The 288,358-nt window shown below is 40.6% G+C and overlaps 11 protein-coding genes across 33 annotated transcripts in view; 6 read left to right on the top strand and 5 right to left on the bottom strand.

Annotated features, from left to right (window-relative positions):
• thbs2a (thrombospondin 2a) overlaps positions 1 to 2,256 on the top strand; it is a 17,294-nt gene extending 15,038 nt beyond the window's left edge. The window contains exons 22-23 of one of the 2 annotated variants that reach the window (XM_061790170.1): positions 717 to 747; positions 1,120 to 2,256. In XM_061790170.1, coding sequence (XP_061646154.1) covers positions 717 to 747; positions 1,120 to 1,123 — 35 coding nt within the window. In that variant the 3' untranslated portion in view covers positions 1,124 to 2,256. The remainder of the gene's footprint in view (positions 1 to 716; positions 748 to 1,119) is intronic. The other variant, XM_061790171.1, reaches the window with a different exon arrangement.
• A 14,863-nt stretch (positions 2,257 to 17,119) lies between these two features.
• agpat4 (1-acylglycerol-3-phosphate O-acyltransferase 4 (lysophosphatidic acid acyltransferase, delta)) lies at positions 17,120 to 28,216 on the top strand. 4 transcript variants are annotated; one of them, XM_061790121.1, is made up of 10 exons: positions 17,120 to 17,485; positions 17,605 to 17,675; positions 21,409 to 21,590; positions 21,687 to 21,856; positions 23,390 to 23,551; positions 23,635 to 23,788; positions 23,886 to 23,988; positions 24,075 to 24,150; positions 25,733 to 25,931; positions 27,762 to 28,216. In XM_061790121.1, the coding sequence occupies exons 3-10, from the start codon at positions 21,413 to 21,415 to the stop codon at positions 27,851 to 27,853; spliced, it is 1,134 nt and encodes a 377-aa protein (XP_061646105.1). In that variant the 5' UTR covers positions 17,120 to 17,485; positions 17,605 to 17,675; positions 21,409 to 21,412; the 3' UTR covers positions 27,854 to 28,216. The 4 variants fall into 4 exon arrangements, with proteins under 4 accessions (XP_061646105.1, XP_061646106.1, XP_061646108.1 ...); XM_061790122.1 differs by lacking the exon at positions 17,120 to 17,485 and adding an exon at positions 26,030 to 26,052 and having other exon boundaries at positions 17,492 to 17,675; XM_061790124.1 differs by lacking the exon at positions 17,120 to 17,485 and adding an exon at positions 26,033 to 26,052 and having other exon boundaries at positions 17,492 to 17,675.
• A 380-nt stretch (positions 28,217 to 28,596) lies between these two features.
• LOC133485825 (transcription factor 7-like 2) lies at positions 28,597 to 44,608 on the top strand. Of its 5 annotated transcripts, none has more exons than XM_061790129.1 (9): positions 28,597 to 31,140; positions 35,206 to 35,271; positions 35,403 to 35,542; positions 36,766 to 36,834; positions 37,153 to 37,217; positions 40,430 to 40,477; positions 40,599 to 40,755; positions 43,774 to 43,881; positions 43,962 to 44,608. In XM_061790129.1, the coding sequence occupies exons 3-9, from the start codon at positions 35,453 to 35,455 to the stop codon at positions 44,025 to 44,027; spliced, it is 603 nt and encodes a 200-aa protein (XP_061646113.1). In that variant the 5' UTR covers positions 28,597 to 31,140; positions 35,206 to 35,271; positions 35,403 to 35,452; the 3' UTR covers positions 44,028 to 44,608. The 5 variants fall into 5 exon arrangements, with proteins under 5 accessions (XP_061646113.1, XP_061646110.1, XP_061646111.1 ...); XM_061790128.1 differs by lacking the exon at positions 28,597 to 31,140 and adding an exon at positions 31,210 to 31,573; XM_061790126.1 differs by having other exon boundaries at positions 35,206 to 35,542.
• A 370-nt stretch (positions 44,609 to 44,978) lies between these two features.
• Positions 44,979 to 75,018, bottom strand: map3k4 (mitogen-activated protein kinase kinase kinase 4). 3 transcript variants are annotated; one of them, XM_061790277.1, is made up of 27 exons: positions 74,697 to 75,018; positions 66,277 to 66,467; positions 64,738 to 66,185; positions 63,637 to 63,897; positions 62,830 to 62,982; positions 62,555 to 62,712; positions 61,795 to 61,911; positions 56,986 to 57,085; positions 56,783 to 56,866; positions 56,433 to 56,699; positions 56,210 to 56,359; positions 55,245 to 55,406; positions 54,907 to 55,040; positions 54,536 to 54,614; positions 54,353 to 54,431; positions 53,219 to 53,312; positions 52,844 to 52,969; positions 50,756 to 50,856; positions 50,597 to 50,677; positions 49,935 to 50,126; positions 49,025 to 49,095; positions 48,455 to 48,571; positions 48,209 to 48,368; positions 48,015 to 48,137; positions 46,668 to 46,774; positions 46,282 to 46,461; positions 44,979 to 45,666 (listed from the first exon to the last, which is right to left on the bottom strand). In XM_061790277.1, exons 1-27 carry the CDS (start codon positions 74,855 to 74,857, stop codon positions 45,646 to 45,648), a joined length of 4,917 nt encoding a protein of 1,638 aa, XP_061646261.1. In that variant the 5' UTR covers positions 74,858 to 75,018; the 3' UTR covers positions 44,979 to 45,645. The 3 variants fall into 3 exon arrangements, with proteins under 3 accessions (XP_061646261.1, XP_061646263.1, XP_061646262.1); XM_061790279.1 differs by lacking the exon at positions 74,697 to 75,018 and adding an exon at positions 74,411 to 74,566; XM_061790278.1 differs by lacking the exon at positions 52,844 to 52,969.
• Positions 75,019 to 77,874: 2,856 nt separating this feature from the next.
• Positions 77,875 to 91,140, top strand: kcnk1b (potassium channel, subfamily K, member 1b). Its single transcript, XM_061790457.1, has 3 exons — positions 77,875 to 79,867; positions 85,520 to 85,915; positions 88,618 to 91,140. Exons 1-3 carry the CDS (start codon positions 79,513 to 79,515, stop codon positions 88,866 to 88,868), a joined length of 1,002 nt encoding a protein of 333 aa, XP_061646441.1. The 5' UTR covers positions 77,875 to 79,512; the 3' UTR covers positions 88,869 to 91,140.
• An 8,891-nt stretch (positions 91,141 to 100,031) lies between these two features.
• slc35f3b (solute carrier family 35 member F3b) lies at positions 100,032 to 152,051 on the top strand. Of its 4 annotated transcripts, XM_061789504.1 has the most exons (8): positions 100,032 to 100,203; positions 101,218 to 101,432; positions 141,692 to 142,037; positions 145,181 to 145,400; positions 147,507 to 147,632; positions 148,882 to 149,074; positions 149,156 to 149,245; positions 149,670 to 152,051. In XM_061789504.1, exons 1-8 carry the CDS (start codon positions 100,106 to 100,108, stop codon positions 149,909 to 149,911), a joined length of 1,530 nt encoding a protein of 509 aa, XP_061645488.1. In that variant the 5' UTR covers positions 100,032 to 100,105; the 3' UTR covers positions 149,912 to 152,051. The 4 variants fall into 4 exon arrangements, with proteins under 4 accessions (XP_061645488.1, XP_061645489.1, XP_061645490.1 ...); XM_061789505.1 differs by lacking the exon at positions 149,156 to 149,245; XM_061789506.1 differs by lacking the exon at positions 147,507 to 147,632.
• A 1,292-nt stretch (positions 152,052 to 153,343) lies between these two features.
• Positions 153,344 to 171,100, bottom strand: tarbp1 (TAR (HIV-1) RNA binding protein 1). Its single transcript, XM_061789501.1, has 29 exons — positions 170,099 to 171,100; positions 168,764 to 168,870; positions 168,599 to 168,662; positions 168,330 to 168,478; positions 168,190 to 168,242; positions 168,003 to 168,100; positions 167,798 to 167,933; positions 167,618 to 167,714; positions 165,859 to 165,948; positions 165,628 to 165,763; positions 165,308 to 165,556; positions 164,705 to 164,802; positions 164,491 to 164,628; positions 164,201 to 164,424; positions 163,891 to 164,128; positions 163,632 to 163,820; positions 163,358 to 163,557; positions 163,210 to 163,281; positions 162,271 to 162,391; positions 161,924 to 162,031; positions 161,696 to 161,845; positions 161,136 to 161,222; positions 160,852 to 161,057; positions 160,696 to 160,777; positions 160,442 to 160,607; positions 160,174 to 160,359; positions 159,187 to 159,311; positions 158,058 to 158,194; positions 153,344 to 155,421 (listed from the first exon to the last, which is right to left on the bottom strand). The coding sequence occupies exons 1-29, from the start codon at positions 170,985 to 170,987 to the stop codon at positions 155,241 to 155,243; spliced, it is 4,776 nt and encodes a 1,591-aa protein (XP_061645485.1). The 5' UTR covers positions 170,988 to 171,100; the 3' UTR covers positions 153,344 to 155,240.
• Positions 171,101 to 171,887: 787 nt separating this feature from the next.
• Positions 171,888 to 184,666, bottom strand: zgc:172136 (uncharacterized protein LOC566376 homolog). Of its 2 annotated transcripts, none has more exons than XM_061789503.1 (14): positions 184,502 to 184,666; positions 181,221 to 181,376; positions 181,024 to 181,114; positions 177,855 to 177,934; positions 177,254 to 177,330; positions 176,924 to 177,119; positions 175,851 to 176,006; positions 175,639 to 175,704; positions 174,771 to 174,839; positions 174,518 to 174,692; positions 174,153 to 174,437; positions 173,695 to 173,817; positions 173,533 to 173,597; positions 171,888 to 173,350 (listed from the first exon to the last, which is right to left on the bottom strand). In XM_061789503.1, exons 2-14 carry the CDS (start codon positions 181,296 to 181,298, stop codon positions 173,138 to 173,140), a joined length of 1,674 nt encoding a protein of 557 aa, XP_061645487.1. In that variant the 5' UTR covers positions 181,299 to 181,376; positions 184,502 to 184,666; the 3' UTR covers positions 171,888 to 173,137. The 2 variants fall into 2 exon arrangements, with proteins under 2 accessions (XP_061645487.1, XP_061645486.1); XM_061789502.1 differs by having other exon boundaries at positions 171,888 to 173,428.
• A 2,200-nt stretch (positions 184,667 to 186,866) lies between these two features.
• On the bottom strand, positions 186,867 to 204,052 carry fam135a (family with sequence similarity 135 member A). 3 transcript variants are annotated; one of them, XM_061790041.1, is made up of 21 exons: positions 203,777 to 204,052; positions 201,300 to 201,429; positions 198,225 to 198,304; positions 197,925 to 198,064; positions 197,459 to 197,529; positions 197,172 to 197,345; positions 196,883 to 197,009; positions 196,423 to 196,576; positions 195,879 to 195,956; positions 195,485 to 195,534; positions 194,852 to 195,010; positions 194,643 to 194,716; positions 194,394 to 194,548; positions 192,410 to 194,285; positions 192,167 to 192,327; positions 191,976 to 192,067; positions 191,706 to 191,803; positions 188,694 to 188,845; positions 188,505 to 188,615; positions 188,293 to 188,406; positions 186,867 to 187,932 (listed from the first exon to the last, which is right to left on the bottom strand). In XM_061790041.1, exons 2-21 carry the CDS (start codon positions 201,374 to 201,376, stop codon positions 187,727 to 187,729), a joined length of 4,149 nt encoding a protein of 1,382 aa, XP_061646025.1. In that variant the 5' UTR covers positions 201,377 to 201,429; positions 203,777 to 204,052; the 3' UTR covers positions 186,867 to 187,726. The 3 variants fall into 3 exon arrangements, with proteins under 3 accessions (XP_061646025.1, XP_061646024.1, XP_061646026.1); XM_061790040.1 differs by having other exon boundaries at positions 201,300 to 201,432; XM_061790042.1 differs by lacking the exon at positions 195,879 to 195,956 and having other exon boundaries at positions 201,300 to 201,432.
• A 7,498-nt stretch (positions 204,053 to 211,550) lies between these two features.
• col9a1b (collagen, type IX, alpha 1b) lies at positions 211,551 to 227,116 on the top strand. The gene is made up of 32 exons (XM_061790702.1): positions 211,551 to 211,768; positions 212,441 to 212,494; positions 212,577 to 212,612; positions 212,717 to 212,779; positions 214,027 to 214,080; positions 214,390 to 214,425; positions 214,491 to 214,514; positions 214,591 to 214,644; positions 215,436 to 215,489; positions 215,588 to 215,620; positions 215,700 to 215,756; positions 215,933 to 215,986; positions 217,132 to 217,185; positions 217,279 to 217,332; positions 217,418 to 217,471; positions 218,077 to 218,130; positions 218,202 to 218,255; positions 218,331 to 218,384; positions 218,465 to 218,518; positions 219,219 to 219,263; positions 219,336 to 219,389; positions 219,483 to 219,536; positions 219,614 to 219,667; positions 221,074 to 221,145; positions 221,326 to 221,361; positions 221,437 to 221,481; positions 221,585 to 221,617; positions 221,714 to 221,860; positions 223,402 to 223,456; positions 224,247 to 224,435; positions 226,415 to 226,492; positions 226,571 to 227,116. Exons 1-32 carry the CDS (start codon positions 211,694 to 211,696, stop codon positions 226,765 to 226,767), a joined length of 2,031 nt encoding a protein of 676 aa, XP_061646686.1. The 5' UTR covers positions 211,551 to 211,693; the 3' UTR covers positions 226,768 to 227,116.
• A 1,002-nt stretch (positions 227,117 to 228,118) lies between these two features.
• Positions 228,119 to 288,358, bottom strand: part of LOC133485892 (collagen alpha-1(XIX) chain-like) — a 150,872-nt gene continuing 90,632 nt past the window's right edge. For 4 of the 7 annotated variants that reach the window (XM_061790269.1, XM_061790272.1, XM_061790273.1 and 1 more), the window contains 33 exons: positions 286,985 to 287,017; positions 282,848 to 282,883; positions 282,696 to 282,737; positions 281,919 to 281,963; positions 281,123 to 281,176; positions 280,623 to 280,667; positions 278,302 to 278,376; positions 277,263 to 277,304; positions 276,069 to 276,146; positions 275,674 to 275,709; positions 275,018 to 275,071; positions 274,769 to 274,822; positions 274,054 to 274,095; positions 268,921 to 269,025; positions 265,948 to 266,001; positions 265,586 to 265,639; positions 260,034 to 260,087; positions 259,872 to 259,925; positions 259,634 to 259,678; positions 257,395 to 257,445; positions 257,197 to 257,241; positions 255,172 to 255,198; positions 253,954 to 254,007; positions 252,857 to 252,901; positions 251,212 to 251,256; positions 251,051 to 251,113; positions 250,601 to 250,636; positions 247,698 to 247,742; positions 244,601 to 244,726; positions 243,818 to 243,884; positions 243,599 to 243,736; positions 236,780 to 236,857; positions 228,119 to 231,866 (listed from right to left, as the gene is read on the bottom strand). In XM_061790269.1, the coding sequence (XP_061646253.1) occupies positions 231,688 to 231,866; positions 236,780 to 236,857; positions 243,599 to 243,736; positions 243,818 to 243,884; positions 244,601 to 244,726; positions 247,698 to 247,742; positions 250,601 to 250,636; positions 251,051 to 251,113; positions 251,212 to 251,256; positions 252,857 to 252,901; positions 253,954 to 254,007; positions 255,172 to 255,198; positions 257,197 to 257,241; positions 257,395 to 257,445; positions 259,634 to 259,678; positions 259,872 to 259,925; positions 260,034 to 260,087; positions 265,586 to 265,639; positions 265,948 to 266,001; positions 268,921 to 269,025; positions 274,054 to 274,095; positions 274,769 to 274,822; positions 275,018 to 275,071; positions 275,674 to 275,709; positions 276,069 to 276,146; positions 277,263 to 277,304; positions 278,302 to 278,376; positions 280,623 to 280,667; positions 281,123 to 281,176; positions 281,919 to 281,963; positions 282,696 to 282,737; positions 282,848 to 282,883; positions 286,985 to 287,017 (2,001 nt within the window). In that variant the 3' untranslated portion in view covers positions 228,119 to 231,687. Of the gene's footprint in view, positions 231,867 to 236,779; positions 236,858 to 238,829; positions 240,218 to 243,598; positions 243,737 to 243,817; positions 243,885 to 244,600; positions 244,727 to 247,697; positions 247,743 to 250,600; positions 250,637 to 251,050; positions 251,114 to 251,211; positions 251,257 to 252,856; positions 252,902 to 253,953; positions 254,008 to 255,171; positions 255,199 to 257,196; positions 257,242 to 257,394; positions 257,446 to 259,633; positions 259,679 to 259,871; positions 259,926 to 260,033; positions 260,088 to 265,585; positions 265,640 to 265,947; positions 266,002 to 268,920; positions 269,026 to 274,053; positions 274,096 to 274,768; positions 274,823 to 275,017; positions 275,072 to 275,673; positions 275,710 to 276,068; positions 276,147 to 277,262; positions 277,305 to 278,301; positions 278,377 to 280,622; positions 280,668 to 281,122; positions 281,177 to 281,918; positions 281,964 to 282,695; positions 282,738 to 282,847; positions 282,884 to 286,984; positions 287,018 to 288,358 lie in introns of those variants that run through there. The other 3 variants (XM_061790271.1, XM_061790270.1, XM_061790274.1) reach the window with 3 other exon arrangements.

Below are 288,358 nucleotides of genomic sequence, written 5' to 3' on the forward strand. Positions count from 1 at the left end.
GTACAAAAATATAGTCATTTGTATGTAGTCTATCTGTATTTAAATGCACTGTAGTATTGAGCAATAGTCCAGCCAGACATGAAGTTAAAATAATTTTTCATGCCCAGTTCTACTCTACAGTCATTAGCACATTCCTAACCTTATTCATTTGTTTATAATCTGTTATTTTACACCCATGTTTAACATATGTATTAGTATTTCTATATTTTAATGCATTAGTTTAACCAAAACATGTTGTTGTGTACAGCTAAAGCTTGTATCTTGAAATGGATCTCCTCCCAAGTGTAATTTGTTGCGACACGCATTTGTTTGTCACATTCTGAAGAGAGATACAATAAATACAGGCATGGAATTGTTTCCCGTGTCCTCGTTAATAGTTGTCATACAAGAAAAATAACTATATAACGCTCTGGGCTGCTCCGTGTGTGTTGTTTGGTGGGTTATACTTTACCGTAACATCGGTGCTAATCTTATTTTCCCTCTACTGGTTTGATTCACTGAACGTCAATACACCACCATTGCGCAGGACCCTGCGATGGGACTATTGCGCACACGTACATTGCGATTACTATGTTCAAACGATATATTGTGCAGCCCTAATCGGAGCACACACGTGGTAACCAATCAGGGAACCAGAGGTACAGAATACCTCTTGCTTTTTTTTTTTATGTCATATGCGAAAAGTCTGAAAACCCTTCGTGTCTTTTGATATTCAGATGAGCTGGACTTGCCGACAAGGGTGAAAAGGTAACATCGTGTGTGTTACGTGTTGTTTTGTTGGCCCAAGCAAATTTATAAAAGATCTCATGCTATGTTTTGTGCGTGTTAGCTTTTTTTTGTGTACAATGCACTAGATGCATTGTGGAAGACCTTGTGAATGTGCGTGCGCGCCTGTGTTTGTACAGTGTGTGTGATTCAAGGACTTCCAACTTTCTGTCCAGCATTGAAGTGTGGAAAAGCCTACAGCCTTCTAGCAATCACTCATGATGCCCGTACGCCACGTGCACACGTTTTTTTCAGCGCTTTTGACTGCAACGCTCTCACCCGGCGGTGTTGTTGTTGTGCATTTTGATTACAAACACGCAAGTAATAGCCACTATTTACTCTGTGTTTCCGCAGATAACTGAATCAAGATGGCGAACGGGGATCTCAAAGTAAACATCACATCGTCACAGAATGCATTTCAACGCAAATGAGACTTTCCATGCTCTTCCATGTCTCCACGCTGCAGAGGAAACCATGACTCTGATTTCCTCTTTTCCGGGTGACTTGTATGTATACGTTCCCCTCAATGGAGGGTGCGCGGGAGGACGGACATGAGTGGATGGGTGGCAGAAACTATGCAGAATATTTCGTTTTAACTAATGTACTTATGACTACATTTTTAAACAATTCATTGTACAACCACTTAGATTCTGTATGTGCTTTCTTACACTATGTGAACCAAAATGTGGTTTGTTTGAGATTCTTTTTCTTGGCTCCTGTACAGTATGTCACAATAATCGTATCAGTAACCAAAACATCATTTTACTGTCATTTCTTTTAACCCTGAATGTTTTTAATTGAGGACTTGAGTGAACAACTATTTTTTAAAAGCCATTTTAGTAAATGCCAAAGATGTTTATACTAAGTCTGTATTATAATTCCTTTTGTAAGTTATTTATGCTTGTTGCTTGATTTGTTTTGGGTATTTTTGCATTTTTTTCTAGAGTTTGTAAATATTATTTATTTGTTCACACTGACAAAGCGCATAATCGAGAACCATAACTATCCAGAAGAAATTATCACGTGTTTACATATGCCCTCATTATTGTCAAAGTTCAGTCGAGGAATTTTGAAAGTTTCCTTCACTAAAGCAATTTGCAACTTTTCTTGAATGCAACTGAAAATACTTTGAGGCAGTTTACTTTGGCAGTAACATTTGTTTAAAAGGAAGTGTAATACACTAAATGTGTGTTTTCGAGGCTTGTTTTCACCTTAATTCTTTGGCTCGTAATTATGGTTTGTGCTACACAGTGAGACATTATCGCATGAACGGCAAAAAGTCAGAGCTTTAACAAGCAGCCATTATGTGCAATGGCTTCATTAACAGTGTGAATATTCATATGGTAACCATTTCTTAAAAAGGTTTATTTGTCTAGGTACAATTTATTGTTCTTCCAGGAAACATTTGCGACGTGGTCATTCCCTTGCACAAAATAATGTTTTGTTGTGTAAGATTGTTCTTTTTCATAAATAAATCACTTGTACACATTTTGTTAGGACTGTTATTTAAATAGTACCCTTGTAACAGATGTGCAAAACATCAACTCAAATGCATTTTAAGGAGATGAGGATTTAAGGATGGAATTTTAGTTAATTAAACCTGGCACGGTGCACGACTGGTTTAAAGCGTCTGCCTCACAGTTCTGAGGACCAGGGTTCAATCCCCGGCCCCGCCTGTGTGGAGTTTGCATGTTCTCCCCGTGCCTGCATGGGTTTTCTCCGGGCACTCCGGTTTCCTCCCACATCCCAAAAACATGCATGCTAGGTTAATTGACAACTCTAAATTGCCCGTAGGTGTGAATGTGAGTGCGAATGGTTGTTTGTTTGTATGTGCCCTGCGATTGGCCGGCAACCAGTTCAGGGTGTACCCTGCCTCCTGCACGATGATAGCTGGGATAGGCTCCAGCATGCCCGCGACCCTAGTGAGGAGAAGCGGCTCAGAAAATGGATGGATGGGTGGATGGATAAACCTGACACAAAAAAATCATAAACCAGTCAATATTACATGTTGTTTGGTATTAGAGTTACATGGATGTTTATGTAATGATATGGGATTAATAATTTCATGCGTCACGGTCTACCATCTTGGTGAAAATATTCAACAAAGAATATATTTTCAAATCATCTAAGAAGCTTTTGTCACTATAAAAGCATTTATGGATTTATTTTCTGCAGCTTTGTGCAATTCCATCAGTCCCATAGCACAGCGGAGGGATAAGTGGGGGAGATCAAGCCAGGAAAATAGCATGCGTCTGGGGAAAATGGGGAAGTCAACACTCAAAGCAGTGTGGCATGCAGATAATATTTGGATTGAGGCTTTTGGAAAGGTCCACGTGGCCCATATACACTAAACACTGGCTTCTATGGCTTCTGGCACAGCACTGGTGCTTTACCGCTTTGACTGAGTTCCAGCCATGTTGGTTTAGTGAGCTCAGCCAGAGGATGTCAATGTGTTACCCAGTAAACCGACAGTTTCTGTTGAGACACCAACCACTACCTCAAAAAGATGAACATCCTCGATTAATTTGTCTTGCACAACCTGAAAACAGATGATAGATAAATATGTAGATAGTTTTAGTTATCTCGGAGATCCAGAAATGGCGCTCGGCACCATCTTGTCACTTCTAACAGCATCGAGACAAATACATGAAACTTGGGACGACCATATGCAACACTCTCATTTAAAGTTTGATGTTTGATGTTAAGTTTGATGTTTCTCTCTCAATTCATAGAGGTGTGAAATACCAACCGGCGGTTCGAGGTAGCGTCACATATTATTCCGCTGACAGTCTTTCTCAACTTAACGTCAATTTTCCCTTTTCCATCATTTCTTTTTTTTTTTTTTCACCATTGGAGTGTCTGTTGAGGAATCAGACGGAGCTATCATGAACTAACAAACAAAAAAAATGGCTTTCAGGCAGCAAGGTCATATCAAGTATATCTACTATAGTATTAATATTTATGGTTTTGCTTAATTAATTATTTAAATTGAAAGCTATAACAAGCATCGTTAGCTTATAGCTCTCCCTTACGCTCTGTCATTGTATTTAAATTATTGCTGCTAGCTACTTCCATTTCCAGCAATTTCCCAGGCTTTTCCAAAACAAAGACTGGAAAAGCTTTGATTTAAAATCTCAAATTATAACTTTTCAAAACTACAACAGCACCCAGTAAAGCACAAATCTCTGAAAAGTGTGATTCTTTATTTGGGTTAGCAGAAAATGTCACAATGCTAACAAAGTGTTTCTTTGCACAGTTTCATGGAAGTGGGTTCAGTACAGTTTGTGTAATCCCGCTAACTGTCAAACTAACCATCAAAAGGTGATGAAAGTGTCTTGGCGATGGTAAAACATTCTTTAAAAAATAAAAGCTTGATAAATGAATAGCTAGCTTTTCTTAACAGTCATCCATCTTCTCCTGTGCAAGAACATTATTGGGATGAAACAGGCAGCACTCACTAACAGGAAACGCTGCGTTTTCCTGTTTCACAGAATCCGAGTGAAATCAGAATTTACTGTTCCCACCAGCCGCTTTAACGAGTTGACCATTGGTGCCGCTGAACAAAGTGACTTCTGCGCCTGCCAAAAAAAGGAAGTGAATCTGTCACTTGGAATCAAATAAGTCATTTATTTCAGGGCATGAGTCCCTGTAGTCACTGGGAAAATATCCACTCCTTATGCCAGTCTTCGGGCGCCTGACAAACCAGAGTTGTCAAAATGGTAAGACCGCAAGCTGAGCTCCCGCAACACACAAGTCCAATGAAGAGAAAATCAACCTTTAAGACATGACAAAAAAAGTGGTTTGCTGTTCAGTTGGAGTAGAAGCAAATGAGGGAAGAGTTTCCCAACATGTAGCAGTAATCACATTTTTGAACCTTTGCTCATATTCGCAATGCAAAAAAGAACAAATGTAATATACTGCTCAATAGTCTCGGGCCACCATACAATGTGTTCTTTTAGCAGTACGATAATGACCCCTGAGGTTGAACGCACTGCTTGACCTCCAATTTGCTCATATAGTTTTTCAAAAGACTTTTGAAATAGAATTCATCTGTAACCAGGGTCAAACTGTCACCATCATAAAATCTTTGTTAACTTTAAAGACCATGTTTATCAATGTTTGTTAAAAGATAAAAACTTCACATCAAATAATGACACCTTCCTGTTCAAGCAGTTTATCATTATCATACATGTGTAAAAATGATTAATATTGAAACAAAGGAAACCGAGGGAGCACGGTGGACTATTCATACCATGGTTAGGATGCCTGCCTTGTAGGTCTGAGGTTCATTCGGTGTTAAAATCTTGGCTCTGGCCTTCGTGTGTGGGGTTTACATGTTCTCCCTGTGTTTGCATGGGTTTCTCTGGGAACTCCGGCTTCCTCCCGCATTACAAAAACATGCATGTTAAGATTTATTGAAGACTAAATTGTCCATACATGCAAAGGTAAGTTTGAATAGTTGTTTGTGTATGTGCCCTGCGATTGACCGGAGACACACCACCCCGAAGTCTCTGTGCCATAAGAATAAATCATCACATGGCAAAAAGAGGCACGCGCAGTTACCAGCGAGCTTACCATACTGTTTTTCATTTGATTGAAGCCTGGAGTTTGAAATGTTCTTAAAGTATTTTGAGATCATAGTTTGGAGTATGTTTAGGGTTGAAACTTAAATATAGGCATCCATTAACATTTTTAGAGAGGGGCATCTGTTATTTGCAGCTTTTTGCTATTCAGTGCAATAGCGAGGGTTGAAGGTACTGTGAAAAAGAATACAAAAAAGACAGTAGTAGCTTAAGCATTGTACTGTTTATTAAAAGCAAATGGAAATAAGCGTTAGATAATATGCTTGAGACATTGTCAAGGTGATGTCAAATGGAGGCTTGTTTCCACAAAGGTTTGTGTGAAACTGAGAGCAGACACATTTGGTCTCATTAAATCAGGTTGTGAAGTCTTGTCCTTGCAGTAACCTCGCACAAAACAAAGCCAGGCAGTACACGTTGCTGCAAGCCCCCTTAATATTAGATTTCTCTGACTTCGCTCTTTAAAACAGGATCAGATCAAATGCAGCACACTTTTCTTTAAAGATTGTTCACATTTCTCCATTTTCCCCCACTTTCGTTATGATACAGTAAGTGGTTTTTGACAAGATTCCAAATGAAATAATGAAATGTGTAAGATATGGATGCACAATGCAAGTATTGAACTTGAGTAGCGAACACTGAATGCTCTATATGACTATAGAGGAACTTTATAAGTTAAAAATAAAACCTGAATGACTCAGTCAAAAATCAACGCTGGTGTTCATAAGAATAAGAGTCCAGTCAACTGTCCACTTCCAATTAAGGTCCAAATGGACTGAAGGCTGGCTGCAAATGAAAAATTAGGCTGACATTTACATTTACATGCACAACTTTTAACTTTCTTCACTACACAGTAGTATGCATGTATGCATGTATGTGTGTATCTGTGTGTGCGTGTGTGCGCTGACCACTGGAGTGACCAAGATTTTGGCTCACGCTAACACTTTAACACATTCCATGTAATGTAATGCACAAGGACAGGAGAGGAAGCATGCAGGACAAGGGTCGTGAACCCGGCTGTACAACTGAAGTGTGGTCGGAGAGGCTATGTAAATTCTAAACGTCTATAGGACCAGAATGTGAGTGAGGGGATACCCAAGCAATTTGCATATTCATGAGTTATTTGTCGCAATAAGTGAGTGGCCCCACACCCAGTGAAAAGGTCCCAGGGGTGTGTGCCTGCGGACACATGCAAGTGAATTGACACCGTTTCGCATGCACAATGACTGACAGAAGTGTCCTGTATTTGCTGTGCTTGCACCGCAGAGGCTGAGGACCCCACCCAAACAGCACTGACGTACTGAAACCCGGTCCGACACCCACACTCTCCTGACCCCACACCAGTCCCCCAGGAACTGTGTGGTGTGGTGTGGGAGGTGGGCACCCCCTAAATCAGGCAGGGACGAAGACCCCACAGCCCGCAGGGGACCACCCGGCTCCCCCACAAGAAGAGGAGGAGGTGACCGCAGCGGGACGCAAGGAATGGAGAGAAGAGGAGGAAGCAGGCCCGAGGAGCGACAGTAGCCAGAGTAGGGGGACCAAGGCGGGCACCAGCACCCAGGGAACATGGGCAAGTCCACCGTCACACCATCGATGCTCTTCGGGAGGTCAATCCAGTGGTCCAACCCCACAGCCCCCGAGATCGCCGTTGATTTTTTCGTTCCACGTTCCACTGATATTTTTTCTAAGGCAATATATTCTATGATGAGATTTAACCAGTGATTAATGTTAATAGCTTGTTTGTTTTTCCAGCTTAATAGAATTGTTTTCTTGGCGGTAGCTAACGCGATGAGTACTGATTGTGAATATTTATTAGGGAGGTTGATCGTGCTTAAATCACCAAGTATGCATAATCTTGAGGGAAGTGGAATGCTGCAGTTCAAAATATAAGAGTTTCTGCTTAAACGAACTCCAAAAGCAATTGAATTGGTGTGGATTCCCATATAGCATGAAAATAGGTGTCTGGGGTATTTTTGGTGCATTGCGCGCATATATTAGAAAACATCCTATTTGAAGCCTTGCAATAGCAAGGTATACTGTTGATTAATTGTTGAGTGTCATTTTGGTCTCATGATGTCAAAATGTGAGCAGCAAGATGAGGAGGACTGATTAAAAAAACAATTCTCATTGAACCAGGAATCAAACACCTGTTGTGAATTTTGCCATTCATCTCCTTGTTAGAGAACAAGTCGTGCAAAAAGCACAAACACCGAACAGGTGGAAATGTGCATTAAAATGATTATAGCAGGTCATATTAAGTTCAACTCTAAAGGTTATAGGGCATTTTAGGTACATCCTGAAATTTTTCCCAAAAGCCAGATATCTCCAACTTTTCATGAGTAGTGTATCAATCTGTTTTGACGTCAGGTTGTTCTTCAGAAATTGGTTGAGACTGAATCAACAGTGCCTCTGCTGTCGCCAAGCAGTGCACTCGATTTTGATTCAATTGCTTCTAGACAGAATTAATCAAAAATCAATTCCACACAATCAACAGTTTGCTTCTTGATCAATTATAGAATTAATAGATTACTATAATCAACCCCAATTAAAACCTCAGACTTTAACCATATTTTTTTTATTTTTTATTTTTGCATGGGACAGAATGACAAGAAAATGAGAATTAATGTCACCATTTTGGATTGAACTGTTTATTTTCGTGGTTAATCTGGAGGGATTAGACCAGTGTTTGATACAAGTAGATAAAGTCTATTAACGCATACTTGTGAAGTGATGTCACTTAAATCCTCACAGTGTTCTTTATACATCACGCTCATCCAACTCCCTCCTGTGATCCGCAGCCAAAATGATACATCTTCCTGGCTCTAAAATGTTGGCTGTGGGCAATTCCATCAGGATTATTGGAAAAAATGTCTTCTGCGGTCATTTTTAGAAAGGTTATACATTCCTTTCAGCGAATGAATAAAAGAGGTTTTCTAAGTAGAAAAGTTTTTTTTCTGGACACTGAATAGGGTGGTAAACGAGAGGCTTAACAATAACTCTTTCTCCATCTTCTCACCAGATGTTTCACGAGATCACCAATGACCCAAACTACAAAAAAAAATGTTGATTTCAGCACATGGTACAGGTTACCTAAATGTTAGGCAAACAAACTTAATCAAACCTTTGCTTAGTTCCGCGATCAATCAAACTAGTGAACGGCTCGAAAGCGTGTGTCTCTGTGTATTTATGTGGGTAATATTGTCATAGATTTACTGAACATTAGAGGAAGGTGATTTTATTTATTTATTTTAATTTTTTTTTTACAGTGCGTACAATTATACAGTACAAATGAAGATCTGTTTGCTTGTGTGTGTGTGTGTGTGTGTTTATACTGTAGTACTGTTTGCACTGTAGTTGCATCAACATCTCCAAAGCGACACAATAAAGGCTCATCTTGTCTGCGATGCAATGAAAAAGAAACTATGTTTTCTTGTCCACACATCAAAGAAGTACAATATGTACTGTGTTGTTCATCCCCATATTTTCAACATGTGGTCTTTAGTTGCCGACAAGGAGGCTTTTTCACATCACTTTTTATAGCCTTTCTACTTGATTTAAGTGTTTAATAGATAACAGCGCTGGAATGTAATGTATAATAAAAGTCAACCGTGGCACTCAGACTTGTACCAATTTCTCTCAATGCGCTGCAGCACCACAGAAGGGCAAGAGTGCATTATCATAGAGCATATCATGTAATGAAACTGACTTCATTAGAGAGCGGTGACTACTTATCATTGTGCCACACTACACGGCTTTAAAATATACACAACATCCAGCAATCATCCATTGACTGCAACTGATCCTGTTCAGGGTCACAGGGAAGCTGAAGCCCATACCAGCTGACTCTGAGCAAAAGATGGCTTGGTTGCTAGTCAACCACAGGGCATATAGACAAGTTTTCACTCTCACATTTGCACTGACATTCAGGAATTAATCATGTTATGTTGGTTGCATTAAAGTTAAACGTGTGTAAAAGTGCACTAGCCATGACCTTCCACCAGCACTCTTCCATATGATTGAAATGAATTTCCATTCATCTATTTCCTATACCATTCATTCTCAAAATGTGGTACGAGTACCACTTGTGGGACCTAGACTCCCTCTGAATTAAATGTTCTAACTGTGCATAATGTTACAGTTGCTTAAACATTTTTTTTTAATTCAGTACAGTACATATTGAAAATATAGTTCAGTTGCATTTATTTTGAATATTTTAGAACTGTTTGTTTTCAAAAACTGATTTTGGTGCAATTTTTCTTTTTCTTTTTTTGAGCAATAGTTTTTAATTTAATCTTCATTTCAGTGCAGATTTTTCATTTCCTATATTAAAGCACAGTGTTGACGTACCAACCGTGCATAATGTCACTTTGGCTAACAAAGAAATTACATATAATTTTTAGGAATAAAACCCCTGCCTCATTTTTGATTTGACATTTAGGCCTACTACCTACTGGATTTAAATTTTAGTCATTATGATCTTACTTGGAGAGTCAGGTATTTTTGAGGTGGTACTTGGTGTAAAATGTTTGAGGACCAAGGGTCTATACAAGCAAGAGGCAGGGTAAACCCTGGACTGGTCACCAGTCAATCGCAATGCTGAAGTGAGCTGGGATAGGCTTCAGTTACCCCTTCAGTGCTATAAAATTGATGGCTGGATGAATTAATTTGCTTTTAATATCATTTGATTTTATTTTTGTAACACTACAGGTTCTAGTTTAGAATCTATGCTCTAGCCTCTTTTGTGGAGTTTTGCATGTTCGCTCCATGTTTGCGTGGGTTTTTTCCAGGTAGTCCGGCTTCCTTCAACGTTACAAAATTGTGCAGGTTAGAAATCAGAAATTAGAATTGTTTATTTTATATGGAAATCACAAAAACACTGGACAAACCAGCTGCATTGCTTTAAGTGTTTTAGCATGAGGTTTATTAAAATACAAAATAAAACAACATAAAATAAAATACATATATAAAATACAAAAAGGTAGATAATATACAAGAAGGTAAATAAAATACAAGGAATTAGACAGAATATAGACTAGTGGACTAGTCCTTTTTTAAAATCAGCGTCATGGCAGGTAGTTTCAGTATTAGGCATCTAAATCATCATGCAAGCAGCTCTGTCCAGACTTGAGCCGTTTTTTTAGGTCCCTGCCAAATATGTTAGGATCAATTTCTAGCCTCAACTCGCTGGGAAGCAAATTCCAGAGTCTGGCTCCTTCCTAAGAGAAACTGAACAATTCAAAAGAAGTCTTAGGATTTGGAATACAGTACAGAGTGGCCGGTCTGTCAGAATTTTGAGGTTTGGTGATCAGGGCTGAGAAAAATTATGACACAGAATTATTCAGACATTTAAAAAACTGTTTCAGTGTAGAAAAAATTACAAGGTTTTCTTTCAAAGGTAAAAAATTGATGGTTCTTTTGTGATTTCACAGTGATGCCATCACATTGCTCTCTTGTACATTACCTTGATTGTCTGTTTATAATGTGAGATGGCATTGACATGAAGTATTTTGGTAGATGATGTTTGTGACCATAATGTGATGCACAAGACAAATGTGAAAATATCATTGCATGCTTGTAAAGTATATGAATGTGGCATTAACAGACAAGTCTCTTCTGATGACGTAGAACACTTCAGGTTTGTTTTGACCTTTTTACATACATTTTTAACTTGACTTTGGAATTTTTAATTATTGTCACAAATGATACCAAAGTACCCCATACTCCCGAAGCACTCTCCACGGGGAGTCCTGTGGAGAGTGCTTCGCGAGTATGGGGTACCGAACCCCCTGATACGGGCTGTTCGGTCCCTGTACGACCGGAGTCAGAGTTTGGTCCGCATATCCGGCAGTAAGTCGGACTCGTTCCCGGTGAGGGTTGGACTCCGCCAAGGCTGCCCTTTGTCGCCGATTCTGTTCATAACTTTTACGGACAGAATTTCTAGGCGCAGCCGAGGCGTAGAGGGGGTCCGGTTTGGTGGCCTCAGTATTGCATCTCTGCTTTTTGCAGATGATGTGGTTCTGTTGGCTTCATCAAGCCGTGACCTCCAACTCTCATTGGAGCAGTTCGCAGCCGTGTGTGAAGCGGCTGGGATGAGAATCAGCACCTCCAAATCTGAGACCATGGTCCTCAGTCGGAAAAGGGTGGCATGCCTTCTCCAGGTCGGGGATGAGATCCTGCCCCAAGTGGAGGAATTCAAGTATCTTGGGGTCTTGTTCACGAGTGAGGGAAGAATGGAACGGGAGATCGACAGGCGGATCAGTGCAGCGTCTGCAGTGATGCGGACTTTGTATCGGTCCGTTGTGGTAAAGAAAGAGCTAAGCCGAAAGGCGAAACTCTCAATTTACCGGTCGATCTTCGTTCCTACCCTCACCTATGGTCATGAGCTGTGGGTCGTGACCGAAAGAACAAGATCCCGGATACAAGCGGCCGAAATGAGTTTCCTCCGCAGGGTGTCCGGGCTCTCCCTTAGAGATAGGGTGAGAAGCTCGGTCATCCGGGAGGATCTCAGAATAGAGCCGCTGCTCCTCCGCATTGAGAGGAGCCAGATGAGGTGGCTGGGGCATCTGATTCGGATGCCTCCCGGACGCCTCCCTAGTGAGGTGTTCCGGGCATGTCCCACCGGGAGGAGACCCCGGGGACGACCCAGGACACGCTGGAGAGACTACATCCTTCGGCTGGCCTGGGAACGCCTCGGGATCCCCCCGGAAGAGCTGGATGAAGTGGCTGGGGAGAGGGAAGTCTGGGCGTCCCTGCTAAAGCTACTGCCCCTGCGACCTGACCCGGATAAGCGGTAGAAAATGGATGGATGGATACCAAAGTACTTTGTTTCATTGTTTTGCTCTATTACTTGGTTGTTAATATGTACCTTAAATGTGGCAGTCGATATAGCCTGCAATGTTCTTAATTGTGAAGCACATGGAGATGGTTTTCTATATATTTAATGTAAAGTGAGACTCCTCTAGCCAGTTGTTGATGTTGAATAAGCCTTGTGTTAGTTGCTGTTGAGCCACACTAGGGGCTCTTTTCTGAGACAGCGCATCTGCGGCAAACGGCAAATGCCGGTGTATCAGAATCAGAATCAGAATCAGAATCATCTTTATTTGCCAAGTATGTCCAAAACACACAAGGAATTTGTCTCCGGTAGTTGGAGCCGCTCTAGTACAACAGACAGTCAATTTACAGAACACTTTGGAGACATAAAGACATTAACAAAAAACAACAACAAACAACAATTGTGCAGAAAGATGCAGAGTCCTCAGTTCGAATGGCTAATATCGCAATAGTCCGGTGCAATGACCATTGTGCAAAGGGCACTGAGACTTCAAGGAGTGTATGCGGTTTAAAGTGACGAGTAGTGCGATAATCTGGGACAATGGTTGTGCAAATGTTACAGATACTCCTGATTTTCGTGTCAGTGCAAAGCTTTCTGTGCATTTTGGTAGACCAGTCTGCGACAAGCTGGGTGTCCCAGCGCAGCAGAGGGAGTGTCCTTGGACAGGCAACCAGCAAAGTGACAATTTGGTGGAAAAAAAGTCGATCTAAATTTACACCTGCTCAGACCACTTCTAAATAATGGCATCAAGATAGACCGGGTGGTGAATTTGATCAGGGCAATTTAGAGTCTTCAATTAACCTACCGTGCATGTTTTTGGGATGTGGGAGGAAACCGGAGTGCCCGGAGAAAACCCACACAGGCACGGGCAGAACATGCAAACTCCACACAGGTGGGGCCGGGATTTGAACCCTGGTCACAGTCGCCCACCGTGCCCTCAAGTCACCAATTGGCTGTAATATTTCAAGGCATCAGGTTAAGGCTGACCAGTTTTAAAGCCACAATTAAAAAATTGCAGGTGGCTGACTGAATAGGTAGTGCTTGCAGTACAATGGTTGTGTTGACATGGCTACTGGGTTTTATTGGTTTGAGGGTTCAAACACAACCATATTAACGGACTTGCTGTCACGACCTCTGACTGCTGAGGCCTGGGAGTATTGTATTGTGCCAGCCACAGGAGGCCATTTACAGTTTGCTGACAACCATTAAACAAGGGTGCTTGATGGCTCACTTTTATAAGACATCAAAGCACAAGCACAAGCACCAAGAAGGAGTACAGTACTTGTCACATTACACCAAGTGAAGACTAATCTATAGCGAGGCTTTGAAGTGCTTCTTGAATACCCAAGCTCTTGTGAAGATAACAGAAATGTTGCACTTATCTGAAGAAAGTCTGCAGTTCTACTTAAAATGCTACTAAAAACACACTTGATCTTAATTTCATGTTCTGTGGGAGCTGACAAAAGAGGTTTATTCGAGGCATTTAGATCTGCCCAGGTGTCCATAACCATTTACTGTATATCTCCATATCATAGCAAGAGGAACCCTGTTGTCTTAGATTTGTGCATCCTGTTCTAATGCCTTCCTCGTGTGGCCCGCAACAGTATGTCTACTAGTGGGACAGCGTATTTATTGTAAACAAAAAATAATAATATTTAAAAAGGAGGATTATTGTATTGTTTGATAGCGCTTCCCTAAGGTGACTCTCCCCTGAACAGATGGAGAACAGCTCATGGTCCAACCTTAACTCGCACACTGGACATTCCTACATTGGATGCAGACCCAACAGCATCAACGACTCCTCAAGTTGAACTCATTTTGCTCTCTTTGCTCACTGACTTCCAATTTCTACTTCAGAAACATTTTCCCCATGCATAAATAATTCAAAGTAAATTAATTTGTTCCAGGGTCTTCCTATTGCCACGAGAAAGCCTTTTATCAAGTGTACAGGCAATGTCCTAATAAGTGACATTTGAATGTTGTGCAAAGCGAGAAATCGCAGAAAACTACTCACCCTTTGAAAGCAAGTTTTTCAGAGCAGAACCGTCACCTAGTGGCGTGTTGAAGGTAATATGGGAACTGTTTCTGTACTTTGCTTTAGATTGATGAAACCAATGTTAATATAGTACCATGGTTATCATCACGTTATTCCTCTTTGCCAACACTTGTATCCTTCTGTGGCGACGTAGCTTTGTGTTATCATTGTAAATAAAACTTTTTTATTTTTTTATTTTATTTTATTACCAGGCTATTTTATACAGACTGTCTCGACCTTTTCACACAAGCCGGCACCCTCTCGTAAGAGTTATTGGGTGATAAAGAACAGGAACAGTGAAGCAGCATGGTACCTTGCAAACTAAACGGATGCGCATTATTAGGCTCCTTTTAGGTGTCTGCTAGCCTAAACCTTGTGCTTTGTTTGAAACAGCCAAATTAAAAAAAAAAAACCTTCCAAATGTGCAATCAAATTCATGGCTTTGCAAAATACAAGAAGTGAGTTTATCTATCCATTTATTTTAGTTTTCCATTGCATCATTATTATTATTTATTTCCCCCTGGTGTTGGAAAGAAGCAAATGTGATTTTTTTTTCCCTTACACTGTATGTATTATGTACTATGAGTAGGCAATGACATGTCTTACTTACTTGGACTCTGACAATTTTCTTCAACTGGCATATGTAAGCCATACTGTTTTTAAGTCTATTACAAATACAATATATATCTTGCCATATTTCATTTACATACAGCAAATGCAATAGTATTTCCTATTTATACATATTAAATGATACATTTTAAAATGTTTACTTATATGTTTCCTTTATTACTTCAGTCACGGCGGCACGGTGGACGACGTTTTTAATCATTTTTTAGTTTGCTTATTCCAGATTCATTGAAGTTTTCTTTTTATATGATAAGGTTTAGTAATATATTTATTATTAATAATAACAAAAGAGGCGGCACGGTGTACAACTGGTTAGCACATCTGCCTCACAGTTCTGAGAAGCGGGGTTCAAATCCGGCCTCGCCTGTGGGGAGTTTGCATGAGAAGCAGTGTCTACAGCAACCTGTCTACGTGTGCGTTGTGGAGTACGTCCCTTAAGTTGTCTTTTAGGGAGTGTTCCAGAGACCTCCTGATACAGGTTGTTCGGTCCGTGTACAACAAGTGTCACAGTTTGGTCCACTTCGCCGGCATTAATTCAGATTTGTTTCTAGTGAGGGTTGGACTCTGCCAAGGCTGCCCTATGTCACTGATTCTGTTCATAACCTTTAAGGACAGGTATTCTGAGCACAGCCGAGGTGTCGCGTTTAGTGGTCTCTGCTTTTTTGCAGATGATGTGGTTCTGTTGGCTTCATCAAGCTGAGATAATCAACCCTCACAAACCCTGTGAAGCAGAATCCATCCATTCTCAATATCCTCTTCAGCATTGCGGGGCGCTGGAGCCTGTCCCAGCAGACTTCGGGCGGAAGGCGGACTACACCCTGAACTGGTCAGCAGTCACCACTCTGCTTGCACCCGAGTCAGGTGAATGCACCACCACACCATTAGTGTCTGGGATGAGAATCAGCACCTCCAAATCTGAGGCCATGGTCCTCAGTCTGAAAAGGGTAGAGTGCCCTCTCCAGGTCAGAGAGAGGATCCTGAAAGATTGGGGCAAGAATTTGGTGCAGCCTCTGCAGTGATGCAGCGTATGTATCAGCTTTTTGTGGAGAAGAAAGGAGCTGGACCATAAGGTGAAGGACTCTGTTTAGCGGTTGATTACCTTTTCGCCATCACTAATGATCACAAGCCGTGGGTCGTTACTAAAAGAACAAGATCATGGATGCGAGCGGTCGAAATGAGTTTCTTCCGCAGAAGATAGAGATTGGGTGAGAAGCTCGGTCATCTGTAGCTCAGGCGGATGTTTCCATGACTCCTGGACGCCTCCAGTCCCTCATGTGGTGTTCCGGGCACAACTAACTGGGAGGAGGCCCTGGGGAAGACCCAGGACAGGCTGGAGAGACTATGTCTCCTGGTTGCCCTGGGAATGCCTCGGGATCCCCCCAGCAGGTCTGGACAAAGTAGCTGGGGAGTGGGAAGTCCAGCTAAGGCTACTGTCCCTGCGACTTGACCCTGGATAAGCGGATGGATGGATATATAAATCACACTATACTATAATATGATGAACTGTAATATGATGAATGAAGTTTTTGCAACAATAGTGGGCTGTACACCTTTGAACTTAAAAAAATAAACAATAGAGTGCATTTTTTTTTTTACTTATGTGCAGTGCATTTTCTACTTTTAACATACAGCATCAAGTATATTTCAGTTGTATTTAACATTTCAGTACAGTACAATACATTTGCATTTAATCTTTAAGAGCCGTGTTTTTAAACATTTAAGTACAATTTTTCACTTATGTACAATACATTTTAACTGAATTATTATTCATGTACACTTTTTTATTTTTTTATGTTCAAGCTGTGCATCATGTTACAGTGGCTCACAATAATAATAATAATAATAATAATAATAATAATAAAGAATAAATCCTTTGCCTCGTTTTTTATTAACACTTAGGCCAACGACATGACGGTATTTGTCTTTTTTTTCATTATGTTTTTACTTGCAGCGCTAAGTATTTTTTTTAGGTGCTACTTGAAAACCACTGGTGTTCAATTTAATTTTCTTATACAGCTCTGGTAAGTCTGCAATTTGAGTCTTGATGTACGTTTACCACCCACCACTAGAGGTCACTGTCCGCCAACAAATTCAAAGTTTGCCATAGCAGTGATTTTATAAACGTTCAGTTAATGTAGAAAAACGAATCTAGTTTAATAAAATTCCATAATACACTTAAGTTTTTATGTTTCAAACCACGGTAATTTATTTCACTAAAGACCCGCAGTGCGCATGCGCGTTACTACGTTGGACAAAGTCCCTTTCCTATTATGTGCTTCTGGCTAGCTGCGACTGAAAGAGGAACAGAGATGAAAGAAATCTCCCTTTTCACACACTACTAGATTTTTGATACTGGGTTTGCTATCAAGTTTTCGATAGAAAACTATCCTTCACAAACCCAAAACTGTGTGAATGAAAGCATATCTTCAATATGTTATATCAAAGTGGGCATTGGATCCACAGCGGTCGTGATTATGAGCGTGGCCGTGAACTTTGAGCTGCATAGACGATCTTCGGAGGCGGCAATTTCTACGAGCGAGGGAGGACACGCCAATTCCAGTCGTTTCTGTGCATTTTGGTGCTTCAGGCGTGGCTGTCAAATGGGAGTGGTAGGAAGAACGACTTTGCGGCTGGCAGAGACGAACTGTTAAGTCGCACCTACACGCCCACGTTAACCGGATTTGAATAAGGAGCAGCAGAACAAGATTTTCAAGCGCAATGCACCTCTAATACACACTGTGTTGTTTTTTTCTCCCTCACTTCAGTTTGGAGAGGTTGGAGGCAGGCTTCTGGTGCACGTACGGAGCAAGGAAGTTTGCTCTCTTGGCTGACGTGGGTGAGTAAGAACTTTTTTTCTTTTTTTAAACGAAATACCACTGTTGTATGTTATTCCCTCCTTGAATGCATGGTGGTATGTTGCTACAGTTCCTATAGTGGTTACCAAAAGTGGGGTTGACCTGACCTCTCACAGCATTTTAGGCCTGCATATGAAGTTATCACACTCAGACTTTTATGCAGTCCAACATGAGGCTCTTGACTGCTGTCAGGCACAAACTGTCTCCAAATGAAAGAACCCATTGAGCAAGTGAACTGACATACTGCGTTCAAAGGAAAGTGTTCTGCTGGATTTGGATGGCCATACTTCAGAATCAGAATCATCTTTATTTGCCAAGTATGTCCAAAAGACACAAGGAATTTGTCTCCGGTAGTTGGAGCCGCTCTAGTACAACAGACAGTCAATTTACAGAACACTTTGGAGATATAAGGACATTGATAAAAAACAATTGTGCAAAAAGATGTAGAGTCCTCTAGCACTTAGAGCAGTTCGAATGACTAATATCGCAATAGTCCGGTGCAATGACCATTGTGCAAAGGGCGCTGAGACTTCAAGGAGTGTATGCGGTATAAAGTGACGAGTAGTGCGATAATCTGGGACAATGGTTGTGCAAATGTTACGGATACTCCTCAATCAGTGTGCAAATGGAGCAGATGCTACTCTGGCATGAGTGGCCAGTATATGCAAATAGTGCAGCATGGCGAGACAACTACAGCGAGTGCACGAGTAATACATAATTGGCCCCACAGAAATGTGACAACGAACTCAAGTCAAAAAATTGCCAGCTTGTTGTAATGGAATTATAGGTTAGCTGTTTAAGAAGTTGATTGCAAGAGGGAAGAAGCTGTTGGAATGTCTACTAGTTCTAGTTTGCATTGATCGGTAGCGCCTACCTGAGGGAAGGAGCTGGAAGAGCTGGTGACCGGTCACTGGGGAGGGTCCGAGAGGATTTTGCACGCCCTTGTCTTAGTTCTGGCAGCGTGCAAGTCCTCAAGGGTGGGTAGGGGGGGTACCGACAATCCTTTCAGCAGTTTTGATTGTCTGTTGCAGTCGGAGTTTGTCCTTTTTTGTAGCAGCACCAAACCAGACTGTGATGGAAGAACACAGGACTGATTCGATGACCGCTGTGTAGAACTGTCTCAGCAGCTCCGGTGGCAGGCCGTGCTTTCTCAGAAGCCGCAGGAAGGACATCCTCTGCTGGGCCTTTTTGAGGACGGAGTTGATGTTGGTCACCCACTTCAGGTCCTGGGAGATTGTAATTCCCAGGAACTTGAAGGTCTCGACGGTTGACACAAGGCAGCTGGACAACGTGAGGGGCAGCTGTGGCGAAGGATGCCTCCTGAAGTCCACGATCATCTCTACAGTCTTGAGCGTGTTCAGCTCCAGGTTGTGTCGGCCGCACCACAGCTCCAGCCGCTCTGCTTCCTGTCGATATGCAGACTCGTCACCGTCCTTGATGAGGCCGATGACAGTGGTGTCATCTGCAAACTTCAGGAGTTTGACAGTCGGGTTCGCTGAGGTGCAGTCGTTCGTGTAGAGAGAGAAGAGCAGTGGAGAGAGGACACAACCTTGGGGCGCCCCAGTGCTGATGCTGCGTGTGGATGAGGTGGCCTCCCCCAGCCTGACCTGCTGTGCCCTGCCCGTCAGAAAGCTGTAAATCCACTGGCAGATGGCAGGTGAGACGCTGAGCTGGAGAAGCTTGGATGAAAGGAGTTCAGGGATGATGGTGTTGAACGCTGAGCTGAAGTCCACGAACAGGATCCTCGCGTAGGTCCCTGCACTGTCGAGGTGTTCTAGGATGAAGTGCAGTCCCATGTTGACTGCATCATCCGCAGATCTGTTCGCTTGGTAGGCAAACTGCAGGGGGTCCAGCAGGGGACCTGTGACACTCTTGAGGTGGTCCAGCACGAGACGTTCAAAGGACTTCATGACCACAGATGTCAAAGCGACAGGCCTGTAGTCATTCAGACCCGAGATTGCAGGTTTCTTGGGGACTGGAATGATGGTGGAGCGTTTGAAACAGGATGGAACTTCGCACATTTCCAGAGATCTGTTGAAGATCTGAGTGAAGACTGGAGCGAGCTGGTCCACGCAGACTTTGAGGCAGGATGGGGACACGTGGTCCGGGCCTGCCGCTTTGTTAATCTTTTGTTGTTTGAAGATGCGTCTCACATCCTGTTCATGGATGGTTAACGCACAGGTCAGAGGTGTGATTGTGGTCGCGGGTGCGGCCGGGTGGGTGTGTGGTGTGAAACTGTCCTTTTCAAATCTGCAGTAGAAGGTATTCAAGTCGTTGGCTAGTGTCCTATTGTTCTCAGCTTGGGGGGATCGTCGCTTGTAATTAGTCAGCGATTGGAATGCATGCCAGACTGATTTAGAGTCGTTTGCGCGAAACTTATTTTCCAACTTTGCTGTATAGATCCTCTTTGCAATGTTAATTTCTTTAGTCAGCTGGTTTCTAGCTCGATTATACAGGGCCCTGTCCCCGCTCTGATATGCGTCCTCCTTAGCTTGGCGAAGCTGCTTAAGTTTAGCAGTGAACCACGGCTTATTGTTGTTGAATGTGCGAAATGATTTTGTTGGTACACAGACCTCTTCACAGAAACTGATATAGGATGTGACAGTGTCCGTATATTCATCCAGGCTGCCAGCTGAATTTTCAAAGACACTCCAGTCTGTGCAGTCTAAACAGCTTTGAAGTTCCATCTTGGCTTCATTTGTCCACTTTTTGACTGTTTTCACTGTAGGCTTCGCACATTTAAGTTCTTGCCTGTACGTCGGTATTAAGTGAATTAAGGAGTGATCAGACGAGCCCAGGGCTGCACGAGGTATAGCACGGTATGCGTTTTTTACCGTAGTGTAGCAGTGGTCTAAATTATTATTTTCCCTGGTAGGACAGTCGATGTGCTGCTTGTATTTAGGGAGTTCGTGGTTGAGTTTAGCTTTGTTAAAGTCCCCAAGAATAATGAGGGGTGAGTCGGGGTGGTTTTTTTCAATTTCGTTGACTTGATCGGCGAGCGTTAGCAATGCGGCGTTCGTGTTAGCTTGAGGCGTTATATAGACTCCAGCCAGTATGAATGATGCGAACTCACGTGGCGAGTAGAATGGTTTACAGTTTAAGAATAGCGACTCCAAATGCGGGCTGCAGTGTGTGCTGAGCACCGTGACGTCCGTACACCATTTTTCGTTGATATAGAGGCATATCCCGCCGTCCTTTGTTTTCCCCGATGATTCCATGTCGCGGTCCGCTCGATGAATGAGGAAGCCGGGGAGCATGACGCCGCCATCGGGTACAGCGTCGCAAAGTCAGGTCTCCGTGAAGCACATGGCCGTCCATTTTGTTGGGTAGGGAGCGTACATTCGCGAGGTGGATCGACGGGAAGGCCAAACTGTGTCCTCTCTTGCGGAGTTTCACCTGAATGCCGCCTCGCTTCCCTCTGTGGCGCCGCTTCCGTCTCCATGCGCCGAAAACCGCGGACGCCGCTCCGGTGAGTAACTCGGGGAAAAAAGTGAGCGGATATTCGAAAGTTGGTGACAGAAAGTCCGGAGTAGACTCCTTGATGGTTAGCAGGTCTCCCCTTGTGTGAGTGAGTCGTGTAAGGTCTCCAAAGACGGATGAAAAACACAAAGACAATACTAGAGAGCGCGTTACCGAGGCGACCACACTGGTAGGCGCCATCTTACAGAAATCACATCACTTGACACAACTACAGAGGGTGTTCAAATGTTCCAGAATAATGCGCCTGGTGCAGCTGCTGAAAAGCCACTTCTTGAGCCACCTGATCATCTGCTACGTGTTCCTGGTCAGCGGCCTCATCATCAACCTGCTGCAGCTATGCACTCTACCCCTGTGGCTGCTCAACAAGCAACTGGCCCGAAAGGTTAACTGCAGATTGTCCTATTCCATCTCCAGCCGTAAGTACTGACGTCAATCACCCTGGCGAAAAGTTAAAAATCATCTTGGTCTCATCACGTAGCCTCACAAATGTACTGTTCAATATCCTCTCATAGAGCTGGTAGCAGCATTGGAGTGGTGGTCTGGAACGGAATGCAGCCTCTATACAGACCCAAAGTCTTGCCCTTTGTACGGAAAGGAAAATGCAATCGTGGTTCTCAACCACAGTTTTGAGATAGACTTCCTGTGTGGTTGGACCTTCTGTGAGAGATTCGGAGTTCTTGGGGTAAGACAGTCTACCGAAAAAGCCTCACACTATATTTTGTATTTTATAATATATGGGCCTTCCCTCATATACAACTCTCTAAAGCAGAAAGTCCCAAACTTAAGGTTGGGACACAAAATGGGTCAAATATTTATTTTTATTTGGTTAGCGCAAGGGTCACCAACCTTTTTGAAACTGAGAGCTACTTTTTGATACTCGACTGGGAGTTAATATTTTAAGAACTGTACATGAACGCCACTAGTGACTGTATTGCTGCAAGCTTGAATGTCTAACGTCGAATATGTTGTTAACTGAACCAGATGTAATGGTCTCCACACCACACAACATTTGAAATATTCATTACAGGTATGAAAGAGGATGAGCGTGGAACAATGCAGGGTGAGGAGATGGTCTCGTTATCTTAAATCCAATAATTAATATTTTATTCCACTCTACTATGCAAAGCGAAAGCCATTTATCAACAACACCCAGAAACGCCGCCAGCTTCTCTGGGCCCGAGCTCATCTAAGATGGACTGATACAAAGTGGAAAAGTGTTTTGTGGTCCGACGAGTCCACATTTCAAATTGTTTTTGGAAATTGTGGACGTCGTTTCCTCCGGGCCAAAGAGGAAAAGAACCATCCGGACTGTTATGGACGCAAAGTTCAAAAGCCAGCATCTGTGATGGTATGGGGCTGTGTTTGTGCCAATGGCGTGGGTAACTTACACATCTGTAAAGGGACCATTAATGCTGAAAGGTACATACAGGTTTTGGAGAAACATATGCTGCCATCCAAGCAACATCTTTTTCATGTACGCCCCTGCTTATTTCAGCAAGACAATGCCAAACCACATTCTGCACGTGTTACAACAGCGTGGCTTCGTAGTAAAAGAGTGCGGGTACTAGACTGGCCTGCCTGCAGTCCAGACCTGTCTCGCATTGAAAATGTGTGGCGCATTATGAAGCGTAAAATACGACAACACAGACCCCAGACTGTTGAACAGTTGAAGCTGCACATCAAGCAAGAATGGGAAAGAATTCCACATTCAAAGATTCAACAATTAGTGTCCTCAGTTCCCAAACGTTTATTGAATGTTGTTAAAAGAAAAGGTGATTTAAAAAGGTGGTAAACATTACCCTGTTCCAGCTTTTTTGTAACGTGTTGCAGCCATAAAATTCTAAGTTAATAATTATTTGCTAAAAACAAAGTTTATCAGTTTCAACATTAAATATCTTGTCTTTGTAGTGTATTAAATTAAAAACAGGTCGAACATGATTTGCAAATCATTCTATTCTGTTTTTATTTGTTTAACGCAACGCCCCAACTTCATTGGGGTTGTATATGTATGTGTGTGTGTGTATATGTATGTATATGTATATATATATATATATATATATATATATATATATATGTGTGTGTCTGTGTGTGTGTGTGTGTGTTTATTTTGTATACTTTTATTATATATTTTTCTCAAGCTGACACACCTTCCCTTGAATTCCTCTGGTACACCTAAGGGAAGGTGCTTCTTTCATGTGATTTGGATGTTTTTCAGAGTTCCAAAGTCCTTGCCAAAAAAGAGTTGGCTTACGTTCCTGTGATTGGTTGGATGTGGTACTTCCTGGAGATTGTTTTCTGCAAGAGGAAGTGGGAAGAGGACAGAAAGACAGTTGCTCAAAGTCTTCAGAACCTGAGGGACTACCCTGAAAACTATTGGGTATGTGTGAGAGATACTGTAGCTTTAACAGTGATATTAACACCTTGGAAAAAAATATTGATAAAAATGTTTTCCTGTGCTAGTTTTTGCTTTACTGTGAAGGAACTCGCTTCACACCAAAGAAGCACCAGATCAGCATGCAGGTGGCCGAGACCAAAGGTTTGCCCAAACTGAAGTATCATCTTCTACCAAGAACCAAAGGCTTCTGGGTCACTGTTCAAAACCTTAGAGGAACTGGTGAGTATCTTTTCACCATTGGTTACTGTTATTTCTGGTCACAGTCATTTGCAAATGAGTGCACAGTCAAAACCATTGTGTGTCTTTTTCTGCATAGTCGCAGCTGTGTACGACTCCACGCTCAACTTCAGAAACAACGAAACGCCAACTCTGCTGGGTGTCCTGAACGGAAAGAAATACCATGCAGATTTATATGTGAGGTACTGCTTTTTGCCGCTACAGTGTCCCTTCTCGTGAACATAATCATCCTGTAACTGAGAGCTTCCTTCGGCCTGCTTACTTGCAGGAGAATCCCACTGGAGCTGATCCCAGAAGATGAATCAGAGTGTGCTGATTGGCTCCACAAACTCTATCAGGAAAAGGTGACAAGAGAAGTGCTTTGAAAACAAGGTTCTTGTCTTTAGGTTTGGAGTAACGGTTTATTTACCCCTCTTTGTATTTTTAATTGATGTGAACATATCTGACAGCCAAGAATTTCCTCCCACAGTGTGCCAAAACACTGCAAAGATTAACTAATTAAAAAGAGAAATAAATTCATTAATTCGTCTTCCGTTCCGCTTATCCTCACTAGGGTTGCGGGCGTGGAGCCTATCCCAGCTCTCTTCGGGCAAAAGGTGGGGTACACCCTGAACTGGTCGCCAGCCAATCGCAGGGCACATAGAAACAAAAAAACATTCGCACTCACATTCACACCTACGAGCAATTTAGAGTCTTCAATTAATGCATGTTTTTGGGATGTGGGAGGAAACCGGAGTGCCCGGAGAAAACCCACGCAGGCAGGGGGAGAACATGCAAACGCCACACGGGATTTGAACCCCGCTTCTCAGAACTGTGAGGCAGATGTGCTAGGCAGATGTGCTAACCAGTCGTCCACTGTGCTGCCAGAGAAATACATAAAAATAAAAAAATTTGACAAAACTGAATTAACTGTAATTAAAGCACATACCTCTGCCAAGGTTGAATAGTTCTCTTTATAGAGGATAATATAAGATGAAGGAGCTGTGACGTTTTAATTATGGGGCAGAAGGAAGGGAAAAGAGAAAAGAAAATCATATTTTTATCAGCATTTGCATCCAATTTGAATGGACTTTTGCTCGGGGCAAGTAACTGTAGTTATTTGTGTAATCCTGCTAACAAAACAAGAAACCCACCCCTTTTGTGAAGACTGAAGCTAAAAATCGCTATGAACTTTCAGGAACAAAACAGAATGACCACAAATTACCATTTGGGGTGGGGGGGGGGGATAAGTTCCTGTTTCTACAAAAAGAAAGTTGTAATCAGGTTCATGACCGCTTTCAAAAAATATTTAAATGACCATGGATTGTAAATGCCATTTTACAATTTATATCATGCCAGTTTCTGTAGCGGTAGGGAGATGTAGGTTGTATTAACAATGGGGTTGTGAATTAACATAAGAACAATCAGTAGACAAAAGTTAAGGACATTACAGTTTGCCAAATTCTTGCTTGCATAAAAAATACCCTGCAAAGCTTCCAAATACCACACAAAGTAACATTGTTCAAAAGTTGCAATTTGAAGGCGCATAGTTCTTTCAGACAAAAACACACTCACATTAAACTATTCATATTGATGACGGTACACTGTGCCATAAGAATGACTGTTTTATTGTTTGTGAAAAGTTTAACTGGACTACATCCTCAACAGTCCTCATGATGACACATGTACTCTTGTAGTACAATTTTATTCTCTTAATATTACACTTTTGTTTTTCTGTGATATTATTCTGGTAAGTTTATAAATTCCTTCATAAGAGAACTTTTATTTTTTATTTCCTTATAGTTTTCTAAATATTTTGTACTACTACAAAAGTAGCTGTTGTTTGTTCAGATCTTAAAGAATCTTGGTTGAGTTGAAAATATCACTAATTGTGACAAATCAATAGTCCTTCTACTTACTGACCTTTATTTGTATGTATGAATGCAGGATAGTTTTCAAGAGGGCTACATGCAGACGGGACGGTACCCCGGCCTCATAGTGACCCCTCCACGCCGCCCCTGGTCATTGATCAACTGGTTGTTCTGGTCCTGCCTGCTCCTGTGCCCACTGGGCCTGCTCTTTGCACAGCTCATCATATCGGGATCAGTGGTGACAATATTGGCTTCAGTGGTGCTCTGCACTGCAGGTTGGTTTCACTCAAAGTAAGCCACAGGGACATCACCCTGTTTTAAGGGTTTAATGGACCCTCCCTGCATTTAACCCGCTCCTCTTTGTTTCACAAAGCAGCAGATTTGACACCTTGTAATGTAAGTTCCATTTCTTTTTATAGTCACTTGTAGTGGTGACGCCGTTAAGGCATGAACATGTTTTTAATACAGTGGGACCTCTCAAGTCATACAATGGTCGAACACCATCATTTTCAGGAAATATTTCAAATGTAAATAAACTATGAAAAAAAAGGTCTGCAAGAGTATGTTGTATGTGTCCCCACTAGTCTAAATGCACTACTTTATTCTAATTAATATTGCATTTGTGGAATAAGAATTAAATAGATTAATTCATCAGTTTTCATACATCTCAGGGGGCCGCCATGTTTGGCAATATCGCCCTCTGCTGTCGACCGAAGTTAACGTCACAACTGCTCACGCTTTCGTTGCGAACGTCACGTGACCCAACCTGGCAAACAGGTACCGGACTCAATGTCTTTGCTGCAATTACTAGCATAACTACGGGTTGATGACATGATGATTTGAACAGAATTTTAGCAAGTTTGTGTTCAAACCATCATGTCATCAACCCATAGTTATGCTAGTTATCGCAGCATACACGGAGAGTCCGCTACCTGGTTTCCGGGTTTGGTCACGTAACCTTTGTAACAGTTGTCACATTAACTTCGGTCAACAGCTGAGGGTGATATTGTGAAAGATGGCGGCCCCCTGAGATGGATACAAATTTATGAATTTTATCTGTTTAATTCTTATTCCACAAACGCAATATCATTCAAAATACCATGTTTAGACTAGTAGTGGAACATACAACGTATTCTTGCAAAAAGGATTTAGTTCCCCTTCAATAGTAAATATTACATAACATGAGATGTCAGCATATTGCACACGACCTCAGTGGTTGAACAATGGGTGTATGTTTGTTTTTTTCTTTGGCTTTTTGTGGCTTTTTTGTGCCATTTGAACTTCACCGACCTTGACCATCCTCATCACAAGGGTTTAAAAAAAAAAAAGAAAAGAAAATGAGAACAGAACAGAACAGAGAGAAAACGTTGAAAGTGAAGTGAGAACTAAGCATACTCACAGAGAAACAATATAAACACTCCAGAGATGTCTTAATACTTGAGTCCTACATCATTGTCACTGTCAAGTGTCGTTATCAAAGTTGAGATTTTTTTTGTGTTCAACATTAACAGTGGTTAACTTATTTTTACAGTAAATTTTTTCACACGTGTTACAGTTTAAATAATGTTAAGAATGAGGCATGTGGTGATTACCTTAACTTCGCATGCCATCATTAATTTTTTTTTTTTTTTTTATTGTTAACAATGACTGACATATTTTAACCATTTCATGACTCTTCAATTGTTGATTAAAACATATACAGTTACCAAGGTTTTGACCTTGAAACTGATTTGTCTGATTTCCGTTGGGATAATTTGTTTTCAGTGGAAAAGCGTTTGACGACCTTAGAGGTTCCACTGTAGTTTTCCCTGAGAAAAGGGGCGTTCTAACAGCTGTGTTATGTGTGTTCATGAAGAGCATGTGATAGTCAGCACAGTAAATACTGTAAGTGCCGTTAGTGTTAAACTGTGACTTCAATTATGACAATATTTGTACTTGGATTCCTCAAACGCTTGAGTAAATATAGGTTATTAAAGTCTTTGTTGCAGGGAATGTTCTAGATAGAAATGAAAAGGGAGATTTTCTGTGGCAACACTCTCAAGTATCTCTTTGTCATACACTCCAGTAGTAAAAGTTTGAATGTACAATGAATGTTTTCCTCACAGCTTCAGTGGGAGTTCGTTGGATGATTGGCCAAACTGAGATTAACAGATCTTCAAACTATGGGAGCAAGACGACTCGTCAAAACAACAATTGAGGAAGCCAAAAAGCGCTCGGAGATGAGTCATGGCACTGCTGCTGCAAAATGAAGATTAAGGTTCCTGGCTTTATAACTGCACTGCTGCTTGCTGCTGCACCAAGTGGCGATCTGCCCTGAAGCACAATGCAGGCAGTGTGCACCCAAGAATGACGTGGACAGTGCTTGGAAGAATGGCATTTAACTTGCTTGGGAAAATGTAGTCATTTTTGGGCAAGAATACATAATGTCACTGTCAAATTAAAGTTACAGCAAGCTCAGCAACTACTTCATCAAATGTAAGAATAATACAGTGAGAACATTATGATGAAAATCATCATAGTTCTGTTCAAATAGTCACATAAAAGAATTGCAAAAAATTTATTTACTACTACTGTGGACTTCTACTAGTGTATATGTTACCCTAATTGTATTGTAAAGATGCAGTGTATGTGTGACAGTCATCCAGCACAAGCACACTTTGTCTCTGGAACATCATTTAAACACACAAGGTTTTATTGAATTACTGCCATTTCCTGTAGTGTAGCCAATGAGTTCTCATTGTGTCTTACAGCAAGCATTCTTTCAGATGCACAACTCAAATGAACAAAGGTTAATCAATTAGGGATGTTAGTGTATTGTTTTTTATTTTGCTCTTATTGAAACTTTGTATCTCAATGGTATAAGCCTCGGGAAACCTAACAAGAAATAACTACATTTGTTGAGAAAATGACACAGTAAACTTTAACTTTAGAGATTTAACTGGTTAATACACTACAGTGTGTCATTGTGCAATTCACAGATGCAGTAGGCCTACATGTATAGTAGCTGTGAGTAGTATAAGAGGGCCTCAGAGGAACAACTAACCAGGTGGTTCTCAAACATTTTACACCAAGTACCACCAAAAAATACACGTCCCTCCTATTCCCACCATAATGACCAACATTAAAATATGGTGGCGTGATAGGCCCAAGTGTTTAGCAAAAATGCTACTGTAACATTATGCGCCGTTTGAACAGTACTCTGTTTAACTAGAAGAAAATGTTTTAAAAACATTAAAATGACCGGTACACACAAAAGGTATACAAATTGCAATTTAAAGTTTGAAAACAAACATTTCCAAAATTTTAAATAAAAATGTATTGAATTTACCTGTACTCAACAAATCTACTGTACTGGGTTAGAAAAAAGGTTGAAGCCACTATATTATGCACAGGTCAAGCATTTAATTCTGTTATTCTTTTATGTATCACTAGTGGCACTTGGACCACACTTGGAGAACCTCTGCTCTACTCTGTACCGCTTGTCCTCATTTAGGTTGGGGTTAGGGTTGACTAGTCAACCATTCACACTGATGGCCAATTTAGAGTCTTTGATCAACTATCCATCCATTTTCTGTACCGCTTAACCTCACTAGGGTCACGGGCGTGCTGGAGCATATCCCAGCTATCTTCGGGCGAGAGGCGAGGCACACCCTGAACTGGTCGCCAGCCAATCGCAGAGAACATATAAACAAACAACCATTCACACCTACGGGCAATTTAGAGTCTTCAATCAACCTACCACACCTGCTTTGGGATGTGGGAGAAAACCCACGGAGAACATGCAAACTCCCCACAGGCGCGGGGCTGGGATTTGAACCCCGGTCCTCAGAACTGTGAGGCAGCTGTGCCAACCAGTCGTTCACCGTGCCGCCTTCGATCAACCTAATGTTTGTTTTGGGAATGTGTGAGGAGGCCAAGGCATCCAGAGAAAACCCACGCAAGCACAGGAAGAAGATGCAAACCCTACACAAGAAGGCTGAAATTCGAACATCAGAACTATAAGGCCTTTATTTGAACAAATATATTTAACGATAATTTATGATACTGGTACATCGTCACATAGTGTTCAGTATCATTATAATCATAATACTGCACCTTATTGCAGTGGTTCTCAAACATTTTACACAAAGTACCACCAGAAAAATACTTAGCGCTCCAAGTACTACTATAACAACCAACATTAAAAGTAGTCGTGTACTTGGGCCAAGTGTTCATCAGAAACCAGGGAGAGGTTTTATTCCTCAGAGGTAAATTTAATATTATTGTAAGTCACTGTGACATTATACACAGTTTGAACATTCACACTGTCCTTGACTATAGGAAACTAAAAACTGTACTTAAGTACATTCAATTAAAACGTATTACACATACAAGTTAACTGAAAATTATACATGAATGTTTGAAAGTTAAATACAATTGAACTGTAACTAACAAATGTACTGTACTGTATTTTTTTAAAAGGGTTAATCCACTGTAACATGCAGTTTGAACACTTAATTCAGTGATTCTTTTGCAGACCACTAGAGAGAGCCCGCACAACACTAGTGCCTCGTTGACTCGTACCAGCTTTGAGAACCACTGCCTTATAGAATGTTTGAAAATATTCTATGCAAGTAATAAAATAAATTTCACAATTAAATATAATTAAATATCAATACAGTGTATGCATTCTGTAAAGCCCCCTTTGCCCCCCACACACCATACAAATGCATTTATACAAATAAAGACCCCCTCTAATGAAAAATATTTAATAAATGCCTGCAACTCACTGCAAAATTAATACCCCGGACAGTATTTGAGGGAATAGAGTAAAAACAAACGAAAATATTTTATCTGCTAAACACATGGTTCATCCTGATAGTGGTCGAAATGGTGCTTTAGTGAAACCATTCCACTGTTATTTTAACTGAGAAAATGCTGCAGCTGCTACTTAGTCTAAGGTCCTAAAAAAAAAATGCATCCTCTTTGAAATCTCTGTTGTGTCTGTACTTTTTAAAAGACCATTACTGTCATATCCAAAATGAATATCTTAGCATATTATCAATGTAATATGCATTTTTATTATTTTAGTTTTTAATAGTTGTGCAATAAAATACTGCAGTCATATTCTGGTAGGTAGCCTATGTATGTTATTTATTTTTTCTGGTTGCATTTTTCAACCAGTTTCCCAATCTTATAAATTGTCCCTGGTGTTCGGAATACATTTTCATTTGAACTGTTATGTGTTTGGTCATAGCTCGTCTGTACAATAGCGGCTTTGAAGCCATTTGTCGTTGTGTATATAGTTTTATAGGGCCGTGGGTTTAAAGTGATCTAACGTTTTGTTATTTGTACGCCTTGAACTTGTCCTCTGTTGTAATATTCACAAATGACATGGTAATTCGTGATCATACACTCGAAGAACGACTGCTCCGTATTGAGGATATTACTGCTTTTCCAATCTAGTTGCTCTTAAGTCCATGGATGAGCATCAAAGATTCAACGGTAAGCGTTTTTTGTTTTGTTTTTTTCAACTAAAATATCATTTTATTTCAAATTTCCGCATTCGCTAACTTTAGCAGCTAATGTTAACGCGATTGCTAGCCGGAGCGAAATGGCGCCGTAACGTGAGCTCGCCTGCTATCCAGTTTGTTCGAAAAAGTTGACTTTGTTACTTTGGGACGGTGCACTACTATGAACTCAAAGAACTGATCAAAGACAGTGTGGACGTGATCGACGCAGATATACACTGAAAAGTAGCATTAACGTAACCATGGCAACACGAAACGTTACAAAGACGTCTTTGTCAACACGTGACATAAGCAGCATTCACCATCAAGTTGCTCCTTGCCAGCAGTTACTACTTTATTAGTGTGCCGCATGTGTACAGGCTGGTCTGCTGCTAGCTGAATACCACTGTATTTATTAGTCACCCTTGGTGAGTATTTACATGATTTTGGCTCTTTGATCCAGTCATTTTTGCAAAAATATACATTATAAAGTAATACAGTTCGTGCTAATGCATCTCCCATCAGCATTTGAATGTTGGAGCGAAGAGTTCATAAGTTCACATTCTTATATAGCATATCTGGAATTATAAAGTCCATTCAGTATTGTTGAGAAGAATAAATGGTACTCACTATGAAGTCTGGCCTTCTTTTGGAAGAACTATGAATGAATGATATATTGAATATTAGTACGTAAAAGTATTGTTGAGAAGAATAAATGGTACTCACTATGAAGTCTGGCCTTCTTTTGGAAGAACTATGAATGAATGATATATTGAATATTAGTACGTAAAGAGACCGAACGTATATTCACTTGATATTGTTGAAAACTACCAGGTTCTTAAAAAAATGGTTGAATTTTATTACGTTTACGAAACAGTGTTATTAGCAAAGCAAAGCAAATGTATTTATATAGCACATTTCATACACAAGGTAACTCAATGTGCTTTACATGATTAAAAGCATTTAAAAACAAAGAAAAAAAAGTACAATTAAAACAGCGTACAATGCAACGAATATCATTTAAAAGTGGAAATGCTCTAAAAAGCATGGGGAAAAAAGTTTTTAAACTGGACTTAAAAACATGCACACTTGGGGATGACGTCACTTCTGTTGGCAACTTATTCCATTTGTGTGCAGCATAATAGTGAAATGCTGCTTCACCATGTTTGCTTTGGACTCTGTGCTCCAATATTTGACCCAAGTCTGTCGATCTCAGATCCCTACTGGGTTTATATCCCATTAGCATTTAATTCATGTATTCAGGACCTAAACCATTTAGTGATCTATAGACCAGTAGCAAAACTTTAAAATCTATTCTAAAGCTGACTGGAAGCCAGTGTAAAGACTTTAGAATTGGAGTAATATGCTCTGACCTCTTTGTTCTGGTCAGAACCCGAGCTGCAGCATTCTGAATGACCTGCAGCTGTTTAATGCTCTTTTTAGGGAGTCCGGTCAGAAGACCAGATGGTAGAAGGCAGTTTTAGTAATTGATTTGATATGACTGTTGAAAGTCAGGTCGGAATCTATCAAAACACCAAGGTTTCGGACTTGGTCTTCGGTTTTTAAAGAGAGTGACTCCAGGTATTACTTGGTCTTTGGTTTTTAAAGAGAGTGACTCCAGGTATTAGTATAACAGCAATCCACTTTTCTTTATTGCCAAAAACAATTATCTCAGTTTTATTGTGATTTAATTGAAGAAAATGTTGGCTCATCCAGTTATTTATCTGTTTTAGACAATGACACAACACCTCAATTGAACTGTAGTCATCCGGAGACACTGCTAGATATAACTGTGTGTCATCTGCATAGCTATGATAGTCAAAATTAAAAGTTCTGAAGAATTTGACCCAAGGGTAGCATATAAGGATGAACAGGAGGGGTCTAAGAACTGACAATTGAGGGACCCCATACTTTCAAAGGTTACAGAATAACTCCTTTCCTCCAGGTAGGACCTGAACCATTTAAGGACTGTTCCATTTAGTCCTAACCACGTTTCCAACCTGTTCAGCAGCATAATATGATGTACCGTATCAAAAGCCGCACTGAGGTCCAACAACACCAGAATTGACACCTTTCCCGAGTCAGTATTCAACCTTATATCATTTAGCACTTTGATAAGAGCAGATTCTATACTGTGATGAGTTCGGAAACCTGATTGAAATTTGTCAAAAAGTCAATTTAAATTCAAGAAATTGGTGAGTTGGTTAAAAATAACTTTCTCAACAATCTTGGCCATGAAAGGGAGATTTGAGATGGTCTATAGCTTGCTAACATGGAAGCGTCCATCCTTCTATTTTTTAGCAGAGGCTTAATGGCAGCTATTTTTAAGAGCTTTAGGAAACTCGCCTGACTGAAGTGAGCAATGATTATTTGTCACAAATCAGCTAGCACAGACTTCGCAATAGCTTTGAAAACGTCAGATGGTATTGAGTCAAGACAGCTCGTTGATGGTTTCAGCTGCTGAACTGTTTTCTCTACAGTTTTTGGGTCAACTATCAAATTCTGACATGGTAACAGAGTTTTTCCAGGGTGGCTTCAGATGTATCATTTTGTCATTTTGCTAGATATTCAAAAGAGCTAAAATCACCCAGTATAATTTCTTTACACTGAAATAATGACTTAAAAATAACAGCAACACCACCGCCTTTTTTCCCTATTCGAAACTTGTTCATAAAATTACAATTTGCTGGTGTTGCCTCATTTAAAATGGAATTACAGCTACTTTGTTAACAACGTTTCACAAAAAGTCCAGATCATAGGTTGTAATGATGTCATTACTCAACATTGATTTATTACCCAGTGACCTGATATTGAAAAGAGCTAGTCTTGCAGAGATAACTGGAGACAATGGTTTGATAGATTCACATTCTACTTTTTTTGTGCCATATTTCTTTGATCAACTTTCTGTCCCTTGTAATTACAGGGATAAAAAATGACTGATCTCCATAGGGGTCTGACTTATTGATAGATTCACATTCTACTTTTTTTGTGCCATATTTCTTCGATCAACTTTCTGTCCCTTGTAATTACAGGGATCAAAAATGACTGATCTCCATAGGGGTCTGACTTATTCTGGAAGAGACCCCGCAGATATTAGTCAGATTCGCAGATAAGATTCTTCATGGGTGGAGGAGGGGCCCTTCGCATCTTAGTGGACGCTGGTTTGAGGCAAGGGGGAATGGGAGAAAGATCTTGGCGTGGTGTGCGTTGGATTCCAATACTGACAATAGTCTTCATCCTGTCTGTCACACCTAGCAGAGAATTTAGGCTAGTAGAGAGTGAGTTTTGCGTTGTTGTTCTATCCAGACTTGCATATTTTACAAACATTAACCCTTCTTAAATTCATTGGCTCAGTCTGAAAATGTTGCAAAAAAGTAATAGAGGCAGTCCACAATGAATGGCATGAAGAAGATGGATCTTAAAATTAGTCTTTTGGCTCGTATTGGAAAAGAGGTCGTCCAGTATTCCTGGCATAGGAGTATAAAGGACTCAAGTAATTGTTTTATACACCGGCACCTCTTAAGATTGAACCCAATTCTTTCAGTGACACTGCACTCATTTGTTCATATATTATGATTTTTATTATTATTATTTTAATCTGGTGTGCCGGTACATCTGCCTCACAGTTCTGGGGACCGGGGTTCAAATCCCGGCCCCGCCTGTGTGGAGTTTGCATGTTCTCCCCATGCCTGGGTGGGTTTTTTCCAGGCACTACGGTTTCCTCTCACATCCCAAAAACATGCGTGGTAGGTTGATTGAAGACTCTAAATTGTCCTTAGGTGTGAATGTGTGCGCGAATGGTAGTTTGTTTTTATGTGTCCTGCGATTGGCTGGCAACTGGTTCAAGGTGTACCCCGCCTCCCTCCCGGAGATAGCTGGGATAAACTCCAGCAGCCCGCGACCCTAGTGAGGATAAGCGGTAAAGTAAATGGATGGATGGATAATCATAAAATCTTAATAAACTGTACAATGTTTTGAGTATGGTTGCATTTTAACATGCGCTGTTTTGTGTAAAAAGAAGCTATACTAAAAAGGTCAAAACAAAATGTGTGTGTTTCAGGAATCTCTATTTTTGCACTAAAATGGAACCGATGCCAAGAGGGGCTTGTGTGAAGGATATGAAGTGGTATGAGATGCTCACTCCGCTCTACGAGCCGCTGGAGGAGATAGACTACCAGTGCAACCCTCGCCCCCCACCTCTTCCCACACCAATTGACCCCGCCGACACGCCGCTCAACACCCTGCCTGTGTTCACAGGAAGTCAGTATGCTGGCTCGGGTGACTGCTTCGTCCGGGGAGACAATCTGATGACTATGAACTACAGAGCTCCACTGCATCTAGGTTACATGCAGCCGGCTCACCTGAACATTGGGCCAGGTGGTGATGTCACCAAGCAGGTGAGCATTCTCTAGGAAATCACCCTGAAATAAGTCCCTCATTGCACTTAACAGTGGAGCAAATAGTTATTTGATCTCCTACTGAAATTGTAAGTTTGCTGACTTCCAAAGAATTGAAAATTCTCCAATTGCTATAGTTATTTATTGTTGTATTATACATCCATCCATCCATTTTCATTATCTTCACGAGAGTCAAAATATCCAAAATACATTAAAAAACTAAACAAAGATGATTTTATTAAATTTGCATTTCATGGAGTGAAATCAATATTTGATCTCCTACAACTTGGCCAGAGTTCTGGCTCCCACAGATTCAACAAATTACCAAAACACCCGATTCAACTGGTCATGGCTCACTCATGTTTATAAAACACCCATGTTCTTGGACTCAATTTCTTACCTTCCAATCTCTATACTGCCAGAGGCGAGGCAAAACAGCTGTTAAAAGATGTCAGGGGGAAAAAAAAATCACAGACCTGCACAAGGCTGGATTGCATTACAAAATTAGGCTTGGTGAGTTGGCACCGTTTTTCCAAATTGGAAGACAATTAAAAATGACCATTAAATGCTCTCAGTCTGGCGCTCCATGCAAGTCTTGTCGAGTGAAGCACATGTACAAACCTGCCATGTTTGGAGAAGGAAATCATCTGGGTAAGACCCTAAGAACACCTTCCTAATCAAGCATGAAGGTGGAAGTCATAATAGTAATCAGTTATTTTAAGTAAAAAATCCATCCATCCATTTTCTGAGCCGCTTCTCCTCACTAGGGTCGCGGGCGTGCTGGAGCCTATCCCAGCTGTCATCCGGCAGGAGGCGGGGTACACCCTGAACTGGTTGCCAGCCAATCGCAGGGCACACAGAAACAAACAACCATTCGCACTCACAGTCATGCCTACGGGCAATTTGGAGTCTGCAATTAATGCATGTTTTTGGGATGTGGGAGGAAACCGGAGTGCCCGGAGAAAACCCAAGCAGGCACGGGGAGAACATGCAAACTCCACACAGGCGGGGCCGGGGATTGAACCCGGGTCCTCAGAACTGTGAGGCTGACGCTCTAACCAGTCGTCCACCGTGCCGCCTAAGTAAAAAATCTGTTAAAATGTGAAACTTTAAAAAAAAATCTGAATTATAACCCATGCAATTGAACTGAAAGTGTGTGTTAAGGTGAAAAAATATGTTTTGTTTTTTTAAATGCAAGGCTAACCCCTCTAGTTTGTCTGCAGTATCTGGAGAACTATCACCAGTCAACCTATGAGTGGGCTCTCAATCACCCACATGCTCCCACTCCTCCAGTAAGAAACCTGCCACACACACACACACACACACGCACGCTAAACCATAACAGGGTTTAGACATGCTGCAGCAGGTTCAACTGTGGGAAAAGTCAGCGCTAGAACAGCAACAGAGGGGCAGATTATTATAGATTTGTTCTCAAGTGAGATAACAGCACTTATTTCAGCTCTTTATGCATCAATGAACACCAACTGAACTAATGCAGAAATGTTTCAGATGTGTCACAGATACCGAAATGTTGGTGTCATTTGTGTACTGCCGTCTGATGCACATAGAACATCATTGCAGCTTACTAGTGTGTGGGTTTTTGTCTCCAGCAGTTCTATGAAAAAGCCATGTTGATACTGCCCGAGGGAGCAAGGTTTCCTCCTGCCGAAATGCCGTAAGAAACACCACTCACAAAAAGGCTCATCTCAATAAATGGGAATGTTGTGCGGAAAAATTTATCGGCGATTGACTGGCGGCCAGTCCAGGATGCACCCCACCTCTCGCACAGTCAGTTGGGATAGGCTCCATAAACATAAACACAAACATAAATAAAAACAGAATACAATGATTTGCAAATCATGTTCAACCTATATTTAATTGAATACACTACAAAGACAAGATATTTAATGTTCAAAGTGCGAATAAACTTTATTGTTTTTAGCAAATAATCATTAACTTAGAATTTTATGGTTGCAACACGTTCCAAAAAAGCTGGGACAGGGTCATGTTTACCACTGTGTTATATCAACCTTTCTTTTAACAACATTCAATAAACGTTTGGGAACTGAGGACACTAATTGTTGAAGCTTTGTATGTTGAATTCTTTCCCATTCTTGCTTGATGTACACCTTCAGCTGTTCAACAGTCCGCGGTCTCCGTTGTCGTATTTTACGCTTCATAATGCGCCACACATTTTCAATGGGGGACAGGTCTGGACTGCAGGCAGGCCAGTCTAGTACCCGCACTCTTTTACTACGAAGCCACGCTGTTGTAACACGTGCAGAATGTGGTTTGGCATTGTCTTGCTGAAATAAGCAGGGGCGTCCATGAAAAAGACGTTGCTTGGATGGCAGCATATGTTTCTCCAAAACCTGTATGTACCTTTAAGCATTAATGGTGCCTTCACAAAAGTGTAAGTTACCCATGCCACTGCCACTAACACAGCCCCATACCATCACAGATGCTGGCTTTTGAACTTTGCATCCGTAACAGTCCGGATGGTTCTTTTCCTCTTTGGCCTAGAGAGACACAACCGCCACAATTTCCAAAAACTATTTGAAATGTGGACTCGTAGGACCACAGAACACTTTTCCACTTTGTATCAGTTCATCTTAGATGAGCTCGGGAGTGTTTCTGGGTGTTGTTGATAAGTGGCTTTCGCTTTGCATAGTAGTGTTTCCAGTTGCACTAATGGATGTAGTGCTGAATTGTATTTACTGACATTGGTTTTCTGAAGTGTTCCTGAGCCCATGTGGTGATATCCTTTACACATTGATGTCGGTTTTTGATGCATTGCCGCCTGAGGGATCGAAGGTCACGGGCATTCAATGTTGGTTTTCGGCATTGCCGCTTACATGCAATGATTTCTCCAGATTCTCTAAACCTTTTTGATGATTATGTTGACCGTAGATGATGAAATCCCTAAATTCTTTGCAATTGTACGTTGAGGAACATTGTCCTTAAACTGTTCGACTATTTTCTCACGCACTTGTTCACAAAGAGGTGAACCTCGCCCCATCTTTGCTTGTGAATGACTGAGCAATTCAGGGAAGCTCCTTTTATACCCAGTCATGGCACCCACCTGTTCCCAATTAGCCTGTTCACCTGTGGGATGTTCCAAACAGGTGTTTGATGAGGATTCCTCAACTTTGTCTTTTTTGCCACCGGTCCCTGCTTTTTGGGAACGTGTTGCAGCTATAAAATTATAATTTAATGATTATTTTCTAAAAACAATACAGTTTATCAGTTTGAACATTAAATGTCTTTGTAGTGTATTCAATTAAATATAGGTTGAACGAGATTTGCAAATCATTGTATTGTTTTTATTTGTTTAACACAACGTCCCAATTTCATTGGAATTGAGCTAATACAGCCATGAGTCTGTTTTGTAATGATGCAACAAGTTTTTCACACCTGGATTTGAGGATCCTCTCCAGCTGGATGGTGAACGTTGGCGGACAGCCATTTTCAGGTCTCTCCAGAGATGCTTAATTGGGTTTAAGTCCGGGCTCTGGCTGGCCCATTCAAGAACAGTCATGGAGTTGTTCTGAAGCCACTCCTTCGTTATTTTAGCTGTGTGCTTAGGGTCATTGTCTTGTTGGAAGGTGAACCTTCGGCCCAGTCTGAGGTCCTGAGCACTCTGGAGAAGGTTTTCGTCCAGGATATCCCTGTACTTGGCCGCATTCATCTTTCCTTCAATTGCAACCAGTCGTCCTGTCACTGCAGTTGAAAAACACCTCCACAGCATGATGCTGCCACCACCATGCTTCACTGTTGGGACTGTATTGGACAGGTGATGAGCAGTGCCTGGTTTATCTCCACACATAGCGCTTAGAATGAAGGCCAAAAAGTTCTATCTTGGTCTCATCAGACCAGATAATCTTATTTCTCACCATCTTGGAGTCCTTCAGGTATTTTTTTTCAGCAAACTCTATGCGGGCTTTCATGTGTCTTGCACTGAGGAGAGGCTTCCGTCGGGCCACTGCCATAAAGCACCAACTCGTGGAGAGCTGCAGTGATGGTTGACTTTCGAGAACCTTTGCCCATCCCCCGACTGCATCTCTGGAGCTCAGCCACAGCCTCTTTGGGTTCTTCTTTACCTCTCTCACCAAGGCTCTTCTCCCCCAATTGCTCAGTTTGCCCGGTCGGCCAGCTCTAGGAAGGGTTCCAGTCCCTAACGTCTTCCATTTAAGGATTATTATTATTATTAATCAGTTTATTTGATTATGGAGGCCACTGTGCTCTTAGGAACCTTAAGTGGAGCAGAATCTTTTTTGTAACCTTGGCCAGATCTGTGCCTTGCCACAATTCTGTCTCTGAGCTCTTCAGGCAGTTCCTTGGACCTCATGATTCTCATTTGCTCTGCAATGCACTGTGAGCTGTAAGGTCTTACATAGACAGGTGTGTGGCTTTCCTAATCAAGTCCAATCAGTATAATCAAACACAACTGGACTCCAATTAAGGTGGAGAACCATCTCAAGGATAATCAGAAGTAATGGACAGCACCCGAGATAAATATGAGTGTCACAGCAAAGGGTCTGAATACGTATGGCTGTGTGATATTTCAGTTTTTCTTTAATAAATCTGCAAAAAAATCAACAATTCCTTTTTTTCTGCCAATATGAGGGAAAAAAAGAACTTAAATAATTTTAGCAAATGGCTGCAACATAAAGAGTGAAAGATTTAAGGGGGTCTGAATACTTTCTGTATCCACTTTATAGAAATTAGGTAGGTAATTGCTTTCTGTCAAGTATTTTCACAGTCTCAGTTTGACCTTTTTAGATTAACTGCAGTACTGCAATGAATAAAAAATTTTTGCACTACTACAAATTATTGAGATACACCTACTTCATCAACACACTTTGCTTTGTGTCTGTTTTGATATAGGAGCTTTACAGATTCCATCTCCCCCTCAAGAAAGGTCCCGACATCCAAGTATGTTTAAAGAAAAAAAGTCCACGACTCCCTAATCATCTTAAATGTCACTTTGTTTAGATTCAGATTAGAAGTGTAAATTTGATTTGATAAATAATCCATTTATGTTTTGTTTGAATAGTAAAAGGAAAAGTGAAAGCCAGGAGGACGAAGAGAAGGTTTACATTAAAAAGCCACCGAACGCGTTTATGATATTCCGGAAGGAGCAGAGGGAGAATGTCATGGCACAGTTGAACATCCGTGACAGTGCTGTGGCCAATAAAGTCCTGGGTCACATGGTAAGTGTGTGTAGTACCCTTCACTTTGGACGCCTTGTATGCAGCAATGTCATGTTTTACAGAACCTACCTTACCGTACTGCATTTTCTTTGTTGAGAATATACAGTGGTGTGAAAAGGTATTTCACTTCCTTCTCTTTTCTTCGATTTATTTTTTTGCATGTTTGTTACTTTCATTTTCCCATCATCAAACTAATTCAAAGGTTAGTCAAAGACAACACAAGTGAACACAAAATGCAGTTTTTAAATGGTTTTAATTAAGAGAGAGAAAAAAATCCAAACCTACGTGACAATATGTGAAAAAGTGATTGCCCCCTAAACATAACAACTGGTTGGGCCACCTTTAACAGCAACAACTGCAATCAAGCATATGTGATAACTTGCAATGAGTCTCTTAACAGCGCTGTGGAGGAATTTTGGCCCACTCATATTTGCAGAATTGTTGTAATTCAACCACATTTTTTGGTTGACACCAGAATTCATGGTTCCATTTATAACAGCTAGTCTTCCAGGTCCTGAAGAAGAAAAACAGCCCCAGAACAACTTGTCAGACTGATGAGCATTTTCCCCAAAAGCCTTGGGGATCATCAAGGTGGCCTCTGGCAAAATTTGAGATGAGCCTTAATGTTCTTTTTGCTCAGAAATGGTTTTTGTCTTGGAACTCTGCCATGCAGGCCATGTTTGACCTGTCTGTCTTGTGGTGGAGTCATGAACACTAACCTTAACTGAGGCAAGTGAGGCCGGCAGGGCTTTAGATGTTGTTCTGGGGTCTTTTGTGACCTCTTGGATGAGTCATTGCTTTGCTCTTGGGGTAATTTTCATAGGTCGGCCACTCCTGGGAAGGTTCACCACTATTCTGTGTTTTCACCATTTGTGGAGCTCTCACTGTGGTTCGCTGGAGTCCCAAAGCTTTAGAAATGGCTTTATAACCTTTTTCCACACTGGCAGATCTCAAATTTGTCAGGCAGGTCCTATTTAAGTGATTTCTTGATTGAGAACAGGTGTGGCTAGATACATTTTAACTCTGGTATGATAAACCACAGTTATGTTTTAACGGGGTGCAATCACTTTTTCCACACAGGGCCATGTAGGTTTGGATTTTGTTTCCCCCATTATTAAAAAAAATAATAAATTTTAAAACTGCATTCTGTGTTTACTTGTGTTGTCTTTGACTAATATTTGATTTATTTTGATGATGGGAAACATTTAAGTATGACAAACATGCAAAAAAAACATAAAATAAGGAATGGAGCAAACACTTTTTCCATACCACTGCACAGTACATTTCCCTTCAGAGAATACTATTTTACCAAACAAATCGGTGAGGTAAGAAGAGAAAAGTTGCATTTTTTCTTTTGTGAGCAAACAGGCATAAAAGTTGATTGTCAATACTGGATTTGCTATTGTTTGAGCCCTTTCACTGCCTTACGATCAAAGTCAGTAAAGACCATTGTGAGCTGTTATTGTGTGGGCTGTTTCAAGAGGGATTTTTCATAGCCGATCAGCTCAGTAATAGGTCTGGGCTGACAATTGATATAATTACTATTGCAAATCCTTAGGAGTGTGGTCAACACGGAGTTTGGCAAAGATAGGTAGGCAGACAAGACACTTTAGCCCCATGGGTCATCCTTCCAATAGCTCACATTTCCATAAAACAAAAAACAAAAAAACATTGTACATGGACACCTTATAAACATCCATCCATCCATTTTCTGAGCCGCTTCTCCTCACTTGGGTCGCAGGCGTGCTGGAGCCTATCCCAGCTATCATCGGGCAGGAGGCGGAGAACACACTGAACTGGTTGCCAGCCAATCGCAGGGCACATAAACAACCATTCGCACTCACACCTATGGGCAATTTAGAGTTGTCAATTAACCTACCATGCGTGTTTTTGGGATGTGGGAGGAAACCGGAGTGCCCGGAGAAAACCCACTCAAGACACGGGGAGAACATGCAAACTCGCAGGCCGGGGATTGAACCCCAGACCTCAGAACTGCGAGGCAGACGCTCTAACCAGTCGCCCACCCTGCCGCCCTTTAAACAACAGTTTAAAACTAAAAAGTTAGAAACATACACAAAAACAGTTTAAAACACAAAGTATTAGACATCCATCCATCCATCTTCTGAGCCGCTTCTCCACACTAGGGTTGCGGGCGTGCTGGAGCCTATCCCAGCTGTCATCGGGCAGGAGGCGGGGTACACCCTGAACTGGTTGCCAGCCAATCGCAGGGCACATACAAACAAACAAGTATTCGCACTCAGTCACACCTACGTGGAATTTTAGTCTCCAATTAGTGCATGTTTTTGGGATGTGGGAATAAACCGGAGTGCCCAGAGAAAACCCACACAGGCACGGGGAGAACATGCAAACGCCACACAGGCGGGGCCGGGGATTGAACCCGGGTCCTCAGAACTGTGAGGCTGACGCGCTAACCAGTCGCCCACCGTGCCGCCCGTATTAGACATTTATAATTTAATAATGATTTTGTAATTAATAATTATAAATTAGGACAACCTAAAGCTTGCGCTGTTCGTGGAGAGAGAAAATACTGGTGGTGGTGAGTGTTTGTATTACTGTAATTAGTCTCCTAATTCATTCAGCATAATACAAAAGAGTTTACCGCCGCTATACACATCACTTATGAGACATAACCATACACCGACATTTAGCCTACGTTTGTGCACTCATTCTTCTTCGTCGTGGTTTCCTGCAGTCTAGATGCCCTGTGGTACCATGCTGCCTCTCACACATCCATTTATTATTATTTCTTTACCACAAGTGTTGTGTTGCGTTGGTCATCTTGAGGACACCTCACACTCCAAAGTAGTTAGCACACATGATTTTTTTTCCTGTTGTGTGGGCTCATCACATTTTAAAAGTCGCTTAATATTTTTGGTAAGCTAGGAAGGAGTTTGAAACTTAGTCCTAAATGTTAAACTCGACTCTTCATGTCTAGACATCGACCTGGAAAAGTGCGAGTGTTTTGAGTGACACAAATTGTGTATTATGTGTTCACAGTGGAAATCGCTGTCGGAGAAGGAGCAAGAGAAATATTACCAGCTCGCCGATGCTGAAAAACGCCTTCACACCCAGCTGCACCCCAATTGGTCGTGCACAGATAATTATGTGAGTCCCGCCACCATGGTCATGTCCAACTGCTGGCATAAAGGTGGAGTGTGACTTCTACGTCTGTGTGTTGTTTTCAGGGGCGAAAGAGGAGGAAGCAGAGGAGCAGAGTGGCTACTAAGGAAATCCTCCAACCAAACTGCTGAGGCTCCTACTGTCACTTGACAAACTGTTCTAGTGTTTGACTTAATCACAAGTCATTAAGTTCTATTGACTGAGCTGGAAAGTGCTCAGCAAGTTCATTAATTTTAAACAGGGTCTTATTAAACCTCGTTGTTATGAGAGGACAAAAGGGGCATTTCTAGTCTATCGTTATGACTTCACCTCACACACGTCAGAGCAGCGATAATGTGGCTTGACTCCCATGTTGACAGAATATTTAAAATGATAAATGGTCATAACATCGCCAGAATGAGTTAGTGTTCACAAGTAATTTGATTATACATACTGTATGTTTGTGCAATGATAAGATTTTACAAAATGCTTCATTATCATTGGTTGATTATACATACTGTATGTTTGTGCAATGATAAGATTTTACAAAATGCTTCATTATCATTGGTTTCTTGTACTGTTGCGCAATGATAAGATTTTACAAAATGCTTCATTATCATTGGTTTCTTGTACTGTTGCCACCATTGTGTGAGCGAATGATTTCCAAAGAGAAGTGAACAAGCTTAACCAGGCATGTCCACTTTACACGAATAAATGTATACATCTATGAAAACTAGACTCAAATTCTTGTAGACTGCATCTCCCTGATTTTGGAGGGGGGAGAGGATTTTTCTTTCACCCCCATGTGCTGGACTTCATTTTCAGCTCCACACCAGCTTGTTCCCTCTTATGTCACCCCTTCTGGACTTGTTCCCTCTTATGTCACCCCTTCTGGACATTGACACTAAAATGTTGTGCATTTAAGATGCAGTAGTTTAAGATCAAATATTATTAACAGCTGAGGTGGTACTTCAAAACCGTCAAAAACTCGTTTATATAATGTGGTCAAAAAGAGTAGGCATACATATTTTGTTAAGAAACCACAGCACATAGAATTAACCAATGGTATTAGGTGCCCTTGTACTGAAAATGACACAAGCCTCTTTAAAAAATGATTGTTTATTAATATTGTTTGTACAAAGCACTAAGAGCAGCAGAGAGCCGGGGGCAGGCCACATTCTCTTCATCTGGGCTGTAATGGGGTCATACGACCAGCTTTTCGCCAACGACGACATTTACTCCTCAGCAAGATCAAAGAATAAAAACAATCCTTCCCGTTGCTCAGACTTGGCAAGTGATAAATTAATATGAATATTTGGATGGTGTTCATGTCATAAAAACTGCGGTTCGTTCCATTCAAGGTTTTTTTCTCCAGCCCCTCAAAGGTCAAATGAAATGAGATTCCCTCCTCAACTAGCTGCCCCCTTGGGTAAACAGTTTAAAAGTGCCATTAGGTTTTGTACCCCCCCACCCCATCCAGACCCTACCCATTTTGCTAAAAAAAAAAAAGTGTTCTCAATGCCTTTTGTGAGGTCTCTTCAATGAGAACAATAATTTTAACTTTACAATATTGTTTATACAAGAAAGAATGCAGATGCAATTCATACATTATATACACTCAAAAGGTCCACTTGTCCTCTACGTAGATTTACTGTACGTTCCTCAGTTTAAATGCATGTGCCTTCAGCCAAATCAACCCGTCCACATTTGTGTGGTCAACAGTGCGTGTGCGTGCGTGCATGCTTGGAAAGTCCAAAGTTACTCTTGTGTTCACTCTTCATCCGTACACACCTGAAGCAGACAGAGGGAATAAGTTAGTGTAAAACACTGCATTAGTCCGTGATAGCTTAAAGATGCCTTCTTTTTTAGATGCAAGTGCATGTACATTGGAAAAGTTCACTGTTTATTACGTCCCCTAACCCGCAGGCTAACCAGCGAGCTAAGGAGCTCGCTCGACGTGCCAGGTCTTACCACAACAATGCAAATTTCTCGAGTCTGGGAAAAAAAGTCTTGTGTCCATTGTATTCATGAAACCATAACCCGCCCTCGTGTTCTTCTGATTGGCTAGCACCAAGACAGGACTCATACTTTTAATGGATGATTCACTGAAGCACTCAAAAAAAATGTTTCTTTGAGAAACAGTTTTGCTCATCATTTCTTCATCTGAGGAGCAATTTTTGGTAGCTTAATCGCGCAGGGACCCGAAGCAAGGATTTTATGAAACAAAAAATATGACAATATAATAGAGTTGAATATAGGGCTGCAACTAACAAATATTTTAATACTTGAGTATCCTACTGAGAATTCGATCAATCGATTATTTGGATAAACTATATGGATTATTTTGGCAACTAATTCTTTCTGCTATTTGAGGAAATACTTTATGTGACACAGAGGCTCACTGACCTTGACAAAGGGGTGGTCGAGCAGCATGCTTGCCGTCAAACGTCGTTTGGGTTCGCTCTCCAGACAGTGGCCCAGGAAGTCCTTGCCCTCTGTGCTCAGCTTCTCGGGGATGGGGGGCTTGTGGCCCATGCCCACTTTGTACATGATCTGAAAATTGTGCTCATACTCATGCCACGGTCTCTGCATGAAGAAAAAAAGAAAAAGGAATTAGAAATTGCAATTCGCAACTTATGCATTAATGGAAAGATGATTTCGCCTGCCAATGAAAGGAATTTAATGAGGGGCTACACTGTGATATGCTTTATCAAAGAGATACAACTATGCCCTCTAGTGGCTATGATTACATGGATTATATACATGTATATTTTTGGGTGATTTGTCCTCACCTTTCCTGTGACCATCTCAATGAGGACACAGCCTAAACTCCAGATGTCTGCCGCTCTCCCGTGACCTTCCCCTTTTGCTCTGGTGATGACTTCAGGTGCCATGTATGCTGGTTAGGGTGAGGGGGAAAAAAAGAAACGGGTTTGACTGCAGAGTACAGCATTCAACAGAAATACACTCGTCGACCACAACATTAAGTATACCGAATTGTATCCAAAAATCTGCATTTACAAATGTTCACTTTTGATTGACAGTCAGGGAGGCATTAATTTAAAAATATGTTGATCATGTCTTGCAGTGGTGCAAGACTGCACTGGATCACACTATTGTTCGGTGTTTCCTAATAATTACCTTTCATGTAGCCAAGGAAAAAAAGTTTAGAAACACTTCCAAGCATGAGGCAGTGCAATTTTCTCACACTCACAATATATTTGGAGAAAAAAAAATAATCAATATTGGCAAATTTATGATTACAATACGCTTGTTTTCCAACTCATAGAATTGAACAGTGAACAGTGATGTTCTACTTCTTAGGTAGAACAACTAAACTGGAAAGCTTTCATCCACTTGTGTATCTATCTCCATTTTTTGTGCTATGGTTTTATCCAAAACAAAATCAACAAAATAACACATTACTAACATAGAAAAATTGGAGATAGATGTTTTTCAATGACAATTTAGGGAATGTATAAAAAAAAAAAAAAAAAAAAGATTTCCACTTCATTTTGTGAAAGTAGTATTTTGTACTGTAGTTGTATGTCCACTGTGATTGTGCATGTGTACATAATGTTGTGGATGTAAAATTATAACATGAAATTAAACACGCTTATTCATCCAACTATCCATCCATCCATCCATTTACTGAGCCGCTTGTCCTCACGCAGGTCGCGGGAGTGCTGGAGCCCATCCCAGCTATCATCGGGCAGGAGGCGGGGTACACCCTGAACTGGTTGCCAGCCAATCACAGGGCACACATAAACAAACAACCATTCGCACTCACATTCACACCTAGGTGCAATTTAGATACTTCAATTAACCTACCATGCAGGTGTTTGGGATGTGGGAGGAAACCGGAGTGCCCGGAGAAAACCCACGCAGGCACGGGGAGAACATGCAAACTCTGCACAGGCGGGGCCAGGGATTGAACCCACGCTTATTTAATACTGTATAATTGTTTTGTTATAATTTTTTGTGTTGTTCATTTATTTGCATCCTGGTTTTATGCTTTTATTCTTCATTTTGGCATTTCTTAATTTTATCTTGAGTGACATGAAAGGCACCCAAAAAAACTGTTATTATTAGTAGTAGCAGTAGTAGTAGTTAGTATATGAGTCAAGAAGTGGTCTTACCGGCTGTCCCAAGGGTGCTGTTGACCTCGCCCGGCATAGTGTGAGTGTTGTTTCTTAACTTGACGGAACAGCCAAAGTCTCCCAGTTTGATGAGGCCAGAAGATGTTAGAAAAATATTGGCTCCTGATGAGAGTGCGCTTGTTAGAAGAAGGGCAAGAAAAATTGGTGCACCAAAAACTTTTTGGGACCCTGACCCTTGATGTCTCTGTGGACAATGCCATGTTCATGGAGGACGTTGATTGCAGTGGTGATCTGTTTACTGTACAGCCTGATGACGTGTTCCTGCAGGCCCAGTCTGGACACTTCCTCCAGCGTTCCCTCGTCACAGTACTCCATGAAGATGTACATCTCCTCCTGAAGGGCGATACCGCAGTAGGATTTAGCAAACAGTGACTGACAGAAGAAGGAGTGGTGTGGAATGACCGAAACTAATGTCTTACCCTGTGGAGCTCCACTCCAAAGTAACGCACCAGGTTTGGGTGCTTGATGCCTTCAAAGATTTTTAGTTCGTCTGCCGTTTCTTTGATCGTTTTGTGATCGTTTGGCTGGAATCTGATCTGAGGAGACAGAAAAAAGAGCGAATGTGTCTTAACCTGCAATGTCTGGGATTGGTTTTCAAAGCCATGAAAACCACATTTCCAAAACATTAAGCTCGCATGGCAGAACACTGACTTTATCCAAATTCCACGCACCCAACTAGTTCTATTATCTTTATTACCTTGTTCTTCTTTTAGGTTTATCTTCACTATAGCCTTGTAAAAGAATATACATACACTCAAAAAGCCCCCCAAACACACACACAAAAATCTCTTAAGGGAGCTTTGTCTTTTTTTTTTTTTTTTTTTTTTTTTAATAAATACTTTTGGACCTTTAGGTCCTTGAAACTTCAGGTCAAATTCTTAGTTGTTTAACTGCCAACCCATTCTAAGGGTCCACTGTAAAAATGAGCTGAACCACGCTTTGGTGTTGCATGTCAATGGGGTTCAGGCGGCACTTGCTGGACTGCAAACCTCTTTCATGGCCATGAGTTCTCCAGTGTCCACGTTGATGCAGGTGTACACTTTTCCATACTGGCCCTCACCTGTTCACACAAACATATCAGACATGTATCAGCATCACATGGCCAGGAGTTAGTGTCATTCAAGTACTATGGGGAAAAAATATATACATTCATGGAATATGCACAAGAAACTCCAGAAATATAAAGTGTGGAATGTGCAACTTATGCAGACTGACACAGTCACAATGATTAATATAGCACTGTATTTCTGATTGCTTTTATTCGATTTCTTTTCTTTTTTTTTTTATTCCTCCACAATGCTGCACTTAGCGTTTGTTTTTAATTTGGTTCTTGCTACATCCCTAACAAGTTTATGTGTGTGAATATTTCTGCTGTTGCACTTTAATTTCCCTCACGGGATGAATAAAGGCAGTACAGAGGTGTGCAAAATAAAAATTTGGCACATTGTCACTGCAAACTTACGAGTCGCCTGTTTAAAAAGTTTGTTTACATACAGTATCCACAAAGTAATTGCCGCGCTTCACTTTTTACTCATTTTTTTATTTTATGCCTCATTCCAAAATCGATTAAATGATTTTTTTTTCCCCCTTGAGAGGTGCTGCAAAGAGGAATAAGTTAAACTGCCCAGAGATAGGTGTGCCTAGCTTGTGGCATCATATTTAAAAAGACTTGAGGCTGTAATTGTTGCCAAAGGTGCTGTGAACACTTATGTAAAAGTTTTTTTCATAAATTTCCACAAGGGAGAAAAAAGAAAGAAAGAAAATCATGTTATTATGGTGTGTCATGTATGAATTTTGGAATACTGTAACGTAACAAAATGTGGAACAGGCAAAGCTCTGTACATCATAGCCTTGCTGCTCATTATCACATTGACAAGGTAGTAAAAGAGCCATCTTTACCAATCTTGTTTCCCCTCTGCCACTTGAAGGTGACTTTCCTGAGGCCGACGTGCATCACGTTGTCGTAAGACTTGGGCGTGTGACACACTTGGCCGATGATGTTGCGCTGCCTCATCACGGCATAACGCTTGTCCTCAAACCTACGGATGGAGCGTCGGACGGCTTCCAATGGGCTCTGGCGGGCCGCAGAGTCTGATGCGGAGAAGAAAAAAAAGTGAGATTGCCAAGTTTTATACCGGTGTTTCTCAAAGGGGCTACCTCTACTGCTATGTGAAAGAATCGCTGCATAAGTACGGTTCAGTTGTATTTCACTTTTTTACTAATATACATTTTCATTAAATCTTTAACAACTCATCGTTTTTAAACTTAAATGAGCAAAAATCTTTAATTGAATCAATATTTATTTATTTATTTTAATTCTCCTATATTGAAGCGCAGTGTTAATTTTGAAAGTGCTCATAATGTCACAGTGGCTTATGACACTGTAATATAAAACTTTGTAAGACTAAAACTGGTCCCATTTTTTGATGAACACTGAGGGCTACTACGCAACTGTATTTAAATATTGGTCACAATGGTGTTACATGGAGAGCTCAGTATTATTTTCGGTTTAAGTTTGAGAATCACTAGTCTATACAAATGTGTCTTCTTATTCAACTCACCTTTCGATTGGCTGATGAAGGTACGGAGCTCCCAGCTCCTGCGTGTTGCGTTATTAGAATCGCCCTTTGGATAAGAAGGTTCTGTCAGAAAACAGCGAGAAATAAGATTTAGGGAATGAAACAGCATGACGTGACGTGTCAAAGTACGAATACGCTTACCTTCTCTGTCCTCCGTTGGGCTTGAATGGCGGCTAAGCGACTTGAAATGCAACTCTGCTGCGACGGACGACAGGCGGTCGTTCTCATGGAAACTGGATCCCCTTCAAAGACATAGTAGACAATGAACAAAAATGGATAGGTGACAACATTTGGGATACAGTGAACCCCAGCTATATCGCGGTTCATCATTTGTAGCCTCGCTATATCGCAGATTGTGGAGCAAGTTTTCAGGGGTTTGTATAGAAAAGAGGACAGTGCAAATTTAAAGTTATGAGCTTTCAGGTAGTATCACATTGTGCCACAACATTCCAGGGAGGGCAGCACTGAGGTGTGCTGAAATACATGCAATGTAATTGACAACAAGAAGAAGAGGATGCTCCTTCAATGTAAAACAGTACCTCATTTTGCTGTTGTAATATTTGTTATTCCCAGCGAGCAGAAGGAATATATGCCTGTGAGTGTTGTTGTATGCACTGCTTGTGTTGCTGTTGTGTGTGTGTGTGTTAAAGTAGCAGTTGTCTGTAACCGTAAGTCCCGTAACATCTACGCTACTTTCCATCAGCCTGTTTGGGGTGTTTCACATTATATGGTTTGGTTGAACATTTTGGGTTTGAAATATACAATGTTTTGTATATGTAGTTGCATAGTAAACATCAAAATATTGTATGGTAAACTGTAAACTATACTGTATGTACTTCAAGCTGTCAAGTCTTTTTTTGACATTGAGAGAGAACAGGCATAAGAAACCATTAAAAAGGTGTTTTAATGTGTTTAAATCACGTGGAAAGGTAGAACCTTTTTTATGGTCCCTCTATATCGTGGCTTTTTACCTGGGGTCTGGAAAGTATCATCCGCGCTAAACAGGAGTTCACTGTACTGATTAATGATCCAATCAAACAATTAATACAGCTTTACAGTATGCAGTAAATGACTACTGATTCAAGCATACAAGCTACAACCGTGTGACGCATGAAAGCAGCTGCGCCCATGTTGTCCCTCCAAGGAGCCCAGTAAGCGTTCAGCATGCAATCAGAAGATTAACAGCAGAGGCAAACGTCTAATGGCAGCGCGTCACCAGCAAGAGATTCGTATTGAAGCACTAAAGAGCAGGATCTCAGAGCCCATTCTTTCCATTTCCACACAAAATGCAGCAGACAGTCGCTTCCATTGACACAAGTGACTTGATTTGGACACATTTTGTGGCATTAGCATGTACAAACACTAACCGCAGAGATAAAATGTGCTTAGAAAAGATCCATTTCCGTACTGGATGAGATTTCCATATGATTTTGTGCTTTGTGCATACACATAACCCCAAATCATTTAATAAATGATATAATTTTAATTAATTTATATATTTATTTTTCTATTTTTCAAGACTATTGAAAAAAAGTGCATTTCAAAGTTTCTGGTAGTATATGTAGAAGAAACTGTGGCACTTGTATTCAATTGTATAGTTTATGTACAGAAATACGTAGAAGCTCTACACTTACAATATGACTTCATCTGAGCATTGAACATAAACAGAATTCAGTTTCCACGAATGGAAAATGAGAGATGCCAGCCTTCCGATATGCTACCAAAGGTGTGAACGTGGTTCACAAACTGGTAAAGTCTTTATCAGTGAGAATATATTTATACAATAGTAGTAATCTGTCCAGAACTCTAATTATTAAGCATGATTACTAGAATTTGGAAATATGTAGTTTACTCTCAAGAAACACCTTATCAGCACTGAAGTTTACTAACATTGTTTAAGAAAAGCAGTAAAATAATCAGATCAATTTCGTGTGAAGGTAATGTGTGTTTGCTTGCATAACAAAACATACAGTCTACTGTATTGTCTATTATATATATTTGTCAAAATCAATCCCCTTACTATTCTGGCATGTAGCAAATAGAAATAATTATGGTAATCATAATTGACATAAAAAATACTGGCACCCCAGCGCTGCCAATATTTTTTAGCATGTTTGTCTATTTTTCATTGCAATCTATGGAAAAGCAAAGTGCTGAGAGTGGATTTTGGTTGAGGAAATCTCGGCCTTTTGTTTTCTTTCTCGCGGGTGACCAGGGGAAAGGGGCTACCTGACGTCATTGGGGGTGCTGCTGGGCGCTTTGGTGTGTCCATGTTCCCCCCCCGGGCCCTGTGGTATGGGCCGAGGGCCGTTGGGGAAAAGCTGATTCCGGAGGTCACAGGGGAGACTTCGAGAGCTGCGTGGTAAAAACAGACACACTGAGGAGCTCAGACTCAGAGGAGCCCGTTGTCTTGGGTCGGATGTGCACGAACTTGAGTGTGAAAATGTGGCTGGATGGTTCACTCAAACACACTCTCACACGCTTACATGAACACACACACTTTATCCATTAGTAGTCATTAGAAGCAAAGGGAGCCAGAAGCAGCAAAGCAATGAAGGAAAAGACTAACACAATATTTTCCTAAATAACTGACAAATCACCAACCTGAACCCTTCAGTATTAGGGATGAAAAGATTTGGATTTGGTGGGTCACTGTGACACCGAGGGACTTTAACAGGCCGAGGGCTATTTCTGGGTGCTGGAAATACAAACAAATGCAGAGTTTAACTGGGAATGTTGGAGAGGGACCTGTATTTGGAAATGAATGAGAGCAGCTCATGTGTTACGGGGCCTCAACATTTAGAGAAGCGCTTTCTTGCACTGAAAAGAAAGTTCCATTCATGACCAACTGCAGCTTCCAAAACCAAGTTAAACACAAAAGCTGCAATTACATTTCAGCTGACTAAAATGTAACGAAACTTATGGAAAAAATCAAATTACAGTGTCATTTTAGTTTCCCTAATGGATTTTATGTCACCATGTATCGTCTTCACAGATTACTAATGAGTATTGATGTGTACTGGAATAAAAGCAACCGAATATACTGAAGAAAAGTATATCATTTCATTTTGCATAGAAGACATTTATTCAAATGAAAGCCTCAAAGAATGTTCTATGCTTTTGTTTTACACCATAAGCAAATTGATTTCAGTTTTGCTGATGAGGGCATGTTTTCATTTAACATGTGCGTTTTTTTTGTTTTTTTGCATTTGTGAAAATAAAAGCCTATTAAAGAATAATATCTGTTGTTTACATATGAAAATAGCTGTACTTTTGTAAACGATTAGTAATAAATTAGATAACAACAACAGATTATGCTTTGAGATTCTCTCTCTCTCTCTCTCTCTCTCTCTCTCTCTCTCTCTCTCTCTCTCTCTCTCTCTCTCTCTCTCTCTCTCTCTCTCTCTCTCTCTCTCTCTCTCTCTCTCTCTCTCTCTCTCTCTCTCTCTCTCTCTCTCTCTCTCTCTCTCTCTCTCTCTCTCTCTCTCTCTCTCTATATATATATATATATAGAATAGAATATTTTATATCATTATTAGACATTAAATAAATGACAATTGCATGCATTTGTGTTCTGTGAGTGGAAGCTGTGCTCCAAGTGTCCGTGCACATCATCTCGCAGTGCTTTGTTATTTAACGGCCATGGTGGTCTTCTGCTTTGTGTCACAGCAGACTAAAGAATATAAAAGCACACCCAAAAATGGAAATAGCGGTAGTGGATTAATTTTATTATCTCACCGATGTACAGGCCAGTGACAGGGCTATGAGGTTTGCCGATCACGTGTCCGATGCATTCGTTCATCAGCGCTTGTAAATTCTGCAGAGAGAAAACCAACAGTCAGTCCAGCAACAGATTTTAAGCGTGCCAAGATGATTCGTTGTAATGATTTGAGTTATTTTATTTTATTTATTTATTTTTACCAGGAAGTCATCCTCTGGTAATGCTGATATGAAGGCAGGTTCAATAGCTTGAAGAAAGTCAAAGCCTTGAGTTGCCCATCTGTGGAACGAAGTACCACAATTCAAACATGCAAATCTGATTCGATAAAAAAATCTGGAATTGCTTTGCTTTTGTGCTGAGAAAAAATTCAAATGCTGGAATTATCATCTCAATCCTTCAAGACAATCCTAAAGCAGTTCTTGTTTAAATGGTGCCTCACCAACTGTTAAGGTTAAGGAGAACACCTTCTCATGTGCACACGTTTAGTTTACCAATTTTGGTTTGAACATTAAACAAACTTTTAAAAAACGAAAACACAATGACTTACTATTGTTGCTACACCGTTACTTACCTGGGCTTGGTGCCTCGGCCACTCTCGCACTTAGTCAGGACATAGGTCATCCACTTGCGAGCAAAGGCTATGTAGCGCTCGCCAATCCTCTGCCTGTACTCCCCTGACATGAGGCGCACCACTTCCTTGTGGTACTGTGGAAAACAACACATTATATCTAATGTAAAATAAAATACAAACTAATTAGCACACACATTTCTAATAAAATGCATCAATTAGTTTATAATGACCTCATTATTAATTTGCCCTACTGTAATGTTCCTATCACCAGTGCAGTCACATTTATTATTATGGCCGTTATTACAGGGATGAGCCCTTTGAGCCTGTTTGCTTTTTACCTCAAAGGCAAAGTTGTAGCCCTGGATCATTGCCTCTCTGTAGTACTGCTGTAGAGTGGACGACTCGGACTCCTCCACCTCAGCCTCAAACTCTGACGTGAACATGTACTCCACTCGGTCGATGGCCGAGCTGATCCTAATGCAGAGCTGTAGGGCTTCATCCTGAGTGAGCATGCAAAAAACACACATAGGGGAGAAATCTATTGCTAGGTTTAATAATTACCCCCCAAAAAAGTACAGGTGCATCTCAATCTAAAATATGGTACAAAACTTCATTTATTTCAGTAGCTTAATTAACCAGGTAAAACTTCTATTATATTAATTCATCAAACACAGCAGAAAATACTTTTTTTTAGACAGCCAATTCCTATTCCTATTACATTACTAAAAATCATTTGGATTTTTTGGAGTTTTTAACTTTTTCTTTTTCATGTGCTCTTGGTACCAAGGGAGGTTCTGTAGGCAGGGTTACAGAAAGGTATATGGGACGATGTTAATTGATGTTCCATGTGTCTGTAATTGTTTGTTCATAATTGAAAAACCGTCAAATAAAGCCAAAAAATAAAATACATAAATAATTCGGATTGCTATATTTAAAAAATGTGATGGTTAATTTTGAGTTTTTGTTTGCTGTAAAGTATATTCATTAAAATTATATAAAAATAAATTGTGAACATATTTCACTGTTTGTAGTGAATCGTTATGAGTTTTACTTTTTCAACTAAAATCCTGAAATTAGGTTTTCCACAATATTCTAATTTACTGAGACTTACCTGTAAGTATAATCTATGAATGACACAGCTGCCCGTTGTAAAATCTAACAATAGTTTGCCATCCCCTATTCTAGATAGTGCTCAACATTAGAGGTTTCACTTTATGAGAGCATATATTGTGAGCTTGAACTAGTGCCTCTGTGCCAAACGGCAGATCCGTGTGTGTTTCAAAGATTGTGGTTATGTAAGCACCTTGAGCTCCTCCAGAGCACTGGCGATAAGAGGCTGACTGGATGTTTGCTCGCGGCTAAGAGTGAGCACATCCTCCATGGACTGCTGGACGGCCTTCCGCTGAGCCACCAGGTGAGCCGACTGCATCACGATCATGAGCATGTTCTCCACCTGAGGTCACAGTCGGGGTTGATGTTTACGCTCGTTTATGCTGGCAGGAGAAGTTCATTTACGCCTCACATACCTTCATGGCCCTCAGAGTATCGACTATCTCCATTGTGGGAACCAGTTTGAGCAGCTCTCCGTCCCACTGTGCCCATTCCGAATCAGTCAAGTCTGCGGTACGGTGTTTGCTCATGAGCAGGAAGGCCTCATCCTCCGCCATTTCATCGGGCTCTTTGGAGCAGTCTTTTCCCGCAGCAGCACTGAGCAGCTGCATGATGAGCGGCCGCTGAGCCAACAAGCCACAGGGAACGAACACCTGCAGCTCTTCCAGGCCAGGAATCTGGACCTGAGGCCCAGAAGACAGAGAGGAACGTGCTTTGATTTTCATGACAGAAAGATTATAAGTGACTAAAGTAAACAGAAACACACCTTTACATAGTTTCTCTTCTTCAGAGCTTCTAGAAGAGACGCCATTCCATTAGTGATGGTGAAATCTGCGGCAACCTCCAAGTCCTGCGGCAAAAACAGGGAGTCAGAACACACACCCTCAGCTCTTGAGTGAGAGTACATCACACGCTCACAAATTCTGCACAGTCACTGTTCAGTTTAAAGGTGACACTACTGCTTCTTACCTTGCGAAGCATTTTGGCAAAGCCCAAAGCCTTGGACGCTCGTTCTCTGGCCTCATGAAACAGCTCTTTTAGTGACCGACTGGTCTCGATCACTGACCGCCTAGGAGGATTAAAAAAGCTGAATATATGAGGAGTCATGATTGCTTAATAAAGACACTAACCAGCAACATTATGGCAGCCTGCACACGCTAATAAGTTCCACTATAAGAGCAGCCTTTACAAAAGTAACAGTGCTCATTTGTATTGACCTAGAGCAGTATTAGCAGTTGGCAGTGGTGTAAATCTGCACGGCATCATACTGAGAGCAGTGTCGAGTACTTTGTTTCATGCGCCACAAAATTTGTTACAGTCTATTGAGCGCACCAGTGTACAGTGGACCCCCGCATTAACAGGGACAACGACCGGGCCCGATGGGGAATAGCGAAAATTGAATAATTGACGCTCTTTAGAACTGCCATGAAATTTTTTTTTTTTACTCCACCCCCCTCCCCCGCCTTAAAAAAAAACACATACTATCTAAGCAGAGGGACGCACAAATTACACGAGATTCATTCATTCCGTGACCAAGCTCAAAAACCTCAAACTCAATTTATTCGTACGTCAAATACATTTTCCCCATTGAGATGAACTGATATGCCATTAATCCATTCCAGCCAAACAAAAAAAAAAAAACACAAAATTTTGGGGGTTGTATGTTTTTAATAAAGAAAAATAGCACTGTGTCGTTTAATACAGACAAAAACATTACATAATAGGAGTCACTTCCTGGCACTGAGTCAGCAGCCTGTTATAGCAGCTCCAAACTCATCACTCGTTTATTTATTTTACTTTTATTGTATTCCCACTATTTTTTTAGTCTAAGATGTATTGTCGGAGAATATCAACACTATCAGACCTTTTCCTTCTTGTTTATGATGTTTCACCTACATCCACGGGAAGCTAGTACTAATAAATTGGAACCATTTCCTTCGATTGCTCATTATAGAGAAGGTGAGCTGACTCATCAATGTAAAAACTAACTGCTCTTAGAAAACTGGAGTTGTTTAAGGTTCAAACATAAGCTGCAACCAAAACACGTGACGTCATGCATGCTGTGATTGCCAAATTACAAGTTTAGCATCTTCCCGATGCCCTCATACTGTCAGCGCAGACTTCTGCCATGTCTAATCTACGAACTTAACGCAACATGTAGACTATGCAATGAGAAAAACATTCAAATCCCCACTTTGCCTCACTGAGCTGCTCCATCCCTACACTACTTCCCGGTGCCTCAGGCCAGCTGAGCAGCTGCTCCTGGAGGTACCGAAGACTAAATGGAAGCTCAGCGGGGATAGATTTTTTTCTGTTGCCGGTCCCAAACTATAAAATCCCCTCCCGGTGCACATTAGGCAAGCACCCTCACTTTTTAAAACCCACTATAAACCCCATTTTAATTTCTTGGCTGTTAACACAGCAAGAGACTCCTAAGACTGCCCTTGTTTTAGTGTCTTGTTTTTGTTTTTATTGGTGTTACCGTTTTATTGTTCTTAAACTTGTGTCTAATTGTCTTTTGTTTGATTTTACAGCACTTCCTTTCAACTGCAGCTGTTTTTAAAGCGCTTTAAAATAAAATTTAGTTGAGTTGAAATGGAATAAATCTCTGAACCTCGTGTGTCAATGTGAAGGAAGCAAATGGCTCATGTTCTCTTCATCCGAGAGGGGTCTGTCTGCAGCGTGCAAGAGTTGTGGGCTTTCTCCTGACCACAACTTGATACACAATCACACCATCAACAGGCCACGAGTGAAACAGCAGGCGGCCAATCTGTTCTATTTTTGTAAATTGCGCTTCGGCAGTGGGGCGCAAATGCCAGCAGATCCTGATTTTCATGCAAACCTCGCTGTGTGTGTTTGCCAATTTTACAGACCGATCTGCGCCAAGCTGGGAATTCCGGTGCAGCAGAGGGGTTGTCCTTGGAGAGGGACCTGGTGGAGTCTCAATTTGGTTGCAGAAAGTCAATCTACACGTCAATTTACTCAGACCACATTTCAGACCAAGTCCTGGCGCAACGCAGACTGCCGGCCTGACGCCAATTTGGTGAATTTCATCGGGGTGCAGGCAGACAGATAAAATGAGCTCCACAGACAGTATTTACAAACCCCAATTCCAATGAAGTTGGGACATTGTGTAAAACTTAAAAACAGAATGCAATTTACAAATCATTTTCAACCTATATTCAACTAAATACACTACAAAGAGAAGATATTTAATGTTCAAACTGATGGTTATTGTTGTGTTGTTTTTTTTTTGGGGGGGGGGGGGGGGGGGGGGGGGTTGCAAATATTTTCTCATTTTGAATTTGATGCCTGCAACACCTTCCCAAAAGGTTGGGACAGGGGCAACAAAAGACTGGGAAAGTTGAGGAATGCTCAAAAAACACTGGTTTGGAACAGTTTAATTGGAAACAGGTGAGTTTCATGATTCAGTATAAAAGGAGCTTAGATCATTTTACAATTGAGACTATGTGAGTCCCAGGATTGCGCATGTCTGGAAACAATGAGTCCCAGCCCTGGAACAATGAGTCCCTGCAACTTATCATCACGGCGTAGGGATGCAGTAATCCTCCGCTATATGACGGTTGTTGCGTCATAGTTCCGCTATATTGCAGATTTTTATTTGTGCCATATTTTTGTGTTATGCACTGCGCATGCTCTCTCTCAATATATTGTTTCAGCCTGCCAAGATTACAATTTTTTTAGGAAGATATATTTTCCCCAAAAAACTATCACGATAAATGATAGTATCGATGTTTTTATTTTATCCCACTGATATAATAGAGCATAATAATTCAAATGCATCCTTTTTAAGAATTCACTTTCAATTCTAAACAACATTGAACATTGACATTGTAATGTAGAATAAATACCTTAGATAAATAAAAATATATAAATAAATCAGAATTAGGCTGTCTGTAAAAACTGCCCTTAAATATCAAACATTTGGCACCTAGCTATAGTCATTAACCTGCTAAAGAGGCCCAAAAAAATTGTTAATGCCTACCAAATTTGAATTAAAACACACATTTTACTATTACTGTTTTTTAGTCTTTATTTTTTTTTTATTGTATGAATGTTGTGTAGTGCATAATTTCTGCTTCCTCTTGGCTTTTGAAAATGAGATTTTATCTCTCAATAAGCTTTTACCTGGTTAAATAAAGGATAAATAAAACCTAAAATAAGGCCTGCCCTCAAGCTGCTGGACTGTGATGTGAGGCCTTTACCTGTCGCTGAAAATGAGTTTGCTAAAGTCAACTACTGCCTGAATATTGACGTGTGCCGGTGTGTTTATGGTTTATAAACAGTTAACTTTCCCATTTGTGTGCGAGTGTGTTATGTGGGGAACACGCACAGAACTCCGAGTGCTGACGTTTTAACGATGTCGCTGCGGTCGAATGAGCTTTTTAGCTCAAGCGCTTAGCTCGCTAGCTCGTTAGCTCGGAGGCTAGAGAATATCATTAAACAGTTAACTTTCCCTTTGTCCCAGTATTGTGCATCTGAGGAGCAAACGCCGTTATTCCAGCGGCTTGCTGCGCGTGTTACCACAATTAAAATGCATCAAGTCCAGAAAAAACTCCCGTGTCCGATGTATGAAACGACAACCCGCCCTACTCTGCCTGCCGGCTAGCACCACGACGGGATTCTTACTTTTGATTCGCTGTGTGTGGAAGCTCTTCACCAACACACATACATATACGTAGAGCGGGTCTGAAACCACAAGTCTATAGACCCAGATGAATTTGCTTCATGCGTCCCTGCTTTAATTTCTGTGCATCTCAGACGCGGACACACATCAAACGAGATCCCTGAAGAAGCATTTGCAAAAGGGTCTGTTCTTCAAAAACAAGAGTGGGGTGAGGTTGAACACTTTGTGAACAACTGCATAACCAAATAGTCCAAGAGTTTAACATTTCTCAATGTACAATTGCAAGGAATTTAGGGACGTTATCATCTACAGACCATATCATCATCAAAAGATTCAGAGAATCTGGAGAAATCTCTGCACGTAAGCAACAAGGCTGAAAACCAACCTTGAATGCTCGTGACCGTCGATGCCTCTGGTGGCACTGGATTAAAAATCGGCATCATTGTGTTAAGGATATTGCCACATGGGCTCAGGAACACTTCAGAAAACCTTTGTCAGTTTACACAGTTGGTCGCTACATCTACGAATGCAAGTAAAAAGTCTACCATGTAAATGAAAATCATATCAAACACACCCAGAAACGCCGCTGGCTTCTCTGGGCCGAGCTCATCTGAGAAGGACTGACGCAAAGTCAAAAAGTCTGCTGCGGACAAGTCCCGATTTCAAATTGTTTTTGGAAATTGTGTCCTCCGGGCCAAAGAGGAGAAGAACTGTTATCAGCGCAAAGTTCAGCATCTGTGATGGAATGGTTCTGTGAAGTACAGATTATACTTTTATATTTTCGTTAGAAAGAAATATTGTATTCATCGTTTGCTATTATTATTATTATTAGTAGTAGTAGTAGAATTTTGTTTTATTAGCAATTTTATTTATGTACAGATCAGTTGTACAGTTTTTAAAGTGCTCTATAAATAATGTTGGCATCATGAAAGAGAACGTAAAGAAATAAATTGGATTTATAAGATGGAAAAAGTTCTGGCTTAGTCTGGTACTTTATCTAAATGAGACCAAAATATTATGAAACAGCATTTTTTGCATATTTTTGAAACATCTCTTGTCTTGGATCCCGTTTTGATTGTGCAGATGCACCTAATATTGTGACCAGTGACTGTAAGGTTACAAGCTCTTACCTGATCTCATCTGAGGCTGTGCTGTCATCAGCACTTTCCCAGAACTCATTGCCACTCTTTCGCAGACCAGCGTCAAGGAACTCTCCAGTCGATTTGAGCAGCATCCCAGCGATGTCACTTCAAAGGAAAAATAATGTCAATGCCTTGTGTATGACAAAGGCCTGATACACACACAGATTTTTCCACTCTTAAAAGATTTTTTTTATCTGCTACAGATTCCACACAAATATAAAAGATTCCCGTAGGTTGCCGGAGCCGAGAGCCTTGTAAAATGGCGATGTTCTCAAAAAAGACTTGCTTCGGAAAATACTTATTGCTGTCTAAGGAACCCACTTTTCTACATAAAACGACATTGGTTAAGTAATTTTTGCTTTCATTTACGGTCGCTTCCGTGTTTGTCATTCTTGGGTGCTTCTTTTTTGGCTACATTATATTCCACGTCACCATTTTCGGCGTAATGACTCAAGAGAAGTCTGCGTTCTCCACACACACGAAGAGTTTTGGTCAGAAATCTTTAACACGTTCATTATTTAAGATTGTCGGCCCCGACCTGTTTTGGACCCTAAAATCGGGACAAATACACTCGTATCACACATGAGACCTTAGGACAATCTTATAAGACATGAGATTGTCTGGCGTTTGATGTGTTTGGTCAGGAAGGGGCAGAACGGTTACAAAAACAGGCCGATTGTCTTTATGCGTGTAGCAGGCCAAAGAGACTTTGAATCGGTACATGGAAGAGCGACGCAAAGACGCTAACCAGAAAAGCTTCCCAGACTGGGCCTCTCCTCCGCGGATGTAGGGGGTGATATCTTTGGTGAAGTGCCACTCCTTCTCTAGTAGGTTCTTTAAGCTGTGAGAGGCCTGAGGCAGCTGCTGCAACATCTGGATCCAACTGTGCATGTAGTCAAAGTAAACCTGAAATACATGCACGAGAGTGGCCAGAAGAGAACACTGACGATCATGTATACATTCTCAAACCTCTCTCTTTCAGTGATGGCAAAAAGCCAATAGAGAGGAAGTGACGCCTCTTACCACAAGCATCTTGTGCAGGTCCTCCTCAAACTCATCAATATTGGTGTTGGTCTGCAGGCCCTGAGCATCAGTGACCACACCTTGCAGCATGAACTGATAATACTGCTTCATGAGGAGACCCCCTTTGAGAACTTCCTTACACTCGCGCACCAACTGCAAGGGGTAAACACAAAGATGTTAGCACCATATTTTTTATTCATAGAGGCCAGGAATTTCTTTTTACTATGACTGATCACAATGGGGTTTGTCTGTGATGAGGGTGACAAACTATAAACTACATGATGGAAAAATATTGAGACACCTGACCCTCACATCCATCCCCTCATCCAATGGAGCTTGAGAGGCGCTGCTAAGGAGAATGGGCAAAACTGCCCAACAACAGGTGTGCCAAACCTGTGGCATCCTATTAAAAAAGACTTAAGGCTGTAATTGTTGCTCAAGGTGCATTTACAAAGTATTAAGCAACAGCTGTGAACGTTTGTGTTTTCTTTATTTTTATTCAATTCACAAAAATGTTGAAAAAAAACATTTAAATGGAAAAAAAAAGGAGGAAAAAAGCTTTTTAATGTTGTCATGGATTGGTGCGTGTAGAATTTTAAGGGGAAAAAAATAATTCCACTTTGCAATAAAGCTCTAAAATAACAAAATATGGGGAAAGTTAAGTGCTGTGAATTCTTTCCAGATGTACTATAGAGTTTGTGCCCTGTGACTGAGTGACTAGCGATAAGAACATTAGATGGATGATAGATGGATGGATGGATGGATGGACGGATGGACAGACACACATGAGTTTCAGTATCTGCTTGCCTGATGGATACTGAGTAGAGAAGGTTCTCCAGCAGGTCTCTGCTCCAGTCGCAACTTTAGGCACTCATGGATGACGTTGAGGAGGACTCTGCAGAGCACAAGGAACGCTGGTCGGAAGGATGGGAGGTCCATGTCCAGCAGATCCTCCCAGGACACCTGGTCCGCTCCGAGTTCTGGGTCAGCCGAACCACTGCAGGATCCGTTGCGGGACAGCTCCGGCAGGTAGTCGTTGTACAGCATGGGGTCTGGAAAGTCTGCAAACTGCAAAGGGGAAGATGGGCTAATATCTCCCACCAAGAAAATGATGATTACCTCCGACAAGCACACGGGAGCGAGGTAATGTTTTAATCTCCATTTGTAGCAGAATAATGAGGACAACCAGGATACGGCCTTACGTGGAATGTCACCTGACCAAACCGGAAAATAGGTTGCCGGACTTTCTGTGTGCACAGCGCTAACTACAATAACTTAAGGGCTGAGGACATAGCGGTTTGAACCCGAACATGCTAGAATATTTTTTTCTTGATCGCTAGCGTCTTCAGACAAAAATTTAATTCATGTATATAATTTATTTACACATTAATGATATATGTAAACACAAACGAAGCCTAAACATGGGATATGGTCACCGTCAGTAGTTCTTAAAGACACTGGAGATGTTTAAAATTTCAACTGGTGCTTTTTCCTGGTCTCCTGCCATAGGGCTCTGCCAGTGACCTGAACCAGAAGGAAGTGCTTTGTCATGTTTTGCTGAATGCAGAAGGTGGCTGCGCATAACTCCTTTTGAATGGATTGATAGATGATTTATTCTTGTGTGCTGTTACGGTTCACTTTGCTGCAGTAAAACTGGAATTTCCCCATTGCAGGACAAATAAATTCTTACTCTCTTAAATTCCCCTGAGAAATGACAACTTCTTTAGACAGCAAACTAGTCAAGACTGAATCAATAGGACCTCTGCTCATTGCAGCTAAGAGTAGTGCACTCAATTTTGACTCGAGGCGCAATTCAACAATCAATTTCACACAATTAGCGAATTGATTCATCGGTTATCTTGCCCATTCCTAATATTGATTCATCAAAGAAAAAGATGAGCATCTCACCTCCAGTGCAGGTGTGTGTCGCAGCAGGGCTGCCCGCGACCTTTGGAGAGAGCGGTCCATCAGTTTGTGCAGTCTGAGAATAAGTTTACGCAGTCCCATCTGCTTCAGTGCTTTATCCACAAAGGGCCTGTAAATGGCTGTGGGGCAGAACACGCCTCCTTCTCCCGCTGTCTCTGGACTCCCTGATGCTGCCGTAGGAAGAAACTCTTCCTCTAACAACAACTGGGCAAATTTGAGAGTCAGGGTAGGAGATAGCTTTCCCTCAGCTGGGATACAACCCACAGTCTCCTCCTCCTCTTCCTCCTCAGCATCCCTGTCCTCCCCGTCGCTTTCCGCTGTGAAAGTGGCGCTAGAGTTGTTCTCTTCGTCCTCCTCGTTGTCATCTTCCTCGTTGCCACGAGAGCAGCGGGGGGACGGGATCTCAAATACGGGCCAGCCGATGCGAGACAGGTCCCGGAGGCCCAGGACGGTGGCCATGACGCGCAGCTTCTGGTTGAGGTCCTGGGTGATGTTGAGCCACAAACAGAGCGCCTGCACTCTGCCCTGGAAGTCTCGTGCCGCATACTTCTCATAGTCCCTTTGCAGGGCCTGTAAAGAGGGGTACAGCGCTTCGACGTACTCCAGCAGCTCCATAACCCGCTTGACCTGCTCAAAGGCAAGCCGCTGTCTCTGTAGGTGATCCCTGCAGTCGGCGCCTGACCCCAGAGGCTCTGCTGCATTCATGGCAGTGGTGGGGCAAGCACTAAACCCCCATGGATCCACTCCACAGTGGTTGATCTCCACTACAGCGGACTTGCATTCATCTTTACAGTGTAGATTTGGATCAGACCTAATAGTCCGGCAGTCCGCATGAATTGTTTGGGATCCTGAACACTGACCCTGTCTCAGGCTGTCGTATTTCACCTTGAAATTTAGCACCTCGTTGATGAGGTCAGGGATGGCCTGGCGGGCTGTGAAGAGGAAAATATCCTGGTCGCTGATGGAGCGGTGCGCGTGCCACGCCTGTAGCTCCAGCCAGATGACTTCATTGTTGTGCCCCATGAAGGCCATGTTCTCCTGGCCTCGCTGCTCCTTCTCCTTGCGCTTGGAGGACATTGATGTGAGCTTGAGCAGCAGCCGCAGTGTCTCAAAAAACTTGAGACGGTCTGCGGGACAGTCTGTCCGAGAGGTCTGGCGGTGGGTTCGGGCAATATGGGGCATGGACACGGGGAGTTTGCAACTGCTGCAGCCCAAGCTCAGGTAGTGCTTCCTGGGGTCCATGTTGAGGGCACCGAAGGGGCCTGATTTGGACAACGGATCCAGCATGAAGGAGCCCTCAAACGTCTTCTTGTGGTCTCTCTCAGTGGAGCGTAGGGTGGCCCTCTGCTTCTTGCCCTGCTTGTAGCTGTGCTCATCGGGTGTTTCTGCTGGCCGGGGGCTTTCTTTCTGGACAGATGTGCAGAGGTCCGCTGAAACACAAACATAACCACTCAATCAGCAAAACGCAGACAGACACACCAACACAAACACTGTGTATGAAGAAAAGCGAATTTCTCTCACTTTTGCCGGGAGAACGTCCACCACTTCTGGATTGGTTGCTTTTCTGATGTTTGCCAGACATTCGTTTCATCTGACGGAGTGTGTATGGGGGTGATGTAGCGTACAGAGTTTCCTCTTCCTCACTGGGTGAATCCCAGGATTCCTCCATTTGAGAGTCGTGCCGGGATTCATCTCCCACTGGGTTGCCGTGCCTGTTAACATTTACGATACAATTTAGAGGTAAAAAATAGTCAAACTATTCACAACGAGCTATTCATGCTGGCAGTTTTATAATAAGCAGAGCTGCCTGAAGGCAGACACTACCAACAAAGAAGCACTTGGGTTTTTTTTACTTCTACCATGTCAAACCAAGAGAACCACAGAAATTTGTCAAGGTCAGAGAGTGCTGGAATGTTTGCAGTCAGTCAAGAGTGTGCAGCGAATTACCTGCAATGCCGCAGTTGCAAAATGTGAAAGCACACACAATGTGCACTACTCACCACAGAAGACTGACAACTCACTAGTGGTGTCTCCTTTGGAGTCTGATTGGCTGTCTCTCCCCCTGCACAGCATCCATGTATGTGCATGACCACAGGCCTGCATAGGCAGTGCTGAGTTCTCACTTGGGCTACGTAAACAACAGCTCAAATAAAGAGGGAGACCCAAAGTAGCAGAGTAGAACCTCTACTCTCCCCTCAGGGCGTGTGTACATAAGTTCTTACATTGTAAAAGTAACCTGAATGCACTTATGTCGCTGCAAGCGTGTGCCGTACGTTATTCACCCCTCTCTGAGTGTGCCTAAAACTGTTTATTGACACCCCAGTTGGAGTGTCAATAACAAAAATAACTTAAATAATACACACGTATATTTAAATACAGGACATAGTTCATTTTCTAAACTTTCACAGCTTAATGCTAGCACTCAATGGAAAACCCCACCAATATAAACACTAGAGACGCCAGTGCGCTGTAGCAGCCCAGCTAACCAGTCAACGTGGCAGCCATGTTGGGGAGGTCGACGGTCCCAGGAATGCATGGACACTGAAATTCATTTACTCCAACTTGCTCATTTCCTAACCTATTTTTATGAGGTTTACCTTTTTGTCAACAACAAAGCATGTGCTATCAATACATGAGCTTTTTAAAAAAGCAAAAAATAATATTTTTTACCTGTGACTACTCCCCAGTTCACTTGTCGTAATTGTATGGTGTTGTACAACTTGTATGCAACCGTATGCAACACAATGTACCGGTATCCTTGGTCTTTTGGTTTTCTTGCCGTCCACACACACGACTATGTCCTCCCTAGCTTTGCCTCGTTCGGCACGCAGCTTAAAAGGGCCTGTTGTATACCTATTCAACATCTATGGAAAACCCTATTGACCAGCTCTCAAAAATTTTCATAAGACATCACAGGAGGGATTTACCTTCAAATAATGAATATTCACACACACACGCTGTAGTAACACATACAGACAGGTAATATAACAATACTCCATCCATCAATCCATCCATTTTCTACCCCTTATCTGAGGTTGAGTCGCGGGGGCAGTCGCTTTAGCAGGGACGCCCAGACTTACAATACTCACATGCGTATATTCTTCCTAATCTGTGAAAAATGTGTTACATTAATAAAGGTCTCCACTTTCTTCTTGTACTCTTTATCTCACTGTAAGTGTATCTCCATGTGTGCACTATATTGTATACTATTGCTATTATTTTAATACTATTATTTTATTTGTTGCCAATTTATTTTCTGGTTGTTCTTTTAATTTATATTTAAAATTGAGGTTTTGTTAGTTGAATAAATACAAGACATAGACACAGAGATATTCCAGTGATGGCAAAGAAAAACGTGATGATGCCAACCATACACCCACAAATGGAACATAGCTAGGAAGGAAAGTGGGCTCTGTCCTGGCTGTTCACACTTGCTCAGTGTGAAAGGTCTGCACGGCAGCCTGCAAGAACAATAGCACCCCGGCACGGCCAATGCCACCATGCTCATATTTGAAAGTGCTGACATAGCAGCCTACAAGGAAGTTCCCCACTGAGAAGACCGCAACTCGGCAATATATGTATTTGTCATGGTTGCAGAACAAAGCCCTGGCTTTGCTTATTTTAAGGAGGAGGAGGTAACGCAGCAGCTAAAAAAAACAAAGGGAATGTGTGCAGCCCATACTAATTTCACGGCAGGATCTAGGCGTTCATAAGCTTTTTTGTGAGCTATAGTTCCACGAAGAACGCCCAGCGTTAGTGTTTTTCAGGCTGAGCAGGGATTAGTTTGAAAGCCTCTTGCAGAGACATCTCGGTATATAATTTTTCTCTTGTCCCACAACTCAGAATAGTGGGACACCGCATTTATTATTACTGTCTCAATTTTTCCCTTGCCGTTTACAGTACAAGTCCGCCGAAATAGCACTCAGAAATCACTCTGCCAGCACCTCTCTTATTGGAGGCGCTTTCTGACGTCACCACGACGCCGCTCCAGAATAGAAATTTTTTCTACACAAGTGTGCGTCGTGTGAGCCTCCCTCTGCACTCTACATTCAATGTACACAGAAAAGTTAGATGTGTATGCAAGTTTCCACCCGGTACGCCTCGCTCCGCATGTTCTTTACTGCATCAGGTTAAAGGAGAGTATTTGTCAATGATTGTATGTTTTAATATTATATTGGTAGTAGTTTCTTTTTTTACATTTTAAAGTCCATTAAGAATACTAAAAAGCGTGATGCATGAAGTCGACATTCCCAGGGGTGGGCAAGATTTTGTGCTCAACAGCCACACCTGACTTTTAAAACAGACAAATGGGCCAGATAATTTGTAGATGACCTAAAAAACTAAAATTTAAAATTTGTAATTGTGCATGTAAAAAATGTTAAATACTTTATTTCTATAACAAAAGAAAAACACTTCATCATTGTATCATTTTATAATTTATAATCAATGTAATGTAATTAATTAAACAATTATTTAATCAGAATCATCTTTATTTGCCAAGTATGTCCAAAAAAACACAAGGAATTTGTCTCCGGTAGTTGGAGCCGCTCTAGTACGACAACAGACAGTCAATTTACAGAACACTTTGGAGACAGAAAGACATTGACAAAAAAAGCAGTAAAGGGTTGCTAGTTATCTGCTAGTTATCTGGTAATGCCGGTACATTTATTTAATGTTTTTTGACAATTGTGCAAAAAGATGCAGAGTCCTCTAGCACTTAGAGCAGTTCGAATGACTAATATTGCAATAGTCCGGTGCAATGACCATTGTGCAAGGGGCGCTGAGACTTCAAGGAGTGTATGCGGTTTAAAGTGACGAGTAGTGCGATAATCTGGGACAATGTAGGTTGTGCAAATGTTACAGATACTCCTCAATCAGTGTGCAATGAAATTCATACAAATAAATTTAAAAAATGAATAAATACATTAAGTAACCAATGTTAATTTTTAAAATCTGGCTACTTCTTTTTCCAGTGACAGTTAACATTCTTGGAACATTTGCCCCAAAAAAAATTCATGATGGAGATGGGTCAACCCTGCAAATGACCAATTTAATTTCCATTATTTCGCATTTTAGTTCAATCAGTCTTGAAGGTATTATATTCAAGATTGTACTGTAATCTACGATGGCATATGAGGCACAACTAAATTTGCATGCACGTTGTTGCTGCAAAAGATGCTTGTTTTCATGTAATGAAGCTATCAATTCTCTGCTGTCAAACATTCAGAGATGGATCTCGCTTGACAGCATACTTGCTGTTATGTTCAGCAGACAGCAATGACTTGAAACCTGTGCATCTTGAAGGAGCGGGTCAAGAACTTGAGTGTTAGCGCGCAACGCGCCTTGGGACAAGAGTGTCGAACCTTTTTTTTTTTTTTTTTTTTTTTTAACCTGTTCCCTTTCTGAGGCTCTTTAAAAAAAAAAAATAGGATTAGGGAGGAAGGTTGGATCACGTGACTCCGCTGGCAAAGACAAAAAGAGAAGGAAGGGGAGGTGGTGCTGGTGGTGGGGAGGTGGTGATGGTGAAACCTGCCGGTCCGGCATGCTCCTCACCATGTGTGCTCATCCATCATCGGACTGAAATGTATTCACACAACACGTGCCTGTTTGTGTGGACACCGCGGAGAGGGGTGATGCTGTATCACTTTCGCTGAGTGAGTGTTTAAGAGGTAAGGGGGGGGGGTGTACATTTCTACAGCCCATCTGCCCTGCATCACAATCCTGGTCTGCCGGGAGCTGCTATGGAACTACAATATGGACGACAGACACCTACTGCAATTCCTATAACTTTGCATGAAATAATGCAACTACAAGCGCATCATCAACACTGCAGCCAGTCCTCAAATGACATAATAACGGGTCTTGCATCCAAGAAGAACAGTGGCGCCTTTATGGGGGCATTGTATGAGAGGAAAACTGTGGAGGGGCTTGTTCTGCAGGAGCAGGAAATGACAGCGATGTTTTCTGTACGCCAGCAACAAGAAGGCACAGTAAGCAATGTCGGGAGTCACAATGAAAGCGTTTATCAGAAATGCACGGGAGAGGAATGTGCACAAAGGAAGCAGGTGCACAAGAGAAATGTAAGCAACTCAGATGACTTTTTTGCGGTGTGCACCGCAGTGTGCAGGAGAGTGAGGACAGAAATAGTCCATGAATGTGAGAGGGGACCAGATCACCTTTTTTTTGTTTTCTTTTTTAAGACAACAGTATGACTGAATATCTTGGGAACGGCAGCAGCACAAATGAGGCCACGGCTGCTGCCTAGCTTGCCACTCGCTAAAATTCATCTTTGGGATACTTTTTGCATATGGGGAGGTCACGGAGAAGGTCACGGGCCCGTGCGGCCTACTGTCTGCAAGCTGTGCCTGACTGGCTGCTGAAAGTAAATGATCACTGCAGATGGTGTCTGGCTGCTCTCAATGGCTCATCTGATGGTGCACTGGGCCCCCAATAAAGGCCAGTGGAATGCTGCAGCCCCTGGGCAGGAACACTGGGTGCATAATAAACAGCACAAAACTGAGCCTTTTCTGCACAGCGACTGAATCACAGATACCAAGGCTTGCTACATTCAGCTGAAGGGAGGGGCACGGGGTGACCTTTGACACCCAACCTTCCACACTATTGTACCGAAAAGGGGCACTCTATTGTATAGTGGTGACACGTGGCCCGTGAGGCCCACCACTGAATAGCACACAGCTGTTTAGTGAGCACGCTTGCTTACAAAGCCCAAACTAAAGGGAACTTTTTTTTAGAGCGAGACAAAGAGCGAGGGGAGGAAAGGAGAAGTTGGCCTGTTTGCAAAGGGCACACGTTCTAATTAGGACTGCCATAACTGACCCTCTGCAACCCAAATTAAGAGTTAACCCCCACAAGCACACACTTCAGTCTCGTGGCTTCTCATTTAAGCCGCAAAGTTATCAAAGAAGGCGGAAAGAAAATACAACCAATTTCATTTCATTCATTTCAAACAGGCAATATTTTAGGTACCGTTTTTTATTTTCTTGAAGTGAAGAACTTTCAACAATTCATAGAATTTAGAAACTGACCAGCATTTTCAGGAAAACCATTCCTCAAAAGCTACACGAATTCCAGTAGGTCAAGTACCTCACGAAGCTAAATTAACTCCTCTTAATTTTGGGGTGGCTCTTTTTTTTTTTTTTTTTTTTTTTTTTTTTTTTTGCACACAGGATTCGACTGCTGCCAGCCCAGTCGATGAGTGAGCTCCAATGAACGTTTTATGATGGTTACAGTTTTTGGTATTATTTTTTGTTTAATGGAAATGTGCCCTTTTGTGCAATCCAGCTACTCGTGCACAAATCACTCGGAAATCGCAAAATGTGCATACTCAAGCAGGAATCTTGGAATTTTTGCCATCCCTTCTTGAAACTCTCTGCACAGATATAGCCATCAGACCTTGGTACTGGAACTGCACAGAGATGAGAAAAACAACAAACAAAGAACTCCACCCCACCCTTCTCTGTAGCACACAGCTAGGAATGGACCTCCCAGACTGTCCTGAATGCAAATGCACAAACATGCAAGAGTCAATGAAAGAAGCCTTACTGTAGCAAAAAGGTCACATGATGAAATGTATCTAAATGTAGACATTGTTTACAGACGCCACCGGAGATAAATAGTGTAATGACTTCTTAGTCTTGCACCATGAATGCAATGTGAGCACTAGTCTGCTCCAACTTGAAAGAATATCTGACCAATGCATGCATGTGCCGGTCAATTAAAATAGACTAATACAAGACTTGGTTATATGTGCCATATACAGCCTGCAAAGACATTTGACCCAGCCTGCCATGCAATTCTAAAAACAAATACAATCTAAGAGGTACGGTTACAAAAAGCTCTATATAATAATACAAATATTTTATCTATGCATCACATTTTTTTTATACATTTAGTATGGCCCCTGAGAGGCATTAAAAAGGTTCTCCACCCCTCATTTAGTCCTTGCTCTGATCAATTGTTTCAATTGAAGCATCAGATGACAGCAAAAGCACATTTCTCCAGAGCAGGTGTAGGCACAGAGCGGATGCAGTTAGGAAAATAAGACGAGGAGGCTCCATCTGCACTCCTCGCACCGCCTGTGCTCCCGGCAAACGCAGCCTTTTAACGAGTTGTAGCCGCCAATGTCTGCAGCGCTGCACTATGCACACTGCTACACCACATCCTGAAATCTCAGGAATGCTCGCTAGTGACCATGTCTACTTGGAGATCAAGACAATATGCACAAAAAGACCTCTGTCGGCACAATGATAGCGTTCATTTTTGTCAACAATAATAAGTGCAAATATGAGAAGCATACACAGCGCCCTCTGTTATAAAGATTCAGGTCTGTAATGTCTACCTTCATTTCCATTTAATTCCACAGCAATGCAGGCCCAACACAAACACACACACACACACACAATGATGTATTCATTGAAACTACAATTCTAGGCTGCTTAAATGCAAATACAATGGGACACACTCTGGAACAATGTGCTTCAAAAGCCGAAGAAAGGTTTTAGTTTCACCAATCATCACTTCAAACAATGTGAGACATCAGTTCAGTGAGCGTCGAAATTATTAACTCCACACCTGTTTTTTCTTTTTCTTTGCATTTTTTGAGGGACTGTATATTCTCTGTATATTAGAGTGTCTGTCTTAAAATGTAATTTTAAACACCCACTATCTAGTAAATAAAAGGCAAAAGAAAGCATTCCGTTTTTTTCCTTTGAAACATGAACAAATCAAAGTGTCCCGGAACAGATTGTGATTAATTGAGGAGGTTACATTGTATATTTCTTGTGTAATTCATCAAAGACATGGAAACACTGAAGTGTGTGTGGGCATAGTGTCGATGTGCGCTCATTATAGCATGTGTGACCCTCCACCCACACACTAAACAAACATGGGAGGGTGGAGGGTGGGCAAATGTCTTCATGTCAACTTCCAGTAAGGACATGCACCATGGTCACGTCATGTTGTGCATTGTCCTTATGCAACATTAATAAAGCCAGTGTTGCACCATCATTCAGTTCACTTCGGACTGGCTGCAACACAATACGCATTAAAGATAAAAAGGCATAAACCGTTTGCACATCAAGCATTATTATGATTTTTTTTTTTTGCAACGTGAAAAACAAGCGAGGAGGAGACATAACAGCAGATTCCTGACGCCCTGTCGCCTGCACTCAGGGGCAAATTGCGCCATGTCGATTACATTTGACAATAACATCTTACAATCTGCTGATGTGCATTAACGTGCACGAAATAAGTCGCTCGGTAACCTTCACAACCACTGGGACATTTGTCGCTTGTACGTTTTCGAGGGTCAGCAGAGTTAGAGACGCAGCACATTTGCAAGATAATCATGCATGTCCTGTTAAAACTACCAAGTGAACATGCACACTATGCAATAATGCTACACAGGACAACAACACAAGCGCTAAATCCAGCTAAAGGATTAACAACACAAAACATTGGAGCAAATGCCAGCTAAAGCCGGGGAAGTTTGTGCCTTATTTTAGTGCGTGCTATTGCGGTCACACATAACTAATAACACGTCCACATGATAAATAGAACTACTTTGTCATAGCCTGTAAGTAAACTTGTGAACAATAAAATGACAAAGCTAACAGTGATGGCAAGGTTAGCTTACTCTATATAACATGCTGCAGCCGTTCTTACAATTAACTTCTCAGTCGGCGTGCATTGTCGCTTTCTTTTAGAGCAGCGGCGTGCTAATTATCTCCGGGCGATGGAATATTGCACAAAAAAGTTTGCAACTCTCCAGTTGCAAAAGCAACGAGTGAACCGCACGCGTCTCACAATTTGACAGGAAGAGAGTATCTGCGCAATTGGAGTGCAGCGTCACGCTCGGCTCTCTATTTGGCAAACGCCGAACGCTGGTGGTGTGGGGGTCTCGTTGAACAAATCTCGCATACCTGCTGGGCTTGGAGCGATCCGGGGGCTCCATGGCGAGAAGGCGGCGTCCTATTCTTCGCCGTGCATGGACTAAACAATGTCCAGGCAACAGCGAACGGATTTTGCACCGTTTGGTTTTTGCACAAAAGACGGTTAAGAGTCTCTTTGAAGCACTTTCCATCCGCCGGCAAGGTGGCCTTTCGCTTGTGCATATGGCGTCGCCATCTTTCCAACGTCCATTGACCAGAGGAGTGCCTCGCAAGGCTATCGCTTTGCTACGGAAAGTCGGATGGCTCACTTTCAGTCTCTCGCTCTCCCTCTCTTTTTCTCTCCCCTCGCCCTCCCTCCCTCGAGATTTCACTCAAAACGCTACTGAAGTTATAATTAAGATTTTGCTTTCCATCCATCCATCATTTTCTTCACTGCTTATCCTCACTCGATTCGCGGGATGCTGGAGCCTATCCCAGCCTTCTTCGGCCGAGGGGCGGGGTACACCCTGAACCGGTCGCCAGCCAATCGCACGGCACAGAGAAACAAACAAACATTGGCACTCACATTCACACCTACGGGCAATTTAGAGTCTTCAATTAACCTACCACGCATGTTTTTGGGATGTGGGAGGAAACCGAAGTACCCGGAGAAAACACACGCAGGCACGGGGAGAACATGCAAACTCCACACAGGCGGGGCCGGGATTTGAACCCCGTCCTCAGAACTGTGAGGCAGACGTGCTAACCAGTAGTACACCGTGCCGCCTCTTTTGTTATTATTAATAATAAATATATTACTAAACCTGATCATATAAAAAGAAAACAAATGAATCTGGAATAAGCAGACTAAAAAATTATAAAAACATGAGAAATCAATGAGGAAATCAAATGTGCAATAAGACACATCAGTGGTAGTCGTTTCTTATTTAAACATATATATAATCTAGACCTGAAATCTAAAATCTGTCGTGAACACATAATCTGCCTCCCACCTGTCTTGAAAGGTCCCATTTTTCATCTTTCATTTGGCCAATTTTGGGAAGGAAGTTATAAAGTTGCCGGAACAGACTGGTAACATAGTTGCTCATGAGTAATGACTGCAACAGAAAAGGAGGGGGCGCTTGCCGGTCTTGACTATTGTGCAACACACTAGCAAAGCATTCTGGGATTTGTAGTATTAGCAGCGCTTGCCCGATTACTTGCAGACCAGCTCTAAAATATTTCATATGTTCTTGCGGTCCAAATATAATTACATTGTGGGCCTGAGTTTGACATACAGTATATGGACTAGTGCATTGATTCTTAAAGTGTAGCACTAGTACCGCTAGTGGCACGCAGGCTCCCTCTGGTGGTACACAAAAGAACTTTAGCCTAAGCACAGTTCAGTTCTATTTAACTTTTTAGTAGTCTACAATACATTTGCATTTAAGATCTGCATCTGTAAGAAATTTTTTTGTAAACCTATATATGTAGGTATAATTTGTATTTAACTTATGTGTGCATATTTTTTTTAAATCATGATTTAAGTACCATTTCTATTGTCCTATATTTACGCGGAACGTTAATGTTCAAACTGTGCATAATGTTACTGGCTTACACTAATATTAAATATACCTTTAGGAATAAAACCTCTCTCTCATTTTTTATTAACCCGTAACTGCTACGCTGTATTTTATGTTGATCATGATGGTGGTACTTGCAGAGTTAAGATTTTGATTAGTAGTAATATAGGTCTAAAAAGTTTGAGAACCCCTGGACTACTGGTTAGCACATCTGCCGGGCAGTGTTAATTTTCAGTGTTTGAATCTACCACTCCTCCCCTATTCACCAAAACAAATGCACGACTGTCTAGAGATGTGAATGTGACTGCAATTGGTTGTTTGTCTAAATATGCAGATGTGCAGTCTAGAGGACTGGACCAGAGCCCAAGCTGTGTGTCAAGGCGAGCCCGACTATATCTAGTCGAATTTTCTCGACCTCACACACCGGCTCGGGGCCCTTCCCTACCAGAGAGGTGACGTTCCACGTAAATAAATTGTTATGTATGATGTTCATGTTGTCAACCAGCAGTGGAAGTTTAGTTGTCCATCTATAGGCTGTTGTAATTTAAGATTTGAATGAGCTTCTCTGAGGAAAGTTAAGTTACCCACACAATAAATCAACTACAATTGGCCAAATTTGTCTCACATTTGTCTGTGTGTGTGTATGTATCAATGCTACCATTATACAGTATAATCTTTAAGTGCATTATTTGCTTTGACTACAATATTTCTGGGTTATTTTAGCTACAAGCTCATCATTACTTTGCTGTGGAACAGGCCTGTTTGAGCAGACGATCATTTGAATTTATGAAACTCTTAAATCAAAAGAAAAGAATGACTGCATGCAAGGCCATAACCATGACAACTACAAATAATGGGAATTGGAAATGGAAACAAACAATGATTCACGGTTAATACGCATGTTTGTGGAGTTTGTGAGGAACCCTGAGTACCTGCAGAAAATCCACATAGGCACTGGGAGAACATGTAAACTCCACACGTAGGAAGGATTCAAACCCCAAACCTCTGCAGGGCAGATGTGGTTAACCACCACTTTAAAAAAAGATCTTGCAATGATATATGTACTGTCATATGTTTATTATTACAGTTATGTATAAGAGCTGATATCTAACCATTTTCCATGGTTTTCTTGATAATAACCAAAATCACTGAAAATACAATTAAGCTTATGCATGTCATACACAGTTACAGTAGGACCAAGTATTATGGAATCAGCTGCATTTTTGCTATGTTCATTATATTCTTCAGGGAGTAACATACTGTACCTTTAGTAGTACCAGGCATTAAAATGAACACAAAATTGAAGAAACAAGGTTGGCCTAATATTTCTTTTCATGACTGTATATAGTCCAATGGCCATAAAGTTCCCCACCCGTGGTCAAGTGCATGGACCAAGATAGTAATGTATGTTTCTTAAGTCGTGACAGATACTTCATTAAGTGTAAGTGCAATACAGAAACAACAGGTGAAACCCACAAGTGATTTGCGTTATTCATTTTTATTGAGAAACAAGGACTATGTAAATAGTAGCGGTGTTTGACTTCCTCACATGTTGCCTACACCCACAGTTCTCATTCATTTTGAACTCGTCACGTGGTATACTGGCTGCTGCTCAAACAACTTCCGCCTTCCTGCATCCCCACAACAGGCAGATGGACAAGCCTACTCACATGGTAAAAGAAGTGAAAAAAAAAAAACAAATGCCAAGTATCATCTGCCATGGTGTTACATCTCAGTAGTAGAAAACCATACCACTTCAGGGTGGATGACGCCTGCTGACCAAACCTACCACCAAACAAGTACGCCTCATTCTTGATGAAAGTGTCAGGTGCGTATGTCACATACGAATTATGTGACACACTGATGATTCATTATTGTTGCCAATGTGGTTTGCTGTACTGGTTAAAAGATATTTGCACAGAAACTAGGCGCATGAAAACAGAATATGTGCTGTTTGGGTGTAGTAAAGTTCACAGTCTAGGAGTGTGTTATAATAATTAATATATTGCCTGAGTCAAAATGCAAGGCCTCAACAGATTATTGTGTTTATCTACATGAATCTGTGTGTAATCCTTGCCCTGCTACCTACATCGTTACTACAATAACAGAAACAGGCAGGACAGGTTGGGAGGTGAACAAAATGCAAAAACTCTTAATATTTAACAGCTACTGTAATCCAGTACCGTAATCCAATTTTGCCTTCTCAAAAACAACATTTCAGATATCCCAAACTACATTCTTCCTATCCACAATTGGCTTTTCAGATATCTGCAATGGAACTCCAGTTTGAGATAGCAACCATTTGATTCTGACTAGTCATAATTGCAGTTCAAGATATATTTAATTCATCCCAATTCAAGAGAGTCAAGATTTTCCTTTTCAGAGATCTTAAATCAAATTTTAGCTATAGGCGAAATTAAGTTGTAGATATCTGGAACTGGAATTATGACTAGTCAGAATCAAACTGCAGATATCTTAAATTGGAGTTAGGGAAATCTATAATTTAGTTGCTGATATCCGCAATTTACTAGCGGATCTCTGCAAGTGAATTTTAGATTTCTGTGATGAGAAACCCCGTAGACATGAATTACAGATATCTTGAAGGAAAATTCCAACTATTCAAAAAGTCATCACGATTAGTCCAACATAAATTGTTGATGCCCTTGAATCCCAAAACCCGGTTGGTCAAATTTAGCTTTTAAATGTTAAAACATAGAAATCCCATACAAATGAATGGCAATGTGACGTCATTTGGCTAGCTATCTTTAATTCTGTTTTGGCGGGGCAAAACTCAATTAAAGAGATCACTTGTAGTTTCGAATAGTGACAATGTTAATTAGTGATAGTGAAATTTAGCTTTTAATTGTTGAATCCAATTGCCACATCTAAAAGGGAGAAACGGAACATATGACGTCACCCAGCCATCGTCTCCGACACTCACATGTTGCCTTCAGGCACAGCTTGAAACTCGGGTTTTATTAAACGTCAATTCATTATTTTTCAGTTTAATTCAACAGTTTAGTTTGTGTTTCGTATTTAAACAAATAAAATAGGGCAATATCTAGTATACATATTTTTTTTAAATTGACGAGCAACTGCTTAATTCCAGGTTACTCCCGCCCACCCATAAACACCGCGATGTCATTGAACGTAACTCACCAAAGCAGCATAGGTTTCGTAGGAAGGGAAACGAAATTGTGAATGAACATTTCAGCCTAGCTCCGAGGAACATCCATTTCTTGAGTTCATAGGCTGCGTTTGTGTGCGTACCACACCGTTTTAAGATGCTCCAGTCTGTTGCCAGTAGTTCGTGCGTGCGGCTCATTCAGAGCCACAAATCGACGTGGTATTTTGTGATTCTGCTGCTGGGCTACATCCTTTATCTCATCTTCGGGGCTGTTGTCTTCTCGTCCGTCGAGCTGCCTTACGAAGACGCCCTGCGCCAGGAGCTGATGGCCATGAAAACGCAGTTCCTCCGCGACAACGAGTGCATCACCGAGGAGAGTCTGGAGCGCTTTCTCAGGGAAGCTCTCGAAGCGAGCAATTACGGCGTCTCCATCCTCAACAACACCGATGCTAACTGGAACTGGGACTTCACCTCTGCACTCTTCTTTGCCAGCACCGTGCTCTCCACCACAGGTGAGCTGTAGCTCTTGCACAAGAACATTATTTCTTCATGCAAATGCTTTTATTTCTTTTCATTGTTTGCGGTTTATCTGTAAAGTGATCCCACAGCCATATGGCAATACAGACAATACATAGAGACAATTGACTCCCATACCATTGAGAATGAGCTTGATATTAGTTATAATCAATCAGACACACACTTAAGTTTGATGAATGCCATATTTCGATCATTCTTGTATGCAAGTAAACAGTTATTAGGTCTGCCATGTCTTTAGGCCTCTTTGGCCTCACTAAAAACAGGCACTGGCATATGTAACAGTTCACAAACTGGTGTCCAAACACATACCTGTAAAGGCCTATCAGTCAGTGCTTATCTAATTACCCTTTTATGACTCCATGCAGCATTACATACCACACATCGGGTCCACTTGATGATTTATTGTCATTAGTACAGCCACAGAGCAGTGCAGTACATGCGAGTTTGTGTGCATTTTCTCCTCTTAATTAATATTTCTATATAAATTGTGTGTGTGTGTATGTATATGTATATATATATATGTATATATATATATATATATATATATATATATGTATATATATATATATATATATATACACATGCAAGTTTGTGTGCATTTTCTCCTCTTAATTAATATTTCGATATATTTTGTGTGTGTGTGTGTAAATATATATATACTGTTTATGTTTATATAATTTCAATTGCATCCATCCATCCTCTGTACCTCTTATCCTCACTATATATGGTTGTGGGTTGGATGAACTGCTGGAGCCTTTCCCAGATGACTTTGGATGTGAGGCGGGCTACACCCTAAACTGGTCGCCAGCCAATCACAGGGCACATATAGACAAACAACCATTCTCACATGCATTCACATTTACACCTTAGGACAATTTAGAGTCTTCAGTGAACCTAATGGGCATGTTTTGGAACGTGGGAGGAAAGCAGCGTTCTGAGAGAAAACCCAAGCAAACATGGGGAGAACAAACTCCACACAGGATGGCCAGAACCCAGATTTGAACCTACAACCTCAAAACTGCGAGGCAGTTGTGCTCTATTTTGTGGGTGTGCTAGATTTTTATTTTTATTTCACATTCATATATTTAAAACAGCTGGAACGGTGATTAGAGCGTCTGCCTCACAGTTCTGAGGAGCGGGGTTCAATCCCCGGCCCCGCCTGTGTGGAGTTTGCATGTTCTCCCCGTGCCTGCGTGGGTTTTCTCCGGGCTCTCCGGTTTCCTCCCACATCCCAAAAACATGCATGAATTGAATTGCCCGTAGGTGTGAATGTGAGTGCGAATGGTTGTTTGTTTGTACAAACAACTGGCAACCAGTTCAGGGTGTACCCCGCCTCCAGCCCGATGATAGCTGGGATAGGCTCCAGCAGGCCCGCGACCCTAGTGAGGAGAAGCGGCTCAGAAAATGGATGGATGGATATATAAAACACATAGTTGAGAGCATGTCATATCTAACTGTGTTAATATATATATATATTTTTAAATCTATAAACAGTTTATCAATGAGCACAGGGACACAAACAGATAAATTGTAAATATTTACACAATTCAAAAGCAAATTTTTTACATACAATGTGTACAATTAAAAGACGTACAAATGCAATGAGAACAAAATGTGTTGCAATGAGAGTAACAAGTGTTATTAACTTAATAATGAATAATATGTACAGTAAACCTACCAAACCTCTTTCCATGTGGAACAAAACATCTCTCATTGCTCAGTCAAATGTAATAAAAAGAATTTGTTAAAATAAACCCTTTATACAAATAGTGCAGTTTTTTGTCCTAGAGGCAATAGGACAGTTTTGCACAGTCATCCAATGTTATCTAAAAAGAGAGAGAGCATGCATATGAATCAAGAATACCTGAAGGAACTTAAGTTCGATAACATGGCAGCAGGAGTTATCTACGAGGTTTCAAAATAAAGTGCATACTGTATGCGGGTTGTGTTTAAGTCCTCAACAATAGAGTGTTGCGGGCTAAACAGACCCAACAAGCAGAGACTATCCATCAAAAAGAGCTGACATTACATAACTGGCGCCATGGTGGTTTGGATGTTAAATATTCAAAAGACTCTCTGTTAAAAGTGTGGTGTAAAACACAAATCACAAGCAAATGCTATTTCCTGTTAATTAGCACATTCTTGCGACTGGGCCAAGGTAACGCACATTCGTGCAAGGTTAAAGTGGGACGTTATAATGGATTTTGACGTTTTTAACCTAGATACCACTACACAATTAGAGTGTTGTGAAGCATAGGTGGAGCATAATGACCTGTTTTAACATTTACTTTAAAGACATCGCAGTTTGATTTGGAACATGTTTATACTTTTTCTATTCAAGTACTTTAGACGTTAACATGGGTAACACCTTCAGTTTGTCTTCCATTCATCCATCTTTCGTACCTCTTATCCCCACTAGGGTTGCGGGCGTGCTGGAGCCTATCGCAGCTGACTCTGGGCAAGAGGCGGGGTACACCCTGAACTGGTTGCCGGCCATTCGCAGGGCACATATAAACAAACAAACATTCACACTCAGATTGACACTTATGGGCAATTTAGAGTCTTCAATTAACCTACCATGCATGTTTTTGGGATGTGGGAGGAAACCGGAGTACCCGGAGAAAACACATGCAGTCACAAGGAGAACATGCAAACTCCACACAGGCAAGGCCGGATTTGAACCCGAACAGTCCTCAGAGCTGTGAGGCCGATGTGCTACCCAGTCGTCCACCGTGCCGCCCACTGTATATCATAATCACAAAAATAACAAATGGAACACATCACTCTAGTAGTACTATTACTTATAAAATTCTTTCACATATCACATATAGGCCAAGTAACTTAGGAAGGCTATTTGAAAGATGGTTTTGTCCGGGAGAACAAGCTGTATATTTCATGTCTCGAGTCGCTTTCAGAATTGACATCGCCAACTAGTGGCCTGGCATGCATATTACAATGTCACTTTTGCAGGTTATCGTGAACCGGGTCCATTCAGTCAACGGTCGTACGTATTCTATTATTTTTTATTCTATCAATTGAAGACTAAATTGTACATAGGTGTGAATGTATTTTTGTCTATCAGTGCCCTGGTATTGACTGGCAACCAGTCCACGGTCACCTTTCGCCCAAAGTCAGCTGGAATAGGCTCCTTAATGAGGACAAGCAGTAATAGGAAATGGATGGATGTTATGGCAATACATTCATTCATTCATTCATTAATTTTTCATACCGCTTATCCTCACTAGGGTCGCCGGCGTGCTGGAGCATATCCCAGCTATCTTTGGGCGAGAGGCAGGGTACAGCCTGAACTGGTCGCCAGCCAACGGGCAATTTAGAGTCCCGGAGAAAACCCACAGAGGCACGGGAAGAACATGCAAACTCTACACAGGGGAGGCCGGATTTGAACCCCGGTCCTCAGAACTGTGAGGCAGATGTGCTAACCAGCACTGGAAATACATGATATAGTTTTATATGTCTTAAGGGGACATGTGTTCAGCATAGTATAGCTATATATATATTATGCCGCAACTGCGAAAACCGATCATGATCATCAATGGGGGGAGGTGCAGAATGAAATTTTTGGGCACCCCTAAACAATGCTTGCCCAGGTAAATGTATTGGGGACACCTGTTGATGTCCCCAAAACCCCATTTGGATGCCCCAGGCCACTGGACCATCCTCCGCCACTGGCACGCCACTGTATGCCACCCATCCCGCTTCAATAAAGTCAAGGTAAAGTTAATATATTACGATAACGCTGTCTTGAAATGAACGCTTTCAACCAGTTAAGCGTTAGCGCATCTAAAAATGATGAAACTAAAGACTATAGAATCGCTCCTGAGGCATATGACAACTTAAATAACATGGCTAACATCTGTTCATTTCCACTCTGACTGTCAGGGCTGCATGAACATGTGAGTGGTTGGACCTCAAACAAAACACAACAGACTGAGCTGGTTTACAGAATTTATTAAACAAACAAAAGAAGCACACAAGCATGAAAAACTACAAATAACAAAGTGGGATGTGAGAAAAGGTTGACGTGAAAATAAAAGTAATAACTAAAGAAGTGGACCCACAGGAGGAAGACACCGAAGCTCACTGAGAAAACAAAAATGAAACCTAGATAAGACAGAGAAAACAGAAGGGAATAGAAATTACAATAGTATTTACAAAAAAACAGAGAGCGAAAATAACTACTGGGCTGGCAGGACAGAATGAACGCTAGTATGCACAAGAGAGCAACAAAACAAGCAATTCCAATCCCAACTAGCAATGTACAATATCGCAGGTTCCTGTGCTCTCCCCCTTGTCTAAATACCCTGCTGATGATAACCACCAGAAGGTGTGACGCAGGTGACTCTGCCCACCAACACAATCCAAGGAACAGTAACACCAAGGAAAAACCCAACAGGAACGAGCAACACAAAACAGGATCTGACACTGACGTTACTTCACAAAACGGAGAAGAGCAGAGAAGTAGCTACTCATTTTCTGATAGGTAACTACGTGACTGTTTTGGTATTTTGATTTTATTTAGAAAATTTAAAGTTTAATAATGTGCCTGAGGAGTGCGTTCAATGGAAAAAAAGGTTTCTTTTTTTTACCCTAACATTTAATAAAATATACAGTATACATTTTAGAGATGTATTTGCAATACTGTGATATTTACCATATAAATGGTCAGGATGATATGCTTAATACTTACTGACTTACTTAGCGTAATGCCCTCACTTGTTGGAAAGGAGAGCCACAGTCACCAATGCACTTTTCAGTTGTTTATTGAACGCTGGGAGGACAATAAAACATAAAAACAACGAGCACAGTCTTGCAGGAGCTGCTGTCAGCTACAGCTCACACCCAGACACTCACATGCAGACTTGCTGATGTCACACCCCAACAAGCCCCACCTCTTAAAGGTACACAGACCCCACAATCCCAACGGCATTTTCTGTACCATTGTATGCCTGTATTTTCTGAGGTGGTTCAAATGAGTTTAAAAACTGTCTTAATTGTTTTGTGTGTTTTAATAAGTCGAAATGTGTTTCGGAATGTGGGACGACTGGTTAGAGCGTCTGCCTCACAGTTCTGAGGACCGGGGTTCAATCCCCGGCCCCGCCTGTTTGGAGTTTGCATGTTCTCCCCGTGCCTGTGTGGGTTTTCTTTGGTTTCCTCCCACATCCCAAAAACAGGCATGGTAGATTAATTGACAACTCTAAATTGCCCGTATGTGTGAATGTGAGTGCGAATGGTTGTTTGTATGTGCCCTGCGATTGGCTGGCGACCAGTTCGGGGTGTGCCCCGCCTCCTGCCCAATGGTGGCTGGGATGGGCTCCAGCGCGCCCGTGACCCTAGTGTGGAGAAGCGGCTCAGAAAATGGATGGATGGATGGATGGGTGTTTAAAGCGTGTGGGGGGGAGGAAAACTTTTTTCACTGAGATTTTTTACCGATTGTATCAGGGTTTGCAACGTATCCCTCACAATAAACGGGGATTAACTGTTTATTGGAATCCAAGCGAATATCCAAAAGGTCTTTGGGATACTTTATTTAGGACCACATAATATTTGGATGAATTCTGTGACCCACCTAGTTTCCACTGTTTCCATTGTCTTGTTTTTGTCTTCAGGTTATGGTCACACAGCACCACTGTCAGAGGGTGGGAAGGCCTTCTGCATCATCTACTCTGTGTTTGGCATCCCGTTCACCCTCCTCTTCCTCACCGCCGTGGTGCAAAGGATCATGGTGTACAGCACAAGGAAGCCCATCTCGTACATCCACACACGCTGGGGCCTGTCGAAACCTCTGGTGGCCATCGTCCACTCCTGTCTTCTCGCCTTGTTGGCCGTCTGTTGCTTCTTCCTCATCCCTGCGGGCATCTTCTCAGCAATAGAGGACAACTGGAACTTCCTGGAGTCGTTCTACTTCTGCTTCATCTCGCTCAGCACCGTTGGATTGGGAGATTATGTGCCAGGCGAGGCGACTAACCAGAAGTTCAGGGAGCTCTACAAGCTGGGAATCACTTGTGAGTAATGGGCAGATAATATAAATCAAGGTCCATTTTATCTTTACCAACTTGTACTTGATGTTATACACCCACTGGCCACTTCATTAGGTACATCTGTACACTCTAAAGTGGTATAAATTATTACTTTACAATTTAGTTTGACACATTTAGCATAGTAGCTGTACAAACTATCATACTGACGTAGCATATTTAACATCTTGTTAAATTAGCACCCCTATTATACTACTGTCGATTAAAACACATTCACTGCCACTGACGGCTTTAAAAGTCAAATATCCATGTTAACTGGGAAGGCTGGCAGTGAATGAGTTTAAAACTCAGCATTATCATCGCTGTAAACTACGAATGTTTGGTATAGCTCTTGTATGAGATCGTGTTGGTTTATCATATGTTCTATTTTAACTAATACTGTAGCAGTAAGATATGTAATGTGCCCTGTTCTGTGGTGTGGCGTCAAAATGAGGTCAATACTCACATCTCATAATAATATCACTTACTTCCTGTTACAAGAACGATCTAATGTAATTCATTGGTCTACAGTTTACAGTATACAGGTTTACACAGTACAGCTTCTTATTTTCTTCTTTTAAATATCTCCATGAGAGTAAAGCCAGAGGAATTGAAATGAACCCTGATAACAAGTTTCAACATGTTGCTTTGTAACCTCAGGAAACATTTTAACTCCAGAAAATATTGTAGTTTACATGAGTAACTATTGTCGTTATATACGTTATAGATGCATAATTTAAAAAAATAATCAAATCAATCATAGTTAATGATACATTTTTAGTCTCATTACCTTTCTTTCGTTACCTTCTTGAATGCCTTATAGTGATCCATGTATGGCCTCCATTTCCATTTTAATTACAATTATGGTTAAATGCCCTATAAAAGGCTATCTTTCTGCAAAAGTGAAGAAGTGAATATTAACCACCCTTCATCTTGCATGTTTTGAAATGCAACCTCTATTAGAAGAAAGCATAAATAGAACGCTAAAGTGTGTGACGTGGGTGTGTGTCATTTAGTCTTTCAGCTTGTAGGATGCACAAAAGCTGCTGTGTAAATTTATGCATGATGTGACGTAAGCACCGTGCATAAAACGTGTGGTGTATTTATAGAGCAGGCACTGCACAAACAGGCTGGAAGCAAATAGGATAAATAAATTACAAAAATAAATTAAATTCATTTGTTTTGTTTTGGGTGGCACGGTGACCGACTGGCTAGCACATCTGCCTCACAGTTCTGAGAACCCGGGTTCAAATCCGGCCTCACCTGTGTGGAGTTTGCATGTTCTCCCCTTGCCTGCCTGGTTTTTCTCCCGTTACTCCGGTTTCCTCGCACATCCCAATTACATGCACAGTAGGTTGATTGAAGACTCAAAATTGCCCTTAGGTGTGAATGTATGTGTGAATGGTTGTTTGTTTCTCTGTTTTAGATTCTATGTGCCCTATGATTGGCTGGCGACCTGGTCAGGGTGTACCCCGCCTCTCGCCCGAAGATAGCTGGGATTGGCTCCAGCACGCCCGCGACCCTTGTGAGAATAAAGCGGTACAGAAAATAGATGGATGAATGTCTTGATTTGACCTCTGCCTATGGTTACTTTGTTTTGATTTACAGTGGTGTGCAAAAGTCTAAGGCTGTCATTAGATTCGTTTAAAGTAGAACATTTTCAGGATTACCTTCCTTTACACTAGACTAGAGTTTCTTAATAGGTGGTCTGGATCTGGACCCAGATACCTTTCTACAGTAGATAGATCCAGATTTATTATTAGAATATTTTCATGTTATTTAACTAGTGTAGGTTTTCTGGTCATTCAGGAAGTAAATGTTTGCACATAGGAAATACTTAGAGAATCTGTTGATTCAGCGAATCAAATAGTTATTTCAGAACCCCTTTGTGAATAGGATAAATAACATCCAATCTACATCACTTGTCTTCATTTGGGTCACAGGTAACACAAGTCTATCCCAGCTGACTTTGAGCGAGAGGTGGGTTACACCTTGGACTGGTCGCCAGTCAATTGCAGACAACAATTCAAACTCAAATTCACACCTTTTAGCAATTTAGAGTCTGTGTTTTTGAGATGTGGGAGGAAGACCCACGTATGGACGGGATCAGGGTGAACATGCAAACTCCACAAAGAGATTTTCCAGTGGTGATTCAAACCCAGATCTGACTGTGAGGCAGAACCTGCCCCTGTAAATGTTAAATGGAATGGAAAGTTAATCAAATTCAATGCTAAATCATTTATGTGTCCTGCTATTTGCTGTTTTAATCTGTTAAAATGACTTATGAAATAGGTCGTTAAAACATTTGCATAGAACTGAATTGCAATGTAATGTAGACAAATGACAACTACAGACAGATGTATGGGGAAAACTCCACACAGGCGAAGCTGGATTTGAACCCGGGTCCTCAGAACTGTGAGGCAGATGTGCTAACCAGTCCTCACCGTGCCGCCTAAATGAGAAATGGTATGCGTTAATTCACCACACAATAATTCCCGAAAGTGCATCGTGTGGAACACCGGCCTCTTGTGTCTGAATGTATGAACAACACACTTTGTGATCATCCATCCAGCCATCAATTTTTCTGTACCCCTTATCCTCACATTGTTTTTGTAATCAAATTCACAGAAGTGATGAGCTTCTTTGGTTTGACACTTACATTGAGTCCTTTTGCTCGTCTCTGTCTTTAGTTTACTTGATCCTGGGCCTGATCGTTATGCTGGTGGTCCTGGAGACATTCTGCGAGCTGCAGCAGCTGAAGCAGCTGAGGAAGATATTCTACCTGAAAAAGGAGAAGACGCAGGACCGCCTGACCATCCTGGAGCATGACCACCTATCCTTCACCTCCGCACCAGGCACGGCGCACAGCGATGACAAGGCCCACATGTTCATTAGTGTCTCAACTCTGTCTTCTCGCAGCGACGAGCTCATGATCCAGTAACGACTGACCGAGACAATTTCAAGAAAACCCAAATCTCTGCTGTAGTTAAAGCTGGTGAGAGCAAAGCTTTGTTATGACCTGTCCGTTATTTAAAGCATATGTTGAAACATTTTAGGACATCATCTTACAATCGGACTGGTTAGCACATCAGCCTCACAGTTCTGAAGACCCAGGTTCAAATCTGGCCTTGCCTGCGTGGAGTTTGCATGTTCTCCCCGTGCCTGCGTGGGTTTTCTCCAGGTGCTCTGGTTTCCTCCCACATCCCAAAAACATGCACGGTAGGTTAATTGAAGACTCTAAATTGCCCATAGGTGTGAATGTGAGTGTGAATGGTTGTTTGTCTATGTGTGCCCTGCGATTGGGTGACGATCAGTTTACGGTGTACCCCGCCTCTCGCCCAGAATTAGCTGAGATAGGCACCAGCACACCCGTGACCTTAGTGAGGATAAGTGATACGGAAAATGGATGGATGGATGTTCCAACCAAGCTAAAGTTCTGGAGAAATGATCAATTTCTTCTAAAATAGCAGATAGTGTTACTTCTGTGGACATTGCTTCAAGGTGTACAGTTCAGGGTCTTTGGGATTTAAGACACACATCACTGATTCCAGAAACTAGTACAGTATGCTGATTATACAGATTGCTCATGACCGTTGCTCTTTAATGCTTTTTTTGGCTTCTACTGCTTCGGTTGCATAGTTGACTGGAAGAGGCTTCACAAGGCAATTTGTCCTAGTCAAAATGGTGCTGGCATTAATGTCCTAATAGTTTAGTAGTATCATGTTATGTGGCAAATGTGAAACTGACAGGCGCTTTTTAAAATGTATTTAAGAACATTGGTTCTATGTCAGGCGGCACGGTGGACGACTGGTTAGAGCGTCAGCCTCACAGTTCTGAGAACCCAGGTTCAACCCCCGGCCCCGCCTGTGTGGAGTTTGCATGTTCTCCCCGTGCCTGTGTGGGTTTTCTCCGGGCACTCCGGTTTCCTCCCACATCCCAAAAACATGCATTAATTGGAGACTCTAAATTGCCCGTAGGCATGACTGAGTACGAATGGTTGTTTGTTTCTATGTGCCCTGCGATTGGCTGGCAACCAGTTCAAGGTGTACCCCGCCTCCTGCCCGATGACAGCTGGGATAGGCTCCAGCACGCCCGCGACCCGAGTGAGGAGAAGCGGCTCAGAAAATGGATGGATGGATGAATATATGGATAGTAAGCATAAAACTCTGATTAAGAATTTATTAATTTCAATGACAAACTTATGATGCCGCATTTCAGCTGTCACAATGGATGGATGGATGGCTCTATGTCAGTGCTACTTTATCGTTAATGAAGATGTAAAGTTTCCTGCTTGCCCTACATTTCATTCAGGGATTTTCTTTCTCTGCACGTATATGTTATAATCGTGTTCTTGTGCTTATTTATCTGTTCCGTGTGTGATTATACACACTTTTAATTTATTGCCTTGTCTGATAAAATGTATCTAATGTGCACACAACTTATGAGAAAAGGGATGTGATGTTCACCTTTAAGTGTAGGGAGCTGGGAGCTACCTTTGCACATTTCCAGGAACCAGCCAAATGGCAGACGTGATTCTAACTGTCTCATCTGTATTGTGAAAAAAGTTGAAGGTAGCGACCGTAGCGTTACTCTGATTGTAAATGTTCTGAAAACGCCCCAACCAAAACCAACCGATTTTCACTTCTAAGTGTAATTTTTCAATTGATTTCTAGCAAGGAGTAAAATGCTAAGGCATATATATTCATATTTAAACAATATTTTTTGTTAATGCCTTTTGCTACAGTTTAACATGCTAACCAGGATATACTGCATATGATGTGCTTTACGACTCTGCTATCTTAGTTTAGCTAAGGTCAGTAGGGTCATGTTGATAGTAAAGTATGTGTTAGCGATAATTTTATCATCTTGGACGTTACTACTGATACATTTTTGGAAATTTAATTGTGAATTGTTTTTATATGTCTGCTGGGGGTGAAACTAGACCTCTAATGTTGTTTTCTTCATCGCTGTAAGATATTTCACTGGTCAGTAGATGCATTGAGTGAATATATTTGTGATCAGGATTTCGAATGGAACTAGTTTACTAATGCTGACAACATTGGCCAGATTTGATATTTCTATGCAGAAATCGTGTCATGTCATGGGCATGTCCATATTGTATCACCAAGCAAAGATGGAAACCATTTAATTCTAAGGACAAATCCATAAGCTCTTTGACATTCGTGTCAGTGAAATAAAGTGCTGTTTTTTTATTTATTGTTAGTGTTTTTTAACTACCCATTTATTGTGTTTCATAACCTGCTCATGATGCAACTAAAGGTTTAAAGACAGATTTAACATAAATGTAGCACAAAGGGAAAATGGTTAAAATGGTGCAAGGTGTTGAAAGTAAAATAAAGTCAGTCGAAAAACAATGACGACACTTAACTGCAGGCTTTTAAGCATGTTGTTAAAAGATAAGGTACTTGAATACATTATTTTGTTAGTCATCTCTTGAAAACACGTTTTCTCTTTTTTTTAGCAGTCTCTTGAGTGTTATCCATGGCAAATGAGGGGATTACATTTAGAGCTGAACAAGAGTCTAACATTTCATAAGGTGAGGATAAAACTCATCATTTTCCCACCAGACAAATGAGATTTGTTTTTTGTTTTTTAAAGTAAGCTAACGCATTAAAGTGCTGACAGACACATTTTATTTTACCATAATGATCATGACCCGAATCATTAAAATTTGCAGGATATTTTGAAATACAACTCTACTTTTACTTTTTAATGTTTTGATCTGTCTTTTTATTTCATGTGTTATGACCCCAGGTGACAGGACACACATTATCCAAAAACAGATGCAATACTTCTTGCATAATGTCTAAGAGCTTGTGTTTTATTTGAAATATCGGTGGTGCAATTACAGGCCTCCCTCGCTCCACAGCAGCTGAAGTTAAATGAATAATGATGAGCCTCTGGCAAAGTATTTATTGCAGATCATGAGAACACAATTTTTCACTCTTTGTTATATTTCAGCCATTTGCTAAAATCATTTAAGTTATTTGTTTTCCCTCATTACTGTACAACCCCAATTCCAATGAAGCAACAGCGTGGCTTCGTAGTAAAAGAGTGCGGGTACTAAACTGCCCTGCCTGCAGTCCAGACCTGTCTCCCATTGAAAATGTGTGGCGCATTATGAAGCGTAAAATACGACAACGGAGACCGTGGACTGTTGAACAGCTGAAGCTCTACATCAAGCAAGAATGGGAAAGAATTCCACCTACAAAGCTTCAACAATTAGTGGCCTCAGTTCCCAGACGTTTATTGGATGTTGTTAAAAGAAAAGGTGATGTAACACAGTGGTAAACATGACCCTGTGCCAACTTTTTTTTGGAACGTGTTGCAGCCATAAAATTCTAAGTTAATGATTATTTGCTAAAAACAATAACATTTATCAGTTTGAACATGAAATATCTTGTCTTTCTAGTGTATTCAATTAAATATAGGTTGAACATGATTTGCAAATCATTGTATTCTGTTTTTATTTATGTTTAACACAACAACCCAACTTCATTCGAATTGGGGTTGTACACACAGCACCCCATATTGACAGAAAAAAACGAATTATTAAATTTTTTGCGAATTTATTAAAAAAGAAAAACTTAAATATCACACAGCCATAAGTATTCAGACCCTTTGCTGTGACACTCATATATTTAACCCGGTTGCTGTCCGTTTCTTCTGCTCGTCCAGCTGTGTTTGAGTATACTGATTGGACTTGATTAGGAAAGCCAGACACCTGTCTATGTAAGACCTTACAGCTCACAGTTCATGTCAGAGCAAATGAGGATTATGAGGTCAATGGAACTGCCTGAAGAACTCAGAGACAGAAATGTGGAAAGGCACATATCTGGCCAAGGTTACAAAAACAAATTTTGCTGCACTTAAGGTTCCTGGTGATGGCAGCATCCAACCAGGCACTACTCATCACCTGTCCAATACAGTCCCAACAGTGAAGCATGGTGGTGGCAGCATCATGCTGCCGGGGTGTTTTTCAGCTGCAAGGAAAGGACGACTGGTTGCAATCGAAGGAAAGATTAATGCGGCCAAGTACAGGAATATCCTGGCCGAAAACCTTCTCCAGAGTGCGCAGGACCTCAGACTGGGCCGAAGGTTCACCTTCCAACAAGACAATGACCTTAAGCACACAGCTAAAATAACAAAGGATTGGCTTCAGAACAACTCCGTGACGGTTCTTGAATGGCCCAGCCAGAGCCCTGACTTAAACCCAATAGAGCATCTCTGGAGAGACCTGGAAATGGCTGTTCACCATCCAACCTGACAGAACTGGAGAGGATCTGCAAGGAGGAATGGCAGAGGATCCTCAAATCTAGGTGTGAAAAACTTGTTGCATCATTCCCAAAAAGACTCATGGCTCTATTAGCTCAAAAGGGTGCTTCTATTAAATACTGAGCAAAGGGTCTGAATACTTACGGCCGTGTGATATTTCAGTTTTTCTTTTTCAATAAATCTGCAAAAATTTCAACAATTCCGTTTTTTTCTGCCAATATGGGTTGCTGTGAACTTAAGTGATTTTAGCAAATGGCTGCCATATAACAGAGTGAAGCAATTAAGAGAGTCTGAATAGTTTCCGTACCCACTGTAGTTTCACCTTGTCCCATAAAATTGGAGACACTGTATATGCAATTATAAATACTGATTTTCAACAAACATACAACACACAAAGCAATCTCATTGGATTACAAATCAACATTGTTGGATCTCCTCTGCGAATGAAAGAGAAACTCACAGGGGTGGGTCACTGAAAACAGACGACTATTTTGACGTAACCTTTCATAAACCTTCATTTTAATTGCATTAAATAACTGGGAGGGTTCAGAAACATGCAGTTCAAAGAAGGCACCTTTCAAACTTAAAATAGCTGCAGCAGTTTGCTGACGATGGAGTTCGGGTTGCCTGGAGGTGGCGACATTCTCTCCTGCGTGTTAAAAGTGCTACAGTGCTTGTGTACGGTACGTGTCCCTTTAAAGATGATTTAAAAAACGCAGTAAAACGCTTACACAATAATGAACATATTGTTAAAGGAAAGACTTCTCAACAAAAGCTGGGCATTGCCATTTTTCTTAATGTAGAGTTTTTGATACAGCTTATATGTCTTGTATAGCCATAATATTGTATGGGGTTTGTATAATTTTGCCTTTTCATTTTAGAGTTTAAAATCACAAAAACACAGAGCAGAACTCAAACTGGCCCCTGAAGGTTGGTCTTTACTGTATGTGCTGGGCTGAAACATACCCACTGCTGCTTTTTGTCATGAATATTGCTGTTTGATCTCTGTGCCTCTTTTCTACGCACACAGAGAACCACCTGAGCATTGGCTGTGAACATGAAAAGAATTCACTTCATAGAACTTTTTCAAGTTTTATCTCTGAAAGGCTGAACATAACATTGTGATGTTTTAGTTGCGTCTTTCCAAAATAATTAAGAAATATTTCTCCAAGAGTGTGTATCACACATCCCAGGTTGCACAATGGTGCCCACGACCCCCGAGGCTTCGAGGTCACCCAGGACATGGCATGTACCCTATAGGCTGCAACAATTCTTGCTGATGCTTAAGCAACTCTATTTATATTCTGTCACACACTCTGGGATGATGGAAACACAAAGAGGCCTCAAGCAAGAACGTTCCCACTGCCAACGCTCATTTCTCTGCTGCAGCAATAAATGATGATGTAATATGCTACAGTTAAGAGAGTGTTAATGCATGTGGGTTTATGTAAATGTGTTGTAAATACTAGATTAATGATCTATTGTGGGTTGTTGGTCTTGGAAGTTGCGCCACTCAATCGGAATTAAACCAATAGTTTGTTTATGCCTCACTGTTTATCTGTTAATAAACAGCAGTGAGTCCGTTCACAGTATACCGTGAACCCCCGCCTACTTGCGATTCACCATTCACAAACTCACCTACTCACAGTTTTTTTCTGTGGAGCCTCACTAAGAACTATTCGCTGAATAACTATTTGCGCTTTCTGTAACGCCCTAAGATGGCACCCAAACAACCTGCAAGGCACCATGTTGACGAAGGAGAAGCTAGTATAGATAGCTAGAAGCTGCGAAACGGAAGATTCCAGTAGAGATTCGACAGGCCGGTGAGACTCATTATGGGGTTGACGATGGAAAAAGTAGGGTGGTACGCTTTTCAAAATGTAGAGAAATATTTTTCGCTATTCGCATCAGGGCTTGGTCTCTAACGTCTAATAATGGGGTTTCACTGTCTCCTCAAATAGTGGCTGGTGCTCTAATCAGTTGATCTTAAGTAAACAGACACCTCTTCACAAACAAAAACAACAAATATAATAGTTGATGCCTCTTGGTAGGTACGGCAAAGCTGTAATTATGAGAGGAACACTAAATACGCCAGCACGCTGTAGCAGCCCGACTAACCAATGTAACTACGTGGCAGCCATCTTGGGCAGGTCGACTTTTCCATCGAAGGCAAAGATGGACATTGAAATTAAGTCTTCACTTGGCCATTTCTCGACCGATTTTCATGAAATGTACTTTTATTGTCAATGCCAATGTGTATCCTGACCTCCCTACCCTAGGGTCGCCATCGGCACGGAGCTCAAAAGGGGCATGTCAAGGCATGGACCTCAAAAGGGGTGTGTCATATCTATCTATACATATCTGTGTGGTTGTAATTACCTTCACTAAAGCCATGCATGTTTTCTCCAAGTGGTGGAGTTTGGTTTGGTAGGCCAATGCTACACCTCAATTTGCTTAGCATGTGTTTCACCAAGCGGGTGCATCGCTGATGACAGCTCAACATAGCAAGATTACTAAAGGTTACTTAGCTATTATGCTGCACACAAATGGGTTGCCAACAGAAGTGATGTCAGCCCCAAGTGTGAATGTTTTTAAGTGCAGGTTAAAAACTCCTTATTTTTTCCTCATGCTTTTTTTGAGCATTTCCACTTTTAATTGATATTTCTTGCAATGTACACTGTTTTGGTTATACTTTTATTTTTCTCTTTGCTTTAAATATTTATAAGCTGTTTTTGTTCTTTGTTTTTAAACGCTTTTAATCATGTAAAGCACATTGAGTTACCTTGTTGAGTTAACACATCTTAATAAAATATCGCTCATCACTACTTACATTGGAAAGGCTGGTGCATTCAGAGCTGTCGGGCAGGCGTGACTATCATAAGTGACGGTGAGGAAACAAATAAGGAAAAGTTCCGCCAATTACTGCATTTCATTATTGATCATTCATTCATTCGTCTTCCCTACCACTTATCCTCACTTGGGTCGCAGGCGTGCTTGAGCCTATCCCAGCTGACTCTGGGCGAGAGGCGGGGTACACCCTGAACCGGTCGCCAGCCGGATTATTGATCATTTCTAGGAATAATAGGACACACGAACAGATCCAAGTGTGAGCCAGGTAACGTGGAAGTAAAATGTTTTCTGTCAACCAATCAGCAGACCTCAGCTTCTGTAGCTCCACCCTTACGCAAGCATTTGTAGAAATAAAGGCTGACAATCCTGGTAGCCTACTCTTTGTCCCCCCTGGCCACCAATTGAGAAAAGATATAGTCCATTCCAGGAAATTACAAAATTGTACACAAAGTGCAATAGTGTTATTAGCTACTGTAACATATATGGAATAAAGTGCATAATATGCAGTATGGTCCAAATTCAAAATATGTTGTCAGCACTAAATATATCATATTTGCAGATACAAACACACAATAGAAAACACAGACAAAGACAGTGGCCCAGTTAATTCTCAGATGAACATGTAAATGTTAGACAAACTGACAGGACCGGAGGGAGGGGGGAAAGTGGAGAGCGGAGGGTGGCTGGTGATTGGCTGCTGCAGACATACTGTTGGCGCTTGTCTATCCAACACTCTACCAACACCATTTATAACAAGAAAAGTGTACTTTGTCTCAAACACCAAAAGAAACGGGAGCATATCTGCCCTTTCAAATAATGGTCAGTTTCGAGTGACGCTGCCACATTAATGCAACAAAACACTTATCCAGAGGTTTTTCCATAAATGTCAATGGAGGGTGACACGTGCCAAACAAGCCCGGATCAAAACTCACACTGAGGAATGTTTTTTTTTTCTCTTTTCTCTTTGAGTCACAATGGAACCATTCCCCCTGTCCATGAATGCCAATGGAAGAGTCCCGTTCATCATGGGACCTGTACTGCACATGCACTGACAATATGTGTGTGTATGTGTGTGTATATATATATATATTAAAATATAGAAATAATTTGCCCCTCCAAAAATAAATAAAAAAATTGTCTGGAGCAATAGTTGAATTAATCTATTAAAAACGATGACTAGACCAGCCCTACCACATCCGTCTTTAGCATCTGTGTATTATTTAACAACAAAGGCCATTTATCAGCATCTGCTTCCTCGTTCTTGTTAGAACACAGGCTGCTGACTGCGGAAACTGCTGCACATTGCAATGTGGCCAATGCAATTCATATTTCTTTTTTCACTTTAGCGACCAGTTCTACCTTGGTGGAGGTCTGTGCTATTCTAATTAGAACCATGAACGCAACATGAACACAAATTGTTCAGTCCTCTCCTCTCCAGTCCAGTCCAGAAACACAGTTTAGTTTAGTTAGTTAATCGTGCAAATGCAGCATATAACACATTTTACTGTCATTTTGTGGGATTTATTATGTAGCTGCTAGTGCATGACTTGCCAGTTCCTCTGTATTTGAGGAGGGTATTAATAACGGCTAAGCGAAGAAAGTTGCAGGCTTTTAATCATATATTTTTAACTGTCAGCAAAACTAAAATGGGTACGTCTAAGAATGGAAACGAGGCCAGTAAAGCAGATAAGACGCCACTCAATGCTCCCCACTGAGGTTCTTTTCCAAGTCCACCACACACAATCTCATCAGCACACCTCCTCATCCATGGAGATCACACTTGTTTCTCCCCAGCTGTGTGTCAACCTTACCAATAATGGCAGCTGAATAACAAATACAGCCTCAAGAAATCTCACAGGCTCTTGGGACCCCGACCACTAAAAGACTAAGCTTCTTTGTAACAAAAGATACAAAACATACAAGAGATGCTCATACAGTATTGGCTCATGCAAATGTCATGAGTCAAACACTGTTAGAAATCTAATGTGCACAAAGCATGAGCCCTTAAGCACACGGCATACTGTAGGCACTATATTTTTAGTGGCTCCCAGTGCCACTACTCCAAGTATCAACCAATCAGCAGCAGCTTGTCACACTGTTTCCATGCTGATACATTTAAATATTGATGAGGAGAAGATTGAGACCGTACTTTAAGTTGTACAAAACTGGACTCCATAGGATTAGAGAAATAATGGGAGTGACTAGCGTTTTGGGTTGAACGTTTTTGAGGTTGTAGAGGAAGAACTAAAGGGAAGAAATTAGATCATTTTCATTTTGACAGTTACACAGTTTAAGGCATTGGATATCACAAACTTCCCTGTTAAAACCTGACTTTCTGTGAATGTGTCAACAAATCTGCGATAATTCTGTATCACTCAAATTGTATTACAACTAATGCTTTGTAATTCCTGGGAAAAACAAGACTATTATGTTTTTTATTTTGCTATAGGGCAGTTATGATTGAGCCAACATGAAACCTACCCAGCAACAAGTGGCCTTGCCAATGTGTGATGTGACCAGGAAAAGTAATATTTCTGCTGATCTATATCACATATGATGTTTTATATATGACTTGTGTGTTGTGTTGCCTGTGTGGATTTACTTGTACATGAGGCAGTAAAAGAGAGAACTATAATTTACCTGGTGTAATTTTTTATGCACCAAATATTTCTTTGTCATATAAAAATGCCACTGGATTAGAGTAAAAAGAACAATGATCGATGCGCTTGACTAAAATTAGTCAAATTTTTTATGTTCTCTACTATGAAACGTGAAAAATAGTTTATATCCTCAGAGCACATTAGTGTAAAAGTTAAGAGCTCCAAAAAGTTCATGGCTCTTGTCGTTCCTTCTTTTACTATTCAAGTGGGATTTGGCAATAAAAGATGCCGGAGTGACTCACTGATTTTCTTTTTCACAATTGAATGGGGAACAAGGAAAAGTCTGCATCTTAATAAAAAATTATACCACCCCCTCCACATTCATGCCCCCCCCCCCCCCCCCCCGCCCCAAGAGTATGATGACGTGCATTTAATGGAACCTGAGCTGCAGAAACGCAGTGTCTGTTTGAAAATTGTAAAGGGAGAGCTCATTGTGACAGCTGAAATGCGGCATCATAAGTTTGTTATTGAAATTAATAAATTCTTAATCAGAGTTTTATGCTTACTATCCATATATTCACTTGTCAATTTATATATAGGAATACAGTATACTGTAAATTCGCTTACATACTCTATTGTACACTGTGTAAGTGAAACAAAGAATGCAATAGGATGTGAAGCAACAACCCAGCAGTAATACTTTCCTTATTTTAATCATGATAATATTTCCATTAATTTATGAATCGGAATGTATCACCACAACTGAATATAACTACAAATTTAGTAAGGAGGCAATTGTGAGATTTCGGGGGTGTGTGAAAACTTTCCCCAAAATGTGTGTCAATTTTTTGTTTTGTTATTCTTCATCTTCAAATGCCTTTTTTTTCGGCATTTGCAAGAATATATCTAAAACTTTCCAAGGATGGAGGACAGTAAATAAATAATACATTGTTATATTAAATGTTGATTAAAGAAATAAATATGAAGATAATGTATGGATACTCATGTACACCGGCAACAATAATAAGCATTATCCAATGAGATCCATAAAAAGAGCTGCATAAGAATTGTTTTAATTGAAAAGAAAGTTTTGCAGGGTTCATATCACTTCTCACGGGAAAAACTCACAAGCCACAAACTATATAGTTAACGCAAGAAAAAAATAAAATAAATAATCAAGTCATTCTGGCATGACTGTATATGTATTTTTCAACAAGCATTATTTTCCAACCACCATGATCCCCCCCCTCGCATCATAAAGTCTGTAGATGGCGCTGTTGCAGTGCGCACGTCATAGTAGAAAGTCTGTACTGTAGTAAAGTGGTCAAGGAGGCATATGTTGGCGGGTGTAACAAGCAGCAGCAGCATCATGTTACCGCTCTCCAGCTTGCTCCACTGTTGACCGGCACAGGCCCGCGCAGTGGTCCCAAAGATGTACGGGGAAGGGAAGGGCGCCGTGTGGGACCGGGTCGAGCGGCCCCACCGGGACTGTATGTGTTACCTTGGACCGCCGACTAACTTGATGCCGATGTAAGCATTTTTGTTTACTTTCTTAAACGTGCATGGCGCTTTTTAAAAAAATGTTTATATTTATAATAGTTCTAGGCTAGTTGAATGGACCTGTTGCACCCGGGATATTATTGTGAGGTGCAACAGAATGCACATTCCCGATAATTATTGGAAAGAAGTATTAACTACTAATCTTCTTCTTCTTCTTCTTTTAACTGCTAATATGATATAGAAATATTAAACTCCATCTAAAACATTTGTCATTAAAATGGGTTTATGTATCAAGATTGCAACTACCACGTGTATGTTCCTTTTTGCATTAATTTGGGATTAATTACAATGTATGTATTTTTAGACCTTAGCATGTTTTTATTTGAATGGAATAGTGTATTTATACTACAGTCAACCGTCTCCAGTATTGTTTTTCATTATTATAATGTTGTTGCATAACAGCGAGAGACTCATTGCTCTTTGGGAAATACAAGATGCTTTGCAGTTTAATTGGTGCAATATTGTGGCCATTTTACAGTATTATTGTGTTAGTCTAATGCCACCTGCTGGAAATACAACCAATCTCACTTCTTCATAAAAGCCAATTACATGTATGAGCTACTCTGTGCAATATGAATTAACTGACTTCCTCTATGTAGCCTGAAGCCATCACTAATAGCATCAGTATCTCTGCAAATCACTTGTGATTGATTCTTAGTTTTCTATAAGCCTCGAAAAGGTGTTGCGCAGCCATAGTAGGTCAATATAATGCTTGCAACGCCAGTCACTAACACTTAATGTCTTTCACACAATGGCTGAGCCAAGGCAGGACCAGTGAAGGATGATGATTTCTCTACTGTACAGGAGAGGAGATGCGGGGGCTCTGTGTGTGTGTGTGTGTGTGCAACAATACTAAGCTCCACTCTTATAACCAGAGGCAGCTTATTTCGTCACCAAGTAGTTTAAATAGACAGGATTCCTTTCCCTTTTTCAGTTTGTCTCATCACCACTACCACCTCCTCCTTTGCTCCCTTCTCTTCCCAGCGGGATGCGCAAGTCGCCCCAAGTGAGCCCCAGAAGGCTTTCGGACATCAGCCCTCAACTCAGACAGCTCAAGTATCTTGTGGTGGACGAGGCCATCAAAGAAGACCTTAAGTTTTCCCGCTCAGTTGAGGACATCAACAGCGCATCCATAGAGGAGCGAATATTGCGCATCACCGGATACTATGGCTACCAGCCTTGGAGTGCCAGCTACAAGGGTGAGTCCAGTAGTGTTGGAACATTGCATGTGCACGGGGTGGTTGACATCTGGCATTGGAGAACCATGAAGTCGTTTTGGGATATTGAGAAGTCAGGGAGCTGAGTTTACAGATGTAGTTAAACCTCTTTGAGCATGTTTGTTGTGAGTGGAGCAAGAAGGCGGAGAAATATTTACAGTGAACCCCTGGTTACTGTGAGGGATCAGTACCAGATCCACCCACAATTGGTGAAAATTAGGGGTGGAGAAAAAATTATTAGTAATCAGCAGTAGAACATGTGTTGGTTTTACCAGGAACACTAGTTTCTGACCAAAAGTGGTGAAAATGAGCTTATTCTGAAAAGAAATGCCTAGCACAAGAGTCACTTTGACGCTAATATTTCTTTTTGCTTTTGTGACACCTCAAACTATAAAACAACAAAAGCAAGACTGAGAAAGGGCTTTTGATGGTAAAATGCTAAAGAGATATACAGTACAACTAAGAAACGTGCCATGAGGGATGGTGAATTGGTGTATGGAATGATCTTTCACATTCACATTTAAAATATATAACGGAGGTCAGTCAGTTCATAGTAGCAGCATACAAACATACATACAGTACATGTCAGAGTTGTAAACATGTTTACATGGTACCTTTATTAGCATGAGGAACCTCACTCCATTGACTTTTCACCAATTTGCATTGTACAAACCTTCGTATCCGTAGGTAGACACTGCATTGCAGTCTGTTTTTGTTGTTGTTGTTAGGAATAATCCTGCATGAAACTTCCCTCTAACCCATTTAGGCAGCAAGCAAGTAAGTCATTTACTTAATAAATTAAGTGACTCAATACTTTTGTTCAAATATTGTATGTTGACTGAATCCCACAGTTGTAGTTGCAATATAGAACAATTGGATAGTATTCATATCAAATCCATTGATGCAACTCATCCTTTAATTTTTTTTTTTTAAATCATCATAGTTGCTCAAGGTGGGTCCAAATAGCAGAGTGTTTGCTTCAGTGAAGCTTTAGGCATCAGACAGTTGAAACGTTGCTTTGAGCAGTTGGTTCTTTGAATCCTGAATTCTTTTTTTTTTTTTTTAAACAGCTTTTATCTTTGCTCTTTTTTAATCTCTGCATCACTTCAAGAGATTTGCATCAGTTTGGTGTGGGGGGGTCTTGGCACTTAACCCCTTTGGGTCTGGCTAGTTGTGGTTGATAAAAGAACATCTTGCTTACTCTGTGGCAACATCACAGCGAAACACAGTTTAGCCTTCCACCTTGTTGTTTGTTATCACTGCCCTCATGTTAGTACGCTTATTAGGATTTGGCTTGCAATGTCCATCCATCCATTTTCTGAGCCACTTCTCCTCAATAGGGTCGCGGGCGTGCTGGAGCCTATCCCAGCTGTCATCGGGCAGGAGGCGGGGTACACCCTGAACTGGTTGCCAGCCAATTGCAGGGCACATAGAAACAAACAACCATTCGCACTCACAGTCATGCCTACGGGCAATTTAGAGTCTCCAATTCATGCATGTTTTGGGGATGTGGGAGGAAACCGGAGTGCCCGGAGAAAACCCACGCAGGCACGGGGAGAACATGCAAACTCCACACAGGCGGGGTGCCGGGGATTGAACCCGGGTCCTCAGAACTGTGAGGCTGACGCTCTAACCAGTCGTCCACCGTGCCGCGGCTTGCAATGTTTTAACTCTAATTGGTGCTGTTGTGTGTAAGACACGGGACACTAAAATATTTATATATTGGCCTCTTTAACATTCACAAGGCTAATCAGAAAACATCTACAATACCATACACATATCACGGTATATCTCCTTCTTTACGCCAGTAAGAGAGCAACAATATACTCGATAGTAATTTTCTTTCGGCGGCACGTTGACCGACTGGTTAGATCGTCTGCCTCACAGTTCTGTGGACCGGGGTTCAATCCCCGGCCCGCCTGTGTGGAGTTTGCATGTTCTCCCCGTGCCTGCGTGGGTTTTCTCCGGGCACTCTGGTTTCCTCCCACATCCCAAACACATGTATGGTAGGTTAATTGAAGTCTCTAAATTGCCCCTAGATGTGAATGTGAGTGCGAATGGTTGTTTGTTTCTATGTATGCCCTGCGATTGGCTGGCAACCAGTTCAGAGTGCACCCCGCCTCGTGCCCGATGATAGCTGGGATAGGCTCCAGCACGCCCTAGTGAGGATAGGCGGCTCAGTAAATGGATGGATGGATAGTAATTTTCTTTCCAAGAATTGCTTCATGGTACACTGAGAATATCAACTCATTGACTGCTTTAGAGGTCCACAATATTGGTGGACCAAAAAGGTTACCTCATGTGTTGTGTTTGCCTTGTGTCTCTGTTTTTGTGTACTATCTGAGCAAACATGTACTTTAAGACACACATCGGCTTCCTTGTTCTTGTCTTGCTTCCGACTGTGTCATTGTCAGTTAACAAATGCATACGTACCGCTGCCTATTTGTATTCATCACAATGGCATAAAAGCAAATTAAATTTGGGGACGCCTGGGAGCAAAAAAATTTATTAAAAAAGACTGCAATTTCTGTTACTTTTCTTATTGCAATTTTAAACATGATTTAATAGTCTTTTTAAAGAAGGGGTGGAGGCACGTGGAGAACATGCAAACTCCACACAGGCGGGGCTAGAATTTGAACCCAGAACTCAGAACTGTGAGGCAGATGTGCTAACCAGTGGTTCACCCCAAAAGGTGCTATTGACCTGAAAAATTTCACCAGATGTTGGGAACAACCCGAGTAATCCATACAAAGAAAGTAGAAAAAATAAGATCAGAAATTAAGTTGTGTGGAAAAATGCAAAATGACACAGGGAAAAAGTATTGAACACATGATGAAAGGGAGGTTAAAGAGGCATGGAAAGCCAACACAACACCTAAAATCTACCAATAATCAAACAGCAATCCAGCCCCTTGTCAGTGCAAATTAATATCAGCTGGTTGTTCAGTCCTAATTGATGGCCTACAAAAAGGTTTCATTGCCAAGGTGTAAGTCATGACACATCTCATGATGGGTAAGAGCAGAGAGCTGTCTCAAGACCATCAAAAACTGATTGTTGAAAAACATAACGATGGCATTCGTTACGGGTGCATATTTAAGCTTCTGAACGATCCAGTAAGCACGGTTGGGGCCATAATACGTAAGTGGAAAGCCAATCATAGCACCATAAATTGCCTCGATCAGGTGCTCCTCGCAAGATTTCTGACGGAGGAGTGCAAAGAATAATCAGAAGAGTTGTCCAAGAGACCTGTGGAGAGCTTCAAACAGACCTGGAATTAGCAGTTACTGTTGTCACAAGGAAAACATGAGTATTGTACTCTGCCGCCATGGGCTGTATGCACCCTCAATATGCAAGACACCATTGCTAAAAAAAAAAGCATGTCAAAGCTTGTTTAAAATTTGCTGAACAACATTTGGACAAGCCAGTTATATATTGGAGAATATAGTCTGGTCAGATTAGAGCAAAATTTTACTGTTTGGATGCCATAATGCACACCACGTTTGGAGGAGAAATGGCACTGCACATCACCCTAAAAATACCATACCAACAGTGAAGTTCAGAGGTGGGAACATAATAGTGTTGGGGTGGTTTTCAGAAAATGGTACTGGTAAACTTCACATTATTGGAGGAAGGATGAATGGGGAAATGTACATTCTTGACAAAAATCTGCTGCTGACTACGAGCATAATGAAAATGAAACGAGGGTGGTCATTTCAGCAGTATAATGATCCAAAACATACTGCCGAGGAAACTCGCAATTGGTTTCAAAGAACAAAAATAAAGCTGCTAGAATCCATCCATCCATCCATTCTCTACCGCTTATCCGGGTCGGGTCGCGGGGGCAGTAGCTTCAGCAGGGACGCCCAGACTTCCCTCTCCCCAGCCACTTCATCCAGCTCTTCCGGGGGGATCCTGAGGCGTTCCCAGGCCAGCCGAAGGATGTAGTCTCTCCAGCGTCTCCTGGGTCGTCCACGGGGTCTCCTCCCGGTGGGACATGCCCGGAACACCTCACTAGGGAGGCGTCCGGGAGGCATCCGAATCAGATGCCCCAGCCACCTCATCTGGCTCCTCTCAATGCGGAGGAGCAGCGGCTCTACTCTGAGATCCTCCCGGATGACCGAGCTTCTCACCCTATCTCTAAGGGAGAGCCCGGACACCCTGCGGAGGAAACTCATTTCGGCCGCTTGTATCCGGGATCTTGTTCTTTCGGTCACGACCCACAGCTCATGACCATAGGTGAGGGTAGGAACGAAGATCGACCGGTAAATTGAGAGCTTCGCCTTTCGGCTTAGCTCTTTCTTTACCACAACGGACCGATACAAAGTCCGCATCACTGCAGACGCTGCACCGATCCGCCTGTCGATCTCCCGTTCCATTCTTCCCTCACTCGTGAACAAGACCCCAAGATACTTGAATTCCTCCACTTGGGGCAGGATCTCATCCCCGACCTGGAGATGGCATGCCACCCTTTCCCGACTGAGGACCATGGTCTCAGATTTGGAGGTGCTGATTCTCATCCCAGCCGCTTCACACTCGGCTGTGAACTGCTCCAATGAGAGTTGGAGGTCACGGCTTGATGTAGCTAACAGAACCACATCATCTGCAAAAAGCAGAGATGCAATACTGAGGCCACCAAACCGGACCCCCTCTACGCCTCGGCTGCGCCTAGAAATTCTGTCCATAAAAGTTATGAACAGAATCGGCGACAAAGGGCAGCCTTGGCGGAGTCCAACCCTCACTGGGAACGAGTCCGACTTACTGCCGGATATGCGGACCAAACTCTGACTCCGGTCGTACAGGGACCGAACAGCCCGTATCAGGGGGTTCGGTACCCCATACTCCCGAAGCACTCTCCACAGGACTCCCCGAGGAACACGGTCGAACGCCTTCTCCAAGTCCACAAAACACATGTAGACTGGTTGGGCGAACTCCCATGCACCCTCGAGGACTAGAATGGCCCAGCCAATCACCTGACTTGAATCCAATCGAAAATCTATGGAAAGAACTGAAACTCAAGGTCCATTCAAGAAGCCCACGGAACCATGACGGTTTGAAGACTGCTTGTGTGGAGGAATGGGCCAAAATCACACCAGAGCAATGCATGCAGTCTGATCTTACTTGTTCTACTTTCTTTGTATGTATGGATTACTTGGGTTGTTTCCAACATCTGCTGAAATTTTCAGGTCAATAGCACCTTTGGAAGTATATTTAGTGAGGAAAATGGTGACGTGTTAAATACTTTCAGCCGCTGTATGTGGAACAGCTACTAACACTGCTGCTTTAAAAGGGAACATCTCCTTTGGTCTCGATAGGCTGTAGTCGAAGTCATTTATCACACAATTACAACAGTTGTGTGGAAAAGACGGAATATTAACAGTAATATTATTTCTTTCTTTCATACTGTGTGTCCTTAGGAGGAGGATAACAATAACCTGGATTCCTGTCATATAGCTATTACTAATAGCATTGGTCGTCATATGTATTGCTGTTGGCTGATGTCTTTGTTTTTTTTTTTGTTTTTTTTTTAATTCCATCACTTTTTAATGTTCACAGTCAGATCCAACAACTAAACAATCAAAAGGGAACCATGAAAATTTTACTTCTCACATGCTACAACACACATGGACGCACACACTGAAAATGAGAGACAATTGGGAGACAGTTTGGAAAGCAATTTGAACAATGTGGGTGGTACATCTGAGCAATTTCATTAACCGCCAACCTATTGGAGTGAACTGACTAAACAGAGAAAAAGTCATGTCCAGTGACTACCCACTTAGTGTTGTTCAATGAACGAGAGTTCATGAACTAGTTCATATTTTGTATGAACGTGAACTGAACTCAGTTTATTTCTGCCCGATGAACGTAATTGAGAATGCGCTCATTCCGGCGTCAAAGAACGGTTTTCAAATGAAATTTTCATTCGAGAGTGCCAGGTTTTGTTCGGGACCTTCAGGACAAACCCGTCTGAACACACTATATATGAGCCTTTATTTGTCGGCGGATAAACACTGTATTTGGCAACCGATTTAGTGCGGCCACGGCCGCCATTCATGGCAGACACGTGAGTGTCTGAGTTGCGTTCAGGGAAATAGCCCGTCAGCAACATATTGAGAAAAAACAAAAAAGAACTATGAAATAGTTCATTTTGGAACAGTGAACTGAACTTTGAACCAATTCATGTAGAAAATGAACTTTACCTACACTGTGCACACTCACACAATGCTGCTCATTATTCAAAGTGCTGTTGAGTCACTTTCCCTCAAGCAGAAAGGCATATCCAAACTCTTTGTGACTCACTTTATAGTCCCTATCTACAGTATGAGAGTTTGGTTTAGACAGAAATGCAGCCAAAGCTGAATTAACAGGTTCTTATTTCGTCAACAAATACTCACGTTGACGCATTAGACAGCAAAACACCTCCGCTCTGTTTTCTGTTTGTCTCTGTGGTTTGATGTCAAAGAAAAGGTAATTGACAAAATGGTGCTCCTGTTTTGCTTCCCCAAAAAATATTTTTGTTAAATCAAACAACTCAGAAAGATCACGTCAGCTTTGACATAAATAGACCAAAACGGCACAAGAAGGTTTTCAATTACAGAAGCTCCACTGTCCGCAGAATTAACTTGCCTGTGTGGCATTATCATTAATTCGGAGCAGAGAAAACATTGCTGTAAATCATCAAGCGACAAATGAATATCATGATGCAATTTCAGGTTCTGTTAATATTGTTAGTAAAACAAATGTTTATCTCCAACTACTGGGGATGTCCGCTGTGAGGCAGGGACGTTTAATTTCACATGATTTATGTCTTCTGGATGTCTCCTGCTGATCCTTTATTTACACTTGATTCAGAGAGTTCTAAACCCTTGAAACGAAAATAGCTTTTCGCAGAGATCAAACTTGGTATGTTTTGTGTATGCTAATGCTTGGTGACATTTGCATTAGAAATGTGTAGCAGAGGTATATCAGATTTGAATGAAAATTGACTCGATGGAATAGGCTGTTCTTGTTGCCATGGTAGCAGATTACACACACAACCGAAAAAATAATGGGGTTGTCTTCCAAAAACCTGCAGTCTCAGCCTCATTTTCTATGTACAGTATGCATGTTGAAAACCCTCGAAGCCACGCTGCAGCTTCCCATGACTCTAAATAAGATATGCCGTATGGAAAACCAATGAACGGTTTCGTCCTTATTGCGTCAAGGTGTCCACTGAGAAGTGAAACATCCATCCATCCATCCATCCATTTTCTGAGCCGTTTTTCTTCACTAGGGTCGCGGGCGTGCCAGAGCCTATCCCAGCTATCACATACAAACAAACAGCCATTCGCACTCACATTCACACCTACGGGTAATTTAGAGTTTTCAATTAACCTACCATGCATGCTTTTGGGATGTGGATGGAAACCTGGAGGAAACCCATGCAGGCACGGGGAGAACATGCAAACTCCACACAGGCGGGGCCGGGGATTGAACCTGGGTCCTCAGAACTGTGAGGCAGACGCTCTAACCAGTCATCCACCGTGCCGCAGAAGTGAAACAGTTTTTATAATCCAGTATAACAAACATAGCCCCCTCTTATGTTGAGGTTGACGAGGCATTCAATGAGGTTGGCTTCTAATTTCAACTCAGCGTTTGGTCTCGATGAGACGTAGAGTGCAGGACCAGGTTGAAGAGTTTAGATGATCATTTTAACCTGAGAGTGACAGCCCTGACAAGGCAGACTGACAATTGGAATGTCCTTGTAATTCAGCCAGCTAGAGAAAGTAGTTGTGTGGATATGTTCTGTTGAGGATTTAGTAGAAATTTGTGCATTGTGTTTAAAATTGGACTGTCTTCAAACCACATGATCACCAGTGAGAATGTGCAAACCCTCACATCCACCCATCCATCCATTTTCTGAGCCGCTTATCCTCACAATGGTCGCGGGAGTGCTGGAGCCTATCCCAGCTATCATCAGGCAGGAGGCGGGGTACACCCTGATCTGGTTGCCAGCCAATTGCAAGGCACACATAAACAGACAACCATTAGCACTCACATTCACACCTGCGGGCAATTTAGAGTCTTCATTTAACCTACCGTGCATATTTTTGGGATGTGGGAGGAAACCGCAGCGCCCGGAGAAAACCCACGCATGCACGGGGGGAACATGCAAACTCCACACAGGCGGGGCCGGGGACTGAACCCCAGTCCTCAGAACTGTGAGGCTCTAACCAGTCGGCTACCGTGCTGCTCAAACCCTCACGGTGATGTGAAAAAAGTTGTGCTGTATTTTGGCACAAAACAGTGAACAGTTGGTACTGTCTTTCTTTCCTCAATATGTTTAATATTTTGTATATTTAGTTAAAGAAGTGATTTAAATTTACGCAATGCTTTATAGTTCATTTTTTGGAGTACAGTGTTCCACAGCATATTTGAAAATTCAACTAGTCACATTTTTTCTGCTCTTTCTGAAAGGCCTGAAAATGCCACAAAATGGCGCCAAAGCCCTGTCTAAAGTAGGGCTTTGGTGCCATCTTGTGGCATCTTGGTGCAGAGGAACACTGTTGAAGTGTGGGGAGGAGCTTCTGTCAGACAGAAAAGCAGTGCTCTGGTGCCTCCTTGTGACAGCAAACACTAACTGATGGATTTTTGCTACTTGCAGCAGGGCTCAGTCCCGATTTACTGTACTTTACTGTGGGTGTGTATGTGCCCTGCGATTGGCTGGCGAACAGTACGGGGTGTACCCCGCCTCTCGCCCGAAGATAGGTGGGATGGGCTCCAGCACGCCCACGGCCCTAATGAGGATAAGCGGTGCAGAAAATGGATGGATCGATGTGGCTAGCATGTCTATTTTATTTTATTGGTCTACGATGGGGAAATTATAAACTCTGCCTAGTGGCCTGGAAATCAGTGCAGTAGTTTATTTACACAGCTGCATACTTCCGCAAACCAGACTACAAACATATTTCTACAAGTACATCATATTTAGCTTTCAAAATTCTACTAACTTCTCATTCTATGGATGCACTCATTAAATATTTATTCATGAAAAATAATCATCACTATGATGTCCGATGTTCCCTCTTCTCACACTTTTTCTTTGTTGTCATCCGCAGTCTGTACCCTCAGTGCAGGGTTGTGGAAATGCATCCTGGGAAATACTGTCAATCAAAAGCTGAAACAGAAGGAAAAGAGGCATTTAAGAGTAAAAATATTTTGGCCAGAAAAACATCACAGAAAAGTCTGTGTAAGTTATTTGTTGCCGTTGAGTGAAGAATTTTAAGTGGCATAGAGAAAGATTGATACAATGAGTACATAAAACAACAATTTTATGCTATATTTCCCCAGTGATGTGAACCTGTCACGGTGTGCATTCGGCTGGAAGAAAAAGCTCTTCATGCATAGTGGAGAAAAAGTTGCAGGCTGGTGCTCACTCACATCATCCTCATGAACAGCGTCGCCATGACAGCATGTTCATGCGTCCATGTTCACACTGTTCTGCTCTAAACAGGAAATAAGAGAATTACAAAAGCACTGCCATCAATGTATTTTTCTCTGGGCCTCTGTATTTCTGCATGCGTATTTGAAACACTATTTCATGTTGTAGTGCTAATTTGCAGAATATACAGAACATGCCATACCCAAAGGTTTTGCACATCATTGCATATTTAATATTACGTAGATGCAAATGGAATTGGAGGTTCTGGATCATCTACACATGCAGTCCTTTTTTTCTTAAACTTGGGGGTATTCGTGCAATTTGTGGTTGTGGATGTGAGGTTTTCATGGTTGCAGACTGGAACCGTTTAGCAGCAAATGAGTAAAAGAAATACAGTACCAACCTTCAGTTTTGAGGATATGGGTGGTATTCCTAGCCCATCTTACATACTGTATACAATACAGCAACAGGCCACAAAATTGTGCCTGCTTGCACAGTGTAAGGAGATGACAATTTGTCCCTTTAAAAGGATGATAATACTCAATTTCTATTGACACAATCAGAAGTATTAACTGAACAATATGTTCTTTCGTGATTGTGGTTGAGCGTTCGTTTTACAGTTACGTGTAGAATTGCACTGCATCATACTTAGAGCTGTTTCTAATATTTTGGTTACATCATTAAACAACATAAGATCATTCACATATTACACTAATATTAGACAGCTCTCTGTATAATGCAGTACAATTTTAAACCAGTGCATACTACACTTGTATGTATATACATACACATAGCATACAGGTATTGTTAATGAATACCTCTCTGACAGTGTCAATCATTATTATTGTCTTATCTTCATTGTTATTTTCTAAAGTATGGCTTTTATATTAATTTTAAATAGCATAAAATACTAAGTTATGTCTGTTTTTCCAGATTGAAATCTCTATTTTAAGAATACTGTATTCCTCCAAATAGGGGCACATCGTTGTTTACTCAACTGAAATTGGGGAGAGGATTCTCAGAAATATATTAAACAATATTTCTGGTAGGCTATATTAAAATGTACAACTATGATGGAGAAATGCAATGAAATGTTGGTTGCGTAGCTATTTGGAATGCACACAACATTGCTAAGTGATCACATGTCACAAGTCTCGCGGGAATGCTAATCAACATGAATGACGCTGACTCCACATAACGTAGGATCACCTGCAATATTGTGCAAGTACCTTATATTTACAACATATTGTAAGGCTCCACACTTGAATTCTTCTGATAAGACTGTTTCGATGCCTTCGCAGATGTGGATTTTTTGCTTTGCATCCAAGTCAATGACAGCGTTTATAGTAATTGAGATAAAAGCTTTTTTTCTTCTTATTGGGGAGAGGAAGGCCTCTATAATGGAGTATTTATTTATTTATTTAGAAATTTTACGTTGAATACTGTGTAACTGTATGTGTGTGTGGGCGGCACGGTGGCCGACTGGTTAGAGCGTCAGCCTCACAGTTCTGAGGACCTGGGTTCAATCCCCGGCCCCGCCTGTGTGGAGTTTGCATGTTCTCCCCGTGCCTGCGTGGGTTTTCTCCGGGCACTCCGGTTTCCTCCCACATCCCAAAAACATGCATGAATTGGAGACTCTAAATTGCCCGTAGGCATGACTGTGAGTACGAATGGTTGTTTGTTCCTATGTGCCCTGCGATTGGCTGGCAACCAGTTCAGGGTGTACCCCGCCTCCTGCCCGATGACAGCTGGGATAGGCTCCAGCACGCCCGCGACCCTAGTGAGGAGAAGCGGCTCAGAAAATGGATGGATGGATGGATGTATGTGTGTGTGTACTGTATAACATACAGTAGCTGTTGCCATGTTCTTTAGACATAATGAGAATGAAACAACAATGCCTGTGCTGGTTGTAGCTAAGTAGTGCACACCAATTGCTTCAGTTACATAAAGATGCTATTAAGCAACAATCAACAGAACTGAGAGAATTATTGACGATCAATTAAGCGACCCGCTGATTATTATGCCCATTGCAATGGACTTAATAATAATTTGAAGTGGAAAAGCACCTTTTTATGTTGTTTTTTACGGGTTGCAGTATACTGTTGAGGCAACGCCATGTCCGTAAATAAAGTCATGCTTAGAATACTCCATAAATGGACATTTTGTCCATCTCTGGTACACTCAAAGCTGCCCGTGTTACATAAAATCACATGCATAATACAGAGCAATGCATAGATAATCACACACCTGTTCATGCTCAGTGCAAATCAGCTTTATGACTTTAAAATACACTGGCCTATATTTCATCTTGGGAGTGGAGAGCTGCTGTACAGGGGAGATTTTGTGGTGACTCATGTTACCAGAGGCTGACAGTAAATAAATGGTGACTAATTCACATTTGTTTTAGACCTGATGCTTTGTCCTGTGGTGTAAATGGATGACAAAAACAATAGCATAAAATATTCCATCGGGAAAAGGTTGCCTTGTGATGTTCATGCCAGTGGGTGATTCAGCGTACTGTAGAGATTTATTGTATGCAGTGATTCCCAACCAGGGTGCATGGGAATGTATGTACTGTATGTATGTATTATGCTGTGACAGATCAAAAGGGTTGCCATGAGAAATTGTCTAATTTCATTTAATTTGTCCAAAAATTTCATTTTATAATTACTTACAAATATATATTTGTTCATCACACTATGCCAGCGACATATCGTGACATGCAGAACAGTTAAATGACCTTCTATTAGATGTCAGATGGTACAATAAACCTGTGCAGCCACCTTTTGCTATTTATACAACAGAATAAGTCCTGGCTTCCTGGCGGTATGAATATCTGCATTCTGTTCAATTAAAGGCCTAGATTTCACACCGAGTAAACAATTTGTGAGTAAATTGAGACAAAATCATTTTTAGCTCAGTCTTCAGACCTTTTGTGACATTTATGTTTGTATCTAGTAGTTGTGTGACATCTTTGAACTGTGCATTGGCTTGACATTAGGAGAATAGCATCTATGTCATTGCCACGGCAACCCAGCGCACCATCTTCACCAGTCTAATATTGGTGGACCAGCCTGGACACTCTCAAATTGTTTTAGCACTAGCATCCAAGCTAATGCTACAACTCAAAATGATATAGCCTACAGTAAAATGATCAAAGAATGTTTTTCAAAGGATGATGTAACTCAAACACACTGCTGGTAGTTCTTATAGAATATACTGGATGTGTATTTATATAGTAGAGTGAGGCTACCCAGCTAATCCGATTTATTTATTTATTTATTTTGGCAGTTAATTGGATTTCGTTTAGAATCAGAAAAAACTTATCTGTACTTTTTGGTCTCCATTTGGTTGCAGCTACTGTATACACGCTGCAGTCTATTGAGTGGTCCATGGAGAACAATAAGATTATTGACGTGTTTTTTCTGCGTCCCAGTTCCATCAAACTAATGTTTTCTTGTCATAAACAAGACATGCCAAGAAAGACAAATTGGTGGCTGTCCTCCATTGTTGTCATTTGTTTACTGTGTGACCCTTTTTTTTTTTTAGGCAACTCTGCAACACACCCCAGGGTGAAAACTCAAACCAGATTGGGATTTACTGTTCCAAACATTACTGTGTTGAGCTGAAGGAGCATGATTTCATGAATGTGCTGACAGGAGCAAAACGACAGCACTGACAGATGTCTGGTGTGTTGTGAGTGTCATTGTTAGCAGTGACAGTGTGACCAGTCATCCTTTGGGATCCAGGAGATGTGCACAAGCGTATCTGATTTTCTCGTTCCTCAGGGCATGGAGAAGTCTATAAAAAAGTGAACAAAAGAAGAGTTCAATTTCATTTCAATTCTAATCGCTTTGAAGTATTAGTGTAGTATGTTACAAATTGAAGTTGTTACAAAAGAAAATGTTCTTCAAACTTTGATGGATTATTGTCATACACCCTTTTCTTTTAACAACAATATGCAACGCTCCGGGTACTCTGGCTTCCTCCCATATTCCAAAAACATGTTAAGTTCATTGAAGACTAAGACTGTCCGTAGGTGTGAATGGTTGTCTATATTTACTGTATATAAATAGTCCAGAATGTATCCAGAATGCCTCTTGCCCAGAGTCAGCTGGGCTAGGTGCCATCTTGCCTTACCCATGATCCTAATGAAGGTAAGCGGTACAGAAAATGGATGACTGGATGGGATAATCTCTGAATGTTCTGAATTCCTGTTTTGATGCCAGTGTTGTGTTGAAGAAAGAAAACAAAAAAAAAGAAACACAAAAAAAGCTAATCGCGGGCTAAAAGCTAGGTTGCCACAGTTAGAGGAACGAGTTCGCACATGGGTGCTTGAACAATGTGGCTTGTCAACAGTGCAGTTGCGTCTCCACGCCCAGGTAGTTGCCAAGGCGATGAATATAAATTACTTTGCAGGAGAACCTTCTTGGTGTTACCGCTTCATGCAACGCTATCGCCTCTTTATCAGAGCAAGGACAACGATGTCCCAAAAACTGCCAGCAGACTTCCAAGCCGAGGTCGACAGTTTCCGTGAGTTCTTTGAAAAGCATGTAAATGAGCACAACGTGACACCGGATCATATTATTGACACGGACGAGGTCCCCCTCACGTTTGACATTCCCATGGGCCGAAGTGTCGCAGAGAAAGGGCAAAAGAATGTGAATATAGTAACAACAGGTCATGAGAAATCACACTTCACAGTGGTGCTGGCATGTTGTGGAGATGGATCAAAATTGCCGCCAATGGTCATTTTCAAACGAAAAACCATGCCAAAAATCCAATCCACCTCAGTTGCAGTCGTCGTGAATGAGAAAGGGTGGATGGATGAGCCAGAAAGTCTTGGCCCTCTTCAGGCTGCTGACTGGTCCTTAACCCTCGGCCTACCTAACAGCTACGTAGTCCCACTGCTTATTTGGTGTTGAGAAAACACTGTCCCAACTCTGTCTGTTGTGACTGCTCACTTCATGCTTACGGGTTGCTTTGAGGAAAAACAACAACACTGCGTCTGAAAAGTATTGGTCGATTCATGGATCGAACGCCTGTTTTGCCGTTGTGCAAAAAGTACTGAAATATTGAACAATTGGACATGTTAGAGAATTTCAAATAAAGTTCACCTCACGGTTATTGTGCATTTTAGGTTCATCCTGCAAATTCACCTGAAAGCTGAATATCCCTAACCTTTTGTGCATAACTGGGATATTGGACATTTAATACGTGACTTACTGTGGGGTTGACAAGTCTACATTGTCTTTGAAAACTGAAACTAATACTCCATCAGAGCATTAACAGTCCACCAATCGATGGAACATTCACTTTCTCACAAACACATGCATGCACACACGCACGCACGCACACGCACGCACACGCACGGCTTTTTGAAGAGAGTCCAAAGCAACTGCTGCTGTCGTAGTTGGAGTGTTCGGCCGAGAGGTGATCAGAAGGCAGCTTGATGGGTGTTGAAAGCGACCCACTGAACACTTCAAAGACACAAGCCAACAGCTCGGGAGCTTAATGATTCCATGATTATGCAGAAAATTAACCTCTTCATCCTTTCTATCATTTGTGAGAAACTATTCCCTCTCCATAGTGGGAAAGAATTGTCGGTGATGCTTCTTCAATGTTGTTTGAACTGACTCAAATGATTTACTACAAAAGGAAAGTCCCATTTGTCTGCCAGCCTTTAACAAAAGTACTGTACAAGGATTGATATAGAGTGGGCCTAATTTGGTTGTAGAGTCTCAGGTGCATTACTCTTAATTTTCTAGTCACAATTGAACATATGATGATCACATTTGTTTGAATTAGGTCCTTGGCAAGGTGACTATCTTAACTTCCTCCTTGAGATTCTGTTCTTTTGGGAAAAGAGAGTGAAGTGTGTTAAATCCTATTCCGGGACTTGGACTTTGTTAGTGTTCTGGTCAGTTGTGTTTTTTCAAGTACAGAGATGTTTACGAAGTCAACATGGTAGCATGACGTTGTTTCTCTCTGTGACGCTTTCAAGCTTTTCAGGATCAAATGCCATCTAGCGGGGGGTCATAAAAAACTCCCCCACCATGCCGGAGGGTGAAATAATACGTTGAAGAAAGAAAGGCATTTTGTGCAAAAAAATGAAATGTGTATTCCATTTTCCTGTTCATTCTAAAATTAGCCTCAGCATAACCTGCGATGCTCTACTACCTAGCAGTGACTTTGTGTGTGTCACATAGAGACACCCTCATTGACATTCAGTTATTTTGGATTATTTGTTTCACCTTTTATCCAGATGAGGCCATTGAGAAAACGTTCTCATTTGCAATGCTGACCTGGCTGAAGACAGCAGAGTAAAACAAAGTAATAATAATGTACATGCATAAAACAGAGAAAATACATTTGAGAGTCACTAATTATTATAATTAAACTAATAAATGTTCTATTTTTCAGGCACATGAGCACAGTATGTCTGTGTAAGGGCTATATGGGTTTTTTCCGGGTACTCCGGCTTCCTGCCATAAAAAATATTATTTTGACAAGGGGCTCCTTTGGCCTTTAACATTTCTCTAACGCTGTTCTTGAACAACCCATCTCAAATGGAAGTAGGCCTTTCCGTTTGTGAGAATGGGAGCCATGATTAGTCTGAAAATAATAGAACAAGGGAGTTATGCACATTAAAAGAACCACTATGTGTTTGTTTCAATATGTCTGCTCTTCCATACTATGGTTGGCTGGTGCCGCCCTTGCCCAAAGTTAGCTGCGATAGGGTCCACCACACCCACGTTGCTAATGAAAAACGGGAACATGGACGGGTTTCTGTTGAGCTGCACTTTATAACCTAGCAGAGGCAGGGGCACTGGGCCACGAGCACACTCACACACACACACATACTCTTTGGCCTGCCTTTGATGTGCCCCTTTTGATGCTTCATGTATCTTTTCACACCACTTATTGCATTGGGCGTTATCTATCTGAGCATATATTGCTTATCCATCCATCCATCCATCCATTTATGAATGGCTTATCCTCACTAGGGTCGCAGGTGCTGGAGCCTATCCTATCCTAGCTGACTCTGAGCGAGAGGCGGGGTACACCCTGAACTGATCGCCAGACAATCGCAGGGCACATTTAAACAAACAACCATTCACAGTCACATACACACCGACGGACAATTTAGAGTCTTCAGTTAACCTACCTTGCATGTTTTTGGAATGTGGGAGGAAACCAGAGTACCCGGAGAAAACCCACGCAGCCACGGGGAGAACATGCAAACGCCACAGTATAATTATTTATTACTTTGGGAAATTTAAGTAGATTCTATTACAGAACTTTACTCATGAGTATTGTTTTGTTTTGCTGTGCCATATTTTCTCTTCGTGAGATTTTCATGACAATGTTTCCTTACCTGGTTAATTCAATGTTATACAATTGTTCTCCTAAATAGTTTTGTACAATATAATGAAACGCGTAAATTTTTGTTAGTGCTATAGTTGGTTATATCTGTTACATTTTGATAATGGGTTTAAGCATTCCTTTCTTTTAAATCAATGTGTATGTAAAGTGGCACTAAGCAGTTTTGTTACTAAGTGCTGAAAAAACAAGCAAAGTGCTGAAAACATATGCAAAGACTTAGAACAATATAGTGCTGAATTGTTGAGATATAGTTTAAGCATCATTTTCACCATTTGAATTCGGCTAAACACAGCGTCGTGACGTCACTGGGCTGGGGCGTATACTTGCTAGCACGACTTCCCTCCCCCACTATATAAGGACAAAGTGATGTCGTTTCGTTTGGCTATGCTGCTCAGTTGTGAGTTAGCTGTGCTTAGCGTCCATAACAAGACCCATTTAACACTCCAGCATGCAGTTAGCAAGACAACGATGGCCACACCCCGAAAATGCGTCTTCGCTGGATGCCTCCATTTACAGAACAGCTCGGTGATGTCATTTGAGCACCCAAAAAATTAGGAAATAAAAAATCGATTGATTGACATTTTGAAGACACACGCGGATGGCGAGCTGAAGATCAACAACACCGGCCGACTCTGCCGTGCGCATTTTACAACGGATAGTTTTGTAAACTTTCACCAGAGACAACCTGGTTTCCTAGTGAATGGAGCAGTGCCGACTGTCTGACTACCTGGGCTTCCTCCTACCGTCCCGCTGTCGTCAGGTGCCGTGTTCGGCTGTGAGATTACGTCACCAACAACGAGGGTAAATTGACTTGTGTGCAAATGTTTATGATTATAGTCCACAATAACCGTTCAATCTGGGAGTTGAGCCTCCTAATGTGATTTTACATCGTATAATCTATCACCCGCTCAGTATGTTTGATTCCTTTTGGTGCATCCATTCAATACGCCCACAGCGCATGAGAGCTGAGAGGTGCCCCTTATAATTAAAGTTTTAAAACCTGATTTTATACAGTATACTTAGCGATTTTTTTATTTTATTTTATTCCTTCAAATTTGGCAGGCTTGTTAACATTATTCTTGTCTGTGGTGTGTCGAACTTAAATGACATTTCTTTGGGCCTGTTTAGTGCCACTTTAATGTTTGAGCATGGTTGGCCTTTTTGTTGGAAGTTCCTCCTGAGCACTGTCCCCCCCGCCCACCCCAACTCCATAAATTGTTCCGCCGCCTCTGTAATCTAGTAGTCTTTGTGTCCAGCAGGGTTTATAAAAAGTCTATTGTATTTCTGTGGGTCCACGTGCATACCTGTCATCTCTGTCCCACTTTTTGCTTCACTTCTGACCGACTTTCATCCATTTCCCAAGCAAACATGAATGAAGGTATATGTGTGACAGCATTGCTCTCTGCCGGCGGAAAGGAGACAAATGCATTTGTTTATGAGTTGAATTGTGGTTCGACAGCAGAGGGCGCTAGTGGCATTTTTTTTAAGCTTGGCAATTGTATGCAGGAGAGGGTTTGAATGTCATGATTATGTTGACATTTTGACCAGTGCACTCGCAGGCCACATGCATGAAGATGTTTCTTTCTTTGCAAGGGGAATTTGCTACACAGCTTAATGTTTCTAGACTGGTGCATTAGTCACACTCATGTGACATATTTGTACACTGTTACTGCGGTTCACATATTTTATAACAAATCCGTTATCCTGTAACTCCAAATAGAGAGGCAGGATGATGCCGATGGGAAGCTGCTTCCTCTCGAAAAGTGAATTTAATGGAGCTGCTTCAGCCTCTTATTAACATGTGGAGTGCGACTGCAAGAGCTGTCATCAAGTATTACATCTTGACACCATTTAAATAGACGCCTCTGGACTTCATTCGAAGTGGGTGCACTTAAGAGAAGTCTCACATTACTTTGAAAGGCAGCAGTCTGTATGAGAGTGTGAGATTAAACTTTTCTTCTGGATGCGATACAGAAAAACCCCCAAAGCCGTACACTCCGTCCCATGATGTTGGTTGTCTTCCAAGTTGTCATTTATAATTTCGAAACAATTTTCTCATAGCAAATAATAAAGTGAATTAATTCATTCCAGGACCAGTTAGTCAGAAGAAGGGTACTACAAATTCCAATGCATCAATGTCATACTGTATATCATACTGTATGTACTGTATAAGTCTCCCAATGACTCAAATGAATGCCTGTCAGATATCAAATCACATTGGGTGGAATTGATGACACAGAGGGTAATTTTCATTTTTAAAATATTTATGAATAAAGAAAAAAATGGGCTGCTTCAAAAAGGGCACTTCATTCATCCAGGGCAAAAGGGCAGGTGCTTGAGCACTACTTGGGCTGTATGTGTGCATGTGTCTGTCGCCAGGGCGCATACAGACAAATAACTATTCCCACTTACCATCAATGGGCAATTTAGTCTTCAATAAACCGACCATGTTTATGGAATGAATCCATATGCAAGAGTGCCTGAGACAAGTTTCGAACCAAGAACCTCTTGACTGTGAGGCAGATGTGCTAACCACTCCTCCCTATGCTGTCCGCATGCAATACATCACATTATTTACAAATTAGCATCCCATATAATTCATATGAAATACTATATGTAGCACATTCTTTAGTTTTCCCTCTGCAAACATCGTTTTAAGGTGCTGCCATTTCTTTTTATGTATCTCACACATGCACACATAATCAAATGTACATTTTCAAGTTTATATTGAGGTCTTTCCCATACATCAAAATGTAGATGTTAATGTAGGAACGACAAGTGATCCTTCAGCACTTTGTACAAGAAGCTCTACCATCCGAGCCCTGAAAATGGACCCTCCCTCAAAGAAACTTATTTTATTCCTGAATCCAGTTCGTCTGCCAAACATAATGGAATGTGTACATTTAATTGTGTCATGCAGTGCCATTGCGTATTAGTGTCTGCATTCATTCTGTGTTCCCTGGTTTTATGTATACTTTTAGGTGAATTTGTCTTTGAGAGCAGAATCTTCCCGTCATGGTTGCAGACCCTCAGTGGTTTAAAAAACAATCTGGCCTCACAAACATAAAACTGGTCACTCCTGTAAACTACAACCACAATAATAAAGTATTGTTGTATTAAACCTTCTGTAAGAGTGTCAATCAAAAATGTGCTTTATCTTTGTGAAGGCAGATTTGGATACAGTGCTCATATTAGCTCACACGATGTGCAGATTTTCAAATGAAGTCGCTGCAGAGTCCACTGTATGTTGTGAACAAGTGAGAAATCAATACTTGGTGTCGGTGGGTTGCCCTGGAGTTCTGCAATTTAAATAAGAGAGTAAGAAGTGTTTTTTGGCAACTGTTACCACAGCTCACCTTCCAACCTCCACAAGGGAGCCAGCTAAAGACATTAATCCAATAAACTGCTTTTGGTTGCTATATCTTGACAGCCACTTGCTTCCACAGGTGAGCTTTGTCTGCTCTGAGGATGCATGCGAAAGTTAATTTGACTTGACCTCTGTGGTACTTGAAACAAGCAGTTATAGGAGTCCATGTGTTGAATCACCCCTCCCGCCCCATCTACCCGCTATATTATTCCCCGCAAGATGAGACACAGCAGAGACCTGTTTCTTCCGCTATGTTTACATTATACCGTTATTGCCTTGCAAAGCTGACAGCACATATTAGACAGTGATGAAGAGACAAAAATCATGATTTTTTTTTGAAGGAAGCAATCTCCAGTTTGCTGTCACATTAATATTAATCACTATACTATTAATATTCATAGTCATCCATCCATTGGGGCCAGGAATCGAACCCCAGTCCTCAGAACTGTGAGGCAGACGCTCTAACTAGTCGTCCACCGTGCCGCGCTGCATAAACATTAAAGCTGAAGTCAGTAAAAATAGGTGTTATATACCAAAAATTTTATTTACTATTAGGCACATTGTTCCATATTAATCTGTTTTATGTATAGTATTACAAACTCAATATGTCAATCAAATAGATATAATTTCTGTACAACCTTAGTCAGATTGTTGTATGGTCAGCGATTCCCATGACGTTCTTCTTGGATTTTCATACCCTTGTATTGGTTTAAAGAAAATTATAACAATCCTGTGTAATGCCGGGTGACAAAAGAGTCACTGCGAGTCGCATGTGTTTTCCCGTGTGACAGTTGAAAGCAGGCGTGCCAAACTTGTTTTCATCACGGGCCACATCGTAGTTATGGTTGCTCTTAGACCGCCACTTATACTGTAACTGTGAATCCATCCATCCATTCATTTTGTACAGTGCTCATGCTCACCAGGGTCATGGGTGAGCTGGAGGCTATCCCATCAAACATTTGGCAAAAGGCGGGGTTGCCAGCCAAACGCTGACTGAGAAACCATATAAATGTATAATCACTTGACGGTACACCATAAAGCACAGTTGAGTATTTACCTTGGTTTTAAGATCACGGTTTCGTTCACATTTGGTAAAGTAAGGGAATATAATGTAAAACATAAAACTGATGAGCTTTTAGAACATATTTAGTGGTGTTTTAATGAAAAAGAAGCCCGCGACCCTAGTGAGGAGAAGCGGCTCAGAAAATGGATGGATGGATAATGAAAAAGAAAACTGCTAGCAGTAAACAAAATCATGAAGACACAAAAAAATTCAAAAATTGTACATTTGATGAACAGCTTTAATATTTCCTTTTTCAGAAAGTGCAACAACATTAGTTTGTTTTCTTTTTAGGAAATTAATGATGCAGACAAGTGCAACAGTGAATGTTCTGTGCTAAAGTTGTTAAGGTAAGTTGTGAATCATGATCCCCGTCAAATAACTACATAACTGCCACAGCTTTTTATGATTGTGTTTTTTTATTTTTTAACTACAGTCAAGAAGCAATAGTGGCAAACTTTCACAGGCCACATAAAATAACATGGGGGGGGGGGGGGGGGGCAGATCTGGCCTACTGGCCTTGAGTTTGATACCTGCGATCTAAAGTGTACAACTGTAAATTATGAAAATATGAAATATGGTGATAATTCAACTCTTACAGTCAACTATAGTAAAAAAAATACTGTACTATACTATTAAGCACAGGTGCATGGATATTTCGTCACTCTTACTACCAGTCTTCTGTCAAATCAAGCACGCTGTTCATGTATGCTTAATCAATAAAAATCGATTTTTAAGGCCACCTAATTTTCTTCCTGCCCATCCAGTCAGTCAAATATTACAGTAAAGAGCACATTTGTAATAGTGAAATGTGAGTACAGGTCCAATCATCAGAGTCAGATTATGGATAAATGTGTACCCTTCAAGTACACTAATAGTTTATATGAATGAGCTGCTGCAAGTCACAAGTGATGAAGTACTGTACATGAAACCATGTTTTATATCATATTGATATGCTACTAAAGAGAAATCCAGCTTTGGAGCCTTGGGCTAAAAAAACAAGGAAATAAAAACAATGGCATTTATCGCAGTTGGCTTCCCATTGAATTTGAAGGCAGACTCAAGCGGTCTTACAAGGCAATAGACTGGAGGTCAAACCAATGTGCTTTGTTTGAGCAACCAATAGAATAAACATGATTGTGCAATCAACACAACATAATGACATTTTTTTCAAGCAACACACACGTGCACTCACACGCACTTCCTCTATTTCTGTTTGAATTTGTTCTAAGATGGTCGCCTTCACTCAGCAGGTTTTGTGTGTTACTGACAGAGAGCAATGTTGTTCAGTGGCAATAGCTAGTTTATTAATCGTTTACTTTAAACACGGAAAAGCTTTCTAGCAGAGTCTGTCGTTTTATTTTTGGGCATTATTTCAAAATCCTTTCTGTGAAAAGGGTAATCTGAGAACAAAGCTAGTGGTGCAAGTTTGGACAGTAATGTATGTCAGGAAGTGTAAATGATTTGAACATTTTAACATATTTTTGCCCTTGCTTGACTATACACTCGCCTCTATTCACACACGTGTGTCTATGCGAGTGAGCGTGTTGTCATGTGACATCCCAGAGCAGTTTGATCCTCCTTCCGTGCTCACACATAATAGTCTACGAGTCTCTGTCTGGGATCCTCCAATCTCATCCATCCCTTTCTTGCACCCCGCTCTTCTACTAATGGAGGAAGCTGACAGCAGTCTCTCCCAAACACAGATGGCCCTCTTCTTCCTGGGGTGGAAGTCGCACACGCTCATGGGATGCCTCACTGTGACCACACAGCAATAGGATTTCAACTGAGACCAAAAGCACCAAACACCCTACGCGCTCCTGTATGTTAGTTCCCGGTCCGTTCCAACCACGAGGGAGCTGGACGTGACTGGTGAGGGACGTCAACGTTGGTCTGGACACAAAGTCTTTTTAGAGCTCCCTGTCCTAGTTAGACAGGGTTAGGGGATTGGTGCTCGAGTGAATTATTCAGTGGAGCTTCCTTCAGGCGTGCTCACACTCAGCGGCTTTCACACACCAGTGCAGAGTCACTTCAGATACGCACACGTGCACTAAGTAGTTAATTTAAGGTGGCTTCAATAACACTAATATTGGTGCATGTTGATGACGTCATTATGTACAGGTACAGTTAAGCTAATGCTCTTTTTGTACTGTGGATAAGTGATATTCCTGCCACTTGGCAGCGGCTGAAAGTAACTAAAAAGTTACTTGTTATTTACTTGAGTTACTTTTGAAATCTCGTAATCAGTAACGTTACTAAGTTGCTTTTAAGATCAAGTAATCAGTCAAGTAGGCATTTGTTTTGATACAGTGTGTTTGCATCATGTGCATACAGTATTCTGTGTACAAGAAAAATGGACACTCGAATTTTGCAGTAGGCTATTGCACACTCGTCCCCGGGGGGCGGGGGGTTTGGGCGAATTGCAGCAAATGGTACGTGAGGAGAGACCTGCACCGGGCGAACGGACTCATTTGGGGAGGGAGGGCTCGAAGGAGGATGGGGGGGGGGGGTCCTACTGGGAGGAGGACGGAGTGATCGCTACAGCAGGATTGTGGGGGGGACGGGGGGATGGGGGGGGGGGGGGGGGGGGGGGGGGGGAGTTAGATGGAAGGAGCAAGGACACCAGCTCCTGGTACGGCAAGTGTCCCGTCAAGAGGTCCGGTCTGGGGCTAAAATCCGCTTCAGGGATGTAGTCGAAGCGCTTCCGGAGCTCATCCCACCCGAGCTCGGCATCATGAAGAAACACTCGGCCAGGGTCGCCCCGCTGTCCGCCTGCAACAGTCCGGTGCTCACCCTCACCAAAGTGGAAGGTAGGCACTGGGCAGGGCGCATAAATGGACGTTGACGCTGCATGGGGCGGACAGCCAGCCACGAGCGCCACATAGCCGAAGACGTTTCTTGATGCATTTTCTCTTAACCTTTTTTTTTTTTTAAAGAAAACTTTTACGATTCGAATGTATTGACTATAGTACAGCTAAAAGACGACTTCGATCTATTGTGACATTTAGACTGATGTCGACAAGTTTAATCACTCATGGTCAAAAAATAAATAAAAAATAAATAAAAAATAGGCACACATCCAAATCAAATACAAGACTGAGTTGCACTTTCACATTTCAGAAAGAATAACAATTAGTTAAGACAATTTGTAATTGTAACTACATGTACTGACAACCGCAATACTGATTGACAACTGCTGTAATTATAGATAGAAAAATATTCATACTAGAATACCATGAGGTGGAATTCTGTTTGCATTGTATCAACAGAGAAACCAATTCACACATTTGGACAAATCGATGCCTATGGCACAACATGGAGCAAGTTGCTTGCGGGTTCAGCACTTTGCTCAAGGGCATGACAGTCTTTGTACAGGCAAAATTATTGATAGCGTTTTTGTCTTGCGTCTCATTCCATTGTGCACATTGCCACTATTAGCCACACATGCACCTCTGCTCAATGGGCTGCTCCAGATGTGAGGTTGTTATTGCAGCAGGGATTCCCTCCCCAGTCTGCAGCCTGCATCCTGGCGCTGAAGCCAGAACACAAACAAATGTTGTGCACTCTTCAGAATTGTTCATAGTTGAGTTCGGTCTCTCTCCGCCAGCTATGTTGTACCCACAGAAGACCAGTTTGAACATTTATATTAGTAAGGGCAACAACACATGTCTCTCTTGTGGCGTGTTGTTGCTGTGCTGCATCCATCACCAGCAACATCTAACATCTCCCCAAGCTTCAGTTATGTTCAGTTGCCTACCTGGCATCCTAACTCAGACTTTACTGCTGTAAAAAGGTGAAATGTTATTAGTGTATTTGTCAGCTTCAGCACAGAGGGAATGTCCCGGTGTTGTTACATTACCGGGAGTGCTGCAATGAACATGTATCCAAAATAGAATTGGCAGCTGATTTGACAGAACATCTAAAAGCGAGTGCATGTAAAATACTCTCAAGCTAATTCACATCTCCAAGAAAAAAAAAAAAATGAAGGCAATGATTTGTGTGTTGTGTGTTTATAGTTGCTATTAGATAAGCACTGTGCTATCTCCAGTTAAAGCTGCTTGTGTGTGCATTGACAGTAGGTTAGATGAATAAACATGCTGAACTTGTGACACGGTTTATTAATAGGAATAAAATGCAGTTTTTTTCCCAAGAGAATTCACTAAAACTTGAGTTGTTTACATCATTTCAACTCTTACAGGAGTCCTAACAGGCCCTACTACAGCTTGCTGACTTCTTTAGAAGCTTACTGACTTGTTTGGGCTCCTGTTGTTGCACCATCTGTAGTCATGTGAAAATATATCTGAATAAAAATTTCATCAATAATGCATCAACCAGCTGTTAGAATATGAGTACTGGTGTTAAGTCAGTGTCAAATAAACTTTTGAATATATTGCAGTTGTTTCACAAAGACTTTCTGGCTACCCACCCTAGATGGGCAAGATAAGTATACTTATTTATTCTTTATTCCAAAGAATGTTGTATAGGTTGTTGTTAAGTGAACGGAGTTGGGTTCCCCAGGATGCTGTATTCAGTGTCGATTGTCGTTTTAGCTAGTCGGTGGCACTCACACCATACTGACATTGGTTCATTACTGCAGCATAGCGATTAAGTGGTTAGCGCGTCTGCCTCACTGTCCTGAGGTTTGGGGTTCGAATCTCTGAATTTCCAAAGCTCTGGCCTTCCTGTACGGAGTTTACAGTAAGTGTTCTCCCTATGTTTACATGGGGTTTCTGCAGGTATTCCAGCTTCCGTCCACATTCCCAAAACATGCACGTTATGTTCTTTGACTATTCTAAATTGTCCGAATGTGAGTGAGAATGAGGTCTGTGATTGGCTGGTGACCAGTCCAAGATGGATAGGTTACGGCTCATCCGCGAACCTAATGAGGGCAAGCAAGGGCGTGCTTTGCTTCTGCTACATATGATTCGTTACTGCAAGTTCTTTGACAATGCAACCGTACTTATTCTGCTGCCTTAAAGGGCTGCCATTAATGTCAAAAAAGAAAAAGTGGAAAGTTCGTAAAGGTTCAAGTTGGTTCGCTGCGAATAATGCAACAACGTTATACAGACTATTGTTAACCGAATGGAATTTGGTTTCCCACACTGACATAATCTGTGGTGAGTCTTTTTAGCTGTGGATTACTTTATGTTGGCATGATTCAATATGGCTGTAACTTTACTGCTATGGTTAGTTACCAGGAGCTATTTGGGATTGTTATGCTTTGTTACTGCTATTGTTTTGTTTTTTGACACTGAATGTCACGACATATAGCAACCGGCAGAGAGGGGCAATTATTCTACTGCCTAAACAGGCTGCCATCGATATCAAAACAGAACGTGAACAAGAAAAAGACGGTCAAGTTTTGAGCTCGACCATTTGGTTCTGGTTAGTTTGTGTCAAACACTGCACTTGACGTAAATGCACAGTCAATGTTGAGTGTTGTTAGACTGCATTCACATGTTGAGTTGCTTGTATTTCTCTACCAGAATCAGAAGAATCTGAATCTGAATATCTACTCTATTTTGTTTACAGTTGGCTTGTGGATTTTAATGTGAAGATGTTGAGCTTGGAGCCTCAGGATTTATATTAGGTGTTTTTTCTTGCAGTTTCAACAAGGTATTGAACTTAGATTGTTGGCAAAAACCTTTGAATGAAAATTACACTATTGAAAGAAATTATTATTATTATTTTTTTTTTAGTATTTTCCAACTACCCATCCATTTTCTTTAACGCTTGTCCTAGGTGAGCTGGAGCCTATTCCAGCTGACTTTGGGCGAGACTGGACAGCTAATTGTAGGGCACATATTGACAAACATCCATTTCCACACACATTTACACCTATGGACAATTTTCTTTGGTGTAATATTGATATTATCCATCCATCCATCCATTTTCTGAACCGCTTCTCCTCACTAGGGTCGCTGGCGTGCTGCAGCCTATCCCAGCTATCATCGGGCAGGAGGCGGGGTACACCCTGAACTGGTTGCCAGCCAATCGCAGGACACACATAAACAAACAACCATTCGCACTCACATTCACACCTAGGGGCAATTTAGAGACTTCAATTAACCTACCATGCATGTTTTTGGGATGTGGGAGGAAACCGGAGTGCCCGGAGAAAACCCACGCAGGCACGGGGAGAACATGCAAACTCCACACAGGCGGGATCGGGGATCGAACCCTGTCCCTCAGAACTGTGAGGCTGACGCTCTAACCAGTCGACCATCGTGCCGCCTATTGGTATTATATATGACGATATTTACTAGACACTTGATCATCAGTTGAGGAAATGCCCTAAAATAACGCTGCTTGATTATACAAAAAAAATTACAAAGATTAGTGCAGGAATCATTCCTGGGGCCTGCCTGAGACAGCAAGATTATTAACGGTAGCAGTCGTTCAAATTTGGTAAACAGTGAAGGATTTTTAAGTGTGTGTTTGACGGGGCACTGTAAATTGTGTCAGTGAGGAAGTGCAGGCTGCACACGACTTAGGATGCGAGCGGTCGGCAGCCGCTTTAAAAAGGGAATCACACGGGAGCAAGAGATTCCGCTTCTTACGTAACAACGACAATCTCAGAACGTTTGTTTCTGCACTGCAACAGTGGTTCTATTTCTGTGCTTGCAAATGTGTGTGCTATTGAAATATGCAGACTTACATAAAATCAGTGATAATACCTGCTTGATGCAGCTTGTGCTTAGTGACCCCAAATTCAAGAGGACCCCAGTTGTGCAAGGCACCAAAAACTGACTACTGTGATACTTTTGCCCTCCACATGTAGACCAGCCAATAACTACATGAACAGTGACTGAAAATCCAGCAAATGTACATATAAAGTGTATTGTAGTTCTGCCCTTTGATTCAGTTCATCCAGTGGTTATAATTTTTTTTTTCATTTGCTTTGCTTTACTATTATAAAATGCACGTGGGTTTAAATGAAAGTTGCAACACAGGTCAAAGTTATTGTTGACTGCTATGATCTGTTACTGGAAGTTTTTTTGTTTGTTTGTTTTAGCATTGCTATGGTCCCATACTCATATGCTTTTATTACTGCTATAGTTTGTTACTTGGAATTCAATTTGTAGGCATGTTTGATTCACTCATATTTTCTGGAATCTTTACGCTTACTGTGTGCTTTTGTGAGAAATACAACCAGGCAAAGCTTAGCTATTGATTTCCTCTTAAAAGTCTCTCTAGTGATTGTGTCTTTGGGGAATAGCAGCGTTCCTCCTATGTCAGTAGAAGTTCACTCAAGGCCCTGTCTTGAAAACCCATTTTATGCTTCATAACTGAACAGAGAGATTACGTGTGCCTCAGGAGTGCGGTCTTAATTCACCGCATCAAACCTTCCCACAGGGCTCCATTTGTCTTGACCACATGATATCCATTAAATGATGTCCGAGCTGATGTTGCATACAGTAGCATCGACTCTTTGGTGAGAATTTGATTTCCAGTAAGTCATCTGCTTTTCTTACTAACATTATTCAATTTACTAGACGATCTCATACTCAAGTTGATCCTTACACGTTACAGAAGGGCAGCGCTATTATTTTTATAAATAGGCCAATAAATGGCCATTTGTTAGCATAATGAACGATTGTATTGGACAGTTGAATTGTTTTAATATTGTTATTTTATTCGAATTTATTTAAGGCTGAATGCCAGTGTTTTATTACTGCATAGCCAAATGTCCGCATCGATCAAGATTTTTCATTGTTATTTTTCTTTTGATGCATGTACACATTAAACTTTGTGGGCAGATAGTGCACCAATGTGATCCATCTATTAATCTCAGTCTCACTGTGATGTGAGTCTTCTTGTAGGAAATTAATCCACATAGTGTGACATAAAATATTGCAGAAAAACATCATCTGTAACACTCCATGGGAGAAAAAAACTACCATAAAGGCTAAAATCTAAATCCCAAACTCGCAGTTAGAGATGTGAACGCTTTAGTGAGGGTGCAGGAAGGCTGTTTATCCTCTTCAAATTTACAGCGTGACAGACGGAGCAGTTCTGCTGTCCTACGACAATTATACAAAACACGGTATTGAAAAAAAACATAAAAGCATTTAGTAATTGGTACCCGCCTAATAATTTGAGACGCTTAAACAAAGAAAAGATCTCAGATTAGTCTACAGGAGTATCATTAACACAATTAAGTGCCATATGTCTTCTTGAACAAAACATCAGATGTTGCCAATGAACAATAAAGCTTGGCAGTCTTGGTTAGGAGGTAGTACGCAGTTTGCTCATGCACAAATTTGCCAGCCTTTGGAGCCTCACTTCATTTACTAAAAGCATCCATGTTATACTATGGGTATATTGCAGCAACAATGAATTTCACAGTTTTTTAAATTTCAAAATGGCCACACTCCACCTTGCACTCGCAGTGCTTATTTTCCATGGGCAGCAAATTAGTTGACTTAATGAAATATCTAAAAAAAAAAAAAAAAAAACTAAATTGCAGCTATTTCACTAGAGGATTACAAACATTAAGTTGATACTGTGGCGCTGAACATGTGGCTGGGGGAAGGTACAGAAGCATCCAGCCCTACTAAACCAATTTTTTTAAAGAAATGTTGTCCTTCCCTCTACCCATTTAGAGTTCTTGTCAATTTAAATGGAGAGAGTGATGCTACAAACAAATATGATTTGACTTGTAAATCACGCAGCCTTTGTCTTGCACACACTGCCAAACATGAATAAAGAGAAACAGTGGCCTTAAAGTGAAAATAAATAAATAAATAAAAAATAGTGGCAAGGTAGACCCATGGGGAGCTACAAGTTCACAGATTCGCGTATACAAATATTTGAGGGGCAACACATGCCACTTTGTAGACAGACAAATTCTTAATGATCAATTATCAATAGTCAATTAATTATGCACATCCTTACTCCAATTTGTAAACACAAAGTACTTAATAAATACATGTAACTTCTGTGCAGATTCCAGATTAATGTCCTTGTGATTTAGTGTCTTTCCACGGTCAGTGACCTTTTATTGTGGTTGCCTTTCCATTACTGGGTTGCCATTCCTTTAAACCGTGAGAGAAACCTTGTTTCTGTTTCAGTTAAAGTCATCAGAGGGCTATAGTAAGATTTGCAAAAAAAAAAAGATTTAATGATAACACAAATGTTTATCATAATAGATTATGGTGGGCATTTGTGTATTAAATGTTTAGAGGGCTTCCTGTGAGGTGTTGCCAGCTGTATACTACTATAGTTAGCAATGAGTTATTCGTGCCCAAAAAAAAAACGTTTGGAATTGCCTATAGATGTCACAAACTGATCCCAAAGCACTATTTTTAGTTTAGCCAGGGCTTTGGTCTGTCTATTAGAAGCTCCTCCCCTCAGTTCAATGTAGTTCTTTGGCACCAAGATACCACAAGATGGCACTAAAGCTCTATATTTACATTAAACTGGGCTTTGGTGACATCTTGTGGCATCTTGAGCATTTGAGAAAGCCCAATAACACTGCAAATAGGTGAGTCTTCCAGCAAATAATAGAGGAAATCTAAATGTTACATCTTGAAGGAGTTAGTGTCTTTTGTCAGTTTGCAGCTAACCCAAAAGGACCAACTGTGCTGACCTGGATCATGTGTTGAAACAGCAGGTCTGGTCAGGGGAGTAACAAGTGATGAGGAAATAGTTTCATGGTCCTTCAAGGTCACAGACGTGATGTCAGGGAAGGCAGGGGCGGCAGAGTAAGTACGGCATCCAGGAAAGGAACTTGGAGGGACAGATGGTGGTAGACTTTGCACAAAGGATGGAAATGGCTGTAGTGAACACTTTTTTTCCAGAAGAGGCAGGAACATAGGGTGACCTACAAGAGCAGAGGTACTAGCACGCAGGTGGATTACATCTTGTGCAGACGATGTAACCTGAAGGAGGTTACTGACTGTAAGGTAGTGGTAGGGGAGAGTGTGGCTAGACAGCATAGGATGGTGGTGTGTAAGATGACTCTGGTGGTGGGGAGGAAGATTAAGAAGACAAAGGCAGAGCAGAGAACCATGTGGTGGAAGCTGAGAAAGGAAGAGTGTTGTGCGGCTTTTCGGGAAGAGGTAAGACAGGCTCTCGTGGAGAGGAGGAGCTTCCAGAAGACTGGACCACGACAGCCAAGGTGATCAGAGAGGCAGGCAGGAGAGTACTTGGTGTATCTTCTGGCAGGAAAGGAGAGAAGGAGACTTGGTGGTGGAACCTCACAGTACAGGAAATCATACAAGGAAAAAGGTTAGCTAAGAAGAAGTGGGACACTGAGAGGGCCGAGGAGAGGTGAAAAGAATACATTGAGATGCGATGTAGGGCAAAGGTAGAGGTGCCAAAGGCCAAACAAGAGGCATATGATGACATGTATGCCAGGTTGGACACTAAAGAAGGAGAAAAGGATCTATACAGGTTGGCCAGACAGAGGGACAGAGATGGGAAGAATGTACAGCAGGTTAGGATGATTAAGGATAGAGATGGAAATGTGTTGACTGGTCCCAGTAGTGTGCTAGATAGATGGAAAGAATACTTCCAGGAGTTGATGAATGAGGAAAATGAGAGAGAAGGAAGAGTAGAAGAGGCAAGTGTGGTGGACCAGGAAGTGGCAATGATTAGTAAGGGGGAAGTTAGAAAGGCATTAAAGAGGATGAAAAATGGAAAGGCAGTTGGCCCTGATGACATACCTGTGGAGGTATGGAAGCATCTAGGAGAGGTGGCTGTGGAGTTTTTGACCAGCTTGTTCAATAGAATTCTAGCGAGTGAGAAGATGCCTGAGGAATGGAGGAAAATTGTGCTGGTGCCCATTTTTAAGAACAAAGCAAAGCAAATTTATTTATATAGCGCATTTCATACACAAGGTAACTCAGTGTGCTTTACATGATTAAAAGCATTTAAAAACAAAGAAAAAACAGCTTATAAACATGTAAAACAAAGAGAGAAAAAATAAATAAAATAAAAATACAATTAAAACAGCTTACAGTGCAAGAAATATAATTTAAAAGTGGAAATGCTCTAAAAAGCATGGGACAAAAGAAGAGTTTTTAACCTGGACTTAAAAACATGCACACTTGGGGCTCACGTCACTTCTGTTGGCAACTTATTCCATTTGTGTGCAGCATAATAGCTAAATGCTGCTTCACCATGTTTGCTTTGGACTCTGTGATGTGCAGAGCTGTGGCAACTATAGAGGAATAAAGTTGATGAGCCACACGATGAAGTTATGGGAAAGAGTAGTGGAGGCTAGAATCAGGACAGAAGTGAGTATTTGCGAGCAACAGTATGGCTTCATGCCTAGAAAGAGTACCACAGATGCATTTTTTGCCTTGCCAGCATAACAGTGGTGAGGTGTGCTGTAGGTGTGACAGAGGAATTTAAGGTGGAGTTGGGACTGCATCAGGGATCAGCCCTGAGCCCCTTCCTGTTTGCAGTGGTGATGGATAGGCTGAGAGATGAGGTTAGACTGGAATCCCTGTGGACCATGATGTTTGCAGATGACATTGTGATCTGTAGTGAAACCAGGCATCAGGTGGACGAACAGTTAGAAAGATGGAGGCATACATTGGAAAGGAGAGGAATGAAGATTAGCCGAAGTAAGACAGAATATATGTGCATGAATGAGAGGGGTGGAGTGGGAAGAGTGAGGCTACAGGGAGAAGAGATAGCAAGGGTGGAGGACATTAAATACTTGGGGTCAACAGTCCAGAGCAATGGTGAGTGTGGTAAGGAAGTGAAGAAACGAGTCCAAGCAGGTTGGAACGGGTGGAGGAAGGTGTCAGGTGTGTTATGTGACAGAAGAGTCTCTGCTCGGATGCATGGCAAAGTTTATAAGACAGTAATGAGGCCAGCAATGATCCACGCACAGTGGCACTGAAGAGACAAAAGGAAGCAGAGCTGGAGGTGGTGGAAATGAAGATGTTGAGGTCCGCTCTAGAAGTGAGCAGGTTGGATAAAATTAGAAATGAGCTCATCAGAGGGACAGCCAACGTTCGATATTTTGGAGACAAAGTTAGAGAAAGCAGGCTTCGATGGTTTGGACCGGTCCAGAGGAGAGAGAGTGAGTATATTGGTAGAGGGGTGATGAGGACGGAGCCGACAGGCAAGAGAGCTCGAGGAAGACCAAAAAGAAGGTTGATGGATATAGTGAGGGAAGACATGAGGGCAGTTGGTGTTAGAGAGGAGGATGCAGGAGATAGGCTTACATGGAAAAGGATGACACGCCTAACGGGACAAGCCGAAAAGAAAAGAAGAAGAAGCATGGTTAACTTGAATAGCCTCTAGCTCAAAGCATAACTGTGGATGATTGACAGGAAAATAAACAGAGAAATTTTCCAAACTGACTGTGTTACTTAAACAGTCAATACCGACAAGCAACCACAAAGCTGAAGATGCGTTCTTATGTTACCTTATTCATTCCATTGCTATGAAATACCATAAGGGCGTGGCAAACACTTTCGACTTCCCTTGCCATTATCTGAGTAATTTTACATTACTTAACTTGGTAGACTAATGGTAAATGCTGCCTTTCGTGCCGGCGACACAGGTTAGATTGCCAGGCAGTGCCCTAATACCCAGAAACTGCTGGTTGCTTCAGGAAGGCTGTAAAGTAAAGACATTGTTTCATGGCAATTCATTTGACATTGTTTCCTATGGGACCAATTGTGAAGGTTCCAATGTAATTTTGTCACCTTATCTTGTCAGGGGACAAAACATACCAGAAACAGGTCTCAGTGTGATGCAGTGCTGTTCTACAACCAAAATAAAGATTAATTCAAAGCTCTGTGACAATAGCTTTTTTTTTAATTTTAATTTTTTTTGGTAAAGGGAGAATTTTTTTGACAGAGCTGTTGTATTCAATCTTATCACATTGGGCAGGTGCACATAATGAATTGCCCAAACATATCCTCATTCTTACCAAACAGAAGGTAGGGCAAAATGAAAAGTTCAAAGTTGTTGTCAAACTGAGGCGGTATCACACTCTTCCTATCACCGAAGAGTTCCACCAGACCAACAAATAAACAGACCAACCCCTTCCTGACCTCAGTGTCACATAGTTAGTTGTGGTCCACCAAAACTCTGCTGACACTTCTATTATTTCCCGTGCAACTGTATCCCTTTTTTCTAGAAGGTAACAAAGTTACAATAAAAATAGAGACAGGTGTCGGCGGGAAAGAGGAATTCTAAGTGGAAGCAGTCAGGTTGGGCTCTGCTTGCACCATTGTTGGACTTGCAGCTATAAGCAAGAGAGATCTGCACTGCAGTCACTGTCGTGTGGGTCAGAGAGATGCCTGGGAATTAGAAGCAGGAGAGTGTGAAGCTAAATGGGGAAAAAAAGGGGGCTGGAAACAGGCTAGTTGATGCAGATAAATCTACAGGACATGCTAATCAGACTGCTTCATCATAGCGGGATATTTACTGAATCTAACGATGCGCTATGAGATGCTGACAAATCATCAATTAATAATAATAATAAAAACAAATACATTTCTGTTAAAGTTCCAGATAAAGGTTAAAAACATGTTCCTTTGTCTTTCACCTTAACCTTTGAATTTCACTGGCCTTCATGCTTCGGTGTCGTCAGGGTGACAGGGTGAAGTCGTGCAGCTGTCAAAGTGGATTCAGGGCTCATCTAAACGATACCAAATACTCTTCTCGTGTTTCCTGCTATTTCCCAGAAGCCTGTTAACAACTTGTGTTTCACTTTAGAGGGCACAATAAACACAAACATGTCTGTTGAGCTAAGAAGGTCAAAGTCTGTCGAGAGGAAAATAATTAACTAATATGTCTGACTGTCAGACTGTACCAGCATTCTCAATGAAGAGCTCCTTTCCAAAACGAGATGAACATCCCCCCCCCCACCCAAAAAAAACCAAATCGATTTTGCCTTGCCATTTTATGGTAAACAAATACCTTTCTCCTTCTTATACATCTTTAGAATGAGCTAATGAATGGTTTTAAGATGATAAAATAAAGTTTTTTTTAAATTTCCAATTCTGCATCAACGTAATTTTTCTCAGAATAGACCAAAAGGATTAAATGTTTCGGAAAATAGCTCTTCCAACATTGTGCATCTAAAAAAAAGCAGCATTACTTGCAGTTTGTTTGTCATCAATTTACCAAAGTGCTGAAGATATGGAGCCTGCCAAATAGAGTAATATATACAACATGGACAACACAATGGATGTATTTTAAAAATTTGGACTTCAATTTGGATCATCAAGCGTTGGACATAAGATATGATTATTTTAAATCATATGTTGAGCTCCAAGGTTAGAATTGTAAACAGTTTTCTATTAAATAACCAAATATCACATATACAGTATTAGAATGACATTGCAAAGTTATCAGAACTGGACAACATTGGGACTGCACAACTACGACGCTTACATGCTCCAATTTCATGTTGTTGCATCACTTAGTGCCTTCAGTGTTTAACATTATGGTATACTGAATTTTTAATTGAGGAACATCGCTTTTGTTTAGGATTTAATAGTGGGGACTATAATGTATCTCCTTGTCATGGAGAAAATAATTGTGATTAAAAAAAAACCAACAATCTATTTCACTTATCTTGGATTGGTTATCTTTCTAAGTTAGTAGTAGTGTATTTAAAAAATAAAAAAAAAACTCTGCTCAACTAGGAATTTGAATAGGGTTATTTCATCACTCCAGGAAATTAATGCCTAAGAGTTTGAAGATCTATAATATATAAAATGTATAGATCAGATGAGAATTGTGACTTCGAGACTTAGAGAGACATAACGAGGTACATGTACCTAATAGACCTTTTACATCAAGTCATCTTGTGCCAAATAAATTCAAAATGAATAAGGTTTATGCTCAAATACTGTAAATTCATCAAGATGTGAGAATTTAGACGTATTAAAGATGTGACTAGCACTAGATAGATGTACTTCATTGACCTTGGCACACAGCTCATTTAGTGTTGAATTTAATTAAAAATGAATAGGGTTATTCTATTAGTATGAGAGAATGATCCTTAACAGTTTGATCAGTAGAACATCAGAGAACTGACTGTCAGAGAGGTGACTAGTGGCATTTATTGAATGACCTTCCCGTGTTAGATTATAGATGAAAGTATTAAAAATGAATGGGTTTTTTGTTTTGATGTCGAACAATGATCAGTGAAGGTAGGAAGAAGATACATTTCCATGTTAAATGATGTGAAATCCTGACACCATATTGGAGTATTTCACCATATTTCAGTATTTGGCGTGAAAGGCAGCATTTACCATTTGTCTCCCAAGTTAAGTAATGTAAAACTACTCAGATAATGGCAAGGGATGTCGAAAGTGTTTGCCGCGCAATACTACCACAACCTTTGATTCAAATGTGATAAGGTGAAGAACTTTCAATTCATCATAGTGCTGTTAAAGAAGTCGACACTCTGTCATGGTGGTTATGGCTCCTAATGTCATTAGCTCTCTCTTTCTCTCTCTCTCTCTCTCTCTCTCTCTCTGTCTTGCTCACACACACACTCATGGTTCACTCCTGCTAGTAGAGGTTGTTACGGCAACATTAGTCACTGTCAAGCCAATTGTAAAAGTGTAAAATAAGTATGTCCTCTTTAAATAATTGAGTTATTGCATCTGTGGGCTGACACATGAGTATACACTGATGTCTCGGCTGGGGCTTTAATCAGTGGTTGAATTGTACGAGCAAAGTTATGATATAATGACAGTCAGGAGTACATGCTTTGTGACAATACAAAAAAGGGGGCCTCCGCTGGATTGGAAGGATTAAACTGCAGCGTACAGGTCCACAGGATGCGCCGTGGAGGCCCGGGAAGGAAAAATAGTAGCCATCATAAACAAGACACGACCTTCAGAGTGACAGAAAGCTCTCGGAGCTCAGAATAGAGAAACTTAATTCGTCTCGAATCAGCTTTCATTGCTGCCAAATGCAGCCCAGAGGATTATTGTTCAGCATTGTCTCCCGCCCAAAAAGCACAATAGAATTTCATTCCATTGCATCACTTTGGTTCTTTTTCGCTACGGATAAACAGAGAGACACTCTTCTTCGGCGCATTCATTCAGCGCGGCAACACCGGGGAAGCCGTGGGCATTAGCATGGAAGGCGATAGAGAGTTAATCTGTGATGTGATGAGACCGCCTGGCAAGGTCACACGCAGGCCGACCACCAAGAACAAAGCGCTTCAGTGGCCGCGATGAATTCATTCACAGCACATCTTGCAGATGAGGTGATGACACATATCTCCATACGTACACCATAAAGTTAAACGGCACAGATGAAACAAGGCAGATTTGATTTACTTTTGCTGCTTTCCTCCCTGCTAGATGATAAACGTACTTATATGGTTAAATTAAGCTTGGAATTGATATACGTTGAATTTATTCAAACAGTCCTTAAGTATCTCGCTGAGGCTTTTTTAAAGTGTGCTCTGTATTCAAGTCAGCCGTGTCGAGTGCAGATTACTGTGCACAAGGCACATCATTACCTCCGGAAACCCCACTCGGGGAAGACTTCATTTTTAACTTGCAGCAGAGCTGCAGGAGATTTTTTTCTTCATTACTTATTATCTACAAAGTTGGTGTTGCTTTTGTATGTTGTAAGGTTTCTAAAGCAAGATCTAACTGTTGCATATATCTATATATTGTAGACTTTACACCGATTTTATCGGCCTGATCGGTATCGGCCGATAATTAGCATTTTATGCTGATCGGCTTTAATGTCATAATTCGCTGATCCGCTCAATGACGTCATTGATCGGCTCCACAAAAGACATTTACTCCGAGTCGCCATCATGCAGTATATTTGAATCCAAAAGCTAGTTTATTTGTAGCCTTGTCGCGTGTCTTTTGACGTAGTACTGTAAATATCTGACGGCCAATAAAGAACATGTCAGCGGTGTGGGACAGACAACACGTAATGCCCGGATCAGACTACAAGACAAATTTGCTCTTTCACGATGTCTGACTACTGCAATAAAATCTTGTATTCCGATACCACCAGATCCCGTTTTTTTACGATCATTGGGCTTTACCTTGTTAACTCAAATGCGACCGGATACACTCGTTACCGTGGTGATGACAACAAGAGTGGATCGCGCCGATGGTATTATAAGGACAAAATAGAGAAAAACGTGTGTTGGTGGTCACCGGTGCTCTGGACAGGAGAGGGCGTTCGTTTAAGGCTTGCTTGAGGTTTGTTCACATACTTTTAATACGATACGGCTCGCAAGCAGGCAACAAAAACGTTATGTAGTCTAGCAAGCTAGTGCTAGCGCTATCAGTTGTACGTAAACATGCCGCCGTTCTGTCGAATCATGCTCTAAAGTTTCAGTGTGGGTGAAGTAATTTAATTACAATGAGTTCGCACCCATTATTTCTGTCATGTTGTATTGTTTGTTTGACCTGACTGATTAGAATACACGATCTGACTACAGTAGTGATTTCCAACCTTTATGGAGCCAAGGAACATATTTTACACTTGAAAAAACTCACGGCACAAAAATGTCACAAAAAGTGGATACATTAATTACTGTATTTACTTCCTGCCATCTAATAGAAGACCATTCATTTGTTCTGTCTGTCACTATGCCTCACTGGAATCAATAGATGAACAAAGATGCATTAGTTATTGTAAATATATTTTTTGAGCAATTAAGTACACAAGTATATACAGTAAATGAACAGGTCATTTAAATACACATTGCTCCATCTTGTGATCGGATCGGTGATCGGTTATCATTTTTTAAAACTCGCTGATTGGTGAGCAGCCCCAAAAATCCTGATCGTGTAAAGCCTAATATATATATATATATATATATATATATATATATATATATATATATATATATACAGACATAAATCCTCAAAAGGTGTAATTAAATGAAATATTGAAGTTAATTGAAAATGGAGAAGGGTGCTTCACAGATATAATATTTTACTCCAATAACCTTGTCTCTCGTACAACATTTCATTTAAAATCAACAGGGTTTTATTTTAGATTCAAAACAATATTACCTGAAAGTTGGAAGAAGATTAGTTCGGACCTAAATAGCACGGACAGAAGTGTCGAATAATACTGTATGTCACTTCATGGGGGCCACAGTTAAGACTGCTTTCATGATTTTGTAACTGAATTACCAAATTAACAGAATAAATGTCCTTCATAAAAAGAGCATCAGGTTTAAGGTATAATTACTTCAACGTGTCTCAGGGACCCAAGTGAACTTGAGTGCTAAAAGATCAGCACAGAGCAAAATGTCGTAGCATGAACTTGAAACATTTGAAATAAAATTATGTAGGCTGTCATGATAAGAGATGTTGCTAAGTGGTTCTTTTTGTAATGCGATCCTAAAGAAAAAATCACACACGTCACAGTAGGATTGTACTAAGTGTATCAAAGTTGCCCTCTCCTGCCCTCTGTTTGGCTATACAGCCTGTCAGACTCGATCAGTACCGTTTGAACTCAGATGTCTGATCGATTACCAAGGCCAATTAAAGTGTGACAGCAGCTATTTTTATCCAGAATAGGGCAGGACATGTTGAACTGCAGTTACACACTCCGGAAAAAGAGCTGGATAACAGCCGCAACTGGGTATTAAAGTGGAGATTTCTTACTCAAATATGCATTATGCTAAGATATACAGTATTTTACTAAATAAAACCAAGTCTTGTAGCGTAAGAGTTCATTGATGAAGAACTAGTTCTTGCTTAATAAAGATGTAACTCTATGCGAATGTATTCTTAAAGGATTTAGAAATGGTTTACAAATTACTTCTTTTTTTTAAATGCTTTATAAATACTTATTAAATTGGAAAGCAAATAAGGGTTCCATTATCAATTATTTTTAACTCTCTATAAAGTCTTTCAAACAGGATTGTGAAATCACATGATGGTACAGACCAGCTACAATAAAACTACATTACCAAATATTGTCGCAGTTTATAGTTTTGCAAAAAAAAAAAAGAAAAACGAAAAATATCCAGAGACTAGATTTGCAGTGTTAACTTGAGTACCTGTCAATGACATTTTCAGGGGAAGAGCGGCCCAGGGAGCACGTGGCACACAGTGGCCCAGATGTTCAGTCGGTGGCGGGTGCGGCGGGTCCTGATTCGAACTCCACCAGGCGGAAGCTGCACTGCTGCATCCGGATAACGGCAGTGCAGGTGCGGAAGGCCCTGTGGGGTGTCGCCATGGTGATGTGTGTCTGCTCGTCGTGGGCAGGCTCCACCCAGCTGGCCAAGCTGACCTTTAAGCACTTTGACGCCCCTTTCATCCTCACTTGGTTCGCCACCACCTGGAACTGCCTCTTCTTCCCGCTCTACTACGTCGGCCACCTGTGCAAGAGTCCAGAAAGGCAAACGGCCAGACAGAGATTAAGGTGAGTGCACAAAACACAACATGACGTAATGGAAGCTCCATGTTGAAATGAAGGAAATCCACTCAATAAAAGCATGCACAATACATGAACAAACCTCTTAAGGTCAAATTTAATTGCGCCAGTGTAGCACAAGAAGACTGCTTGAACGTTTGTTAGACTAGTGATATCTCAGCTGATGGGTTGACACCCAAAAGCGGGTGGTGGACCCATAATGGGTGGGTCGCAGAGGGGTAGTAAAAAAGTTATAGCGTGTCCTCGACAGTGCCAACATACATTGTTTCGAGGTTATGAATAGCGTGCAATGAACTAGTTTGCGCAGTGGTGTAATAAGAACACATGGTCACTTGGCACAAGTGAATGCCGTACTTCCTGTTTTTCATTGGATTGTTTTATATTTATCAAGTGTTTTTCATAATGTAATGTCATGTAATGTTAGAGATATCCAAGAATTGGGCCTTTGTTGACTTTGACCAGATTGGGGAGGGGGAATGCTATTATAGGTATGCGTGCACCCCACCACAGAAGTATTAGCACACTCGGCCACTACAGCAACAGGAAGTCAACATGGCGGACGATAGGCAATGCTATGTGTCCGTTCATACAGACTATAGTACTGTATAGTAATGTGTTGAAGCCAGAGTTCTGAAGTTCTTCCACACCAAACCCATCCAAGCATGCCTTTACGGACCTTTCTTTGTGCACTGGGGCAAAATCATGTTGAAAGAGAAAAAGAGTCCATTGTTCTTTGTCCAACATCCCTGACATCGATGGTCTTCATAAACACTTTTTTACTGTGTTGCCTCATTGAAGTACTGATGTCTGATATTCCATTTTGTACTTACTTGCAAGCTGTTAGAATCTTTGGAGCTAATATCCCCATTGCTGAGGCAGCACAACCAAAGTATTTGACCTTCAGCTCCCTTCTTCACAACGCATCTGCTCCGTCCTTCTCCTGCCTCGCATGAGACAGCTCCCTCACCCAACCTAACTTGTGTTTCATTTTTGCCGTCTTCTCAGTTATCAAATTGTTTCTTGTTACTACTCTCCATTCCAATGAGTGTAGCTAACACTTTAATGGGGTGGTGCAGGGGGTTAGTTAGTTAGTTTGCTTACAGCAAGAAGGGCGGTGTTAGGATGCAGCTTTGAAACTCCCAACCTCGAGCCTTTCAGAGTGGAGTTTGCATGCTGACCATGGAGGACATGCAGCTGTTGTTCATTCATGTCGTGCTTCTTTTCCGTTTGACAAAAATACTGGGCTGGCAAGCATATTCCAGTATATATTGTCGTTGTTGGACTGGAGAGATAAGGAATGAAGGTCAGTCGCACTAAGATGTAGAGTATGTATGTGAATGAAAGGGAGGCCAGTGGAATGGTAAGGTTACAAGAAGAAGAGGTTGCCAAGGTCCAGGAGTTGAAGTACTTGGTATTAACTGTTCAGAGTAACAGGAAGTGTGGAAGAGAGGTGAGGAAGAGAGATGGAGTGCGTGGAGGGAAGTGTCAGGAGTGATCAGTGACAGCGAAAGGGAAAGGAAAGGATTAGAGGACAGCAGTGAGACCATTCATGTCGTATTGTTTGGCGATAGTAGCAATGACCAAAAGGCAGGAGACAGAGCTGGAGGTGACAGAGTTGAAAATGCTTCTTGGGACCGACAGGATCAAGAATGAGCTGATCAGAGGGACAGCACAGACTGGTTTGAGAGGTCAGATTGATTGGGACAGTGGATGTATGGGTCGGAGGAGGCTGGAAATGGAGGCAAAGAGGAAGGCCAATGAGGATTTTACTGGATGTGGTGAGGGAAGACCTGCAGAGTTAAAGTAGAAGATGCAGATGACAGGCAGACATGGATAAGGAGGATTTGTGGAGAAAAGGTTTAGAACTGATAAATATAAGAAAATGTTTGCTCCAGTTGCACAAAATCCTTGAAATTGCCACAAATTGCCGTCATGATGAGACCTATGCGAGGGGCCATATTTACTTCCATATTCATGACGCATGCATAATGTCACGACCTGTTTTGTGTGCATGTGTGTGACATCACAGACTCACCCCGTCCGTCCATAGTAGAAGTCGCATTTGTTTTTGTAACGTGAACAACTACATAAAAACTTCAGCCTTAACAAAAAAATCCTAATTGGACATCATGCCCTGCAGCGTGAATATAGCAAGAGCATGTAAAGTACAGAGCTCATCCCTCTGGACTATTTGTCGTTGATTGATGGAGAAATCAAGCACTCTTGCTCAAAAAGACCCCAAGATACAAGCAACATTTGGCAGAAGTGATGGATCTGCTTGACAACTGCTTCTAGGAAAGGAAGTTTTACTTCACACCTCTACTTCTTCCTTCCTTCCTCCTACCATCAGACAAAACAAACAAGGACGCGTGCACTCACACACTCAGACCCCTTTGTTGCCACAAAACAAGTTATCTTAAAACATCACGTGTCCTTCCTTCAAGGACATGCTTGTTTTATTGGCTGCACACCACCACACCTTCGCAGGAGCGTTACCCAAATGTGTTGTTCGACAATCAGAGCCAGGAAACCTCAAAAGCCTCCGCTCAGTCAGAAATGATAGTCAGCATTTTCCACAGCTCGCCAATTATCTACCTCCGCTGGGCTGCGGCAGAATGCATTAAATACTAAACACTAACTATAATAATAAGTAGCGGAAAAAACTCTCTAATAAAGTGGAAAAAATTGAGGTTGTTCTTTTAGAATTATATTATTAAATGTGTATTATAAACAGAAAAAGTTAAAGTGAAACTGTACACAGATTTTGTCTTTTTTAAAGAAGATTACTACAATGATAATGTATGTTGTTTTCTAATCTAGTCTCTTTAAATAGCTAAATTTAGTATGTAAATTAGTGAGGCTCAATGCACAAGATTTCTTTGTGATAAAATGGTATATTACTTTGTCAATATTGTTTTCATACAAATATGCATTGTTTTTATGTTAATTTACCATTTTTTCATTATTATTATTTTCAAAGCAATCTCCTGTCAATTTTCCCTCACAAAACAGTGTACAAGATAATACCAAAATCTAATCTCTACCATATTTTAGAATCAATTCACTCTTGTATTGTTTATTTTTGCAAATATTAAAAATAAATTCCCTCCCTCTGTCTTGTGTCCGCATAGGGAGTGTTGCCGCTTTTTTGGGGACGACGGGCTGACCCCCAAGGTGTTCTTTACGAAGGTGGCCCCCTTCGGACTGCTGTGGATCCTCACCAACTACTTGTACCTGCAGGCCCTCAGGAAGATCAACACAACTGACGTGTCGGCGCTCTTCTGTTGCAACAAGGCCTTCGTCTTCCTGCTCTCCTGGATTGTACTGCGAGACCGCTTCATGGGTGTCAGAGTGAGTTCACAGGTCATGTTTGGTGCAAATTTGGAGCGAGGAAAAACAAAAGTGTTTGATTTCAATGTTACAAGATCACCATAATCTTCAAATGCAGAATCTCATTTGAAAAATGAACAAGGTCAAACTCAAAGCAAATTGAAATTCAATATTCATTATTTTCCAAAGTCTCAGAGGATGAAAGAGCCACATGCGGCTCTGAAGTCCGCAAGATTGCCGACCCCTGCTGTAGTTGCACAGTCTATACATCAGCATGGCGCTCACAGGGACCAGGTAGCCCCCAAGGACCACATGAGTAGCCTGCGGGCATAGAAAATGTAAAAAGAAAAAATATATATATTAGGAAGACAGAAAGTGCGAAAAACAGTTTAATGCTATATCTCCTCTACATATATAGATATGCTTCTGTCTTCAGCAATTATCTTCAAACATGTATAATGTACAATATTTCGAAACAAATCTCTAAATTCTCTTTACAGTGTCTCAAATATCGACTGCCACATTATTATCAGAGCATGTCCTGCTGTGTGCACAAATGAACGCTTTCAAATGTTTGTCTTAGTTTTAGTCAACCAATGCAGCTCTGTCTGTATTTACTGTCACTCTCTGTTAATTGATCCAAAACACCTGAGTCAACACGTTGACACACACAGCAGGGAAATGTTGCAGTGTAACTGAAACGTGCTAGCATGCGTGTCTCTGTGCGTGCACGTGTTACGGAGGGAGCAAGGGAAGGATTTAGCTCAGTGAGCCAATGCATTTCCTTCCTGCACACGTCCTCTGCAGGACGGAGCCCCCTCCTCCTTTTTTCTGTTCCCTTCACACACCCACTCAAACATCTCTCCTTCTTCCCATTATGTGCGATGAAAGGCGTCCATAAGAAGGAATGCCAGATATAATCCTACTTCTCCTTCTCCCACCCACAGCCTCTCTGTACGTCTTTCTGTCTATCTTTGGTGGTACACATTGCAGAGTTCGGATGTCTGCAGCAATGCAGGGGATGCTGGACCAGTTTGTCATGAGCGTGCACAAGCAAACGTGCACGAGCAGAGAGACGCTACATCATCCCTCTGTGATGTTGTCGGCATGAGCAGATAGAGCTATTCTATGGGCTCGCTTGCGTTGTATTGTGAAATCCGACGTCTGGGATTACAGCTCTTGGATAGAATGATAGATGGTAAATTCAACACATTAATATTACATGATCACCTCACTTAATACATTATTTTTTTCTGAGAGAATTGAGGAAAATTATCCACATTACTTATGTATCAATATGTGAACAGCAATAATTAAATTAACAATGTAATTCTCAAAACAATATCAGCAGTAATACAGTATATTTAAGGGTTGAAAATATGTTGATTTTTGTTTTGTTTAAATAATCTGACACAATTGTGTGAAACCAGTTGACATAAAAATGCTAAATGATGCAATTTGTTTTTAATTACATTACCGTGGGTCAAACAGTTAATATACACTATATGTGCAGTGATAAATATAAATTAGTAGACCTTGGTGTGGACGATATTGTATGGAGTCATGCCCCTATCCCCCTTTGATCGCCCACAATATGCTGACAAACAAAATAAAGCACTGTATTAAAGTATGAGGTTGTTGACCTTGAAGTTAGCGGCAGCCCTCCATCTTGACTGACAAGCGGCCTGCAGTGCTGAGAGAACCATTTTGTCAAAGGTGGCACGCCTGCGACGGATGTTAAGAGAGTTTTGGCCCAGTACAAACACACAGGCCATTTATCTTCCTGACACCTCCTTAATGCAGAAGTAATCCACTAAACTGGAGCAATGCCTGCTTGCAATCTGTATAACAGTGAGGCCTGTACAAACGTACGATCTTGGATTTATCGTGCGCTACTTTGAGGTTGTTTGAGGATGGTGTGCTTCCTGCTTTGGCATGATGGCTTACAATGGAAATCAATGCAAGACAATCAAGTACTAGAACACCACAGGAGATTCATCTGCTGACTTTGAAATAAAGCTCATGCATCAATTAAGACCGCAACAAAGTGGAGGCCATCTGCAGCAGCGGTCAAAAAGTCACCACGCTGTGAACGCCATGTTGTTAATAGTCTTTATCTGTCTACAGATAGTGGCGGCCATCTTGGCCATAGCAGGCATCGTCATGATGACCTACGCCGATGGCTTCCACAGTCACTCGGTCATTGGCATCACTCTGGTCGTTACTTCAGCATCCATGTCTGCACTATACAAGGTAGAATTATTTTTTTTGCCATGGTTGGATTGAGCTTTAGTTCGGGAAACAGCTTGACTTCTACCGTATGTTAAACTTCCATTACTAATTCATCATTTGTAATTCACACTGAATAGCCATTTCATTAGGTAAACCAGAAAAATCTAATGAGATCCAATATGAGAGCTGTATCAGTTATCAAATAATGTTTTTATTTTTTTTTTTAACAAAGTGCTAAATAACACTGAACAATGTTTATTACTGTGATAGGAGTATGCAGTGATGTAGAAATGCACTCCATAATAATATGAAGCGGTATTGTGCATATTTTGCCCCTTTCATGTAGCTTAATAAGTTCAAAAAAACTGCTCACGAGGTCAATTTCCATCAAGAATTGTGTGTGGTTATAAAACAATGTAAGAATTTGCCGTATAAGTGCAAAAAAAAAATTAAAAAAAATTTGAAAAAAATATTTGGAGAGAAATTTAGCTGATTTGTTCTAAGTTTAATTGACATTTCTGCCAAATTATTATTATTATTCCCCCCCAAAAGTTTTAGTCCATTAATGAAGATATGTTTCCTAGAAAACTTACATTAATAAGTGCAAGCAACCCTTTCTGTAAAGGGATATTTTACACACAAACAATAAATACAAATATTACATTTTGGGGAAAGGGCCCATTTTTGAGACCACTCTACATCATAGAATATCCATCCATCCATTTTCAACACCGCTTATCCTGGTTAGGGTCGCGGGACGCTGGAGCCTATCCCAGCTGACTTCGGGCGAAAGGCGGACTACACCCTGAACTGGTCGCCAGTCAGTCGCAGGGCACATATAGACACGGACAACCATTCGCACTCACATTCACACCGTCACTGAACCCACGCTGCCTGCACCAAAGTCAGGCGAGTGTACCACTACACCATCAGTGACTACATCATAGAATAGGATAATTGAATAGAATAAGCCTTTATTGGTCTTGCAATAGAAATTCTTGAAGAAAGAATGTAAAATGTTTAAACTAGAGGTAGGGATTTGCAATAGAAACAAATAAACCCAAACCATTAAAAAAAGCATCCCACTAGTATGGGTAATTAAACCTCTAATACAGTATTATATATTTATTCATCTCTGAAAGTAATGAATATATTTGATTGTCTCAGTGCAGGTGTACCTAATGAATTGTATTCAATGAAGGTCATCCTCTATGCTGCTCCACAGGAGGTCACATTGTGTGCATTCATGAGTAACTCTCCTTCCTGCCAGGTTCTCTTCAAGATGGTCCTAGGCAGTGCCAAATTCGGGGAGGCGGCGCTCTTTCTAACTATTGTGGGAGGTGCCAACTTTGTTTTTATCAGCATTGTGCCCGTCGTCCTATATTTCACCCGTGTGGAGTACATTGAATCGCCAGGTGATATCCCCTGGGGGTACCTCTGTGGGGTTGGAGCCCTGCTTTTTGGTAAATATAATCACTGTGATCTTATCTATTATCATTCTTTGCCTATAAGTGCTGTTGCTCTCATTCTGCTTCTTGACACAGCTTTCAACATCCTGGTCAACTTTGGCATTGCCATAACATATCCAAATTTTATCTCCCTTGGCATCGTCTTAAGTGTTCCTGTCAACGCCAGTAAGTGTCTTTGTATAGGTCGAAGATGTTAGCATTTAAGTTACAGTGAGAGGACTCCATGAAACATTTTTTTGGCTTGAAAATGCACAGAGATCTATAGATATAATATAATAATTATTATGGGCGGTCATTTTTATTTAATGTGTGTCTGTCAGAGTTAAGGTGCTGCTGGAAAATTGTCCAGATCAAAAGTAGTTCTTAAGTTTTTGTATGATTTATCAGTAAGCTCTGGTGTTTTCTTTCAATTTTTTGAAATAATGACTATAATACCCAGTCCGAAATGTTTGCGGTAGCTCTAGGCCCACAGTTAGATTAGTATAACATTTTGACAGCACTTTCCATCATAAGGACTTCACAGTTTTCAAGTTAACAGAAATGTTTCCAAATTCCTCATTATTGTTTTTATCTTCCTCACCTTTCCCAGTGGTGGACTTCTACACTTGTGAGATCAGTTTCAACACAGTGCGCCTCATCGCCGTCTCCATCATTTGTCTGGGCTTCCTCATGCTGCTCCTTCCAGAGGACTGGGACCAGTGCATCATCCGGCTCAGCACCAAGCTGCGCAAACGTGACGAGCCGTCTGAGGGCGTCGCGGAGGCGGGGGCCTCCACAGGGCTCAACTGGAGGGGTCGAGCTAGGACCTCCATGTCCACATTTGCACGCTGACAGAGACCATGTCATCTGAGGCACAGTGGGCCGGACCTTTAATGGCCTCCATTGACGCTCCCTCCTTGGATGTGAACTTTTGTCCGTAACATTTGGACCAGGAAGAGATTGTCTGCCATCATCGAGTTGATGCATGGACTCAAATCAGATGCATCCCTCTTACTCAAGCTATAACCAGGTACTACAGATAAAGTTACAGTTACAGTTTTGACATTGGCTCACCACATCCTTCGTCTGGGAAGACTTGCCAGCTTTATTGAGGAGGAAGGTCAACACTGTGGACCTGGCTGGCTGTAAGACAAAACACATGCTTAACAATCCAAAGACGAATGTCTACAAATGCTGAATGCCTGCAAATTAATGAGAGGCCGCATGTGGCGTCCCTCAGGTGTCGTGACCGATTCCTTCCTCCTTTGCACTGTATATAACAGCTTGTAGTTCATTCACACCTGCCGACCTGATTCGCTCATGTACTGTGAACAGGCCCATGTGGATGTGAGGCTCAGTGTGAGCTCAACATGCTTTTACTGCACCTCTTTCCATCCTTAGCCTTTTTTGGACCACTCTGATTGGCCCCCTGTGTTCATGTGCTCTCCTGGGGCTACTGTAAGTTGCAACCACTCTCAAAGTGGAAGTGGTGACACCCGCCGCTCAAGCTGGCAGTTTAGTCAATGTAAAATGTGCAATGCATGATTAGGTTGGACTGTCATGAAGTGAGATGGCTTTCAGTTCAGCCAACTTTCTAAAGGTTGCTGTCAAACGTAGTTTAAGTATAACCTTTGGCTGAAAGAAATTAGATATTCACTGTGAACAAAACTCCACTGAGCCCCCCTTTGGATTTAGGTCATTTAACTCATGCACAATGAAGTCATTTAGAGCAAATTTACACTACATCTCATTTTTATATGCAATTGATGCATAGGTTTTCTACTATTCCACTCACTGGACACTTCATTAGGTATACAATGTACAATCTAATGAGATCCAATACAGGAGTTGTATCAAAAAGTGACACTGGCAAGAGGTATTCAAATTTAAAGTCAGTTTTCGTGGTTGTAGTTTACAGTGGTGTAAAACTATTTATTTATTTTTTTAAAGCATTTTGAAGCAGTATTTCTATTATCATCGAAACGCAGAATTGACGTATTACCTCTGATAGTGTCCAGGAGCAAGTTTATTTTTACTCAGTTGCAGAGTGCCAAGCATCTATGGTGCGTTATAATATTAAATACTAGTATACATTACAAATTTCAATTATTGCTAACAAATAATACCTATAACCATACTAATTACAATAATTGTACATGTACTATGTAAAAAAAAAAACATATAGCCCATAATAACCTCATATATTGCAATACATTGTTTGTTTTGATCACTTTTTCACATTAATTTGCACTAATGTAGAAATATTCAGCTCTTTAGCTGCACTTCATTTCAACTCCCATCACAAACTTCAGTTTTACAGATGCCATGCCTGCCCTGCAGGTTGTGTGTGTTGTAGTAAAGATGTCTACCGTTTCGTAGTGATATCAGTGATAGAAAAGTTACAGGAAATGTAGTTGCACTCCCTTTCCAAGAGGATTTTAGTTAAGGTGCGGTGTCTATTTATTCTTGTGGATGCATCTATTAGAGGGGAAGCGACAATTTGAGGATTTACAGTAAGTGGAGAGCTTTTGCATTGAATCTAATTCGATGGTGTGTGCCTCATGTTGCTGGTGAGTGTAGCTTGGAGAAACATGAACTTCTGTATCTTTTTGTTGTTGTTTACTGTATTTAATACATTTGAGGCAAGTTACCAGTGGAGATGTACCTTAGCCTCGAATGAAGAGTTGGAAACTGCCTTGTTGTGAATGTATAAACATCACTGCGTGCAATCTGCTTTTTACAGTGCCACCACAGACTTCTGCAGACAAGTACTCATCTGCACTTTTTTTCTTTGTATACAAATACATTTTTGACTCCACATACCACAACGTTCATGTTTTTTGACATCTGGCTGCTGTTGAGACAGAAAGCAGGGCAAGCCGACGATGACGTCACAGAGTTGTCAAGACTTCACTGCCTTTGTTTTCACAGCAGCGTACATGAGCACGATTTCCCATTGTCATTCTCAATGACAATAAAAACAAATATTGTATTCCTTTGGAATTATTGCTAGACATAAATGTAAACCTTTGTAAGGAATGATGATTTTATACACTGCGATGCAACATACTGTATGATTATCACATTTGAGAAAGGAAAATGGGCGGTGTGATTATTAAATGATGGGTTTATTTGATCTTCTGGTGGTGGGGGCAGGGTCTTCAAGTATATTCACATATACTTCATAAAAGATTACTTTTCAGTACATCCATTGTCTAGGTTTGTTTTATTCTTGCCAATGTGAAACTTTTTAAAATGTTTTTTGATTAAGCATTTTAGTGAGCTGTTTCATAGCAGAAATCTTCTCTTTCTACTATAAACTATAGGTGTAGTTTGATGTTGTAGAGAGCATCAGACCTAAATGTTATTTACACTTTATGAGCCTTTACACCAACAAGATGGAAATGGAAGAAAATATGGAGCTATAACAGCTATCACACTATTCTGAAAAGACTCTGTACAAGATTTAGGAATGTGTCTGCGGGAATTTGTGTATGTTCATCCAGAGGTTATGAATGTTGTACGTGAGACCAGCACATTCATGCTGGATCAGTTAACGGCCTTCTCAAAACGGCTCCTACGAAGTTGGAAGCAAGGAATTGTTCAAAATGTTTTAAGTAATTTGTCTAATTCAACCCCTGATAGATTAACTAATTGACTACGAGGTGTGTCCCAAAACTTTCGTCAATGGTGTTCATGTGATAAGTATGTGTTCCGTTGGGACATGCTCTACTTCCACTGTAATCTGGCCATAGACAAAAGTGGCCTTAGTTCCATTGTCAAAGCAGAAGATGGTAGTCTGCCGCCCTCTTGCGTCCTAAAGGGTACCTGCAGACAATCCACTCTCCTGCCACCACAGGGGGTCTTGCCAAGTGGTGCAGGATGGGGTGGCCTGGTTACATTAGTGTAACATGGTTACACGAGAAAGTAAAGAAAAAAATCCCATCAGGATGTGTGCTACCTGTCACCGAGCCTAGACACGTCACCATCAGCAGCGGCTGCAACCGTGTGGACACACCGTGCTCCGGATCACCCTTTCGGCTTGAGTTGCCAATCGCCCTCTGCAAAGAGCCCGGAACTGACCCACTGCCCTCCACGACGTCCATTCCCCGCACACTGCGCGGTCAATTACAAAAATATGTACCAAAGTATACTGAAGTTCACCTGGTTTGCAATTGGGCTGGCCTGTCACGTGATTACCGAGGGGAACCGCCTGAACGCAGGAGGACGAAGGACGGCTTGCATCTTCAACCATAGTTTTCTTGTTAGTTCAGCTAGTACACGTAAGATACAACCACACCTTTATTTACTCAAAACAGTTCAACTTCAAAATATGTAAAGTATATCATAAAATTGTTTAATAAACACACACAAAAAAAACCCAAAAGACACTGATTCAACCCAACTCATATTCATCCATCCATTGATTTTCTATACAGCTTATCCTCATTAGGGTCGTGAGCGAGCTGCATCCTGTCCCAGCTGACTTTAAGCGAGATGCGGGTTACACCCTGGGCTGCTTGGCTGTCAGTCACAGGGCACACATAGACAAACAACCACACTTATTCCTTATTCAAACCAGGGGCGAGTCTAAATCGAGTACTTTGGGTGGGCTAATCCTAATTTTGGAAAGTACCCTTCTGAAATTTGATTGAACTTTTAGACATTGGAAAAAAAATAAAGGAATATTAAAAACATTTTGGCTCGTCTCAAGCTCTATTAAAGAAGAAATAGGTTGTTTATAAGGACCTTTTGATTTGGGTAACAGACAACAATGTTGGAAATGTAGTATATACAGTATAACGACTACACAAAAAAAGAAATGAAGGCACGCATGATCATGCAATAATGTATTTTTTATAGCCTCACAGTCACCTGATTGACTTCTTTAAAAAAATAACGCAAGTCCATCTATTAAAAAGCAGAAATTTGCAAAGAGTGTTTCACAAGGTGTCCTGTCATAAACTAGCATTCAACTAGATTTAGCACATGTAGTTCTAGCAATGAAAGCGACCTGATACGGGCAGCGTTTTAAAAAAAAAAAAAACTGAAAATAAACACCCACAATACAAAAAAAACAAAATCTTTTAAAAATAAGACTCATCACCATATTTTTAGGCAATTTTGAATTGTTTCAAGCTAATTTAAATTACTATTATTTATTTTTTTTACACTCCACTGGCAATTTTTCATTTTTTACGTGATAAGTCTCATTTTAATTAGTTTTGACTAGAAATAAAATAGTAATTCAAACCTAAGGACAAGTTAGTCATGAATTAACCAATGAAGGATGTTTTTGGAATGGGGAGGAAGCCAGACTACATGGAAAAAAACCCTGTAAGCACAGGGAGAACATGCAAATTTAATCCGCAAAGGAAGGCCCTAGCCGGGATTCAAACTCCACATCTAAGAACTGTGAGGTGGATGTGGTACCCACTCAATCACCATGACTGCTTCCAATCCATCTGTGTTTAACCAAAACATTAAACACTTACATCTAAATGAAAATGACTATTCACGTTTTGCCTCACCACGCAACTGTATTTTGACAGATGAGTTTAAAAGTAATTGTTTGTGTTAAGACTAGAAAATCCCCAAACTAAATTGTCCATAGGAGTGAACGCGAGTGCAAATGGTTGTTTGTCTATTGTGCACTGCTATTGGCTGGCAACCAGTCCAGGGTGTACACCGCCTCTTGCACAAAGAGGAGGAAAACAGAAAGTGAACTGGACCAGAAAAACCACAACTGTTTTGGATCACACTAATAGTTCAGAGTTCACCCAGTGGCACCGGTTGACATAAAAACATCAAGAAAATGTTAAATGTTTTCGAGCACAGGGTGTTTTATGGACTGGTCTTTAAAGTTCCTGTGAGTCAAAAAGTAATTGCCTCATTGGAGAAGACAGTACAAATTTGAATTGCTGTTGCTCCTCTGCAAGCACTGAAATGGGTATTATTATTCTGAACATGATGCTCAGTGGAATACTTGGATGGAATAAGCAGTGTTGATCTACATTTCGTGACCCATTAAGGCAACAGAGATGTACATAAGACTACAAACAAACTTCCATGATGAACAGGCTGATGTGTTTGCACTGTGGTTTGCATGAAGATTGAAACGCTACATTTGTTTACTGATAACAAGCAAACGCCTTAGGAACGGATGTCAGGTGGTTTGGTTTCAGCCATGTTTTGACTTGTCTTGACTGGAGGTGGGGGTGAGGCGTTGGCGAGTGTACTCCCAGATCAGCAGGGCAGCGCTCACATGCACGTTAAGTGAGCGGATGACCCCTTGCTGAGGGATCTCCACGCACACGTCCAGCAGCTGGAGCAAGTTGGCGGGGATGCCTTCTCGTTCGTTACTGTGATAACAGAAACAATCTTTTCAGTCTGGTGTCAGTAATTTTTGCAGTACTGGCGATTACATTTGAAAGCTTTAATGGGAATTTGACCATACATATTTAAGAGACATTAATGAATATCAATGCTAAACTTATACAAAATACAGTATAATTTCCTTTAATATAAGTTGTAATATTATACAAAAATCAAACTTCCGGTGCTCACACATTCATTTCATTTCAAGCGTAACGTGAGAAAGGAGGTGTACTCTGCAAATGAAATCTGTAATGTATTCATCCATCCATCCATTTTCTTTACCGCTTATCCTCACTAGGGTCACGGGCGTGCTGGAGCCTATCCCAGCTATCTTCGGGCGAGAGGCGGGGTATACCCTGAATTGGTCGCCAGTATTTAATTTATCAATAATGAAATTATATACCATTGTAATTTTTTTTATTTTTTAACTCTTTCAAACTTCTCTATTGTATTCATTCTATTTGATGATGCTATACAGTACTACCCATTCAGTTCGATTACTAAACCACAAGCTGCCGAGTGAATTCATTTCCTGAAGTGCTGACAATCAGGAGTTGAGTAATCTTGGGCTCAAGCCCACAATAAGAGACCGTGAGGATGCATCCATCGAAGCAAACATGCACTTTTATGTATTTTCTTGACATTAAACAACAAAGCTGAGCATTTTTGTACTGTATTGTATAGAGGAGACTCAGTGGAACATGCAGGTGTACTGTACCTAAAGTATTGTTGCAGTCAGTGAATGGAAAGGTGTAATGAGGGTAGCTTTCAATGAGTCTAAAGAGGGCACAGCACACTTTGAAGTGACAATTTAATGATCTCTATTTTTCCTGAGTGCAATTGGATGAGAAGATGGCTCCAATTAAAAGAGGGTTTCAACAAAACAAACACCTAAAGAGATACTGTCCTGTCTCTTTCAGAAGATTGTATCCAAAACTGTGTATAAAGTTCTGTCAAGTGGCGTGAAGCACCAAATACTGAAATGATAAGACAATGTGCATATTTCTTTTCTTCATGTCCCAAACAATATTATAGTAGATGAAGATCCCTGCAGCTGTCAACATTTTTTGCTCTGACATCCTGAGGGAGAGCCAATTATAGCCCTACATGTTCTGACAGAAGCAGTGAGAGTGAATGCCCTGCTGGGAAAAGGGGTGAACAAGTGAGTTCAAATTAAATAACTTCATCACCTCATACTTTTATCTGCATAAAACTCAGAAGTGTATGTGAAAGGAAAGAGGGGATGTAAACTAATAGAAAACACTTTTTGACAAGACGATGGATCAGTTAAATTTTAACAGTAAACCTGGCTTGTGTTGCACTCATGGTGTGTAGGCGGGATCATTAGTTACTTAAATTGTCTGACACAATTAACTATTTGGGATTTCTATGCTAAGCCCCAAACTCTGCTCTCTTAACTATTTGCCATTTGTTTTGAATTGTACCGGAACCCATTTAGACGGCAAACGAGCTGGGGATGTCTACAGTATATGACTTAGGCTTTACATGATCAGGAATTTTGGGGCCGATCACCGATCAGTGAGTTTAAAAAAAACGATAAGCAATCATTTACTGTATATACTTGTGTACTGTATATTGTGTATTTTCCAAAGTATTCTCTAGGCAGGTCAAACCAACATTACAACATGACAGAAATAATGGGTGCTAACTTACTGTAACTAAATTACTTTATTTTAATTAAATTACTTCACACAGACCGAAACTTTAGAACATGAGTCGACAGAATGCCGGCATGTTTACGTACAACCGTTAGTGCTAGTACTAGCTTGCTAGGCTACATAACGTTTTGATGCCTGTTTGCGAGCCGTATTGTATTAAAAGTACGTGAAATTACCTCAAGGAATCCTTGAATGAAAGTTCTCTCCTGAGCACCAGTGACCTCCACCACGCGGTTTTCCCCATTTTGTTCTTATAATACACGCAAGCCATTGTTGTTGTCGTCGTCGCCATGGTAACGAGTGTATCCGGTCGCGTTTGAGTTGACATGATATAAGCCCAGTGATCGTAAAAGATGGGATGCGGTGGTATCGGAATGCAAGATTTTATTGCAGTTGTCAGACATAGTGCAATTGTGAAAGACCAAATTGTGTTTGTAGTCTGATCCAGACGTGTTGTCTGTCACACATCGTTGACATGTTTTATAAAAAAAATAAATAAAAAAAAAACTTTATTGGCTGTCAGATATATACTGTACTATGTCCAAAGACACGCGACAAGGCTAAAAATAAACTACCATTTGGATTCAAATACACTGTACACGATTGCGATGCAGAGTAAATGTCTTGCGGAGCTGATCAATGACGTCATTGATTGGATCGGTGAATTATGACATTAAAGCTGATCAGCATAAAATGCTAGTTATTGGCCGATACCAATCAGATCTGCGTCAAGTCTAATATGACTTCAGGCTTACTACTCCAGCGCTTTCTCTTACGTTAAAAAACAAAAACCATGCAGGTTAGAATAATTGAAGACTCTTAATTGCGCATCGGTGTGAATGTGAATTCAATTGTTCAATGACTACAAGTTTTTAAATGCAAACAATTGTGTACTTTACCAATCCAAAACGAGGCTTTAGATAGAGTTTCATAAGTCATACCCGAGAAGTAGGAGAGTCTTCTCAGGAAACTGGTAGTCCTGAAGGCTCTGACTGTTAGCGGTCTGCTCCACACCGACAATACAGTAGCCCTCACTCTTCTTTACCTGCAGGAAGTCTGTCAGCTCCAACGGCTTTACCTAAAACATATTCAGTTTAAAGATGAGCAGAACAAAACAAATGACACAAGACCAAAAAAGAAACTTCTAACTCTTATCCTTTACAAGGACTATAAACAAGGGTAGAATGTGCAATGAATGAGTTGTAGGAAGTAAATAAGTAAGGCTGTTAAGTTGTGAACAAAAATATTAAAGTTAGAACTGAAATCACATACTGTATTTTATTCCTAACCTTCTCTATACTGGACTGTTTGATGTTTTGATTTACAACTGAATGGGCTTCAGCATTTTCACTTCCTTGACTGGGATCATTTTAACCTAAAGCAGACTAGGCTCAGTGGCCGCAACATAAGGTACACCTGCACAATGCAAGAAGACGCGCCAAAATAGATTCAGCAAACATGCTACAAATAGTTTAGTTTTGATTATCCATCCATCCATTTTCAACACCGCTTATCCTGGTTAGTGTCGCGGGACGCTGGAGCCTATCCCAGCTGACTTCGGGCGAAAGGCGGACTACACCCTGAACTGGTCGCCATTCAGTCGCAGGGCACATAGAGACACGGACAACCATTCGCAGTCACATTCACACCGTCCCTGAGTGGGAACTGAACCCACGCTGCCTGCACCAAAGTCAGGCGAGTGTACCACTACACCATCAGTGACATTAGTTTTGATTAATTAAAGCATATGTTTATTATTGTGGTTGTACAGTGGTGTAGAACTGCTTTACATCATAGTGAGAGCTACTTCTAATATTCCGGCACTTTTGTAGCTAAAGAAATTCAACCAAAGTATTAGAAACCATTTTCAGTACGATGTAAAACACCACTGAAAACTAAGACCACAATAATAAAATGTTTTTTAGATGAATACATTTTCGATCCTGCTCTTGTATTGTATGTCATTTGATGATGCAGGTATACTTAATGTAGTGGCCAGTGACCATGTCTCCCAGCTGACTGGTAAAGTACGGTAATGGGACAAGAGGGGTCAAATGTGTTGAGTGTCACCTCCAGGAGAGGGAGCCAAAGTTCAGATGAGACACTGAGGGACTGAAAGTGTTTGTCAGTGATGTGGCGGAGGTTGTCCAGCGCCAACGCACTGGCACCAAAGATCTCACAGGTCCGGCACAGGCCTACAATCGTACAAACAAACACATTTTGGTTCTGTTACTCTCAGAGATGCGTAGTATAAATAAGCAGAGCTGCCAACCTATAAAAATTCACTTACACAACATCCATCCATACATTTTCTGTACCGCTTATCCTCACAAGGGTCACGGGCGTGCTGGAGCCTATTCCAAATTTGTATGAATTTCCAAATTTTCAGAACATTACCTTGCGACAGTCATAATCATAATTGTTAATAAATTACGGCTTCAATACTTGTTAGTTTGATGTTTTTATTACATCAACCTTGTAATGGCCGACGAAGTTGCAGCCTAAATCAATGTACCAGTATATGACAGTTCGACATTCCATCATCAAAAATATCAGCATCTATTGATTAATTCGCATTTTGCCAATTCGCTTTTCAAATCTGGTAACAAAAAAAAAAAGCTTGTCTATAAAGCAGATTAATCAGATCTGCAACGTCAAAATTAAAACTCAGCACTAGATTGAATTGGATAGTTTATGTATGGACAATGTATGTATGGAGTTTTGGTTTCTATTTTGCGCAATTTACTTCTTGTACATGTATTTTCTTGTATGCTAGTTATATAACATTTATTTTTCCTATATCCACAAGTGCTGCTGAAACGATGCAAATTTCCCCATTGTAGGACTAATAATAGAATAGCGTGCACCAAGCAGCTGGTCAAAGTGGATGCGACGTTATAGTCAGACGCTGGATTTTTTTCCCAGTATCTGGAACAATCGATGTTACGCCCGTAATGGGCCTAGATTCAGTGATTTCCTTAGCAAAATACGGACGTCCCGTAACATTTGGCAGCTCTGAAAAAGAGTTGCGTTGTCTTAGCTACACAGTGTGATGACCTCCAAGGTTTGTGGGTTTGTCGATGAGTGAGGCGACCACCAGCAGGGCGCCATGCTGCTTGCCCACGCGAGCTGCTCTCTTCAGGGGAACCAGCTGAAGCTCTGGGTCCTGCTCCTGGATGTCCAAGCTCCAGGGGGTTATTTTCTTCTGCACCTCAGCCCAGCGCTCCTCCTTCTCCTCCTCACCTGGGAGACACCAGAAAAATGACAATTCAACCCAAAAGCATCAGATTTGATTCAGGTGGCCTAGTTGCATGTGCTACAGTACTTTTATGCTGCTGGATCCAGTCTCCGGGCTGGAGCTGGCTCAGGTTGGGAGCGGTATTCCTCAAAGGAGGCGTTTGAGAAAAGCATGACAGCTTCTCCAGCTTCCAGGGAGGAATCCACTCATCATCAGCCAACCCTGACAGACTTGGAAAAGTGTAGAATATGGTCTAGGATAAAGGAAATAATTAAGTGTTGTAATTCACATTCAAGCATAAAATACTACAACACAATTTTGCATGTGCTGTACAAACTTACCTCAATGCTGTAATCCCTGATTGGATGAAAGGCACCAAAGAAAAAGTGCTCTTGAATCCTGGTCCAGTTCTTGTTGGCATTCCTAAAAGTTAGCAGACATGTTTTCAGCACTCAACATTGATGCATTTTGCAGCTTCTGTACTGTCATATTCCCACCCCGTGTTCTTCAAGGCCTCAGTCTGGTGCAGACAGGCCTTGACGACAGTGGACAGCCCCCTCAGACCATCAACTGTCTTCTCTCCTCGGACCTCCACCAAGCTCCAAACCCGCTTCAAGGACAGCAGGGCATACAGACGCACACTGAAGTTATGGTGGAAACACCACTGAAGGCTGATGTCCAGTGCTTTTGCCAAATGCAAATCCTTTATGGCAAAGGGAGAAAATGTTTAAGGAGTGGGAAGTGATTTTACAACCAAAGTGACATTTTGAAGATGTCTCACTGGATCGTGAAGTTTGGGAATGATGACAGCGAAATGCACGAGGACTGCCAGGAAGGTGCAGATGCCAGTCTTGGTTCCTTCATGATGCTACACCAAAAATGAGTGTTAGTTCACTTTAAACCATTCAATTTAGCTGTATTTACACCACATCGGTCAACAAAGAAGAGCAACACAGTAAACAAAGTGAAACTAAGCATTTTGTGTTTTATTTTTATTAACCTGTATCATGTTTGTTATAAGAAGACAAGACAATGTTTTTTTGTTCTTCCTCTTCCATTTAATCAATGAATCGGCCAATCAGGTTGTTACCCCAGATCGAGGGGTGCCAAAAAGGGGTATAGATCGATTATTTGTGTACCCTTTTCTACTTTTGACAATTGCAGGGAAAACAAAAATACTATAGTGTGTGTTTATATATGTATTTATTTATTTTTAAATAAACCCAATAAATTCTCGAACCGCCACTATGTGGGCGTCCACTATATACTGCACGATGGAAAGTGTGATTTTGACTAACCTATTAAAGAGTAAGTGTTAGTCTAAAAAGTGTGTGAGCTCACCATGTTGAAGCATGCCCAAAAGCTGTCTATATGTTTTGGATAACGGACAAGGATCAGAATCATCGTCCACTCAATCATGTACTTGACTGAAGCCTGGTTACTGCGGAAGCCAGCCTCAAAGACACTGCTCAGTATAGAGGCCACAAACTCCTATGTACATTTATAGAGAGACAAGAAGTTATATTTTGCTTGGTCGCAGGTGCAATGATTAAGGTGCCAGTGACTTACCTCTTTGAATTTGGGCAGCATCATTAGCAGTGTCTGCCATACTCTGTTTTTCACACGATGTTGTAGAGAGTTACTGGAGATACGCACTGACTTTGACATGTTCTTGTCCTGGTAAGAATGTTTGACAGGAGATATGACAAAGTGTTATGTTTATTGTGTTTCAGCTAGCTGCAAATGATAACTTCTAATTCATTGGGTCACAGTAACAGTTATTTTGTTGAGAGATGAACCACAATGTATTAAACTTAATTTTGTACACCACACTATAATGTACATACAGCACTGTAGATATGGACATTATGACTGAACTTGGAGTTACTGTTGTTAGATTTTGCTAACTCAGTTACCTTTTCTAAGAGAATGACAACAAGCTTCTCCATCAGTCGTTCGTGCAAAAGGTTAGAAGCATCCAGGCGACTAAGGAAAGCCAGTGTGTACATGCGAGGTAGCTGGTCATCTCTGTTGTCACTGGAAATCAAAAGCATTTGTTCAACTCTGACATAGCAAGAGAGATGTTTAGCAGCAACATAAAAAAAGCCTTGATCACAACAATACAATAATATAATATACTGATACAATATATAAAATACTGAAAATAAACACCTTCAGTTAAAGGGAAAAATTACTCTCCAGCAATGTTCTTAACTGTTAAACAGTAGTACCTTGTTTAAACTTAAAAGTTGACAATTAAATGCCTATCTTTACAGGTGCCACTATTAGGAATTCCAACAAGCTTAAGGCTGCATGATCATTTTAAAATTTAAATATACACCCCAAAAGTAACAAAATAAACTACTAAAGACAACTGTTGTTTAGAAATAAATGAGCATATTAACATGTAAAGCAGCACTAGGGACATTCCGTCCAGATGCTGATAACACACACTCCGAAGTTGTTAAATAGCTGCACAAAACAAGTCTGGGGAACCTCATTCAATTAAAGTTCATGTATATGTCCCCCGCACTGTCCTCCAAGTATTTACATACATACACATCAAATGACTTGTTCTATTCAGGTTTCCTTTAAATTTCAACATGTAGCCCCTTAACGGCAGCTGAATTCAAATATCCACATTAACATGGAGGACTGGCAGTGATTGAGTTAAGGCAGCAAACCAGTTGAACCTTAATTAATCGCTTTGCTGGCTGGCTGCTTCTTCACACTGAAATCCATAATGACTTCATTAAATAACCTTGTTGATGCAGACAGATGTTGAGACAATTAATAAATAAATTAAACGCTATATCATCCCATCTATCCCAAGTCACAAAATGGCAGCAGCTCACCTGGTGACCACGGCGTTGGTGGCACATAGCTCACCAAGTTGCTCCACATATGCCTGGACATCTTGAACAAGCCTTTGGGGAAAAAAAAACAGTACATGAATCACTGAAAAAAAGAAGCAAGAAAGCACTGATAGACTGTTTTCAGTACCGCTGATCTCTCCTGAACACAGGGCCATAAATGCAGCCCTCAGCCATGATGTTAATGTGACTAAAAACACTGGAGAAAGTGCCGTCATCTGGGTTCCTGCTTTGGTCACTAGCAGGCAACCATGTTTGACAACAGTGTTCCAGCAGCACACTAAAAACTCCGTTCTTGGACTCAGACAACTCCATGATCTCAACAGCAATCTACACAAAAACACCAATATTATTAAACAAAACTTTGTACAAAGTATTGGACATACCGTACATGTGCTGATTACCTGTTTCACAGTTGTCGTCAGCACTGGGGCCTGACTGTCTGTGAGCAGCAGCAGCGTTTGATGGAAGGCCACTGAGATGAAGCCTTTGAGGGCAGGCCAAAAGTCATGGGCGTTATTGCTGAGCCCATGCACTAGCTCCCAGCACCGACTCACAGCTTCCACACAGAGGGCTTCATCCTCATGTACCAACTGAGATCACAGTATGACACTTTAAAACCAGACACCACCTTCCTGTCTAAATTCACACACAGAGACTCACTTGTGGCAGCACCGTCTCCATGAAGGCGATAACGGGCAGCACCAGGTCGCTGGGCAGAAGAGCGAGAGCGTCCACGCAGCAACTCAGAGCAGCTATGACAGTCTCTTTGTTTTTGGGAAGCTCAGAATCTTGAACCCCGAGTGTGTTGATGAGGAAACTCAGGCAAATCCACTGGTCCCGCATGAAGTGGGCAGCTGTGCGACCCCAGTCTTGCAGAAGACTCTGCCAACCTTCGTTACTGAGAAAGTGTCACTTTAATATGACAGGCAAGTGTGTTCAACTACATTTGCAGACTCTCTCAGTCACTGACCTCAAGCTGTTCGTTATGTGAGGTTTCAGCAGCCTCTCATTGAAGCGACCCAGAGCTGAATGACTTTGCCAGGGAGACGGCACTGGCTTGTAGAAGTGCTCGTTGAGTTGTTTTAGAAGAGAAAACGTTTGCAGGCCAATTGCTTGCTGCTCCATTAGCTGACATACCATGGCAAGAGATGCCATAGCAACTGCTCTGACCACCTGCCTGGCCACTGAGGGTATCTACCAGTAGACCAATGATGAATAACTGAAAAGGTTCACTGCTAGCAATAATATTTTGCTTCAAACCTGCTGGGTTGGTTCTTTCAGAATGCTCAGACTGTACTTAATGAGTTTAGGGAAGGAATCTTGTTGAATTGTACAACTGTGCATGGCCAGCTGCTTTAAGACACACAAATACAGCTCTGCCCGCTCCACATCACACAACTGCACAAAACAAAACAAAAAAACATTATCTATTAAATTGACTGGGGGTCCGTATGTTGTGTTCACTGTTGTTTACCTCCTGCAGTTCCCCACACACACGCCTCGTGATGAACTCCTGGATTGAATCTAGAAACTGGAAAATTAGCCCCTCCAAAGCAGCTGTCACTTCATCCACTGGTAGAAGCACAGCAAAAATATGATAGTAAATGTGAGTCACTCATTGGCTTTTATCTGTAGCCATCTTTCGTTTACCAATTTGAGTACAATAAAAAAAAAAATGTTTAAAAAAGAACACATTATCATGACAAAATCCATCATGACAATTTTTTAAAATCCACCTGTTTTCTGATTGTTCTTGTAATTGAAAGGTTTTCGATATAAGCAATTTATTGCACAGATTTGTCTAATCATAGTCGCCATCCACAACTCCACCTGCAAATATCCACTGGAAGCGCTGTGTCAAGCATTGTGTAATGACAAGGACAAATGCAAATATACAGTAAATGCTATATTTACAACACCTCTCAGTAAATTTCAGTGTAGTTATAAACCACTCTACACCATAACAACAATAAGAAGAAACACACTTAAATATATATTCAACTGCTCAATACAGCATGTTTTTTTTTATCATGACCATGGACTAAGCATCTGTATGAATCCACATTATTATACAAACCATGCGCTTTCTGTGTTTCTCTAAGCTGGAGCAGTCGGAGGACGAGCTGCAAGCTTTTGTCACTCTTCTTCACAGGCATGTAGATGTTGGTACCGACCCGACTCAGAGTGTCCACAAGAGGAGACATTAACAACTGGAGGTTGTCACCAATCGTTGCTCCACGTTGACTCTCCTCAATGTCAGTGCACAGCAGAATGGACCTCACCAACTTGTCTGCCTCTTTGGGGTCAGGTAAGCTCTCTGTCTGACCTGCAAAGCATAATAACTGATTAAAAACTAAAAAGTAAAGACTAAAAAAAATGGTTCCCATCCAAGCTTACCAGTGCATGGTGGAACTCTTAGAAACTCATGTATTTTGCCCTGAACATATGCTTTTATGGTTTCCTTGCTTGAGGCAACGCCATCTCCATCACTTGGCTTAAAACTGCCTTCATTGCTTGAGAGCCAGACACACACCTGGAAAAGACACACATTAGGGGGCAGCAGGTTTGTTAAATAAACTGTGGTGTGCAGCTCCAGATGACAAGTATAGCAAACATAATACAGAATACCTCATTCCAAAGCGCTGTGCCTCGACAAAGTGACTCATCAGCTCGGAAATTGCCCAGGAAGGTAAAGACATCATCGAGGGTCACTGTGTTCTGAAAGTATGTGAATATATCAGCGCTACCTCTATGATAGGACACCACAGCAATGTCACAGTGAAAATCAACTAAGGTTATTCAGAATATACGGACAAAAGTATTGTGACATCGGGCCATTACCTATCCAACCCCTTTTTGATTAAATTACTTTTGGTGCATGTAGTATATTTTTAGGTGAAATCTCATGAAAGTTGCCATTACTGGTTAGTGTATAGCCTAAAAATCAATTAATTTAATAACTTTCAGCTAGGGCCTATGTGGAGTTTGCATGTTTTCACCATGCTTGAGTAGCTATTCCGGGTTCCTGCCACATTACAAAAATATGTATGGTCGGTTAATTGTTGACTCTAACTGGGAGAGGCTTGTTCACCGAGACTTTGAATGGAGTATGCGCTAGAACTTGCACAGAGTAGGGCTGCACGATTTTGGGGAAAAAAAGACATTGCGATTTTCCATAACCCTGCGATACATTATTGGCATGTTATAAAATGCAAGCTACCAAACACATGTGGCAATCAGCACACATTTCTTTTTTTCCCCACTCTAGAAAAACTATGGGCAGTGGAGCACAAAACTATATGGAGTCATTTGTATGCAGTCTACCTGTTTTAAAATGTATTGTAGTAATGACCAATAGTCCAGCCAGACGAAGTTAAAATAATTCCTTTCCATGCCCTGCCAACCAATATGTTATTTTACACCTGTTTTAACACATGCATTAGCATTCCTATATTTGAGTGCATTAGTTTAAGCAAATCATGTTGTTGTGTACACCTGATGTTTATCCCTTCAATAATGCCGTGGCTCTCCACCCCCCACAGTGTAATCTGTCCGCATTCATTCGTCACATTCTGTAGAGAAATACAGTAAATGCAGGCGTGTAATTGTTTCCTGTATCCTCGTTAACTGTTAGCATACAAAAAAATAAGTATATAACACTCTGGGCTGCTCCGGGTTATTTGCTGTAACATTGGTGCTAATCTTATTAGAACGTTCCACCAGGTCCCTCTGCTGGTCACTTATTAATATTACAGTTGATTAGGCCTATCACGATAATTACTATATCGACTTATCGTTCGATAAAGAAAATGGAAACTATAGTTTTTCCGGACTCGATAAATTGTCATTGTTGTGGTGAGCCGCCATGCGGCTCACACAGTGAGCTGACAGAGCTGGACAGCTGTGTCATTAACCAATAGTGGGCTCATGGAATGTTGGCGGACTGGTACACTCTTGCCGGTGTTGACTCCGTCCAGTACGCCACACTCCACAGCCTTGCTCCATATCCAGCGGCGTAGATTCACACAACAGGGACACTGAAGGGAAAGTTAACTGTTTGTTGTCAAGAGCTACCTCGTGAGCTAACAAGATAGCCTGCGAGCTAACGAGCTGGCGATTGGAGCTAAACAGAAGAAAAAAAAAAAGAGATGAGCTAAACCTCTCGCTCCACCGCGATTATGTCGTTTAAAACATCGCTGTTTTGCTCAGCGTTGTGTGTGTTCGTCCCCAATTAAGACAAACACATGAACATTACCTGTTTAATTAAGCATAACCCCAGCGGCACACGTTATTATTCATTGCGTTATTCATCGCGCGCACGTACATGGCGATGACGTTGCTCAAACGATATATTGTGCAGCCCTCAAACACAGTATGTTTTTCTTACCACATCTATGAGACAGAGGGCGCTCTTCAATAAGAAGCACTGGGCAGCACCTCTCAAGAGGACTTGATGTGTAATCATCGTGCAGCGCACTACCTCCCTACAGTGTGACACACCAAGCACGCAATAACTATGCACTTCAACCATGTAAGTTGTATTTTTTGTTCATAATGTGGTACAAACCTGAGGGCAGTGAGCCCGTCGATCGCCAATATTGAAATTGGATCAAGTTTGGACATAGCCTGAGAGATGAAGAGGAGGGGCACTGCACACCAATGCTTTGAACCAAGCTGCTGGATCAATAGCAGCAGCACACGGCCTGAAAAGCAGACACAATTTTAACAGAAGAAAGGCAATTTTAGCTGAAAAAAAGCTTAAGTGTTTGTACCCTGGTCCTCTGTTGGCAGGCTGCTGAAGAAGGTCTTCAAGAAGATTTGGAGTTTAACTGCCAGCTCGGGACAGTCTCCAACACCCTGGCCACCTGCCCTGGAGAAAAGTAGAACAATTCATTAGATTAGATTTATCATTATAATCCAATGTAAAGTCATTTAAACATAATAAAGTTTCAATCTCACTTGCAGAAGAGCGACATTTCTGACAGAACATCCATGAAAGGTCCAACAACAAACTGGGGAGCAAATTAGACCAGAGTTTAAGCATGAATGAAGCAGTCAAACAGTCAGTCAAACGAAGTGACGTATGAATGACGGTTTACCTGAGAAAAAGCTGAAGCAAAGGCTGGCTGTTGGAGGACTTGAAGTTCCAGCAGGTGACACACACCTGCTCGCATTAAGGTTTTATTCTCGCTGTGGAACATCCGTTGGTACACACACAGCAGCCACGACGGGTGAAAGAGGTCCTGACCTACAAACACAAGACAGTACATTAGAGAGTGTACAAAGATGATGTGGCACTATAGTTTTATTGACTGGAAGCATACAATGATTCTACACTTGAAACAACATGAGGGGCAAACATCAATACCTTTATTTGCTGTAGCTTGGATAAGAGAGTCAATTCGGTTCAGAACTGGGCGGACAACATGGACCTGAATATGCAGAAGAGAAAACACATAATGATCTGAGCAGTACTGTTACAGTGGTGATGACACCTTGAACTGAATTATCATCATCAGAATGGATTTTGGACCTGATTTTCCTCCAACGTTTCCATCACCAGTACATAATCCTCCCAGAACTCTCTGAGCAGTTTGCTGCTTTTGGCTTTCCATTTGAACAAGATCTCCTCACCACTCACTTCAATAACAAGAAAGAAAGAAAGAAAATGGTTCATACAGTCACAGAACTGTTCGGTATACCTGCACAATCTAAGGAGATCCATTAAAGGAGCAACAAAAAAATACACATACAGTGGAATCTCAAAGGTCAACACAATCATTTCTAATCTGCTGGTGGACCTCATATTTGTTTGGATTTAGAATAAATTTTCCACATTGTAAATAATGGAAATTGAATTAATTTGTTCCTCGTCAAACTGTCGCCATCACAAAACAATCATAAGAAGCTAGAGAAACTACATTATCTAGTTGATTATTATTATCAGTAGCTGAGGTGTCCTAGTGGGTAGGATGTCTGCCTCACAGTTCTGAAGTTGGGAGTTCGAATCTAAGCTCCTGCTGCCTTGTGTGGTGTGCATATTGTGTGGGTTTTCTCCGAGTATTCCGGCTTCTTCCCACATTCCAAAAATATGCACATTTGGGTTAGTGAAGACTCTAAATTGGCCATAAGTGTAAATGCAAGTCTGAATGGATGCGTCCATATGTTCCATGCGAACGGCTGGTGTCCAGTCCAGGGTGTACCTTGCCTCTCACCCAAAGTCAAGCTCACCCAAAGTCAAGCTGCTTGCTGTAACAAAAGATACCTTTTGTTACAGTTGTCTTACTGGACATCATTCGCTTGTGCATTCAAGTGAATGAAGCAGCTGATCACAACAGTAAACATGAAGCAATCACTCGTGAGCCATGTGTATGGAAAACTGGGTGATCATTTATTTGATATCAAAGATACCCAGTTTAAGGTTCATGTACGCTCTTTGTTCTCACTATTTAGAAAATTCAGTGCACTAGAACAACTGTGTCTTAGTAGTAATTTTTTTTCACTACTCATGCCACTTTTGGCATAAATTAAACTAGTACTAAATTAAACCTTACTAAAAAACGACTCTGCTTCACTACGAACACTACTAGGCCCAACTTGTAGCCATGTGCCATACAGTAGTAAACGCTTGGACCCTACTATTAGCACCAAAATACCCACTAGTAGTTTTACATTCACTAATAACATGTACTAGTATCTTACTAGTATGTTAAAGTTGTTCTAATCATGTGCAGAAATGTCATACAATAAGTAAAAATACGTTAGTAAGACACATTCGTTCAACTAGTACACTGCATTGTTCTAGAAGTGAAGACATGGATCGAATCAATTCAGATGGCTTTCCATACCTGGCTGTGAGCATTTTTACCTTGTTGTGAAGGACAGTCCACTCCCTGCTCCTGTGACGATGCCACACACCTTTTGAGTAGGTACAGTGCTCTCTTGCGGGACACGCTATCTCTGTGGATGAGTCCGTCCTGAACCACCCACCAGAACAGGAGGCAGGGACGAGGGTCGGGCTCAGTAGGTGCCAGCAGGTGGTCTGACAGGGCGGTTAAACACAGCAGGGCTCGCTCAGTTACGGCAGGTGTACGCTCCGAGGCATGCCAGGTGCACAGTTCGCTCAGAGTCTTGCTGAGAATGCTGCCGAGCTTTGTATCATCGCAAGAGCCCAGCAGGGCTAACATGAGTCGGACGGTGACCCGGGAGAGCGACCCGTCTGGAATAGTTCTAATGCCCGACAAGATACACGACAAAATGTTCGAAGTGAGCTGGTCTTCTGCTGTTAAAGACGGAAGGAGGGCAGCCAGGACTTCACTAGCAACCTCCACACTCAGTGTCCCTCCGCCGGGTCGGTCGTCCTCGAACAGCCGGAGCGAGGGCAGGACGGCCAGAGCGGCTCGGCCCGCCACAGCAGGCTCACATAACCGGACACAGACGGCCACAAGTCTGCACACAGCTGCTGTGCTCTCCCTACAGCGCACACCCTCCGTTTGTGCTGATATTCTGGAGAGAAGCGGCAGACATTGCGTCCAAATGATGGACTGGCTTTTATCTTGTATAAATGGTCTTTTCGCGGTTGTCGATGAACTTGTTTCTGATTGGACGACAAATTGCTCGAGTCCTTCTACAAAAGCTGTCAGCGCCTCGACGCGCTCCGTCTCCGGCCACACGTCTGCCGGCCAGCACAGAGTGTCAAATAGAAGCTCGTAGTTAGGAGAAATAGACAACATTGCATTAATTAAAACAGAATTCATTGTAGATAATCGCCAAAAGATACTAGCACGAAGGAAATTCTTTCACTCGCTTTCTCGCGGCACGTTCACACTCCGGCTGACTGTAAACTTCCGCATACGTCACCACAAATCCTCGCGAGAAGTTGTCGGATTTCGCAGCATAAACACAGTACTGATGTTTTCGCTCAAATAGGACGAACAACAGTATAGTCAAAATAAGATTCTTAAATGTTGCAACATTTTGTAAGAAACCGTCTCTTCAGAATTGTGTTAGTAACGTGTAATAACCGATACGTATTCATTTAAAATGTTTATTATTTTACAGACAAACTTAATTTGACCTTCTCTAAACCATCGAATGAATGCAAATGTCTAACTGTTCAATGTTTCAGTACTTTTTGCACAACTTGCTGTTCTCTACCAATTTATTGGTAAAATCCCAATAGATTTTTAATTCATGAATCGGTTAATACATTTCTGAGGACATCCACTTCTCTGCCTTTCTGTGACTCTTCCAGTCTCTCTGTTAAAATCTGCTTATCACACTGTGACACTATAAATTCAGTGGCTAAATCCCCTGTGAGAGCATCCTGTTGGAAACTTCACAATGTCAAGGTACTGTTGATCAATTGTTAGGTGTTGTCTTGGTCTCATGTTGTCAAAATATAAACTGCACAATGAAAAGGACTGTTTAAATACAAAATATTATTCATCAAGTTGTGCGAAAAGCACTAAACACTGAACAACTGGAAACATGTATGCAAATGTTTAGAGGTCTAATTAAGTTTACCTGTAAAGGTTATCGTGCATTTTAGGTTCACCTTGAAATTTCAACTGCAAGTCATGTATCGCTAACATTTTGTGAGCAGTGTATAATGTATCAGTCTTCGTAATTTATATGAAAGAACTTGAGAACTAATCAACAGTGTGGGTATTTAATAACAAAAGCTTATCTGGAAAGTTCTTTCCCAGGAAGACCGTCTGGAAGAAAAAGCTTCCAGGCAGACCTCTCCCATTATTACAGCTGTCACATGACCAAAGCAGTCCACGAGGGATAAGGATGGTATCCCAGTTAGGTCAGTAGGTCAACAAGTCTCGTGAAAAAGATTAAAGGCCAGCTACAAGAATGTGCATTCTTCTGTATATACAGTATACTCTGCCTCCATGTGCATCATATTATAGAACATTTCACAGAGTAAAATTGATTTTTTCAATAATAATAAAAAACTGTGCTTTAGATAAAAATGCAAGAGCATTGGTCATAACCTGCAGGTTGGTAACACATTATCAGAATTGAGTTAAAGTGTTTAATCACTGGCATTCCTTCTCAGTGAGCTCATGCTGGGTTAAGTTCTTCTTTTGCATACTAATTAGCATTTACAAAACAGTGAAAATATTCTGGGGAAAAAATAGCTTGACAGAAAGGCTCTTTGTTTGGAGGTTACATAATAGAAAAATACTGCAGATTGATTATAAATGTCACAATTACAGAAGTAAAGCTTTGCAAACAGTTCTGTTGTAATTATGAAAATAGTAAAAGAGTTTAAGCATGTGGACACTTTGGATGAATGGTTTACAAGCTGTAAAGAAGTTTCATTTTCCACACCAGTAGCTACATTTGCTGAGGCAGAATAATAGGAAAGGGATGACCAAGCACACTGTAGAAAAATAGTGTTAAATGTTTTTAAAAAAGAAAACAAGATACTGAGGAAAATTATCATTGGCACTGTGGTCAGGAATGTTCTCGGCATATAACAAGATCATTTTAAATATTCTTACAGTTAACAGATTAATGGAGATTCCATCTGATGAATATCCAAGAGAGTATAACAAAAAGTTATTTTGCCCTTAATAACCTTTCAAGAGATTGCTGGCACACAAAACAAAATACATTTGCCTTGATCAAATATCTTTGCATGGATAAGCTGAAATGTCATGAAATGCAAGTAGTATGTACAAAACATAGAAAAATCAATAAATATGTCACTGACAAAGAAATGTTTCTGGTAAAAAAAAAATAAACTGGGACCTCCTCCAAAGAATTGTAGGAGGAAAATATACACACAAAAATAAGGTCTCCACTTGTCACCTAGGCCACATTAAAAACAAACAGATTCTGTAGACAACCTTCATCACACAAATGAGGCAAATATGAGGACCTCTGTGTTTGTTCAAAGAATGAACTCCAGGAACTGTTCGTCTGCTAGCAGGTCCAGTGACAGGCAGTTGGTAGACCTGCGACCGTAGAAGGAAGGTTTGGCTTGGCAGTGCAAGAAAGGGTAATAGTCGGGAACAACAGGCGTCTTTGTGTCTGCTGAGGTGTCTGAGAGGCCGAAAGTGTAGCTGTGTGAGGAATCCGCTGGCAGTGTGGTCCCCAGGGGTGCCTGAGGTGGGAACAAACTAACATCGTCAAGGCTGTGGCTGTGCCGGTCCACACAAGCATGCGATCTAGTTTCCACATCCTAAAAAAATAAAAAATGTGGGGGAAAAAAGTGAGACAAACATGATCAATGTGTCTATTAAAAAAAAAAAAAAAAAAAGAATTTGACAAGAAATAAAAACATACCTGTATACTTGTGCTAGCTACATTTAGGAGATGTTCATTGTTGTCTGAGAGCCACACTTTGTTCTCTGTAACAAACATGCAATTCAATGTGAGATACTAATATGTGAGAAATTAAATAAAACACGCACTACTGAACTGCACTAACATCATAAATATTCACACCTGGCAATTTTGTCTCTGAGGAGAGTGTGCAATCCACGGACACACCATCGAGAAGATCAGCCAGCTGGAACATTTCAGCTGGATAATCCGCTAGAACTTCCTGTCTGACATCGGCCTTCATTTCTGGAAAACAATAATGGGTTGTATCAAAATCAAGCATGGCGGCGGCCAACTGACATATTTCACCTCCAAATGGATATTGTGACAAAACGTAGAGGAATTTATCTCATTTCCTCAAAGTGTACAGGTCCAGGTTCCAATGTCAATTAAATTTTTATGATTTGACTGCACTTTCCAGCTATGGCAAAATGCTTTTTCATGTCAAGCAGCTTCACAAAGCTATTTCTTGTGAAATTCAAGCGTTTCCCAATCATTCTCAAACCTTGAAAAGAGGAAATTTCCAGCATTTTCATAAATTTGAATAACGCATATGGGGTGTGGGTGCATGAACGTCTCACCTTCCTCTTGCCACACCTGATCCTTCGTATGAGATTTCCTGCCGCTGCCGATGCCAGACGTAGAGGAGCTGACTTGGCTGGCTGTGGAGCAGGAACACTTCTCTGCTTGCCGTTCTGATTCCTCCTCCATGGAGGTGACTTCTGTGGAGATGCTGTGTTGGCGGGCGTCAGCTTCTATGCCTGAGCTGCTGGTGGAGATACGGGACAAACCCGGGCTGCTCTCGCTGCCTGGTGGGTCCAAGTCCAGATCATCACTGATGTAAGACTCTCTGTAACGTTTTTTTTCTAAAACAAAGAAAATAAAAAATTTGGGTTATAAACAATGCGATATTAGGGGTCGCTGATGTAAATTGTGCCTCTCGTACCTTCGCTATCCTCCAGCTGGCGGAGGTGCTTGAGGGCAGGCTGGAGGCTGAGGTAGATGCGATGACTGCGGCTCAGGTGCAAGAGGAGGTGTCGAGAGCGGAATGACGATCCCGTGTAGTAAACAAGCTTCCTGGCTGATGGCAAACCATCCGGTTGGATCTCAAATTTCTTTCCCTGAGCAGAAAAAGACAGTAAACAGTCAATGTGAACTAAATAATCCCTCTTTCTTAATCGGAGGATAGAAACGATTACCAGGAAGGTGAGTCGTCCCACATTGGACCAGGGGAAGTCATACAGCAGCTGTCTGATGTTGTTTGCCTCCTGGAGTGACAAACACAACCTTTTCAATACACTACAAAATGTTGAAGATTATTGCACAATTCAACGTGTACTGATGACATTACATAAAAAACTATTATGGCACTAGGTCGAGGGAAGACCCATCAAAAGGCTGAGAAATCCTAATTTTGATCAATACCTTCATAAGTAGATACTTATCAACTGCATACTGTATGCCTTTGTTTTATGAGGATAATGCAGTGTTCTCTGACAAATGTGGAGAATTCTCACTCTGTCACGGTCTGTCTCTGTTAACAAAAGATTAATCAAAATGTATTCCTTAGACTGTGTTCAAATAGGTTTCTGTGGAAATTATTTTAGTAATTCCTGTATAACCTTATTAACAAACAAACAGCATTGGAAAAAAACAGCCTCATTTATGTGGTAAAAACATATTTTAGGGTGTGTAATGTGTGTAATTATAAATTAAAATGAGAGATTACGCGTCTATTTTGTTTAGGCCTCTTAAACGTGGAGAGGCCAAGGGTGTCTTATAGTATCTCACGGTCCGTTGGACCTTTAATCAGCCAGACCCCAAAAGCCCTAATCCCCCCCAGATGGTCCCTGATGGACACATCAAACAAGTGACGCATTTGGCAGACACCTCCTATCTGCTGATGCACTGTTGCTGGTGGCAACCCCACACATTCCTCACACGTCTGCTCAGGCTTTTAAAGGCCCATGGATCCAAAGAGGGGATCTCTGAGTAAATTCAGATTTTCCCTTTTGCACAGGTCACATACAAACTGGGGATTACCAACCCATTCGCACATGCACGTACCTGATAAACCTGCATTCCTCTCAGGGTCAGGCCGAGTACCGCCGTTCCCCTCTCTTGCTTCTTGTCCTGGACACAAGAATGATGAGATGTCAGTGAAGCATCTGAGAAGAACAGATAAGACTGAGAATCTGGCTAAGCCTCCATTTTAGCTGGCTTTTAAACACTGGATGGCAGCTAGGAACAGTTAAAAGGGTTTGTCCTTGACTTGTGACCTTTTGCAGTCTGTAAAATCTGACTGGTACATCCTCCAGTCGACATGACTCTCTGATGAAGAGGAGGATGGCATCACGAGCTGACATGCCCCACAGGTCCTGGTGCACTTTGGGGCCATGGCAGAGGAGATAGTTCAGTCCCCGCTTCGCTATTATCTAGAGAAACAGAAGAAAATCACAACTGTAATATCTGTACACATTTTAAAAGCAAAAAACTCTTACAAGAAAAACAACCCTATCCCAATCATCCGACAATAAATTTTAAATAGTCATAACATTTTTAACCTTAAAAGCAAGCTTTGGCCTTTTTGTCTGGCTTAAACAATTTAAACAATTGGAGTGGTTAGTACATCTTTGTTGTAAAGATGCATGCCTGATGACAATTTGGGGATCACAAGTGGAAAATGGTTAAAATTAGTCTAAAATATTGGAATAATTGTAATAGTTAGCAATTGTTTTCACTGCGATTGGGTGGCACTGGTGAACAGTTCAAGGTGTGTACCCAGGCTCTTGCCCAAAAGTCAGCTAGGACAGTCCCCAGCTAACCCGTGCCCCTAGTGTCCATAAGCGGTATATAAAATGGATGGCTAGACCGTAATCTTTGTACCGTATATGTGCAGTCTGCAATCTTGTTGTAAATGTTCAGTTGTGTTTGTGTTGTTTTGTGCACTATTATATTAGCAGTGTAGTGAATCACATTATACACACACATTATATAATTATACATGATACACTTTATACAGCAAGGCTGAGATTAATCTCCACTCATTTCCAGGTCACCATTCACTTGAAATTAGCCCCTGAGGTGACCCCGAACTGGATAAGCAAGACACAAAATATATGGGTGGCTAGATTATGGAAACTCCCTTGGTGTGGTGATAGCCAAATTTCCATATTGTTGACTCCTTCACACCTCTACAATATGTCTTCAGCAAACATTTTGACTGGCTGTTCAAATCTAGACAATCATCTGAGAATCTGCGTCTGCCGGCAACTTGGTTATAAAAAGGTGAAACAAATTGAAATATACAGTAAAATGAAATTTGAAATTAAAAAAACCCTTGTATGTATACCCATGGAGGAAAGTACTCCTTAGGTTGGAAGTAAGGGGCACTCTCTTCCCCCTCCCTGGGCAGCTGGTGGTCACCGAGGTCCGCCTGCATGGCGTAACCTGCTAGCTGGAAGTACACCTCCTCCTGTTGACGGCATTCCGAGCGCAACACCCGCTCGCGCAGGTCAGAGTAGTACAGATGGCGTGCCTTGCGTTCACTGGTACCGAGCAGAAAGAAAGGAAAACATTGACGGGAGGGTTGCACAAGGTGGATAAAGATGGAAGATGTACAGCAGTAATAACGTATGAAAGAAAGCTTGTCAAGAAGAGGTACACGTGTGAGGGTACATACCTAATAAGTCTGCCATTTTCAACATAGTACTGCACTTTAATGCAGAGCACTAAAGGAAAGGCTCTCTTCTCTAAACCCTATGGGACCAAATACACATGGGTGTTAGTTTGCATTTTTTCCTCCATGAGTTTTGGGAACTTTTAGGTGTATGCCACTGAAATGGGATGAGTCTCAAGTTTAGAACTAGAAATTTAGATTGTAGACTACCATCATGTATCACACTGGGCAACCACTAATTGTTTATGATCATAACATAATCGTACCATAATGTTCAACTTTTCATGTTCCACTTATAAGGTCAGATAAAATGTAAACTGTTAACGGTCTTTTGAATTATGTTGGAAAAAATCTTGAGTACAGTACTACTGACTTGCCAAAAATATGAATATGAAATAAAACAGTGCGTTAAAAAAATAATAGTGGCCTGATGAGTACAAATCCAATGTAATTTAAAGTTTTATGAATTCTTATTAGTATTTTGCATGACATATATCTCAAGCCGTTTATATACTTTGCGGTAAGTAGTGCCACAGGCGGAAAAAAAGGGACAGTGGTGCTTTTATTATACTACACGTTTGTAAACTTTCATAAGCTCGCTCACCTTTCCAGACTCTTGCTTCCATTCTTTGGGTAAGTACTTGGTCAACTTCTCCTCCATGTCTAAAAATATGTGCTCATTGTCTGGGCAGAAGAAAGACAACCAGGAAACAAGCAGACAGTTAGCAGGCAAACAAAACAAAAATTCAACCAGGCAGAAAATGTGTCCAACAATGGGCCTAATTGGGGTGAAAGACAAAAAGGAACCCTTATTCCTTAGTTAGTGAGGGAGGCAGCTTGCCGGTTTATGCTAATTAGTACAATTTTAGCAATATATATGTTGTGATGTTTGAATTCCCTTTCTGTAGAGAATCTGAACGCTTCGCTGAAAAGAAGTTGACGGTATCAGTCTCGGCTTGGTCCTATGAGTCAAGACATGGGCATTTTCTTTTTCGTCAACCTTATCTCTTTTGTTGCATAGCTGAATAATGTTCGGCAAGCTGTTTCACAACTTGTTCTTGTCAACATCCATCAATTCCTAGGAGTTTTTGGACCACTGTGACTCATTCACCGCTCAAGCTTTTGAATAAGCGTTGAGTCATTACAAGACCACCCCCCACCTCCACTCTGTCCCTTTCCCCCCCCCAGATTCCCACCCTGCTCATCAATCCCTCCCTCCCCACCATGAAGGGGAGGAATGGCAGGGTGCATTCCGGGCTTAATGAAGTTAATATTGCAGGAATCCAGGCACAAGTGATCGCTGAACCAACACCACAAAAACAAAAGGCTGCTTGTTCCAGAGGTGAGTCATACAAGATTCTAAAGGCATCTCAATGCATTTGTGCAAGCAAGGAAGAAATAATAGAGGAAAGTATGGCTCAGAGGCCACTCAGGATTACAACATTCACTTGTGTAGACCCAGGAGACATAAAAGAAAAGTTAATGGTTTTCAGCAAATTTGTAAGAAAATCGACTTCAGTTCAGTAAGCCTCTAAAGCACAGGTCTCAAAATGGTGGCCCGGGCGCCAGATTCAGCCCGCCACATCATTTTATGTGGCCCGCGAAACCAAATCATGTGCATCTACTTCGTGTATCCAGCTAAAATGCCAAAATTGAAAATTGCCTTCACTTTTAAAAATATTGCGATATTGCAAGCATTTTGTTTGTTACCGATGCTCTTTTTTAAATAAATTATATAATACTGTAGTCGAACAAAGTTTTTACTGCCTTCTGATTTTAAAAGTAGCTATCCATAAATATGTGTACATGTAATAATATGAAGCGATCATACATTCATATAGGTTCACAGCCGTAACGGCCCTCCAAGAGAAACCATAACTACAATGTGGCCCGTGACAAAAATGAGTTTGACACTCCTGCTCTAAAGGATGAACAGGCGTTTGTTTTGCTTTTTCTTGGGATTTTTGTATTTTTTGGGATGCCACCAGTGATAAAGAAGAAAAGTGCAATGACAACTATACAACCCAACATGGAACATATTTTAACATGGTAGTGTTACACATGTATACAGTATGTCTTTGCTCCTCAGTACAATATGTCTAAAGCGATTAGTCGACAAGTAAAATAAGAATGGAAAGCATAGTAAGATATGGCTTAAAGGGGTAGTTTACCGTTTTAAAACTGCAAGACTTGAATGTAGCCTCACTGTTACACTACATGTTTGAAGTTTTATTGTTCGGAATGTACAATCAAAAATCTGAAGGAAATCTCCTTTGTTCATTCTTCCCAATTCCTTGTTTTTCACTTTTGTTGCTAACTGCAGGTGGCTATTCTGTAATAGTTTCAGAAAATCTCCTCAAGCCTAACGTAGCTAGTACTGTAACAGCGTTACAGCGCGATGCCACGGGGGCATGCCCGTTGTGAGTGTGCTTGTGAGCACACAAGATTGACTGTCAGTCACACCTTCTGTCTCTGATTGGTTGTTTCCTTGGGTGATGTCGTTTCTTTCAAATCTAATTAGAGTTACAAGATGAGCTCAGAGGGCTGATTGTTTCACACATCATTTTACTCTTGTACTACTTTCAGCTCATACAAACAGTTTTAACAAAAATGACAAAATGTTGTTGTTTTTTTTTAATTGCAAACCCCCTTCAATCTGAAAAGACTTGACAACTTGATTTATGGTTGACACCACATCATGCATGCGTCATGAATCTACAATGGTGACTCCCCATTCACAAGTACCACCTGAAAAAAATAATGTACTTAACTCACCAAGTACCATAATGAAAAACATTAAAATACAGTCATGGAGTAGGCCCAAGTTAAAAAATAAAAGAAATGAGACAGATGTGTTATTCCTAAAAAATTCTAAATCTACTAAAATAATGATTCAATTAAAAGCACGTTACATAAAAATGGTACTTGAATACATTTTGCAAATATATGGCACTTTAAGAAAAAAGTTAAATATAAATAAACTGTACGTACAAAATACATTCTACTTGAAAAGTAGTTTTTAGGGATGTAACAATATTCACGATAGCGCCTTGATCTTGTCTCGGTATAAAATAATGAGCCTTGTGTTTCAAATTTAGTTTTGGTCTGGCTACACGAAGCCACGCCGCTTAGCCAAGCTGCGAGTGCGCTTCACTTCCTCATTTGAGTGTAAACGCACCTGATTGCTAGCGTAACCCATGTAACCATTTGTGTTTGTCACGAGAAATACACCGACTGGCTGACTGGCTCATGTGACCGAAAGGCTGCATTGGGAGGAATGCAGAAGCATTGCAACTTGCTACAACGTACTACTTCGCCTGTCAGTGTTGCTTCTCAATCGTGGGCCAGAGACGTCTTGTTGTTCGCGGCGGCGTCTCAGCACACGCAGACTCACGGGCCAGGTTTAGCTGCCAGTGGAACACCGCTTTGCGAAGCCCTCATCCTGGTTTGCGGCGGCTGCCACCAGGAAGGCGCATGGGTCGGCTCTCCTTGTGTTGCTGCCGAAGCATCCCGTTCGCATCTTGGCTCCACTTGTGAGTTTTCTCACAATATCAAAATAATTATCAAACCGTGGCATTAATGCCGTGATATAACCGAACCGTGAGCTGTAGATATTGTTACATCCCTAGTAGTTTTACTTTTATTATTCATCGAACATGAAAAGTAAAACATGCACCGTACTGGATTAAACAGGCTGTATGCATAGCTACAAACCTCATTGTATGGTGTGATTGTATTTCACGTTTTGAAAACCCAGTATGTAGTGGACTTACCTCGGACCACTGTGAGGCCAAACAAGTGCATCTCTTTGATACCAAGAAGTTCTGCCACCTGATTGAAAACATCCTGCCCTGTGGCCTTTGGCTGGAGCATGGCAACCACAGAGAACAATGTTTAGGTTAATGCCACCGTTTTAGAGGAAAAAAGCTATTTTGAGAGGCAGATCATCATAACTAGGAGGCAAACTCACCCCGACAGTGATCTCCAGCTGGTGTTTGTTGGGAAGAACTACACAAATGTTTTTTTGCTGCTTTACTGAAGAAGTCATTGTGACACCTTGTGTTGATCACAACTCTATCCTTGTTTAAAGCGTTTAGCTGATCCATACACTTCATCCATATCAGATCTTAAAAAGAAGAAGATGTCATCAGAGTGAGATCAGCAGAAGGAAGAAAAACATAATAATAATAATAGTTCAATATTTGTTGAGTAACAGTCTTCTGTTACTTTGATACTCTATTATTTCATTGATTTACTGTCCAGTGTGTCAGCGGGTTAAAAAATGCATCAGTACTTAATCCACCACGAGGATTATCTCAACAAAGCTTGCCCAGAGAGAAGGCTTCAACATCACTTATCCAAGCATATCCAACAGAAGGCTATCGCACGAATGCTTATTGCGCCAATTCATCAGCTAACTAAATAAGTGCATAAAAGGACAAAAATGTGAACTAGTTCAACCTTCAAATCATTTTAACACTGAGTTCATGACAGATAGAGGCAAAATAAATCTATTAAAGTAAGTAATATCAGATGTATTTGTGCAGTAACTAATGGGGATGAATACAGTGGTGCCTAAAAACTTGGACACCCTGCTCATACTACTGTATGTGCAATTTTCTAGAAAGCATTTGCCTGAAAAGAAACAAAACCAACAAACAAACTCTGTCATCATACATGACATCACACAAGACTTCAGCATACCATGACCTCAGTGTATCTTAATAAACCTACAATAAGTTCCGTGAGCATCAGAGGATTAACTCTGTAAATGGGGTTTGCCTTTGATATTGTTTTCTACAAGGAGCAAAGGGTTTAAAGAAAAGACCATGAGAAGAGAAGAGCAAAACACTGTTTGCCACTAAGTAGTTAGCTGCCAAAAGACTACTGCTTGTTTTCTTATCAAATTTAGTGTTTGAATTTAATGATTGTACACTGTAGTGGTGGTTTACTTCTTTTTACACTTGTCACAGTTAAAGCTAAAAGAATATTGATGTGTGAGGCACATCTGTGTCACGGCTTCTTTTTCCCCTCCTCACACAGTACAAGGTGTTTGAAAAGTTTTCATGCATCCACTAATAATGTTAAAAAGTCACTTTACATTAAATAAAGATTACAATATGGCAGCAGGTTTGATCCTGGAGCAGATTTAATTCTGTTTTCATTACATATTTCCTAAGGGAGAAATTATCTCGGAATGCATTCTATTTAACATGAGGTTCCAGTTCCACTGTATTAAAAAAGAGGTAGGCTGTAGCCTCACGTGAAGTTAGGCCCACTACGTTAACCCCCCTCAAACCCCAACTGGTACAAGGCTCATCTGATTAAAGTCTTAGGGTAAATTAATCAGTTTAATTACTGCCATGCGCCGACTCTGATCCCTTTAAAACCTGCTCTGGACAATAACCAGTTAGGAGAAACAAAGCAAGCGGGAACATATCATTTGAAACTGGAGCCACCTGCTCGTAAACCTACTTCTTCCAAGAAAAGATTTTTAAAAAAAAGATTTTTTTAAATGAACATACTTAACATTTGTAATTAATATATATATATATATATATATATAAATATATATATTTTTTTACATTTTTTTTTAATTACAAAACAAATGTAGGGATGTTGCCATTGGTCTTTTTAACTTGTATTTATTTTTAAACAGTATTTTCTTTACACAACAGTTTCAGACTAAGAGGTAAGAACATAGTCTTACCAAATTTGACTTATGGACATGTTCAAACAGAGTCTCACTCACATTGCGGTGTCAGGACAAACAGACGTCCAAAAACCTGAACTTCCAGTAACATGAAAATCTGTCACACAAGTCACACAATGAAATTTTCAAGTTCAATCAAGTCATGATCAGGCGACACACATTCATTCAAAATGCTGTGTGAAACGCACTAGTATCAAATCACACACACTGTATAATTCAGTGAGTTTGTGAGAAAAAATATGGCTTTTCAACTATATATATTTTTTCCTCAAAACAATCAAGTACACCGTCTGTGTGCACTCATAGTTAATAAGAAAAAGCACAGGGGAGAAAAAAAAAAAATATATATATATATATATATATATATTTTAATAATGAGCAGTATTAGTTCACTAAGCTCTCATATTACTTCAAACGAAAGCTTTTCTCAGGAAATTGCCTACATTGGGTTGGGAAAAAACATAACTACAGGTGGAATCTCATACTGACTAGTTCAAACTGGACTATGAGATTATTTTGGCTCAATCTTCAACATCAATTCAGAGCCCTGCTGTGTTTATTTCTTTGGAGTATAAACTTTCCCACTCTCCAAGTGCAAGTGGATAGACCATTAGTTCCTGACAGAACTGATGACGATGCAGTATTTCATGTTCCATTTCACTGATTTCATATTTGTTTCGATGTTGTCATCGTGTGACCTTGGCCAGAAGTTAGAAAGAAATACAAGACGCAACTTTCAATACTGCATAAGAAAGGAAGAAAAGAGCTGAAAGGGTAGCTTGGCAGCTCTAAACATTCCTCCAATGGGAAAACACCCACTTTCTCCTACACCGAAAAGGATGGAGAAGGAAGCCCTACTGGGGGCGTACAAAGGTGTGGACTGTGGAACTCCTAGAAAACAGCCAACTGCTAAATGTGAGATCTCTATTAATCACCTGTCAGGAACTTTTTTTTTTTTCTAATCTAATTTAGATGCAGGCAATGAAGTGAAATCCAGATTACATTTGGGTACATTGTGAATGCATGTGACCATCTGAACTAAGTTTACATTCAGTGCAGACAATGTAGACTGAGAAATCCCCCAGCTAGTCGATGACCAGGATCAAAGCTGACTTCACGTGCCAATTGCCATCTGCATGCTTATTTAATACCCTTCCAAGACTGTTATAATCCCTACTACTGGAAAAACAAACCTACTGAATGGTCCAGCTTTTTTTTGAAGGCCAACTCATGACAAACCCACACACAAGTTTAGGGGGAAAACTTCACCTGTCAAAAGAGAGCATCACATTCAACTCGTAAAAGCGAATTAAATTGACTTATATTACTGTATAAATTGAGAAGTGTAGAAGAGCAATATAGGTTTGAGTATGAAGGTAGAATTGAAAATGATCAATAAAAGTAGTAGTAGTGGTATGGGATGTATCAAAACGGTTCGACTCAACGGTAACATCAAGATGCTAGTAAAACGGTCCAACTGGAGCGCAACAAGTGCACCGAACTCTACATACACTTGACGTAAACCAGCAGAAACTCACCGGGTGTCACATGTCAGAGAGGCTGGCTCCGGCGGTGGCTTTGTTTTTAAATGAATTAAATATATACATATGCTAAAAGAATCCGAACTACCCGACACTACAATGTAGCGTGTGTGTAGAACCTCCGAAACCACAGCCTGGAGAAGCAGATTTGGACTGTACCATTGCAAACAACTGAGGGGGTGTGGAACTGTGTTGGTCTTTTACGTTCAATATTTTATTTGAAAAACAAACAAACAAACAAACAAAAAGTTCTAGAACGTGTTTTAACCTTGATTGATACATTGGAGGTATGGTATATTGACGATTTAAATATTTTGTTTTATTGCTATACTGAAAATTCACATGTATGGGATAGCTTGCGGAAGCCTTACTTGGTACATAATTAGAAATTTATAGTGTCATTTACTTATTATTGGCTCATTTTTTAATATTACAAATACAACCCCAATTCCAATGAAGTTGGGACGTTGTGTTAAACAAATAAAGACAGAATACAATGATTTGTGAATCTTGTTCAAACTATATTTAATTGAATACACGACAAAGACAAGATAGTTAATGTTCAAACTGATCAACTTTATTGTTTTTAGCAAATAATCATTAACTTAGAATTTTATGGCTGTAACACGTTCCAAAAAAGCTGGGACAGGGTCATGTTTACCACTGTGTTACATCACCTTTTCTTTTAACAACATTCAATAAAGGTTTGGGAACTGAGGACACTAATTGTTGAAGGTTTGTAGGTGGAATTCTTTCCCATTCTTGCTTGATGTAGAGTTTCAGCTGTTCAACAGTCCGTGGTCTCCGTTGTAGTATTTGACGCTTCATAATGTGCCACACATTTTCAATGGGAGACAGGTCTGGACTGCAGGTAGGCCAGTCTAGTACCCGCACTCTTTTACTACGAAGCCACGCTGTTGTAACACGTGCAGAATGTGGTTTGGCATTGTCTTGCTGAAAAAAGCAGGGGCGTCCATGAAAAAGACGTTGCTTGGATGGCAGCATATGTTTCTCCAAAACCTGTATGTACTTTTCAGCATTAATGGTGCCTTCACAGATGTGTAAGTTACCCATGCCACTGGCACTAACACAGCCCCATACCATCACAGATGCTGGCCTTTGAACTTTGCGTCCATAACAGTCCGGATGGTTCTTTTCCTCTGGCCCGGAGGACACGACGTCCACAATTTCCAAAAAACAATTTGAAATGTGGAATGTGGACTCGTCGGACCACAGAACACTTTTCCACTTTGCATCAGTCCATCTTAGATGAACTCAGGCCCAGAGAAGCCGGCGGTGTTTCTGGGTGTTGTTGATAAATGGCTTTTGCTTTGCATAGTAGTTTCAAGTTGCACTTACGGATGTAGCGCCAAACTGTATTTACTGACATTGGTTTTCTGAAGTGTTCCTGAGCCCACATGGTGATATCCTTTACACATTGATGTTGGTTTTTGTTGCAGTGCCACCTGAGGGATCGAAGGTCACGGGCATTCAATGTTGGTTTTCGGCTTACACTCAGTGATTTCTCCAGATTCTCTGAACCTTTTGATGATATTATGGACCGTAGATGATGAAATCCTTAAATCCCTTGCAAGTGTACGTTGAGGAACGTTGTACTGAAACTGTTCGACTATTTTCTCACACACTTGTTCACTTGTTCAGAAAGAGGAGAACCTCACTCCATCTTTGCTTGTGAATGACTGAGCAATTCAGGGAAGCTCCTTTTATACCGAATCATGGCACCCACGTTCCAAACAGGTGTTTGATGAGCATTCCTCAACTTTCTCAGTCTGTTTTTCCACCCGTCCCAGCTTTTTTGGAATGTGTTGCAGCCATAAAATTCTAAGTTAATGATTATTTGCTAGAAAAAATAAAGTTTACCAGTTTGAACATTAAATATCTTGTCTTTGTAGTGTATTCAATTAAATATAGGTTGAACGTGATTTGCAAATCATTGTATTGTTTTTATTTATGTTTAACACAACATCCCAAGTTCATTGGAATTGGGGTTGTACATAGGTATTAAAAAAAAAAATACATTTTAAAGTACTGCACAGTTATATATACGCCACTAGCAAAGTTGTTTTCGGAATGGAAAGGGCGTCGAGCAGTTTCCTACCCACACAGTGTGACCACCTCTTTAATTAGATATTCTGACGAACTTGACTCACTATAAATCTTTTGCTTATGCATTCTTGCTCAGTGCTTTGAAATAAGTACTTCCCAGCATGGCTTGGTTAATTAACACTACCATCTACTGGGGATATGACGAAGACTGCATATCAAAGTGTACAAAAGTCCCACGCCGTCTAAAATCTGATATACAGTACTGTAACTGTCTCCAATAAGCTTAAATCAGAAATTTAATTTTAGTCAATTTTATTGGTATAATGATATATAAACATTCACCCATGAAGCACGTTTTAAAATCCAAGCGAAGCTTTAGAGTTGACACAATCACCCAATGACACCAAACACGTTCAATAAAATGGGTGATACAATCCAAATGTGCTTTTGTTCAATGATGAGCATAGCTTAAGCTCCCTGTGTTTAAATGTTATACTGCAGCTTTATTTTCACCAACACCATGTTGGCAAATGTGCACAATGCTGCATAAAAGGATATATATAAAAAAAAAAAAAATTAAAAAAAAAAAAAAAAAAAAAAAAAAAAAAAAGAATAGCTTCAAAGTCTGAGCACAACATTGCGATTTCAAATCCAGTCTTTTCTTTTAAAAAGGATGGAAAATAGTCAGTACAAAAGCAACCTGTACAAATGACTTTTCTGTACAAAAGCTTCTAAAATGCAGCTGTGGTGCAAATGAATGCAAGGTCTCTTAAAAACTAGTGGAAAGGTTTTCCAAATGGTGCCATTATGTGCAGACTTGCCATTTTAACATTGTAGCAGCTCTAGTTTCATTTTCGACAGCTAAAATTAATTGAATAACATACAGCAACATACATAAATAACATTGAAAAGAAAAACTAAAACTTGTCAAAACCTTGCCCCAAGACAAACACATTGTCAGTAGAAAAATAAAAACAAACACCATAAAAACTATGAACAGAGAGAGAACAAATAATTATGATGCATGTTGTATTTCATTAAAAAGTAAATATAAGTAGTGTATAGTCCATCAATGGTTATTAGAGGATAATTCAGATGAAGTGAGGTATTAGCTCCACATTCTCTCTTTTCTCTCTTCTCATTCCACATGCAGTTTTACTGAAAGAATTTGAGGGCGGCAACAAGGAAGAACTTCTCCAGAAAGATCTCTGAATCAAGAACAGCGATGTGGGCAGCCCGACCGATGAGAGAATTGGCTGTGTTGGGAAGTGCATGGATGACATCATATCTGACGAGGTTGCAGTCTTTGTTCTGAAGTACTGGCAGCAGCAGATTTTCAATCATCTCAGCATACACGGGACCTGGTGATGCCACATAGGAAACACTTGTGTCATTTAATATATTTAAAGAGTTTACAGCAGGACAGATAAAGGACAAACACCTAGCCTCATTCTTAAAATGCAGGAGTAAAACTATAATTCCATCTCTCCCGAATACATTACAAAAATTAAAGAGCAACAATGGACTTGTTCAAACTTCGAATGAGCTCTTCATAATGCTTATTTTGCTTGCTATTCTCCACTTTATAATAAATTATGAAAAGTCATTTATGAAAGAAATGTCAATATGGCCATCAGACATGACGTGTCTTGAAAAAAAAAAAACAGAACACGAGCAACAGAACAAGGTTGTCTCAGCAGTTTAATAGTGAGGTATCTTACCAGTTTGTTTATCCTTTAATGCAGTTTTGCACATCTCTATCCGAGCTGAATGATAGGGGACATAGCGATCCTGCAGCGAACCCACCAGGACCACATTCTTGAAAAACTGCAGACCTGCAGACAACAGTTCGGTGGAAACATTTGGTATACAGATATACACAGCTCAACAGCAAAATAAGCAGAAGATGAAACACAAAAATGGCACCACAAACCAGATTTCTTGCTGAGCTTGTAGAGAAATGTCTGTCGAGGATCTGAGTGGTCACGGCAAGTCAGCTGCAGCAGAGATCCTGACTTCTTCCATTTTTGCATGAACCAAAGGCCTAGAAACAACAGGTTATCTAACAGCATCTTATTTACTATCACCATGAATAGAATCTCTGAAATGATCCGACACCTACCTGTGTTGACCAATGCTGAGCTGTTGTACAGTGTGCCCAGATGAGGTCCAGACAGGGAAAGGAAGGTGTACAACCTGCTCAGGTAACATTTAAACCTGGGCCTGGTCAGTACAGAGCGAACTATCAGGTTCCCCAGGGAGTGACCCACAAAACTGTAAAAACAAGGAAAAGGTTAACATATTGTAAAATTCGGTCTATTGAACGCACTGGTAGAAAAGCTGCACCCACGAAAGTTGAAAAACTAAAAGAAAATCTAAATATTTTCTACAACTAAGCCAACTCTGGTATGTATGCCTTCGCCTAACAATGACAATAGTGTGACATGTACTGTAGAGTTGATTGCTGACTGTCTACTTCTTGACATTATCAAACTCAAAACTAAATGGAAAGCTGAACTCCAGCAGTAGGAATAGTTTCCACAGACCAGAGAGAATATATGGCTAGGAGTACGGATGTCCGGATCAAGATCGAGTGAAAAAGATTGGTTGTATTAATTTTCTGACATTTTGAGAGTCACAAAGTGATGAAATAATCAAACGGTACAAAGGTCTTGCCAAATGGCTTTATATTAAAAATGTAACTTTTCGGGGTATTTTTAGTACCGGTAAGACTGTGTGCGCGCGCGCACACACACACACACACACACACACACACACACACGCACACACACAGTGCTTTAAACTGTTCAATAACACCCCAGGTGTAGTTTACTATAAACTAAACATGCAACAAAGAATTACACATATTATACATTTTAATACAAGACACACATAATCGTTTTAGAAATCGCCAGCTTAATGTTTACAGTCAATGGAAAACCCCATTGACGGGATAGCTAGAATTAGCATTAGATCACGGGGAATTTACCGTCAAATAACAAATATTTATTCACAAACTCCGTAGTAACACATACAGACAGGTAATTTAACAATACTCATAAGCATATATTTATCCTAATCTGTGACAAACTAGTTAAATGTTTTGTCGCGACATTCTATTATTTTATTTTTATTTTACTGCAAACATGTAGCTCCATGCATGCATCACACCACACTGGCCCTAAGAGGCAAAGGCGCACATATCAGGAACAGCTCACCACCCCCCCCCCCCCCACCAACCCCCCTCCACCCCCCCACGGGACTCGGTATCAGCAGATACTTAAAAAAAATCAACTACCCGGACTCAGGTGTTCTTTGTACCATAAAGTAACAATTGTTTGATGGTTTAAAATGACTGCAATCACAATGCCAATTTCAGTTCAGGCATTTCACATTGGATGCTAGCATAAGCTAGTAGACTTATGTTAGACTAATGATAATGGAAAAGATACTGGGTTGAAAGTACTCTTTTTTTTGTTTTTTTTTAAAACTGTAGTTTATTGTTTTTTTTTGTTTTTTTTAAACTGTAATTTATTAATTAATTAATTTATTTTTTTAAATTGGAAAATACACAACATATACCACTCTATAAGCATATAATTTTTAAAAAAGCCACACTTCATAGCCTCATGTATATTCATTCTACTGTTGCTTCAGAAAGTCCATTAAGGGTGTCTCTTCAAACTCTTGCGCTTTACACCTAATTACATTGATTAGCTTTTCCAGTGCAACACACATTGCCATTTCCCTGATCAATGACTGTATCAAGGATACTTCAGTCTCTCTCCAAGATAGAGCAACCATCCCCCTGGCCTGCAGGAGGCCAAAGTTAATCACAATCCTATTTGGAGTTGATGGAAAGGTTATCTGGATACATCCCTAAAATACAAAGTTTTGCCAAATGGGGCACCTGGATACTTGTGATTTAGCTTAGAATACAGACAACCATTTTATAAAAGCTGACATTCCCATACATAATGAATTAAAGTACCTTTCTCACTCAAACATTTCACATGTACTGTATCTGGAATGCCAGGGGACCATTTATTGATTTTCTCAGGGGTTATATAAGTCCTCATCAGCCATTTGTGTTGTAGTAGTTTCATTTGAGTCTTGATAGTCTGTGATGGCTAAAATAAAATTACTTTTATTTAAGGATTTAAAATCTGCTGAGTATAAATATAGGTTTATTGGCAACTTAGATATTGATGCTTGTTTCACACAAACCCATGCTGGAGGAGAGTCTGCGACAAAGTAAAACACTGAGTTGTGCAGCTGAGCGGCTCATTAACACAGTACCACCGTAAACTCAGCATCTGAAATCCACCCCTATCATATGGCAGGTACATTAATCTAAGCCTAAATCAAGATTTTGAAAGTATGTTTTAGTAGCATTTACAGTATGACAAAAAAAACAAAAACCGCATGACCCAAGAAGACTTCTTCCTGCCTCTCATTTGGAGAACTGTTAGCCCTCTGTTGAAGTAAACCTGCATGTTCATTGCGAGCATAAATACTAGAGAAACCAACAACCTTACAGTAGGAAATAAGTGGAAACAACAGAAAATAAAAAAACAGAAGCAAAAGTACTGCTTGTGTCACAACAAAATATAGAAAACTAAAATAACGGGCTTTCAGCATGATGAGGGTGTGTGAGCTCCAGTGCTCCCAGAGTGTGGCGCTCTGAATAAGAGCCCATTCCAAAAACGCTCTGAATTTCCAAATGGTCCGGAGTGTAACAGAGCGTGCTTGGAGTGCATTTCTGAATGTACCAATTTGTGTGGAATACTTCAACATGGAGCTCATAGAGAAAGTCATGAACAGTGACTACAATTGTGGTGAGCTAAAGAGAAGTTAAGAAGAGATGAGAATGTGATGCTCCAGGGATCGTGAAAAATGAAAATAAATAAAATCTTTGGGGTTAAAGTTGGGGAAAAAACATTGTGGCTTAGTCAGAACTTTAGGGCTCCTAAACATGGAAAGATGACATGGCAAAGACTTAATGTTGGTATCACTGGTAAAATGGGCTCCATAACGCATACAAATCAGTGGCTGAAACTGGTTCTTATGGCAACCATTATTATATACATTTCTCAATGACAGACTCCCAAAAAATTTAACATATTACCCATACCTTATTTTTGAAAGAGTGAGGTTGTAAATCTGAATATACTGGACTATTTCATCCAACAGCCTGTCTGTCATTGACTCAAAGTCAGCAAAGGTATCATTCTGGAGGGAAAACACAAGTAAAATAAAGGTTTAGCTTCATCTATTCTTACTGGTTGTCCGCACAGTAAAAAAACAAAACAAAATAAAAACCAACTGCTGATCATGACAATGTTTAAGAAAGATCAACTTAAGCCCGGTAGCAAGTATGAACCTGTATAGTTTATTCAATCACCTGATTTCTCTCTGACATAAGGAAGTCTATACGAGCACCGGGGAGCCCCAGCTCCAGGTAAGTCTTCACTAGTCTCAGGTCTGCACTGTTGCCTACAGCAATGTGGGGAACAACATCATCACGTGTGGCATATAACGCTTTAAAACACACACACAAAAAAAACATTTTATTGGAAGAACTAGGTGCCTTACCATCAAGGCCATGCACGCAAACAATAAGATGAATGCCCTCGTCACAGCTTTCATCTTCCTCCAAGCTGAAATAGGGGACTGTGGATGCCAGCTCTGGTACTTCACTGTACAAGACGCCTGGAAGCTTCAATTGCTTCATTTCTTCCTTAGCCTTAATGAACCTACATAATTACAATTTAATAGGTGGATGCTTAATTATAATGCATGCAAAACCCAAAGGTGGGACGTAAGATCACAACTCACGGTTTCATCTGTGGTGTAGGTACACATTCATACCAGTTTAGATTACAAGACATGGAGGTGGAGGGATGGCGCCTTCCTGCACTCTGCCCAGTACCACCAGAGGCGACGTTGGAGCAGACTGGAGCTTTTGATAAATCCAGTTTTTCATGGATGTGGCTGATTCCAAGCTGTTCAAACAGAAGTCGTGTCTCCTGACCAGCTGTGTCGACAACACTAGTCTGCTCCTCATCAGCAACACCATTGACAAAGGCATAGCCGTCTCCTTCCTCGTAGTAGCCATTCTCTATCATTTCATGCTCACCCTCATCCTCATCGTCCTCAACCTGAGGTCCTGTTTGGATTCCCAGGGTGATAGCGGAAGTTTCAACAGGGCTGATCTCGGATACATCTGTGCTGGAAGTTGAGCCAAAATAATTCTCTACCATGCCACGTTTCACCAGGTCAGTGCTACTAGTGGCAGAGTTACTTGAGGGGCATGTAGTTAGAGGTTCACTGCGAGACTCTTTTGAGGCCTCAAGACCAGTTGCCTCCTCCAGCCTAACTTCAGGATTACCAATAACGCTGGGTTCTATTTCTAAGTCAAATACAGATTTCACTAACTGTGAATCTACTGTTGCAGAACCTGTGGGACAGGCCACATCAACGGCAGGTTGGTTTGTGTGTTCCCCAGAAAACACAACACTCTGCTCCTGTACCACAATACTAGACCTCCTGCAAAATACGTCAGCTCCACTTGATCCCCTGGAGGAACCTTCACCTTCATCGTCTGAGGGTAAGGAGTTGATAGAAGTGAGCGATGACTGACCCCCTCTGGCAGCATGAGTATCTTCTGCATGAAGAAGCACTGCTGCCTCGCAGGGCTTTTGCACTTCACTTGGCTGTACAGGCCTGAGCGCAGAACTCACTGTAGTCTTCTCTGGCTGTGGGCCAGCCATAGTTGACTCAACCACACTGAGCCCTGGAAAGGTCTGTGACCCTGAAACAAGTTGAGCTGCAAAGGAGCTGGACTCACTCTCAATGCCAGAGTCTGAGAGGCGGGAAGAGGCACTCGGAGCTGCTCTATCGGGCAGCTTAATACAATCACTCTTTACCTGTACTGAGACCAGACAGGGATGCTGGCTATGCTGTGTTGTCTCCACCACAGACTGACTGGAGTAACATTCTGCCTGGGTAATTACTGGAATATTGCTGTCAATAGTACCATCGGTCTGACATGGCCTAATAACTGTGACTTTCCCACCTTGGTTGAGACTTGGTTTAACTTCAATTTGCTTAGGTTCAGCAGAACACTGCATCAGCTTTTGGTTACTATGGTCTACTTGATAGTCTTTGTTCAGAGGCTGTTGGCACGTAGGGACAGTTCCAGTGCCTGTCTGAAGACAGGCAGCAGTAAAAGTTCTATTGTCATCAGAGACAGAATCAATCACACTCTTTACAAAGTGTGATGATGAGGCACCGGGGTCAGAAACAGAATAATCATTAGTCCTTAAACAACTAATGGAGTCCACCTGCAAGGTATACTGGTCCTCCTCTGTGTTCAGGGGAGCCTCTCCTTCCTTGTACTTGGTGCTAGGATCGGCAAAAGGAGCTTTGAGGTTTTTATAACCCACCAGGACAACTGAGTCCTTGGACCCATGTCTAATTAGCTTCTTGGAATTCTCAATCTTTGAATTTTTCTTCAGTTTGACAGATTTTCCTTTGGATTTTGGAGGTGGCTCAAAGTTGTCAGCCCAGGTTTTATTCACAGAAGCACACTGAGAATCAAGTGGTAAAAGACTGGCCGCTGCAACGCAGTCTTTAGAACTAGATTTGTCTGATTTACTTGGCACTGAGCCAGAACGTGTGTTGTGCATGCCCAGCCAGGGTCCATCACGATCTTCAAAAATGAACCAGGTTGATCATGTATGAAGACAGAAACAAAACATTTGGCTTAAAACTACTCTGTTATCCTTATAAAAGTAAACCACAATTATTTGTTACTTACCTTCAGTGACAGAATCCAAGTAGCGATCCTCAAAAATGATTGGAACAGAGCTGATGTCACCGTCCAAGTCAGCGCATTCCACTGGAAGTGGAGGCAGAGATAGAAAGTAGCTGGAACTTTTGATGGCATTAGTCATCTGCTGGTGACTGTGAGCACTGATGGTAGGTGGAAAGAAGAGATGCATCTCATTCAACACTTGTACACTACCATCCACCTATAGTAATATTTTCCCACAACACTGAAACATACTATAGCTCCTGATATGCCAAAGCAGACTGTCTTGGATGTTTGAGACAGAAGAAAGCTTCAGCAAATCGCCTCACCTGAAAAAACAGAAGGTATAAGGTCAAGATTTAAGTTTAGTTCTCCAACGACAAGTGTAGTTTTATGAGATAGAAATTGTTGTTGTTTCGGGATTATTGGGATAAATGTTAAGCACTTAAGAAATTTCAACTCACTCTTAGTGTGTGGTGTTCCACAGCTAGAAGGGCCGCAACTTGCTCCTGTAGGGAGACAATCTCCAGGAACTGGCCCCAGAGAGCCATGAGGAGAGAGCAGAGCTGGGCTAGATTCATGTTTACTAGTTCTGCCAACTCGTCAGGGGACTCTGCTTTCTGCTACACATTTTAAAAGAAAAAGCACCACCAAAGGGCTCAAGTGAGCATAAAACAGGATGAAGAACAATGACATACTTTTGATTCACAATTTAGTAACAAGAGACAACATTCTCCACTGAGGTTTTAGGGTAAAATATAAGTATATATTACCTGTAAGTTGAGTTCACTCTACGAATAACCCAGCAACCTAGTTATTAGTATATTTTTTTTATTATTTACATATCAATAATGTTAAAAACATATCTATCAACTATCAAAGAATTACAGGGAAAACACTAGTACAAAATGGTAAAGAAACAGATAACCTAGAAAGTGAACCTAATAAGTCATGAAAATAGCTATTATTATCAGTCGTATTATCACTCTCTTATCCCAAATTTGATGTCAAGCCAGTCTTTTTGCTTTTCTACCAAGGTTTTACATCATTAGAGTGAAAAACATCTTTATTTTGTTGTATTATTCAACAGATCCTACCTTCACATGCTCACATAACTCTGCTAGACGGGCCTCCAAGTCAAGTTTTTCTGAGAAGAAAGGGAACAGTGTTGCCCTTATGATTTACTTTTGTAGTTCATGTTATGTCTATGAATATGTCTGAGGAAGACTGAACAAGAGTGCAGTACTAAGAGAGTACTGGTGTGGAAAAAAAATATTTTTCTAGGATAAGATGATAAAATCAGAGAAAAGTGGCTTATACGAAGGCTTTAAAAGTGTGTAACAGAGACAGTGGGAAAAAGAGCAGTTTAGGTGCATCTGCTCATGGTGGCAATGAGTGTGCGCCATTTTTGTACAAGAAGATAACTGGAGTGAAGAGAAAAAAGGAGAGAAAGGCAGGCTGAGTTGACATATGGTAAGGGTCAGGACATACCTATGTAGACGTGCCTTTGACTCCGGGGATAGGGTCTTCTTAGTACTCGCTCATATAGGACTTGCATGCTGGGCTTGGCTAGTAAGATTGCACATATAGGCATATTTAACCTTTTTATTGATTGGTCCTTTTGGGATGGTTTAAAATGTGTCCAGATTAGTGTGTGTGCAGATTAGTTTTAGTAAGACTTTGACATAATGTTGCGTTCCGCTTGGGCATTTTAATGATTTGGATTTGTTATACTGGGCTAAGAGATGGTAAGATATTAATTTGAAGACTCTTTGATGGGTCTGTGATTATGCAGGATTTTCATTCAAATGAAATGACACGAGAATATAAAATATAAATTGTATGTAATGGTGCGGAAATGATCAAGGCTAAAGAAATAACAAAATATAAGCATGTAAGAAAAAAAAACCAGCAGAGGCAGACATAAGCACCTTGGTGCTAAAATGAACAGTATGTGGCAATTGGCAAGTATTGCATGCAATGCATTGCACATACAGTTTGCGATGAATAAATGAGCAACATGGATGCTGTATACCTAGGTCCATACGATGGGAGGATGGCAAGTCCTTAGTGACATTGGTGAAGTAGTCAAACAGGCCCTGGTAGGCAAATAGGAGACTGGAGCACATGTTATGGTGGAGGCTGAAGGCATGCTGCACACAGTGGTCAGATACCAGGAATGACCTGCCCTAAGGGATCAAGAGGGGAAACATTAAAGAGGATACACACAACTGAGATCTTACTAACATTATTTTTACATAACCATTGTCATTAGAAAGATTCAACAACATTCCTAATGCTTCAAAATGTTTTCTGTTCATATTACTAGCTATATATTGTATTTAGGCATTAATTCTGTTTTATATAAAATACTTGCTAAACTCTTACATGAGAAATGATTACAAGAAGGCCAAATATTATTGTAAATAACAAAAGCTAAATTAGTATTTAACTACAGTACAGAAGAATGAATGAATGAATGAATGATAACTTACATCTGGTGACACCTGCTTGACATAAGTGCTGCCAAACACCACATTCTCTAAAGGTGGGATGACTGAATCCTTGCTCTGTGCTGGAGCGTTGCGATTAAGCCATGTCGTCTTCACTGGCCGAGGAAAACTAGGCAGCAGAGTACATTAAAAAATGCAACATCTATATTACAGTAAAATGTGTACTTGGGCTGTGTAAAGTAGGAAATACTTTTGTGTTGTAATACAAGGCACACATCAGGTTTGACAAAATGTTAATAAAAGTGTTTGTTGAGGTATGTAGCGCTTATACCTGATAAGTGGTTGATGTAGCGCCACAAGGGAGGCGTGAATAGCTACAGACATGACAGAAAGGTGGAAGTAGTCAAACATGACATTGATGTGCTGGTGGATGCCTCGCTGAAGGCTAAAGTGCAAACGAAGTGTGCGGCTGCTGATATTCTGTAAAGAGCTTGGGTCATCTGGTCTGTGGATATGAAAACAAAAAAGCAAATGATTCATTTTCTTATTCACACTGACATAAGACTATAAAATACTTTCATAATACCATCACAAAGTGAAAAACCCATCAACACTTACGTGTAATCGCCATCAGTGAAATACAAATCTAAGAGGAGCTGGAAATCCATCTCAGAAAGGGACTCTTCCACCTGTTTTAGAAAGCATTTAGAGAGAAATTTAAACCAGGTCCAGTACAGAAGCGATTGTTTATTGAGGACATTGCATAGACTTTGCATGCATTTTTTGCCCTATGTAAACTACACTTGTTTGCTTGATAGTCATTTGGGAGGAACTATTTTCTTGCCCCTGCAGTCTGATGGTGGAAGTTCATGCCAAAAGCCTTTGTTTCCAAGATTTTTTCTGTACACAATATTTTAAGTCTTGAAAGATCATGATTTTGACAGCAATCCACTCTGACAGAAATATGTCTCAAATGTACCTGCAGACCTATTTTTGTGGAATAGGTAGAACAACACTGAGAGAATAGAATATGTCCAAAAAAACAGATGTCATTTGTTGAACAAGTTAAAGAAAAAAAAAAAACCTTCTTCTCATCCAGAAGCATCATGACTTTGAAGATGAGCACATCGTTGACAACAACCTCTTCATTCTTGTACAGAATCTGAAACGTTTTGCTGGAGATGAATTCGTCTTGGACTAAAGCAGGAAATGCAAGGTCAGAGCCTAGAAGAAGAAGAAGAAAATTCTTAGTGTATTGACGTGTTGGGAATATTTTTATTGAAAAAAAGGTAGCGACAACATGGATCCATTAATGCACATAGATCATGACTATATAAGACCCTGTGCTTCCAAACATTTTCAACATCCTCATAAATGTATTTACCGCTTGGGTGAAGAAGACTGGCTTCAATTTTGTGTGGCACCCGAGGTGGAATCTTCAGACTGGCACGAATCTGGTAGAACCTGAAAAATGGGAACATCTTAAAGAATGTAGACACACACACTGATATGCGATACAATGTATGTTTGTTTGGTATCTAGCATAACTAGTACAGGAATAAACTACCCCCAAGCCTCCAATGGCTTAATTTGTAAAATGACACTAAACCCTTCCTGAATAATAATGAGCACTTTCTTTTTGCAGCCACTCATGTAGTAAAGCTGAGCTCTTCAAGTAATGATGAGCTGAGGTCGTGTTTCGTTTCACCACAGTGAAGCATTAAAACTATCCCCGCTGCTTTAAAATATACTGAACCTCCTTTAAGTTTCACTCTAACATACCAAATGCTGCCTTGTGAGTGTTACCGTTTACTAGTATTTGCCACTTAATACGATTCCATTTTCAAAAACCTTATCTCTTATTTATTTCATTAATTTCATATTTGATCGTGGCTTGTATTATACTGATCTTACTCTTTGATAGTACATGAGGACACTACAACATTTAAATCAGCAATAAACAAAATTCAACTTGTTATGGAAATGTGGGCGACAGCCTGCTAAAAGAGAATCACAGCCAGCATCTTCATAGTTTATTCATTTTAAAATATGCTACCCAGGAAGTTTGTGCTCAATGCTTCTAAACCACAAATGTGATTTATGGCCGCTGTGTCCAAAACACAGAAACTTTTATACATAATGTCCATCACATACACGGTTTGAAATGTATCTTCTAAACTCCCTGTATTGTGAAGTACATTACAAAGTGATCCTTATTAATCTATAGCAAAGAAAGCTCACCTCATTGATTAAACATGTTATTCCTTAGCGTTTGATTACTGTATGTGTCAAAGACCATTTTGATCATCATTTTGGTTTGCCTTCTGTAAAACTATCAACCAAAATACCTCGTTCTACAACCCAATTTCCCCATTGGAATGGCAAGTTTTTCTGCAACATTCAGTGGAACCACCAATGTTGAACGTCCCAGAAGTGGTACAATTTAGAGTTAGACCAAGGTTTTCTGGAACAAATGCCTCAAAGTCAAAACTTGGAGGCTGAAAAGTCATCATGCGTGACTTCACGTAAATCTCGATACAGCTAAACCACAGGCATCAAACTCAAGGCCTGAGGGCCAAATCTGGCCCTCTACTTCATTTTAGGTGGTCTGCGAAAGCTTGTCACAATATTTCCTTGACTTCACTGTTCAAAAGTAGTTATCCACCCCAAAAATATAATTTAAAAATGCAGGGGAAAGCTAAGAGACAACAAATGTAACTGCCTCGCGCTCTAGTTACACGCCTAATCCGTAAAAAGTGCAGCTTAGCTTCTGGCAAATGGACGTCATGGTTTGCACTATGCGTTTGGCAGAATGTCAAGCTTGTTAACTTGTTAAAAAATTACATCACACAAATGTGAATCATCAGTGCAACACAAAAAAAAAAACAGCAGTTAAGTACAAACGTAGCTCGTCTACAGCATTCATTCCCTGAAAAGAAACCACTGATTTCGTCCTTAAAACAATATATCTACTGAACATATTAAAGTTATATATATATATTCAAAAAAAAGGACAAAGAGACATCCTCGGAAAGACGTCTTGTTTGTTTGCGGCAATTATTTTCCCCGTTTACACAGTAAGTATATTGTATAATTATGTTCTGCTACAAAAATGCAAACAATGTTTAGATAGCTTTTTACAAATGGGAGACAAGGGGCCGTGTTCCACCAACTGCTCGGTAAAATGCGTAGTTGCCGGTATGTCATTTCCGCTATGTCATTTTTGGTGCACCACCAAGTGAGCCAGCGCAGGAATGACTACAGTAGTCACTAAATATAAAAGATCAAGTACTGAATAATACAGCAAGATGTGAGAGGAGCCGATAGGCTTAATCAGCATCCTGTCATCTCAGATAGTGGCTTTGGTGAAAAATTACTTTTTTAAAACAAGAAAATAGATACTCTAGCTTTAAGCTCTTGTTATTTAATTTAAAATGTCATTAAACCTTTTCCTGTTTACCCAAAACAATTTGTTTTGCATTTTGTTCACTTACTGCAGTGTTTTCCAACCTTTATTGAAAATCTCGTGGCACACACCCAGACAAAAATGTCACAATGTCCTGATGATTTCTCAGGACACACTAGCGTGCCATCCTGGTTGGGAATCACTCACCTACTGTACCGAATGTAAACTTAACCAATGATGTCCCGAACTTTGATTTTTGGCACACCGTTAGACCCCTGATGATTATACCATTATAACTGGCCGCCTGAGAACAAGCGTAACTACTATGACGAAAACACGGTTGACACGATCAAGTCCACAAGCGCTTTGCCGTTGCCTTTTTTGTGATATTACCGGTGATGACAAAGAGGTAAAGTCTGATAACCACAGAAGAGGAAATTGAACTTAATGTGAGATTTACTTTTTTTTCTTAATGTGAGATTTATTTTTTTAACAGTTAAATATAGTGAAGAATTGGTTTGAAATTCCAACAACATGGAAGTAAACAGGATTGTGAGAGACTTAGGACGTTCCATTGTATTTTATTAAATATCTTTGAGAAAGCATTAGTGCAGGGGTGTCAAACTAATTTTTGTCACGGGCCACATCGTAGATATGACTTCCCTCGGAGGGCCGCTACAACTGTGAACCCGTAAAAATTAAATATTACCTCCTATACTGTAATTACATGCAGTACACACAACACATTGATGAATAGCCAGTTTTGAAATCAGAAGCCTATAAAAACATGTTTTTCAACTATTACATTTCTTTTCAAAGGGGGATTGGTAACAAAAAAATGGTTGCAAATATCTCAATGGTATTACACCAGAACACAATGAGCAATTTTGATTTGCTTTCGCGGGCCACATAAAATGATGTGGTGGGCCGGATCTGGCCCCCGGGCCATCAGTTTGACACCTGTGCATTAGTGGATTGCTACTGACTGGAACATATGGCAAAAAAGTACAAGACAGATGTTGTCTAACAGTGTCATGACAATGACTAGCTTACCCTCTCTGGAAGAGGTCCACATTGTAGAATTTATGGAGCTCCACCGAGAACTCCACTGTGGCCTGAACTTCGGTCATTGTGGTCTCTACAGGCTGAGGTGCCTAACGTCATCTGGGACACATGCAAAGGCCTGCTAAGGAAAAGAGAGACCACTGAGCTTATCACAGAGCGAGATATGAATATGATTCAAAAGTATGAGACTAGAGTAATGAAGAGCCTGTGAGGGGAATTTTGGAATTGTTCTCTGGTACAACTTAAAAACAAAAATAGGAATTGTATGACACAGAGTGGGTGAAAACTACAAATGACAATAAAATAAATTTAAACTATTCAAGAAATGACAAATGATATATTTTCACAACTAAAAATAGCAATTGTATGAGGAAGTGGGGGAAATGTGAAAAGAATCAACAAAAAAGCCCAAAACTAAATAAAATTCAAGAGTCAACATGTTTATTGTCACATACACAGTAAAAACACAATGGTAGAACTGAGTAAAGAAACTGTTACTTGGCTAGTCTCCCTCCACTTTTACAAAGAATATCCATCCATCCATTTTCTGAGCCACTTCTCCTCACTAGGGTCGCGGGCGTGCTGGAGCCTATCCCAGCTGTCATCGGGCAGGAGGCGGGGTACACCCTGAACTGGTTGCCAGCCAATCGCAGGGCACATAGAAACAAACAACCATTCGCACTCACAGTCATGCCTACGGGCAATTTAGAGTCTCCAATTAATGCATGTTTTTGGGATGTGGGAGGAAACCGGAGTGCCCGGAGAAAACCCATGCAGGCACGGGGAGAACATGCAAACTCCACAAAGGCGGGGCCGGGGATTGAACCCGGGTCCTCAGAACTGTGAGGTTGACGCTCTAACTAGTTGGCCACCGTGCCGCCTACAAAGAATATAAAAGATAAAAAAGAACAATTTAAAATGTAATATATATATATATATATATATATATATATGAAGTAATGATGAAAAAAATAATACATTTAAAAGGAGTGCATATAAAAAGTGAACAACCCTATAAAATTAGCAGGGTTTTCTGATGTACTAATATTTATCCCAATAAATCATTTGAAAATATTTGAAAATTAACTAACTAGAACTATAATCTGTAGAATTCTATTAAGCAATTAAATTATTTTAGGGGTAAAATATGTTTAAAAAAAAAAAAAAAAAGCATAAGTCGGTCGCAAACATGAGATTGTGAGGGGAGCCCATTTCCCATTGGATTGAGGTCTTTGGTCATTGCAAAAACTTACATTTTCTTTTAATTAAGTCAATATTTTGTTGATTGGCACAAAATGACACCGAATGGAGAGGTTTCTTATAAAAGTCATTACTATATCTTATGTATTGCATGCATTTAGCTGTTTTCCCCCTAAAATTGGTCGATTAAAATGTATTTAATTAATTTCTATTTATGTTTTTATAATCGATCAGCACACCACCGGCCCCCGCCGATAAAACATTTTTCAGGGGTGCGACACTGCTGAGGACTCAGCCCCCCCAAATCCATTCAAACCAGTGACACCCCTTTGCAGTTGGTTCAGTTTTTAGTTTTCTGAAGAAAAAAGAAAAAAATTTACTCCCTGCCAATGGTTACAATGTATGAACAGTTTTTTATTTATTTTATTATTGTTGATTCATTGTAATATAGTTGCAGTAAATAATAGAGTAAAACCTATTATAAATTATGAATTTGGTATAAAAACAAACTACAGTATTTTACTCAAATATTTTAACACCCCCCACAATCTACGAATAACATGGCCCATCTGTCCATTTTAAAAATCAAATGTGGCCATTGAGCACTAAAGTTAGCCCACCCCTGGGTTATGGTTTACATTTGGGGGAAAAAAAACAAAACAAACACGGTCCACACAGCGATGTGTGGACTAGCTGCCAATGAACCAATTTGTTCAAAACGTTGAAAACCAGTATGATATAGAGTATTAAAAAAATCAGCTTAGCTCGTGTAGTTTTATATTGTACCCCGCATACGTGCGAACACCCTTGGCAACCTTGAACGAAAGTAGGACAGTTAGCGAAAATAGCCCACGTCGTTAAATTCAACATTTAGCTTATATGCATTAAAAAAAAGACCAAAACAGACTCGACTTAATTTAATATTCTTAAAAGGAAATATTATTACATTCGAGGTGAAACGGCATTGCAATGTGCACCACTATTATTATTAATGAGCAGACGTGATAGTGGTTCCGAAGTGGTCGACTAATAATCACAGCAATGGTGTCTTGCTGTTTCAAGTGGTGAGCGAGTGACTCCTGATAAAGATTCGCTTAAGGGCCCACAACATGTCGGGCGGGATCAACAAACCATCTCACAACAGAGCACGCAAGCGCTGATACCAGTGTAACATAAATTGGAATCAGTCAGCATTGCACGAACTAGTCGCAATGTAGAAGCTAGCAGGCTAACATTAGCTACGGAGAAGCTAACAACTCACTTACCATTGCACTGGCAAGCTAACATTAGCGAGCTAACCACGTAGTCCGCCCGTGCTATATTTCGTTCCTCTCCCTGGTCCTGACGGAAAAGCCTTGCTAGCAGCTCAATGACACGTCCACCTTCTGAGAAACCATAGAGGATAGCCGCTCATGAAATGATAGACTGGCCATTTACTTTGCAGAATTTGGGTACTAGCCCGAGCGCAATCTGAGCAGCTGTCAGTAGCGTTGTTGCTTCCACAGCCCATTTACGAGCGTGCAGTATTGCGCCGCACACACCAGAGGCGCAGTTGACACCGCACTGTACAGACAGTGCAACATCTCAAACGAACTTGCAACTTTTATTACAGCGGCATACCTGTATGTGTGTGTGTATTTGTTATTATTTTTAAAAAAGATATAAAAATAAAAATAATTCTACAACTACTACTACTAATAATAACAAAGTTGTAATTCTCTATTTGATTAATTAAACCAAAGTTGCTCCCATTGAGTTTAAAAACCTCTTTCCTCAAGGGAGACCTGACCAAGACAGGCAGCAGCAAAAACACAGTTACAAAAACACAAAGTGAATCAGGACAATTCACAAAGCACAACATTTTGTCTATGAGTCATATCGAGGAATCAACTGTCGCCAACTAGTCACTTTAAATTAAAAAAACTTGAAGGACACCAGTTTCTTGAGCATTAAGTCATTCTGCAACAGATTCTTGGCTGAGGGTGCAGCGTTTACCCTTTTTTCAATTTCTGTCTGAGCATTTGGAACAGAGAGCATAATGACGTCCTGAGAACGAAACAAAAAATGCAATATATATATGTTTGTGTGTGTGTGTGTGCGTGTACTACTCCGCCTGATAAAAATCACATCGATAGGGGGAAAGCAGACCAAGAATTGCACTTTAAAGGTGTACCAGGTGATTGAGCCTGCGGGTTGCCAACACAGGCCATCCAACTTGAGAGTGCAACTCGTAATGGTGCGCACAGGCATGCATGTATAAAAGACCACTATAGTCTAAAACAGGTAAAAAAACATCCATCCATCCATTCTCTGTACCGGTTATCCTCACTACGGTCGAGTTGCACTGAAAATGTTACAGTAAAATAAAAATAAAACTTGTTTCTAAACTAAAAACCCAGTTTTAGCCATTGCTTTTTCACAAGACACAGTTCCTGCGATTTAAAAATTAAGAGATTCGCCAATCATTACATTAAAAAAAAAACTTTTTTATTTAGTGCCAAATAAGAACAGAAGTCATCCCGGGGCACTATACACAAGGAGCAGGTCTAAAACCAGACTCCTCACCTATTCAAAGACCAACTGTACCTCACATTAATAAGGAGACTCAATATGCGCAGTTTCAGTATTTGTAACAGTGGACAACCTCTGATAGATAGATGATCAAAGGCCACATTAAATCATTAAAATGGAGAGATGACATGTAAAATATCTCAAATATTTAATTTGAATAGTAAAACAATAATTCATTCTCATTTTTAATTAACCAGTTTAGGTAAAAATACCAAAATTATTAATTGAAGACTCTCAATTCCCCGTAGGTGTGAATGTGAGTGCGAATGGTTGTTTGTTTATATGTGCCCTGTGATTGGCTGGCAACCAGTTCAGGGCCTCCTGCCCGATGATAGCTGGGATAGGCTCCAGCACTCCCGCGACCCTTGTGAGAATGAACGGCTCAGAGAATGGATAGATGGATGAATACCAAAATTAATGCAACAAATATTACATGCGGCGGCACCGTGGATGACTGGTTAGAGCCTCAGCCTCACAGTTATGAGGAGCGGGGTTCAATCCCTGGCCCCGCCTGTGTGGAGTTTGCATGTTCTCCCCGTGCCTGCGTGGGTTTTCTCCGGGCACTCCGGTTTCCTCCCACATCCCAAAAACATGCATGAATTGGAGACTCTAAATTGCTCGTAGGTGTGAATGTGAGTGCGAATGGTTGTTTGTTTGTATCTGCCCTGCGATTGGCTGGCAACCAGTTCAGGGTGTACCCCGCCTCCTGCCTGATGATAGCTGGGATAGGCTCCCGCACGCCCGCGACCCTAGTGAGGAGAAGTGGCTCAGAAAATGGATGGATGGATGGATATTACATGCTTCTTGATAATGTACTGTCAATGGTCAGTAGGCTGGATTAAAAAATGATGTGGGACATACTTTACCCACCCTTGATATAAATGGATAGATAGATAGATAGATAGATAGATAGATAGATAGATAGATAGATAGATAGATAGATAGATATACAGACAGACAGATAGACAGACAGACAGATAGATAGATAGATAGATAGATAGATAGATAGATAGATAGATAGATAGATAGATAGATAGATAGATAGATAGATAGATAGATATACAGACAGACAGATAGATAGATAGATAGACAGACAGACAGATAGATAGATAGATAGATAGATAGATAGATAGATAGATAGATAGAGAGATAGAGAGATAGATAGATAGATAGATAGATAGATAGATAGATAGATAGATAGATAGATAGATATACAGACAGACAGATAGATAGATAGATAGATAGATAGATAGATAGATAGATAGATAGATAGATAGACAGACAGACAGAGAGACAGATAGATAGATAGACAGATAGATAGATAGATAGATAGATAGATAGATAGATAGATAGATAGATAGATAGATAGATAGATAGAAAGATAGAGAGATAGAGAGATAGATAGATACATAGATTGTAGATAGATTTCACAAAAGCACTCATAAAAAGTCGTGTCATTGCTTTCATAAAAGCATTAAGTTTTGTGATTAATCGTATGGCTAAATACACAAATAATTTTAAGGCAAATTGCACATGCCCCCCTGAAAAACACATTTTTAATGCTTGTTTGATGCCTTACCTTTTAGCATTTTGCTCTCAGTTTACAGCCCAATAAAAATATATTCGTTTTGGCTCCCAACCCAAAGTTTGTGAAACCTTGCTGAGAATGTAAAGTTGACACTGTGCACAATTTTGACTCACACCCCAAAAGTAACGGGACAAGGACTGTCTTAGTACTTGAGGTTTATCACTCCTGCACCAGGGACTCAACATCGTCTAAACTCTTGTCCCCTTCTACTGGAATTAACACAGAATAATAATAATTGGCACAGCACGCTAGGACATGGGCGGAGTCAGAGAGTAATTCTGAAACCAAACGGTGTTGATATCATATCATGTAGATCAGCATTTAGTTCATGTTTGTTTTCTTTTCCAGAAATATCTTTCTGAACACACACGGTTGCCGCAATGTCAATCCCACAATATTTCTGCACTGGGGTCCAGTAACTCAAAGTAAGTGCTTCACACTGTGGAGCTAAATGGCGAAATAACATGGACATAAGTGGACTAATTTACATCCTCTACCTTCACAGTTGGAAAATTCTGCTTATATAAGGGACTTTTATGTATGTATAGTGACTCTGTTCATGTTATTTTATCTTCCTTCTGTACATACTGCCGTGCTTATGTACTGTATATTTTATGACACATCCTGTGTAGGCTTCTTCACTGAGAGAAATTTATAAGCCTTGTTTTAAATCATATCTATTTAGCAAATGCAAGTTGCATGGTGAAATGCATGCCTGAATTAAAAGGATAAGGAAGGTTTAATAAAAAAAAATCTACCATGGAATAACGTCAGACGTTTATCAGAATGCTGGCACTACCAAATATAACTATTGTGTTAGATATGCATTCCAAACTTGAAAGAGAATTTAGCTTCCTGCCCAATCGTGCACAAGTAGTAGAGCTTATGTGTAAAAAGGCCACAACAAACACAAAGAGGTGGCCCAATATTTATTCAAGCTGAAGTTGGTGCAGCTTTGCAAACAGTGGGCTATTATTGCCTCGACACACAAACCGGTACCACACACATGGTGACAAATAACAGGCTGCTTTTCTTATGTGTCCAGCTTTCAGCTGTGAGGTTGTCAGCCCAAGTTGACATTCATTTGCAGCAGCAATCCATGTGTGCTCAAGTCAATATCGGAGAGGAGCTTTCCGAGGTAGGTAAAAAAAAAAAGAAGAAAAAAAACATAGAAAACCAACAAAAAAATAATAATTATTCTTGTTTTGATTCGAGTTTGTAGTTTACAAAAAAGTAAATAACTGCTCATACATGTACACAGTCAGATATAGGGGTACAGTAGGGTCAATCTCGGTTCCATGGTCAAAAAGTTACAAATATGCTCCCGTACAGTAAAAATCAATTGTCACTGCTACAAAACAGATTGTACCTTTGTGATTATTATCCATATGACAGGACATGGTTTACAAGTCGGAGAGATTATGCATGCATTTACATGCAAAATGAGCAGTTCAATTCTAAAATAACAATTTAGATGAAATAAAGATAAACAGCACGAACAGTGATTTAGTATACAAACCTAATCAACGAATAGCTAAGGCTAAGGCATTTTCTTGACAGTAGAAGCTATGTTGTCCAACATTTTTTTTTAAATGTATTTTGCCACATATTGAATGATGAGAATTTGATGGAACTAACCCACTGATCCTGCCGGATTTTACATCATGTCCCATTTCCATATTGCAAAACTGACAAGAAGAGGCACGGTCAAAAACGTCCCAGGATCATCTCCACAACGTGTTGGTGATCAAATAGGCCCAAATTTTAACTTCAGAATCAGCACCAAGTACTGGATGGCGTTCCTGCTGCCACTAGTCTTGTTTTGCTTTGGTCAACAGCGCTATCTGTAGGTGAAAATATAAAATACAACAACATTTAACCCTGTCCATGGTCCTGAAGCGTTATTAGGATTCCCACATGGTTTCTAGGTAGCCTAGAAACTAAAAAAATCCTAATCCTAATAATGCTGAGACGACACAATGATGTTACAATATGATACAAAATCCTTTAGAGTATTTCTGTACAGATACGTTTGCCTTGTTGACAGGCAGCACTATAACAACTGGGATATTTGGGAAATGCAGGATGACGAGAAAAGAAAAGAGCAGCTAGTCGCTAGTTTAAACAGATAATCTCAGTCTCTGGAAGTGTCTATTCCTACTGTGAATAGTGAGAGGCAGATTGAGCGTTGTTTTCAGCCCCCTGCCCTCACTTTTCAACAATCAATGGTACAAGCGCCTGTTGAAAGTCAGAAAGCTCTCACTTTTACACTTTTACTTGACTGCGACAACATTGTATCTCAGAAGTTATTGCCCAGGTAAAAAATTTAGCCTGGATGGCTTCACCTTGATAGGAAAACTCAAGGAGAATCCACTGATTCAGGTATATTTTGTACATTTTAGTTTCCGCTTAGAAAATAATATTATGATTCTAATCACTATAGAGACATTTTTCAACTCAATTGCTTTATTGTGTTTTTGGCCAGTTAAGCAAATACTGCAATTGGTGGGTGACAACCCCTGGGTGTACCCTGTTACTCTCACCAAAAGTCTGCTTAGATAGGCTTCAGCTCACCCGTGACCCTAGTGTGGAAAACCACTATAGGAAATGGATCTGATTATCAGTTTATCTTTTATACTGCGCTATTATTCATTAAAGCTATAATAATTTTGAATGTCACATGTATTCCAGATCATTCTGATAACAGTATACTATGTAATCATTGGAACAAGTTGCATTCACTGAAGATGCTGGGGGTGTTTTTTTTTTTTTTTTTTAAATCAATTTAGGACTATTATGTAATTTGTTGTTTTTACAATGCTGTAATGACCACCTAAAATTCATTCTCATTCAAAACAATCAGAAAACACAGACATTGGAAACAGACAAAGGTTTTGTCCCCTATAACACTAAACCAGGGGTCAACAACCTTTTTGAAATTGAGAACTATTTTTGGGGTAGACAATAATGCAAATGCAAAGTTCGATACACACTTCTGAAATAACATGTGCTCAAATTACCTTTAATTAGACGTTATTATTAATAATTCATAATATTAATCTATGTGAAGACAGTGATCATGTATCAACAATAACAGATAAATATCAATATGTAACATTTATTTCTATAAATTCCTGCAAGTAGTTACACTTTCAAATGATCACTTCTACAACATTCCTCGCATATCACAATATCCCATTTTCCATAGCCACCAACAGTGACTAACTGAGATATTTTTAGGACAGGCTCGTGGGCTACTCATGTGGTCCTTGGGGGCAGCCTAGTGCCCGGGGGCACCGTGTTGGTGACCGCAGTCTAGTTAAATAGTTACATATTTACAGTATATTGTGCTTGCAATGCATGCAATGAAATGCACCTTAGAACCAATCCTACGACTGGGCATGACATAGCCATCCATCCATTCTCCGAACCGCTTATCCACACAAGGGTCGCCTATCCCACCTATCTTTGGGTAAGAGGCGGGATACACCCTGAGCTGGTCGCCAGCCAATCGCAGGGCACATATAAACAAACAACTAATCGCACTCACATTCACACCTGCGGGCAATTTAGCATCTTCAATTAACCTACCACGCATGTTTTTGGGATGTGGGAGGAAACCGGAGTACCCGGAGAAAACCCACACAGGCACAGGGTTAACATGCAATCTCCACAAAGGGGAGGCGGGATTTGAGCCCGGGTCCTCAGAACAGCGAGGCATGTGTTCTAACAAGTCTCCCACTGTTCTGCTGTTATTATTATTAAACATATTATTATTAACATTATTATTAAAAACGATATACACATTTACACACACATATTTCAGGCAACAAATATATTAAAGCAAAAAGCAGCAACAACAAAACAACAACAAAATTGGAAAGTGACTGTTGTGAAGAGGTTATTAAAACAAGAAAGCTAGAGGTGGCCCAATGTTTTTTGCACAGTACTATATATCTACATGTTACACTCGAAGCTACAGTTCGACCTGCAATGACAAAAAAGTGGGAATTGTTACATGTTTTGTCTAACAACAAGACTAGTGCACACACGACGCAGTCCTGCAATACCACTCACTCACCTATAAGGGTTTGTTTCCAAGACTGATATCGTGCATCTACCTTTACATGCGTTCGGTGTGACCATATTGCATTGAAAGTATTACACACAGTGCCCCCTGGAGGACCTAATGAAGAAAACATTGATATAAATGTAATTTTTAATATATATATATATATATATATATATATATATATATATATATATATATATATATATATATATATATATATATATATATATACATACACATATATATATATATATACAGTATATATAATACATATAATAAAACATACAGTACTGTATTTTTACTTTTAATAATAATAATAGTAAACGGTTTCACTTCCCTGATTGTGGGGAATTATGGTGTGAATGTGATTATGTTGTACTTAATTTGATCTTTCTATCAAGTTTGATATCCAAACAATGCTGCTCCATTGTGATGTGACGAAAGCAGAGAAAAGCGCCTGTCGCGACCTTCCTATCTATCAGGACACCGGTAAGAAAATGACAGTAGATTTTTTTCTGTCGCAAGCCAATTTAAATAAACCTCTGATCAGCCTAGATTTCGTAAATGAGTGTGAAAGTAATCACAAATATGCACGTTCAAGTCACCCACATTGTGTGAGTATTGTGTCATGTGAGCAAATGTGTAAGATGATTAAAAGATTTCACTTACTTTTTACTTTACATATATTGGGAATTATAACCGACCAATCCTGCCTTTCGGATGAGTCTTTATGACCCCTCCCCTACCCCCCCCCCCCTTTCACCTGATACTGCATGAATAAACATGACACACTATGAATATTTATGAACTCGTGATGGCCACGGGCCCTCTGAGGGTCTCTAGATAGCCGAGTGGGGTCCACTTGGGTTGTTTTGTCTGGGGCTTCTTCCATCCCAACAAATCCCACAGAAAAGGATTTTCAACTGTTACCTTTCCAGCCCACAGGGAATCATGGCTCGGGCCCCCGGCTATCGAGGGCCTCTCCTGGGGCTGCTTCTGCACTTTGGTCTGCTTTGCTCGGCTCAAGTAAGTCTTATATGTGACCCTCTTTCCACTCTCTTTGTTTCTCTTTATAGACTGATGTGACGGACGAGCAGGTGAGTGCTTTTTGTTCAGACAGATGAGCTGTTGTACAAGTGTTTTCTTTATTTAAATTTTAAGATATTTCACATACAGTATAAAATTATATTTGAGTAACCTCTGTCCAGATGCCTTGGAGGGAAAAGCTTAACACTTTATAAGGCACTTATATGTCATGTAATTTACATTGTTTTCCTACTTTTTATTAATACAGTAACTTCATCTATTTAAAAAAAAAGTGTATTTATTTTTAAATCACATAGTTGTAATAATGATTTCATTATATTTTTTTGGGTCACAAATATTTAGAGTTATTTTTCCATGATTGTCATCTTTTCTTGGGTGAATGAAATCACTGTGTTTTAACTTACTCAAATATGGTCCAGGAAAACCCAAATGCATTCACAAATTATGTACGTAGGTTGCTACGATATAAATACATAAGAAGGTTGCAAAATTATAATATGAAAGGTTTGGTCGATGGCGCAACTATTCCCATGGTGTCACTTTCATTTTGACTCTACTAAAAAAAAAAAATAATCACAAAAGACATCAAAATATAATTTTGCATTTTCAAATTTCAAATGGTTTTGTGTTAATGTGTTTTTCCAAACTCAGAGGGTCCAAGGACCCACTGGACCTGCAGGTGTACCAGGAATTGATGGCATTGATGTGAGTTCTTTAGTGGAGTAATGATCATCCTATTTTGTTTTCCCATATTGTATGTGTGACTCAATATTCAATGATCCTCTAGGGTGATAGAGGATCAGATGGCCCAGCTGGTCCTGCTGTAACTATACATTTTGATTTCATGATAGATATTTCCTTTTTTTTTTTTTTTTAGTTTAATCATAGGCCTTTTTTCCACTGTTTGTGTGGTACTGTCATTTGCAGGGACCTGATGGGGAGCCTGGTAGAGTTGGGTCTTCTGGATTACCCGGAATTCCTGGAAATGATGTAAGTATTTGTATGTGTAGTGTTTGTATGTATGCTTTTCTGTATTCATATTTTAAGATTATTTGTATTTGCAGTATTACTGGACTTTTAAGGTGTAAAAATGGTGTCACCTAAAAATAAAATATTAAATTGACAGTGTGTTGTGTAAAAGTCTTGGGCCATCATTTGATTAACTGATTTAACAATGCTTTAGTGAAATTATATACAGTGAGGAGCTCAAGGCCTGAAGTGTTGGCAGTGACTCAAATTTTGTGTTTTCTGCTGGAACATTTTAGTGTTACTGTAGCTGGTTTCAACAACTTTAAAGCATTTTGAGTCACAAATGTGAAAACTGGAGCATGCAAAATGAGTGAAACACAAACTTGTTGAACTGTCTAAACATTTTGGCCGCAAATGTAATTATTTACCTGTTTGTTTATTGGAATGCAATTAGAAAAGAATCCCCAAAGTATTTACACCACACTATTTATTGGGCAAAGTCCCTCGTGAGCCATTCCTCAGACTGTGAATTCCAAAGTTAAGTATGGTCTTTAAAAAATACACAATATTAAGGCAAAAAACAAAAACAAAAAACAATTTAACTATACATTGCAGTGCAGTGTAGTTGTTGGCACATGCCTCTCTAAATTAATGAAATGCAACCCTAATTAATGTTTATTATTTACTGTTTGACGTCACAACAGCTGGTGAAGGGTAGTAGTGGTGCAGTACAATACTGAACATAATTGGCAGGTAAGGAAAATTCCATAATACATTGTAAAACTATTTCTAAAATGATGGCAGTTTGAAAACAAAAGCATCTCTGTGATCCAGATGCAGTTGGTAACTCCCACTGAAAATCCACAAAGCAGTGTGGAATGATTCCTTGTTTGAAATGAGCCAAAGGAATGTTGCTCTCTGCTGTCTGCACTCTAAGTGGTTTGTCCTCTTGGCCCACTGCTGGATCCTTCCTCCTCTAAACCTTTCCCCTGTGTGCCTCTATGTTTGCTAGGATTTGATAGAAACGGGGGATTTAATCAACGCTTGATTCTGCACAGTATTATAATATAATGTAACAGCCGGTAGGAGGTGGTTAATCCCTTTTATGATCAGGGCTCCTCCCACATGTGAAAGTTATGATAAATGATGTAGCACTATATTGGTCTAATGCTGAATATGGAAATATAGCCAGAGGAAAAAAGTACTGGCTCATTTAACAAGCACATGACAACGTATGAGCTAATCCTGACTGAATGTGTTCTCTGCAGGGTTTGACCGGCCCTATCGGCGAGCCCGGACCCGACGGTCCCCCCGGACAGAAAGTAAGCGACTAATGAGCCCCTCACCTCAGAGAACGTCCGGGAAACGATGCCAAGCTGCTGTCTGCTCTTTTGGCGTTCTTTGCATAAATTCCTCCTGACAAATGAGACCTAATCCTGCAAGTCCTCTGTGTAATCTCCGTGGGGAGGAAAAGCCCGACATCACTCCTCATTAGTAGAAACATTGCTGGGTCAAGTGTGTGCCTGGCTGGCCCAGTCATGTGCCAACGATTTAGTCTCACATAGATTGTTTGAAAAAATCGGAGTGCTTAGATCTAGCCATTCAATTACTGTCAATGTATTTGTTTCTAGGGTGAACCCGGAACAGTTGGACCTCGTGGAACTACTGTGAGTTAAACATCATCTCCATCAAACAATATGAAACACTCATCACTCTGTATGGTTCTCCCCAGGGTCTCGGGTCAGATGGACCTCCTGTAAGTTTCTCACGATGCTATTAGTCGTTTTTGCATGAAAACAAATTTCACCTCCATCTGGTTTCATTCTGAACAGGGGCCACCTGGGCCTGGAGGACTTCCGGGCCCACTGGGAAAAACAGGACCACCTGTAAGTACAGAAAGTGTTTTAATTAGCTACTATTAACCACCAAAAGTGAAAGTTAGTCCATGTTAGACTTAACATTAAGTAACGTTGCTTTTAAACCTCTTTGGAGGCATGAAACAGATGATGTGATAAAGTCTGCCGTCACTAGAATTTGTTAAATTATTGCAATGTAATATACAGTATTGCTTCTCATAACATGATATATAAACTGTCTTTGCATTTTAAGGCCCTTCTCACAATTTTAATATCAAGTGTAGGGGCAAAACACATCATATCAAGTAAGGAGGACTTGGATTTCCACTGGATTTCCATTTCCTAGTAAATGTTTTTTTTTTCACATCTGACTCATTTTATTGCAGATAATGCTGCCTTTTGGCTATCATTGTTTTCATCAGAGTACCTTTCATTTCATAGCAGGTGATTCTGGAGAGAGGTTTTAAAATGCCCCTGCATCGCCACTATGCAAATAAAAAGAAAAATCCTACAATTGATGGTACAAAGAAGAAACTACAATGACTATCGTGTGCACATTTCATTCATTAAAAATGACTTTTAATTTGCTCTTGGCCTATACGTGTTAATAGTATTGTTACTATTTATTTGATTTGATTTATGTATAGATGCTTTTCTGGATAATACGAAACACAGGGGACACAACAATAGAACTAAGATAATTGAAAAGTGATTAACCATTATAAAATTGATATAATCTAATCTTTATAGTATCACTATACAAGGGTTCAGATTTGATGTCGACAATGTCTTCACACATTTTGTGCAATTGTTGAACACAGGGGACAATGGGTGTGAGAGGGCCACAAGGAGCTCGTGGGCCAACAGGGCCAAGGGTAAGTGACCACTTTAATTTGAACCCTAAAATGAAATGATGTGAAATAATACAGCAGCTCCTCTTCTAAGTATAAAACATATTTCCTCTCCATTGCAGGGGGCAGCTGGGATGCTGGGCAACGTCGACTTGGTAAAATCAGTCAACATGAAAAGAAAGACACATTTTTGTGACATGTGTGACATTTCTGAAATTTTCTGCCACTGTTTAGTGTCCCAACTCTTGTCCACACGGGACCTCTGGACATCCCGGCCTTCCTGGCATGAAGGTGATTTAAAGAGATGAGTCTTGTGTGCACTGTAGCACTGTGGTTTTGAAGTATGGGACAGTGGGCCCAAGCCTTCAGCGAACATAACAAAACGAAAGCTTCTTGTCCCCCTTCACACTTAGATATACACGTCTAACTGGTTTCCTCTGTTTACTTTTTTAAATTCTTTTTACCAGGGCCACAAAGGTGTTAAAGGTGAAGCAGGAGAACCTGGAAAACAAGGGCACAAGGTATATGTGTATATGTATATAGATATGTATATATGTGTGTTTATATATATATATGCACGTAGTGTCAATATATTGCTTAGATCTTCCATTGAGGTTATTCATCTTAATCAGGCACATCAATGCAACACACATTCCACAGCATTCTCATACAGATTATGTCTGAACCCTCTGTGGGGGAAATCTCGCTTCCCAGTATGAGGCAAGCATTTTTTTGTGCGCTGCTCTTTGTCAGGAAGAGGCCAGACATGCTTGTGTAATGCTTCTGATACCTGGCGACGCAGGAAATGATGTTCAAGCAGCCTTTTCCCCAAATTATGTGTTCATACACTATATAAATGGAAATGAGGTGATCTTTCTGTGTACAGGATATGATTCACCATCAGCCTCACAATAATGTTGTCTGTCACTTACTAAAGAGGAGCCATTACAGGGACCTTTTCCCCGTTTTTTTTTTCATACACATTCACAAATGCACAACTACTTGCTGTTAACAATAAAATGACCGCATGATGAGCCGGGGCAGATTGCATCATGTTCATGTGTAAAGTTTACAAAATGCTTCACTGAGTGTAAAAAGTTAGAGGCCTCTGTTAATGTATTAATTCCAATTTATTATACAAACAGAGGTAGAAGATAAGTTTGACTGTTCATTCTTTCTGGAATTGGCATTAGAAGAATATTCATGTTTTGCCATCAGACGAGCAGAATTGAATCATGCATCTGCTCTCTGATGTAAAACGCATGCTGACTTGTTTCATGACGTTCACTTGTTTGGTGTTGTGTACTGTTTCATTATCTGCCCTGTGTTGTTCACTTCTTTCAATTACCACTTCTATTACTTGCAATGAAAAGAACAAATTGCCTTTTTAATGGCAGAAAATCTGCAGTGCTTGAAACCCCCAAACACTTTCTTCCGTATTTAGTGTAGAGTCAGCACATTATTTCTTTGTAATTAGCAAAGCGGGGCAACAATGTCCGGCGTTAAAAATGACTAAATAAATACATTTAAAAAATAATAATTACTGTTGTTGTTTTCCAATTAACACAAATCCACAGATTTTGTGCAACCGAGCGGCATCATTATCGATGTGACTTAATTTTTGTACTGCTGCTGATGTTGTTTGTCTTGTTGTGTTTGTTCCTAGGGGGAGGAAGGAGAACAAGGGGGTCAAGGGGAAGTCGGCTCACAAGGACCGACGGTGAGATTGACTATTTTTGCTTTGAGTGTGTGTTGTGGTCATGCTTGCTTTTATTCCACTCACTTGTTGTCTCTGTTGTCCCTGTTGTTTCAGGGTGCCCACGGCATCCGTGGAGCCACAGGAATAATGGGCACTAAGGGAGAGATGGTGGGTGGTTTTTTTCCCTTTGGCATTATTTATTCATTTTAAGTTGCACTCAAAATGTTAACTTTTAATGTTTGTTGTCTGACAGGGGGCTCGAGGTCCTGATGGAGATCCAGGTCCTCAGGGTGTTGCCGGTGCATCCGTAAGTGTTTAAAAGAGATACAAAAAGTATAAAGACAAATATTTTAATTAATTACTCAATTTGAGGTTCTGCTAGACCACAGTGCACAAAGCAAAGTCCGTGAAGGCATGTTTGGATGAGTTTAGTGTGGAAGGAGAACCTTGATTAGAGCAACAAAAATTCACACAGACGGGGGTCAATCTCAGGTTTTCTTTCACTTTCCACTTGCTGTATTACAGGTCCCAATACCTTTGTCTACATAGTCTGTAATACTTCTGTTTTGGGACTCAGTGTGCACACACTTGACATAAGCACTCTAGGCAGGGCAAGTTACCTACAAAATAAAACAATACTAACACTATTACTACTAATATTGGTAGTTATGTTGGAAAAATGTTGCGTCTGACTTGTAATATGTTACCCTCGTCTGCATTACTTTTGAGTTACTCTTACCATAGCAACTATGGAACTGAGATTGAAATGGGTATAATAGTAGTATTACAAAAATGTAATTACTAATGCCTTACATTACGGCATTACAGCAAAAAGTGCTAATTACTGTAGTCGCATTACTTTTGTATTGTGTTACTCCCAACCCTGGGCAAACATATACTGTATGATTTCAGGGTGACCAAGGTCAGCGAGGGGTGATGGGTGAGTCTGGGCCTAAAGGTGAACAGGTAGGTTGGCACATCATCAGTGACATTACAGTCTATAAAATGTACATTTGACAGAAGGATTTCTTGTTCAGGGTTTACAAGGGCCAAGAGGCATGACAGGTCTGCCAGGTCCCAAAGGAGACGCTGTGAGTATGATCAGTTTGTCAAAAAGGTTGACAATGGGCTATTTTTTTGGGCTTACATTTTGTTATTCTCACTAGGGTTTACCAGGTGTGGATGGCCGTGAGGGTATTCCAGGCATGCCGGGAGCAAAGGTATCACTCCTATTGTTGCGTATTATTATTATAAAGCATGTGTTACAATCGCATCTACCTCACTGTTTGTTTCCCGACAGGGAGGGATTGGGACGCCTGGATTTTCTGGAGAAGTTGGCCCTCAGGGACTTCCTGTAAGTATGAATCCCAAACTAAGCAGTTTAAAGTGACAACTCCTCCCGAAAATAATTCAGTTTTACTCGTTCTGATGAAGTCACTGATGGTGTAGTGGTACACTCGCCTGACTTTGGTGCGGGCAGCGTGGGTTCAGTTACCACTCAGTGACGGAGTAAATGTGAGTGCGAATGGTTGTCTGTGTCTATGTGTACCCTGCGACTGACTGGCGACCAGTTCAGGGTGTAGTCCGCCTTTAGCTCTAAGTCAGCTGGGATAGGCTCCAGCGCCCCGCGACCCTAACCAGGATAAGCGGTGCTTAAAATGGATGGGTGGATAGTTCTGATGATAATCTGTTATTCTAGCCATCCAAAAGAAGCACTGGCATGATATTAAAGGCTTGCACACATATGCTACGAGACAGTAATTACATTCTCCTGGGCACAAGTGTGAGAGCAGCACTTTTCCCGCCCTCTAATATGTGAGGAGCCTAATGAAAGGCACTAATGGGACTCAACTCGACCATGACAGTGTTTAGCCAAGATTGTGCCTGTGTTAACGTCGTCACCCGAATTAAACCTCGAGCGAGCTGTGATCAAGACGTTTTTAAGCAGCTTATTTGGGCCAATAGCTTAGACAAATATATTTAATCCATCTGTGTGGAAACAGTGAAGTGAATATCTTTTTAAAATGGATTTTGGATGTTATTCTGTGTTTTAGGGTTTGCCTGGCTCACCTGGATCAAAAGGACAGGGTGGCCCTAAGGTTGTTTGCTTGATTCATTATTAGATATCAGCTGTTTGTTTCTTGCATTCATATTTTAAATGAAATTGTCAGGGAGATGCCGGTCAAACAGGCTTCCCTGGAACGATGGGTTCAGCCGGAAAAATGGTACAACACACAAATTTATTATCCAACAAGACTTGTTTTAGATTGAGCAGACGTCAACAAAAAGCAAAACAACCGCAAACCTTTTCTCTACAGGGCGAACGCGGGGAACAAGGCGAGGCTGGATCCGTTGGACCCATCGGTGAACCCGTGAGTATTTATCCTGGTTTCATTTTAATGGTTTTAATTCAATTAATAACAATATTAATCCTGCTCTATGCTTGCAGGGAGAATTGGGAGAACAAGGCCCAGTGGGTCCAGTTGGCAAGCCTGGTTCCAGGGTAAGATATTGGCTAATGAGCAAATACAGTATTTATTTCATTTCATACTCTTTTATTGAAAACATTTTGAGGCTACTGAGTATGCCTAATTTAATGTAATTTATTTTATTGGACACATTGAGATGCCACTGGACATAATATCTAATTTTTATTTAAATATTGGCGGCACAGTGATCAACTGGTTTGCACATTTGCCTCACAGTTCTGAGGACCCGGGTTCAAATCCGGCCTCGCCAGTGTGGAGTTTGCATGCTCTCCCCATGCCTGGGTGGGTTTTCCCCGGGTACTCCGGTTTCCTTCCACATCCCGAAAACATGCATGGTAGGTTAATTGAAGACGCTAAATTGCCCGTAGGTGTAAATGTGAGTGCAAATGGTTGTTTGTGTCCTGCGATTGGATGGCGACCAGTTCAGGGTGTACCCTGCCTCTCACTCAGAGTCAGCTGGGATAGGGTGCAGCATGCCAGCGACCCAAGTGAGCATAAGCGGTATGGAAAATGAATGAATTAAAATATTTTTTATTTTATTGAAATTTATTGAAAACATCAAGGGATAATTGAATTATTTGGTTGGACCAAGTGCTTTTATTCAACATATTACAATGTAAGATGCTGTTGCATTTAGATATGGCTTCTTCCTGGCTATTGTATCCCTGTAGACTTTGTTATAATCGAATGGATCTCACATGAGGTCTACTTTCACAGTGTGGGGAGAGCAGGCTGAAAGGGTCCTCTGTTCTCCTGACATTCCTCACAGTGCCGCAGAGATCAAATGGGAGACACAGACTGAAAATAGGCTGCCATGCTTGGTCAGCTGTGCTAAAACATGAGCCACGGGAAGGCGTTTTATGCACTCGTGTGAAATAATAATACAAAAATAATGCTCAGCAAGTAATGCCTTTGAAAGTTTAGATAGAGGTATATGGATGGAAGGGTTATACATTGCAATGCATGGATTTTTAAAATGTATTTATTGCCAGCATAGACTCTTGGTCCACCAAACAATTTAATGAAGAAATAATAAATTTGATTGTACAATTTTTCAATTCGCTGAAGAGAAATTCAATATTCGCTATTTTATTTTATTTTTTTATTTTTAATGATTTGTAATTATTATGTTTTTTGTTGATAATGCCAGTACGTCACTATAGTGTGTATTTATTGCTGCTGCAGTGGTACATTGCATAATACAGAGAGGAGTTTCTAATCTCTTGACCCTTATAAATAATTGTAAACACAAACGTGTCATAAAGTCTCTCTTTGGTTTGGAGGTGTTACTAATTATTTGACTGGTACACTACTTTCCATATCATATAGACTCATTATTTTAAAAAAATATATAAATGACTGTATGTCCATTCTGTGTAAAAAAATACACCATTTAAATGTGCTTGTGGGTTTGTGGCAGGGACATAAAGGTGACCCCGGTCTTACTGGTCTTCCGGGCCCTCCTGGCGTCCCTGGAGTAAAAGGAGAAAGGGTAAGGAAATCATCACAGTCCATCTCGGAAAGACTATTGTTTGGATCATTATTTTTTATTGTTGGGATGATTCTTATTCAACACAGAGCTCCCTCTGAGGACAAATGCACACACACTAACACACCCACACTTATGCATACACACATTTGCAGTAAAGCTCATTTGTCTTGTTGATTACAGGGCGAGCGAGGAGAAGTAGGACCCAAGGGAGACCAGGTATGAAATCCTGATTATTTCATGTATGAACTATAATGATTCTTAACCCCAAAAAATGATTACATATTTTTTCAGGGTCCACAAGGTGATGAGGGAAACCCTGGAGAGAAAGGAGATAATGTAAGTTCTTATGCAAATATAAACACTTTCCTTTTCAGCAAAAACTCAAGAAAATAAAATGCCATTTTTTTTTGTACTTGTTGATGTATCACTTGTTTTGAAGGGTGAACATGGAGAAGGTGGAGCAAAGGGAGAGGTGTGTAGCAGTTTATTTTCTGGGATTGCAATGTCTTTTTTTTTATATTTTAAAAATTGTTCAATTCATTGGTCCGGCTATGTATTATTCCTCAAGACTGGAAATTCCGGCGAGCCTGGCAGAAGAGGTCCAGAGGGAACTCGAGGCCAGCCCGGAATCGAGGGTCCACCCGGCACACCTGGGCCACGAGGCATGCAGGGGAACAGAGGTCCACCTGGAGTCCGAGGAACACAAGGTCCTGCGGTAGGTATAATACAATCTCGCTACAATGTATGTACAGTACATCATTGCATCTTTATGAGTACAATGAAGAGGATTTGGGGTGTTAAAAGGTACTTTTTTGGCAACCTTGAAAAAAAAAGAACACTTACAGGTCCAATTATTTGGCTATTTAGACCTCCTTAGAGTGACTCTCCAACATGGACTTAGTATAAAAATGTAATTTTCATTTCAAAAAACACCTTGGTTTTGTCATACGAGTATCCAGAAAAAGCCCCTCTGACAGCTACTTCTGTTTGACCCAGTTTCGTATCCGCTTTGTCCATATTTGGCTGAGACTACCCCCTTGCCTCTGATTGGTTGCCTCTGTGTAGAAGACCCACTCTTCAGAGCACACGTGTTTGTTATGTTGACAGCGCTGGCTCGGGTGCGGAGAGGTAGGCGGAGATCTTCGCTAGTGACATAGATAAGCTTAAAAAATTCGAATTATCTGATTTCAGGCCTTTCACCAGAAAAACGGTTGGAACTCAGGAACGCATGGATGATTTAAATTTATATTTCGCATGTTTACTGAGGCACCATAGAGACACTATAACATCCCAAATACTTGAAAATTTTGGTTTGGTAAAATACGGAACCTTTGAAAGACTGACTGGGAAAATGTGATCCGCTAATGGTGGAGTGTTTTCATTCAAACTTTGCATTCATGTTGGATTTTTGGATCATACAGGCATATCAAAGAATTACAGTATCATGGAAAACTTCAAAAAAGTAACTCATATTATATATATTCACTATGCACTTTTGTGAATGGAACTACTAAAATAAATGAAACTTTCTCTGACATTCTCATTAAGAGCCAACAGTATTTTCTTTTAAATTTTGGGTCAAATTTCTGGTTGAACTATCGAAGTGTTCACATTACACAATGGAAACTGTATGGTTTAACAGTAGTTGATCTTGTTTTATTATGACTGTCATCTCTAGCCGTATTGTACTGAACGGGCAGTACAGAGATGTATGTACCTCTATCTTGCATCACAACAAGTCTAATTTCCTGTTCTATGGCTATCGTCACTTTTTTACCCCATTTTGGCAGTGCCTGATGCCCTTCAGGGGAGGAATCACAAAAAACATAAAAAAAAAAAAAAAACAAAGAAAAAGAAAAATACACTTGAGTTCATCTTTTAGCTGAAGATTTGAAGTTGATGTCATGCAAGAAGGCAGTTGAAACTTTTTAGGTTTGAATGTGGGTAGATGTTATGGCAATACATCATGTTCTATTTCAGCACACTTGGGCCTAAAATTTAATGGGGTGTTTGAACTGAAAATGTTTGGTAAAAGTCTTGTTCAGGCAGTGGAAGCCGTGACCCCTCGTTGACTTGACAACAAGACATTCTCCATTTAAAATTCAATGAAAGCTGTCCATTTCCTCTCTCCCAAGAGTCTTTAGATGTGATCATGACTGTAAACTACAGTACAAACAGGAAAGAAAACCTATGATCAAACTGGGAAGGTGGAATGTTTTGTTGTTTTGAAGCACTCTGCTACTGTTTGTGTTCCAGGGTAAAGAGCCGAGCGACCAGCACATCAAGCAGGTCTGCATGCGAGTCATGCAAGGTAGGAAGAGATGACCCCTTTCATCACCCCCTTGTGCCTCGTTTATAACTTGAATCTCGGCCACAATGCCTGCTTACACTAGTGCACATATTGCAGTGATGGCTCTCTGCTCTCTCAGTGATCAGGACACTTGCTCAATACTCCACAGTTCACACCCAGGGAAGAGAAGGGCTCATAAGCAAAACATGAAATAGGCTTCAGTCTTTGTTTATTTGATGGATGAAAGATCTCCTCGTTCGCCTCGAAAGAAATGTTCCAGCGGAAGACACAACCTCTGTTCTCTTTATTCTTTTCTCTTGTGTCTTCCAAACTCATCTCCTAGAATCATTACTTTTTTATAGCGGAGCAGCTGAAAAATTAATTACACCTCCAGCAGACCTCCACTCCTCCGCTCGGAGCAAAGAGAGTCAGTGCCAGGGAAGGTGATGTTTTAAAGGAACACTCAGGCTGCATGCTCTGCATGAATCTTCAGCAAGATCCAAGGAAGTGCAAGATATCAGGCAGCAAAGAGTCACAGGAGATTAATATTGGATCATTTGCACCGTGAACATACATTTTCAGTGGCTTATTGCTGTTTCAAAAAGTATAGTTTCTTTTCTGTTCAGTTTAGTGAGGCATTTGTTGAAAGAAGGAGCGGTTTTAAGGATTTTCATGACTTTTGTTCCTGCTTCACTCTGAATTGAACTCACAGGAGCATCGAGAACGTCTCCATGAGGCTTAGGGCCAACATAACATTGGTGCTTGTCATGAACTCAGTGGTTTAATTCTCTCATAATTTTGACTCCAATAGAACAACTGGCCCAGTTGGCTGCTAGTTTGAGAAGACCAGAGTCCGGTGCGGTCGGCTTACCTGGCAAACCTGGACCTTCGGGCCCTCCTGGGGCTCCTGGAGACAATGGTTTCCCAGGACAGGCAGGGGCAAGAGGCCTTCCTGGACTCAAAGGACCACCAGGACAACTTGGAGCAAAAGGACACAAAGGTAACTTAAAGTGCAGACCGTTACCAAGATTGAACATAAAAAAGCAATTTGCATTTGTCCAGCTATATAGCAACAGGCCACCAAACCATTTTTAATTAGGGTGGAGAAAATGGTTCCATCGTGACTCAAATAGCAAAAAGAAAAAAGAAGCTTTAAGAGTAAAACATTCTTTAGTGCCCTCTTGCTGTTACTTTTTCAGTTTGTTAGTTAGCAGACCACTCCCCGGTTCGAGGACTACCACGTTAAACGGCGGGACCATACCTTCTTTCTTTCTTTATTTATTTAAAATATAACAAAAGTGAAAAAAATGGAGTACTGTATTTGTATTTGTGTGTCATTAAATTACCAAGCAGGCTCCTTTCTGGTAAATGGAGTAGGATGTTCGATGGTAAGACCCTAATACATTTTGATTTTCTGGTGGGGGCCGAGCTCCTCTGAGACTCAAATGCCCAAACTGAAAATAAATTACACATAGGTTCACAGTTGTACCTCACATAGGTTGGCATATGTTGACGGGATCATACTATTTATTTATTTTTTTAATCCTAGGACACACATTTCAAAAAGAGATAACCGCATATTTTTAACAAAACTGAAAAAAAAAGGCAACGTGCCGTGTTTGCTTTATTTGTCAATAAATTAGTTAGCACTAGGCTACCTCCTGGTTCATGAAGGATGACGTAAGATGAAAAGACTTTTAGCCCCCCCCCCAAAAAAAATCCCCTAACAAAAATGAAAAAGAAATAAAAAAATGTTAGAACACAGTATTTGGGTTCATTTGTCCGTTCTTGTTACGCTATGAGTAATTCAGCTCCCCTAAAAAGGTTTATATAATATAATAGTTTAAACAATAAATATACTACAAACTATGATCTCAAAACACTTTAATATAATTTTGAACTCATCTTACAACATTAACCTTAAAAATATGGCTTACAGATGATTTGATTTAAAGAAAAATGCACAGGAAACGTGCGTGTAAATACAGATGGCGAACACTTCGAAACTACCATGAACAACTCAGACTAAACTTAATTCTTCCTCGACAGACAAAGATCCTAGTCGAGATAAATCACTTCAAGCTTACCCCACTGAAACCATTTAACATTACCATCTTTTGGCATCTTAGGGTGTTTCAGAAAGAGCACAACGGTGGAGTTTTCAGTGAATAGCTGAGGACAGAAAAAATAAAATAAAAATGCCAATAGGTGAATGAATGAAGAGTGACTAGCGAGGGAACACTGTACAGTGAACATGGTCATGGGGGCTAACCTCTTTCCTCAAGTAATTGACACCCTCTGCCTAAAGTAATAATAAATACAAACAATAATAATAATAATTACATATAGATACCAAGAGACGGCAGAAAGGCATTAATTTTCTAGAAGCAGGGCGATGGCCTTCCTCCTCACTTCACTTCTTGGTACCAAGATGCCACAAAATGGCGCCAAAAAAATACTTTATTGTACTCAGGCTTTAGCCTGAGCACAAAAACCGCACTGGTGATTTTTGTTCAGCGAATAACAAAGGCTAGGTTCTAAAAAATATTTTCAAATAGGTGAATTCACAATCAGTGAATCGTGAATTTGTGGGGGAACACTGCCACATTCTGGACGATGGATCAAGGACCATCGTGACCCTTAGAGCAGAAGGGGAAAATACATTTCTTAAGAATATTGGAAAAAAATGATATAAAATAAATCAAAACCAAATGTAATTAAAATTCAAAAAAGCCTTTTTTTGTGTTTGTCCATTTGTTAATTAGCAGGCTACTATCTGGTTCGAGGAGAATGATTAAGGAATAGACTCAAGAGATGACCATTTGCATTAAGGGATAGTTTTTCCGGATTTACAAAGTCTTTAGTTTTATTTTCCGTCAGCCTGCTACACGACGAAAAGCGATTAAGAAACAATGCTTCATATCTACCTCAATCCTGGTAAGTAGTTTGACATCATCATCCGATGTTTGTCGCTTGCAGGTGAAATGGGTGACAGAGGCTCCCGAGGGCCCACAGTGCGGGGAGCCAAAGGTCAGCAAGGACCTCCAGGACTCCCTGGTGAGTAAACGTTAGCTTTCCACACTTAAATACTACATGCTATGTCATAGCCTCTAAGAGGAACGTATGTGCTTACAGGTGAGGCTGGCAAACCTGGCTACGGTCAGGACGGTCGCGATGGCCAGAGGGGACCTCCCGGTCTTCCCGGACAGCTCGGTGTACCTGGACCTCCCGGTTCAGCCGGTCCTAATGGTTACTGCGACCCATCCTCATGCAACCTATCGGCGGGCGCTCAGCGTGTGGATGTGAAGGGACCTGCAACTGCAAGGAACTAAAAGCCACTCTGGGAGAGACAGAGACTATTGGATTAGAACATTTTTCATCTCAGGGGTTTGTGGTGCCTCCCATCCATTAACCTCTAGTCTTGACAAGGTCCACCACAAGAAGCCCGCCCCCATAAAAAAAACCCACAACAAAATTTTTTTTTATCTGTTGCCAAAATCTACTCTCTGTTCTTTTTTCTACCTGGATAGATGTGTTCATTTTCCCAGAAAAGTGTTTTGAATGTTCATCCCACATGCTCCCTATTTACACAGTAAAAAAAGAAAAAAAGAAAAAAGAAAAGCAACTCAATTTCCTCGCAAAACATGTCAATCACCCCAAATAAATATGGATCAGGAAGTGCCTTTTTGTGTTGTATGTGGTAATTTATCAAAGAAAAATGATTTTTTTTTTTTTTTTTTTTTTTACAACTGTCCACCTCAGAAGGTTTTTGCAGTTGCAAATAAAAAGGACAGAGGGTGTCACACTGACTTCAGTGTATGTTGTAAATCTGTAAAAAATAAAAATAAAAAAATGTTTGAATTGTGGTTAAATATATTTCCTACAAAACAACCAGATGTGACATTTTGCCTCATTGTACAGGACAACAACAATATATTTTAATAATAATGAGTGCAATGGTCATTAATGTAACAAATAAAAAAAATACACACAACTCTGTGTTTATTTATTCTTTATGCTCATTTGCAGTTATTCATGAAATTAAAAAAAATCATCTCAAGATTGGAAATTGTTTTAAAAAAATCTCCTTCTAAATATAAATGGAGGCAATCTGCAGACAATACTTAATAAACATAATTTTTAGACATAATGTTTTGATTAATTTTAAATGTGTATTTATTAAATATGAGCTTTGACATGACTGGCTCTCCTAAGGGCTATTTTTCTACTATTTGTCCACCAGGTTTTGAGACAATAACTTAAAAAGTGGATATATAAGGATTACACATTGCAAAGCACTAATCGTGGGGTTTAATATGACTTGACTTGTTTCTTGCACACTGATTTCTGACCTTGTTACTGGTGAAAAAATAAATACATAAAATACATTTATCCATCCATCCAATTCCTTTACCGCTTATCCTCACTAGGGGTGCTGGAGCCTATCCCAGCTATCTTCGGCCGGGAGGCAAGGTACATTGAACATATAATTAAAATAAAATATAACAGATTAAACAAATATAAAATTTATATCATAAAATGTGTTAAATCTAATTCAATTTGAAATATTAGTATGGAGATAATTTTTTTATTTAAATTTATTACCAAACCCCCATTTTGAAACATTAAATGAACTTTTAAGTCAAGTCGCTTAGGGCAGGAAATACAACAAGATGCTACAAATTAAAGCACTGAATAACATTTATTGCACACAAGTAAGGTAAATATCAGTTCAGATCAAGAAAATGCTGCAAAGAATCATGTCAAAGAGAACTTCTGCTCATGGTAACCACATACAAATTAAACTCACTAAACAAGATTTTGTGTGAAAACATCAAAATTAAAAATTCCCAAATTGCTAATCACATGTCGAACAGAGTGAGGTAGATACTGAGGCAAATAAAAATGAGGACAAAAGGACACTCAGTTCGACACCAGTTTATAAACTGAGTTACTCAGAGAGCAGCAGGCAGACATTTTAATTTAATTTCTGAGAGAGCATGATGAGATGCTGATCCATACTCCCCTCATGACTAGTTTACTCACAAGATTAAATGACATTATATGTGGTTACAGAATACCTTTCCGTTTGGGGGATAGAAAAGAAAATATCACTCATGACAAGATAAGCAGTTGATTCAAATGTGCCAATAAATGATACAACAACAAATACACACTTTTGTGTTTGCGCTCCCTTTACAGTTAAATAGATTTGCACTAAAATGCTGTTGTGACATCAGGATGCACTTTTTAGTCCTCCCTCTCAGCCAATTGAAATCACATTAATATTAAGGGTACACACATGAGAACCTCTCATCAGTTAGAACAGAGGGAAAACAGGAATTTCAGATTACTCTTCATGCCGTCAGAATTCGATCAAGGTCCGTTTTATTGTCTCAGAGGGGAGCCCATTAAGAGGAACATGATGAAAAAAAACAAAAACAAAAAAACCCACAAGCCAGTTGAAAGCCCATTGCACAAAGTCCTCCTTTTACCTTGGACATTTTCACTCATGTCCAGCAGGGGTCTCTTTAGACTCATGAATGAAGATTTCAAATATTCTAAGACCCACTTGCGTTATACAACCCAGTTGACCAAACAGGCATGCTGTAAGAACAAAACAAAAAAATATATATATAAATGTCTGGGATGTGATGCGAAACGATGGTTGACTTGGAAGAAAGAGGAAAAGAAACAGGATTAAAGAATATGAATGAGGAGGAGAGTCGGTTAGAAACTCATAGTCTCAACACTTGTACAATATTAAACACGACAGAACACATTAGAAATTAATTTAAATTTCAATTAATATATTATTTTAATGAAGTGTAAATTTGTAATAGATTCCTGGTACTCTCTGCTGTTGAGTCTGCGGAGCCACTGAGTGAAGAAATACGGTAATATACAGTAGACTACAGACCGATTGACAGTATTATAAAATTAGCATAATGGCTGCTTGACTCAAAGCGTACAATCAATCAGCACATGAAAACAAGTTTAGAAAAGAGCAAATAAATAAATCAATATTTTCCAGTCTTAAGACGATGACATGAAAGAAAAAAAAAAAGAACCTGGATCTTAGTGTCAACAATGTCAAGTAGAGGTGTGAGTACAATTCACAAACACATTTAGCGTTGTGTTCCGATTACTTTGGCGCCGTTGAAAAGCAAAATATACAAATAGACCAGAGGAATCATCATCATCCGTTTAAATCAACAAAGGCACACAAAGCAGCAACCTTTCTAATAGTGTTCGACTGAGAACCTTAACACATCGTTAAAATGATAACTTGCTTGTGTAATTACATCATCAGGTCCCATTACAAGCCCCATTACCCAGAAACAAAATGCATATCCAAAAAGACTCGTCAGTCAGAGTAATATACAACAGAGCATTTACACATCAAGGCAAGCGTAAGATTAAAGTGTATGAAGGAACGGAAGGGACACCGTAATAAATAAATAAAATTACTACGATAAAGTTGTATTATTGAAAATGTTAACTAAATTGCAATATTACACAAATAATAGTTCAAGTCATCATTTTTTTAGAAAAGCACTGAAATAGAGAGAAAAGTCAGACACTGAAGTCAATATTTTATGAGAACTGAGTTGTAATTTTACTATAATAAAGCCATATTGTTGAAAGAAACAGAATTTTACAATAAAGTTGAAATGTTAAAGGAAGGATAGAACAGTATATTAAAGTCATCATCTTATTAGAGTATAGAAGTTTGTTTACTACAATAAAGTTTAAATAGTCTATTATTGGATGATAACATGTTATGAGAACAAAGTTACAGTACAATGTAAGAAAAGCTGTGATGTACTAGAAAAAAGAAAAAAATATGGAGCAAAGTAGTAATTTGCCTGAAAATAAAGTGTTAATATTACAGTACGAGCGTAACCGTATAGATGCTTAAAATGAGGTCTGCTGTAATATCACAAAATGTTAAAATATTCTGACTAAAATAATGACGTTGTTAAATTACAAGAAAAAAATTCAAAATGACAAATTAGTCGTATCACGAGAACAGAAGATAAAAGTTATTTTACGAGAGAAAGGTTGTCAACTTCCTGCTCATAATATGAAGACTTTATATGAAGGCTTTATTATCATTACTACAACTTAAAAAATGCAACGTCACTCATTACAACTTTATTCTTGTAATAATACAGCTTTATTTGTGTACGTGTATTAATTTTTTTTAATGATTTTGAGTGTTGAACCTTTGTGGCCCTAAAATATGTCATAGAGGTGACACCAACCGTATGATTTCTTTTTTAAAGTACAACTTATTAATTTCTTTGTGTATAACTAACTCTGCCCTCAATGTTTCCCCCCTGTTTTTCTGTACACCCAGTTGCCATGGCAAAGCTAATTAAAGACTAATGTTGTACCAGTAAATGGGAAGACATATTTAGTTTTTTTTTTATTATCATGCACGATGCAAATCACTAAACCTAAGCTACACCACACGGATACATAAATGGGTTAATCCACATTCCAGAAAAAAACGACTTATTTTAATACATTCTTTAAGATCTCACCACAAAAATAACTCTATATTAGACACAGTGGATGCACTTTGGTTATACATGAGGCGCTGGATTCTTTTTTTCAAAGAGATTTTGTTTTCATTTTAGATGTTTGTTCCGTCTCTCTCTCTCGCAATCAGTATCAGTATATTATTTAAATGTGTTAGGCCACCCCCGGGCTCTGCAGTAGTCTGATAACGAGGAGTTCCACAGGGCGACGGCTCAACGCGAAGACCACTGCACAAAGTCGACAGAAGAGCTCCTAATTCTCTCAAAGGCGCACATGAAACAAACATTCAGCTAATCTCGTTCGTCGTCGTCTTTCGAACACATACGTGCACAAACACGCGTGCACAAACACACGCACAATGTACCTTCTGCTAGCACGACGGCTTATCTGAATGAGAACAGAAGGGTGGATAGGCGTGCCAATTAAGGAGGCAAACACATAATTAAGATCATGTTATTCCGACGGGGCTGAAAGTGACTAAACAAAGTCATTTCACAGCCTTGAGAGATGTAATGAGAGTTGACAAGGAATGCATTACATCACAGCAGGGAAGAGGGGCGGGCGAAAACACGACCTAACACAAAAGTACAGCTTTGCAAAAAAATAAAAAACAATAATAATTTAAAAAATATTGCATTCAAAACAAGCCCATTAGCAATGTCACAAAAAGTGTTGGTTGGACAGACCCAGTGCGGGACCACCAATCACGCTGTCCCTCCTTTCCTACTGCGGACAGCGTCTGGCTGCACTAGTGAGCTCGGAGCAGGACGGCTGGAGGCCGCGCTGTGCTCAAACGGATGACAGTCTCCTGGGTCGCACATCCCTGCAGGTCCACGGGGCCCCGGAGAGCCAGGAGGACCCTGAGAAGTTGCACCAGGAAGGCCTTGACAAAGGCAAAAAAAGGAGGGATGTCATTACTGGGGTCCGCAAGCCACAGTTCCAGTGCCGCATTGAGCGCTTTCATCCTTTTGCTGTGGCTCCCTGTGGCTTTGGAAAATAAATTAGTATTTAATTCAAATTTGAATTAGTTCTTTTGTTTTTCAATTGTAGTTCTAAACTTTAAGATTATGGTGCCCTGGTAATATTAAAGTTTTTTTTTTGTTTTTTTTGTCGTTCAAAATATGCGTCACAAACGTTGACGTGCGACACCTGGTGCCAAGATTTGAGCTATTCGACTCCCGGTAGAAAAGCCATGGATAAATCCAAGAAAAGAAAAGTTCCTGGACAAAACAGAATGTTTAATGCTACTTGCTACATAAACTATATTAAAAAAAAACATCGCTCACACCGCATAGACGACAATAGGTGTGAAAATGAAGACGACGTCAGTTGTCTCACTGTATCGACGCAGGACAGAGGCTCAGTGATGACATAACACAGAAGCAGATGGCATTTTTGGTTCGTTGAAGGTGGATAATTTAAATTTGGCTTTGTTTTCATATATATGAGGAGGACTCCAATCCATCCATCCATCCATTTTCAACATCGCTTATCCTGGTTAGGGTCGCGGGGCGCTGGAGCCTATCCCAGCTGACTTCGGGCGAAACCTGGACTACACCCTGAAATGGTCGCCAGTCAGTCGCAGGGCACGAGGACTCCAATAGCCATTGACAATTTTATTTGAAAGTAAGCTTCAACCAAGCATCTTTTTTCAAAGTTCAAAATGTTTTTATTACATGCAGAAATAAAATGTCCCATTCTCTGCAGCAGTTCATTGATTTCATAAATTCAGCACACTATATATATTTTTTCTACATACATGTAGAAAAAAAAAATATATGCAGTGTTATACACACTTTAGATGTCAAAAGAGTTTTGTGGCTCCCGGTGGTTTTTGTTTGTTTATGTGGGAGACGGTCCAAATGGCTGTTTGAGTATTTAAGGTTGCCAACCCCTGTGCTAACCCCTCGGCAACCCTGCAGCCCCAGCGTAACAAGCGTGCCACGAATTTTCCTTAACTTCTGTTCAAAATTAGTTATCCATCGTAAAAATGATCCTAATCAGATCCAGGGGCAATTATGTAATATGATGGCGTGATTATTAGGGTTCCCACACAGAACATATTAGGTTAAGGACAAGAAGTGCAACTGCTTGCTGCACTAGCCACATGGCTAGTCTGTAAACAAACACACTGCAGCTCAGCTTCTGGCTAGCAAGATGTCATGGCTCGAGACATGCTTTTGGAATTTCATCTTGCGATGCGTTTATGAAACGCCATTCTTCTATTTAGTCAAATGATTATCTTTATTTGGATTCATTAGTCTTAAAGCGAGGTTCTCAGCAGTCATGACAGTAGAAATCTTTCCCCATGAATAATTTGATCATAGCAGATATTCATATCCCATGTTGCTAAGCAACAGCGTCTCATGGAAATGCAATCCAAATAGCTCTTTGTATTTCGCAATGCATACGTTATATAGAGCACAGACACTCATGCAAGGTCCGGGTGTGGCTACCCTCTCTCTTACAGAGCATGGATTAGTGTAAGCCTTCAATTACAGCATCCATCTCATAAGCAGGCTGATCACATCATATCACAGGGAGTTGGCACAAAACGAGAATCACACATCTTGCCGTGTCCTCCCCCCATCCCCGAAAACACAACTTGGCCTTTTCATCAACCCTGCCATCCATCTCCTGCCTAACGGCTCACACCACACTGTCTTCAGCTTTGCGCTTATTATCCTGTCACTATTCGCACAATTTAAACGTAGAGTGGAACAGTCCCGAGGTCATACAATTTGTAGTTCAAACAAAATATCCAGGAACAATATGCAGTTGTTTTACATTTTACATTTGTTGCAATACTTTTACAAGCTCTTTGAGACCATGTATCACCAGGAATCTTTGAGTGGATGAGTGCGTCAGGGAGACTGGGGCCACTGGAAGGAAGAAGAGGATTGCGAGGATGATGGCTGACATTGAGAGAAACGCCACTTGGATGCTTTCTGTGGACAAATTAAATTAGCATCTTTCCAACAACTATCTGCCAATTAAAATCAAACTGTGACTCTCTGGTTCCAAAACCAAGTCCTTACAGATGAGCAACCATATTTTGTAACTTTAAGCCGGTGTTCAAAATGGACCCTGCAGTTGGATATATTTAGAGGCAGTAAAACAAAATCAACTAAGCCAAACAATCAATGAAGAAAAAAAATCATGAAATTTACTTTTATCAAAAGGTAGTTGGCTCGGGTTACATTTTTTAAAATTTCAAAGTACTTCACTAATGTGTGTGATGAGAGGTTACGCCTTGTCGGAGGTCAGCGCAACGTCAATGCTCTTGTGTTACTATCCTGTTAGTCATGTGATAATACTGCGACTGACTGCCGACCAGAAGAGGATCGACCCCACCAATCACCAAAGTCAGGCTCAACTGTGAGTCTAATGAGGACAAGCGCTAAGGAGAATGGATTGATGGATGGATAACGTGATAATGGGAATGGAATACAATATACATGATTCCCAGTCTGACAGAGGGAAGCAGAGGTGATCAGCTACATCACTTCACAAAGTTGGCCATCTCTTGTTCCCTTTTAAGTAACTTCAGTCTCATTGACTTGATTCTTGTAAGCTTGCTGTGCATGCATTACCCTGGAGAGCTCGCCTTCCAACAGCTGTCCTTTCAAAAGGGAGCAAGAGGCAGGCTTGCTTTCCCCCCCACATAAATTGCACACCTCCGTGGATGAGATGAACGGCATTAAGGTCAGTAATAACTCTGCCGTCACAAGCTGAAAATCAAAGAGGCTTTGCCCACGTCTGCACCGGTCTGGGCGTCACCACACCCGACTTCGATCCTGTCCAATTGAAGCATTCGCTTCATAAGTTGCGCAATAGTTTCGCAAGGAGATTTCTCTATATGCGGAAGAGGACACAGTGATCCTGCGTGACTGGAGCATTGAACATAAGCGGGTACCCTTATTAAATACAGAATGAGCTGTGAAAACTGCTGGCGACTTTAATATGTCTGCAGACCTCATCACTATCCCCTCCAACGATCGTTCACCCCCCACCACCCCCCAAGTCCCATGGCTGCCCATAGGCCAGTATGTGGGATGATTTAAAAAACATGATAATAATAATGATCATAATAATAATAATTAGTTCAATGATTTTATACAATGATTAAGAGGGTTGGAGGCCTGTTGTCGAAATGCTGTACACTGTCATCCACCACACATGTCCAAGGAGCTTGCATGTCTGTCTGTCTGCATGTGTCCAGAACAAATTGAACAAAATCACGTTAGCTCATCTGCGCCAAAACTTAGACGTGGTCCCAGTAGACATAAGTTTAGATGGACTCTCTGACACCAAAACCTCACTCTTCCAATCTCCAAGGGCACACCCTTGCTTAGAGAGTCTTGCGTGTGCACGAAAATCAAGATGTGCCAGTTTTTACAAAACCAGCTGACTTTAGTTCCATAAAGTTACATGGGTCGTTAACATTTTTATTTAAATACACCATCTAATTATCTTTGTTTTATGTGTCAGTTGAGAGTGTGAGAACAGGCGCTCTGGTATACTTTAAAAAGTGAGTTTTAATAAGTTAGTGTCGTTTACTAAGTTCAAATATGTTTAAAGTGTGTGAGAGGGGTAAAACAAAATATACAGGTATTTATTTTAATATGGTCTCGCTATAGAGCACATTTTTACCTGTTGCGGGTGGGTCTGGAAAATATGCCCCACGATAAACGGGGGTACACTATAACAAGGCAAGGAGTTGTGTTTCTAGCCACTTGAAAAATATAATTATCGATATTTATCCTCATTTGAACTCTCATGGAAATGGCTCCAGTATGTTCCTCAGCTAAACGCATTGTAGAATCGTGCGTGTGCGTTATTCATCAAAGGGTTGCTGCTGACAACAGCTCAGTGTTGATGAAAGTGGTGGGGCTGAATCAACACACAATTGATTGAAAGATTGCCAACATTACAAAGCTATGGGTCGCGGCAGAGTTCATACCTTTGGATACTGTGTTAATAAAAGCATTGGATTCTACAATTCTGGGAAGACTTCCTCCAAGATATTGGAGTGTTTGTGGGAATTTGTGCCCATTCATCCACAAGGACATTTGTTGCTGTTGGACCTGAGAAGTGCAAGTTCATTCCAAACGTGTTTAATGAGGTTGTGGCCTCTGAAGTTTCTCCATTCCTAACCCATTGATAGCATGCCTTTATGGACTTTGCTTTGTATACTCAAGGACAAAAAAAGTCTTGATAAGAGGATAAATTAAGATTCAGGGACTCTATCTAACCCCTGAAATGTTAGTCATAAAAGCCATTCATACAATTTCAACTGAACAGGCCTAGAATTCACAGAGTAAGTAAATTTAATTGAGACGCCGATTACTTTAGTGCACACGTGTCAAACTAGTGGCCCGGGGGCCAGATCCGGCCCGCAACATCATTTTATGTGGCCCGCGAAAGCAAATCATGTGTGTCGACTTCATGTTTCTTGTGAAAATACCAAAATTGGTGTCTTGTATAATGTTGAGATATTGCAAGCATTTTATGTTACAATCACCTTTTTGGAATAAATGTTAGAATAGTTGAACAGTTTTTATTGGCCTCTGATTTTAAAACTAGGTATCCATCCATTTGTTGTGTTTATGTCATTATATGAGACAATATTTTATATGGGTTCACAGTCATATCGACCCTCCGAGGGAAGCCATAACTACAATGTGGCCCCTGCTTTAGTATATAAACATGTCTTGCTTGCGCAACAAAAACTGGCAAACACTGATATATTGTAGCGTATATGAAGAGTTTCCACAAGCTATTTTCTGGTCTTACCTGGTGCTCCCATGGGTCCTGGATCACCCGGTAGGCCCAGACCAACCTGACCTCTTTCTCCTTTCTGCCCCCTGTAGCCTGTGTAAGAAAATCCAAAGTCTCATTGTACAAATAGCTGAAATGCTGACTGTGTAGTGTCATGTGTGCATGAAGAATGTATACAGTTAGTAATGTTAGCACAAATGCCACAACAAGGTCTTATCCAAGGAGATTCAAGGTGGCGATACACTTCTCACACCTTCACATCCGTCCAGGGAATTATGCGAATTAACTCCTGGATGCTATAAATAACACCAAAGTGACGGCAATGTCAAACAGCAGCTCTGTGATTATTTTGAGTGAAGCAGCTTTGCAAGTTGACATCCAAACAGGCGACACTGTTCCCACTGTCGGTCCCATACCTTGAATAATAAAAGACATACCGACATGCCGTCAAAAAGTGGAAATCATCAAAGGAACCATCTGTGCATTAGTCGACGACAGCGACACAGGCGCACAGCTTTCAAGATTCCACAACAGAGCAGAGGCTGATCAGATTGGAAAACGATCAAAGGCGGATTCACTCAACAAACACAATTAGAGCAACCCTTTCTAGGGATTAAATAAATATATTTGCAATTACTGGGCGAAGACAGGTAAAATTAAATGCTCTCTGAATCACAGATGACAAAACAAGTAGTTAGGTAGTCAAGCACAAGCTCACGCTGAAAAATGTTCTCACAAGAAGTTAGGAGCAAATCCTACAAAAGGTTGAGCACTTTAATACATAAAACATTAACTTTATGTAATATTAACCCTATCAATCGTACAGTATATTGTATACTGTAGTTGTATGTCAGTGGCAGTGTTGGATAAACATAATATTTTTGTTTTGAGCTAACAACATTGGAGGTGTTTGAGGTGCATGTTCTAAGGAACCTTCCTTCAACACACTCCAGAGACCTTCAAGGTGTTAATGACATTTGAAACTAAGCTTTTTCAAGTAACCATCTCAAAAATGTCTGCATATTGTACCAAATTTACTCCTTCACAAGGAGTTTTACCATGTAAAGGAGCAAGTGTGGTGTAGCAAAACACCCTCAAACTCGGAGGTGCTGAACCTATGGCCCACCAGGTAATTCCCCCTTAGTGGCACTGTTATAAAAAGCCCCAAAACATTTAAGACACAAATGATAATAATTTATAATAACAAACATTAGCTTGATCTTCCCATTATGCCCCTCCCTCAATTTAGTTTGACCCTAGGAGGACTTAATTTAAAAAAACTGAAATGGTCCCTGATAGGAAACAGGTTTCCCACCTTCCCTCTATAACGCCATGCACAGTTGTTCATTCTTTACACTTCCCAAGCAACGAGCATGTGAGAATGTGTGAATATTCCCCCCAAGAGGCCCTTGACGTAATGGAGACAGGACCAGCAGTAGCATGGTGTGCATCTTGTGAGCACTGACAGGAGCATCAAGCATTGCGCTGCCTGGCCCAAAGGACAAACGCTTCAACGCTTATGTGTCACAGAAAACCTCAGAAAAAGGTCTTGCGATCGCTCTGAAAGTGAGCGTGAATGAGAGAAAGCGGTTTGGGGGCGCTTCGTTGCAATAATGAAACTACTTTTCAGCACTCACAAAGCCTGGGGGATTTCATTCAGGTGGAGGAGACACTCTGCAGGAGAGAATACTCCAAACCTTAAGCAAAAAGAAATACTGTGAAATGCATTTCAGTTGATTGCTGCTCTTTGATTTAGCCAAAATTGACATTGTGTGTCCATATTTGGCTGGAAAAAAATGGCTTTGACTGACACTAATGGACAAAATATGTTAGTAACAAAAAATGTGCTGTTACAGGGTGGAATTCAAGGTTAATTGATTGGTTGCAGTTCTGCACATTTGCACAAGGCATAAATCTATTTAATCTATTAGCATCTATTTATTTTTTCTTTGCCTTACCAAAAGAAAAAAAAGTATTTCTTTGAACACAATTGAAGAATACAAATTGTGGGACCAATCACCAGTACAGTAAATTCTATATTGTGCAAATTAAAATCATAAAACACAGATTGAGTCAGTATAAAGGGACATAACAAATACTCTAATACAAAATGATGTTAAAACAACAAAATGTAGAATTATAGTTGACTCTCCAAAGTTGAACAACCCAAGTGGTACAGTTTGGAGTTCAACAAAAGTTTTTGGGAAAAATATGCATGCATGTATGTCATTCTTGTGAGACTTTCACTCAGTGAGCATCTAAAGGATTAACTCATTAAGTGGGAGTGGCTTGTATTTTTTTGTGACGCCAAGACAAAAAGGTACCTGTGATGACAAAGCAGAAAAGTGTAATGATAATCATTCATTTATCCATTTTGTGTCTATCAGTAATCTGGATGACAAGTTTGACTTTATTTCATTGTGCAGTGATTAACTTCTTTTTATACTTTTACAGCAGTGAGGAATGATCAAATGTTACAAAAAGTAGAACAAGTTGGACGTTAACTTGCATCACATAACACATCATGTTCGACGTTGGAGGTTCCACTGCATTTAAATGAGTGGTTACAAAAAGGGATGGTGTAGAATGATTTAAAAACACAAAACAAAAAGAAAAAAATCTAAATTGTGGATTTTAAAATGAAAGAAAATAAATGGATGACATTCAGCATGCATCCATATGGCAAACAGACGGTGCCCATTAGAAATCAAACTAAAGACAAAAAGAGAAAAGGGACTGTACATTTAACAGAAGGCTTATTTTTCATCATAAACAATTCATTTTGGCAGAGAGGAGGAAAAGGCAAATTGGATGTTCCAGAGGAGCACAGTCTCCAGCGGAGGATGACGAGAAATAATGAGGAAATATTACCCCCCCAAACTCTCTCCCAAGATGTGTAGTCAACAAAGAAAGCATTAGGAAGTTGTTGAATTTTTGATTTATCAAGGGAGATAACGTTCCTCTTCATTCTCAGTAAATATTTATTGCAAAGCTGCATTAAGACCACCCTATAAAACACTCTCTTGCACAGCATAGAAAATAAAACAAGCAACCAAAAATACAGGAACTGTGTAACGGGAGGCATCAACACAGCACACATATTTATAGTGTGGTTTTTAGTTGCCTACATTAACTGTATTATTCATGAATGGGAGCAGCAGCATTTCATATAATAGCTGTGTAAACATGTTATGGTTGTTGTGAGGTAGATGCAAAGCTCAGAGACAACACAGTTGGAAGAATAAAGCTTGGGCAGTGGGATTCCTAACAGTCCACCACCCTCTTTCCTGACTCTTCCCCCCTGGATTGAGGTAGCAATATTTAGACCATTTTCTTGTGTGCACTGATAAAACTCTTATTCACAGTCAATTCTTCATTTGTCTTCATATTTCCCAGACAGCCGCCGCGCACCACACACTCCTGGCCTTTTTCCTCTGCTGCCCGCCCCTCAGTCTAAAGAGAAAACACCCATGAATCCCGACAAAAATAAAACGGTATCTTTCTTTTTCTTCATTGCCGGCCTGCTGCAGATCTAAATTTAATCGCTCAATCGACCATGTGTTAGTCTTTCGTCATATAATAAAATACATCTACAAATAGAGGCTACTGAAGATCACCTCAGTATGGAGTTCTTGTGTGGTGGAAGTATGAACATGATGACGACGATGACAAAATAGTGTAGTGCATTAATGCAGCCTACATTTACATACGTTACTCACTGGCCACAGCATTACGTACACCTGCACAGTCAAAATGAGAACCAATACAGTACATAGATGTGTGGGGCAATACTATTCCACCCCAGCCTTGTAGATGAAAGTAAAAGGCATGGGTGACAACTGAAACCCACAACAAGCATTTTCCACTCCAGGTCCATCTGCTGCATCTGGTGAGTTACTGCCCCACTTGGGCCAAATGCAAGCGAGCGACAAAAGGCACTAATAAATTCCTCAATCTATACCAAAATGTAATAGGTTCTTCCGTGGTTCATGCACTAAACGTCAACAAGGTTTGCTGGAAATCATTTATTTGATTTAGTGACTACTGACTCAATAACTAACTTTTTGCAGTAGTGTATCATTGCATTGTACTGTGAAGTATCCCTTACACTATATTGCCAAAAGTGTTTTGCTAACCTGTCTTGACACATATGATTTTGAGTGATATCCCATTGTAAATCCATATGGTTTAATATGATGTTGGTCTACCCTTTGCAGCTGCAACAGCTTCGACTCTTGCAGGAAGTCTATTGTACACCAAATTCTCTCATCTATGTCTTTATGGACCTTGCTTTGTGCACTGGTGCACAGACATGTTGAAACAGGAAGGGGTAATCCCCAAACTGTTTGACTGTCCAAAATCTCTTACTGTCCTAAAGCATTCAGAGTTCATTGCACTGGAGCACAGGGGCTAATATTTTTGACATTTTCAACAATATGGGAGCAGTTTGGAGATGGCTCCTTCCTGTTCCAACATGACTGTGCACCAGTGCACAAATCAAGGTTCATAAAGACATGGATGAGAGAGAGTTTGATGCGGATGAACTTGACTGGCCTGCAAAATCCTGGCCTCAACCCTATAGAACAGTTTTGGGTAAATTAAAGCGGAAACTGAGGGCCAAACCTTCTCGTCCATCATCAGTGTGTAACCTCACAAATGCGCTTCTGGAAAAATGGTCATAAATTCCCATAAACACACCCCTAAACCTTGTGGAAATCCTTTCCAAAATAATTTAAGATGTTATAATTGCAGAGGGTGGAGCGATGTCATGTTAAACCCCATGGATTAAGAATGGGATATCACTTAAATTCATATCTACGTCAAGGTAGGTGAGAAAATGCTTTGGGAATATAGTGTATATTGTTCCTGTCAAGACCAAAACATTAGGAACATCTCTAAGGACTATGCAGTGTAGTTCTACAACAGTGCAAACTACAGTACAACCACAATAATATTTTTTTAAAATATGATTTAGGTCTCAAATCGTCCTGGGTTATGCTGGTATAACTAATGTTGGGGCCAGTGAGAGTACTTAAACAATGTGAATGTGCAAACAACAAAACAAAAATAAACAATATGCATTGATGCATTGTAATAATTGTCTATGATGCATTTGTCCCGCTAGAAAAACTGCGTCAGCGAAATAATCTGGTTTAATTGAAGTACTACTGGTGTACACAGGGAGCTACCCCCATGAAAAGTGGTTAAGAAAGTATCAAAACTTTGCACTCTCCACCAGTGAGCAGCTCAACTCATTCCAAGATTTAAAAAAAAAAAGCACACCTTTCCCCCCCTCATTGTTAAATGTGTGTTTTAAAACTATAAACAGGGATAGCACAATATTAAAATAAATCTGTACAGTACTAAATAGCACATCACTATTCTTTGCATTGCATCGTATCATACTGTCATAAAAGTCACAACGGATATTAATCGAAATGCAAATGTACTGTGCTACTGGCAGTGCAGTGAGATACTAATCGTATTGACCGCAGTCAAGGGGATGCACATCCCTACTAGATAAAGTAGACAAGGATTAATAAAATTTCAGTGGGTAGTTTTAAGTAGGCTTTACACGATCAGGATTTTTGGGGCCCATCACCGAGTTTAAAAAAACGATAACCGATCACCGATCCAATCACAAGATGGAGCAATGTGTCTATTTAAATGACCTGTTCATTTACTGTATATACTGTATGTACTTAATTACTAAAAAAATTATATTTACAATAAATAATATATCTTTGTTCATCTATTTATGCCAGGGAGGCATAGTGACTCCTTAATGGCAACTTAATGGTCTTCATTAGATGGCAAGAAGTACATACAGTAATTAATGTATCCAATTTTTGTGACATTTTTGTTTGTTGGCGTGCCGTGAGATTTTTCAATTGTAAAATATGTTCCTTGGCTCCAAAAAGGTTGGAAATCACTGTAGTCAGATCATTTATTCTAATCAGTCAGGTCAAACCAACATTACAACATGACAGAAATAATGGGTGCTAACTTACTGTCATTAAATTACTTTATTGTAATTAAATTACTTCACCCACACCGAAACTTTAGAGCATGATTCGACAGAATGGCGGCATGTTTACATACAACCGTTAGCGCTAGCACTAGCTTGCTAGGCTACAAAACGTTTTTGTTGCCTGCTTGCGAGCCGTATCCTATTAAAAGTATGTGAACATACCTCAAGCAAGCCTTAAACGAACGTCCTCTCCTGTCCTGAGCACCGGTGACCACCAACACACGTTTTTCCCCATTTTGTCCTTATGATAAAGTCGGCACGATCCACTCTTGTCGTTGTCGCCACGGTAACGTGTGTATCCGGTCGCATTTGAGTTGACAAGATAAAGCTCAATGATCGTAAAAAAACGGGATGCGGTAGTATCGGAATAAAACATTTTATTGCAGTTGTCTGACATCGTGCAATCGTGAAAGAGCAAATTTGTCTTGTAGTCTGATCCGGGCATTACAGTGTTGTCTGTCTCAGACGTGTTGTCTGTCCCACACCGCCAACATTTTTAAATTCTTTTTAAATAACTTTATTGGCCGTCAGATAGTTACAGTACTATGTCAAAAGACGCGACAAGGCTAAAAATAAACTAGCTTTTGGATTAAAATATCCTGTCCATGATGGCGACGCGGAGTAAATGTCTTTTGCGAATTATGACATTAAAGCCGAGCAGCATAAAATGCTAATCAGGCCGATAAAATCGGTGTAAAGTCTAGTTTTAAGCAGTCAATGTTAAGCATGTGACTGATAATTGATGTAATAAAATAAGGCGATGTTCCACTCCAGATGTTCACCTTGGCCGATGGGGTGCATACCTTGAGGACCAGGAGAACCAGGCTCTCCTCGTGAGCCTGGTAAGCCGTCCTTGCCAGGTAGTCCTGGAGGTCCTTGGATTTGTGAGGCTAAAATCCCTGCAGGCAGTTTCTGCAGCATGGTAGAGCTTGACAACTTTTCTACAAGACACACCAAATATCACAATAAAAATGTGTATAAATCAATTATTAGAAAGATCACAAATTTAGAACCATTTGTACCTTCAAAGATTCTTAATATTTCAGTCCTGATGAACATTTTGACTTCTTCCATGAAGGTGTGGTCGTCCTGTGGATAGAGATGGGAATTCATTTTCCTCTAAGAATGAAATGTCAGCTGTAGTGATTAAGTTGAGATAATTGTTATAACTCCATGGAACTCAAGCTGCTGCATATCTTATCCCTCATCTTAACACTCTCCTCCAGACTGTTTGTAAAAATAAACATGTCAAAGGTTGAGTCAGGATCGTTACTGTAGGGTTTAGGGGCATTTTTGTTTTTTTATCAAAGTCTTCGAAACGTGGGGCATGTTTACAATAAAGCGTTCAAAGTAACACATTTTTTTTCCTCTGGATTTTGGAAAAAATTTACACTGGGTACAAAGTACATTTGTAAAATAATAACAGTATGGTGGTCCACCATTGGTGATTTGATTGTGATTTACTCATGCCTGCCTATACTGAACACAAATGTATTGTCCTCTGCTTTTAGACAAAAAAAGTGTTTTATTTCCAAATTTGTTCATCTCTAAAAAGCTCTTGCAATGTAATCAAATGGACCATTTAAAACTATAGTCATCAACCCTTTGCGACCAATGGTCAAAATCAGCTTTGTCTTTCTGTTTCCATATCCCCTGCTCTGATCTTCACTTGACCGTGGATGTTCACTGGTGGGACAGGCATCATAGAACCACAACAGCAAGTATCAGTTCTAATTACAAATTTGCAGTTGAAATAATCTCTGGAAACTGTTCCAGAAGGAGTTACTGTTAAAATCATTGTTTACCAACTGTCCTGGAGGGCCAGAATCTCCTTTTTGTCCCGACGGTCCGCTCGGGCCAATCAGGCCACCATCTCCCGGGCGTCCTCTTTCTCCCTGGACACCTCTCTCTCCGGGAATTCCTGGGTCACCCTGCATGATTAAAACCCGAACACACAACACATGATGCTGCTTGAATTTTCTACCTTCACAGTTTCAGTTATAATGTGGTAATACATGACTATTCCTCAAAAGATGCTAGTTATTGACCCATTTCCATTACAGTCTGTCACCCTTTTGAAAAGTCCCAGTATCTGTTTTTATAGTACGTTTCATACTAGTCTAACTAATCTAGCCTAAACTAATCCAACTGCTATGTAATTGAGGTGACTTTAAAGAGCCGATATCAAGCAATGTTTTTAAAAGGGTTTTAAAGGGGACGTATTTGACAAAAAACAACTTTTTCTAGTATTTGGGATGTAATATTGTCTCTGGTGGCACGGTGGACAACTGGTTAGCACGTCTGCCAACTGGTTAGCACGTCTGCCTCACAGTTCTGAGAAACCGGGTTCAAATCCGGCCTCGCCCGTGTGGAGTTTGCATGTTCTCCTTGTGCCTGCGTGGGTTTTCTCCGGGTACTCTGGTTTCCTCCCACATCCCAAAAACATGCATGGTAGGTTAATTGAAGACTCTAAATTGCCCATAAGTGTGAATGTGAGTGCGAATGGTTGCTTGTTTCTATGTGCGTTGCGATTGGCTGGCGACCAGTTCAGGGTGTACACCGCCTCTTGCCCCAAGATAGCTGGGATAGCCTCCAGGACGCCTGCGACCCTAGTGAGGATAAGCGGTACGGAAAATGAATGGATGGATATTGTCTCTATGGTGCCTCAGTACAAATGTAAAATATGAATTAAAATGGTTCACGCATTCCTGAGTTCCAGACGTTTTTCTGCCGAGAGGCCTGAAATCAGGTCATTTGAATTTCTCGAGCTTATCTACATCACCAGCGAATATCTCCACCTTCCCTTTCCAGTCCCGAGCCAGCACTGTCAACATAACAAACACGTGTGCCTCTTCTACATGGAGGCAACCAATCAGAGGAAAGTGGGCGGTCTTAGCCAAATATGGACAGCGGATACAAAACTGTGTCAGAAAGAATTAGCTATCAGAGGGGCCTTTACAAGACACTCATATGACAAAACCAAGGTGTTTTTTTTAAATGAAATTGAAACTTTTATAGTCCATGTTACAGAGGCAAATAGCCAAAATATGGGACCTTCAAATTATTTATGCAGAAATTAATCTGCCTGTACACTTTATAATTAATCTGATTTCATAATTTTGCTTTTCACTCACTTGCATATTGTATGACACAATCCAACCCAACTTTATTTAATGAGCACATTGAAAACAATGTTGTCAAAAGTGCTTTCCAAGCGTTGAAACTAAATCACAAATAGATACATAGATGAACAATGAGTTGGAAAATTTATTTTTTATATATACCAAATATTACTTCTATTAGTTTTATACAACCTTCACATGCTTTATTGTTACATTGAGACTACTAGCTCTATGTACGTACTAATTGTTCCTAGCCATGTTGTACAAAGATAATTGTTTCGCTTTCCATCTATGTCTCTCTCATTTCGATGTAACGAAGGGATTTTCTGTCTGGGCTTTAGTAAGAGGCGACAACTTGTAAGACTTGTACCTTTTACTCTCTTTGCAAAGACTTTTCTTTTTTTGTAATAAAAACCCACAAAGACAAGATTGCTTCCTTACTTATTCTGTCAGAAAAAGATTTGCCAAAACAGTTGGTGTCAGAAGTGGGATTCTAGGATTGTTTGCCGATCCAGCGCTGTTGTTTGTGTTCTTGTTTTTGTTTCTTTTGTTGTCATGACAACAAAAGACGAGGGATAACACAGATACATTGAAAATGTAAGTACCTGAAATGTAGAATTATTACTTGTAATTTTCTGAGGATCTATTCCCCGTGTAGATGTTTGGTCTGGGACCTAAGGTGATAGAGGAATCACCCGAAATGTAAGAAGGTTTGTAATTTTTCAATGTTTCGAGAAACTATTCACTGGTGGATATTTGGTCTGAGAAAAATAATTAAAAATGCATATTTCGAATTGATGATTGAAAATTTTAAATAAACAAAGGTTTATTATTTTTCGGGTACTAGATAGATCAAAATTCTGGTTAAACTCATGGTTAATTCCATTTAATAAATAAATTAACCCAAATGTGACAAGCAAAATGTTAACTATTTACTGTGAGGGGTGAGAATATCGGTTTTGTGAAAATGCGCAATTCACAACACTGAGTTCAGAACCACGATTCGTTTACACCCACAGAGTTAACAGTTTTGTTTGAAATAATGTTTGCTTAAAATGCTGTCAAATGATCGAAGCAAATGTATTTATATAGCACCGTTCATAAATTATCCCCACTATACACAGTGTTGATGGTGCACTGCTTTCCCCTCCTGTGACGTCGGATGGTGGACCAGAATTTCCTCGAAGCCGTCCGGAAGTCTTTCTCCATGGCCTCACCGAACTCCTCCCATGCCCGAATTTTTGCTTCAGCGACCACCAAAGCTGCATTCCGCTCAGACAGCCGGTACCCATCAGCTGCTTCAGGAGTTCCACAGGCCAAAAAGGCCCGATAGGACTCCTTCTTCAGCTTGACGGCATCCCTCACCATTGGTGTCCACCAACGGGTTCGGGGATTGCCGCCACGACAGGCACCGACCACCTTACGGCCACAGCTCCGGTCGGCCGCCTCAGCAATGGAGGCGCGGAACATGGTCCACTCGGACTCATTGTCCCCGTCTCCCCCGGAACATGAGCTAAGTTCTGTCGGAGGTGGGAGTTGAAACTCTTTCTGACAGGGGATTCCGCCAGACGTTCCCAGCAGACCCTCACAATACGTTTGGGCCTTCCCCCACCATCGGAGCCAACTCACCACCAGTTGGTGATCAGTTGATATAATAATGGGGAGAACATGAATGCGCCTGATTGAGCTATAAGATTTGAACCCAGAACACTCTAGAGCAGACTGTTAGCCAGATGCATCTTACAATATTCGGTAATAAAACTGGTATCAAGCTACTTACACGTTCACCTTTGGATCCTCTGTCCCCCTGTCTCCCTGACGCTCCCTTTAAATCACAGTAAAACACAGTAAAACAACATATTTAAACACATAACCAATTCCCAATGAAGTTGGGATGTTGTATAAAAACATGAATTAAGACAGAATACAATGATTTGCAAATCCTTTTCAACCTATTTTAAATGAATACACTATAAAGATGAGATTTTTAATGTTCAAACTGATGAACTTCATTGTATTTTTTTTCAAACACTGACTCATTTTGAAATTGATGCCTGCAGCATATTCCAAAAAAGCTGGGACAGGGGCACATTCACCATTGGGTTTCATCACCTTTCTTTTTCACAACATTCAATAAGCATTTGGGAACTGAGAACAATAATTAAGCTTTGTAGGTGGAATTCCTTCCCATTCTTGCCGGTATACAATTCCAGTTGCTCAAAAGTCCGGGGTCTCTATTGTCTTATTTTGCGATTCATAATGTGCCACACATTTTTAATAGGAGGGAAATCTGGACTCCTGGCAGGCCAGTCTAGTAGTCACACTCTTTTACTACGAAGCCACGTTGTTGTAACACGTGCAGCATGCGGCTTGGCATTGTCTTGCTGAAATAAGCAGGGACGTCCCTGAAAAAAGACGTTGCTTGGATGGCAGCATATGTTGCTCCAAAACCTGTATGTACATTTCAGCATCAATGGTGCCTTCAAAGATGTGCAAGTATCCCATGCCATGGACACTAACACACCCACTCATACCATCACAGATGTTGGCTTTTGAACTTTGCGTTGATAACAATCCGGATGGTCCTTTTCGTCTTTGGCCCGGAGGAAACGAAGTCCACAATTTCCAAAAACAATTTTAAATATGGACTCGTCAGACCACAGCACACTTTTCCACTTTGCGTCAATCCGTCTCAAATGCGCTTGGGCCCATAGAAGCTAGCTACGTTTCTGCGTGTTGTTGACATATGGCTTTTGCTTTCCATGGTAGAGTTTAAACTTGAATTTGTAGGCGTAGCGACGAACTGTGTTAACTGACAATAGTTTTCTGAAGTGTTCCTGAGCCAATGTGGCAATATCCTTTACACAATGATGACAGTGCCACCTGAGGGATCGAAGGTTACAGGCATTCAAATGTTACTTTTTGGCCTTGACGCTGACGTGCAGAGATTTCTCTCGATTCTCTGAATTATAGTATGGCCCATAGATCCCTTGCAGTTGTACATTGAGAAATGTTGTTTTAAACTGTCAGACTATTTGCTCACAAAGTTGCTCACAAAGTGGTGAACCCCGGCCCATTCTTGCTTGTGAACAACTGAGCCTTTTGGGGATGCTCCTTTATTACACAATCATGACACTCACCTGTTTCCAATTAACCTGGTCACCTGTGGAATGTTCCAAACAGGTATTTTTGAGCATTCCTCAACTTTCCCAGTTGGCCGTGTCCCAGCTTTTTTGGAACATGTTGGAGGCATCAAATTCAAAACAAGAGAATATTTGGCAAAAAGTAAATAACATTCATCAGTTTGAACATTAAATATCTTGTTGTAGTGCATTCGAGTCAATATAGGTTGAAAACGATTTGCAAATCATTGTATTCTGTTTTTATTTACATTTTGCACAACGTCCCAACTTCATTGGATTGGGGTTCGAAAACTAAGGATACAAAAATGATGTATTCTTAGCCTTCTCAATGCTAACATTCATTACGCCACACAATGCACAATTCCTATTACATAATACATACAGGTATACAGTATGTATAATAATTAATCAATTTAAATCCTTGTGTACAATATTGCAGATATTCACAAGCTGAACAAAAACAGGGACAAAGTTTTAAGTGACAGAGATGCAGCCTTTTCCCAAGATAATGAGAACTGATTGCTTATTACCCAGCCCAGGTGTATTGTTTGTCTAGCTTCCCGCAGTCTTTCACCTTCTACAATGTCATGGCTCCTCTGCATCACTCCTGTTGGCTTCGTTCTACTTTACTGTATGCAGGAGCAGGGAGAAAAAACACCGAGTTCTCGAGCTGCATGTCACAACATCTTGTGTCTTCCAACCACACCTTCATTGCTTTCCTTGCTTTCTTTTCACTCTCTGAAACACCCATGGGGGCATCCTTGTATCCATTTCTAGCCAGATTAAAGGAGCCACACAAGATAGTCTGGCATGTGATGTGTATTTTTTAAGTGGGGCAATACTCCCCTTACCTTCTTTAATCGTAACCACTCCCTATTCCCTAAAGCCTAGTGGGTGCTTTAAATCTTTCGTCTTGCCCATTGACTTGCTTCCCAGAGATTTACATTAAACCACAAATCTAAGGCAGTCGAGCGAGAGGAGTAAAGCCACCTGCTAGATGGCACTGTTTCTCTACCAAAAACCAGCCGGACGGCAGGGTAGTCAGATGTAACAAGACAGTGCAGGGCTGAGATTATTCTGGAGGTATATTAACTAATAATCAGACGAAGACAATAAACTATTGGGGCAGTCATTAGTGTGCTAGGTGACATAATATTGTAAATAAAAAGGGAAAATGTGCAACGAGTTCTGCATGCCGCATGCCGTCTCTGTATGATTTCTCAGGAAATGTCTAATAAATGGGATGAGTTATCAAATAGAATCTCGTCTGTCTTTCATTAAAACAAGTAATAATTGCCTGCAAGCATGAGCTGTTTTTGGACTTAAAGGACTAAAAATCAACAAAGTCCTACATCTGCAGGCTTCCATTTAGCGTAATCATTAAAATGTTAAACAATGTATGCAAATTGGTTTAATGCACTCAGGTAGCTTGAAAGAGGTACGGTTGGGATAAAAATCTGCTGTGCCAGCTCCCTGCAACTCGCCGGATGTAAAGCACCGTCGTCTATAAGGGGATTTTGATGGCGTGCGCACAACTCACCTTGTAGCCGGGAGTTCCATCTTTTCCAGGTCTGCCCTGCTCAAAGGAGCGCAACACAAACAAAGACATTTTGTATCAGCTCCTTCGACTAGATCAGCGCCACTGCACCTCTGCTAATCTCCAATTTAATGGGATATCTCAATGATTCTGGTTGGCTGGCAAATGTGCTTCCATTGTACACTTGTAGAGGGAAAATTACAGAAATCGTCTTTTATGGTAATTACATCGAGGGATGTAATAATCTAAATGTGGTGGAATTTTTTTTTAGCAGTTTTTCTTGTATCATATATTTTTTATATCAATGGTGAAACAACACCTTCTGAAGTACTGAAAAGGCCACTGTTTGGCCAAAAAACAGATTTACAGCCTGGACATTCTCACTATGTTGCTTTGGGAGCATCTTAGCTGTGATTATAAGGGCAGGCCAATAGAATACATGTAGATCCTTACAGCAACACCTTGTGGTCCCTCGGGTCCCGGGAACCCCGTCTCTCCAAGTGGCCCCCTCTGACCCTGTCAGAGAACAGAGAAGAGCCATCATGTCAGTCGGCAGTGATAAAGGAATGACGTGTGGATTGACAGCTCAAAGAGAGTTGAAGTCTGCCGCTCACCGGCTCTCCTGGGATCCCTGGTTCTCCCCGCGGGCCGGGTTTCCCCTGTCAATCAAAGGCAAAAGAAAAGAATTTGTCAGTGTTTGACAGAACTTCAATGGTGTCATATATGACTCAACTCTGCAGCCCCTCATTTATAATAGAACCAAGCTGCAGAGCACAAACACACCACTGGTTATCCAGTGGATATGTCTATGCACCCCTATTCAAATGCAATGCAAATGTATGAAAAATGAGACCAAGATAAATCATTACATAACTTTTCCCTCCATTAATGTAACCTATAAACTGTACAACTCATTGGAAAAACAACAACAATCTTTTAGAAAGTGGAAAACTAAATGAGAAGTGTCTTATAAATGGGTATGTGACTGTGTTCATAATTAACCAATCACATTCAAACTCATGTTAAATGCGAGTCAACGCACACCTGCCACCATTTAAAGTGCCTCTGATTAACCCAAATAAGGTTCTGCTGCTCTAGCAAGCTTTCCTGACATTTTTGTCATCACATCTTAGGGCACAAGGCATGGTCCATAGGGAGCTTCCACAGTATCAGAGGTATCTCACGGATCAAAGTTATGGGTCAGGCAAAAGGTACAAAAGATATATACAAGGCATTAAATATACCATGGAACACAGTGAAGACAGTTAAGTGGAGAAAATATGGCACAACAGTGAAATTACCAAGAACTTGACATTGTGAAGAGTTTCAAATACTAGTTAGATTTAGCACAAACCCTTCAGGCTTCTGGTAGAAAGTAAAAAATGGTCAGGAAAAGCCTGCTAGAACAAGTTTGTAGTTTGGTAAATTTAAATGAATGGCAGGTGTGCGCCAATTTCCATTTAAAAATGGAATGCTTGAAATGGAATATGATAGGCTGACTCTAAACACATCCACATCCGCAGTTAGAAGAGGGTGTCACACACAAACTCATTCTCTCCATTGTTTATTTTTTATTTTCCCTCTCAAGAAGATTTAAGTTTTTTCACATTACAATGGAAAAAGACGATTTAAAACAATTTACCTTGCCCTCATTTTTTTACGTCACAGAATAATAAAAAAAAGAATTTGGTGTGTAAACATTTTATATCCGCTGTAGCTGATCTCGTAATAATCTTGTGTAGTGTTATGGAACCTTGAAACAACAACACAGATGATCAAGCTGAGAAAAGAGTTGGCATGAACCCACAACGGCCACAATGTTGTGTACATCTGCATATTTTATACAGATTTTATACAGTATTTGATCCCATTAGCTACAGAGTTAGCATTTCTGCCTCACAGTCGTGTGGTCTGGGGTTCAAATGTTGCCTCAGGCCTTCCTGTATGGAGTTTGCATATTGTCCCTGTGCTTGCATGGGTTTTCTCCACGTACTCTGGCCTTATCCCACATTACAAAAACATGCATGCAAGGTTAGTTGGAAACGCTAAATTGCCTGTAGAGGTGAATGTGAATAGTTGATTGTCTATATATGCCCGGCGATTGACTGGTGAAGAGGCCAGTGTGTACCCGACCGCTTGTCCAAAGTCAGCTGGGATAGGCGCCAGCTCACCTAGGACAAACACTAAAGAAAATTAATGGATAGTGCAGGTGTACCTAATCAATTGACCAATAACTATGAATGAAAGGAACCAACTTACTGTAGGGCCTGGTATTCCAGGTGGACCAGACAGACCAACATCACCCTGAAGGAAACATTTCTGTCATCTCAGACACACAGTGCATATAGAATAGATATTATAGTACATAGTGTAGTGCTGTGTTCCTCCACAACAATGCATCATTGTCATGTGTCTGACAATAGGACAGCACATGAAACACAACTTGAAAACAACATGATTTCTATTCACCATCACAACAGGTGATAAAGATTATCTGAACCAAAGAACCTCTTAACGGACTTGATAAACACTGCATGTCTCTTCTTTGAATGTTTTTCGGTTATGATAATACAAAGAAAAAAATGGTCCACCTCGTCACCACAGCAGGAACTTCTGCATAATGATTTTGATATAAGAAGTTTCATGTGATTATATTTTAGTAGAAAAGAGCTTCTGATTGGTAGCTACAAGAAGTAGACTTACAACACTCGCTCTGTCTGTTGTGATCCTTCTTACCCTGTACGACAGGGCCTGGTGAATGTCATATATTACCATAAATTATGACTTCATGATAAATGATTTTATTTTGGTGCTCTGCTCCCCTTTAGTGGTGAAAGTGTAACTTTTAAACCACGGTTGTAAAAATAAATCAGTGAATATGCTTGGGTTGGCAAATTCACTGAGGAGAACACACATTGCACACCTTGACTAATAAGCATCACTAATTGTTTGCTTTGTCACTTACTGGTTCAAATTCTTTGCTGCAAACTGTCAAGACAATCACCATAGAGAACATCACTTCTTATATTGTGCTGTTGAATGTCTAAATATGTAACTTCAAGCTGAAGGACTGAGAGTAACGAACACATTGTCCAAAAGGCAAACATGTCAAACCAGTTAATACATTGTATTTCTTTTACAAGAAAAAAACATTGAAATTTGTGCCATTTTCAAAATAAATAAAAAAAATATTAAAATGGTAAATGTCTTCAACTCAAAATTTAGCCACGGAAAGCATTTAGTCTTAACTGTATGAATTTTATATTAGAGCAGTTATCCAATTAAGTACAACAGAGAACTGATAATCACTTTCTTTGTAAGTTTTATTGTCACTTTTATGAGATACTTTTGCTTACCTTAGCACCTGGTAGACCTTCAAGCCCCGGTAAACCCATGAGCCCTGGTTCCCCCTACAAGTAGTAAAAAAAGACACACTTAGCTGTGTAAACATTGAAAAAAATAAAATAAGTCATTTTTCATGAATACTAAAATTGGTTTCATCCACTCTGATGCTATTTTGGTCTCGCTGTCTTATTAGTGCAATTGAAGAGCTCTTGGAAGGTGTGGTTATTTTATGGCTGTCAGTAACTGTTAGGACATCAAATACAGATAAAATACGTGGCTCACAGTAAATTAAATTCTGCATGACGCAGGATGTCACACGGTTCGATCTCTGCTCTCAGCACATGGTCGGGTATTCATACAAGCCCTCACACGTCAATATGAAGATGATCCTGAGGGGAGAATACTTCAGGCTCAGTCCATTATATTATATGATCTATGGCATGTGCTGTCAGAATTTGTGGGCTGTAGATGAGACGGAGAAAGAGCCGCCCCATTTTAAAATTCCCAATCAGGCTTACTTTGTGCCCTGAAAATAGAAAGCTATTTGCAGCTGCATGAACAAGAGATGGCCTCTATTGAGCTCATTTTGTTCAAGCTGCCATGAAGAAACGCCATTACATGGAAAAGAGGGGCAACTGGTGCTGACATAGATGGATTGTGCAGGTAATTGTCACACATGTAGATTGTCAGGAGTAAGGGAGCTCAGTTAAGGGAAGAGCGGGGCAGTCAGGGGGATCAGCTGTGAGACGGATTGAGGCAATTTTACCATAGCACTGGTGCTGCTCACACAATTTATTAAAATGTCAAATTAACATCCTGGTGAAAAATCACAGTGCAACAAAACAATAAAATCTACAATTTGCCCCATGCGAATAAAGAATTCACAATGATGGCAGGAACAGAGTTGTTTCCACATCTGTGTGGATTGTTTTCAGGCATCAGTAGGAAGAAGGTGGGGGTCCTATAGAGGGCCATTTGAAGAGCGTAGAAGATTCATGGGTTCCCACTGGCAAGACAACGTGGTCCTACTATTTCATATTTTCAGGAGACATAATAACTTGTGTGTGTACTGGAGTTTGACAGTCGGAGGCTTCAGAGTGCATTGACTTACCGGTATATAGTGAGTACGCACCTTGATAGAAATAAACTGACAACTCTAGCTTGACTTTAAACAAACATCAAATAAACAATAATTAGTTCATAGAAGAAAAAAAAAAGTTTCAACTCACTGCAAGTCCTTCATCTCCTTTGGGGCCCTTAAAAAAAGACAGATAAATATGACAATTACTCATAAAAATCATGTATATGGACTAAAGTGGTATTCTGATACTGTCTACACTAGTTATTGAAACTTACAGGATGCACCTTTGAGCAATAACATTATTGACCACTTGCTCAATCAAATGATATTCAACACAAGAGCTAAATACATTTTAAAAATGCATTTACAAAGTTAATATTTTTTGTTTAAAATGTAAATCCTCAGGTGTGCAATGTGCTAAGTGTGCATGGAACATAAAAGTGATCATGTTTCAAAATTGCAAATCATATTTGCAGTGTATTACTCCAAGTAAGTTCATCATATTTGGAAATGTAAACCAGGTGAGTCAGACTAATTTTTGTTGCGGTCCACATTGTAGTTATAGTTTCCCTCAAAGGGCCAATATATCTGTAAAATCATAAAAATGTACAATTCCATCCATCCATCCATTTTCTTCACCGCTTCTCCTCACTAGGGTCGCGGGCGTGCTGGAGCCTATCCCAGCTGTCATCGGGCAGGAGGCGGGGTACACCCTGTACTGGTTGCCAGCCAATCGCAGGGCACATAGAAACAAACAACCATTCGCACTCACAGTCATGCCTACGGGCAATTTAGAATCTCCAATTAATGCATGTTTTTGGGATGTGGGAGGAAACCGGAGTGCCCGGAGAAAACCCACGCAGGCACGGGGAGAACATGCAAAATCCACACATGCGGGGCCAGGGACTAAACCTGGGTCCTCAGAACTGTGAGGCTGACGCTCTAACCAGTCGGCCACCGTGCCGCCAAAATGTACAATTGTCTCATCATATTCTTACAGACATAAATTTATGGACAACCATTTGAAATCAGGAGCCAAGGCAAATAGATTGTTAAACTATTGTTCAATTTATTCTAAAATAAAAATAAAAATGGACGTAGACGCACATAATTTGCTTCAGTGGCCCACATTAAATTACATGGCAGGCCGGCTCTGGACCCTGGGCCTTGAGTTTGACACCTGTGACGAAAATCATAATGATTGCGGTGCACTATACATGAATCATTGTTGTGTGATTCATGTTTGTGGTGTGCTTTATGTAAAACATCCTGTTTGGAAAATGTAAATGATAATGCTTACAATGTGCTACATGTAAATCATCATACTTGGACCATGCATGTCATGATATCAAATGTGTATCATAATGTTTGCAGTGTGTTTATGTCTCTCTGGATCATGTTTGCCATGTGCTTCATCATATTTGGAAATGTAAATATTTCCAATGTATTACATTTAAATCAGTTAAATGTTTTCAGTCCGCTTTACATGAATACTCTGGTTTGGATCATGTTTGCAGTGTGCTACATGTCTATCATTTTGTATGGAACAGGTAATTCAGCACATTTGCAGTATGCTACAGGAAAATCTCACGTTTGGAACATTTGAATTGAATTTGCAGTGTGCTCCATGTAAATTACCAAAATTGAAGCTAGTCTATGAAGTAGGCAGCACAGGGAGAGAAATCCTTAAGATTTAACTGTGGTTCATAGAGATTTAGTTTTTTTTCTTCCTGTCGCCCTTAGGTGTTGTGGAGGTATGATCCCTGTGGGGCCTTTGATTGGATGTCTCCCTGGGTCTGAAGAGATTACAAACTGTCTGATAAGGAACAGCAGTGCAAGGGGAATTTCAAAGCGGGCCATTTTGGCTTCGCACTGTGTGACTGAACTCTGACTTCCATTTGCAAATTGCTGATGTTTTGTGCATCCCGGGGCAGGTCAAAGATACCCGTCTGAGAATCAAGGGGCCTCTTAGCCTTAACCCACCAAGCAGCAGCAGCACTCAATGAATGTGACTGAGTGTGATATGAGGGCCTCAGAAGCCGAGATAATACCGGAGGGCCGATGTTTTTTTTTTTCTTATGCAGCTCTCTAGAACCAACATGTCTGTCTCCTGATGTTTCTCCACCGTGCACTTTGAAGGAATCACTTCAGGCATAATGACGATTATACTTACCGGAGCCCCAGGAGCCCCAGGGGGTCCTAAAATAGCTCCACCACTCTGAAAAGATATGATTTTGACTTTATGGCTTTCTATTCCACAATATGGGTCAAACGAATGTTTAACCACAGGCGTAGATTTTTTCCTACTAAAATGATTGATGGCATTGCACTGCGTCACTGTATCACAGCGACAATGAGTAAAGGTCTTTACCTGCAGCTTGTACAGACTGCTCATCCCATTGCCCTCCACATAGGGTACCCCCTAAAACACAACCAGCAGTAAATCACATCACATTTCATACCACAGAGCTTCCTTACTGAGATTCTTAAGCATCAAGTTTGTACAGTATGCCCCAGACAGGTATTTACTGCCAAGCCTTTGAACGCTACATGGGAGCAATCAATACCTCATTTGGTGATTTGACAATGAGGTGGAGATGGGTGAGAACAGAATAAAAGCAGAACTGCGAACTTTACTTACACTAACGTATTCCAAGAAGTGAGAACAACTTTGAGGAGTGAGAATGAGGGTACATCCTAGACTTCTTAGGACCGTGTTCCAATACAAACTTATTTTTTGCCTGTTTTAGATCGGTGAATGAAATCTTTTAAAACCGAAAGAGAGTTAAGGTGCTCATTTAGAGGCAAGTGGATGCCTGTGCCCTTTTCAGGCCACTGAGCCAATCCTTGTCCTCCCAGAATGCACTTTATGAGGCCAGGGTGTGTGGGGGTGTAAGGCAAGTTCAAGGGGATGCCTGATGAATTATAGATTGGGTTTGGAAGCGCTTACTCACTGGCCTTTTAGAGGAAGCGAACATGGTTCATTGCCAGCAAGTGGGTCATCACAATGTCATCATATTTGTACTTGTTTGTCATTTTTTGCTCTCGTCTTGCACTAAATACTGAAATAAAGCATACTCAAGGTCACTAGAAGACATGTCAAGGCAGTCATGTGTCCTGAATGAAAACTTTGTTGAGATCTTTTCAGTCTGCTGATTCACAACTAAAACTACATTTTTAAAAATAACAATTAAATATCAATTAAAAAAACATAAAAGAGGGCATGTTAGAATCAATCAGGAAGTATATATCCAGTAGAGAGCAAAGTGCGTGATGATAAACGGTACCATGCCATCAAAAGGCAATTTTTGTTAATATTGTTTTATACATAACATAGATCAAAATGAGTCTGTGAAATAGTTTAATTTTGACACTATGCGGTTTGTCGATTGAATGCAATAGCCTTTGAACATCAAACTGCTTGCAAAACAGGTGTATTTGAAATCGCTGTCGTTGTGATGTAGTTTCGTCAATTAATATTCAAGTACCTGCCCACTTCGTGGTAGGTACCCACTCACTCATCTCAGGAAAAGTGGCTGAGTGACAAAGCTTGTGCAAAGCTTTGCATCACATGCCAAACTCAGATGACTTGAGGAATAAATTCCATCTATCCATCCATTTTTCATAACGCTTATCTTCACTAGTGTCGCGGGCGTGCTGGAGCCTATCCCAGCTATCTTTGGGCGAGAGGCGGGGTACACCCTGAACCGGTCGCCAGCCAATCGCAGGGGCCATATAAACAATCATTCTCACTCACATTCACACCTACGGGCAATTTAGTCTTAGTCTTTAGTCTAGGCAGTTAACCTACCGTGCATGTTTTTGGGACGTGGGAGGAAACAGAGTACCCGGAGAGAGGAAACCGATGCAGGCACGGGGAGAACATGCAAACCCCACACAGGAAACCTGGGTCCTCAGAACTGTGAAGCAGATGTGCTAACCAGTCGCCACCATGCCACCCGCTTCAAAATCCAGCTGTCTCAATTGTGAGGTGAAAAAGACCAACTCGAATAGCTTGAAAAAGGCCTTCCTGGGCATTTTCAACCTAAATTATCTTGCAAACCCGATGAAGGAACATCAAAGATTATCAAAAAATATGATGGCATGGCATAAAACTTTAAATAATCATATTTTTTTTTTTTTTTTTTTTTTGGGGGGGGGACATTCAGATGGGAGGAAGTTTGCTCATTCTTGACCTCTGTCAGACTGCTGCACATTTGACTTCTGTTTAAAAAGGGACTGTGATCTTTGATTGTTGGTTTTTAAGACTTGGATCACATTCACATTCATTTTTTGTGTACAACAGTACTGGAGATAGTTCAAAAATAGTAGTTCTTACTTTAATTTGTACTTGTATTTATTTACTATTAACCATTCAAGGTTATTAAAAGAGCCTGATTGTGTTGTTGAAGAATTCATGGTGCATACAGGATCAAACAATTGGAGGATGTGATTGGATACATTGTTGTTCTCTTTGACTATAGATTTCTATTTTATTCAGTAGTTTGCATCATCTAAAATTGACAAATAATTGAAAAATCAACCTAAATGGACCATTTACAATGAATTCCTATTAAATATTATGTCAAATTGTTTGTCTGATAACTTACTGGAGGTCCTGGGAGGCCTGGTCGACCAGGAGGTCCTTCATTCCCCTGCCATTTATAAACCAGAAATTATTTTTTGAGAAATCTGGTAAAAGAAAAACTGATTAAATCCATTAACATTAAAATAATACATAAAAAAAACAAAAAGAAAACAGTTGTAAATAATAACATTGTAATTTAGGGACATACATGAATGAAATAAAAAATAATGAAGAGTAACACTGAATTAAAAAAACTTTACTCTTTCCCCTTTAGATCCTGTTTGCCCCATTGGACCAGGACGACCCATGAGCCCCTGTAAATATAACAAAACAGGAAACTTTTCATTCAGCAATCACATTTTGTCATAACGTCATAACACTATATATTTTTTAACAGATCTCAATTAGAATCGGCGTCTTACCGGCTCCCCGGTGCGACCTGTCACTCCAGGAAGTCCCGGGATTCCAGGAGGCCCCTGAGACAGTGGAGATTTGTCAATATCAGTCAGTATGTCAATATCAAACAAAAGTGATGTATTTGCATTTCACATTATTCACAATTATATGAAAAGACATGGTCAGAAACTGAAGAATCTAAGCCAAATGTCATGATCTACTCTGAATTTTGTTTTGTCTGTCAGTTGGCTCGTCAATGTGCTTTTCTTTGTTTTCCCCAAGTAGCGCAACACGCACTTGTTTATTTATTTTTCCTTTGTACTTTTTAAACACTATTTTTCCTACACTTAGTAGCGCTTTGGTAGTGCTTTATGTTTATTAATTCATGGTTGGGGCGTACCTCTAATTTAGGGGATAACTAGCTGGGTTTACACACCAACACTCAGGCTAGAGCTGTCCTATTTTTTCGATGTGAATGGACTGATATAGCCTACTAGGATGAGAGGCAAAACAATCTAATTGTGTTTGATTCAATGCCCTGGGAATGAAATGACCTGGATGAACGAGAATATTAGCAGGCATTTATCTTTATTAGTGTTTAATTTTGGTACTTTAAGATTATTCTTCCTTCTCATTAGTAGCACTTTATGTTGCCACTTTTTCTCATTTAATCATTTATTGGAATAAGAACACTTCCTCCTTCAACACTCTGCTTTGGTGTCCAACCAGTAACATATTGTTACTGAATAATCTGGCCATAAAATGGATCCTGTGCAAACTGAGTCATTATAAAAAGCAGTCCTTGCTGGAAATTATAGACGCTCTTCAGAGCCTTTCTTTAATACGGGCATCCTGGGGACACAAGTGGACCATGCATGTTCCAAGCTAGCCACACTAAGCTATGCCTGCTAACTCTGACGACGCTCCGTCCTCCTCTGTTTTTTTTCTCATACCTCTCCACCGCCATGCGGGTTATGGGACTACAAGGAATTAAAAATTCCACACCGAGCCAGATACTCCAGGGAATTGGGTAACTGTGGAAATTTTTTTACATCAATTCAACCTTGTCTTAAATAAACAGCCGTTAACTTACTCCCGGGACAAAGCTAAAATAGTGTTTATGATGAGACTCCTGTCTGGTAAAGCTGTGTATATTGATATTACAGCTTTTGACCACCAACTTTAGCGTCGGGAGGCCGGTAACAGACTGCTACACGGCAAGTTATTCATTGCAAAATTTTATGTCAACTTCTGCATTTTGGTGGCAAAGAGCAGATGAGGTCAAGGATGAACTTGCAGCCCTAGATGAGATTTAATTGCTGGAGGACCACATCTCGCTGGCTATCTGTCTGGAGAACCGTGTGAGGAAGAGTGACAGAGTGGGGCTCTTCATGCTGCTGTTACTTGCTGGATCGACCTGCCGCCGAAGAACCCTCACTATGACGTCATCCAAACGCTCTGTAGGACCTCGTCGGCAAGCCCATGCAGCTGGGTGGAAACAGGCTTCCTATCACAGAGGGTAGTCGACATCTACCTGCCTGGATGTCTAGTTCGTCCTACACTACCTACCAGAGGCTCAACAGTTGTTAGTTGCTCTTCAACTGATCCGTCCACCAGACGACTTCAACTCTTCGCTGTGGAGATTCCTTTTCTGATGTTGGTAGACTCAAGGGCCGGCGAGAGTCTTATGGACTCAGATTTGTTTAACGTTATCTCATTGCTCTGCTAAAACTATAAAACCCAAGGAGGTTCATGCTTAAAATGTTCATCTTCTGTCAGTTTGTTTTCTTAAAACGGATACATTTTCATCATTCCCTTTCAGTCAGCTCCTGTTGTCCTCGGTGTCACCTGGCTCAAATTACACAATCGGCAAACTGACTGTTCCAAACCTGGCCTCACTAGATAGAGTATATATTATCACTCATATGTCTTTGTTCAGCTGTTACTTCCGCTTCCTCCACAGGCACTAAATCTGTTGAGTCTACTGACTTATCTGCTGTCCCGAGTATCATGATAAACTGCATACATTCCTTGAAGTCTCGGCGCCCTTTGCACAATGGTCATTGCACCGGACTATTGCAATATTAGTCATTCGAACTGCTCTAAGTGCTAGAGGACTCTGCATCTTTTGCACAATTGTCAAAACAATTTTTTTTATAAAATGTACCGGCATTACCAGATAGCTATTACCCCTTTATTGCTTTTTTTTGTCTATGTCTCAAAGTGTTCTCTGTCAATTGACTGTCTCTTGTCGGACTAGAGCGGCTCCAACTAGCGGAGACAAATTCCTTGTGTGTTTTTTGGACATACTTGGCAAATAAAGATGATTCTGATTCTGATTTACATTGTGTTTTGTAAGGATTGGGCTCTTTACTTGCTCCTTTATCGTCCTGATAACTGTACCATTAATCTGCTCCCGGTTACTGTTTAGCCTCTTCAAAGCTTTACAACTTCACCAAACCAGAAAGAAACATGCTGGAAGAGAACATTTCATCTCTCGCTGCGGGTCTAATTTACCCATCTTCCTCTCCAGTTAGGATAGGCTTATTTTTTGTCTATAAGGATACAACCCGTTCAAAAAAAAATTGTTTTATCTGAACAAAATAAATCCAAAACCCAAACACAAGATGGACATTCTAGACCTAATGATACACTTTGCATTGATTACTGCAGCCTTAATGAAATCCCCACCAAGGATAGGTAACGTCTGCCTCTTAAAGATGCCACCTTTACTCCACTCACTCACAATCACTGGTATATCTTCATCAAATTGGACCTCCATAATGCCTATCACTTGATATGCATAAAGGAAGGATATAAATGGAAGACTGCCTTTACAACACCCTGATGGGGCATCTAAAATATTTAGTTATGCCCTTTGGCTTCACTAATGCCCCCGTAATTTTCCAATGTTGAGTAAATGTCGTTTTGTATTTGATACCTCGATGACATGAATAATCTTCTCCAAATCTCTCCAGGAACATGTCTAACACACCAGGGTGGTTTTACAATGGCTCCAAGAGACCCTTGGTTTTTAAAGGCCGAGAAATGTTCTTTTCATGCCCTTTTTTGGTGTTCATTTTGGAGAAGGCTGATCTAGCCAAGATTCAGGCTGTGGTTGATTGGCCAATTCCTACACTATATAGGCAGACCCCAGAGACTGACTCTGCATTCAATATTTTGAAACAGGTGTTTACTTCCGCACCTGTTCTAACACATCCTGATTCCAGTCTCCAATATTTTGTTGAGGTTGATGCCCCCGATTTCAGAGTGTGAGCAGTACTCTCTCAAAGATCCCCTTTTGACAAGAATTTGCACTCCTGCCCCTTCTTTTCTCATGGCCTGAGTCCAGCTGAAAGAACTACAACATTTGCAACAATGACTTACTGGCCTTAGTTTCAGCTCTGCAGGAGTGGAGGCACTGTTTAGAGAGTTGTACTCACACGTTCACTGTTTGGACGGACCTATGTCCGCTCCACCCGGAGAATTAATTCCCGTCATCCAAAGTGGGGTCTATTCCTCGCCAGGTTTGATTTCTCACTTACCTACCTGCCCTCTCCAGACTTTATTCTCCACCTTCCGATGACATACTGCCAGAGAGTATCATGGCCGAGTTGAAGAAGAGAGTTTTGAATGCATTTGTGAAGACTTCATTCCCGAGTGGCTGCCCTTTTGACTGTACGTCACTCCGACCTACGATCTGAGGTTTTAGATTGCGTAGCAATGCTATTGGTGGCCTACTCTTCTTCTAGATGCCAAGCAACTTATTGCAGCCTGCTCCGTCTGCACCTGCAACAGGGCTCCTGCTGATCATTTGCATCCTCTTCCCATGCTATCCAGCCTATGGTCCCACATCGCACATTTGTTACAGGCCTATCTCCTTTGAGAGGAAATACAGTTATTCTTATAATTGTTGACTATTTTTCAAAGATGGCGCCTTGCTGAAGCTCCCGTCTGTGTTAGAGACTGTCGAGTTCCTAGTACTCTACGCGTCTTGGGTCTATGGCATCTCCTGTGATGTGGTCTCCAACAGAAGTCCCCAGTTTGGCTCCATAGAATGCAATGCCCTGGGGGGCTCAGTTTGCCTCTCTTTGGGATACTACCCCCAGACCAATGGCCAGACAGAGCGGGGCAACCAAGGCCTCACCCACTTTTCCCATTCCCGCATGGCTATCTGCAACCGGCAGCTTGTCGATCGTCACTGGACTCCTGCTCCACACTATAGACCAGGACAAAGAGTGTGGCGGTTTTTCCAGGACTTGGAATCTGATGCCCCCCAGGTTCATCGGTCCATTCAAAACCACATCAATCCCTGCATTGCAAGACTCCAATTTCTCTCTTCCCACAAGCTCCACCCAGTTTTACATGTTTCCATCCTCAAGCCTCTCACCACTAGGCACCAGATCGCTCCTTTGTCTTTGCCATTTGCTGTGCTGCTTTCTGTCTCACTCCCATTTTGGATTTGGCTGCAAGTTGGATGTTTTTTTTGTGGTCTTTATTTGTCCCAGTAAGTTCTGCTGCTTTTATTTTTATTTTTTATTTTATCCCTCCTTGCTCAACTTCTTCCTAGTTTAGTCACTGCTTGTTGAAACTTTGTTGATTTCTATTTTTTTTTCTTGTAAGTAATGCTTTATGTTTGTTGTTTTTTGTACTTTATAAATACTATTTTTACTCCTCCTCAATAGACCTTTAATGTTTATTAGTCTTTTATTTTGGTACTTTGTTAAAGATTATTCTCCCTACTCATTAATAGTGCTTTATGTTCCCAGTTTTTCTCAAGTACTATATTGAAATAAAGACTTTGACTTACTCCTTTAACACTCTACTTTGGGGTCCGCCCAGTCACATATTGTTGGAGAAAAATGTCCACAAACAAAAGTAATGTAGAGACACCAAGGCAATAACAGAGCCATAATTCTTCTTTTTACAAGCGAGTTTTCCAATAAAATAGTTTGTATGATGTTTTGAAGTTCCTTCACATTGCTACTCAAATAGACTACCTTTTTACACATTTTTCTATCGACTGACATTTAAAGCAAACGAGAATTTATTGATCCAAATGATAATGTTGGCATGTTTATTTGACGTCTTACAATGTTTTCCAGCATTCTATCAGCAGCAAAAACTTTTAATGACTTTAATCCTTACTTTATTAAACAAAGACTGTGCGTTAGATTTCAGAGGAAGCAAAAATATTTTCACAGACACCATCTTCAAGCTTAAAAAAACAGTGGAGATGAGCCATAGAGAATTAGCTTATTGGGTAAGATCTCAAATCCAGCAAGTGTGGCTCAATGCCTAAGGTTGACCTAAGTGATGAAGGGTTGCAATATTAGGGAAATGCAGGTCCCATGGTTGCTCTAGACTGTCTTGCTTTTTTTAAAATCAGCACACACCAGTTCCTTTCCTTTTAGTTCCTTATAAAGCATCACCTCGGTGGGAAAACGATGGGGAATAGTGCCCATGCGGCGTCAAAGAGTTTTTGATACGCCGCTTAGATTAAAAAGGTCATCAGATTTGGCATTACAATAAGTGAATGTCAACTTTGTGCCAACTTCTTCCACTTTTATGCACTCACCTCATCCCCCTTATCTCCTGTGGGGCCAGAGAAGCCTCTCTCTCCTTTCACTCCCTGTGGGTTCGGAGGGGTTTGGGTAGAAATGTTATGTTTTATATATATATAGTGGTTGCCTGGCATGACAATACAACAAAATATCATGGAAACTTGTCTCAATGTCTCACTCAGTTATACCTCACAGCTAGAAACTGGTCCTTTTTCTTAATGTGGAGCAACATAGTATCCATAGCAACAACTTCTGCTGCAAGCCCGTATCAGAGTACAAAAGATGAATTTCTCTATACTGCTGGTTAGGCTACAAGACATTTTGGAAATCTAAAGTTACATGCCATGTACTATATATGTTGTTATGGCCATCCAACCTTTGGGCCTTCTTTCCCAGGATTCCCCATTGGACCTCTTACACCTGGATCCCCCTGTTTAGAAGACACACACACACACAACACACAAGCAGGAATATACTGGATAATTTCAAGCAACCATGTAAGTCCAAATTGTTGTTGTGTTATAAGAAAGAAAAAAAAAGTTTCACAACCAGGGACCCACCAATGGCTGTTATTAGACAAAGCAGCAGAAATATACAGTTGTCTGTTCAGAGTTATTACTGTATGCTGTAAATTATATTTTGAGTGCACTTACAAGATGGTCCATGACGGAAAGTGTACCTACTGTATGTGTTTTTATTCAATAATGGTTTCCAATGATAAATTGGTTATTGGGCGCTGCGAATGTCCCTTTTATGTTTACTTTACATTTGCACAAAAACAACTGCACTGATATTTTACATAGGAATTGGCATTATTTATAGGATAAAGGCCAATTTATCCATCTAATAATGACCTATGTGCATTAAACATACTTGTTCGGTAAAATGACTTTAATAACAATCAGCAGCTCAAAACAAATGCTTATTAGTATGCAGAAATGTTTTTCGTCTTGGTTGTGTTGTGTCTATGCGCTTGGCCTATGGTGATACATACATGAAAACATGATAAAACAAAACATGTCACTAATTCATTTACAATGGCAACACAATGTATATGGAAAATGCAGACATCGTTAGGGATGGGAACTGATAAGAATTTAGGGATTCCGATACCATCCATCCATCCATTTTCCGAGCCGCTTCTCCTCACTAGGGTCGCGTGCGTGCTGGAGCCTATCCCAGCTGTCATCGGGCAGGAGGCGGGGTACACCCTGAACTGGTTGCCAGCCAATCGCAGGGCACATAGGAACAAACAACCATTCGCACTCAGTCATGCCTACGGGCAATTTAGAGTCTCCAATTCATGCATGTTTTTGGGATGTGGGAGGAAACCGGAGTGCCCGGAGAAAACCCACGCAGGCACGGGGAGAACATGCAAACTCCACACAGGCGGGGCCAGGGATTGAACCCGGGTCCTCAGAACTGTGAGGCTGACGCTCTAACCAGTCGGCCACCGTGCCGCCCGGATTCCGATACCATTATCAATATTGCTTATTGATCCGATAATGAAATTATACAAATGGGTTTTCTTGCATTTATTCTTTAATACATTGAACTTTGGACAGAAGATATAGAATATTTATTATACACTCTATATAATCTGTATCAGTGTGATGTATCCTTGGGGGGGAAAAAGTAGACGACTTACTTCTAGTATGTTAAGAGACCAAAACTTTAAACACTGAGCCTGAGAACAGTCAAAGTTTAAACTGCTATCTTTACTGCTAGGATATTAGAACTCTTTTTAATCCACCAAGTATTCCAGTACAGTGGAACCTAGATAAAATGGACCCCGATATAACGGATATCGGATCGAACAGAACGTCGGGACTAAACATTCTTTCATTCATTCATTTTCCACACCACTTGTCCTCGCTAGGGTCGCAGGTGTGCTGGAGCCTATCCCAACTATCTTCGGGCGAGAGGCAGGGTACACCCTGAACTGGTCGCCAGCCAATCACAAGGCACATATAAACAAACAGCCATTCGCACCTACGGGCAATTTAGAGTCTTCAATCAACCTACCATGCTTGTTTTTGGGATGTGGAAGGAAATCAGGCCAATGTGTCAAAAAACAATTTCTATTTGTCACTTGAACTGCCATTGACAAAGTCTGTTAGTTCCAGAATTGACTGCTGTTGTTTACTAGCATTGTGGAGCAATGCAGGCAGAGAATGGGACTGAGGTATTTCCGGGTTACAAATATACAATATAAATAGATCAAATTCCAAAAGACATTCCTCCCATGCCTACGTGGCAGCCATATTGAATGTGTGGTGGTGACGTGGCAGCCATGTGACGATGGTTATATCTATTGTCTGTTGTACATAGAGCAGAGAGAGAGTGGCATGGCTGTGGTGTTAACTCTGAGGAGTACAAAACACAAGTGTCTGGAGTCTGGAACATGTTATTTTTGGTACTATAACAGTTTTTTTTTTTGTTTTTTTTTGTCAAGCCGTTCGCCTTTGGCAAAAGATTTGGAACTGTTTAAGCACACTAATAATCCCTCATGGCTCAGGAAAGCGACTCGTCTATGATGAGTACTGTACGTCAACAATGTCACCATGACCATGCACACCTGCATGGTAAATTTGGAGAAAATGTGAAACTTTCAAAAATGTTCAAGCTTTTTTATATTTACTGTATTTAAAATAACTTTGTACTGTACTGGGCATTTTGGGCCATGAAAAAAACCCTACAAAACAGTAATTTTGTACTGTACAGTAATATGGATGCATATGGCCTCAAAGAAGAAACTGCTATATAACGGACAATTTTATGTTGTTTTGCAAAATACCTTGTGATTACAGAAACCCACTTATTAGCAACTGCTAGCTCCACAGAGACTTGGGGGAGCCTCTCCAAAAGTACATCCAAGTGAGGTGAGCATCAAAGCGGCTTTGCATGCTCGCCCCCCATCCCATCCCTGCGACAGCCGGTTCTCAACACTTAAGATTTGTTTTCTCCTCCTCACGCTTCCATCATTCTTGCCATGAAGTAAACCCAAGGTTGGCAGAGAATGAGGCACTTTAAGCAAAGTGCTTGTTCTTTTATTTATTTTTATTCCCAAGCAGAATCCCTAAGCGGAATCATCAGACAAGTAAACAAACAATTCCTAGGAATCAAATTACTGGGAACCGCTTCTCAAAAAGAACCGGTTATCATTTCCAATCCCTAGACATCATTGTTATCTTTGTTAAAAAGACAAATTTGTCATGAAGTGGACTTTATGGGTTTTCATTGACAACTGAATGTGAGCGTGCATCCACAGTAGAACTAGGGGTTTAATGCGAAGTGACACGATGGGGTCATAAGTGTTTACACCATCTTACTAATGAGTCACATGTACCTTTTCTCCCACCATGCCGTCATGTCCAAGCACTCCAGGGGAGCCCTTCTCTCCCTTCTGCCCAGTCAGCCCAGAGACTCTCATCTGGCAAACACTGCAGGCGTTCTAGCAGCACAGGGAGGGCGATGGAGGACGCAAACGTGGTGACACAAATAAGATATCATCAAATCTGAGCCTAACACTGTATTTTGTCCCTTTGTTATGTTACATCCCAGGGTGGAGGACAAGACCCTATCTGACAAAGTGCTCTTTAAATGTCTGCAGAGCAGAAATAATGTGAACCCAACAACATCATCTCTCAGCGAGGTAAGTGGTGAACTTTGTCAAACTCAGTGGCTGTGACATTTAGCCGAGACTTTTAAATATCACCTTCCCTGATCCATTTTAAATATATAAGGACTGCACCTTCCAGCAGAATGTGGCATACTGCGCTATTTATTACAAGCAGCACTACAGTTAAATTTTAAAATGCAAAATCAGAAAAGAAAATCAGTTTATGATTAAGAAGTAATAGATTGATGTGAAAATGATCAAATAAAAAGAATCAGGGTTTTAGGGATCAGAGAATTAAAGACCCAACAAATACTTGTTAACACAAAATTAGTTTTTATAGAGAATTCAGTTACACCTTAGAAGCAACACAGGACATTTTTCAAAAACTTTTGTTATTGCCACATTAGTGCTGGCACCAAAGCGCTCAAAATAAAACAAGTCTATGGTTATAAAATTTTAGGTTTCTGCAAGTAGTTCATTATCTGCATTATGGTAATCTTTTTAAATGCTTTGCCTCACTGGTGACCTGAAACTGCTGTGATGCTTCGATACTTGACAGATAATGTCGACACGCTAAAATTTGCTCCCATCTTTTATCATCTTAAAAAAGAATCATTAAAGACCTAACACTTTTTGTGTGTAAACAAAAGGCCTATGTCTGTTAAATATTGTTCACAAATTAGTGTAAGTCAGAGGTGGGTAGAGTAGCCAAATATTGTACTCAATCAAGTAAAAGTAAAAAGTAGTCATCCAAATATTTACTTGAGATATTTACTTGAATATTTACTTTCTTACTTGAGTAAGAAAGTACTCAATGAAAAAAACTACTGAAGTAAAGAGTAACTTGTGAGTAACTTCAGATTTTTTTTCCTACATCAGAACATGAACATCAAATGAAATAATAAAAAAAATAATACACACACCTGCCACTATTTCAATTTGTAACTGACCAAAAACCAACAACACATACATTGGGCCCTACAGAAACATTATTTGCTTTATTCGCTTAAATGACTTCATGAAGAAGCTGTTTGCTGAACAGACTTAGTGATTGTGTGTGCGTGTGCGACACCATAGGACAGGGCTAATTTTGCCATATCCACTGCCAAAACGACAATAGAAACATCTACAACTTACCGCAAGGTGTTTTCTCAAATTTGAAGTCGGACGAATTATCCAAGTTTGACCAATCACAATTTAAGAGCTGCATGATAAAGCTGTTGTTTTTCGGCATGTGTAAAATAAACAGCAGCCCGGCTGTCCCCACCTCCCCCCAAAATTAGTCATTTTGATTGGGTCGCGAAGGCTACGTACGCGGTCATGTGACTGCCTTGTGTCGTCTGATTGGTGAATTGGAGTCAAATGACATTGGTGATCCCGTTTGATTCGCGCAACAGGCACCCTATGCGGAAGTCGAAGATGGAGTCTAAAAATAGACGCGCACACGCAAGAATGAATAAATAAAAGTAGCGAACGGCATGTCGATCATTGTAACGGAGTAAAAGTATCGATCCTTGCATCCATCCATCCATTTTCCAAGCCACTTATCCTCACAAGCGTCGCGGGCGTGCTGGGGCCTATCCCAGCTATCTTCGGGCAGGAGCCGGGGTACACCCTGAACTGGTTGCCAGCCAATCGCAGGGCACACATAAACAAACAACCATTCACACTCACATACACACCTAGGGGCAATTTAGAGACTTCAATTAACCTACCATGCATGTTTTTGGGATGTGGGAGGAAACCAGAGTGCCCGGAGAAAACCCACGCAGGCACGGGGAGAACATGCAAACTCCACACAGGCGGGGCCGGGGGTTGAACCCCGGTCCTCAGAACTGTGAGGCAGACGCTCTAACTGTAGAGTTTCTGGAACATGTTACTTGAGTAAATGTAACGGAGTAAATATAACGCGTTACTACCCACCTCTGGTGTTAGTGAGCACTTCTCTTTTGCCAAGATAATCCATCTCACACTGCTCACAGGTGTGGCATGTGGGCATGCATACATGATTTTCACAAAGGTGTGCCCTAGACTGCCCACAATAAAACGCCACATTTAAAATGTGCAATTTTACTGTACGGAATATATAAATGACATCACAAAAGTGCACCTGTGTTCATTGTCCATAACATAAGCCTGTCCATACTATAACATAACCCCCCCGCTGCTATGGTCCACTTAATCTACAACATAGACATCAGCAAAGCCATCACCCACACGATGCCATACACAGTGTCTGCCATCTGCCCTGTACAGACAAAACCAAGATTTATCCATGAAGAGACCGCCTCTCTATTGAGCCAGACGCCATTGAATGTGAGCATTTTCCCACTAAAGTCGGTTATGCTGACAAAATGCAGTGAGGCCGAGACCCCAATGAGGATGACGACCATGCGGATAAGATTTCCTGAGATGGTTTCTGACAGTTTGTGCAGAAATTCCTTGGTTATGAGAACTGGTCATTGCAGCAGCTGTCCAGGTGGCCTGTCTCCTATGATCTTGGAGGTGAAGATGCAGGATATGAAAGTCCTGGGCTGGTGTGGTGAGGTTGCACTTGGTCTGTTGTTGTGAGTCGGGTTGGATGTACCGGCAAATTCTGTGAAACACCTCCGGAGATTCATTTCATAGGCAAGAGCTCTGGTGGACATTTCTACAGTTAACATGCCAATTGCACACTCCTTGAAAACGTGCGATATCTGTGGCATTTGCTTTGCGAAAAAACTGCACATATTAGAGTGGCATTTTTTATGGGCATCCTAAAAACTACCCATGCAATATTCAAGCGGTCTAATTAGCATCTTGATATGCTGTTATGACAGCTGAGGTGGATGGATATCTTGGCAAAGGAGAAGTGCTTACAAACACAGATTTTGAAAGATTTGTGAACAATATATTAAATAGGCCTTTTGTGTACATTAAAAAGTCTTGGGAAAAATGTGAGCAAAAAAAGTGTTGCATTTACCTGTATATGTTTGTTCAGTAAATGGGTCATTTTCATATAATTTGATCAATAATGGTAAAGACATTGCCCACCGAGTTTGTCTTTGCATACCAATAAATTTTACTGATTTAATTATTGACAGATGTTATCCATCAAAAGGTCATAGTTTTTTGTCAGAAAAACATATTCTCAAGTCATATTTTTCAAACTTTTAATGCCAAAATATTTTTACCATTAGGTGTCTGAAATTAAGTTCCATGATTTGTAAAATGTTTTCTGAAGATGCTAATTACATTTTTGGATACTTGGAATTTTTCTCCTATTGTTTAATATGCGGTGGAACGGTGAACGACTGGTTAGAGCGTCTGCCTCACAATTCTGAGGACCGGGGTTCAATGCCCGGCCCCGCCTGTGTGGAGTTTGCATGTTTTCCCCGTGCCTGCGTGGGTTTTCTCCGGGCACTCCGGTTTCCTCCCACATCCCAAAAACATGCATGCTAGGTTAATTGAAGTCTCGAAATTGCCCGTAGGTGTGCATGTGAGTGCGACTGGTTGTTTGCTTGTATGTGCCCTGCGATTGGCTGGCAACCAGTTCAGTGTACCCCGCCTCCTGCCCGATGATAGCTGGGATAGGCTCCAGCACGCCCGCGACCCTAGTGAGGAGAAGCGGCTCAGAAAATGGATGTTTAATATGCTTTTTCCATAAAAAATAACACAAATGCATCTTAGTGTAAGTCACTGATGATGTAGTGGTACACTCGCCTGACTTTGGTGCAGGCAGCGTGGGTTCAGTTCCCACTCAGTGACGGTGTGAATGTGAGTGCGAATGGTTGTCTGTGTCTACATGTGCCCTGCGACTGACTGGCGACCAGTTCAGGGAGTAGTCCGCCTTTTGCCCGATGTCGGCTGGGATAGGCTCCCCCGCCCCCCGACCCTAACCGGGATAAGCGTTGTTGAAAATGGATGGACAGTCATCTTAGTGTCTTCAGACTTCCTTTTGTTGGTTCTTTTACAAATTGTCATTTTTTTGTTTGTTTGTTTGGGTTTTTTTTTTTGTCACTTAAGCTGTCTTTGTCGTTTATGCCACTGGGGAGAAACTCATTATGTTGTTGCAATACACCAGACGGCTCTGTGAGCTGAAGTGCGAGAATGAGGCAGTCATTTTGCATTCACACAATAGCATCAAAATAAATGGTGTTATTCCTGAGATTTGGATGAATATGTACAAATTAGTGAAAGTGTCGGAACTATTGCATGTCTATACCGTTATTATGATTGTATAAAGACAGTACTGTAATGGGTTTAATGAGCAGTTAGAATCATTTATGTACTTGTATCTGGAGTTTGAAGGGCAACACATGTAAATTGTGCAACTCACACGATTTTATGAAGCTGTTTATGTCTTTATAAACAGAAGTGTATTTCAACAGGTCACCACCATTTACTCTTGTCAATATGGACTGACTTTACTATGAATGCCTAACATTTGAAATCATCAATAACGTTTTGAAAATCGGACTTCAAGCGTGGCTGTTTCAGCATAGGAGACATTCACCTGTGTAAAACCAAGGCGGCATAAAAAAACTGCTAAATTACAATTTATTTATTTTTTAAAGCAAGTGTTTATTGATTAAATTACATGAAAATGACCCATATATTGTAGTATGATGAACATATTTACACGAAGTTGTCTCTCTAAAGGTTATAAATGAGTGGGCCTGGAAACAGGGAGAGATACATTTATTTCTAAATGTATCCCAGACAGCCTGATGGAGGCACTCAAGGGCTTTACATTGCTGCTGCTCCTACAAGCCACACATTTGTAGATGAGCAATACAATGAGCCCGTCAAATTTAGATGCTAAAATATGTATTTATTTCTGGAAAGCTGTAATTATCATTAATTATAATGGCAAAATACCTTAAGCAAAGCCCCCATATCTCCAACAATTGGTAGTGCAGTCTAGGGAAAAAAGTAAAAAAACAACATAAAACATAGGAACCTTCAGGCTAGTACATTTTTTGTATTACAAACCTATTCAGATGTTTATTTGATGCTGTAGACTGCAGTTAATAACACTGTTTTTCGTCCATGCTTTGGAAGAATAAAACCATGAACACTTCAGAAATCATTTAATGTTTCACTTTTACTGGTTCAATCTTCAAGGCTGGAGGAAACACTTGAATCATTGTGTTACGAGACAACACAATCCTCACGTCTTCATATCATGTCACATTTTTTTTAATTTGCTGTCAATGTATCACAAACATCAAATGGTAAAAAGAAGTGTGGTTTGAGATTCTTTATACAGTAATACTGTATATGAACAAACATTTTAAATGTAAAATGTCCATGGCTTTGATTTTAAAAAAAAGAAAAAAAAAAAAGAAAAAAAAAAGCAGCCCTCATGATCACCGTCTTGTTGCAGACACCAACTAAATGAAAATTATAGCCAAAAACAGCAGGGGTGGGGAGGGAGCAGGGGGCTGTCTATTTGTCACCAATGCCAACACCTTCCTGAAGGTAACGTTAGGCTGTGAACAGCAAGCCTGACTTCAAATTACCCCCAAACCGGAGTTGTATTAGTAAATTTACCTTCACGGTGCAAATGCGCAAAAGGGATTTTCAAACTTACTGGTTCACCTGGAGGTCCAGCAGGGCCAGGGGGCCCAGGTCTGCCAGGAGGGCCCTTTAAGTGAGAAAAAGAAAGAAGCTAACAATCCTTCCGGGAATGCCATTAAGCGAACATGCTACACTGTAATTGTGCTTTCACATCTGTCACAGTTGGTGGCAATGTGTGATCGAACAGCCTGCAGTGAGCTGAAAGTCTGACTTTTATCAGCACACGCGGCAGGTGGTGGATGGTGTGATGGGAACAACTCACCACTCTTCCGAGAGCTCCAACAGGCCCAGGTGAACCTGGGGCTCCATGAAGACCCTGAAAAAAAACCATCAGCATTGATGACTTAGCAGAGAAAATTACCAATTGGCATATACTGTACAAATGTTGATTATGATTTACCGTGGAACCTCATAAATTGAACAAAATTCTTTTTGGAGATGTTGTTTTGAATTTTATTTCAAAAATAGTTTTTCCTTTCAATTCCTAATTCTCATCAAGATTATTAACAATTGACTCCACTGTACAATGATTATCATGCAGCTTGTTGCGATATCATTAAGATGGAAAATAAAAAAATATAAAAAAATCATGTCATGGATTCAGGCATGTACACAAAGAGTTTAGAGGACAGGTCCTCAAACCCCACCCCCCAAAAAGAAGGCACCCACAGGAAAATATTTTTCAAGGGGGTGGAGGGGTGTGGGTGCTGCTGAAAATCTTTCCTGATTAAAAGTGTTCTTTGGAGGGGGGTGAGGTGTTTGGGTGGTGGTTTGCTGGTTTTGGTGGAATAATTGGACTGCAGCAAAGAAGGGCACTTTCTTCTTCCTGGCCCCCCCCCCAAAAAGGCTGGTGCTTGAGCACCACTTGGGGTCTATCTGTGCACGTGCCTGCATACATTTAGGGTATATTCCACAAACCTCAATTCCTGGCTTTCCTGGAGGTCCCAAGGGGCCCTGAGAACACATCACGCAGCTTGTTAACACCACCTGGCCTCTAGCACCAGGGATCCAATAAAGCTATTATGTTAGATATTTTTTGCTCATATTGATTCTGCCTCCAACAATTCTATATTAAAAGAAATGGAGACAGATTCCCTTGCAATCTTGTTGACGAGGTTGAAACATGCATTGTGCAAGATATATGATGGAGGGTTGAATGCATGGCACATGGCAGGAAGCATCTAGCAGTAATGACTGCTAGTTTCAGCAGAAAGTAAATTTACTGAGCACTGAGCCCTCTTTTACTGGGTGTATATGTGACCTTAAGGTAAAGAATAAATATGGAGAACAATCAAATACAGCATCATACTTACAGGCATGCCTGTGATGCTCTCTCCAGGCTCGCCTTTATTACCGTGCTCTCCAGGCAGTCCTGGGACGCCTCGTTCCCCCTGACAAAAGAACAAGGCAGCAGTTAGACGGCTCAATCCGAAGCTCCTGGAGAGCTGCTGCACTGCATGATCATTAAGTATTTACACTGGACCCGAATGGATTTTTGCTTTCAGTGTTTTTGTCTTTTGCAGCTTGAAGGGGAGGAAACAAGTATTTACAAGGCCAGTGGGGTATACATGTGTTCCTTATCTGCTTTATTTTAAACTCTACACGTCATTATAGAGGTACACAATATTTCAGGTGTGTCCCCCCCCCCCATACCAATGACATAGGAATCATAAACATATTTAGTACCTTTAGCACCTAAAGCTAAAAAACCCTGGAACAAAATGCTTTGAATAGACTTTGACATAGCATTATTGCACCATGAAAAGGATCAAATTTACCCCCCCCCCAGCATACAACTTCCACTCTTCTGGGAATTTTTTTTACAAGGTTTTGGAGGGTGTTTGTGGGAAATTTAAGTCATTCATTTAGAATAACATTTGTGAGGGCACAGGTAAAAAATGTTGTAGTGAGCCGACGTTGGCTCACAATGTCTGTTCTCGTTGAGTTGGATTGGGGGGCCGGTGCAGATTTGCCTCCAGAAAAAAAACTATGTCCAAATCGATATGTGCTATGTGCGCCAACTGTCAACTGCGCACCTTTGGCCGATCGTCGAGGGCGTACACACATACGGTATAAGCAAACAACCATTCACACTCACATTCACACCTACTGCCAATTTAGAGTCTTCAATTAACCTACCATGTATGTTTTTGGAATGTGGGAGGAAACCGGAGTACCCAGAGAAAACACATGCAGGCAGGGGAAGAACATGCAAACTCCACACAGGCGAGGCCGAATTTTAACCCAGGTCCTCAGAACTGTGAGGCAGATGTGCAAAGTAGTCACCCACCGTGCAGCCAAGTTAGAATGCCTCATTCCCGAAAGTGTACCTAACTCAGAAATTAATTGTTGTAATAATAAAGCAGTTCTTATGAGTACAATGACATTTTGGAGTATTATAAATTCAGATAATATAATATGTTCCATTAACTAATTTTCTTTGAGTTTACTTTACAAATACAGAATATAAGACCTGAAGACCATGATTTACAGTGTCGGTGCTTTACCTTGGGGCCGCGAGAGCCTCTGGACATAGACAGCCCATCACCCTACATGACAACATGAGAAGTAAATCAGAATAAAAAATGTAATAACAGAACAAGTTAAACTCTACAGTGCAAACAGTCTGAAAAATGTCACAACCTCATGTTCATTCCTGTTTGCAGTGGTTACAAAAGTGTAGGCTATTATCATTCATTTACTTTACAGCACATAGAGGACATTGATTACTGTGGTTAACAAGTCCCAAAATGCATGTTGTATATTAGCTTCAAGATGGTGGATAGGGACGAACAATGATCCCATTTCCAGGAGAACTTCATCCTTATCCAATCATAAAAGTGAGCAAAGAAATACAGACCTTCATTATTCATTTACTGGCAAAAATCAATTGAGCGACAGTTATTTGAAGAGGGCTCCCTCATTAAAGACACCCATTGAGTTTGTTTTATCGCTTTTATTGTCGTCTTAAATAACAAAGACCATAAAATGTAGGGAAAATGTCTATGTTCCCTCAGAGACACTTACCAGCAAAGCCATTCGTGAAAGGACCGCTGTCCCTAAGATGGTATCTTACTTTGCACACATATCACGTTAGAGAACATATAAGAGGTATAAACACTTCAGCCTGCACTATTTCCTTGCCTTATTTCTCTGCTCGATGAGCTCGCTTCAGATGGAGTGTTGTTCCCAAGAAAACAGACAAGATTGTTGAAACCTATGAAGTCGGTGGAGGACCGTACACGAGTCACTTTTTTGATGACGCTATAATGAACATTTTTACAATATATGCATAGGGAGATCAATAAAATGCAATCCTTCAACAGCCATCATCTTCACAATGGTGGGAGAAATGATAACCTAGGTTAGGTTATCCAATGTTTGATTACGTAACGGTTTGCGTCATCGTAATAGCATGGCGTCTGTGTATAGCTGAATGGCCGAGTTTGGATTATCTGCTGCTGGTTCGTGAGCTTTATTTTTAAGTTTTTATCAACCATATATGTTCAGGGCAGCCTAAAAGGTGAGATCAAAATGAATACACACCACATATCCAGGCTCTCCAGGCTCTCCCTTTGGTCCTGGAGGTCCCTGAAGCCCAGTCACTTCTCCCAAGTCTCCCTACCGAAAGATTAATGAGTCATCATTTCTTGTGGTCATTTTTGGAGAGCAGTGTTTGTCCTTGGTGACTTGTAGAACTCCTCACAATACCATCAAAAGAAAAGTTTTGTTTGAAAGTTGCTGCCTACATGACAAACAACATTTTTGGTTCCTGTCTGAAGTAATTTAATGCAATCCTTTCATGGATGTAACTAAATCTCTAGTGATGGTGCTTTCTTTTGCTTAAAAGTCAAAGGGACAGCTGACATATGTAAGGAAGGCAAGGAAGAGGGAGCGACATGGCGAAGCGTTTACAGTTAACAGTGTGACAGAGCAAGGTAAACGTGAGTATAAGTCTAAATCGACTTAGTTTCAATTGAATATAAAAGAGCATCCATCCATCCATCCATTTTCTGAGCCGCTTCTCCTCACTAGGGTCGCGGGGGTGCTGGAGCCTATCCCAGCTGTCATCGGGCAGGAGGCGGGGTACACCCTGAACTGGTTGCCAGCCAATCGCAGGGCACATAGGAACAAACAACCATTCGCACTCACAGTCATGCCTACGGGCAATTTAGAGTCTCCAATTCATGCATGTTTTTGGGATGTGGGAGGAAACCGGAGTGCCCGGAGAAAACCCACGCAGGCACGGGGAGAACATGCAAACTCCACACAGGCGGGGACGGGGATTGAACCCCGCACCTCAGAACTGTGAGGCTGACGCTCTAACCAGTCGGCCACCGTGCCGCCTATAAAAGAGCATATGAAATGCAATTTTTTTTGTTCAATTCTCTTTTTTTTCAGTGAAGGTAAAGGAAAATGGTAAAGGCATGAACAAAACAATCAGCATCCATTAAGTAAAAAGAAAATCACTAGAAAGTCATGGGAATTGTACTAAAAATTTAAATTCTCAGGGGAAATCTACAGTGTGTACCCTGTACAGAAATTGTATGACTAAGGAGCTGACAGAGGCACACAAGACTCTCTAAATGTTAGGTGTTATTTATTGGCTATACCAGTGTGTAGATGTATGACTATATCCTCAGTGCATTAAGTTATATGGTGAAATGTATTTAAAAAAACAATCAAGGCTGTCAAAAATATTTGCTTATATAAAGCTAGGGAGGACAGGGTGGGAAAAGACCTGGTTGACTCACATAGGTGAAACTAATTCCAAGATAAACTCCACATATTACACAGGACATGCATGAACAAGAATAACCAAGAAGCAAGTCTGATATAGTCCAAAAGCACTGTCAAAGCAACTAGACATTTATTTTACATGGTTACTTTGAAAGAAACAACTTTGAACTTAAAAAAATAGAGATTATGTGCGACAAGATTTGAGCACAGTTTGTCTGCCATGTTTGTTTTTTTTTCCTAGATTTTTTTTCATGTTAAAATATAGGCTATAGATTAATAAGAATAAAGGAGAAGATTCACATAGATACTGTACATTCCCATTTGGCTATATCATTCAATCAACCCATATATATCTACAATATACGTACACAACCTGAGCAGGCCTGGGTTGCGTATCAATATGAAAGAATGAAAATATTTAAGTGACCAAAAGAGGGTTCAGTGTTAGGGGACGCCTTGCTAGTGTAGATGTCAAGAATTGTGCAGCCTCACAAGGACACACTTTATTGTTAGTTTTGGTAAGCACACTTAATATTCGCTCTGCAGCCACATAATTTAATGGCTTTATGCACAGTATATTTGCTTTTCATCCAAATCTACTCTTGAAATTAATGTTTGTTTTTGCTGTGAATACATAATCACACCTGTCTCTGGCATTACTTTGCATTAGTGAAGGTGACAAATCTGAGAGGACGTAGAAAGCTTAAGCACTTGGAAATAGATTTATTTCTCTCCCCTGGAGTTTGACAGAATGACTCTGGCGGGAGGGGAGTCGCGTGTAAAGCGTCATTTATTTTGACAAGTGACACACCTCATCAAACTCGTGTGTCAAAGTGCAAGCTGTTGCACTTCGTCACTTTCAGTCAAGTGTTTGGAACGAGTCCTGCCGCAAAAGGGGTTTGTGTAAAATAGCGGGGTAGTCAAGGGCATCAAACAGGGGAAAACAGTTCTGGAGTGAGTGACGGTGGCATGAACGGCTAGTAAGGTGAGTCATCAGGAAGGTGTTGTAGTCTTGTGTGTGTATTGTGTTTGTACTGTACTTATTCTTGTATGCTTGTCTGCTAATAAAACATCACAACGCCACTTTTTTTTCTTTGAGGTGAGAACTTGATTTGAAGTTTTCTTACCTTCTGTCCTTTTAGTCCATCTCTCCCAGGCACCCCTGATGAGCCCTTTCAACAGGAGTGGGGACAAAAAAGAAATCTATCAGCAGACCTTCATCTCTCACACATCCATTACCACAGCCAGCCTCCTCCTCACTGCTGCAGCAGACTGTCGAGTTCCAAGATAATTTCTTTTAGACAGGCTTTATAAAATGTCTCTTTTTTCCCCACCCTGCTTTTCAAGAAAGACAGATGCTCATTATCAAAACAGGTGCAGCAAACAAATTGCACTTCTGTTTTCTGGCAAAAAAAACAGGGTCATTTTCCTTTTTCCGCTAATTAATTATTAAATTTGCTGACTGACTGCGTTAGAAAAAAGAGACTAGACTTGTCTCCCGACATCTTGCTATTCATCAATTGATCTCGGGCTCAGTCTGGCAGACTGCGTTGGTAAGCAGAGGATAAGCCAAGGTGACGGAGAAGGCGACGGGGCTTGACATGAAGTCTGCTGCAGGTCTACTTACTGGATCTCCTGGGAGGCCGGGGAGTCCAGTTGGTCCAGACCGGCCTTGCTTGCCCTGACAGAACAAAATGTAAAAATAAAAAAATAATTATAATTTTTAAAAAAGTGATTTTTTTTTTTCCATTTTATTGTAACTTGTAGTAGCAGTACGCATATCCAGGATATCCTTAAATGCCTTTTGAAAAAATACAATCAATCAGTGTTAAGACCTTTTATGTAGGCTAAAAATAACATCCTTTCTGTTATTCGAGATGAGCTGGTAGTGAATGCATTTTCCCTTTCAACTCATAATTGTCTTCGCCTACACAGATGCAAGGTGCGAGCACTCAGCATATTAAGGAACTGTTCAGTTTGCTTGAAGTCCTCAGAGTAGTTCAGCATGAAATGTGAACACAACCTGTGGTCCAGGTTCACTTTGCCCTGTACTGCCAATGTATTAACTGAGGCCCCATCAGATCTGAAGTGGACCAGAAAGAGAACTGGATCCTCTTTCAAATGAACTTGCAAGCATGAAAAATAAATACTGCAAGTGAATAAACAATTTGACCATATGGAGCTCTGTTTTCCGTAGATGTGCATCTGCGGCAGAGTGCAAAAATTGGCGTATCTTGATGAGGGAATGAGACGAGCCGGCTGTGATCACACCGACAACAGCACAAACCTCCCTCTTTTAGATGCACTGGGTTGCGCTGGATAACAAAATTATCAACACCAGGTCTAACCCGCCTCCGCGCAGAGATATGCAACGCACTGCACCAGATTTACGCCAGTCCTGGAAATAGAGCCCTGGGACTCACCTCAGGACCTGGATCTCCTTTCTGTCCTAGCAGCCCAATGTTTACCTGTAACATGTGAGAAGGTGAAGTGTATTACCCTCATAACTTTACTAACTGAAAAGGTGGACTGAAATGTATAACGCTTTATGAGAACGATACTAAAATGAAAACCTGAATTGTCAAGATTGAATAGCTTCAATGAGTTACCTTGAATTCATGTAGTTTTTGAGTTCCAATTTCACCCGACAACACATTTTATTTGATTTGTCAAAATCCATCCATTACATCCATTTCCCATACCATTTATTCTCACAAGGGTACTTGAAATTTTGAGTTCCAATTTCACCCGACAACACATTTTATTTGATTTGTCAAAATCCATCCATTACATCCATTTCCCATACCATTTATTCTCACAAGGGTCAAGGGGCGTGCTGGAGCCTATCCCAGCTATCTTTGAGCGAGAGGCAGGGTACACCCTGAACTGGTCGCCAGCCAATCGCAGGGCACCTATAAGCAAACAACAATTGACATTCACATTCCCACCTACGGGCAATTTAGAGTCTTCAATTAACCTACCACACATGTTTTGGGGATGTGGGAGGAAACCAGAGTACCCGGAAAAAACCCACACAGGCACGGGGAGAACATGCAATCTCCACACAGGCGAGGCTGGATTTCAACCCGGGTCCTCAAAACTGTGAGGCACATGTGCTAACCAGTCGCTCACCGTGCCGCCTTGTCAAAAAAAATCCCATTTGTTAAAATTAATCCAAAACGATATCCAACAATGCTTACCTGATCTCCCTGTTCTCCCTTCTGCATATTTATCATTTCATCCTTTAACACACAGGAAAAAATAAAGCAGTTCAAAATGTGACTCAGCAAGAAATACTGTTCTATTGTATGTGCAAATTATCACTGATTCATGATACAATGGAGCTGCTTACGGTTCCAGAGAGCTGCTTCAATCCATGAGCTGTCACCTAGAAAAAAAAAAGTCATCTTTAAAGAACCTGTCTCTGATCTTACAATGCATATGAAATAACTTAGAGTTATGCCATGCATACTTTATAAATACAGTCACTGGCCACAAGAGTATACCTACATAATCCAATGAGAGCCAAAACATACAGCGAGAGGTGTGATATTTTGACCCCCACAAGTAGCTAAGGTAACCAAAATATTAGAAACATCTCTCAGTCTTATGTGGAGCTGTTTTACACCTACAACATACTATAACACAATAATAAGTATATATTAAATGAATATCTCTTTTTCAGTGTCAATCGAAACTTACCATACATGTAAAAGGTGCTTGCTTGGGGGGCGCATGTTATGGCTAGTAAGCACACGTTCATAATAATCTTCAGAGCTCCCTCCATAATACTTTAGGTGTTTCATGAGGTGGCCTCTGAACTCCGCATAATACTGAATCCAGGTTGGCAGGTTTGCGCACACAACACACAAAAATATTTCTCTTTCAAAAAAAAAAAAAAAATGCCAGTTGAAATTGCAGATTTAATTTTTTTTGTTACTGTAAACTCCCGCGACTCTTGTGAGGATAAGCGGCTCATAAAATGGATGGATGTTACTGTAAACGGGAAACAAATCCAAGTCAAGTTGGGTCTTTTATAAGTTTTAGCCAATGCAGTCATGAGTCCTAAAATCGGTAACTTGAGTATGTCTTGAATCAAGTCATATGACTTGAGCCCCCGACCTCTGACTTTTGAATAAAACTACAGCTGTGAAACACCATAGTGATTTGAGAGTATGACTGAGGTTCATATTTAACATCCAAAATACACAAGCTGGTTGATAGTTACTTTCTCAAGTTTGCCAGTCACTTATTTTTCATCTGTCACTGGTGTAGTGCTACACTCGCCTGACTTTGGTGCAGGCAGTGTGGGTTCAGTCCGCACTCGGTAACGGTGCGAATGTGAGTGCGAATGGTTGTCCGTGTCTATATGTGCCCTGCGACTGACTGCCGACCTGTTCAGGGTGTAGTCTCCCTTTTGCCCGAAGTCAGCTGGGATAGGCTCCAGTGCCCTGTGACCCTAACCAGGATAAGCGGTCTTGAAAATGGATGGATGGATATTTTTCATCTTCACCTGCACAACCTTGCTCCAAACAACTTAATACCACTGTCAACCAGAAGGATAAAAGCTGAATAGTCATTTTTGTTGTTGTTGTTGTTTTCGTCACTGCACGCAAAATTCCATTTGACATATTGACTGATTCAGTGTGTGAATGTTGGTTTACAGCCTTGTATGACGGCAGACATGTCCTGATTGGACTTCTTTGTATATTTTTTTGGCGTGCGGTAGGATGATTACCAATACAATACAAATAAAAATATGCACTGAAGTTTAAGGAAATTACCTACATTTGTCAATTTAAAGATGAGAGGAGTAAGAACATGCGTGAAAAAAAACATTGTATGCATTTAAACCTGGTGTGAGTTTCACATTATTTATGGCTTATGTTATTTAAAGTTGTTTCCATTTTTAACCTAATATTAACTAGTCATTGGCTATTAATCTATGAGCAGTATTGCAGGTGTTATTTGTGACAATGTAACAGATTTATTTTCACACACATCATAAATGAGACCAGGAAGAAATATTATCATAGTACTGTATTAGTTAAATTGTATTTTACACATTTCATAATTATGATTCCCACTCTGGAACAACTTTCTTTGCTAGAAATACAGATTTAACATAATTTTGGATTAATCAGGTTTAACATGATTCATGTACTGTACATATATTCTAAAGGGAGTTTTGTGCATATAATTTGAGTCTGCGCATTAATTTCTTGGCAAATAAAACCAAACAAAACGCCCTCTGTCCTCCTCTGTCTCACGTTTCCCGCCCACAGTATGTGATATAAGAAGCAGCTCAATGTTCAGTGGTTTAAGCATCCTAATTAAGGAAGTGAGACATTATAGAAAGTAAGCGAAAGCAGCATAGAGGAGGAAGTGCAAGCTGCCCCCACATATTTACTGTAAATTGTACAGCGTTTCCATTGTTTGATAGCAGCTCATTCCCTAAATTAAAGTCTTTGTGCAGGTGCATCTGTACAATATGTGCTTAGGAGCCTTTTGCAACAATTACAGTCATTAAGTCAGTGTCTAATATGAGATGGGTTTTTTCCCCCCATCTGGAGCAATGGCAACCTTAAATCAGATACTCTAAGGGCTGTCTACACCATCCATTTTAAAGTCAACATGCAGTCACTTGTCTCAGTTTCTGACTTCAATCACTGATCAACGTCTCACTGCCATCAACATGCAGCCTCATTGTCAGTTTCAAACATGAGCGGTGAACTCTGGCATGCCACTATTTACTCAACAGAGCTTAGTATGCCAGCTTTAGTTGAACCCATTACAAAGCGCCACTCTAAAGTGAGGCTGGCAGCTGTAAAAACAAACAAAAACAAAAAAATCTCCAAGCTCAAAAGCCTGTTTTGCCACGTTAAAGCCATCGAGGAGAATGTTGCAGCGTGCGCCGTTAAAACCACTGCACCTCTCTGCCACTAATACACAGAGGCCCAAGGTTTATGGAGGGAGGGTAATGATCTGAACCCCTGCTTCTGCTGTGTAAGGGAAATCGATGCTTAACTGCCAAAATTATCTGCCACAGGAAGGCAGACAGCGCAGACAGAGACTGGTACTAAATGTTCAAACAGCCCCATTTATCAAATGACTAATGTTTTCTTCTCTTGTGTGTGCTGCTGTATACGTCTGCAATATCCTGGGTGGTCCACAGCTCACCACACAACGTTGAACACAACGGAGCGTTTTGGTTTTGATTGAGACGAACAATTTTCTCTCCCATTGCAGTGACATTTTAAGTAAAGAGACAACAGCAAAGAAAGCCCTCAGTGGTTTGGACAGGCGTTAAAACCGTCCACTGTGGTGTCGATTCTGATGTGGTTCTGATTCTTGAAATTCAGAGAAATAAACAACAGTAAAAGCTACCTTATTTAGCTTTTAAAATGCTGCCTTTCTGACAATGACAATGAAAGTGAAAAAAATTCGCTTATTGGTGAAAAGTCAGTCGTCAGTAGACCCTTAGAAAAAAACATTTAGAATTCTTTCATAACAACTCATACATATCCTGATTTGTGGGCTTTCCTCTTCTTCTTCTTCTTCTTCTTATTATGCAACATTTTTTCAAGGGTATCAAGGGTATCATGGGTAGTGTTTCTTCAAGGTCAAATACAGCTCATTAACTGATTTTTGACTTGCATTGTACATGGAACATCTAAACATCAAAGCAATGTATTAATTCATTCATTCATTCATGCAATAACACCCATTCTGCACAACCTTTAGCTAAGCAGAGTCTGTTTTTCTCTGTACCTCTACTTAAAATGTATGTCAGAGAAAAATCCTTTTTCACAGTTTGAAAAGTAGTTCTGCAAACTAAGTACATATCTGAAGATGAAACAGATTTCAAGTACAAGATTTCATGACACCCAGATGAGAGATCAATGTGTGGAAGCCTGAGCTTGGTTAACAGCCAGCCTGCGTGGTGCGGCCACAGCAATCACAGGACACTTCTGTCAGTCTTTGTGCATGTAAAATGGTGTCAATTCACTTGCATGTGTCCGCAGGCACACACCCCTGGGACTCTTTCACTGGGTGTGGGGCCACTCACTTATTGCGACAAATAACTCATGAATATGCAAATTGAATGTGTATCCCTCACTCATACTCTCGTCCTATAGACTTTTATAATTTACAGTTAGTCCCACCACACTTCAGTTGTACAGCCGGGTTCACGACCCTTGTCCTTCTTCTCCTGTCCTTGTCCTCTCCTAGCTTGTCCTGTCCTTCCCTAAAAGGGTGTAGCACGACAGCCCCATATATTAAAAAATAATATATAATTTTTTTTCCCCCGTAATGCAATTATAATGGGCATCAATTATCCGCAGATTTTCACTATTGGTGGTCCGGCCCAGTCCCTATCCCCAACGAGTAGTAGGGGTCCACTTTACATGTATTTGCTTAATAATAGTTGATAACTAACGAAGACTTAAAACGGATTAAAAACACACCATACTCTTAGTATACTTACAGGACCAGGTGGACCAGGGGGTCCAGCATCACCCTTAAAGACACAAAGACAATGATGAGTATTACTTTTTTAGAGTACAATTTAGTGAACAAAGCCTTATGACACGCCCTTAGAGTTTTTATCTCTTTTATCCCACTCTACTATTTGTAGTTCTTGACTCACCTTCTTCAATCTTTCAGGTATTATCGATGAACCTTTCAAGGGGTCATACACTTCCATCTGTAAGTGTTCTCTAACTTATGTTTTATAGCAATGTATGTTCAGGAGTAATAGCAGAAAGACAGGTGAGGTCATCAGTAGACTCGTGACTCAGAATTTTCCAAGAAGCTAGTTTTTGTCTTTTTGATAACTTTTGATATCAATATGGTCAATAAACTACTTTCAAAGGTAACATGTTACCAAGGACCTCACACAGATACGTACATCACTGTCTTTTAAAGGAATAACACAGGCGGCACAGCAAAATGGAAAATAAAGTGGAAGTTAAGTGATATGATGTGAGTGCCACATAAACATTCATTAATTGTCGTCATGTCATGCACACAGTAGTTATTGTGGCATCCTTAAACCACATACAACCTTTTGTAATGGGTGTGTTGGGAGCACTAGCGTGTTGTGATGCATTACTGTTGGGAGCCTGCTTTGTCCCATTCATCATTTATAAGCTATTACGTTTATGTTTTCACTACAGCAAGACAACACAGCAACAATCTATCTATATACAGTGTAGACATCATATAAATAACTAAAAAACACACAGATAATTCATTCGCAGCCATGCTACCATAATCTTCTAAATTTAAAGTGTTACGACAGCAAAACTTTACAGGCTTTTAAAGCACATTTGGATTGGGATCAAATGCAAATGACAGAGAGGAAGCCAATTTTTTAAAGAATGATGAAAGCCAGGGAACATAAAGACTAATGGGACATCCCCAGAAAAAAGTAACACAAAAACATACTGCATTTCATTCTTGTGTTAGTAAGTATTATTTTTACTATTTTATCTTCCAACAGTCTGCTAAAAATTCCTTGATTATTTACCGTACTTGACCACTAAGGCTGATTTTCATTCTATTGTTGCGTTGTTATTAAATGCTACAATGTTTCTTATTCATACAGTATTATAGTAGTAGTAGTATACCTGTAGTATCTAGCAAATATAACTGCCCATCTTAATAGGTAATAGGTAACTAGGTATAGTGCTGCTCATTTTTATCTTTGTAAAGGTAGAATTTTCAATAAAACTCTTGTATTGGTTGTCTCTATTTAGATTGATAATGTTGTGTCTGCTCAGTGTACTTTTGTGAACAATCGTAACTGTTTAAGGTGCAGACTGGGTTGGAAATACTGCATTGTGAATAACAGGTTTAG

Source organism: Phyllopteryx taeniolatus, chromosome 11, assembly GCF_024500385.1.
Source record: "Phyllopteryx taeniolatus isolate TA_2022b chromosome 11, UOR_Ptae_1.2, whole genome shotgun sequence".
NCBI lineage: Eukaryota > Metazoa > Chordata > Actinopteri > Syngnathiformes > Syngnathidae > Phyllopteryx > Phyllopteryx taeniolatus.

Excerpts from the sequence above, each read along its gene's own strand:
- agpat4 (XM_061790121.1), top strand. The coding sequence starts at position 21,413 with ATGCGCCTGGTGCAGCTGCTGAAAAGCCACTTCTTGAGCCACCTGATC. Across the intron at positions 21,591-21,686 it reads GTCCTATTCCATCTCCAGCC|AGCTGGTAGCAGCATTGGAG; the intron begins GTAAGTACTGAC and ends ATCCTCTCATAG. Across the intron at positions 25,932-27,761 it reads AGTGGTGCTCTGCACTGCAG|CTTCAGTGGGAGTTCGTTGG; the intron begins GTTGGTTTCACT and ends TTTTCCTCACAG.
- LOC133485825 (XM_061790126.1), top strand. The coding sequence starts at position 35,228 with ATGGAACCGATGCCAAGAGGGGCTTGTGTGAAGGATATGAAGTGGTAT. Across the intron at positions 36,835-37,152 it reads CACATGCTCCCACTCCTCCA|CAGTTCTATGAAAAAGCCAT; the intron begins GTAAGAAACCTG and ends TTTTGTCTCCAG. Across the intron at positions 37,218-40,429 it reads TTTCCTCCTGCCGAAATGCC|GAGCTTTACAGATTCCATCT; the intron begins GTAAGAAACACC and ends GTTTTGATATAG.
- map3k4 (XM_061790277.1), bottom strand. The coding sequence starts at position 74,857 with ATGGAAAGTGCTTCAAAGAGACTCTTAACCGTCTTTTGTGCAAAAACC. Across the intron at positions 66,468-74,696 it reads GATCGCTCCAAGCCCAGCAG|GCACGGCAACCCAGTGGGAG; the intron begins GTATGCGAGATT and ends AAATGTTAACAG. Across the intron at positions 48,572-49,024 it reads AACTCATGGCCATGAAAGAG|ATCAGATTCCAGCCAAACGA; the intron begins GTTTGCAGTCCA and ends CTGTCTCCTCAG.
- kcnk1b (XM_061790457.1), top strand. The coding sequence starts at position 79,513 with ATGCTCCAGTCTGTTGCCAGTAGTTCGTGCGTGCGGCTCATTCAGAGC. Across the intron at positions 79,868-85,519 it reads CACCGTGCTCTCCACCACAG|GTTATGGTCACACAGCACCA; the intron begins GTGAGCTGTAGC and ends TTTTGTCTTCAG. Across the intron at positions 85,916-88,617 it reads CTACAAGCTGGGAATCACTT|TTTACTTGATCCTGGGCCTG; the intron begins GTGAGTAATGGG and ends CTCTGTCTTTAG.
- slc35f3b (XM_061789504.1), top strand. The coding sequence starts at position 100,106 with ATGTACGGGGAAGGGAAGGGCGCCGTGTGGGACCGGGTCGAGCGGCCC. Across the intron at positions 101,433-141,691 it reads TTGGAGTGCCAGCTACAAGG|GGGAAGAGCGGCCCAGGGAG; the intron begins GTGAGTCCAGTA and ends TGACATTTTCAG. Across the intron at positions 147,633-148,881 it reads CCATGTCTGCACTATACAAG|GTTCTCTTCAAGATGGTCCT; the intron begins GTAGAATTATTT and ends CCTTCCTGCCAG.
- tarbp1 (XM_061789501.1), bottom strand. The coding sequence starts at position 170,987 with ATGAATTCTGTTTTAATTAATGCAATGTTGTCTATTTCTCCTAACTAC. Across the intron at positions 168,663-168,763 it reads AAACGTTGGAGGAAAATCAG|GTCCATGTTGTCCGCCCAGT; the intron begins GTCCAAAATCCA and ends CTGCATATTCAG. Across the intron at positions 167,715-167,797 it reads GACGGGCTCACTGCCCTCAG|GGAGGTAGTGCGCTGCACGA; the intron begins GTTTGTACCACA and ends GTCACACTGTAG.
- zgc:172136 (XM_061789502.1), bottom strand. The coding sequence starts at position 181,298 with ATGACTTCTTCAGTAAAGCAGCAAAAAAACATTTGTGTAGTTCTTCCC. Across the intron at positions 177,331-177,854 it reads GGAAGCAAGAGTCTGGAAAG|GGTTTAGAGAAGAGAGCCTT; the intron begins GTGAGCGAGCTT and ends TTGGTCCCATAG. Across the intron at positions 174,693-174,770 it reads TGGGACGACTCACCTTCCTG|GGAAAGAAATTTGAGATCCA; the intron begins GTAATCGTTTCT and ends TTTTCTGCTCAG.
- fam135a (XM_061790041.1), bottom strand. The coding sequence starts at position 201,376 with ATGACCGAAGTTCAGGCCACAGTGGAGTTCTCGGTGGAGCTCCATAAA. Across the intron at positions 194,286-194,393 it reads CTTGGATTCTGTCACTGAAG|ATCGTGATGGACCCTGGCTG; the intron begins GTAAGTAACAAA and ends TCATTTTTGAAG. Across the intron at positions 187,933-188,292 it reads ATTAAAGGATAAACAAACTG|GTCCCGTGTATGCTGAGATG; the intron begins GTAAGATACCTC and ends TGGCATCACCAG.
- col9a1b (XM_061790702.1), top strand. The coding sequence starts at position 211,694 with ATGGCTCGGGCCCCCGGCTATCGAGGGCCTCTCCTGGGGCTGCTTCTG. Across the intron at positions 215,757-215,932 it reads CCGGCCTTCCTGGCATGAAG|GGCCACAAAGGTGTTAAAGG; the intron begins GTGATTTAAAGA and ends TCTTTTTACCAG. Across the intron at positions 224,436-226,414 it reads TGGAGCAAAAGGACACAAAG|GTGAAATGGGTGACAGAGGC; the intron begins GTAACTTAAAGT and ends TGTCGCTTGCAG.